This window comes from Loxodonta africana, chromosome 4 (assembly GCF_030014295.1).
Source record: "Loxodonta africana isolate mLoxAfr1 chromosome 4, mLoxAfr1.hap2, whole genome shotgun sequence".
In the NCBI taxonomy this organism is placed as follows: Eukaryota; Metazoa; Chordata; class Mammalia; order Proboscidea; family Elephantidae; genus Loxodonta; species Loxodonta africana.
In genome coordinates this window covers 35384451-35672808 of record NC_087345.1, presented here as the reverse complement: position 1 = coordinate 35672808, position 288358 = coordinate 35384451, and the positions used below count along the sequence as shown (strand labels likewise).

Here is a 288358-nt window from a genome sequence, read left to right as displayed (position 1 = left end):
AAGGCAAGAATATGCTTGGCATTTCTCAAGCTAAAAGAACTGAATTAAAAATTCAAGCCTCTAGTTGCAGTATTGAAAAATTCTACAAGGAAAATATAGAACAAAGCAGTAAGCATCAAAAGAAGACAGAAGGAAGACAGAGTCACTGTACCAAAAAGAATCGGTTGACATTCAACCATTTCAGGAGGCAGCATATGAACAAGACCCAAGCTGCACTGAAGGGAATGGCAAAAACAAGGCTCCAGGAACTAAGGGAACACTAGTTGATATGTTTCAACAAACAGATGTAGCGCTGGAGGTACTCACTTCTCTGTGTCAAGAAATGTGGAAGACAGCTACCTGGCCAGCCGATTGGAAGAGATCCATGTTTGTGCCCATTCCAAAGAAGGGTGACCCAACAGAATGCATAAATTAGCCAACAATATCATTAATATCACATACAAGTAAAATTTTGCTGAAGATCATTCAAAAGCGGTTGCAGCAATACATCAAGAGGGAATTGCCAGAAGTTCAAGCTGGATTCAGAACAGAACATGGGACATGGGATATAATTGCTGATGTCAGATGGCTGAAACCAGAGAATAACAGAAAGATATTTGCTGTGTTTTATTGACTATGCAAAAACACTCGACTGTGTGGATCATAACAAATTGTAGATAACATTGAGAAGAGTGGGAATTCCAGAACACTTGTGCTTGTGGGCAACACTATACATAGACCAAAAGGCAGTTGTTCAAACAGAACAAGGGGATACTGCATGGTTTGAAGTCAGGAAAGATGTGTGTCAGGTTTGTACCCTTTTATCATACTTATTCAATCTTTATGCTGAGTAAATAATCTGAGAAGCTGGACTATATGAAGAAGAGCACGGTGTCAGGGTTGGTGGAAGCTCATTCACAACCTGCGATATGCAGATGACACAAACTTGCTTACTGAAAACAAAGAGGACTTGAAGCACTTATTGATGAAGATCAAAGACTATAGCCTTCAGTATGGATTGCATCTCAACGTAGAGAAAACAAAAACCCTCACAACTGGACCAATAAACAACATCATGATAAAGGGAGAAACAACTGAAGTTGTCAAGGATTTAATTTTACCTTGATCCACAAACAACACCCATGGAAGCAGCTGTCAAGAAATCAAATGACACATTGCATTGGGCAAGTCTGCTGCAAAGACCTCTTTAAAGTGTTACAAAGTGAATATGTCACTTTGAGGACTAAGATGTACCTGACCCAAGCCATGGTATTTTCAATTGCCTCATATGCATGTGAAAGCTGGACAATGAATAAGGAACCTCCGAAGAATTGATGCCTTTGGATTGCTGTTTTTGCGAAGAATATTGAATATACCATGGACTGCCAGAAGAACAAACAAATCTGTCTTGGAAGAAGTACAGCTAGAATGCTCATTAGAAGCAAGGATGTCAAGACTTCATGTCACATACTTTGGACATGTTATCATGAAGGACCAGTGCCTGGAAAAGGACATCATGCTTGATAAAGTATGTCATAGTCGTTGCTGTTAGGTGCCACCGAGTCGGTTCCAACTCATAGCAACCTTACGTACCACAGAACGAAACACTGCCCAGTCCTGCCCCATGCTCACAGTCATCGTAATCCTTGAGCCCATTGTTGCAGCCACTGTGTGAATCCATCTCGTTGAGGGTCTTCCTCTTTTCCACTGACCATGTACTTTATCAAGCATGATGTCCTTCTCCAGGGACTGATCCCTCCTGATAACCTGTCCACAGTATATAAGATACAGTCTTGCCATCCCTGCTTTTAAGGAGCATTCTGGTTGTACTTCTTCCATGACAGATTTGTTCATTCTTTTGGCAATTTATAGTATATTCAATATTCTTCACCAACACCACAATTCAAAGGCATCAATTATTCTTCGGTCTTCCTTATTCACTGTCCAGCTTTTGTATGCATATGATGCAATTAAAAATACCATAGCTTGGGTTGGACACACCTTAGTCTTCAAGGTGACATTTTTGCTTTTCAGCATCAAGTAGGGTAAGCAAAAAGGAGGAAGACCCTTGACAAGATGGATTGACACAGTGGATGTAACAATGGGCTCAAGCATAGCAATGATGGTGAGGATGGTGCAGGACCAGGCAGTGTTTCCTTCTATTATACACAGAGTCACTATGAGTCAGAACTGACTCAATATTACCTAACAACAACTGGGATATAACTGGATACAAGAAAAACAAGGTCAGAGAGACTGGAACACTAATACACTGCTGGTGGGACTGTAAAATGGTACAACCACTTTGGAAATCGATTTCGTGCTTCCTTAAAAAGCTAGAAATAGAACTACCATATGATCCAGTAATCCCACTCCTTGGAATATATCCTAGAGAAATAAAACCCTTTATACGAACAGATATATGCACACCCATGTTCATTGCAGCACTGTTTACAATAGCAAAAAAGGTGGAAGCAACCAACATGCCCATCAACGGATGAATGGATAAAAAATTTATGGTATATTCACACAGTGGAATACTACATATCAATAAAGAACAATGATTAATCCATGAAAAATTTCATAACATGGAGGAATCTGGAAGGCATTATGCTGAATGAAATTAGTTAGTTGCAAAAGGACAAATATTGTATGAGACCACTATTATAAGAACTCAAGAAATAGTTTAAACAAAGAAAATATTCTTTGATGGTTACGAGAGTGGGGAGGTAGGGAGGGGGTATTCACTAATTAGATAGTAGACAAGAACTATTTTAGGTGAAGGGAGAGACAACACACAACACAGGAGAGGTCAGCACAACTGGACTAAACCAAAAGCAAAGAAGTTTCCTGAATACAACAGAACACTTTGAAGGCCAGCATAGCAGGGACTGGAGTTTGGGGACCATGGTTTCAGGGGACATCTAGGTCAATTGGTATAATAAAATCTATTAAGAAAACATTCTGCATCCCATTTTGGAGAGTGGCGTCTGGGGTCTTAAAAGCTAGCAAGTGGCCATCTAAGATGCATCAATTGGTCTTGTCCCACATGGTGCAAAGGAGAATGAAGAACACCAAAGAAACAAGGTAATTATGAGCCCAAGAGACAGAAGGGACCACATAAACCAGAGACTATGTCAGCCTGAGACCAGAAGAACTAGATGGTGCCCAACTGCAACCGACATCTGCCCTGACAGGGAATACAACAGAGAACCCCTGAAGGAGCAGGAGGGCACTGGGATGCAGACCTCAAATTCTCATAAAAAGGCCAGACTTAATGGTCTGACTGAGGCTAGAAGGACCCCAGAGGTTATGGTCCCCAGACCTTCTGTTAGCCCAAGACAGGAACCATACCCAAAGCCAATTCTTCAGATAGGGATTGGACTGGACTATGGGATAGAAAATGGTACTGGTGAGGAGTGAGCTTCTTGGATCAAGTAGACACATGAGACTATGTGGGCAGCTCCTGTCTGGAGGGGAGATGAGAGGCAGAGGGGGATAGAATGGACATGGAAGTAGAAGGTGGAGAGAAGGAGTGTGCTATCTCATTAGGGGAGGGCAACTAGAGCATAGAGCAAGGAGTATATAAATTTTTGTATGAGAGACTGACTTCATTTGTAAACTCTCACTTAAACCACAATAAAAATTAAAAAAGGGAAACATGGAGTTTAATTTCTATAATTTATTGAAGAAATTACTTAACCTCCTCCCTGAGTCTATGTTTCTGTCTCTAAAATGCAGATAATAATTGAGCCTAGCTCATACGGCATCTGGAGGACTAGATGAAATGATATGTGTTTAGAATGTGTGCTGTATTTTTTTATTTGTTCTTCCAGTTCCACTCTCCAGCCTTCCCACCCTGCTCTGGGCCCAGGAAGCTGACCAGTATGGAGCACATGCCCAGGCTCCTTGTCCTTTTGTTGTATAGGGCTTGGCTAGGAGAAGCACTGGCAGAGAACAGAAGGTGGGAAAGTGGGTGGAGTACTTATTCCCTAGACTCCCTGTCTGCTGAGATTCTGGTAGGCAATAGCCCCTTTGCTCCACTGATGGCCACAGTTTCTGTCTCACAACCCTCTCCTTCAGCTTTAGCTCTCCTCCAGCTTCCAGATAATGCTCCCTCTATGCACTCTTTAGAGTCCCTGGGTGGTGCTAACAGTTAAAGTACTTGGCTATTAACCAAAAGGTTGGAAGTTCAATCCCACTGAGAGGCTCCTCAGAAAAAAGGTCTCAAGATCTACTTTTTAAAAATCAGCCATTGAAAGCTCTATGGAGCACAATTCTACTCTAACACACATGGGGTCAACAGCAACTCTTTTATGCACCCTTCAGATTAAGGAGCAGGGAAGATTACTCAATAAGCAAGGTAAGCATGTGTTTAGGGCATGAACAAAACAAGGGCGCCAGTTGTCCAAAGCAAAGGCCCGTAGATGCCAAGCAAACAGGACACAAGGAAAAGCACGCAGTGGAAGGAAACTGGCAGGGCGCTAAATGAAATCGATACCAGCTCCAGTGCATGCCAAAGTGCCAGCAGGAAGTAAAGTTCATACAAGGTCATGGGGGCGAGCTCATGCAAAATTGTTTAAGCTATGAGGCCCTTACCACTTCAACACCTTCGTTGACATCTGTCTCCTACAGTCCCCTCCTGTGTAATTGAAACTTCTTATCTCAGGGGGTCTCAGGAGAATACGATTTCTTTCTAATAAACAATAGGCAGATCCAACATGAGTGGTTATTGGGAAGGAGGGGTTATATTAATAGATAACAGGTCTCTGATCCATTTTGAGAGAACCATCTTGTACATCCAGGTCTGCTGATTCGCAACTCCAGCCAAGAGGGCTAGCAATGCTCTTTGTCATGATACAAACACAAGGGTATGCTCTTGTGCACGTCCTGGTAAACAACCAATGGGAACTCCAGTCCCAGATGATGCAAAAAAGAAATGAAACTTGTCTAAGTCAATCATTGTAATGAATTCAGTCAAGTTACTTTTTAACTGTGTATTATTTATGTACAGAGTTATGTCCTAAGTTGTAAACAATATTTATAACTTTAACTTTAAAATATATTTGGGCTAAACACAGACACAATCTAGCATACGTTTAACGTAATACTAACATAGGTAATAATTTAACATAATACTAACATAGCAAATGCCCAGAAAATATTGGAAATATTACTATTTATCTGACACCAAAAGTTTATATTTGTGTATCAAGTGAGGTATGTTTTTTATTGTCTGTTGTGTGGGACACAGTGCTTGATATTACTCTAAATATGCTAATAAACAAGATATTAGGCACATTAAAAGGATGCAAAATATGTTTCTGTTTTGCAACAATGAGTGTGTTTCTAAATTCATCTTCCAAGAAAGCAACAACTGGTGTTTATCAAAACATTATATTTATATTTTTTCAGAATATTTGCATATATCCATGTCAGGAAATTGAACAATTCCTCAAGGAAATAAATGAATATTTAGATAATAAAAATCATATAAATGTTTTATTTTCCATTTCCCTTAGAACTGACTTTGTTTTAAGAAATTGATAGTGTTATGACTCAAAACAAACTTGATCGTCGAGAAGTGTGCTATAGTTACATCGATTGTGTACGTATTGCCAAATATTGAAGTTGAACAATTCTACAAAGAAATAAAATGTACATTTTATAAATTTTGTATACAATAACAATTATATTTCAGACTTGTCATTTCAGACTGGTCGGGTATAACCTCATATTCAGCTCTTTCTCAGTGACCACGTAAGAGTGCACCAGCAGCGTTATAATCACTTGACTTGTGATGTATCTGAGCCCGCCCTGCTGTGTGCAACGGCTCTCGCCCCCACTGGGTATCAGCAGTGGTCCAATGAACTGTGAAGAGTCAGCATCAAAGGACGGAAAGTGAGTGTGAAAGTTTTTAAGTATTTTCAAGATGGAAAACACTCGTGGAGATGTGCAAAGGGGCTGCCAACAAACATCCTATGACAAAGGAATGAAATTCTTTCTGACTGCCTTGTAAGTACTATTTCTTTTGATTATCTCAGACCTAAGAACAAAACCACATGTTCCAAATCAACTTCTTTACTTACTAATTTTCAAATATAAATTTTTGTGTTAACGTCCAAATGTGAATGTAAATTTTATTTATTTTCAATTATTCAAATTTATTTGCTACAGTAGAACCAAATTTAAAAGGTGACATAATTTTATACCCAGGTAAAATGAAATGGCAACCACTAAACAGAGTACACAAATGAAAGCTCGCAAAAGATAAAAAGGATTTGTGAATCCTTAAAAACAATTCCAAAATTAACTTCCTCTTTAAAACATAACGAATCAGAAGAGACTTCTTTCATTGAACGCTCAACTTTAATGGGTGCAAATCATTGTACTAATACCACTAGTGCTGAAATTACTAATAGCGGTATGAATATAACAGAATTTGTTCCAAATTCTGCATCCATTCCCTGCTGTAGTAAAAAAAAATTAATAATGGTATAGAAAGGGAAACTATTTTAGAATCTGAAATTGTCACATCTGCAGACCCTATAAATAACAGAAATGCAGATCCTGCTTTCTGGAATAATTTTTCTTCTAATCATGTAAATTATTGGATCGAAAGAGGCCCAAGTGATTGTCAACATCACAGTGGACCTTTTGAAAATTTAGGTTGAAAATTTCTGGGTGGTAAACAAACAAGGTTCTATAGCCAGAATATATTTCTAGGGTGTAAAGCTAATGGTGAAAATTATAAGAGGGAGTGGCTACTTTATTCTCTATCAGTCGGCTCTACATATTTTGTTTGCAAACTATTCAGTCCTAAATCATTTACTTCTCAAATGGATTTAGCAACTGATGCAACTCAAATATGCTTGATAAACATAAAGACAGTTCAATCCACAGAGATTGTATGTTGTCATATTTAAACTGAAGATATGGTTTTGGCTTAACTCGTGAACTGAAAACACAAATTAATGAAGAATGTCAGTATTGGAAGACCGTTTTTCAACATATTGTTGTCGTCGTTATAACAATTGCTGAACGTGGACTATCTTTTTGAGGAAGAAATGAAGTGTTTGGGTCCCCATGAAATGGAGATTTGGAGGTTTGCTTGAACTTGTTGCTCATTTTGATCCATTTTTAGGCAAGTTATGCTTCAAAATATGGTAACACAGTAAAGGGCAACTCATCGTTTATGTCTAAAACAACCTGTGAAGAATTAAACTTAGTGATAAAGTTGCATCAACCATTTTCTGTGAAATAAGTATAGCTCGATATTTCAGTTTGTATGTAGATTCTACTCCTGATCTTTCTCATACAGGTGAGCTAAGCATTGTTTTAAAATATGGATTTCCAACAGATGAAAAACCTGTCGAGCGATTTATCACATTTACTAGCTTAAAAAGTCATACCGGTGACGAAATTGCAAATCAAGTACTTCACTGCATTTATGTGAAGTTTGAAAAATTGATTTTTCTAAGTGCAGGGGCCAGTCCTGTGCCAATGCTACCAATATGTCAGGGCATGATAAAGGTATGTAACAGAAAATTTTAGAATGTAATGAATATGCCATTTTCATACCATGGTCTGCACGTTCACTTAATCTTGTAGGATATAGTGCAGTAGATTGTTGCCTAGGAACAGTTGATTTTTTTTTCTGCTGTTCAGTTGCTCTACACATTTTTTTGCTGCCTCTCCTCACTGGTGGAAAGTTCTTAAAACATATTTAGGCAATGATTGAGTATTAAAATGCCTTTCTAATCCACGTCAGGAAGTGCATGCTGTAGCAACATGTGCGATCCTAGAATTGTACAGTCCTTTCTAGGTTCCTTGGAAAATATTGCTGAAGACCAGACACAAAAAGAGAAGTTGAAAACATTGCCAACAAAATGCAAACATTAGAGCATGTAGTTACATTGGTTATATTGCAGTATTTTCTTCAGATAAGTCAAGCTTTTCAAGATTCAGAAGTAAATTTAAAGACATGCACAGATCTCTACCAGTCGTTAACGAGGTATTTACATAATTTAAGAGATTTTGAAAACACAACAAAACAAATGCTACCAAATACTGATTATCAAGCAGCTCACCACTGCAGAAGCATTAGAACGAAACAAGTAAACGACTAAAGTGCTCCAGAAGTACTGAGTGCCAGAGATTAATTTCTGGTAACCAGATGCTACACCATCTTTGACACACTTGAATCTTGTATGAAAAGAAGGGTGAAAGTGTATGAAGTTCTTTTAAATAGATTTTCCTTCTTAAACAATGTGGATATACCTAATGAATAATGTGTGAAGGCATCCAAGAAATTAGCACAGTTTTATCCTGATGACTTAAATACAACATTTATGGAGAAATGTGACAATTTCATTCTTACACAAGAACTAAGTTTACAGATTCAGGAAAGAAAAATTTTACCTAGGCATGTATGATTCCATAATAGAAACTAAAATACAATGCATTGAAATTGCTTTACACATATTCCTAACTTTAATGATCACAAACTGCACAACAGAACCCTCATTTTTGTCCATAAACAACCCTCAGCATACAACAATGACTCAAGAAAGACTCGATTCATTATCCTTACTATGTATGTAAGTGGATGCTGTGCAGCTTAATTGTGATGAAATCATTGAAGAATTTGTAAGAGCAAAAAATAGAAAGAGATGTTTTTGAATTATAACATGTTAGAGATGAAAGATCTAAAAATAAAATATAGTAATTTACTATAATATCTGTTTTCTGATCATTAAATTCTCCTTTATGACATCTTTGCTTTTGTTCATTTATAGTTATAGCATTTATTATAAAACAAGCACCAAAATTGAAGTTTAAAGCAAAATTGGTGAAAATCAATTTTTCATTGTAGGAGATCAATAGAATTTTACATTGATTGTTGAAACAACTAAGTGCACTGACTCATTTTCTTTGTTATAGAATATATGGAATATTATTTTTGTAGAAAATACAATATATAGTAAAAATCTTACTACCCCACATCCACTAAAAATTCTATAATCCAGTTCATCTCATTCTGCTAAAATGGCCAATTCTGCACTCAATCACCAACATTATAGTCATATTTAAAAAGAAGTTACATCATGGATAGATAGCTAAGACACACACACACACGTACATATACATATATATACATGTATAGGTGGTATAGTGGTGAAGAGCTATGGCTGCTAACCAGAAAAATGTCGGCGGTTTGAATCCACCAGGTGCTCCTTGGAAACTGTATGGGACAATTCTACTCTGTCCTTATAGGGTTGCTATAAGCCTGAATCGACTTGATGGCAATCGGTTCAGTTTTTTTTCTTGTTTGTTTTATATAACTCACATATCCCATTCAAATGCAGGAGTAAGTAGAGGAGGGGGTACCATGGATTAGTAGAGTTTAGGACCCTCACATGCGTTAATCTGGCCTTGTTGATGAGGGTAACCACTCTAGCTGTTGATAGCTGCAGGTTTCCTCATCATTTCTTGCTGGTTTCTCTTAACCCTGCCTGTACCTTAGAAAATAGTCCCATTAATCCCTTTACTCCAGATTCCATTTAAACATATCACCAGTTTCCTGCTGGGTCCCTGCTTTGGAATTATACATAAAGGGTAACCTTATTTTACAAACTTAAATGTGTAAGAAGGGTCACGTAATCTATTTTTGTTGAATAAAATTAAATTTGTCTCCAATTGCCTATTCCATTGGGTTGGCAGGAAATACTGCACCAATTCTTTTCTTTAGGCTCTCACTAGAATATGGAATGATATTCTTTCACCTCCAGCAACTCACTGCTGTTGCGATCTCACTGTCCAAGCCCATATGCACTCAGGTCATACACTGCACAACAGCATCTCCTTTAAAGGGGCACATGCACATTGCACACCTAAACTCAGGTTAATGGGAGCGTCTAGGTGGACAAGAAGCACTGGTGGTGCAGTAGTTAAGTGCTTGGCTGCTAACCCAAAGGTTGACGCTTCGAATCCACCAGCTGCTCCATGGAAGAAAGATGTGGCAGTCTGCTTCCATAAAGATTACAGCCTTAGAAACCCTATGGGACAGTTCTACTCTGTCTTATAGCATTGCATGAGTTGGAATTGACTCGATGGCAATGGAATTTGGTTTTATAGGTGGGCATGGATATTCTGGGCCTCCTGGCTGAAACTTTCAGCAATGAGGTCCACACAGCGTTGCTCACAGTAGAGTATGCACGTGCATGCACACACACACACACACACACACGCTGGCACACAGTGCCATGCTCTGCCCCAACATACTCCAGCAGTTGCTTCTTTATTCCACCCACAACCCTTGGAGACCCCATTCCGTGTGTCCCTCCCTTCAAACCCGACCATTTCTCCTCACCTACCGGCAACATGTGCCCAGCTGTGTACAGTGTATGTGAAAAAGCTAGAGGCTAGGTGTATGAGCACGCAGTCAGGGCTGTTGCCCGTCAGGAGTTCTGGAAAGATCCACCAAGGTGAGCTGTTCAAATTGTACAGTAGAGTAAACCCGCTGCAATTCAGTGTACCTGACTCACGTGCTCCACAGAGTTTTCAGTGGCGGAGTTTTCGGAAGCAGATGGTCAGAGCTTTCTTCTGGAGCGCCTCAGGGAGGACTCAGATCTACAACCTTTTGGCTAGCAGCCCAGTGAGTTAGCCATTTGCACCATCCGGGGACTCTGTACAGTAACATACTAATTTAAAAGTAATTTACTGTCCCTGAGAAACAGGACGCCTTTTGCTAATTTGCAAAAAGGTGCTATATGGACTAGTGGTGGCCCGTTTGTAGTCCCTTAAAGCCCAGTGACTCCAGGGTTTCTGTAACATCCTTGGGAAACAGAAACCTTTGCAAGGGCTAGGAATCCCAGTGCCTGGGTCGAGCCTCTGTAGAGTACCTACACCATTCCCTATGGGATTTCCCCAGCAGCTCAGTTGCGGGTGAGCGGGGTCCTGTTTCCACTACTAAAAAGACCCTCTGACTTTTGTCTCCTTTTCTCCTCTCTCTCTTTTCCCCTCCTGTGAGACCCAGAACAGCCTCTTCCACAAACTTAGCTTTTTTATAAGACAAGCAGGTAAGTTGTTCTCAATTGACTTTGGCTTTTGACTCAGCATCACCAACCTCTCCTTACACAAGGGCTGATGGTCACTTGGATTTTGGGTTGGGAAGGGGAAAATACAATTTAAAAAGCCAACTTCTCAATAAATTAGCCTGCCGCACACAGCAAATCTTAAGCACAATGCCTGTCAGAGTGAGAGCTCAATAATATTAACTATTATTAGTAGTAATAATGCAATTATTGAAAACCCTGGTGGCGTAGTGGTTAAGAGCTACTTCTGCTAACCAAAAGGTCGGGAGTTCGAATCCACTAGGCGCTCCTTGGAAACTATGAGGCAGTTCTACTCTGCCCTATCGGATCGCTATGAGTCGGAATCAACTCGACAGCAATGGGTTTTTTTTTTTTTAATGCAATTATGACTCTCATCTCAACCATATATGAAGCAGCACTCAGAGCCTATGATCTGAAGAAACAGCACCAAGAAGTTGGTCATCTAAAATAGCATTGTCCAATAGAACTGCGATGACAGAAATTTTCTGTATCTGCAGTATCCAGTAAGGCAGCCATCATGTAGCTATTGAGCACCTGAAATGTGGCTAATGCAATTGAGGAACTGAACTTTAAATTTTATTTTAATTAACTTAAATTCAAGCTGAAGCAACAATGGAGCTAGTGGATACTCTATTGTGCAGTGCAAGTGTGTAGGTGTTTTTTTTTTTTTTTCAGGATTTTTTTTTTATTGTACTTTAGACGAAGGTTTATAGAACAAACCAGTTTCACATTAAACAGTTAGTACATATATTGTTTTATGACATTGATTAATAACCCCACAACATGTCCACCCTCTTCCTTCTCAACTTTGGGTTCCCTATTACCAGCTTTCCTGTCCCCTCCTGCCTTCTAGTCCTTGCCCCTGGGCCATTGTGCCTCTTTAGTCTCATTTTGTTTTATGGGCCTGTCCTATCTTTGGCTGAAGGGTAAACCTCAGGAGTAACTTCATTACTGAGCTAAAAGGGTGTCCAGGGTCCATACTCTTGGATTATTTGCCTTTTCGTTGTAGAGGTGTTGGATTTTCCCACAGATTTTAGGATTAGACTTTTGTCTGATTTGTAGTAGCCAAAAATTTTTTCCCAGTCTGTAGGTTCTGTTTTACTCTTTTGTTGAAGTGTGTTGATCAGCGTAAGTGTTTAATTTTTAAAAAGATCACCAGTTATCTAGCTTATCTTCTGGAGTTTGTGTGCCATTGGTAATGGTTTGTATCCTGTTAATGCCATGTATTAGGGCTCTAGGGTTGATTCTATTTTTTCTTCTATGAACTTCATAGTTTTGGGGTTTATATTTAGGTCCTTGATCCCTTTTGAATTGGTTTTTGTGTATGGTGTGAGGTATGGGTCACGTTTCATTTTTTTGCAAATGGACGTCCAGTTTTGCCAGCACAATTTGTTAAAAAGACTGCCTTTTCCCATTCAATGGGTCTTGGGCCCTTATCCCAGGTCAGGTGACTGTAGGTGGATGGATTTACTTCTGGGTTCTCAACTCTGTTCCATTGGTCAATCTATTTGTCATTGTATCAGTACCAGGCTGTTTTGACTACTGTAGATGTATAGTAGGTTCTGAGGTCAGATAGTGTGAGTGCTCCTACTTTGTTTTTCTTCTGTGGTGCTTTACTTATCCTGGGCGTCTTCCCTTTCCATATAAAGTTAAGAATTAATTCTTCCATCTATTTAAAGAATGTTGGTATTTGGATCTGGATTGCATTGAATTTTTAAATCACTTTGGGTAGAATTGTCATTTTCACAATGTTGAGTCTACCTATCCATGAGCATGGTATGTTTTTCCATTTATGTAGCTCTGTTTTGGTTTCTTGCAGTAGTGTTTTGTGGTTTTGTTTGTATAGGTCTTTTAGGTCCCTGGTTAAATTTATTCCTAAGTATTTTATTTATTTAGGGGCTATTATAAATGGTATTGTTTTCCTCATTTCCTTTTCATCATTCTCTTTATTGGTATATCAGAATCCAACTGATTTTTGTATGTTTATCTTGTATCCTGCTTATCTGCTGAAACTTTCTGTTAGTTCCAGTAGTTTTCTTGTGGAGTCTTTCAAGTTTTCTATATACAGTATCATATCATGTGCAAATAGGGACAGTTTAACTTCTTCATTATCATTTCTGACTCGCTTTATTTCTTTTTCTTGCCTTATTGCTCTAGCTAGAACTTCCAGCACAATATTAAATAGGGATGGTGATAAAGGGCATCCTTGTCTTTTTCCTGTTCTCAAGGGGAATATTTTCAGCCTCTCTTCATTAAGAATGATGTTGGCTATTGGTTTTGCATAGATACCCTTTATTATGTTGAGGAATTTCCTGTCTAGACCTGTTTTATTGAGAATTTTAATAGGAACAGGTGTTGGACTTTGTCTAATGCCTTTTCTGGGCCAATTGAGATGATCATGTGATTCTTTTATTTATCTGGTGGATTATGTTGATCTATTTTCTAATGTTGAACCATCCTTGCATACCTGGTATGAATCCTACTTGGTCGTTGCGTATTATTTTTTTGATATGGTGCTGAATTCTATTGGCTAGAAATTTTGCATCTATATTCATGACGATATTGGTCTGTAATTTTCTTTTTTGTGGTGTCTTTCCCTGGTTTTGGTATCAGGGTTATGCTAGCTTCATAGAATGAATTTGGAAGTATAGCTTCCTTTTCCAACTTCTTTCATAGTTTGAGTAGCGCTGGTTTAAGCTCTTCTCTGAATGTTTGGTATAATTCTCCAGTGAAGCCATCTGGGCCAGGACTTTTTTTGTTGTTGGGAGTTATTTTATTACCTTTTGAATCTCTTCTCTTGTTATGGGTCTGTTCAGATTTTCAGCATCAGTTTGTGTTAGTTTGCATAGGTAGTGTGTGTCTAGAAATTTGTCCATTTCCTTTAGGTTTTCAAATTTGTTGGAGTATAGTTTTTCATAATACTCTGTTATGATTCTTTTTATTTCAGCTGGGTCTGTTGTAATATCCCCTATTGCATTTCTTATTTGGGTTATTTACCTTCTCTCCTGTTTTTCTTTTGCCAGTTTGGCCAGTGGTTTGTCGATTTTGTTGATCCTTTCAAAGAACCAACTTTTGGTTTTGTTGATTCTTTGTATTGTTTTTCTATTCTCTATTTCATTTCATTTATTTCTGCTCTGATCTTTATTATTTCCTTTCTTCTGGTGGCTGTAGCCTTTTTTAATTTTTTGCTGTTCTCTTTCTGTTTGTTCCAGTTGTGTAGCTAATACTTTGATTTTGTCCCTTTCTTCTTTTTCGATGTGTGCATTTATTGCTATAAATTGACCTCTGAGGACTGCCTTTGCTTTGTCCCAAAGGTTGGTATGATGTGTTTTCGTTTTCATTTGATTCTAGGAATTTTTTTATCCCATCTCTGATTTCCTCTATTACTTGGTGGTTTTTAAGCAGTGTGTTGTTCAGTTTTCATGTAATTGATTTTTTCCTTGCTCTTCCTGTTAATTTCCACCTTGATAGTGTTGTGGTTAGAGAAAATACTTTGTATTATGTTTTGGATTTTGTTGAGGGTTGCTCTGTGGCCTAAGATGTGGTCTATTTTGGAGAATGTTCCATGTGCATTGGAAAAGAATGTGTACTTTGCAGCTGTTGGGTGGAGAGTTCCATACATGTCTATGTGGTCAAGTTGGCTGATTGTGCCCTTTAACCCTTCTGTATCTTTGTTGAGTTTCTTTCTAGATGTTATGTCCTTTACCAAGAGTGGTGTGTTGAAGTCTCCTATTATTATTGTGGAACTGTCAATTTTTTTTTTCAGTGCTGTTAGTTTGTTTTATGTATTTTGGAGCCCTGTCATTGGGTGCATAGATGTTTATTATGGTTATGTCTTCATGATAGATTGTCCTTTTAATCGTTATATAGTGCCCTTATTTGTCTTTTATGGTAGATTTTGTTTTAAAGTCTATTTTATCTGAGAATAGTATTGCCACTCCTGCTTTCTTATGTAGCTGTTTGCTTGATATATTTTTTCCATCCTTTGATTTTTAAGAAATTTATGTCTTTGTTCCTAAGATGTATATCTTGTAGACAGCATATTGATGGATTCTGTTCTTTTTAATCCATTCTGTCACTTTCTCTTTATGGGTGCATTTAGGCCATTTACATTCAGTGTAATTATTGATAGGAGTGAGTTTATTGCTGTCATTTTGTAGTGCTTTTTTTGTGGTGCTGACGTTTTCTTTGTTCCTCTTACTCTCCTGTGCTGAATTCCTTTTTTTGTGTGTGTGTGGATTTTTTTTTCATTTGTTTTTACTGAGATTTTATGTTTTTCTTCCTTATTTTGATGAGTATGTTTGTTAACTTTCTTTGTGGTTATCTTGAAATTTACCCTTATCTTCCTAGGTTTGAACCAGTCTATTATTACTTGGTATGGCCTTGCATTCCTCTCCATTAGAAAGTTCTATACCTACACCATTTATTCCTTCTTTTATTGTTCTGATTTTGTTGTCATTTACAGATTAACCTGTCTGGTTCCCTGTTGCAGTTCTTTTGGTTTTGGACAGTCCTTGAGAGTTCATATCCCAGGTTGGTATCTGGCTGGTGCAGTCTTGTGTCCTGGATTCAGGCTGTGGTCTGATGTTGTTTGTTCTTAAACTGAAGGACTCCCTTTAATAATTCTTGTAAGTTTGGTTTGGTTTTTACATATTCTCTTAATTTCTGTTTATCTGGAAACGTCCTAATCTTACCGTCATATTTGAACAAAAGTTTTGTAGGATACATTATCCTTGATTGGCAACTTTTTTCTTCTAAGGTTTTATATATACCATCCCATTGCCTTCTTACCTGCATGGTTTCTGCTGAATAATCAGAGTTTAGTCTTACTTAATGTTTTCCCTCTGCATGTGACTTTTCATTTTCCTCAAGCTGCTCTCACGATTCTTTCTTTGTCATTGGTTTTAGCAAGTGCGATTATGATATGCCTTGGTGATTTTCTTTTGGGGTCTATCCTTTACAAGGCTTGTTGAGCTTCTTGGACAGCTTTTCATCTTTCATGATATTACGGAAGTTTTCCTTCAGCAATTCTTCAATGATCCTCTGTATTTTCCATTTTCTCCTCCTGTTTTGGAACTCCAATCACTATCAAATTTTTGCTTTTGATTGTATCCTACATAATTCTCAGGGCTTCTTCATTTTTCTTAGTCCTCTTTTCCTGATTTTTCCTCAAACAAAGTTGTATCCAAGTGTTAGTCTTCTATTTCACTAATCCTGTCTTCCATTGTTTCAAATCTTCTCCTCAGCTCTTCCATGACACTGTTCATTTCCGAAATCTTGTTGTTTATTTTTTGGATTTCTAATTGTTTTTGTATGATTTCTAGTTGTGAATTTATTTTGGCATTTTTTTCCTGTATTATTTCCCTGAATCCTTCCATTTTTTTTTTTTGTTTGTTTGCCTTTTCTGTGCATTTGTCTATTTTTTCCTCATTTTTGCCTGCTTTTTGCTTCAACTCTTGGATAGTTCTGAATATTAGAGATTTGAATTCCCTATCAAGTAGTTTCAGTGGCTTTCTTTCTACTGGAAAGTCATTTGGTATCTTATTTTTGGATGCCTACTTTACCCATTCTGTCCTGTATAGATACATAGATAGATATAGATATATAAATATTGTCTGCTGTCTTCGGGACATTCAGTAGTTGTTTTCTTCATTCATTGATTGTAGATTTATTTGTTTCATCCCTTTAAAAAAAATTTGGTTATGTCTGAGCAGGCAAGCTGTGCATTCTTTGTTGTTTGCTCTTTTGTGGGCAGGATACTTTTAACCTCCTTTCCAGTTTGCAGGGTCAGTTGCTCAGCTATGGTGCAGCATAGCAGGGCCAGCTGAAGGGGAGGGAATGGGATGGGTTGTTTGTGGCACATAGTAGGGCCAATAGAGTGAGCCAGGAATCAGCGCAGGGCAGGTTTTGGTAGGCCGTGCTGTGCTGCTCAGGGGTGTGATGTTCAGCACACGATGCAGGTAGACAGGATGGAGGGAGGAGGTTGTGATGTGTGGAGCTAAGATGGATATGGGAAAGAAGAGAGAAAAGAGAGAAACAGGAGCCAAAAGCAAACAAACAAAAGAAATAAAACAAAAAAAGTGCTAAGGCAGCTTGCCATTGGAGGAGAGAGATGAGAAACCAAGAAATGGAGAAAAATAAAAAGAAAAAAAAAGAGAGTGAAAAAGAAGAAAAATAATAAAATAAATAAAAATAAGGGGGGGAAAGATAAGCCCCCAGGGATCCCACCAGAGCAGCTGCAAAAACCAAGGACGTGGCTCCCAGGCCATGCAGTGTGGCCTGGCTAGAAGGGGCTCCCAAACCATGAAAAGAAAAAGAAAACAAACAAACAAACCAGAAAAAAAAAAAAAAAAAAAAGCAGTGATCCCAGGGATCCCTCCAACATGTTGCATAGACCAGGGGAGTGGTTCCCAAGCCAGGCAGTACAGTCTGCCTAGAAGGGGCTTCCAAGCTTCAAAAAGGAAAAGAAAACAAATAAAACAAAAAAGAAATAAAGGCCCTGGGGATCCCGCCAGTGTGGAGGTGCTGACTGCAGAAGCAGTTTCCCAGCCGAGTAGTGCTTCACAGCTTTTGAAGAAGAAGCAAAGCTGGCACACAGAGCCAGGTGTTCGGAAAAAAGAAGGTAGAGGTGATAAGAGGCAAGAAGGAAATCAAAAGAAGGGGAAAAAAGCAATACCAGCAAAAAAAAAAAAAAAAAAGGGGACACTGATGGTGTCGGCAGTGTGGACAGGGCGAATCTAAGCAGTACAGGGCCAGATTCAGTGCGTCCTGGCCAAGAGACTGCCACCAGTGGGAACTGGTGGAGCCCCAGTTGGGGGAAGAAAAGTGGGGGGTGGGTGGAAAAGCATATATCGCTGATTACTGGGTGCTCTGTCTCCTGCTGGGAGCTCTGTGAAGCCGCTTTCCCGTACTCCCTGTCTGCCAATCTCCAATGTGAGTGGAGCAAATCTGAGTGGCACAGACCCTGCGCTTCCTGGCCGGCTGAGTGAACGCAGTCAGCTAGGAAGCAGGAGAGGCCAAGCGGCATGGGGAGAAGGATGTGGAGTGGGAAAGTGTATATCACTGGTTACCACATGTTCTGTCCCCTGCTAAGAGCTCCATGAAACTGCTCTCTCTTACTCCCTGTCCACAGATCTCTGACAGGAGTCCAAGACGGTGAATCCATGCTACATTAGCTGATGAGGTCCTCCACAGGTATCTCTCTTCTCTCTCTGTTTTCTGTCGGTTTCTTACTCCACTCGATGCTTGGCTGAGTTATCTCTTCACTTGATGCTTAGGGTTACAGGATTGACATTTGTCTCTGTTTTGCTTAGTTTTTTGGGTCTTTTCTGTGGAGAGACAGTGTGGTGCTTCTGTCTATAGCACCATGTTGGCTCTGTCTCCAGAGTATAAGATTTTTTTCAGAAGATGTCAATAGAGAATGCTTAAACATTTTCACTCCAAATAATACAATTCCCACCTCATTTCCCAGCCATACCCTCTGCCCATTTCTGCTTCTCTACACATTACAAAGACCAGGGCGCTAGCCATATAGTCTCTATAAACAAGCCAGACGCCAAGAACAACACTCGGAAGATTTTGGGGGATTCTCCCAAGTCAAAAGCTCCATATTCTCAGTTCATTCCACACAGAAGAAATGTCACAGAGTAATGACACCCTCTCCTGACTTTAGTTTGCAATACTGCCTTCCCCAGATTGTAGTGGCATCTTAAAAATGTATGTCAAAGTGGAATTAAAATTTACTTCATTCTCGTTCGTTGGTGCAGACTTTCATGCCATCCCTCAAGATCCTCCAAGATGCTACAAGGCCCCACTCAGCTGGGCCTGGGAACTGCACATTCCACCCCTCTGTCCAAGCTGCTAAGCTCTATGAAAGTGCTCCGAGCACAATTAGGATTTTTACTAGATGCCTTAATGGTGCGCCCACTGGAAATGTGTACCTTGGCACAGCCAGGCCTCCAGGCTCCTGTCACCTTCTTACTGCAACTGGAATTGGCATGGAAGCCCCTGGAAAATGGGCACCTCTCTTCTTTACATTCTGCATGAATCACCCATTCTGTGGAGCAGCCGGGCTTGCCTCAGACGCCGGCAGACATAACAGATGGGGCTGCTTTTCCTGTGTCCGGACTTTTCCCAGGGGTTGGAAGGGGGCCGAGAATACCTCCTTGAGCGGCTGGAATTTTTCATCTCCTCATTCTCTGCCCTTTCCAAATTATATGATTTCTTTGGAGCTACTATTTTCAGTCTCTCATTCAAACATCTTTGCAAACATTCTGCAATAATGTATATGTGTTGAAGGGACTTTTTGTGAAAGCATAGAGTTGAATGAAATCTCATAGTCTCTCCCTGTCTGAAACACCTTGTTGACTTCCCGCCATTTACAGAATATCGTCCAAGCTCATTAATAATAATAAACCAGGCTCTTTATATTCTGGATCCTGCCTACTTGGACAGCCTCATCTGCCTACCTTCTTCCATTTGCTCCAGTATTGCTGAGAGGCTTAAAACCAGTTGCCATCAAGTCAACTCTGATTTGTGGTGACCCCCATGTGTGTCAGAGCAGAACTTGCTCCATAGGGTTTGCAATGGCTGATTTTTTGGAAGAGGTCACCAGGTCTTTCTTCCAAGGCACCTCTGAGTAGACTCAAACCTCCTACCTTTCAGTTAGCAGCCCAGCACGTTAACTGATTGCACCACCCAGGGACTCCACTAAGCAGCTTAAACCCATTGCTGTAGATTCCGATTCACAGCAATCCCATAGAACAGAGTAGATCTGCCCTATAGAGTTTTCCAAGGCTGTAAAACTTTACGGAAGATCTTTCTCCCGAGGAGCAGCTGATGGGTTCAAACTGGCAACCTTTCAGTTAGAAGCAGGGTGATTACCATGCACCACCAGGGTTCCTTCACTAAACAGCTTATAGTTCCTCAAATAAACCATGCTGTTCCACTTCTCCATATGTTTGCTTATGCTGTCCCCCTTTCCCTGTCCAGAACACTTTCCTCTCCCATGTCTACCCAGAGAACTAGTCATTCTTTAATGCCTAGACCAGCAGGCACCTGCTCTGGGAAGCCTTTCTGTCTTCTTGTCTCTCTGAAAGGCACCCTCTCCATCTGTGCTGTTTCTGTGCCCTGCATTTTACATATTTCTTGTGTTTGACTTGTCTCCCTATACTGTATTTTGTTTCCTTACCTATCTTTTCCAACTATTGGCCTCCAAGGTCTTTGAGGGCCAGCCTGGGTCTTTTTCATCTGAATAGTCAGAACTTATCATAGTGCCTGGCTCATAACTGCCAATCAACTCATTGTTGAATTGAACTGAAATGAGTAGAAGGAGGATCTGAAGTAAGGAGGTCAGGTGTTTCCCACACCACACAGTCTCTTCTCAACGCAGTTTTGTTGAACTGACTTGAATCTGCTTAGCTTTGGACACAATTACGATCTATATGTTTAAAGAAAAAGATAAAAATTGTCTAAGAAATACCTTCCACAACCTGTCTGTCAGTTTGTCATACTGTGGTAGCTTGTGTGTTGCTATCATGCTGGAAGCTATGATACCAGAATTTCAAATACCAGTAGAGTCATCCACAGTGGACAGGCTTCAGTGGAGCTTCCAGACTAAGACGGACTAGGAAGAGAGACTTGGCAATCTATTTTCAAAAATTAGCCAACAAAAGCCTTATGGATCACAACGGAACATTGTGTCCAAATTGCTTGCTTTGGACATGTCATCAGGAGGGCTCAGTCACTAAAGGAGGACACTATGTTTGATGAAGTAGAAGACCAGCAAGGGTGAGGGAGACCCTCAGTGAGACGAACTGTACAAAAGATTCAAAAATGGACTCGAACATTCCGGTCGGTGATCATGAATACAACATAGGACCAGGCAACATTTTGTTCTATTGTATATAAGGTCGCCATGAGTTGGAGTCAACTTGATAACAGCTATCTCTCTCTCTCTCTATCCCTCTATCTAAGAAATGCCTTATGCCAAAGCTTAACAAATAAAATGAAGTAAGGAGGTAGTGAGAGAGGAAGAAAGGAAAAGAATAAAACTAAACATGTATGAAAACATTTTCTCAGGGCCTATCCTGTGGGCCCCAACTCCAAAGGACAAGCTGAGTCAGCCTGTGTCTCTGTTATACCCATCCTGGTCCAAGCTCATGGCAACCCTCTTTTGCCTGAACCTCTGCAGCAGCCTCCTCTCCTTGTTTCCACCTGCCCCCCTACATGGCCCTCTCCACACAGCAGCCAGGGTCAGCTTTTAAATCTCAGGTTCTATAAATCAGATCAAACCGTTCTGCCTCAACCTCCCCATTGGCTTACAATCACACATGGAATAAAATCCACACTCTCTTCTCTAGCCTGAAAAGATCCTCTGTGATCTGGTTGTCAGATCTTTCCAGAATTCTGTATTAGCCCTCACCCTCTTCTTGCATTCCAGCCACACAGCCTTCTTTTGGTCCCTCACAGGGTAAGCCTGTGCACTTCTGCCCAAATGATAACTTCCGCAGACCTTTAGATGGCTCACCCTTAGAAGACAGATACCTCCTTAGAGAGACCTTTCCCAACTACCATAACAAAAGCAGTTTTACAGTTACCTTCCCTTGTGTCACTTGTTTTATTTTCTTCATAGCACCATTCAGGACTTGATACACTGTCTTGTTTATTTACTTTTTTATTCAATTAGGCTCCTTGAGAAAAGAAACATTGCCTGTTTTTTTTCGCTGCATTCTTTCTAGCTCCTAGAACAAGCCTGGTTCAAAAAAGGTGTCCAGAAAAGATTGGTTATCAAATCGCTGGTACATGCCTGCCATTGTGCTGCACACTTTCACAGGCAATATTTCATGGAATCACGCCCAGAAAGAGTTTCTGTAAAAATCAGCCAGGAATTGTCAATGATTTTCAAGATTTGGACGTACTGGGTAGAATCCGTGGCGAGCTCATTCAGACTTAGCTTCTTTGAAGTAGAAGTGAGTCAGAGAGTGTGACTTCATACCCTAAGTCCACATCAAAGTGTTTATGGATGAATGCAAGGACAGCAAAATTAATGCAACCTTAAAATGGATGGGCAGGAAACAAAACATAAAGTCCCAGTGGGGCCTGAGCTCCAGCTCCTGTTCCCTCGCCCCCCAGCTCTTATGCCATGCCGTCCAATGGCAGGCAAATAAATTATGCTAAGATTTGTTGTTATTGTTAGCTGTTGTTGGGTTGGTCCCGGCTGATGGCAACCCCAAACACAACAGGGCAAAATGCTGCCCAGGTCTGCAACATCCCCACGATCAGCTGAGGATAAGATTATCGTGATCCATGGGGTTTTCTATGGCTGACTTCTGGAAATAGATCACCAGGCCTTTCTTTCTAGCGTTAGGCTGTACTCACATCAGAAGGAGATTTACACCCTGACAGGGAACACAACAGACAGTCCCTGATGGAGCAGGAGAACAGTGTGGTGCAGAACTCAAATTTACATAAAAAGACCAGATTTAATGGTCTGACTGAGACTTGAGGAACCCCAGAAGACATAGTCCCTGGGCTCTCTATTAACCCAGAACTAAAACCATTCCTGAAGCCAACTCTTCAGACAAAGATTAGACTGGACTATAAAATGTAAAGTAATACTCGTGAAGAGTGAGCTTCTTAGTTCAAGTAGATACATTAGACTAAATGAGCAGCTCCTGTCCAGAGATGGGATGAGAATGCAGAAAGGGAAAGGAGCTGGTTGAATGGATATGGGAAATACAGGGTGGAAAAGAGGAGTGTGTTGTCACATTACAGGGATTGTAACTAGGGTCACATAACAATATGTGTATAAATTTTTGTATGAGATATTAACCTGAGCTATAAACTTTCACAATTAAAAAAAAAAATTGGAATTTCTGAAACACTGAGCTCCTCAGAAGTAAAGTTTAACATAAAGGTAAGCTGTTTTTAGGGGAGCAGTGTCATAGAGAATTTGGAGTTTTCTTCAGTTTTAGGAAGAGCACCAGACTGCATTGTAGTATGTTGATTATGGTTATTGAAAGACCTACACCTTATGGAATCAGAAGATGACAGAATATTAGAAATTATTGTCAAGCCCTTTTACATGATGTGTGTACATGTGGATGTGTTATGTGCTACCTGTATTTATAGGGCCCCTGCTTTTTGTGGCTTCCTATCCACTTGGGAAGAGAACACAAACACATATGAAATCTAAAAATGGAATGAAGGATCAAGAGGGCAGTTTGAACAGAATGCTGCGGAAGTTTGGGATGGTGGCCTGGAGTAGTATGATAGCCTTCTAGCCAGCTTTCCTGCCCCTCTAGGCTTTCTCCTCCCTAAGCCACCCCATCCAGTGACACCAGAGACATGTCCCAGACAAATGGCACAATAGTCAAATCACACTGCTTAGATTCATATCCCAGCTTTGCTATTTGCTAGCTGTGTAACTTTGGGTGGTTACTTTCACTCTCTGTGACTCAGGCCCTCATCTGTAAAGTCGGGAAAGCAACCGTGCCTTCCCAGGATTGTGCTGAGGATTAAGTGAGTTAAGATACATAGAAGTACTTAGCACCTTGTCTACTTATAAATATATGCAATAATTGTTAAGTTGCCTTTCCAGTTCTATCACTGGCCTGCTCAACATTTTTTCATGGGGTCCCAATTCCCACTAAACAAAGGCCACATGCCTTGGTGGGTTGTCAAGTCCTTCCGCATCCCATCTGGGCAACTTCGTCTATTACTCCCCTTCATTCAAGCCAAACAGAACAATTTGCTTTTCTCGATGGTCTCCTTGCTTTCAGGACTTGACTGTGCTGTCCAGAGTTGGAAGTCTGTTTCCTCTCTCTGAACTCTTGTAGAACTACATCATCATTTTACAACACTTCCCATTCTAGTTTTTGAGGTCACTTTATCTCCCTTGCTGAACTGCAAGCTCTTGGAAGACAAGGGTCATGATTTATTTGACTTGTATACTTTGCAATATCCAAAACAGGTGCTTTTCTCATAATGGGTGTTCAGTAAATGTTTATTGAATGAATGAATAGCCTGATGTGGTCAGAGTCAGCATGACAAAAGTGAGCACCGAACAGTCTTGAGGGAGAACAGGCTTTAAAAATTGTTATTTTTTATTTTGATTATACTGCACTGATTAAGAACACATTCATGTGTGTTCACACCCTGATTCTGCCATTTACTACCTCTGTGACTTTGGGCAAGTAACTTAGCCTCTCTGTCCCTCAGTCTCCTCGCCCACTGAATAATCAAAACACTTTCTTCATGGGGTTATATTGTGAGGATTATTTCTTGAACCTAGTGGTATACCTGGAACATAGTAAACGCTCAGTGAATGATAGCCATTATTACTATTATCAAAAAGTAATAAATATTTCTTGTAAGAAGTACAGAAATATGGTGGAAAGTGGCAGAGTTCCCAACTTCACCCCAGCAATCTTACTGCAGAGACATGTTGTTAGGTGCCATTGAGTTGGTTCCAACTCATAGTGACCCTGTGTACAACACAACAAAACACTACCAGGTTCTGCACCATCCTCAAAATTGTTGCTCTGTTTGAGCCTGTTGTTGCAGTCACTGTGTCAGTCCATCTCATTGAGGGTCTTCCTCTTTTTCACTGCCCCTCTACTTTATCAAGCATGATGTCATTTTCCAGGCACTGGTTCCTCCTAATAACATGTCCAAAGCTAGTGAGACAAAGCCTCACCATCCTCACTTCTAAGTAGCATTTTGGCTGTACTCTTTCCAAGACAGATTTGTTCATTCTTCTGGCTGTCCATAGTATAGTCAGTATTCTTCACCAACACCATAATTCAAAGGCATCAATTCTTCTTCAGTCTTCTTTATTCATTGTCCAGGTTTCACATGCATATGAGGCAATTGAAAATACTATGGCTGGAGTCAGGTGCACCTTAGTCCTCAAAGTGACATCTTTGCTTTTTAATATTTTAAAGATATCTTTTGCAGCAGATTTGTCCAATGCAATGTGTTCTTTGATGTCTTGACTACTACTTCCATGGGCATTGATTGTGGATCCAAATAAAATTAAATCATTGACAACTTCAATCTTTTCTCCATTTATCATGATGTTGCTTATTGGTCCAGTTGTGAGAATTTTGGTTTTCTTTATGTTGAGGTGTAATCCATACTGAAGGCTGTGGTCTTTGATCTTCATCAGTAAGTGTTTCAAGTCTTCTTCACTTTCAGAAAGCAAGGTTGTGTCATCTGCATGTCACAGGTTGTTAATGAGCCTTCCTCCAATCCCGATGCCCCATTCTCCATATGGTCCAGCTTCTCAGATTATTTGTTCAGCATACAGATTGAGTAAGTATGATGAAAGGGTACAACCCTGACATACACCTTTTCTGATTTTAAACCACGCACTATGTTCTTGTTATCTTCAAACCAGACATAGCCATTGCTATTGGTCTAGTGACTATCTTCCCAAAGGTTTTATGAATATAAAATATACTTAGTAATATATATGGAATCTTACCACATATAGTTTTTCTTTTTTACACAGCCATATACGTTTAACTGTGTATGTCAATACGTAATACTCCACCTCACCCTATTTTAACACCTGCCTAGTATTTCAGTTTATGGATCTACAATAATTAATTTATTCAGTGCCGTATTGGTGACCACTTAGGTTGCTTTCCATTTCTCACCATTGTAAACACAGTGTAGTGAATATCTTGGCTGTGCATCTTTGCACACTTGTACTGTAGCTATAGGACAAAGTCATGAATGTGACACTGGCTGTAGAGGATAGTCACAATTAAGATTTTTGTAAAAGGACTTCAGCTGCACAAACTCATAATACTTGACTCATCTCATGCTGCTGTTGTTGGCCTTTGCATGGCCTTTTTGTATTTTTTTAATCTATGGTTGATAATTAATTAGCATAATAATCATGTTTTAAAATGTCAGTTGCTCTCCAAAAAGACAGTAATAATTATAATCAAAGGACAGAACTTAAGTCGATAGAGAATAGTAAGAAGAACTGCTCTCGCTAGGGAAACAGTTTAAGTACTCTGGAAGTTGGGAATAAATAAGGCATGTTGAGAGTTCACAGTGAGGGGATTAGTCTAACTAGAGAAGGTTTCTTTACAGGAGTTGTGGGAGACATGGCAGAATGTGATAGAAAGTCAAATTAGAGACTGAAGAGCCAAGATAAGGAGCTAGAATCTTCACCAGGCCATTGGATAAACCACATACATAAGAAAAGAGGTATTTTACGAAGATTTACCTGTGGACAGTAGTCAGGATGGACTTTCACTGTTATAATTGCCTGCTTCCATACGCAAATAACTTCTTACACCAAAGACACCTTGTAGCAGTTAGGATAGCATGGGTTATGCTGCAATAATAACCCCCAAAGTGGTGGCTTTGAACAATAAAGGGTTATTACTCACTCAGGCTACCTGTCCATTGGGGATTGGCTGGGAGAGGGATGGGAGTAGAGTGGCTCTGTTCATCATTCATCAGAGTCATACAGAGACCCAGGCTGATGGAACAGCCACCATCTTCAATGTTGCTGGCTTCCATGCCAGAGGGAAAGAAAAGAATAGAGCATCTCACATTGGCAATTAAATGGTGCAGTTCGAGGTGACACACTTCACTGCCTTTCACAGCTTACTGGCCGAAAGTAGCCACTTGACCTCATCTCAGCCCAAAGGGGCCAGAGGTATAATTTCACCATGTGCCAAGAAGGCAAACAGCACTACTACCCATCTCCTTTCTATGATCTAAAATATCCTTCTTAGAAAATCTCATGACAACTGAGAAATAAGGACCAATTTATGCTTTTGTAGCCAATGTTACTTCAAAATATTGAGCAATAAACAGGGCTTGAGAATGCTTGAAAATAGTCTGGTTCATTATCATATTTTGATAATGGCTTCAGGTGAGGTAAAACACTGTGAGATAACTTTTGGAATAAGTAGAAAACTGTTCAAGAAAATCATGGTAGCTCCCATTTTCCTTCTACTTGTCCTGTTTCACTCTTCTCAACTTTCTCTTCCCTGGGTCTTTAGACCTACACTGGAACTTACATGGGGCACATTCTAGCCCAAGGATTCCCTTAGTGTTCAATGTATTGCCGAAGGCACAATATAATGATAATGATGATGATCATAATAATAATGATTGTAAACCTTTGTATAGTACTTTCTGTATGCTGACCTACCACCCATCTGTCAGTTTGTTGTACTGTGGTAGCTTGTGTGTTGCTGTGATTCAGGAAGCTATGCCACAGGTATTTCAAATATCAGCAGAGTCACCCACGGTAGACAGATTTCAGTGGAGCTTCCAGACTAAGAAAGACTAAAAAGAAAGGCCTGGTGATCTACTTCTGAAAATCAGCCAGTGAAAACCTTATGGAACACAACAGTACACTGCTAGATTTGCCTGCTTTGGACAAGGAGATCAATTGCTAAAGCAGGACATCATGTTTGGTGAAGTAGAGGGTCAATGAGGGCAAGAGAGACCCTTGGTGAGAGAGATTGGGACAACAGCCAAAATTATGTACTCACACATGTCAGCAATTGTGAGGATAATGCAGGAGTGGGCAACATTTTGTACTGGTGAACGTGAGGTCACTGTGAGTTGAGTCAACTCAACATCTATCCATCCATCCATCCATCCATCCATCCATCCATCCATCCATCCATCCATCCATCCATCCATGTGCTTCCCATATATTATTGACTTATCTATCCTCGCGACAACCCTATAAGGTACATTTTTTCTATTTCCATTTTACAAATGAAAAAACTGAGGCACAAAAATGTTAAATAACTTGCCCTAAGGTCACCTGGGATTAGATGTCAGGCAGTGAAATTCCAAAGACAGATACGATTGCTAGGGCAACTGGTCGAAGAACTGTTCTGGGAGGTTACGTTACCTCTAGGTATATGACAATCCACCACTATCCCAACTTCAAACCCCTAACTATCATAATTTACCTCAAAAATCTTTGTATTTTTAATGATAATTTGTAAGCCCCAACTTATGCCCCATTAATTTCAGCCAGTATTCTGTTCAGAGAAATGGTACCACAATGAAAGCTAGTGGACCCAGCAGCTCCCTTAATGGACTTGACCTGAAACCTTCACATAAAAATCAGTCATGCTGTCACCTTGGCTGAGGACTTGCTTTGTTTCTGCTAATTAGTCTGCTTTCATGGTCACTCATAATCCCTTGATGTTTGCTTCTTTCCTTTTTTTTTTTTTTTTATTCTGAACACTTTTATAATTTCACCATGAAAAATCTCCTTTCATGGTGTATTTCTTCCCTTCAGGTAATGACAGGCTTTAATACACACACTAACATTCCTTTACCTTTAAATTGAGTTAATGCTCACTTCAGTCTTAACAGAATTTCTCATCAAATTAGGGTCAGCGATGATGATCATTCTTGCATTTTTGCAATAACTTTCATCTGAGACTGTGGAACACTTTATAAACATTAATTAAGTCTCATAACGCCTCTGAGAAGCAAGGAAGGGTGAGGGGAAGGTGCAAAGATGAAAATGAACAGTATGCTAAGGATGTGATATAAACCAGAAGTGATAGCTCCTCTTTATGTTTTCCATTTTCATCTTTTTGATTTATACATGATCAGAGAACTTTGGAGTTGAGTGGCTGATCTGGTTTCCCTGTACCCCCTTTCCTCTCTAGTTTAAAGCTTGTTGTCACTTTGCTTTCCACGCCCACTTCCATGGTTCTCTGGATCTTATCTCTAGAGTGCATTTTCCTTAGGGCCTGGAACAGAGCCTGTCTGACCCACCTTCCAATACCCTTCCCTAGGGAGTGGGGAGGCTGTTATTTCCAATGATCCAACCACACCAGCTGTATAGGAAGAAAGAGTGAAGACAGGACTCCATGTTGCTAAGAAGGAATCCAGGCTAGCTATTGGCCCAACCTGGTTCTATTAATATAATACCTTGACACATCTCAAGTAAAATGTCCACCTTTGGTACTAACGGAGTGGCCCTAAACACTCCATTTTATCTGTAACCCACTCCATCTTATGAAAGAGAGAGGGGGTCTTAAGGGTGACTGGGAGGTTATATTACCTCTAGGTGTATGACGGACACAGAGAAGGTGAGTGGCTAGGATGTCAGGAATACCTCAGTGAAGTAGAGATTAAGGTTGCTACAAACACTGGTATGGAAGCTGGAGAGGGCATGGTTCCATTATGGGCATAAGAACCTGGAAAACCAGGCAAGTATACCCAAAGTCAGGGTCAGGGCCAAGGTTAAGTCAGAGACTAGGAGTGCAACCGAGGATGGAATCATCCAAACAGGTCCTGGGCCAGCTCTGTGGGAAATGGAAGATCAGTGTAGCTCCTTTTAGAAGGCCAGAGAGTCATATAATTGGTGGGTGCACTGGAGGGTGTTTAGCCACTTTTTGTTTAGAGAAAATCTTAAGTTAGTTCCATTCAGCCTACAGTTGTAGACACAAAGGACTTTTCCTTCCATAGCACTCTTTGCGAGGTCCCAGGAGTCTCACCCTCCTTCCTGGGGCTTACAAGTGTTCTGAGATTTTGCGTGTTGGGTTAACTACATGGGGTAAGTCAAACCAGGACACAGCCAAGTTTGGGGGCACAGGCAAGTGTTACTCCTGCTAAGCGGTCAGTGAACAAAATGTTAGCAGTTGTCCAAGGAAAGTCCTCATCAGATGCCCAAGAACAAAGGAAGTAGCGTAGCCCCTGGGCATGAGTAACATATATGGTTCACGTGAACAGACACTGGGTGGTCTGTGGATGCTGAGCCTACTCATGCCCATGCGGCCCCTTCAGATCTGGTCCTCTGTCCTAGATCCCAACTTTCCTTTCCTCTGATTCCCTAAAGCTGAGGAGATGGGACTGGAGAGAAATTTTGCTCTTATTCATGATATTTCTCCCAAATCTTTTGTCCTTTTTGTGGGTTTTTTCCATTTCCCTAATGGCCTAAGCTTTTGAAACTCAAAAGTCAGGAAGAGGCTCTTTTCCCTCTCATTTTCCGTTGTAATACCCTTTGGAAGCAGTCAACACAGAACAGCCCAAATGCTTCAAAGGGATTAAGGAGATGGGGAGGCACTAAGAAGAGAAAAGAAATATTGGGGTTGGAGGTGGGGTGGATTAACCAGTAAGCAAGGTATGAAAGGGCTTGCAGTAAGCAAGGCACGCATGGGCTTTATTTTGTTTACTTACAAGTCTGTAGTGCAAAATTTCACATGGGTTTCACCACATCTCAAGCACAACAATGATTGTGAGGATGGTGTAAGACCAGGCAGTGTTTTGTTCTGTTGTGCATGGCGTTACTGTGAGTGGGATCCAACTCAACAGATACCTAACAACAACGACAACTGACGTGCTGAAAAACAAGTGAAATTGTGTACTACAGATTAGTAAGTAACCCCGTGTGTACCTTGCTTTTTGGGTAATCCGTCCCTGGTTGGAGGACGGCATTGGTGAATATAATACAGGGATGCTAAAATATTTTTCTCTCCCCTCCCCGCCCATGCAATTCCTCAGAGGCTGATCTAAAGTCGTCTCATTGGAATGAAAAAACTCTATCTGAGGTGACACTTGGAAGATCTATCGGACTTCTATATCTATAACATCAAACACAGCCATGGGGGCTGTGGAATAGGTGGGTCTTGGTGCAGCAGCTGCCCCACAGGCCACTCAGGAGGCATAGGGGAGAGGGAGTCTTCTTATCTGAAAATATCCTCATACATGAAGAACCACAGACAGCAGCCAGGGCAGACAGTAGGTCTAACAAGACTGGTGGGGCAGCAACTGTTTAATCAGAACCAGGATGGAGGCTGACATGGCCTGGGACAACCAGAACCCCATTACAGTGGAATCAAGTAGCTTTTTCTGATTCTTGGGCTCTTGAGGTTAGTTGGAAATGAACCACTTGGTGACTCAAAACTGTCCAGGTTCTGAGCCTACACTCCAAGGTGAAGTGTTGACACTGAAAGGGTAGGCCCTTCTCTTTATGGAATGTTGTGGTTTATATAATACCTATGCTTAAATTTCATCTCTAGGCAGTAAGAAAACCAATTCCTTCCGTTTTTTTTTAATCATCTGGGGTTGATTTTATATGAAATGGAGTATCTAGACTGACCCTGGTTCTTATCCAAATTGACTGAATTGGCTGAACTGGGTTAGGCGGAGAACACTGGGCCAACCACAAACACACTATGAGTGTGTTTCTTGAGAAACTGATTTACCTTCTTTCTGGATCATAAGTTACTGACTGGGCCTATTACATGTGCTCCATGGTAGCTGTTACTGTGAGCTGTATTGATTTATGTGAAACTTGTATGAAGGAATTCAATTCTCTGAGTGCCTGTGCCATTGACGTGTATACACACACACACTCCACACACACATAAAACACACACCACATTCACACAAGCTTGTTAAAATCCATCAAGGTTCACAGCCCTCAAAGGCACTTTACAAAGGGGTAAATGAAAAGATAAAACAAATCTGAATCTGTGAGGCGATTTACAGCCATCACCAATCTCAAAGGCCCCCATTTACATTTGACTCATTTCCAATTCTAAAAGATGTCATTTGTGTCAGTGCAGGACATGTTCATTTTGGGGTAAGCGGAAATGTCCCCAACTTCTGGTGAGAGCGGATACATCTGAAAAATGGAATCGAATCCATTTTGCTCCCGAGAGGGACAGGTAGAGGACTCCCATTTCCTGTCGATTCAATTGGAAACAATGAGGAGAGAAAAAAAAAAAAAAAAAAGGAGCCCTCCCTTCTCTTTCTGGCTTCAGACATGAACTCTTGATAAGATCCTGGAAAACAAGCTGCATTTTTAACAGCCATTTGCCCTCTTCAGCTGAGAAAACAGCACAAGCCAAAACTAGGAACCGGGGCCACCTCTATTGTGAATGTGGCCAGGCTGAAGGATTGTCGCCAAAGAGCAAATCACAGAATGACTGAGATAAGGAATATAATAACATTTTCACATGAACCTTACATTCTTGCCTCTTCTATAGGAAAGGATATCCCCGCAGGAAGGAGGAAGGTGGGGCCCTGCCCATGTTCTGCAGCAGTGCTGGGACTGCATTGTCCAGGCCTTTGTAGGGACACAGGAAGAGGGTACGGAAGTTTCTACAGGAAAACAGAGAAAAGTTCAAACATAAACAGCATCCAAAAAAATTTACCAACAGTGAACTCGATTTCCTCTTTGGGCCTTCCATGCTTCCACGCACCACTAGGCTGGCAGATTTTAATCTTGGGCTCTGTTCACCTTGGTAACCTCCAGCCTGGGTGATTGTGCTGTTTCCCTGCTTAATAAGTTAAGAGGATGTGTTTTCATGGCATTAGAGACAAAAACAACCTCTATCCAGAGACTGTATCCTGGCCTGGCTGGAGTCTGCTCTGTCTTTTCCATTTGTCATTTCTGGGGAGGGCATGGGCTTCCCTGAAGTCCTGTGTGGGATAGGGTGGGTCCCTTTTATGAGGGTTTTGAACAAAAGCTAAAAGAGGATAAATCATTGCCTCCCACAACAAGGCATTAGTTTGGGTTTGGCTCGAGATGCGCCTTGAGAAACTCCCTCGTATGAGATGTGAGAAGAGTCGTATCCCCACTCCACCCCCACCCCACCCCAAGTAAGTAGTGAGGGCTGGAATTTTCTCTTCCCACCCCCTGCTGTCCCCCTACCCACAAGGGCTCAGAAGATGCTGCCACAAGAATCTTTGCCACCTGCCCTCAGGCTACTCAGCTCTGGGTTTAGGGTTGAGTTATGAAAACCACGGCTCCAACAAGAAGTAATTCCATGGCTAACTAAATCTGAACGGAGAGGGCCAAGATGAAAAAAGAGAGTAGCTATGGGGAATCCCTCTCCTCCAACGCCCAAACCCTCTGTACTAATCCAAAATGGCTCCCCTTCGCCTCAAGCTGCACAGATGAGTAACAACAACAACAAAAACAAAAAATAGAACGATGTAACCAGATTCCCTGAGGAGGCTCAAGGGAAAGCATCTTCTAAAAAGCAACCTCTGAAATAAAGGGAATTTCTCTCCACTTTTCCCACTGATTGCAACAACTTACAACTCTGACTAGGAATTGTGGAAGCCACTTCCAAACCAGCTCTGAAGAGAGCTGCTATGCACTAAAAGGAGCATCCACTATTTCTGAGATGGGGCCAGTCACACAATTCAGGAGAAAATGGTTACCCTTAATAATAGACAGACTTCCTAGATGCTGCCATTATGGGAAATTAAAACACCCCTCTTTCCCCCCAAAAGAGCTCTTAAGCCCAAGTATCTTTCACAAGCTGATCAAAGGAGAGCGTTCTGAGTGGACTCCTCTAGCTTTTTTAGGTGATATCTTTTTCTGAATTGCTTTTTCCAAGAACAAACGACTTCCATTAGTTCCAGCTGGGGACCAATTCTTCACTTAAGTATGTAAAGCAAAATCTGTCTTGTGCTGCAGATGTGTTGTTACTCACAACAGAAAGGTTTTCTGATGGTTGTCCCAGACGGGTAATTGAAAAGTGTTATACGAAAGCCCAGGTACAAGTAAGAAGGTGACCTTGAATTCTGAAACCAGTTTAAGATGCATTCAGACTGCTTTGCTTCATGTAAGGGATTTTCAGAACACAGCTTATGAAAAACTCATTCACATAACACATATTTATCTAACAATGCATTCTACAGCTTCATGTTCATTCATTCATGTATGCATTCATTTCTATAATAATGTGCCAGGCTCTGGGTTACATTTTAAGGGCAATCGAGGTAATTTTCAATACATGTAACAGCAAGGAATTGTCTCTAAGCAGTCAGGAAGGACCCAGAGATCTTGCTGGACTTTCTTCTGGAGGCTTCCCACCCCTGCGCCAGGCGTTAAACCTTTAGTAGCCCGGAACTTTTCATTATTTTAGTAACCACTACAGTTGTGTCAAAAGGAGCTCTGGTGGTGCAAAGGTTAAGCACTTGGCTGCTAACAGAAAGGGTGGCAATTTGAACCCACCCAGTGGCTCCGATGGAGAAAAACTTTGTGATCTGCTTCCATACAGATTACAGCCAAGAAAATTCTATGGGGCAGTTCAACTCTGTCACATGGGGTCGCTATAAGTCAGAATTGACTCAACAGCACTCAACAACAACAATAGCTATACCAATACACATCAGCTGAATAACAGCCCTGAGTAAGTGATGCACAAAACATAATCCCTGATCTCCAGAAGCCAATAGTCCAGGGCCTGCTGCTACAAGTCAGGAGCTTCTTACAGAGAGATGTGTTGCAGGGGTCTTTGAGTCTCAAACTGACATGATCCTAAAGTCCTACATAAGAACCGGGAGGTTCTTTAACTCCCACTGAAGAGAAACAAGATGAGTGGTGAAGGGCCTTCCTAATCAAGGACCAAAGAAACTCGTACCAGTTGCCTTTGAGTTGATTCCAACTCATGGCCATGCCTTGTGTATCAGAATAGAACTGTGCTCCATAGGGTTTTCAATGGCTGATTTTTTGGAAGATCACCAGGCCTTTCTTCCAAGGTACCTCAGGTAGACTCAAACCTCCAACCTTTTGGTTAGCAGCCAAGCACTTTAACTGTTTGTGCCACCCCTCCTAATCAAAGCCAAAACCAACCAAACTCACTGTCATGGAGTCAATTCCAACTCATAGCAACCCCATAGGACAGAGTAGAACTTGCCCCACAGGGTTTCCAAGGCTGTAAATCTATACAGAAGCAGACTGCCACATTTTTCTCCCATGGAGTAGCTTTTGGGTTCAAACCACTAACCTTTTGGTTAGCAGTCGAGCACTTTAATGACTGCACCACAAAGATTCTTTCCTAATCAAGCCTGGGTATAAAATGAAGCTTGAACAAAACAGGTGATTTATGTTGAGGGTGATGAACCAGGGTGGGGGACTGCCGTGGCTCTCCACACTCTGTTTCCCAAAGGCCTGGCAGAGGTATAGCCTTCTGCCTTGGAATCAGGCCTGCCATACTCTGAGATCAGCAGGTCCTAAAACAGCCCAGCATGACAACTCGGTTCTAATCTTCTGCCTCAATGCTGGGCTTCTTACCTAATACTGAGGTGTTGTATTTTTCTTTCCCTATGTAGACTCCTGGGCCTTAATTGCTGATTTTTCTTTTGCAGTCTAACTTCCCAGAAAATGGATTCTAGAATTATGGTACCTGCCAGCCAACTCCTAGTCAGCAGACACCCAACCCTGGTCTCCTCTGGGCTCTAACATTCTGTGGCTCACTACTCCCCAGTCTTGTCTTCATTAATTCATTCATTCATCATTCATTCATTCAATAAATATCTCTTGAGATTCTACCATAGCCAGATACCACACCAGGTGCTGGGGTTACAGAAGTGACCAAGATAGACACAACCCTGCCTTTAGGGGGTTCATGATCTGGGCAAACAAGTGAAAAGTATCAAATCATACTTGGTTCACTCTAAACTTTCTTCTTAAGTAATCGTGTTTAAGTATACCATTTAGAAGCTCGTGTTCTAGACTGGTAGGATATTGAGTGTTTTTTGTTTTCTTTACTGTCTAAATTATTTATAATGTGTTTATATGCTTCTGTAATCTAAAATAAATGAAATATAATTTTATTAATACTTTTTTTTCATATTTTAATAATCCTTCTAGTTAAGGAAATTCTATAGCTAAACAAATTGAACACATATACAGTCTTGTGTCGCTTAGCGTCCAGGATAGTTCTGTGAAATAGGACCTTTCGTGATTTAGACTGTGCAAAATCCAGTGCTAGTGCAGCTGTGGCTCCTCCTCTCCGGGCTATAACCCTGGACTCCTGTACCTCAGCCAGGCCAACAACCGCCCCTCCACTCCCAGAAGCCCCTGTCTGTGTGCTTTGGGGCAGGTGGGAGGAGAGCACATGGGCTCTGGGATGGTGATCCTGGCCAGGTGGAGTGGGTGTTAACCCAGCCCGAAGCCCCTCTGCTCTCATGTCCTTATGAACCAAATCCACACCAGGGAGCCTTGCTGACCTGGGCTAAAGGGGCCTTCAGTCACGCATGAGCTTCTGTTCTGATTTAGGAGACTTAAAGGATGTTGGCGATCGTTCAGCCCAATCCCTTCCTTGTGCAGATCAAAGAGACCCAGGGAGGTGCTTTATCACAAAACACACTCATGACAGAACAAACTTTAGAATCCTAGGCCTGTCATTATTATTCATTGCTTTGTAGGGAATAAAGAGTATAACCTTATGGGACCACAGATGTATATGTGGTCAGATATTGCCCGAATGGATGTTAAGTGGCACTTTCCTGTAGTTATAAATCCATAAGCCTTGAATAGGAAGCCCATCTGAATTGGAGTAAGTCTTCCTGAGGATAAGAGATTGGAGGCCTGCCTTCACCTGATGGTAAAATGCCTAAATTAACACCAATAGTAACTAATATTTGTGTGGCTTTTGCCATGTTTCAGGCACTGTGCTAAGTATCATGTGGATTCTCTAATTTATTACAACTCAGGAGGTAGTTACTAGCATTATCCCCATTCAAGAGGTAAGGAATCTGAGATTTAGAGAGGTTAAATGGCATGCTTTTGAAGAAGAGCAAACTACCTCTAACTGATGAATCTGCAACTTACGTGGCTTTGCTGCACCTAAGGGTAGAGGTGGTAAACGAAACAATCCCGAACAAATTAAAAACAACTTTGAAGAAAGCTTGTAACAGTTGGGAAGAAAATCCTTGATCCTCTCAAACTCAAACCATGTAAGACCTAAAATTTTTACCTAAAAACAAAAGAAAATTATTGGGTTACTTAACTAAATTCCCATGACACATCTGTCAGTTTGTCACACTGTGGTGGCTTGCATGTTGCTATGATACTGGAAGCTTTGCCCCTGATATTTTAAATATCAGCAGAGTCACCCTTGGTGGACAGGTTTCAGTGGATCTTCCAGACTAAGAGACTAAGAAGAAGGACCCAGCAACCTACTCATGAAAAATTTGGCCCGTGAAAACCTTATGAATATCAGCATAACATTGTCTGATATAGTGCCAGAAGATGAGTCCCTCAGGTTGGAAGGCACTCAAAAGATGTAGGAAAGAACTGCCTCCTCAAAGTGGAGTCAACCTTAACGATGTGAATGGAGGCAAGCTTTCAGAGCCTTCATTTGCTAATGTGGCATGACTCAAAATGAGAAGAAATAGCTGTGAACATCCACTGATAATCATAGAATGTATGAAGCATGAATCTAGGAAAACTGGAAGTCATCAAAATGAAATGGAACTCATGCTCCTATGAAAATTCCAGTTGAAGCTGAAAATTAGAATGAGTCCACGAGAGCCAAAGTATGACCTTGAGTATATCCCACCTGAATTTGGAGACCATCTCAAGAATAGATTTGACCTATTGAACACTAATGACTAAAGACCAGACAAGTTGTGGGAAGACATCAAGGACACCATACCTAAAGAAAGTAAGAGGTCATTAAAAAGACAGGAAAGAAAAAAATACCAAGACGGATGTCAGAAGAGACTCTGAAACTTGCTCTTGAACATCGAGTAGCTAAAGCTAATGGAAGAAATGATGAAATAAAAGAGCTAAACAGAAGATTTCAAAGGGCAGGTCAAGAAGACAAAGTAAAATGTTATAATGACAATGTGTAAAGACCTGGAGTTAGAAGACCAAAAGGAGAGAACATACTTGGCATTTCTCAAGCTGAAAGAGCTGAAGAAAAAATTTAAGCCTCGAGTTGCAGTTTTGAAGGGTTCTATGGGCAAACTATTAAATGACACAGGAAGCATCAGAAGAAGATGGAAGGAATACACAGAGCCACTGTACTGAAAAGAATCGGTCGATATTCAACCATTTCAGGAGACATTATATGATAAAGAACTGATGGTTTTGAAGGAAGAAGTCCAAGCTGTAGTGAAGGCATTGGCGGAAAACAAGGCTTCAGGATTTAATGGAATACCAACTGAGATGTTTCAACAAACGAATGCAGTGCTGGAGGTGCCCAATCACCTATGCCAGAAATTTGGAAGATAGCTACCTGGCCAACCTACTGGAAGAGATCTATATTTGTATCCGTTCCCAAAAAAGGGATTTAACAGAATGCAGAAATGATTGAACAATATCATTAATATCACACACAGGTAAAATTTTGCTGAAGATCATTCAAAAGCAGTACATTGACAGGGAATTGCCAGATATTGAAGTCGGATTCAGAAAAGGACACGGAATGAGAGACATCATTGCTGATGTCAAATGGATCTTGGTAGAAGCAGAGAATACCAGAAGATGTTTGTTTGTGTTTTATTGACTATGCAAAGGATCATAACTAGTGTTATATGGATTGTAACAAATTATGGATAACATTTCAAAGAATCGGAATCCCAGAACACTTAATTGTGCTTGTGAGGAACCTGTACATAGACCAAGAGGCAGTCATTCAAACAGAGCGAGGGGATACCGCATGGTTTAAAATCAAGAAAAGTGTGCATCAGGGCTGCATCCTTTCACATACTTATTCAAGCTGTATGCTGAGCAAATAATGCGAGAAGCTGGACTATAAGAAGAAGAATGCAACATCAGGATTGGAGGAAGACTCATTAACAACCTGAGATATGCAGATGACAAGACCTTGCTCGTTGAAAGTGAAGAGGATTTGAAGCACTTACTGATGAAGATCAAAGACTTCAGTATGGATTACACCTCAACATAAGGAAAACAAAAATCCTCACAACTGGACCAGTAAACAACACCATGATAAATGGAGAACAGATTGACCTTGTCAAGGATTTCATTTTAATTGGATCCACAATTGATGTCCTTGGAAGCAGCAGTCAGGAAAGGATATATTGCGTTGGGAAAATCTGTTGCAAAAGACCTCTTTAAAGTGTTAAAAAGCAAAGATATCACTTTGTGGACTAAGGTGAGCCTGACCCAAGCCATGGTGTTTTCAATTGCCTCATATGCATGTGAAAGCTGGGCAACGAACAAGGAAGACCTAAGAAGAATTGATGCCTTTGAATTATGGTGTTGGTGAAGAATATTGAATATACCACAGACTGCCAGAAGAACCAATGAGTCCATCTTGGAAGAAACACAGCTAGAGGACTTCTTGGAAGCAAGGATGACAGGATTTCATCTCATGTACTTTGGACATGTTGTCAGGAGGAACCTGTCCCTGGAGAAGGCCATCATGCTTGGTAAAGTAGAGGGTCAGCAAAAAAGAGGAAGACCCTCATCGAGATGGATTGGCACAGTGGCTCCAACAATGGGCTCAAATGTAACAATGATTTTGAGGATGGTGTAGTACTGGGCAATGTTCTGTTTTGTTGTATGCAGGGTCTCCAGAGTGGGAACCAGCCTGACAGCACCTGACAACAACAACAATGACAACAAACTGAATTCCTTATAATTGCAAATATTTCATATAAAGGTCCAATATTGTACAAAATATTACTATAGACCAATATGATTGTCTTTTAAATCTCATTTACTGGAATTTTTATATTCAGATGTAAATTATCGCCTTGGAAGATATGCACCTTTCCCTGTGATGCCCCTGCAAGAAACAGTTTTGGGAATTTTAGCAGGACTAATCTTCAAAGCCGGTTTATGAGCCATATAGGAAAAGTCAATCTCATTGTTTTATATTCACATCTTGTTTTTGATTCAAAATGATAATGCCCATGTTTTTCACCATCATCCAAATAATATTCCTGTTCTACAATCAAATCCATCCTCAAAGTATGAATAGTCATTGATACTGAGAATAAAATAATTAGCAATAATCGCAGAAGGCAATTCTGCAAATGTTTTAGCAACTATCATGGGTTGAATTATGTCCCCCTAAAAACGCGTGTATCAACTTGGTTAGGCCATGACTCCCAGTATTGTACGGTTGTCCTCTATTTTGTGATTGTACTTTTATGTTAAAGGGGATTAGGGTGAGATGTAACACTGTTACCCAGGTCACCTCCCTGATCCAATGTAAAAGGAGTTTCCCTGGGATGTTGCCTGCACCACATTTTATCTCTTAAGAAAGGGAAGTGAGCAGAGAGGGGGGACCTCATACCACCAAGAAAGCAGTTCTGGGAGCAGAGTGTGTCCTTTGGACCTGAGGTTCCCGCACTGAGATGCACCCAGACCAAAGGAAGACTGATGCATCACAAGGACCTTCCCCAAGAGCTGACAGAGAACGAAAGCCTTCACCTGGAGCCAACGCCCCGAATTCAGACTTCTGGCCTGTGAGAGAATAAAGTTCTCTTTGTTAAAATTATCCACTTGTGGTGTTTCTTTTATAGCAGCACTGGATGACCAAAACAGCAATAATAACATTGTGAGAATAAGAATATAGCCTCCCAAGATGACCTTGAACAGGCTACTACTTATTGGGAAATATTTATATTGGTGTGTTTATTGATGTGTCATACAACATTCACAGATTCTAGGGGTTTGAACTTGGACATATCTCTTTGGGGGCTACTATTCAACTCACTACAGGAATTCAAAATCTACACCTGCCATTGTGTGACTTTGAACAATAAGTTTAATCACTCTAGATCTTAGGTTCCTTCTCCATAAATGAAGGGATTGCACTAAATGATCTCTATGGTCCCTGACAATTTTGACATTTTATCATTACAAGTTTAAATCATGTGACTAATTGTATGTAATAGTCACTAAGCATACAGTGTTGAGCAAAAGAGATGTAGAAACAGACCTTAAGCAACGTATCACACAAATTATTATACCAGGAAATTCTACTTTAAAATATTAAAGTGAGGTGTTTTTGTTTCCTGAAAACCATATTGCCTATAGCCCTCCCCCATGGAATGGATAGATTCAGAAAGGATGGAGGCCAGCTAGAAAAAACAGGGTCATTCATTATGCAGCTCTAAGGGTCAAACTAGATTTTAAAATCCACAAGACAATAATCATAAAAGGCAGGTTTTGGGGGAAAGAAAAAGTGTATGGGGGCAGGAAGTTAATTTCCAAAAGCTTGCCTTTACATGTACAGAGGCAAACCTGGATTATGGGCTTCATTCTGCATAGGCACAATGTAAGTGGACAGAGGCCATGTCACAGGATCACTCCTACAAGCCAGGAAGGAAAGGGAAAAGCCCTTCCAAAATGAAAGCAGGCAGACCCTGGGTAGTGCGAAAAGTTAAAGTAAAAAGTAAAAGCCGCTAACCAAAAGGTTGGAACTTCAAGTCCACCCAAATGTGCCCTGGAAGAAAGGCCTGGTGATCTACTTTTAAAAAACCAACCATTGAAAACCTTATGGAAACAACAAAAGACAAACACCCCAATTAAGAAATGGGCAAAGGACATTAATAGACACCTCACCAAAGAGGACATTCAAGTGAACAACAAACACATGAAAAGATGCTCATGACCATTAACCACTACAGAGATGCAAATCAAAACTACAATGAGATACCATCTCATCCACGCTAAAATGATACCGATTTAAAAAAAAAAAAAAAAAAACAGATAACAACAAATATTGGCAAAGATATGGGGAGATTGGAACTCTTATCAGTTATTGCTGGGACTGTGGAATGGAACAAACACTATGGAAAATGGTATGGTGCTTCCTCAAAAAAACAGACATAGAAATACCTTATGATCCAACAATCCCAATCCTAGGTATACATACCCTAAATATCTAATAAAAGATACGAGGACAGGCATATGCACGCTTAAGCTCATTGCACCATTATTCATAGTAGCAAGAAAGTAGAAACAGCATAAGTGCCCTTTAACAAATGAATGGGTAAGCCAAAGGTGGTTCATACATAGAATGGAATACTATGCAACCGTAAAGAACAATGATGAGTCTGTGAAACGTGTAACAAGATGGATCTGGAGGACATAATGATAACTGAAATAAGTCAATCATGTTAAGGACAAATATTGTATGATCCCACTTTTGTAAGAAGCCAAGGATACATATATACACAGAGAGAGAGAGAGACCAATGTTCATTAGTGATTATCAGGGATGGTTGGGGGAGAGGCGGAAACACTAGATACTTGTTATTTTTGGTGATGGGAAAAGTAGCACAGAATGTGGGTGTAACAAGCACAGCATGACCAAAGTAAACTATGCCACTAAGAAATGCACAAGAGAAAAGGATGTTTGTGCTAAAGAATATGACAATTTAGCAACAACACCAACAATAAAAAATAAATGAGTGTATGGTCACATATGCATGTGTATAGGCATATTTATGTGTACAGGTAAGTACAGGTATGTGCATATGTGTGCACAGATAGAGTACATATACATGTATGTACAGATATGATAGAGGACACAGTTACAGATACCTCTCACACATAACCGAACACCTTGCAAGATGGGTTTGCTGGGTTTGAAGGCTTAGGATCTTTGTCTCATGGGACAACTCAGTCATTTGGCATAACCATAGTTCACAAAGTTCATGTTCTGCATCCTAGTGAGGTAAGTAGCATCTGTGGCCTTAAAAGCTTATGAACAGCCATATAAGATACAATTATTGGTCCCTCTACCTATAAGGAGCAAAAGAGAAAGAAGGAAACAAAAGTCTCAGAGAAGAAACTAGTCTACAGGACCAACAGACTACACAAAGCATGGCCTCCTGTACCCTGAGACCAGAAGAACTAGACGGTACCCTGCTACCTCTATTGACCATTCTGATCAGGGCCAAAATAGATGGACTCTCATAGAAAGAGAAAAAATGTAACAGAAGTCAAGTTCTTAAAAAGTGCAGACTTACTGGACCAGTTGAGACTAGAGGAATCATTGAGACTATCACCTTAATAAACTTTTAAGACCTTGAACCAAACTATCCCCTGAGGTCACCTTTTAGTGAAATAACAGATTGGCATACAAAATAAAAGATATTACCCATGAGCACCCATCCCATTGTCCTCCAGTTGATTCTGACTTATAGTGACCCTATAGGACAGAGAAGAGCTACCTCAGAGGGTTTCCAAGGAGTGGCTAGAGAATTTCAATTGCCAAATTTTGGTTAATAGCCATAGCTCTTAAACACTGCACTGCCAGGGCTCCCCCATGAATACAAAGTTTCATTAAAATACATCCATATGAGACCAAAAGGTCAACAATTACTCTAACGCAAAGATGAGAAGATAAGGGGGCAGGGAAACTGGAGCACTGGAAATGAAACAACCAGAAAGTAATTAAAGAAAATGCTGACACATTGTGAAAAAATATACTGTCACTGAACAATTTGTTTAGAAATTGTTAAGTGGGAATCTAATTTGTTGTGTAAAATTTCATGGAAAACACAATAAAATATTATTAAAAAACAAAACAAAACAACTTAGTAGGATTATAGTTCTCCTCTGACACAAATCGGGTCACCATGAGTCAGAGTGGACTCTGTAGCAACTGGTTTTTTCTTTTACTGAGAGGAGGAGCTGGAGGAGGAAAGGGGCAGGAAAAAAGGACCAAAGGAGGGGATGAGAGCAATGGCATCACTAGGTGGGTGGAGGGTGAGGACTGCACCCCCTGACACTATCAGAGGGAGTGACACCAAAATGACCCCAGGGTCTGCTGAGGCAGTGGTGGCAGTGGTCGGCGGGCCAGCAGTGGAGTCACTAGGGTTAGTGTCACTCATCACCTGGTGCAACACCCCCACCTCCATCACCCACCAGTCACTAGGATTGGTGTCATCCATTGTGGTAACTCTTCACTACCTCCCTGTCTTGGTCATCTAGTGCTGCTATAACAGAAATACCACAAGTGGATGGCTTTAACAAACAGAAGTTTGTTCTCTCACAGTCCAGGAAGCTAGAAGTCCAAATTCAGGGTACCAGGTCCAGGGAAAACCTTTCTCTTTCTGTAGGCTCTGAAGGAAGGTCCTTGTCATCAATCTTCCCCTGGTCTAGGGGCTTCTCTGGGCAGGAACCCCAGGTCCAACGGCCACACTCAGCTCCTGGTACTGCTTTCATGGTAGTATGAGGTCATCAAGTCTCTCTGCTTGCTTCTCTTTTATATTTCAAAAGAGATTGGCTCAAGACACAATCCAATCTTGTAGATTGAGTCCTGCCTCATTAACATAACTGCTGTTAATCCCATCTCATCAACATCATGGAGGTAGGATTTACAACACATAGGGAAATCACATCAGATGACAAAATGGTGGACAATCACATGATACTGGAAATCATGGCCTAGCCAAATTGATACATATATTTTTGGGAGACACAATTCAATCTACGACATCCTTTTACCCACCAGTTAGGGTGCAAACAGGCACCGCCTTGTTCAGTGATAGAAGGGAGCTGTGGAGGACACAGCTGCTTGGCGCTGTGCTGGGCCCTGCACAGGAAGGGAGCACGGCTAGCCGGTCTGCCCACCAGAGGGGGGCTCTGCCAACCAGCCCCACCCATAAGGGGGTGACACCATAAGCTACTGCACTGGGTGACACCAACCCTAGTGACACCACTGGGTGAAAAAAGCATCTTTGCTTGGGTGGAGGGAGGTCCACTCTGAGTAAACATCAAGGGCACGGATGTTGACTGGTCCAGATGGGTGGAGGGGAGTCAGAGCAAAGGAGGGTGGACATTGCTTTCTGCTTGGAACTTAGAGGAAATTCTCTCTTAGGGCACCCCACGAATCAAGGGGCAGCCACAGTGGAGCTGAGGTGGCAGCGAGTGTGTTTCCCCACAGGGGGACCTGAAATTGCTCCCCACTTCCCCATGGCCTGTGTGTGGCATGTAGGGAACCCGGAAGTTCCCACAAGCTTACTCCCAAGACAGCTGAGAAAGTGAGTGTGTGAGCTGGTGGGTGATGCCACAGAAAGCTACGGTGGCCTGCAGCCAGGGGCTAGAGGGTGGAACTGACCCCCACCTCCAAGGCGTGGGTGTAATGGTGGCCCAGGCAGTCCCCAGGCGTTGGGGCCAGCAAGGGCTGAGCTGGATATGTGGTAGCCAGGAGGAGATCCCTGGGCTCTCCTGGAGCTAACACCCAGGTAGGGAGGGGCCTTTGACCCACCCCTCCCTGTCCCACCCCCATCTTGAGAAGGAAGAACCACAGAGAAAGCGCTTGAGAAGGAAGGAAACAACCCTGATAGGAAGTTTCTACTTTGAATTAACTGATTATTTGGGGGAAACAGATTGTTTTAAACCGGAAGAGGCTGAGTTACCTTTCTCTGGCATATTTCAAGGTTTGTTTTTCTTCCCACCATCAACTGGAGTGGGAACAAATGGGACCAGTTAAAAAAATAAGATACTAAATAAAAAATTAAACTACTTTTTTAAAACCTGAGCTGTAGTGTATATAATTTTATCCTACTGGGTATGTATGTCCCAGCAAGTACATAATTATCCTGAGTCCTAGGAAGAAAAATTTCCTAGTGCTTTGCATTTAATAGGGCAGGGGGCGGGGAGTGGGGGGGTGGACAGCATAGGCAGGCAGGCAACCCACAGGGCTGGCTTCAAGAAGGAAGTGAAATTAGAGCTGAAACTCCAAGGAGGGGTTAGACAAGCACGGAGAGCACATCCAGATTCCAGGAGGAAGGAGGCTAATCCACTGGAGAAAAAAGAGGTTAGCTGGGCTGGAGGAACGTGGCAGGCGGTGAGAGTGGTAGCAGGTAAATAGATAGGCCAAGGCCAGGTGATGCAGAACCTTTTAGCTCTCTTAACCAGGTTTCTAGTTCACTTTAATTCAGCTTAATTGGTTTTAAAATGCTCCTCTATTTTGTAGGAAAAACAATAACAACCACAACACAACAGTAACAGTGTGTTTTAGCAGTCAGGGCAATGAGGAAGCATTTAGAGATAATCTGAGAATAAGTGAAGCAATGGGCAGCAGGCCTTGGAAAATGGAGTGGGAATCCACAGCTAAGCTGCAAGGTGATTACTGAGACCACCGCTGCCGGCCACACCTGCCATAGCCTGCAGCCATCTTGACTTCAGGCATTCCTGTGCTCAGAAATCTCTCCAACCCTCTGAGAAGCTGTCATGAAAGCAGGCTTTCCTTGAAAGGCAGAGTCAGAAAAAAACGGACCAGGGAGACAGTGAGAGATAAGAGGACAGTGGGCTGCTGGCCGACTCTGCATCTTGGCTTCTCCTGGGCGCTGGGCACACGGTGGCATCTCTGAGAACTCTTTTGATGAGGTTGATGGTTCAGAATGAACGCAAGAGTTGACTAATCCAGTTGAGTTTAGTGAATATAAAACAGTAACATCTTGTCTCTTCCGTGGTCAACGCCCTGCCCTAGTCACCAATACATTTTTTTTTTAATTCACATACCATAAAATTCACCCTTTTAAAGTGTATAATAAAGCATCTAATTGACTTTTAGTATGTTCACAAAGTTGTTCAGTCACCACCACTAACTCCAGAACATTTTCATCACCCCAAAAGGAAACCCATAGTCACTCCCTGTTACTTGGACTATTACAACAACCTTTTAACAATCTCTTCCTGCTCCTACTCTATCCTTCCTACGTTATTTTCAGAAAGCTCTTTTTGCAAAAGAAATCAGATAATGTCTCTCCTCTGCATAAAACCTTTTAATGGCTCCCTATTTTATTTAGAATAAAATTATAAGTCCTTGCGTGCCTGCAAGATCCCACATGACCGGGACCCTGCTTATCTCTCCAACGTCATTGCCTTCCTCTTTGCCACTCTATTCCATGCAAATTACACTCTATTTGGTTTCTCAGCTATCCAATTTTTTTCCTACCTTGTAACTGTTGGTCTTCTTGTTCCTTTCCTGGAATCTCTTCTGGATCTTTTTGTGCCTGGTTCTTTCCATCAGTAAGGTCTCAGCCCAAATGTCGCTTCCTCAGGGAGGCCCAGCCTGACCACACTATCTAAAACGGCACTCTTCCCAGCCACATTCTATCTTTTTAACCTCTATTTCTTTCATAGCACTTAAGAGTCCTTGGGTAGCGCGAACAGTTAACACACTTGCTGCTAACCAAAAGATTGTTGTTTCGAGTCCACCCAGAGGCACCTCAAAAGAAAGGCCTGGCAATCTACTTGTGGAAAATCAGCCATTAAAAACCCTATGGAGGGAGGGGAGAGGAAATCACTAACTAGATAGCAGACTAGTGCTAACTTTGGTGAAGGGAAAGGCAACACACAATGTAGGGGAAGTCGGTATATCTTGACTAAGGCAAAGTCATAGAAGCTTCATAGATACATCCAAACACCTTGAGAGACTGAGTTATTGGGGCTGAGAGCTGGGGACCATAGTCTCGGGGGACATCTAGGTCAATTGGCATAACATAGTTCATAAAGAAAATGTTCTACACCCTACCTTGGTGAGTAGCATCTGGGGTCTTAAAAGCCTGCAAGTGGCCATCTAAGATATATCTATTTGAACCATCCTGTCTTGAGCAAAGGAGAAAGAAAAAAAACCAAAGACACAGGGAAAATATTAGTCCAAAGGACTGATGGATCATATGAACCACAGCCTTGACCAGCCTGAGCCTAGAAGAACTAGATGGTGCCCAGCTACCACCACCAACCACTCTGAGAGGGATCACAATAGAGGGTCCCAGACAGAGTGGGAGAAAAATGTAGAACAAAATTCAAATTCACAAAAAAAGACCAGACTTACTGGTCTGACAGAGAGACAGGAGGAACCCTGGAGACTATGACCCCCATACACTCAGAACTGAAGCCACTCCCAAAGTCCACCTTTCAGCCAAAGATTAGACAGGCCTATAATACAATAACACACATGAGGAACATACTTCTTAGTTCAATCAAATATATGAGACCAAATCGGCAACACCTGCCCAATAGCAAAAAACAAGAAGGCAGGAAGGGACAGGAAAACTGGACAAATGGACATGGGGAACCCAAGGTAGAAACGGAGAGAGTGCAAACACATTGCAGGGATTGCAACCAATGTCACAAAACAATCGATGTATAAATTTTTGGATGAGAAACTAATTTGCTCTCTAAACGTTCACCTAAAGCACATTAAAAAAAAAAAAAAAAAAGCCCTGTGGAGCGCACATGGGGCCACCATGGGTTGGAGTCAACTCAGTGGCAACTGGTTTGGTTTTGGTTTTATCAATCTGATATTGTTTTGTTTATTTATTTGTCTGTTTATTGTCTGTGTCCTTCACTAGAGTTTAAATTCCTTGAGAGCAGGGACTTTGCCTTGAATAATGCCTGTCACAAAGAAGGCACTCAATAAAATACTTGTTGAGTAAATGAATAAGCGAATGAATGGGACTCTGAGCAAAGATGGACCAAGGTAATGGAATGAACCTAGACTGCAAACATTTTCATTTTATGATTGGTACTGGGAGGTGTTGGTGGATAAAAGACAAATAAGATGCAGCTTTTTGCCTGCAAAGAGTTTAAAATCTCATGAACGAGACCAGCACACTCAGCTAACACTAGTAGAAACTCTATAAGCAGTACCATAAACCAAAATAAAACTCACTGCTGTCAAGATGATTCCAACACATAGAGACCCTATAGGACAGAGAAGAACTGCCCCACAGAGTTTCCAGGGCTGTAAAGCAACATCTTTCTCCCTCAGAGTAGCTGGTGGGCTCGAACAGCTAATCTTTTGGTTAGCACCTAAACGTTTTAACCACTGTACCATCAGGGCTCTTTTAAGAAGTGCCATAGTCTCATTAAAAAGTACTGTTTTTGACAGGGGAGGGGTGGATTGAAAGGATTTTCTAAGTCCAGATTTAGTCCAACAGTTCAATAAACCAACCCCAAACAAGTTGTCACCAAGTTAATTCCCATTCATGGCAACACATGCGTGTCCTAGTAGATTGTCAGGCCTTTCTTCCAAGGCAGCTCTGGGTGGATTCAAATCACCAAGCTTTTGGTTAGCAACTGAGCACTTAACCATTTGCACTACCCAGGGACCCAGAGACCCAGGGACCCCAGTACTTCGGTAATTTACTGCTGTACAAAACACAGGACATGTGGAAATGAACAAGACCTGTTCTCTTCATTCAGAGGACACACAGAAAAAGCTAATTTTTCTATAAGGAGATAAGCAACAACATGAAAGTAAAAAAAAAAAAAAAATTGCCATCAAGTCAATTTTGTCTCGTGTGTCAGAGTAGAGCTCTGCTCCACAGGGTTTTAAATGGCTGATTTTTCCACTGAAGGTTGCCAGGCCTTTTTCCTGAGGGACCTCTGGGTCCACTCAGATGTCCAACCTTTTGGTTAATAGCTGAGCATGTTAACCATTTGCACCACCCAGGGACTCCAATATGGGAGTGTTGCTGTTGTTAGGTGTAGTTGAGCTGATTTCCACTCATAGCCAGGGGGAAATGGGCAGAAGAGTTCAGAGGAAGTAACCGAAGAGGATGCAGCAGACTTTCCAGAGGAGGTGGCATGTGAGCTGTACCCTGAATATAAGAAAGATCTTAGCAGCTGAAAAAGTAAGGGGAAATGAAAGCAGAATTTAAAATATCAGCAAAAAGGTATGAATGAATGACCAAGGAATGATTCTGTACACGTTGCTTATGACATCTTCTGTTATTGTTAATGTTATTGTTAGGTGCCCTCAAATCTGTTCCAACTCACAGAGACCCGATGTACAGCAGAATGAAACACTGCCCAGTCATGGGCCATCCTAACAATCGTTATGCTTGAGCCCACTGTTGCAACCACTATGTCAGTCCATCTCATTGAGGGTCTTCCTCTTTTTCGCTGACCCTCTACTTTGCCAAGCATGAAGTCCTTCTCCAGGAACTGACACTTCCTGATAATGTCCAAGGTATGTGAGATAAACTCTCGCCATCCTTGATTCTAATGAGCATTCTGACTGCACTTCTTCCAAGACAGATTTGTTTGTTCTTTTGGCAGTTCATGGTATATCCGATATTCTTCGCCAACATCATAATTCAAAGACATCAATTTTTCTTCAGTCTTCTTTATTCCTTGTCCAGCTTTGACTCGCATACAAGGCGATTGAAAACACCATGGATTTGGTCAGGCACACCTTAATCCTTAAAGTGACATCTTTGCTTTTCAATACTTTAAAGAAGTCTTTGGCAGTAGTTTTGACCAATGCAATTCATCTTTTTTTTTTTTTTTTCTCGACTGCGGTTTTCATGGCTGTTTATTGTGGACCCAAGTGAAAATGAAATCCTTGACAATTTTAATCTTTTCTCCATTTATTATGATGTTGTTCATTGGCCCATTTTTTTTTTTTTTCTTTATGTTGAGGTATAATCCATACAGAAGGCTATGGTCTTTGATCTTCATCAGTAAGCGCTTCAAGTCCTCTTCACTTGCAACAAGCAAGGTTGTGTCATCTGCATGTCGCAGGTTGTTAACGAGTCTTCCTCTGATCCTGATGTGACATTCTTCTTCATATAGTCCAGCTTCTTGGATTATTTGCTCAGCATAGAGATTGAATAGGTATAGTGAAAGGATACAACCCTGACGCACACCTTTCCTAATTTTAAACCATGCAGTTTTCCCTTGTTCTGTTTGAACCACAGCCTCTTGATCTATGTACATGTTCCTTATCAGCACAATTAAGTGCTCTGGAATTCCCATTCTTCTTAATGTTGACCATAATTTGTTATGATCCACACAGTCAAGTGACATTGCATAGTCAAGAAAACACAGATAAGCATCTTTCTGGTATTCTCTGCTCCTAGCCAAGATTCGTATGACATCAGCAATGACGTTCCTCGTTTCATGGCCTCTTCTGAATCCAACTTGAATTTCCAGCAGTTCTCTGTCAATGTTCTGCTGTAATAACTTTTGAATGATCTTCAGCAAAATTTTACCTGTGTGTGATATTAATGATATTGTTTGATAATTTCTGCACTCTGTTGGGTCTCCTTTTTTGGAATGGGGACACATATAGATCTCTTCCAGTCGGTTGGCCAGGTAGCTGTCTTCCAAATTTCTTGGCATAGATAAGTGGGCACTTCCATTTATTGAAACATCTCAATCGGTATTCTGATAAATCCTAGAACCTTGTTTTTCGCCAGTGCCTTCAGTACAGCTTGGACTTCTTCCTTCAATACCATCAGTTCTTGATCATATGCTGCCTCTTGAAATGGTTGAACATCAACCAGTTATTTTTGGTACAGTGATTCTGTGTATTCCTTCCACATCCTATAGAGTGCTGCAATTGTGATGTTACTAGAGACTGGTCTGGGAATACTTAACAGGTATTGAAGCCATGGATGAAAAAAGAGCTCCGAGATAAACCCAAAAGGGGAAATAACAAGATCCAAACCCTGGGTGGAGACAGAGTTGGTATCTGAAGCAGAAGGATTGGATGAGTTTTCCCAAGGATAGAGAAGAAAGAAGACAGAATTTTTGAGGACAAATAGTTGGTGAGTGTCAGGATTTAAAGGGCATAGGGAAAAAGTGGGATCAGCAAAGAGGTAGTCAGAGAAATAAGTACCAATCTGGAGAGTTTTAACTCCCAGAAACCAAGTGTTATGGATTGTACTGTGTCCCCCTAAAACGTGTGTCATTTGCTGGGCTATGATTCCCAGTATTGTGTGATTGTTCACCATTTTGTCATCTGATGTGATTTGCCTATGTGTTGTAAATTCCACCACTATGATGTTAATGAGGCAGAATTAGAGGCAGTTATTTAGTGAGACAGGACTCAATCTATAAGATTAGATTGTTATCTTGAGTAAATCTCAATAAAAGAGAGAAGCAAGTAGAGAGACAGGAGAACCTCATGTCACCAAGAAAGCAGTGCTGGGAGCACAGAGCATCTTTTGGACCCAGGGTTCCTGTGCTGAGAAGCTCCTAGACCAGGAGAAGGTTGGTGACGAGGACCTTCCCCTAGTACCGACAGAAAAAGAAAGCCTTCCTTTAGAGGTAGTGCCCTGAATTTGGGCTTCTAGCCTCCTAAGTTGTGAGAGAATAAATTTCTGTCTGTTAAAGCCATCCATTTGTGGTATTTCTGTTATAGCAGCACTAGGTAACTAAGACACCAAGGGAAGATAGAGTCACCTTTTTAGAGGACTTCCCATCCTCTCTTCATAACCCCCTTTATGTTGGCTGCTACTTGTTCAATGCCTATTCATCCAGTAGATAAGAAAGTACAGGAACACAAGAAATAGTTCTTACTTGTTGATTGCTACATCCCCCACACCTAGACCAGGTCTTGTCATCTAGAAAAATAAATGTGTGAATGAGTATTTTAAATTATTCATAGAATTGAAAAGTTTAAGGCTGTGAAAAAGACCTTGAATTTGACACCTGGGCAAACGAGACATTTGAGAAATGATTTTTAGGAACAGGATCAGAGAGGAAGCTAAAGAATGTTTGGAGAGGTAGAAGTGGCAGTTTATTTTATATTACTCTTCAAGAAGTAGTTGTTCTAGCAATATAAAAAAGAGATTGTAAAGAATTATACACCATACCAAGCTGGATTTATCCCAGGAATGCAAGGTTGGTTTAACATCCAAAAATCAACCAATGTAATACACCATATTAATAGAATAAAGGACAAAAACTACATGATCATCTCAATAAATACAGAAAAATATTTTTGACAAAAATCCAACATCTTTTCATGATTAAACACACACACACACACAAACCAGGAATAGAAGGAACTTTCACAACCTGATAAAATGCATCTATGAAAAACTCATGGCTAACATAATTAATGGTGAAAATCTGAATGCTTTCCCCCAAAGAATAGGAAGAAAACAAGGATATCTGCTCTTACCACTTCTATTCAACATTGTACTTTAGGTTCTAGCCACAGCAATTAGGCAAGAAAAGTAAATAAAAGGCATCCAAATTGGAAAGGAAGAAATAAAATTATTTCTATTCACAGATATGACAATATCTTGTACATAGAAAATCCTAAGGAACCTACTGAGAAAGCTATTAGAATTAATAAGTGAGAATAAATAAGTTCAGCAAGGGTGCAGAGTATAAAATTGATAAACAAAAGTCAGTTGCATTTCTATACACTAGCAATGAACAACCTAAAAATGAAATTAAGGAAATAATTTTATTTATATTGGCATCAGAAAGAATCAAATACTTAGGAATAAATTTAACAAAAGAAGTATGAGACTTATACACCAAAAATTACAAAACATTGTTGAAAGAAATTAAAGAAGAACTAAATAAATGGAAAGACATTTCTGTTCATGGATTGGAAGACCTACTACCATTAAGATGATTGAATAAAATCCTTATCTAAATCTCAGCTGTGCTTTTTGGCAGAAATTGACGAGTGGATACTAAAATTCATACAAAAATGCAGGGGATCCATTCTGGCCAAAACAATCAACAATGATATCCCTGGTTCCATATCCTCTTCTGAATCTGGCTTGAATTTCTGGCAGTTCCTGTCAATGTACTGCTGCAGCCAATTTGAATCATCCTCAGCAAAATTTTACTTGCATGTGACGTTAATGATATCGTTCGATTATTTCCACATTCGGTTGGATCACCTTTCTTGGGAATAGGCAGAAATATGGATCTCTTCCAGTCAGTTGGCCAGGTAGCTATCTTTCCAATTTCTTGGTATAGATGAGTGAGCACCTCCAGGGATGCATCTGTTTGTTGAAACTTTTCGTTTGGTATTCGGTCAATTCCTGGAGCCTTATTTTTTCATCAATGCCTTCAGTGCAGCTTGGACCTCTTTCCATCGGTTTTTGATCATATGCTACCTCCTGAAATGGTTGAACATCATCGAATTCTCTTTGGTATAGTGACTGTGTATTCTTTCCATTTTCTTTTGATGCTCCCTGCATCGTTTGATATTGTCCCCATAGAACCCTTCAATATTGCAACTGAAGGTTTGAATTTTTTCTTCAATTCCTTCAGCTTGAGAAATGCCAAGCATGTTCTTCCCTTTTGGTTTTCTGGCTCCAGGTCTTTGCACACGTCATTATAATACTTTGTTTTCTCAAGCCTCCCTTTGAAGTATTCTATTCAGCTCTATGACTTCATCATTTCTTCCTTTTGCTTTAACTACTCAAAGTTCAAGAGCAAGTTTCAGGGTCTCTTCTGACATCCATTTTGGTCTTCCCTTTCATGCCTATCTTTTTTTTTTTTAATTATTTTTATTGTGCTTTAAGTGAAAGTTTACAAAGCAAGTCAGTCTCTCACACAAAAACCCATATACACCTTGCTACACACTCCCAATTACTCTCCCCCTAATGAGACAGCCTGCTCTCTCCTCCACTCTCTCTTTTCATCTCCTTTTCGCCAGCTTCTAACCCCCTCCACCCTCTCATCTCCCCTGCAGGCAGGAGATGCCAACATAGTCTCAAGTGTACACCTGATCCAAGAAGCTCACTCCTCACCAGCATACCTCTGCAACCCATTGTCCAGTCCAATCCATGTCTGAAGAGTTGGCTTCAGAAATGGTTCCTGTCCTGGGCCAACAGAAGGTCTGGGGGCCATGACCACCAGGGTCCTTCCAGTCTCAGTCAGACCATTAAGTCTGGTCTTTTTATGAGAATTTGGGGTCTGCATCCCACTGCTTTCCTGCTCCCTCTGGGGTTCTCTGTTGTGTTCCCTGTTAGGGCAATCATCAGTTGTAGCGGGGCACCATCTAGTTCTTCTGGTCTCAGGATGATGTAGTTGCTGGTTCATGTGGCCCTTTCTGTCTCTTGGGCTCATAATCACCTTGTGTCCTTGGTGTTCTTCATTCTCCTTTCATCCAGGTGGGTTGAGAACTGTTGATGCATCTTTGATGGCTGCTTGCTAGCCTTTAAGACCCCAGATGCCACTCTTCAAAGTGGGATGCAGAATGTTTTCTTAACAGATTTTATTATGCCAATTGACTTAGATGTCCCCTGAAACCATGGTCCCCAGACCCCTGCCCCTGCTATGCTGGCCTTCGAAGCATTCAGTTAATTCAGGAAACTTCTTTGCTTTTGGTTTAGTCCAATTGTGCTCACCTCGCCTGTATTGTGTGCTGTCTTTCCCTTCACCTAAAGTAGTTCTTATCTACTACCTAATTAGTAAATACCCCTCTCCCACCCTCCCTCCCTCCCCCAACTCATAACCACAAAAGAATGTTTTCTTCTCAGTTTAAACTATTTCTCAAGTTCTTATAATAGTGGTCTTATACAATATTTGTCCTTTTGCAACTAATTTCACTCAGCATAATGCCTTCCATGTTCCTCCATGTTAAGAAATGTTTCACAGATTCCTCACTGTTGTTTATCAATGGGTAGTATTCCATTGTGTGAATATACCTTAATTTATTTATCCATTCATCCGTTGATGGGCACCTTGGTTGCTTCCAAGTTTTTGTTATTGTAAACAGTGCTGCAATAAACATGGGTGTGCATATATCTGTTCATGTAAAGGCTCTTATTTCTCTAGGATATATTCCAAGGAGTGGGATTGCTGGATCATATGGTAGTTCTATTTCTAACTTTTTAATGAAGCGTCAAATCGATTTCCAAAGTGGTTGTACCATTTTACATTCCCACCAGCAGTGTAGAAGTATTCCAATCTCTCCACAGCCTCTCCAACATTTATTATTTTGTGTTTTTTGGATTAATGCCAGCCTTGCTGGAGTGAGATGAAATCTCATTGTAGTTTTGATCTGCATTTCTCTAATGGCTCATGATCGTGAACATTTCCTCATATATCTGTTAGCTACCTGAATGTCTTCTTTAGTGAAGTGTCTATTCATATCTTTTGCCCATTTTCTAATTGGGTTATTTGTCTTTTTGCAGTTGAGTTTTTGCTGTACCATGTAGATTTTAGAGATCAGGCACTGATCAGAAATGTCATAGCTAAAAACTTTTTCCCAGTCTGTAGGTAGTCTTTTTACTCTTTTGGTGAAGTCTTCAGATGAGCATAAGTGTTTGATTTTTAGGAGCTCCCAGTTATCTAGTTTTTCTTCTTTGTTCTTTATAATGTTTTCTATACCGTTTATGCCATGTATTAAAAAAAAAAAAAAATTAGGGCTCCTAAATTTGTCCCTATTTTTTCTTCCATGACCTTTATCATTTTAGATTTTATATTTAGGTCTTTGATCCATTTTGAGTTAGTTTTTTTGTATGGAGTGAGGTATGGGTCTTGTTTCATTTTTTTGCACATGGATATCCAGTTATGCCAGCACCATTTGTTAAAAAGACTGTCTTTTCCCCATTTAACTGTTTTGGGGCCTTTGTCAAATATCAAATGCTGATATGTGGATGGATTTATGTCTGGATTCTCAATTCTGTTCCATTGGTCCATGTATCTGTTGTTGTCCCAGTACCAGGCTGTTTTGACTACCATGGCGGTATAATAGGTTCTAAAATCAGGTAAAGTAAGCCCTCCCACTTTGTTCTTCTTTTTCAGTAATGCCTTATTTATCCGGGGCCTCTTTCCCTTCCATATGAAATTGGTGATTTGTTTCTCCATCTCATTAAAGACTGTCTTTGGGATTTGGATCGGAATTGCATTAAATGTATAGATCGCTTTTGGTAGAATAGACATGTTTATAATGTTAAGTCTTCCTATGCATGAGCAAGGTATGTTCTTCCACTTTTGTAAGTCTCTCTTGGTTTCTTTCAGAAGTGTACTGTTGTTTTCTTTGTATAAGGCTTTTACATCTCTGGTACGATTTATTCCAAGTATTTTATCTTCTTGGGGGCTACTGTAAATGGCATTGATTTGGTGATTTCCTCTTCGATGTTCTTTTTGTTGGTGTAGAGGAATCCAACTGATTTTTGTATGTTTATCTTGTATCCCGATATTCTGCTGAACTCTTCTATTAGTTTCAGTAGTTTTCTGGAGGATTCCTTAGGGTTTTCTGTGTATAAGATCATGTCATCTGCAAATAGAAATACTTTGACTTCTTCTTTGCCCAATCTGGATGCCCTTTATTTCTTTATCTAGCCTAATTGCTCTGGCTAGGACTTTCAGAACAATGTTGAATAAGAGTGGTGATTAAGGGCATCTTCTTCTGGTTCCTGATCTCTCTGGGAATGTTTTCAGGCTCTCTCCATTTAGGGTGATGTTGGCTGTTGGCTTTGTATAAATGCCCTTTATTATGTTGAGGATTTTTCCTTCTATTCCCATTTTGCTGAGAGTTTTTTTCATGAATGAGTGTTGAACTTTGTCAAATGCCTTTTCTGCATCAATTGATAAAATCACGTGATTCTTGTCTTTTATTTATGTGGTGGATTACATTAATTATTTTTCTAATGTTGAACCATCCCTGCAAAGCTGGTATGAATCCCACTTGGTCATGGTGAATTATTTTTTTGCTATGTTGTTGAATTCTATTGGCTAGAATTTTGTTGAGGATTTTTGCCTCCACATTCATGAGGGATATAGGTCTATAATTTTCTTTTCTTGTGGTGTCTTTACCTGGTTTTGGTATCAGGGATATGGCAGCTTCATAGAGTTTGGTAGTATTCCATCCTTTTCTACGCTCTGAAATATCTTTAGTAGTAGTGGTGTTAACTCCTCTGAAAGTTTGGTAGAACTCTGCAGTGAAGCCATCCGGACCAGGGCTTGTTTTTGTTGGGAGTTTTTTGATTTCCTTTTCAATCTCTTCTTTTATTATGGGTCTATTTAGTTGTTCTACCTCTGTTTGTGTTAGTTTAGGAAGGTAATGTGTTTCTAGGAATTCATCCATTTCTTCTAGGTTTTCAAATTTATTTGAGTATTGTTTTTCATAGTAATCTCATATGGTTCTTTTAATTTTCAGTTGGGTTTGTTGTAATATTGCCCTTCTCATTGCTTATTCAGGTTATTTGCTTCCTCTCCTGTTTTTCTTTTGTCAGTTTGGCCAATGGTTTATCAATTTTGTTGAGTTTTTCAAGAATCAGCTTTTGGTCTTGTTAATTCTTTCAATTGTTTTTCTGTTTTCTATTTAATTTACTTCAGCTCCAATTTTTATTATTTGTTTTCTTCTGGTGCCTGTGGGTTTCTTTTGTTGCTCTTTTTCTATTTGTTCAAGTTGTAGGGATAATTCTTTGATTTTTGCCCTTTCTTCTTTTTGGATGTGTGCATTTATTGATATAAATTGGCCTCTGAGCACCGCTTTTGCTGTGTCCCAAAGGTTCTGATAGGAAGTGTTTTCGTTCTCATTGGATTCTCTGAATTTCTTTATTCCATCCTTAATGTCTTCTATAATCCAGTCTTTTTTGAGCAGGGTATTGTTCAGTTTCCAAGTGTTTGATGTCTTTTCCCTGCTTTTCCTTGTATTGATTTGCACTTTAATGGCCTTATGGTCAGAGGAGATGCTTTGTAATATTTCAATGTTTTGGGTTCTGCTAAGTCTTGCTTTATGACCTAATATGTGGTCTATTCCAGAGAATGTTCCATGTGCACTAGAAAAGAAAGTATACTTGGTAGTTGTTGGGTGGAGCATTCTGTATATGTCTGCGAGGTCAAGTTGGTTGATTGTGGCATTTAGATCTTCCGCGTCTTTGTTGAGCTTCTTTCTGGATGTCCTGTCCTTCACTGAAAGTGGTGTGTTGAAATCTCCTACTATTTATTGTGGAGCTGTCTATCTCACTTTTCAATGCTGATAGATTTTGTTTTATGTATCTTGTGGCCCTGTCACTGGGTGCATAAATATTTAATATGGTTATATCTTCTTGGTATATTGTCCCTTTAATCATTATATAGTGTCCTTCCTTATCCTTTATGATGGATTTAACTCTAAAGTCTATTTTGTCAGAAATTAATATTGCCACTCCTGCTCTTTTTTGATTGCTGTTTGCTTGATATATTTTTTTCCATCCTTTGAGTTTTAGTTTGTTTGTGTCTCTAAGTGTAAGGTGTGTCTCTTGTAGGCAGCATATAGATGGATCTTGTTTTTTAATCCATTCTGCCACTCTCTGTCTCTTTATTGGTGCATTTAGCCCATTGACATTCAGGGTAATTATGGATAGGTATGAATTTAGTGCTATCATTTTGATCTTTTTTGTGTGTGTTGACAGCTTCTTTTTCCCACTTGATTTTATGCATTGAGTAGATTTTCTTTATATATTGTCCTTTCCTCATGTTTGTTGTTGTTGATTTTGTTTCTGCTGAGTCTGTATTATTCCCTTGTATTTTATTTTGATGAGTAGGATAGTTTTTCTCCTTTGTGATTACCTTATTATTTACCCCTATTTTTCTTAATTTATAACTAACTTTTATTTCTTTGTATTGCTGTATCTTCCTCTCCATATGGAAGGTGTATGATTACATTTCTTAGTCCCTCTTTATTATTTTAATTTTGTCTTCTTTTACCCTGTGTGGGACTTTTTTTTTTTAAATCTCGCTTTTTTTTTTTTTTTTGGATTTCCCTGTCTGGGTTGACTTCTGGTTTCTCTGCCCAGTGTTCTAGTCTTGGGTTGATACCTGATATTATTGATTTTCTAACCAAAGAACTCCCTTTAGTATTTCTTGTAGTTTTGGTTTGGTTTTTACGAATTCCCTCAACTTGTGTTTATCTGGAAATGTCTTAATTTCACCTTCATATTTAAGAGACAGTTATGGATACATGATTCTTGCAGGCAGTTTTTTTCCCTCAATTTTTTAAATATGTCATCCCATTGCCTTCTTGCCTGCATGGTTTCTGCCAAGCAGTCCGAGCTTATTCTTATTGGCTCTCCCTTGTAGGTGACTTTTCTTTTATCCCTCGCTGCTCTTATAATTGTCTCTTTATCTTTGGTTTTGGCAAGCTTGATTATAATATGTCTTGGTGAGTTTCTTTTAACATCTACCTTATGTGGAGTTCGATGAGCATCTTGGATAGATATCTTCTCATCTTTCACAATATCAGGGAAGTTTTCTGCCAACAAATCCTCAACAATTTTCTCTGTATTTTCTGTTATCCCTCCCTGTTCTGGCACTCCAATCACTCGTAGGTTATTTCTCTTGATAGAATCCCACATGATTCTTAAGATTTCTTCATTTTTTTAAATTGTTTTATCTGATTTTTCTTCAAATATATTAGTGCCAAGTGATTGATCTTCGAGTTCAGAAATTCTAGCTTCTACTTGCTCAATTCTGCTCCTCTGACTTTCTGTTGAGTTATCTAATTCTGTAATTTTATTGTTAATCTTCTGAATTTCTGATTGCTGTCTGTCTGTGGATTTTTCTAGCTTATTAAACTTTTCATTATGTTCCTGAATAATCTTTCTGATTTATTCAGTTGCTTTATCTGTGTGTTCCTTGGCTTGTTCTGCATATTGCCTCATTTCCTTCCTGATGTCTTGAAGGGTTCTGTATATTAAACTTTTGTATTCTGCATCTGGTAATGCACTTTCATCTAAAAGATCCCTGGATTCTTTGTTTTGAGAGCCCATTGAGGTGATCATGGCCTGTTTCTTTATGTGACTTGATATTCACTGTTGTCTCCGAGCCATCTATAAGTTATTGTATTAGTTTATGCTTGCTTACTATGTCATAGCTGCTTGCTTTGGTTAGTTTTGGTATACCCCTATGGGTTGCTTGAGTGAGCTAGCTTGATTATTTTCACCTTTGGAGCCCTGGTGTCCTGTCCCCAGCTGGCTAGAGCTGTTATCAGTATATCAGTCTAGGAGTCCATTCAGTTTTCTTGTATGAATTCAGCTCAGATTTCCAGGTAGCTGATATCAAGTGTGTGGTACAGGCTCTGTCCTACAGTCTTAGAGGGACAGGGGTGATTGGCGTATATACCAGTATCTGATTGTAGCAGGGGGTCACGCTCTGAACAAGGCAGGGGGCTGAGAACTGACCCCCAAGTGTCTCTGAGGAAAACGTGTCTCTGTTCCCTAGAGCATGCTGGTGGGTAGGCTCTACAGAGGGACCATGGGCACCCAAAGTTTTTGTTGTAAGGACTGGGAGGTACCAGTTATCCCTGGACCCCTGTCGCTGGTGGCTGGGTGACCCAAGTGGAGCCACCAGTCCTTAAGTCCCTGTTGTGGGTAGGTGAGGACCTTGTTTAATAGGCAAAGCAATGTCAAACGTCAAACACCCACCTCTGCACCGCACTGCTGAAATGGTTGGAGTTTGCCAACAAGGGCCTATTCTCCTGAAATAGGCCCACATAGGTCCATGCAAAAGGGAAAGGTGCTGAAGGTCCATGGACAGTTTATGCCTGGACAGGAGCCGCTTCTGTCCTGAGCTCCCCCAGTTAATGGAGCTAGCAAATTATCTTTTCCCCCCAGTTGCAAATTTTTTCCTTCCCCAAGGCTGGGAGGATGGCTCCAGGTGCTCACCAGGGTCTATCGTAGGCCTAGGGATTCAGCCGCTGAAACTGGCTTGGGGGTGGGAGGGGCGTGGTGAAATATATGCAAGTACTTAGCTTTGCCGTGAGCGTCCTTCTCCTCAGGTTCTGGAGGTGTGAGTGGGCTGTGTGGCTGGCTGCTTCTCCCTGAGGAAACTGCGGCCGAACTCCAGGACCAGCTCACCACCACCACTGCTGCCCCCGCAGCCGCTCTGGGACTGGTGCCTGAGGGGTCCCCACAATTCAGGTCCAGCAACTCTGAACAGTCTCTTCCTTCCCCTGCCCCTCAGTTTGTTGTCTAAGCTTACCTTTGATGCTCAGGGCTCCCAGCTTGTCACAGATATACTCGTTTCACTTGTTTTTTGGGGTTTTTGTTGTAAAGAGGGCTCGACAGAAGCGTCTGTCTATTCCGCCATCTTGGCTCCGCCTCCTCATTCCTATCTTTTTAATGACCTCTTATTTTCTTCATGTGTTATGTCCTCAGTGTATTCCACAACTCGTCTGGCCTTCATTCATTAGTGTTCAGTGCATTGAATCTATTCTTGAGATGGTCTCTAAATTCAGGTGAGGTGTACTTAAGGTCGTCATACTTTGGCTCTCATGGACTTGTTCTAATTTTCTTCAGCTTCAACATGAACTTACATATGAGCAATTGGTGGTATGTTCTGCAGTCAGCCCCGGCCTTGTTCTGACTGATAATATTGAGCTTTTCCCTCATCTCTTTCCACAGGTGTAGTCGACTTGATTCCTGTGTATTCCATCTGGGAAGGTCCATGTGTGTAGCTGCCATTTATGTTGGTGAAAAAAAGGTATTTACAATGAAGAAGTCGTTTGTTTTACAAAATTCTATCATGTGATCTCCAGCATTGTTTCTATCACCAAGGCCATATTTTCCAACTATTAATCCTTCTTCTCTGTTTTCAACTTTTGCAGTCCAATCACCAGTAATTATCAACACATCCTGATTATATGTTTAATCAATTTCAGGCTTCACAAATTGGTAAAAATCTTCAATTTATTCATCTTTGGCCTTAGTGGTTCGTTCGTAAATTTGAATAATAGTCGTATCAACTGGTGTTCCTTGTAGGCATATGGATATTATCCTTTCACTGACAATATTGTACTTCAGGATAGATCTTGAAATGTTCATTTTGGTGATGAATGCAACATCATTCCTCTTTAAATTGTCATTCCTAACATAGTAAAAAAAAAAAAAACATAGTAGACCATATAATTGTCTGATTAAAAATGCCAATACCAGTCCATTTTAGCTCACCATTTCCTAGGATATCATGTTTATGTGTTCCATTTCATTTTTGAATATTTCCAGTTTTCTTAGATTCATACTTTGTACATTGTATGTCCTGATTATTAATGGATATTCGCAGCTGTTTCTTCTCATTTTGAGTCATGCCACATCAGCAAATGAAGGTCTGGAAAGCTTTACTCCCCCCACCTCATTAAGGCCTACTCTACTTGGGGGAGGCAGCTCTTCCCTAGTCGTATTTTGAGTGCCTTCCAACCTGAGGTGCTCATCTTCCAGCACTATATCAGACAATGTTCCGCTGCTGTTCATAAGGTTTTCACTGGCCAATACTTTTCAGAAGTAGACTGCCAGGTCCTTCTTCCTAGTCTGTCTTAGTCTGGAAGCTCAGCTGACACCTGTCCTCCATGGGTGACCCTGCAGGTATCTGAATACTGGTGGCATAGTTTCCAGCATCACAGCAACATGCAAGCCCTCACGGTAAGACAAACTGACAGATGCATGGGGGAGAATTACCACATGACCCAGCAATTCATTTGTAGGTATATACCAAATAGAAATGAAAACATATGTCCAGACAAAAACTTATTCATGAACGTCCATAGCAGCATTATTCATAATAGCCCAAAAATAGAAACAACACAAATGTTCATCAACTGATGAATGGATCAACAAATATTGGTCTATTCATACAATTGAATACCTTACAGCAATAAAAAGAACTGAAGTACTGATTCATGCTACAATCTGAATGAACCTTGAAAACATTATACCAGGTGAAAGAAGACAGTCACAAAAGACCATGTATAGTCTGAACCCATTTATATGAAATGTCCAGAATAGGCAAAGCCATAAAAACAGAAAGTGGTTGCCAGGGGTTGGGGCACTTGGGGATAGGAAGTGACTGCTAATGGGTATGGTGTTTCTTTTGGGGAGGTAGCGAAAATGTTCTAAAATTAGATAGTGGTGATGTTTGTACAACTCTTTGAATATGCTAAAAAAAAAGCTACTTAATTGTACACTAAAAGTTGAATTTTATGGTATCTGAATTACATCTCAAAAAAAGAAAAGGTGAATAAATAAAACTTAATATTAAAAAAGAAGAGAAAAAAGTATTTGCTGGTAAATGGAAGGCAAGATTGTAGTTGGAGGGGAAGCTGAAAACAGGCGAGTTGGAGAAGACTTGAATATTAGGCCAAAAGGAAGGAATGATAGGCATAAAGAGAATAATATGAGAGAATAGATATAATTAATGGATTGTTATCCTGGAAGAAGGAAGAGTCAAGGGTACAGGTCAGATAGAGGAGAAAGGTTGGAGGTTTGAATCCACTCAGAGGTACCTCAGAAGAATGGCCTGATGATCTACTTCCAAAAAATTACCCATTGAAAATCCACAGTTCTACTCTGACACACATGGGGTCACCATGAGTCATAATCAACTCGATGACAGCTGGTTTATAATGCATTAAAAGGTCCTCTTCAGGGCTTATACCCTACTTTCTTCTGATCCTTGAACTTCCCACCCACCCTTTCCAGCTTTGCAGGCATGTACCTGGTTTCCTCTCCTGGCTCAAGGTTCAGACACCTTGGGAATCTTCCCTTAGATAAATTCTAACCACCAAACGAAAATAGTAGTAATAACAACACAGATTCAAAAAATATTTATTGAGCATTTATTGAATAACAGGCACGGCCTAAGTTTTGGGGACCCAGTGAAGACGACAGACAAAGAATCTTCCCTTGGGGAATTTACGTTCTTGTGGGAGGAAGGATAGACAAACAAACAAAGAAACAAATAAGATAGAGACTGGTGTTATAAAAAGTAAACACGATAATGGAATAGAGAGTACAGGGCTGGGGAACTTATGGTCTGGAAAATTCTCTTTGACAATATCATATTTGAGCTGACCCCTGATTGGGGACCAACACCCGTCTACCAGTCTGTCATACTGTGGTGGCTTTCATGTGACATCTCATACAGGTGCTTCTGGGCCTCCCCAGAGGGGACCCATCCTAAAGTCACAGAATTTCATGTGATGCTGGAAGCTATGCCACAGTATTTCAAATACCAGAAGGATCACTCATGGTGTACAGGTTTCAGTGGAGCTAAAAAAAAAAAAAAAAAGGAAGAAAGACTGGGCAATCTGGGTTTGAAAATTAGTCAATAAAAAACCAGATGGATCACAATAAAATACTGTCTGATATAGTGGTGGAGGAGCCCTGGTTGTGCAGTGGTTAAGAGCTTGGCTGCTAACCAAAAGGTCAACAGTTCTCATTCATCAGCCACTCCTTGGAAACCCTATGGGGCAGTTCTGCTCTGTCCTATAGGGTCACTGAAAGTCATAATTTAGTAGATAGGGTATAGTGCTGGACGATGAGTCCCCTAGGCTGGAGCAGTATGTACTCAAATACACAGTGACCACAACAATGGACTCAAGTAGACCAAAGAATCAGAAGGATGGCATAGGACTGGCAATGTTTTATTTTTTTGTACATGGAGTTGCTATGAGTTGGAGTCAAGTCCACAGCAACAAAAACAACAACTGATTGAAGAGCATCCAACCACGCAAATATCTGGGGAAACAACTCTTCCAGGAAATGAAGGGTGCAAAGGCTCTGAGGCCAGGACAAACGTATCTCATTTGAGGAACAGAGTAGGGACAGGTGGCTGGCATGGAAGGAACAGTGCAGAGAGAAGAAAGAGATGAAGGCAGGGAGGGAGGCAGTAGCCAGATCATGCAGGGCCTGGTAGGCCGTGGTACAGAGCTGGGGATCAATTTATTTGAGTGGGAGGGTTCTAAGTGATATAACATGACTTATATATTTTAAAAATCGAGCTGGCTGCTTGGGTGAAGAATGGAGGTAAAGGGTCAAAAGTGAAATCGGAGAGATAGTTTATTGAATGCTGTCTATGTATTGAGTACTTGGAAACCCTGGTGGTATAGTGGTTAATTGCTAAGGCTGCTAACCAAAAAGTTGGCAATTCAAATCTGCCAGGCGCTCCTTGGCAACACCATGGGGCAGTTGTACTCTGTCCTATAGGGTCGCTATGAGTCGAAACTGACTCGACGGCAATGGGTTTGATTATGGAGTACTTTATATATTTTAGTTCTAATCTTCCCAACAGTTCAAAGTAGATATTTTTTATTCCCAATTTATCAGTTGCCATCAAGGTGATTTTGACTCGTGGTGACCCTGATCCCATGTATGTCAGAGTAGAACTGTACTCCATAAAGTTTTTCATGGTTGATTTTTCAGAAGTAGATTGCCAGGCCTTTCTTTCAAGGTGCCTCTGGGTGGCCTCAAACCTCCAATCTTTCTGATAGCAGCCAAGAGTGTTGACTGTTTGCATCACCCCAAGGAGTTCACCCTCAATTTACAGACAGGGAAATGGACACCGGAAGGGATCAAGGAACTTGACCAAGGTCACAGAGCCAAATTTGAACCTAGGTCTGTCTGACTGTAGAGTGGAAGCCCTTCCAGTGCAACACCCCCCACCCCAGCATTACTAAGATCATCAACCCCACCCTGTGCTAATATATTTTTTGATTATCATTGTGAGTTTTCTTTAGTAACTTTGTTTTTTAATTTTACTGTGGTAGAATATATATAACAAAAAGTTTGCCATCTTAACCATTTCTAAGTGTACAATTCAGTGACATTACTGCATTTACCATGTTGTGCTACCGTCACCTCTCTTCATTTCCAAAAGTGTTATATCACCCCAAACAGAAACTCAGTGCCCTTAAGTAATAATTCCCATTCCCTTCACCCCCCAGGTCCTGGCAACCACTAATAAACTTTGGTCTCTATGCATTTGCCTGTTCTAGATATTTTATGTAAGTGTGTCCATATAACATTTGTCCTACTGTCTGACTTATTTCATTCAGCATATTGTTGTCAAGGCTCATCCATGTCATAGCATGTGTCAGAATTTCATTTCACTTTATGACTGAATAATATTTCATTGTCTGCATTCTTCTGTTGATGGACACTTGGGTTGTCTTCACCTTTGGCTATTGTGAATAATGCTTCAATGAACATTAGTGTTCGAGTATCTGTTTGAGTCCCAGCTTTCAAGTCTCTTAAATATATATCTAGAAGTGGAATTGCTGGGTCATATGGTAACTCTACGTTCATTCAACCTTTTGAGGAGCCGCCAAACTGTCTTCCACAGCAGGAGCACCATTTTACAGTCCCATCTGCAATCATGAGGGTTCCAGTTTCTCAACATCCTTGCCAGCATATGTTCGTTTCTGTTTCTCTCTTAAAAACAAATGGTTAAGCATTCAAGTACTAGCCAAAAGGTTGGTTGTTCAAACCTGCCCGGAGACACCTCAGAAGACAGCCCTGGCAGTCTGTTTCCGGAAGGTCATAGCCTTGAAAACTCTATGGAACAGTTCTACTCTGCAGTCATGGGGTAGCCATGAGTTGGAATCAACTCAATGACAACTAACAAGAAGTGGAAGTGAAGTAATATCTCATTGTGGTTTTGATTTGCATTTACCTAACAGCTAACCGTTCAGCTATCCTGAGGGAAACTTCGGAGAGAACCGCTACTGGATGGCTTGATTAGTCTTTTCGCCGCTATACTCAGGTTAGACGACAGATTTGCACATCAGGACCCCTAAGGACCTCCACCAGAGTTTCCTCTGGCTTCGCTCTGCCCAAGCATGGTTCATCATCTTTTGGGTCCTAACAGTGGCGCTCATGCTTCACCTCCCCAGTCCGGCGGGTGAGATGGGCCGGTGGTGTGCCCTCGGCGGACTAGAGAGGTCTTGGGATCTCACCTCCACCTCCGCCTCCGCCGGCAAGCAGGCAGCCTTCATTTTCTTTGCGCCACTGCAGATTCCCTGAGAGCCCCTGAGTAGCGCACGTGTTAGACTCCTTGGTATGTGTTTCCGGACAAGATCGGTGGGTAGTCGACAGCACCGCTGGTCAGCATCGGTAGCAGGCACTTGAGCCCGCCTTAACCCAGGAGCAGTTGGGCTTACCAAAAGTGGCCCCCTAGGCACTCACATTCCACTCCCAGCTGCACGCCAGCGAGCTGGGCTTCTTACCCATTTAAAGTTTGAGAATAAGTTGAGATCTTTTCGGCCCCAAAACCTGTAATCATTTGCTTTACCAGATAAAACTGCGTGGGTTCGACTGAAAGAGAGCACCCACTGTCCTGGTCCAGCTATCCTGTATGGTCCCTATGAGTCGGAATTGACTCAAAGGCAATGGATTTTTTTTTTTTGGGGGGGGGGGTGACTAATAATACTGAGCATCTTTTCATGTGTTTATTTGCTATTTGTATATATTCTTTGGGGAAATGTCTGTTCAAGTCCTTTGCCCATTTGTTTTTTTAAATTGGAGTTTTTGCCTTCTTGTTAAATTGGGAGAGTTCTCCATATATTCTGAATATTAAATCTCTATCATATATATACGGTTCCCAAACATTTTCTCCCATTCTTTAGGTTGCCTTTTCACTTTGTTAATAACATCCTTTGATACAAAACGTTTTCATTTTGATGAAGTCCAATTTATCTTTTTCTTTCTGTTGCTAGTGCTTTTGTCATCATATCTAAGAATCCATCGTCAAAAACAAGGTCTCGAAGTTTTATCCCTAAGTTTTCTTGTACGAGTTTTATGGTTTTAGTTCTTACATTTAGATCATTGACCCATTTTGAGTTAATTTCCGTATATGTTACGAGGTATTGGTCCAACATCACACTTTTACACGTAGAGCCCCAGTTGTCCCATCATTTATTGAAAAGAGTATTTTTCCCCCATTAAATGGACTTGGCACCCTCCCCAAAAATCAGTTGGCAATAGATACATGGGTTTATTTCTGAACTCTAAATTATATTCCATTAATCTATATGTCTGTCTTATACAGTGAAAAACGTGTGAAAGCCAGAACTCAGCAGGACTGTCTTGTTTTTCCAGGTCTCGCAAGTTTTTTGCCTCTGACAGGGTGCAGTCTTATCACTTTTCTGTCACTTTCTATTAGTGGAAAATATTTGAATTTTGCTTCTCTAACGCAGGTTTCTGACTTACACAGGTTCCGGCTTTCAGAGGTTTTGCTGCACCAGGACCACACTGTTTTGATTACTGTAAAAATCAGGAAGTGCGAGTTCTCCTCCTTTGATCTTTTCCAAGATTGTTTTGGCTATTTGGGACCCCTTGCATTTCCATATTGCTCGAAGCAAGGGCAAAGTGGGCAAATCCCACATTCGTTGCTAACTGCATGATAAGAATCAGCATGAATCCAGTCCCCAAAGTGTTGAGATGGATCCAGTCCTCACCGTCCAACTTCTCCATCCTTGTTGCCAGCCATGTGGCACACACTGCCTCTGACCCTAGCCACCCAGAGCAAGGTCAGAGCTCACAACTTAGAAGGACACCTTCTTTCAGACTAGCTGTCCTGCAGCATTTCTCTGACTCTGCCACCTTGAGCTAGGTTAGAGCTCACAAGTTAGAGGTACACCTTCTTTCAGATGGCCAAATAGGCAGACGCCAACCCCTGCTGACTCTCACTGCCCCTGTGGGTTTGATAATTCACTGGAATGACTCACAGAATTTCACAGATAATATATAATACTTATGACTACAAATTTATTTCAACCAAAAAGGACACAAAGAGATGCCTAGGGTGAGGTCTGGGAGGGGTCCCAGCATGGAGCTTCCATGTCCCAAAGAGGGACTCACTGCCCTTTCCTGTGCATGCTCACCAACCAAAAAGTTTATTGTAGCCTTATGGCTCAGGGCTGTTATCAGCATCTGCATGTGGCCATGATAGATTACATCATGCCTTCTGAGACTTAGCCAACATTGGTCCCCATGTGGTCCCTCTTGGTCTGGTAAATCCCCTACTCATTAGCCTCAAATATGGACCAGCTGTCAGAAACCAAGACCAAAGACCAAATTGCTTGTTGCTATGTGAGTCATCACCTCATACACATATATATGAGGATTAACTTTTCCATTTCTGCAGAAATGGCTGTTGGAATTTTGATAGGGATTACATTGAATCTGTAGATTACTTTGGGTAGTATTGACATCTTAACAGTATCAAGTCTTCCATGGGATGTGTTTCCATTTATGCAGGTTTTCTTACATTAATTATAGCATTGTTTTATAGTTTTCAGTATACAAGTGTTTCACCTCTCTGGTTAAATTTATTCCTAATATAAATAGGATTGCTTTCTTGATTTCCTTTTCAGATTGTTCATTGATGGTGTTTAGAAACACAGCCGATTTTTGTGTGTTGATCGTGTACCTATCGCTTTGCTGAATTCATTTATTAACTCTAGTGTCTTTCAGTCAGAACAAGACCAGGGGCCAACTGTGGAACAGATCATCGATTGCTCATATGCAAGTTCAAGCTGAAACTGAAGAAAATCAGAGCAAGTCCACGAGAGCCAAAATATGACCTTGGGTATATCCCACCTGAATTTAGAGACCATCTCAAGAATAGATTTGACGCGTTAAACACTAGTGACAGAAGACCAGAGGAGTTGTGGAATGACATCAAGGACATCATACATGAAGAAAGCAAGAGGTCATTGAAAAGACAGGAAAGAAAGAAAAGACCAAGATGGATGTAAGAGGAGACTCTGAAATTTGTTCTTGAATGTCGAGAAGCTAAAGCAAAAGGAAGAATTGATGAAGTTAAAGAGCTTAACAGAAGATTTCCAAGGGCAGCTCTAGAAGACAAAGTATTACAATGACATGTGCAAAGAGCTTTAGATGGAAAACCAAAAGGGAAGGACACGCTCGGCGTTCCTCAAGCTGAAAGAACTGAAGAAAAAATTCAAGCCTCGAGTTGCAATAGTGAAGGATTCTATGGGGAAAATATTAAACGATGCAGGAAGCATCAAAAGAAGAGGGAAGGAATACACAGAGTCATTATACCAAAAAGAATTAGTCGATGTTCAACCATTTCAAGAGGTAGCATATGATCAGGAACTGATGGTACTGAAGGAAGAAGTTCAAGCTGCTCTGAAGGCCTTGGCGAAAAACAAGGCTCCAGGAATTGATGGAATATCAGTTGAGATGTTTCAACAAACAGATGCAGCACTGGAGGTGCTCACTCATCTATGCCAAGAAATACAGAAGACAGCTTCCTGGCCAAATGACTGGAAGAGATCCATATTTATGCCTATTCCCAAGAAAGGTGATCCCACCAAATGTGGAAATTGTAGAATGATATCCTTAATATCACATGCAAGTAAAATTTTGCTGAAGATCATTCAAAAATGGCTGCAGCAGTATATCGACAGGGAACTGCCAGAAATTCAGGCCAGTTTCAGAACCAGGGGTATCATTGCTGATGTCAGGTGGATACTGACTGAAAGCAGAGAATACCAGAAGGATGTTTACCTGTGTTTTATTGACTATGCAAAGGCATTCGACTGTGTGGATCATAACAAATTATGGATAATATTGCAAAGAATGGGAATTCCAGAACACTTAATTGTGCTCATGAGGAACCTTTACATAGATCAAGAGGCAGTTGTTCAGACAGAACAAGGGGATACCGATCTGTTGAAAGTCAGGAAAGCTGTGTGTCAGGGTTGTATTCTTTCACCATACCTACATGATCTGTATGCTGAGTAAATAATCCAAGAAGCTGGACTATATGAAGAAAAACGGGGCATCAGGATTGGAGGAAGACTCATTAATAACCTGTGTTATGCAGATGACACAACCTTGCTTGCTGAAAGTGATAAAGACTTGAAGCACTTACTGATGAAGATCAAAGACCACAGCCTTCAGTATGGGTTGCACCTCAACATAAAGAAAACAAAAATCCTCACAACTGGACCAATAAGCAATGTCATGATAAATGGAGAAAAGATTGAAGTTGTCAAGGATTTCATTTAACTTGGATCCACAATCAACAGCCATGGAAGCAGCAGTCAAGAAATCAAAAGACTCATTGCATTGGGCAAATCTGCTGCAAAGGACCTCTAAAGTGTTGAAGAGCAAAGACGTCACCTTGAAGACTAAGGTGCACCTGACCCAAGCCATGGTATTTTCAATCACATCATATGCATGTGAAACCTGGACAATGAATATGGAAGGCTGAAGAAGAATTGACACCTTTGAATTGTGGTGTTGGCGAAGAATATTGAATATACACCACGGACTGTGAAAAGAACAAACAGATCTACCTTAGAGGAAGTACAACCAGAATGCTTCTTAGAAGCAGGGATGGCGAGACTGTGTCTTACATTCTTTGGGCATGTTGTCAGGAGGGATCAGCCCTTGGAGAAGGACATCATGCTTGGCAAAGTACAGGGTCAGCGGAAAAAAGGAAGACCCTCAATGAGATGGACTGACACAGTGGCTGCAACAATGAGCTCAAGCATAACGACGATTGTGAGGATGGCGCAGGACCGGGCAGTGTTTTGTTCTGTTGTGCCTAGGGTCTCTACAAGTCAAAACCAACTCGACTGCACCTAACAACGACAACAACAACAACAACAGTGCCTTTCTTGTGAGTTCTTTGGGATTTTCTATATAAAGGATTATGTTGTCTGCAAATAGATAACAGTTTTACTTCTTCCTTTCCAATTTGGATACCTTTTATTTCTTTTTGATTGTTCTGGCTAGAACTTCCAGCAGAATGTTCAATAGCAGTGTTAAAAGTATCATTGTATTTTGAATCATAAAATTTTAGAGCTGGAACTTTTATATTGGAAGTTCCTTGAAGGTAGTTATCATGTCTTCCTCATCTTGCCATTTAGTTTATAGCACATTCCTGGCACATAGTAGGTGCTAATGAATGGATGAATGAATGGATTCCAGTCATGAGAGAATTTCCAAAGTATTCTCCACCCCAGCCCTACTGTTTTCAAGATAAGAGGTTAAGTGTCTTTCCCAAAGCCACATGAAAGTACTGGAACAAGAGCTGAGGCTTCTTGAATTCATGGTTCTCTCTACCATACCAGTCTGCCTCCGACTTATCTGATTAGTACAGATTACTTGGTCTAACTTTCCATTTTAGATTGGTAAACTCCTCAAGGCCAGGCATAGTGTCTCTTCTGTACCACATCATGTTGAAGGCATATAGAGCCTACAGGGAGATTTAATCTATGGCCTAGAAATAATCTCTCAGAGAATTAAACAAATTAAATCCACATAAGATGACAAAAAATACAGATATCTTCTAGGTCTCCTGGAACAGCTAATTGACTGGAATTTAATACCGGAAGAAATAATGTTTCAGCAGAATTGGGTGGGATCAGGAACAGAGCCCAAAGAAAAAGGCCATCTTTGGCTTCACTGCCCAGCAGAATGTAGCATGAATAACACTATATGTGGAGGATGGACACTTTCTGATTACCAGAAAGGATTCTCTGTGATGAGGCAAAACTTGTTGGTTCACCAAGCCTCATTGTGGACTAAAGAAAACAGCACTCAAGGTATTCACCTCATGGTGCTTTCTTTGTTGATCACCAAACAACAAACCCACAAATGTTCATTTGGCTTCCTGGTTACTTAGGGGATTCCCTGGACAGGAGACCCAAGCATTGGAAGGAAGGTTCTCCATTATAAGTGAGTTCATTTGCATATGCTCCAAGAAAATTTCATCACCAAGAATTTGGTCTTTTCTGGTGGTGCAGCCTTTCAAAGTTGAGAAAGACACAGGTCGCTGCCTTTTTTTTTTTTTTTTTAGATTTTGGATATGTTAAAAATTGATCAAATGTGAAAAGTAACAAAATTTGTGGTGTATTTTAAGTGTTTACATTGAACCAGTTGATGCTTTTAACATACAAAATGCAATGCAATATTATTGTGCTAGTAACAATGGAATTCTGGAACTTAGAAAAATACTAGGTCTTAGTACCCTTCAGGCAGTGAGGTAGAAAGTTTAAAGATGTGTGATGCCAGGTTATGTCCGTGATTGTGTGAATAAGACCATGGAGATAATGCCAGTATAAACAGGAGGCCTTGTGATTGTGAGGTGCACAGCCGGATGGCTCTGCTGGGAGGTACAGGTCTACTCTACCTTCTAAACCATCATCAAGGTGATGCCGCTATCTATGGGCCACCAGCCAAACCAGGCCTGCCATGGTGACATCCTGACCTTGTCATTGGCCTCCCTTAAAATACCTCATGTCCCACCATGTTATGTATGGCAGCTGGCTATGTACACAGTGCTGGCTTCTCAAGAAACTTGTTGGCTGACAGACTGATAAATCAAGCCAGGGATAAACAAAGCTAGGACATGCAAAAGCATCTTTTAAACATTTTCCATTTTGGGAAGACAGCTACATGACAGAGGCAGGAACATGCTTGGTGAGATGGCAGACACTGTGAAAGTGTGGGGGAGGGTCAGAGGACTGACACAAACACAGCTAAGCCTCACCCCCCCATATTATGCCAATTCTCCCATTTTGCCTTATCTGGCCTCTGTGATCCCTTCTCTCTTCTTCCCAAGCTCTGTCCCACCACTACAACCTCAATTTCAGCTTTTTCAACTGTGTGTCTCTAAACATTGTTGTTGTTAACCCAAAAAAACCGGGGGCTGTCAAATTGGCCTGACTCGTGGTGACCCCATGCATAATGGAATGAAATGCTGCGTGGCCCTGTGTCACCCTCAGATCGGTTGGAGATCAGACTGTTGTGATTCATAGGATTTTCACCAGCAGATTTTTCAGAAGTAGATCACCAGGCTTTTCTTCCTTGGCTGTCTTAGTTTGGAAGCGCCACTGAAACCTGTTCAGCTTCATAGCAACATTCAAGCCTCCACTGACAGATGATGGGTGGTGACCAGGATGAGATGCATTGGCCAGGAGTAGAAACTCGATATCCCACATGGAAGCTGAGTATTTACCACTGAACCACCAACACATTAATGGGCTAAAAGATCAAAGCGATGACTTGCAACCTGTATTTTCTAGAAAAAAGAAACTATCAGAATATATCACACTTAGTAAGAGGAAAAAGTAAAAACCTATTGCTTTGTGAAACTTCTGTTTCAATTGCATGTATGTGTGTACTGGCTTTAGATGGAAACTTTGTTTCCTGCTGTGGATTGCAGTTTAAGTTTTCAATTCACTGCTCTACACTGCTCTAAAAAAAAAAAAAAAAAAAAAGCTCTAGGACAGGTTAAAATGCTCCAGCCTTCCGCCGGCGCAGATTCTGTGACCATGTGCTTCCTCAGCACAATTGCAATGAATAACTGTGACAGGAGGTGGACCCCTGCTGAGAATCATCAGGCTGGCACAGCATGGCAGGATCTTAGACTCTATCTGGTCCAATGCCCTCAGTTTACAGTTTGACCGGCAAAGGGGTAGAATCTAAGAAACCAGGACTCCCTACAGCTTCCCTGACTCCCCTTCCTAGGTTCTTTCTTTTCATTTTCTGTGGTCTTCTATTACAATATGAGCCCTCGGTGGTATAAACATTTAAGTGCTTGTATTTTTTATACTAACTAAGAGGTCAGCAGTTCAAATCCACCCACGGGTGCCTCAAAAGAAAGACCTGTCGGTCTACTTCCAAAAGATCACAGCCACTGAAAACCCTATGGAGTGCAGTTCACTCTGACACACATGGGGTTGATTGCAGTATAGCAAAGAAGAGTGGAAAGGACTTGAATTTAAGTCAGAAAGCCAGGATTTTGGTCCCAACCTCATCACTTGCTAACTGTGTGTGACCTTGAGCCCATGAATCTCTTAATATCTCTGCTCCTCAGTTGTAGCAAATGTGAAACTGAATTAATAATATTTGGAATCAATTGAGTTAGTCTATGTAATAGTGCCTTTTAGACTAAGATGCTTTATATGTATTTTCTAATAATGGCTATTTTTGTTCCTTGAGTATTCACGGCATTTGTTCAAGAAATACATCCTCCTGTGTGGATATAGGGGAGATCAATGTAATATCCAGCCTCACCGTCTCTTAAGAGGATTCATTGACACTCTCCAGGAAGAGGATGCTGCTACCCTTCATTTCATCCCAGCATCTCCTTCTACCCTCAGAGACCTCACAAGGGTCTATAGAAGTTGATTGGTTTAAAGCTTCCTCAATAGTATGACATCACTCCAGCTTCCTTTACCTCTGTATCATTGTGGATAGTTCTTGAAAGCAGCCAGCAGAATGGTGGTCTTTCTTTTTTTCCATCTTAGGTACATTCATAACCTCACCTGCCTGTTGATACAAAGACGCCTTGTGACCACGGATGCACCAATTATGACATTGTTTGACCTCTATCTGCTCATGTGGGAACTCAATACCACCCCCAGCCTTCTCCAGTTATGTCTCAGAGCTCTAAGGGTGGTGTATCAAATGGCTTGTTGAGGGTTTGTCATTGCTAGTTGCTGTCAAGTTGGCTCTGATTAATAGTGACCCCGTGTATAACAGAACAAAATGTTGCCTGGTCGTGCATCATCTTCATGACTGTTGGTGTGTTTGAGTCCATTATCTTGGCTGTTGTGCCAGTCCTTCTTATAGAGGTTTTCCCTTGCCTTCACTTGCCCTCCATTTTGACAAACATGATGTCCTTCACCAGCAATTTGTCCCCCCTGATGACACACCCCAAGTAAGCAAGTTGAAGTGTCAGACAATACTCTGTGGTCCATAGGGTTTTCCTTGGCTAATTTTCAGAAGTGGATTGCCAGGCCGTTCTTACTAGTCTGTATTAGGCTGGAAATTCTACTGAAACCTGTCTACCATGGGTGACCCAGCTGTTATTTGAAATATTGGTGGCATAGCTTCCAGCAACATAGCAACACACAAGTCATCACCATATGTATGACAAACTGACAGACAAGTGGTAGGTTGAGCTTTAGTAGTCCAATAACATTACCTGTTTTCTCTGTCTAATCTCAGAATCAGAGACACAGGAGGCAGACTGATGGCAATCTGGATGCTAGTCTTAATGCTATCAAAAGTTAAACTGGAGGATGACCCTTAGATCTGTAAGCACAGTCAGCTGGCTGTCATTTCACTCTCAGATTAAGTTTCCTTACCTGGTTAAAGCTGAGCCAGAATACTGCAGACAATCCCCTGCCGGGAGATACCCTGTGTTCCTGGGACAAGCTGGCTCCAAAAGAGGGAGGAGAGAGCAGAGTCAAGCATGCCTGGTTTTGTCTCCTAGACTTGCCAGTCTGAGAACTCCTTCCTCCTCTACTGAAAGTCCCTCCAAGCAGAAACATGAGAGTGGGGAATGAGGGCTCCCCTTAGGTCTCGGGAACGTATCTGCTCATGTTCTTGGCTCTCTGGCTTCCTTGTTCAGGGACCCCTCATGACTGCCAGGGATGCGAGGTTCCATGCCCTCTTCCTTTCTCTGTGCTGGGCCCACGAGACAAGATACCCTGAAGTTTCCCATGAAATAACATCTTTAGTTCTGATTTCTTTTTTGATTTGCCTTTTGTACTTAATATTCTATTACAAGTGTATTTTTGTTGTTGTTGTTAGTGGCCCTTGAGTTGATCTGACTCACGGCCTTCCCATATGTGTCAAAGTAGAGCTGCTCCATAGGGCTTTCAAGGCTGTAACCTTTCTAGAGCAGATGGTTAGGTTTGTCTTCCAAGGCATCATCCCTCAGTGGGTTCAGACCGCCAACCTTTCGGCTGGTAGTGGAGGCTTAACTATTTATGCCACCCAGGGACTCCTTTAGTTCTGATTTTGCACCAGTACTGCCCCTTGGCTTCAGACTCCCTGACTGAAGGATACCAACCCATGCAAGTAGACTGTCCAGGAAAGGAGATTTAATTACCATGCTTGTGCCGTGGAATTTCTGCTTGCTTCCGCAGACCCCTCCTCTATAGTCATCCTTGCATGCCTAGTCATGGCCCCAGGCCTGCCTTTCCTGCTCACAAATTACTCTTCTCATTTGAGTTTCTGGGATTGATAATCATTCTTTAGCTTTTCCCGTCATCATGGAGCTGGTCTTGAAACCCCTTAACTATGCCTTCCCCATCTTTGCCATTAACACCCAGCATGACATCCTGTCCATGATGGCATTTCCTGGGCTTCCTGTAACTGATGCCTGATAATAAAAGACCACAGTTTCCTACAAAGCCTTGTCCAACACCTTTTAGGATCAGGACAAAACATAAAATACCCCTTTTTCTTAATCTGCACATACAAAATGCAAAACAATTGTTGACACAGGAACTCCGGGCATTTGCAACTTTCTGGACACATCAAATTTGCATCATGTAGGAAATGATTTTGACCAGCAACTGGTCAAGACAATTTCCTAGTTGTATTTATCGTGAGAATTATAGCAATGACTCACAGTTTTTGGAGTTGTGACACCTTGTGGTAGTTGTTAGGTGCTGTGGAGTTAATTCCGACTCATAGCAACTCCACGTGACAGAGTAGAACTGCCTCTTAATGTTTACTAAGCAGATCGCCAGGTCTTTCTCCTGTGGAGCCACTGGCTGGGTTCAAACTGCCAGCCTTTTGGTTAGCAGCCAAGCATTTAACCACTGTGCCACCAGGGCTGCTTTGTGACACCCTATTTACTCTCTCTTCCCTTCAATGGTACGAAGAGGACTTTGAGGGGATCATTGGGGGTACGAGATGGCAAGGAATTTCCATCAACTTTGAAATTTAAAAGTCTGAAGATTAGAATCTGTTTTAATTGCCCCAAAATTTCTTTAATTTTTCTTCCTCCTGGCGATTGTTCACATGTCTTAATTACTGGTACACAACATCATTTATAAAACTTTACTGTACATCATTCCTTTTATTATTGACTGATTGATTCCACAAGAATGTTTAAACTTTTTTTTTGGCTAGGTATTAGGGATAGAGAGATGGAATGTGGGGTGGGGGACAGGGACACTCATATAAATAAGTGTAAGCCATAAAGTTGAAACACAGTGCTATGGGAATGTGGGAGAAGTGGGCCATTCACTTCCTTTTGTGGATCTGTAGGACTTCTTGGAGGAGGTGGGATGTGAGCTGAGTCTAGAGGGCAGGTAAAACATATAGAGGTTTTCATGGGCAGACAGGTCCTATGGGTACCCAGACCCGGGACAAACACAGGTTCCTAAACCCAACCTCAGACTCTCGGGGCAAAGCCCTGGCACATGTGGACCTGGTATGTAACCATGGTTGGGGACTCTGGGGATCAAAGGCTCAGGGAAGAGAGAGCCCAGGTATGCTCAAGGCCCAGGGAGCAAAGAGGAGCTTGAATGGCCACCTCAGGGGCTGCTGTTCTCCAACTTTTCAGAAGATCAAAATGAGACAAAGTAAATGAAGCACTAGTTGCCATTGAAGATGAAGTTCCTGGATGTGAAATTTGTTAAAGACACTAAGGTTTTTACCTGGCATGGCAAAGAAAAGCTTTCCCTGGATCAAAGAAGAAAATAGTTGAAAATCAAAACCCAAACCGAAACAAGACAAAACAAAACAAAAAAAACGGCAGAATCTCATTTGTCTCAGATGGCCAACGCCAGGGGTTGGCATGCTTTTTCTGTAGGATCAGAAAGTAAATATTTTTGGCTTTGCAGGCCATATGGTCTCTATCTCAACTACTGAATTCAGCCACTATAGTGCAAAGGCAGCCGTAGACAAGACATAAATGAATGAGTGTGCCTGTGTTTCAATAAAACTTTATTTATGGACACAGACATTTGAATTTCATATAATTTCCACATGTTACAAAATATTAGTCTTTTTTTGATTTGTTTTCAAATTTTGAAAAATGTGAATTCTTCACTCACAGGTCATACAGAAACAGGCAGCAGAAGTGGGCAGACTTGGCCTGTGGGTTGTAGTTGGCCATCCTAGAGCCTATATGGGTGATCAGAAAGTCCAGATCAGTGCTTCTCAAATTTCTCCACTGAAATACCTCTGACAGCACAAAAGGGAGAATGCGGATTCCCACAGGGGCCTGCCTGCAAGTCTATAAAATTCTTTTAAATATACCTTTAAATAAAGTCCATAAGCAGTTTTGAATCCTAGTCCACAGTATGTATAAAATTGGCATGAGAGTGAAAACTGTTGCTCGCTCAGCTCAGAGAGAGGGAGTGACTTAATAATCAAGGTCACATAGGTAGAACAAGTCAGGTATGAGATTGGATCTCAACATTTCTGGTTAGAAATTATAACTACCACCAGAGTGGGCTGCCTTCCCATTAGGCTTTGGCTTAGACCACTCCCAATATTGAACCAGTCATCAAAGAAGTGATGGTACACCACTTTAGAGTTTCTACCCAAGACCCATCAATTCATAAGTTTCAAATATTATTTGTTCTGCTCTGTTCTAGAATAGTTTAGCTTAGCTTACACTAAAGCTCATTTTCTTCTCCTGTTCTAACTCTGCTTTCTCATCCATTTTTTCTTCCTTTCACAGCATCCCATTCTGTTCTTATACTTCCATTATATTATATATTAAACCAGTTGCCTTCATGTTGACTCTGATTCATGGTGATCCTGTGTGTGTCAGAATAGAACTGTGCTCCACAGGATTTTCAATGGTTGATTTTTCAAAAGTAGACTGCCAGGCCTTCCTTCTGAGGTACCCCTGGGTGGACTCAAATTGCCAATCTTTTGGTTAGCAGCTGTGCATTTAACTGTTTGCACCACCCAAGAATTCCTACTGGACATCATGGAATGTAAAATCATGAGGAGCCTTAGAGATTTGTTGTTTTTATATACATAGCATCCATTTTCTCTTGTGGTAAATTGTATTATTTGTTCAGAATTCTCCCTTCCCTCTCTGTCCTTCACCTGGTTCTGTTGACTTTTAAACTTGGCCATATGATTTGCTTTACCGAATGGAATGTGAGAAGTGAGAGTGTGCTAGTCCTAGGCAGAGGTTTTAAGAGGTGTCATGTGTTTTCACTCATTCCTCTTGAGGCCTTGCCCCCCTAAGAACCACATGTCCCAAGTATTACCTATTCCTTCAGCCTGCATCTCAGAATGAGAAGACATGGGAGTAGACCTGCACCCGGCCTACAGACTGGAGCCGAACCCAGCCAAGCCTAGCCAACCCAAATCCATTTGTTATCGTCAGCCACTGAGTTTTGGGGGTGTTTGTTACACAATATTCTCACAGCAAAAGCCGACTGATACACCCATTCCTCAGAAACCAGGGCCTTGATTTTCTTTTGAGGGCCCAGTCCTCCTATACTCTTTATCCATAGGGTTTATTTGGGCTGATCCTCCCTCCTCTCCACGCTCCAACACATGATACTGACTAACTCATTCCTCAAACATGCAAGATTTAGTGCACCATCTCTGGTGAGATCTCAGCTGTTATTACCAAAGCTTAGAGAACCTCATTCTCCTAGCAAGCAGGAACGTGTGATCCTATACCCTGTCATCTGCTGTAAGGGGCTTCTGAAGAAATCTTATTCGTAAACAACCCACACAATCTTACCTCCTGACTGTCTGTTCTACAACAAAAGCATAAGAAGAGGAGTGTGGATGATGCAACACTAGATACTACATGTCTTAGCTGCGTTTTGAGAGTGGAAAGGAAAGCATGGAAAGCAAAGAGCAGTTTCTCCTTAGAATGCAAAGGATAGAAGTTGTAGACAGACACTTGAAAGTAAAAGTTATTCCCTTTCTTTGAGGAAGAGCACAGTCAGCTCTGAATTACTCATTCCTATGAAGAGCTGAATTATGGTGTTGGCAAAGAATACTGAATATACCATGGACTGCCAAAAGAACAAACAAATCTGTCTTGGAAGGAGTACAGCCAGAACGCTCCTTAGAAGTGAGGATGGCGAGACTTCGTTTCACATACTTTGGACATGTTATCAGGAGGAGCCAGTCCCTGGAGAAGGACATTGTCTTAGGCTGGGTTGTCTAGAGAAGCAAAACCAGTAAAGCATATAGATAAATGTACAAAGAGATTTATATCAAGGACGTGGCTCATGTGGTTGCAGAGGCTGGAATGTTCCATGTGGGTCAGAATAGAGGCTTCTCCTGATTCACATAGCTGCAGGGACTGGGGAACCCAAGATCCGCAGGTCAGAGAGCAGGTCTCTTGTTCACACACTGGGAAGATCAACGAATCCCAAGATTGGCAGGCAAGACCACAGGAAAGCTGTTAGCTCAAGTCCCAAGAACAGAGGTCAGATGAACAGGAGCCAGCTCCAGGATCCAGAGTGAGCAAAAGCCCACAAGCCTTCCCAGAAAGTCTACCTATACTGGATGCAGGTCACACCCCCAAGGAAACTCCCTTTCAACTGATTGGCTGCTCACAGCGGATCTCATCACTGAGGTGATCACATTACATCAAATTTCGTCATGGAAATGATCACAACATCATACGACTGCCAAACTACATCATAACCGCCAAACCACTGAGAATCACGGCCCAGCCAAGTGGACACACAACTTTAACCATCACAGACATCATGCTTGGTAAATATCCATCCAGTAAGATGGATTGACACAGTGGCTGCAACAATGGGCTCAAGCAAAGCAATGATTGTCAGAATGGCACAGGACCAGACAGTGTTTTGTTTTCTTGTGCATAGGGCCACTATGAGTCAGGAGCAGCTCAATGGCACCTGATTACATGCAGAGCTGGCAGTGATGGTGTGGACCATCCAAAAACACCAGAGAAATTTAAGAAGTCTTCATCTGGGCTAGGAAGCCCAATGTCTGCACAAAAGCGTTTCAGTTGTGCTTCTGACAATGGCGTATTTCTTCAAAATAATTAAACTACTTGATGAAAACACGTATACATATTTTGTTGTTAACATATTGTTGTTAACATATCAGACTTCTACAAAGATTTCATTTGAAAAAATAAAATAAAAAGCACGAAAGCCACTGATTTGAAATGGTTTGGTTTGGCATGTGTTGCTACTTTTTTAAATAAACAAGGTGTTCTTTACTGTGTGTGTGAGTTTTTTTTTCCCCTGAGAAGGAGAATAAGTTTACGTTAGCCTTGTCCACGGACAGCTAGACCATACGGGGACACAGTGTGGGCTCTGCTGAGCGACAGAGAGGCTGACTAGGGATTAAAACAGTACCCCCAAAGTGGAAAATTAGCTTCAGAAAATCAGGAGTGGATAAACAGCCCTCTTCCCCACATCTTCTCCTCTTCTACTCTCCTACCTCGCCGTGTCCCTCTACCCCCAAATCCCCAGGTTTTTCTCAGGTCTGGTGGACCTTGTCCCACCACTCAGTTAGCTACCCTGCCCACTATGAAGCCAATGCACAACTGAATCTCCTACGAGCCACAGGCACTTGATGGGCACTTGGAGAGTGGGGTGGGGGACTGGGTTGGCACCAACTTAAGTAAGATACAATCCTTGCCCTTTAAAACCTCACATTTAGTGGTAGTGAGAGATTCATAAACAATCTTTTTGGAGAGACTGCCAAAAAAAAAAAAAAGAAAAAAATAGGTGAGTACGTAAATTAATTATTTTTTAAATGTGGAAAAACTCTCCTAATGTGGTTCTTTAAAAATGACCCACGCCTGAGCCCAGAGATGCTGATTTAATTGGTCTGGGTTGAGTAGAGAGTTCAATAGTTTTCAAAAGGCTCCCCAGGTGATTCTAATGTTACCCTGAATTGAGAAGAGGTCTCAGAAACAGCAGTATCTGCGTCACCTGGCAACTTGTTAACCCTTTGCTGTTGAGTCGATTTGGATTCATAGCAACCCTCTAGAACAGAGTAGAACTGCCTCATAGGGCTTCCAAGGCTGTAATCTTTACGGATGATGCAGGAAGCATTAAAAGAAGATGGAAGGAACACACAGAGTCACTGTATGGGTCGACCTTCAACCGTCTCAGGAGGTAGCATGTAATCAAGAACCAATGGTACTGAAGAAAGAAGTCCAAGTTGCGCCAAAGCCATTGATGAAAAACAAGGCTACAGGAATTGAGATGTTTCAACAAATGGATGCAGCGCTGTAAGTGCTCATTCATTGTCATGGATTGAATTGAGCACCCCCCCCCAAAATATCTGTCAACTTGGGTAGGCCATGATTCCCAGCATTGTGTGATTGTCCACCATTTTGTCATCTGATATGATTTTCCTATGTGTTTTAAATCCTACCTCTACGAAGTTAATAAGATGGTATTAGCGGCAGTTATGTTGATGAGGCAGGACTCAATCTACAAGATTAAGTTGTGTCTTAAGCCAATCCCTTTTGAGATATAAAAGAGAGAAGTGAGCAGAGAGACATGAGGACCTCATACTACCAGAAAGAAGAGCCACGAGTACCTGTGCTGAGAAGCTCCTAGTCCAGTGGAAGATTGATGACAAGAACCTTCCTCCAAAGCCAACAGCAAGCCTTCCCCTGGAACTGACACCCTAAGTCTGGACTTCTAGCCTACCAGACTGTGAGAAAATAAATTTCTCTTTGTTAAAGCCACCAACTTGTGGTATTTCTGTTACAGCAGCACTAGATAACTAAGACATTCATCTATGCCAAGAAATTTGGAAGACAGCACCTGGCCAACTGACTGGAAGAGATCCATATTTATGCCCATCCCAAAGAAAGGTGATCCAACAGAATGCAGCAATTATCAACCAATATCATTAATATTGTGCACAAGTAAAATTTTGTTGAAGATAATTCAAAAACGTTTGCAGCAGTACATCCACATGGAATGCCAGAAATTCAAGCTGGATTCAGAAAAAGAGGTGGAAAAAGGAATATTGCTGATATCAGATGGATCTTGTCTGGAAGCCGAGAATACCAGAAAGATGTTTACCTGTGTTTTATTGACTATGCAAAGGCATTTGACTGTGTGGATCATAGTAAATTATGGACAACTTTGCGAAGAATGGGAATTCCAGAACACTTCCGTGTGCTCATGCAGAACTGTGCTTAGACCAAGAGGCAGTCCTTTGAAAAGAACAAGGGGATATTGTATGATTTAAAATCAGGAAAGGTGTGCATCAGGGTTGTATCCTTTCACCATACTTGCTCAATCTATATGCTCAGCAAATAGTCAAAGAAGCTGGACTATATGAAGAACAGGGCATCAGGATTGGAGGAAGACTCACTAACAACCTGCGATATGCAGATGGCACAATCTTACTTGCTGAAAGTGAAGACGACTTGAAGCACTTACTGGTAAAGATCAGGGACTACATAGCCTTTAGTATGGATTACAGCTCACCATAAAGCAGACAAAAGCCCTCACAACTAGATCAATAAGCAACATCATGATTAATGGAGAAAAGATTGAAGTTGTCAAGGATTTCATTTTACTTAGATCCACAATCAATGCTGGGCTGGAAGCAGCAGTCAAGAAATCAAACAATGTATGGCACTGGGCAAATCTGCTGCAAAAGACATCTTCAAAGTGATACAAAGCTTTGAGGACTAAGGTGCACCTGACCTAAACCACGGTATTTTCAATTGCTCATATGCATGTTAAAGCTGGACCGTAAATAAGGAAGACCAAAGAAGAATTCATACCTTTGAATTATGGTGTTTGCTAAGAATATTGAATATACCATGGACTCCCAGAAGAACAAACAAACCTGTCTTGGCAGTACAGCCAGAATGCTCCTTAGAAACTAGGATGGAGAGACTCTGTCTGATGTACCTTGGACATGTTATTAGGAGAGACCAGTCCCTGAAGAAGGACATCATGCTGGGTAAAGTAGAGGGTCAGCAAAAAAGAGGAAGACCCTTGACGAGATGGATTGACACAGTGGCTGCAACCATGGGCTCAAGCATAGCAAAGATTATGAGGGTGGTACAGGACCAGGCACTGTGTTGTTCTGTTGTACACAGGGTCGCTAAGAGTCCTGGTCAACTCAGTGGCATCTAACAACAACAACAATCTTTATGGAAACAGACTGCCACATCTTTCTCCTACTGAGCAGCTAATGAGTTCAAATCCTCCACCTTTGGGTTAGCAGCCCAGTGCTTAACCTTTGTGTCTCCAGGGCTCCTAGATGGGAACTTGTTAAAACTGAATTCATGGGCCTCATTGCAGACCTACTAAATCAGGAACTCGAGGATGGGCCCAGCAACCAGTGTGTTAACAAGCCCCCTGGCGATGCTGATGCTTGCTCAAGTTTGAGACCCACTGGTCTGTGGTGCTAAGAGAGGATTCTGGAAGTGGAGTAGTTGGGGTTGGAACACAGGGCTTCGAGTGAGGAGTTCTTCACCAGGCACTCTCTCCTCCCTTGTCTCAGCCTCAGGGTAGCGGACAGGCTCTCCAATCAGAGGTTGTCCTGATCCCTGGGAGTACGATGTCTCTGACAGGTCATTGAGGTGTGGAGTCCAGTCCTGCCACCACAGAGCCTCCTTCCAACGCCTTCCAGTCACTTTGTCAGGTGGTCACCGCTCATTTGCCTCCCCCAGCTCTTTAGCAGGCAGGAAAGGCTGGGCCTGTGGAGGCCATAGTAAATGGCCAGAAAGATCTCTTACTGGAGAATGCTGGCTTCCAGTTTATGGCTCCTCATTCTTTTCCCGAAAGTGGGCCCCCACTCTGAAGGCTGGCTTTATTTTATTTTTTAATCCCATACAGGAACTCTGTCCATCCCCAGACAGGAACTGTGTGTGCCTCCTTTTCTGCCCAGGCAACATCTCATCCTAAACAACCACTCTTGACCCACAAGAAAAGCCACATTTTACCCAGAGCAACCGAGCCCCGAACCGCACTCCAGTGCTCCCCAACTCTTCTACCTCAGCTGACAGAAAGCAGCGAGTCCCGTGGCCTTTCTACCTCGGGGCCTTCCCACCCAGAGCAGTTGGGCAGGGCACGACCCCGCCATGGTCCCCAGCGCAGGGACCCCCGGGAGGAAAGGGGGGATGCCTGTTCCCGTCGCATCCCAGGGTCAGCCCCCTGCCCCGCGTGTCGAGGTGGCTCCCGGGGTTTCTGGCCGAACCCCCCCTTCACCCCCAGTGGGGAGAGGCTGCCGCGGCTCCAAGTCGCAGCGGCTTTGGAGGCTCCTCCCCTGGGGTGGCCGAGCAGGAAGCGGGGAGGGAGGCGGGCGGGGGCGCGCGGTGCGGGGAGCAGGCGGACGGGCGGGAGCGCAGCGGGGTGCAGGCGAGCGCGGGGCCCGAGCGGTGTAGTATGCGCGGGCCTCGCCTGCCAGCCCCGGCGCACAGCCGCGGCCCGGGCGCGCGGCGCGGGGCGGAAAAGCCTGTTTACACAGACTGCACACCGCCTGGGGAATAATGCAGTAAAGGAAGTGAGCCGGCTCGGCCTGACTGCTCCAACTTCCTGCTCTCACACACACCAGAGGGGGAAAAAAAAAAAAAAAAAGAGGAGCGAGAGAAAGAAAAAAAGGGGGAAAAATCAGGATCTCATTACAAGAGCAACAGACCGTCTGCAGACGCCTGTCAGCATGGAAAGTCGGGGGGTTTCGCCTGGTTCCTCCTAGAAATTCCCCCGAAGAAGGATCTTGAAAGCTCCCCCACATCTGGGTAGGTAACAGGGCTTCTGCCTGTTGCTCCGACAGTTGCAAAGTTTCGTTTTGGGTTTTTTTTTTTTTTTTTTTCCGCTTTCTTTCTTTTCTTTGGCTTGGTGGGGGTGGGGCGGGTGGGCACAGTGGGGTGGGCTTTGGCCGGGGGCGGTGGGGGGGCCTCCGCGCGGGAGGCCGATCCGCTGGGAGGGGGCGCAGCCGGGATGCTCCGCTCCTGCGCCCGTGCCGCCCGCCGGCGCCACCGCAGCGCCCTCCCTGCGCGGCGTCCGCGCGCCGGGCCGGGGGCTTGGGGGACCCTGCGCGGCACCCCGCCCTTGGGCTGCGCTGCGAGCCGAGGGGAGGGGGCGCCCCGGCGCACCGCCCGGGGCAGCTCTGGTAGGTCAGGCACCATGGGGGCAGATGCAAGGAGCGGCAGGGTGAGCCTTCAGGTCCCTGGGAAGAAAGGTGACTAGAGCAGGCTGCGTGCCTGGAGCCTGGACCACCGCTGACCTTCCAGCTGGGCTGGTGCTTGGCTCCCCCCGAGTGGGCAGAGGGCACTGGTATTAGGGTTCGGGGAAGGAGAAAGAAATGGAGGAGGAGGCGGAGGTCATGGGGTGCAGGCAGCGGTGGGGCTGGGAGCTGTGTCTATTCGCACTCGACAGGTGACCCCTACCCAGGTCATCTTCCTAGACTCACGCCCAGCCGGACATTTAAAAGCTGGCGGAGGCTTTCCTGGACACGGTTTTGGAGAAGGACGGCGCAAGAGATGGTCTTGGCGTCCCCAGCCCTTCGGGAAGGGGCTGCTCTGCTTGGAACTGAATGTTGGCCTGTAATGCTACTATGAGGAGCCCTGGTGGTGCAGTGGTTAAGCACTGCGCTGCTAACCAAAAGGTCGGCGGTTCGAACCCACCAGTGGCTCAGCGGGAGAAAGATGTGGCAATCTGTTACTGTAAATATTACAGTCTTGGAAACCCTACTGGCAGTTCTACTCTGCCCTATAGGGTCACTAAGAGTCGGATTCCACTGGACGGCAAGGGGCTTGGTTTCTTTTTTTTTTTTTGATGTTAGTGCTACTATAACTTGCGGGGGAGGGGTTAAAATTGATTAAAAAAAGAAAACGACCTCAGTTTTATGTTTTCTGAACCGAATCATTCTGAGGACAAGTTGCAGTTAGGCGGCGGGTGGGGGTGGGGTCAAGAAATGTTGTTTCAGAAACTGCAAAAGGGGCTTTTTAGAAAAAAAAAAAAAAAAAAACGAGTGTCGGGAGAGTTTCTGGCTTGTCTGGAAACGGCAAGACTAATTGCCATGCGCTTCCGCTTTGAAACTGGCAGCAGACAGCATCTTGAAAATGACTCACTGGAGGAGCTCACAAAGAAACTGTGGTTTGCTCCTTCTCAGGTTTATGTATTTGTGCCTTTTACAGTTTCTTTGTAGTGTTGGAAGGGTCCCCCGCTCCTTCCCTGCCGGCCCCCTCCCACCCTCCCGCCTTTGAAGCCCCTGGCCCGTCTTTACCTCCGCCTACCCACCCCACCCCCCCAGCCTGGAGGGGCGGGGGGGAGGCCGAGTTGTTTTTGGAGTTGGCTGGGGAGAGGGTTAGAAGGACTCTGCTGCTGCTGCTGCTGCTGCTGCTGCTGCTGCTGCTGCAGGGGGAAAAAGTTCCCTGAATTTTCCACTGGTTGCTGCAGGAAGAGAGAGCCCCTTTAGTCATTGCTAAGTAATGTCTGCACACACATCAACTAATCTCATTAGGAGTTTCCGCTACTCCACACAGGAGGGGTTTTGTGCAGCCACTGTCAGCCCGGGGAGCCCTGAACTGCAGAGGGAGACAAGTTACGGCTTTATTTACTTAGAGGTGCAGCCGCCGAAGAGCTTTTTCAGGGCAGCATCGTGAAAACTTGGAAGTCTCTCTTGGCCATTTTGGATTTCGGACGTACAGGTTTTTTCTTCCCAGTTGTGCGGGGTGTGTGTGTGTGTCTGTGTCTGTGTGTCAAGTTTCTGTTGCCCAAGCAGTTCAAACACACCCATCCTCTGCCTCCAGGCTTCAGTCTTTGTTGGGAGGGGAGGGGCCTGAGAAACCAAACATATTCCAAACCCACCCACTACCATTAAGTTGATTACGATTCCGACTCATAGGGACCCTACAGGACAAAGTAGAGCTGCCCGGTAGGGTTTCCAAGGCTGTAAATTTTTACGGAAGCAGACTGCCACATGTTCTTCCGAGGAGGGGCTAATTGGCCGCGGAGCACTTTAACCACTGCACTATCAGGGCTCGCTTAAAAGTGTTTCAGGCATCTATTAATCGATTTCTGAACCTTACCGCCTTATTGCCAAACAAAATACTCTCAGATGTCTCTCTCTTCTCTCTGGCACACATTTATTTGGGAAAGGTCAGAGTTTCAATTTATGAGGATTATAAAATTTCAAATTGTGTTAGGAGGCCACGTGGGTCAGACAGTTAAGAAGACTGTCCGTAAGTGTTTTCAGAGTTTGCAGTAATGATCCTGCCGGCAAAAACCCCTTAGTATGAAATGTGGTGGCCTGTCTATGCCAAATATAGCAAAAGGCCTCCTGCCCTTTTTTTTTTTTTTTTTTTTTTAACTCTTGAGTGTTGCCTAGAAATGTGTAGAGTTACTAAAAAGGATTAAGAATTAAGGAATCTGATTGTAACTGTGGGATTCTTTTATTAACAAGGACATGTTGCCTTCCTTGAGAATGTTTAAGGTGTTGGCATTTCTTTTATGGTGGCAAAAAAAAAAAAAAATCAAACCCGTTGCTGTCGAATGGATTCCGATTCAGAGCGATCGATGGTATAGGACAGAGTAGAACTACCCCATAGGGTTTCCAAGGAGCGGCTGGTGAATTTGAACTGCCGACCTTTTGGTTTCTGGTGGCAAGGCGTGTCCTAAAAACAGCCCAACCAGTGTGAGTCAGTGGGATGCTTAATAAATTGTAGCATGATAGTAGGATAACAACGCTTAAACCCATTGCGGTCAACTCAATTCCAAGTCATGGCGACCCTACAGAACAGGGTAGAACTAGGGAGACAGACTGCCACATCTTTCTTCCGTGGAGCAGCAAAACCGCCAAGCTTTCCGTTAGCAGCCCAGTGCTTAACCACTGCACCGCCAGGGCTCCTAATTTGGAGGCAGTAAAAAAGCTTTCAAAAGCTAACATTTTGCGTGAGTTCTTTAAGAATGGCACATGTAGCGTTCTCATTTCAAGAGTCCATTTCCATTAAAATAAAAATGAGGTAACTAGAATTCCTCATTCCAATTAGTTATTAGTTATTATTCTAATTGGTTATTAATTGGAATGCATAGGGTTCTTTTACGTCAATGGTTCTCAACTAGGGACAATTTTGCCGTGCAGGGCACATTTGACAATGTCTGGAGACATTTTTGGGTGTCATAACAGGAGGGGCTACTACTGGCATAGTGGGTAAAAGCCAGAGGTGCTCCTAAATATCCTGCAATGCACAGGATAGCCCCCCACAACAAAGAATTTTCTGGCCCAAAATGTGAATAGTGACCAGACTGAGAAACCTTCATTTGCATTAGTTCCATGATGATGAAAACTCGTCCGCATGCATTCATTGTAGTAACAGGGCATGTAGAAGTCATCAGTTACACTGTCCCGCCGTATATATGACACAGTATGTGCCCAGTTCCTCTCTCTCTCTCTCTCTCTCTTTTGGCCAGTTATAGGCAATAGAATGAACTGATGGCATTGTGACGGGGTGCCCTTTGTGAGCTAAAATAGACTATCTCTGGATCCACAAGTGCAGCATTGCCACTCACTCGGTGCAAATGCTCTCTCGACCAGTGTGGCAGCGGCCCAGGTGGGAGAGAGTATGATCTTCTGCATTGTTTGCGCTTTAGAATTTCCTAAACTTTTATTAAAGACCCCCTCTTTTTCTTATTTAAAAAAAGAAACAAAAAACTTAAAACTGCCCATATACAGTCAGTGTAATCCTGAGATCATATATTGAAATTTATATTTGGAATAACTTTTTGGAACTTGAATCTTCTCCTGAAATCCATTTTAAAGGACTTAAAGGCAGTGTATATAAATTATAATATTTCTTTCTTAGCTGTCAGATATTGGATTTAATATATTCTCTGCTACCCAATTATATTTACCAATCTATCTGAGTTAAAAAAAAAAAAAATGGTGCTATGACGTGTTGTAAAACATTACCTATTATACAAGGCTCTGACTTCCTGGAGTGGAGTCTTTTTTCACTGATGGTGAGCTACTGCTTACTAACTGGTGGCTTTGCTCTCTTCCAGTCCTAGGGAATGACTCAGTCATCTCCATGTTTCCCAGACCTGGAGTTCCTCACTGAACTTTAAAAGAAATGGGTTCTCGGGCTACTCTGATTTTGCCACTGGTGTAGAGCACAGGTGTTTTGCTTCTGGCCCCTTCACTTACACATACACCTATGAATTGAAGCTCCTGGCATGGGTAATTTGAATAAAGGACATCATTCCTGTCATATTTTTCTGCATGTTTCTGACAACAAAAAAAATTTTTATGTCCTTAGTCCAAAATATCACAGTCATGAAAACCCTATTGGAATGCAGTTTTACTCTGAAACACATGGGGTCACCATAAATGGGAGTCACAGCAGCTGGTTTGGTTTTTTAGTTATGTCTATTTCCCAGCTCTGGTGGTGCAACTGTTAAGTGCTCAGCTGCTAACTGAAAGGCTGGCGGTTTGAATCCACCCAGCAGCTCTGGGAGAAAGACCTGGTGATCTGCTTCCTTAAGGTTATAGCCAAGAAAACCCTATGGGGCAGTTTTGCTCTGTCACATGGGGTTGCTAAGAATTAGAGTTGACTCCATGGCACCCAACAACAACAAGAAGAACGTTTCCTCTTTGCTTTCTTGGATTGATTTATAACATACCTGAGACCACACTAGCACAACAGTGTTTTTTAAAGGTTAGTTTTTTGTTGTTATTGTTGTTGCAGAAAGTATTAATGTGACTCACTTTAGGAAGATACAGAAAACCACACACACAAATCTCCTGGGATCCTACTGCTAACATATCGATGTATAGCTTTCCTGTCTTTTTAAATGCATATGCACACGTATAAAAATTTTAATTGGATCACATTACACCTACCGATTTGTAACTTATTTTCACTTCACATAGCACATAACACATTGCAGTAACTAGTATGACGACCAAAATTACCACACATGGAGCTTGCACTTCTTAATCTAATAAATGCGTTGACTCAACAATGGATTGCCATAATTTCTACATAGACTTGCTCAGTCTTTTTGTCCTCTGTGGCCCAAGTACTATTCCAAGAATGCTGTCCTTTTGAAAGACTGAATTCATATGTACTGTGAAATTTGGGATTTTGATGAGTTTCTCTATGATTTAAGAATGACTCATGATTTGCAGTAGAATATCAAGATGTAGTAACAGGAAGCCCAGGGTACTACACATCAACATAGAATGTTGAATGAGGAAAGAAGAGAAACTGGGTTAAACCAAAAATACAACTTGAACCTATCTAACTCTGAAGAGGGAGAAGGGTGCTCACTTTGACAGCTATTATTGATTCCTGTTTCATTTTACATAAGTAGATTTTTCCAAACTTTGAAATTGTCAATTTAGGCTTTTAGCTCAAGATTACTATTGCCCATGGCCAGCTTTGAGCTTTCTGGCTGAAACCGTATTGGTAAGACATTGAAAACTCTGATTTTGCTACTTAAAAATGCAGCTGCAGTAAACTGAATTATTTGTGTATGTATGTTTAACCTTCTGTTAACAAATTCTGAAAATCTTAAAAAATGGTGGACCACTTAGTCTTTTAAGTAATTCTTCTATTCAGAAATTTGACTCCCCATGATCCCTACCTACAACCAAAATGAAAATGGCCTTTAATGCGCTACTGGGAACTTACATATATGTCAGCAGTTTTAAAAAAACAAAAACAAAACTTTGGGGAAAAAAAAAGAAAAACTTTGAACTGGTCATTTCCATAAATTGGTTTGAATTGCCAGTAGGGATGAAGTCATTGACTACTTCATTGATATGTATTAATTTACATTTCTTGAAAACTAATTACTGACATAGTCTAAGAATTAAATGGGATTATTTTATAACTTGGCTATGAGATTTACGTGCATATTTTTAAAGAAATTATGATGGCTATACTAATGTATTCTAACTTGAACTGGACTAAAACACCTTTACTCAGACACTCTCAAAGAGGCACTAAAGTACATAGTACCATAAATATTTTTAAAGTTACCATATCTGTGAATAATTCCTCATTATCCATGTTTATACATAGGAGTGATGAGGTGAATAGAAAACACGCTTATCTGGGTGCTTTCCCTTAGCCTGAGTGGTGAGGTTAGGGCTCCATTACTCTAAACAATAGAATAAAGAATCCAAGACCATTGGTGTCTTTTTTTTTCAGTTGAGGTACAATATATATACATTAAAATGCATAGTTCTTAAGTGTTATTGTCTATACCCATATTGTTGCCATTGTTGTTAGCTGCCCACAGTTGGCCCTGACTCATGGTGACACCACGAACAATGGTATCCAACCCTTGTGACTCATAAGGTTTTCATTGGTTTATTTTCGGAAGTAGATTGTCAGGACTTTCTTCCTAGTCTGTCTTAGTCTGGAAGTTCCACTGAAACCTGTTCAGCATCATAGCAACATGCAGGCCTCCACTGACCGATGGGTGTTGGCTGTGCTGACGTGCATTGGCTGGGGGTTGAACCTGTGTCTCCCACATGAAAGGCGAGAATTCTACCACTGAACCGTTAAAAAAACAACCAAACCTGTTGCCGTTGAGTCAATTCCGAGTCACGGTGACCCCATCTGTTTCAGAGTAGAACTGTACTGCATAGGGTTTTCAGTGGCTGTGGCACAGCGGTTAAGAGCTACGGCTGGCTGCTAACCAAAAGATCAGCAGTTCGAATCTACCAGGTTCTCCTTGGAAACCCTATGCAGCAGTTCTACTGTGTCCTATAGGGTCGCTCTGAGTCGGAATCAGCTTGACAGCAACGGGTTTGGTTTTTGGTAATCTTAATGAAGTAGATTTCCAGGACTTTCTTTTGCAGCACCGCTGGGTGGATTCAAACACCAGCCTTCCTTCCAGTTAGAGGCTGAGCGCAAACCGTTTGTATCACTCAGGGACCTACCACTGAACCATAATCCCTTCAAAATAGAAAATATTCCCATCTCCCCAAAATGTTCCCTGCCTATTTTTTTATTCCATTATGACAGTTTTATGATTCTACCCTGTATTTTATTAAAGCTCGGAACACGTACCACAGTATTTTATTTAATCTGCTAGGGAAAAAATAAATCATTAGAATGCGTGGATTTCTGTATCATACAATGAAGAAGGGAAAAATCTCTTCTACATTATTTAATATAATTTAACCAAAAGTAACATGTATATGGTAAAATATATATATATTCCTTTAAAACTCATTGTGTTGAAAATCTATTACTTAATCTTCCTGGGCCGCAATTTCTTGCCCAGATTGTACAATGGCTGAAGTAGAGAAGCTGGGATAAATCTTTTCAGGTCAAAAGTTCTATGAGTGTAGTACTTTTTTGGAGTAAACAGTTCTTCTAAGAGTTGTGAAAGTGTGTTGTGAATTTTTGCTGTCATCCCCAAAGAGCCAACTTTTAGACTTGTGCAGCAATTAAACTCTGTTTTGTGGTAAGAAATGGGATTCCCCATAAGTTTCCCCTTCAATCCTGTTTTGGCCCCTTACTGAATAAGGAACATCCCAACAGAAGGTCAGTATTGGCTGCTGTGCTTCCTTTCCTTCTGGTCCTTTGAAGTTTATGACAGGTAGCGCTCGTTTCTAGTGACCCACAGCCTTTCTGTTCTTGAGGATACCAATGGCTGCCTCTGAGTTGGGTCCTGAGTAGGTTCAGATAAGATTTTGATCACCTGGTTAAATCTCTACTCCTTACCTCTAACAGTCTTTGCTGGAAATGCTCTCCACCCACAACAGCTATATCTGAGGGTTTCCACATTCCCTCTCTCCCCCTCCAACCCCTCTACCACTCAGCAGCTAGTTGTTGTTGAGTCGGTTCTGACTCATAAAGGAATTCTTTAAAAACATGGGTCTGACCGTGTCATTTCTCTGCTTAAAATCTTCTAGTGGCTTGAGCTTAGGATAAAGACCAAAATCCTTAACACTACCTGTAAGCCATGATTTGGACCAACCATGCTGACCTCAATTCCTCAAATGCTTGATGTGCCTCCCTGGCCACTGGGCCTTTGCAAATGCTGATCCCTCCATTCCCTCTCCTTGGAATTATCTGCTCCACCCCTGCCTCCTCTCCTATCTTTTTTTCTCATTTCACGGGAAACCCTGGTGGCTTAGTGGTTAAGAGCTATGGCTGCTAACCAAAAGGTTGGCAGTTCGAATCTACCAGGCGCTCTTTGGAAACCATATGGGGCAGTTCTCCTCTGTCCTGTAGGGTCACCATGAGTTGGAATCAGCTTGACGGCAACAGATCAGCCAACTCCTATTTGTCCTTCAGATCTCAGCTCAACCATCACTTCTCAGGGGAAGCCTTTGCTGGTCTGCAGGCAAGGCCTCCCACATTTGCCTGATATGGCCCTTGGAACCTTTGCCACAGGCTTTAACTGTAAGTTCCCTCATTATCTGAATTCTCGCTCTTCCAAACACTTGCTATCCAAATGAAGGAACTGAAAGTTTCAGATTCACATTTTTGGAGATAGGACTGGTGCCCTTCATTCATTAATTAATTAATACTCTTCATCAAAAGCTCAGGGACCAAGTAGATTTGATAGCATGATATCCCTTGCTATCTGAAGTCCCTGCCCAGACCCTGGAACCCAGTAGATCCGGTTAGTGAGGATACCTGCATGTGTGTGTCATGATGCGTTTCCTGTCTGCCATGCTCATCAGTCTGTAAGCTCCCTCTGGACCTGGGTCTGTTTTTCTCATTCTTGGGTTTATTCCAGCACTTTTTGTAATACCTGGCACCCAATGAATTTAAAAATGTCTGAGGAGGAGAAAGAAGCTTGCTAAGAGAAAACCCAAAACAAACCAACTGCCATCAAGTCAATTCCAACTCATCGTGACCCTATAGGACAGAGTAGAATGGCCCCATAAGGTTTCCATGGCTGTAATCTTTACAGTAGCAGACTGCCACATCTTTCTTCTGTGGAGGTGCTGGTGGGTTTGGACTGCTGACCACTGCGTAACCAGGGCTCCTTGTTGCTAATATAGTCCTTGCATACTTTTCCAATGGAGTTGCTAGAGCACTTAGGTGGTTTGCATAAATTCAGCTCTTTCCTAGGCGACAAATTGCCTGGGATTAATAACAGGCAAATCTCTTGGTAACTCAAAAGGGCAGCCAAGAAGATCTTCTCTTTTTCCATAGTTTTTGTCCAGACTTTCAAGAAAAGTTGTTTGTTGTGTTAGCTGCTGTCAAGTTGGCCCCTGATTCATGGCAACCCCATGTACAACTGAATCGGAGCATTGTGATCTGTAGGGTTTTCATTGGCTAATTTTCAGAGGTAGATTGCCAGGCCTTTCTTCCTAGTCTTAGTCTGAAAGTTCCACTGAAATCTGTTCTGCATCACAGCAACACTCCACAGACAGATGAGTGTTGTCTGTGCTTGAGGTGCATTGGCTGAGAATCAAACAGTAGATGTACAGAAATCAGGTTAGTGTGTTAATATCCAAGAGGACAAGCTTTAGCTCTATTTTTGATATCAGGATTATTTTACTGGAATAAACAGCTTGAAGGACTCTCAATGTAAAGTTCTTTCCATATCACATCCTAGAGCATTCTAGAGCAACCAGCATATATGACAGAGTAGAACTGCCCCACAGGGTGTCCAAGGCTGTAACCTTTACAGCAGCAGACTGCCACATCTTTCTCCTGAAGAGCAGCTGGTGGGTTTGAACCGCCGACCTTTCAGTTAATAGCTGACTGCTTAACCTCTGCACCATCAGGGCTCCTTACCAAAACCCAAAACCAAACCCACTGCTGTCACGTCAATTCTGTCCTTTATTCAAGGACTCAATTGACCAAGTTTTCATAGTGCCCTTGGGTAACCAGCTTTGAGTTCCAGATATTCACAGTTAAAATTCCTTCTGAATTCACTTTATACTAAAGCTGGTGTGTGTAGCTTTTGTCTGTAACTTTTTTTAATTAATGATGTTTCTGATGGAGTTTTAAAATAATAACAAACTCTGTCTTATGTGACTATGAAAAGATTAATGACTAAATACCTAAATTGTTTTGGGAAAAGGGGGAATAAATTTGCTATTAACTTCATCTGGGCTTTGCCAAGGAGAGATTTGTTGATAGTCAAGCCTTGATTAACCATGGTGTGTCTTTAAGCAGATTTTTCTCCTTGTGCTTAATTGTCAGAAAAGGGAATTAAAACAAGAGCAGCAAAAAAAAAAAAAAAAAAAGGAGTCCGGGAATTATTTATTTCCTCGTCATCCTAAGAATGACAGTACTGAAGCGTAGAAAGAGTCATAATACTCTACTAACTAAAGCAAGAAAAGGAATGGCGAATGTTAGAATAATTTCCTAACACTAAAAGTTAAAAGTTCAGAAGAACACTTACCTGGTTACTCACTGAACTGGAAATAGAAATTTGCCACTTTATCCCCTTCTTGGGGTTTGGAAGGTTTGACTTCAGAGGCTGAAATACAAGCCCTATTTGTTGGAGTTCATCTGAAAAAGAGCTAAACATTGGAAGATGAGGAGTGTGTGTGTGTGTGTGTGTGTCAGTGTGCGCCTGTGTGAATGCTGCAAGGGGGACATGTGAGTCTAAGGCAATAGGACAACATGTGGCTTCAGTTTCTGCTCTTTCTCTGTCACTGTGCGCATGTAGGATTCAAGCCCTAGTTCTCAGTGAAGGATGGAAGCATAAGGGCATGTTTACTAAACTTCATCCTGAAGAGGCATTGCTTCACTGTAAGAAGTCAGAAGTGAACCTAGATTTATTATATAATTTTCAGAAGAGGAGAATGCTTAGATTCCTGATAATTTCAACAAATCCCACTATGAACATACAGAGAAGGGACCAAACCATCTAGTATTATATGGAAGACTGTACATGAGATATAGTGCCTCAGTTTTCTTGTATGATCTTGCATTTGGAAATCGTCTGGAATCTAGAATTCATGAGTGTTGGCAGGAAGGTTATTGCTGCTGGTGTCCGCATTTTCCAAGCCTTAGATACTGCCCACTTAGACCAGAGGGTGTTGGATAGTATGTTGTTGTTAGTTCCTGTGGAGTTGATGCCAACTCACCCTGTGTGTCAGAGTGGAACTGCTTTGCAGGGTTTTCAAGACTGTAACCTTTCGGGAGCAGATTGTCAGGCCTGTCTTCTGACACACCTTTGGGTGGATTTAAACTGCCAACCTTTTGGCTAATAGTTGAGCAATTTACAGTTTGTACCACCCAAGGTCTTCTTGGATGGCATAGTGGTGGTGGTGTTCTTTAAAAGCATTATAGAACAAATGTCTACAAGCGCTCTGAGTGATGTTCTGAGTCAGGGCTAGAACCGATTAAACCCCAGGCAGAGACATGTTGTCACATCCGAGCTGAGCCTCTAGTGGAGTGCAGAAATGGCTCTTGATGGACAGGCTTCAGGGCTGGATTAAGGCATGTGAGGGCCCTAAACACTGATAATCCCTGGCGCCCCCTCCTCTGCTTATGCATTCAAACAGGATATGTGAGTTATATATATATGTCATGTATATATATTTCTGTGTCTGTGTGTGTCTTAGCTATCCATGATGTAACTTCTTTTTAAATGTAACTATATATTATCGATTGAACACAAAAGTGGCCTATGCCATTTTAGCAGAATGAGACAAACTGGATTATAAAATTTTTAATGAATGCAGGGTACTAAGATTTTGACTGTATACCACATTTTCTACAAAAAGAATATTCCACATATTCTACAACAAAGAAATGAGTCAGTGAACTTAGTTGTTTCAACAATTGTTTGCTTGTTTCTACAATCAATGTAAAATTCTGTTGATCTCCCACAAGGAAAAAATTGACTTTCATCAATTTTACTTTAAATGGCGCATGCATCAGTTTTGATGATTGTTTCATGATAAAATGCCATAATTATAAATGAACAAATAAAAAGATGTCATAAAAGAAAATTTAATGATCAGAAAAAAATATTACAAGAAATTACTGTATTTTATTTTTAGATCGATCTTTCATCTCTAACATGTTATAATGAAAAACATTTCTATTATTAGCTCTTAGGAATTCTTCAGCGATTTTGCATATATAGAGTAATATCAAGCACTGTGTCCCACACAACAGACAATAAGAAATAAAACTCACTTGATACATAAATTAAAACTTTTTTTGTGTTAGATAAATATTAATATTTCCAGTATTTTTTGACTTTTGTTATATTAATATTATAGTAAATTAGTATTCCATGTTGATATTATATTAAATGTATACTAGATTGCGTCTCTGTGTATGCCAAACATATTTCAAAATTAAAGTTATAAATATTATTGTTTACAAAACTTAGGATATAATTCTGTACGTAAATGCTATGCGATTAAAAAGTAACTTGATTGGATTCATTGCAACGGTCAACTTATTCGAGGTGCCTTGATTTTGTGCATCATCTGGGACTGGAGTTACCATTGGTTGCTTGCCAGGACAGGCACAAGAACATACCCTTGTGTTTGTTTCATGGCAAAGAGCATTGCTGGCCCTCTTAGCTGGAGCTGCTGGATCAGCAGACGTGGATGTACCAGATGGTTCTCGAAATGGATCAGAGACCTGTTATCTATTAATATAATCCATCCTTGCCTAGTAGCTGCTCACGATGGATCCAGTTGCATATTGGGTGAATTTGGGTGAATGTAGCAAGAGTTAGACCCAACAGCCCACCCCTACCTCTTGTTTATTAGAAAGAAATAGTATCCTCTCAAGAGACCCATCGAGATAAGGAGTTTCTATTACATGGGAGGGGACCTTAGGAGACAGATGTCAGTGGAGGTGTTGAAGTGGTAGGGGCCTCATAGCTTAAACAATCTTGCACGTGGGTGCCCTCATGACCCTTCCTGAACTTTATTTCTGACCGGCACATTCTCATGCAGTGGTGCTGGTATCAGTTTCATTTAGTGCCCTGCCAGTTCCTGTTCACTGCCATGATTGCTGTTCCTTGTGTCCTGTATCTTTGGTATCTATGGGTCTTTGCTTTGGACAACTGGTGCCCCCTGTTTTGTTGATGCACTAATCGTGTGGTTTACCTTGCTTATTGGGTAATTCGTCCCTGATGAGCTTTATCTTTGATACCATACCATACCAGTGGCTGTTGAGTCAACTCTGACTCTTGGTGACTCCATGTATGTCAGAATAGAACTGTGCTCCATAGGATTTTCAATCGCTGATTTTTTTGGAAGAAGATCTCCAAGCCTTTCTTCTGAGCTTCTTCTGGGTGGACTTGAACCTCCAACCTTTTTGGCTAACAATGAGCATGTTAACCATTTGTACCACCCAGGGGCAAAAATAGGAGTCACTCAGTTGGCCACCTGGCATTTCCTGGCTTTGATTAATTCACTTTTTCAGTCTCTTTAGCACTAAACTCTGTGGATATGATACTTACATAAATGGAGTGATTTTGTAGAGTGTTAAAATTTCTTAAAACGAAATTAACTGTATGCTGTTGGAAGAAGTCTTGAATCAAACAGTGACCCAAGTGTACTGTTGTTCTCCAAAGATCGGGAGTCACCACTCTCAGTAAGACTGTTGCCCTGTTTTGATTTAAATCAGAACTGAACAAGAACAGCCTCCTTCTTCAGCCTTTGCCACATCCTTTGTTTTTGTTTTTAAACTGAATATTAACAACTAGTTATTTGCCTTTAAGAAAGTCGAAACCTTAAGACTTTGATGTAGATCATACACGTACCAGATGATTAAGATACTTTACGTAAGAGAAAGTATGATTTTCCTTAGCAAAGGAAACTAGATCATCTAAAGTAGGATCGGGCTGTTATCTGGTACAATAACTGTACTCACACTGAACAATTATTAGGAGAATAACTAGCATAACAAATTGTGTGTGACTCTTCAAAAGGGCTAAAAGATTCCTCAGTGGGAAGTTAGGGTAGTGAGAATGATTTGGGGGTTTGTATCCGATGTTTGATGCTAATATGCTACCACTAATCATTTTCTGCCATCAGATGCTTTGGTGGAGGAAATAGGTTCAACACTGACCTATTGATCTGTCACTTGATGACAGTTTTAGTGTTATTTTGTTCATCTGGAAACTCTGGTGGCATAGTGGTTAAGAGCTACAACTGCTAACCAAAAGGTCAGCAGTTTGAATCCACCAGGCGCTCGTTGGAAGCCCTATGGGGCAGTATTACTCTGTCCTATAGGGTCGCTATGAGTCAGAATCGACTTGATAGCAATGGGTTTGTTTTTTTGTTTTTTTTCCATCTAATCAATACATTTTGTGGGTTTAAAGAAAAAAGTAGGCTTTGAGCATGAGATACTGGGAGATTATTTAGTTTTGAAATCACCCACTATTTTTCCAGCAGTGTTCTTAGAAGTTACTGTATCTGCCAGGAACACCAAGATATTTTAAGTGAATTCCACTTCTAGTAGTTTATCCACAAGTCAGACTTGATTAAAAAAGAAGAAAAAAAAAAATCAGTATAAAATGAGACACCTTTTGCTCTTTTACCTTAACAGCATTATATTTTTACTTCATGTTAAAAAAAATCTTTAAATATTAGAAGTTATTTAAATTTAAAGGGAACCTTCTGCATTTGGCCCTGTATGATCATAGCTAGATTTCATATCCATGTACAAAAATATGAGAGAAACATATGCATGAAGGGAGCATGAAGCTATAAGAGGGATAATTGCTACCTTCATGACTTCAGATGAGCGAAAACCCCCACAGATGTCCACCACATGAGCAGGTGATGATATTTCGAAGAGAGCAGATGCACCATTTTTTACAGATCCCTTCCAGAGTGAATATATTATCATAGCAGATTTATGTACCAGTGTTTATGCCTTGAGTTAGCATTTCCTAAACCATGAAGCATTTTACAGAGAAGAACATCAATGAAAAGCACTGAAGCTGGAGTAACTCTAGAATCCAGAAGCCTGGAAGAGTCCAGTTCCTTGCTCAGGCTGAGCAGCTTTTGGTAGCCACCCTGTAAGGTAGCTCTGTCCGTCTCAAAAATCTCTAAAGCAGGTGTCGCTGGTGGTCCCTCCGGCTCAAATACCAGTAACTCATAACTGTTTTTGCAAGGATCCTATTTATAGTAAGACCCAAAGACTAGCTAATGCCAGTATTATCCTACTAAGTCTTGACATCAGGAACAACACAGTTTGGCAAATAATAAATTTCAGAAAAAAAAAAAGATAATACTGTTAGCTCTTGGTAAAATTTTAGCAGTTCAAATAAGCTGTATTCTTAAAGTTTTGACACTGATCATATAAGCCCAGTACCAGTTACTGTACAGTCAGTTCCAACTCATGGTGACCCCACGTGTGCCAGAGTACAACTTCCCTCCGTAGGGTTTTCATGGCTCTGACCTTTCGGAAGCAGATCACTAGGGTGTTCTTCTGAGGTACCTCAGGGTGGGTTCAAACAGTCCACCTTTCAGCTTGTAGCCCAGCACTTCACTGTTTGTGCCACCCATGTATGATCATATACAGTAAAATCTGCAAAGGCTGGAAATCAGAGATGGAAAACTCAAATATTTCCCACTAAAATGAGTGATAAAAAAGTGATGACTGTACCCTGCCAAAGGCGGAAAACTTTCAAGACCTGGAAAAACAAGGCAGTCCCATCAAGTTTCGGCTCTCACACGTATCACTGTACTTCTAAGTAATATCGAGATCAGCTACAACTGGTTGTATCTTCTATGTCTATCTATATACCATTTAAAAAAGACTTTTAAATGGTTACAGTAGACTTGCTTTGGGAGAAGGGGAGGTTAACTTTTCTAGAGGTACTGATGCTGTTGTTAGGTGCCATTGAGTTCCTTCTGACTCATAGTGACCCCATGTACAACGGAGGAAAACGCTGCCTGGTTCTGTGCCATCATCACAATCATTGTTATACTTGAAGCCATTGTTGCAGCCACTGTGTCAGTCCATCTTGTCAAGGGTCTTCCTCTTTTTTGCTGCCCTCTGCTTTACCAACCATAATGTCCTTCTCCAGGGACTGGTCCCCCCTGATAACATGTCCAAAGTATTTAAGACGAAGTCTCTCCATCCTCGCTTCTAAGGAGCATTCTGGCTGTACTTTTTCCAAGGCAGACCTGTTTGTTCTTCTGGCAGTCCATGATATATTCAATATTCTTTGTCAACACCATAATTCAAAGGCATCAATTCTTCAGTCTTTCTTATTCATTGTCCAACTTGCCCATGCATATGAGGTGACTGAAAATACCATAGCTTGGGTCAGGTGTACCGTAATACTCAAAGTGACATCTTTGCTTTTTAACACTTTAAAGAGATCTTTTGCAGGAAATTTGCTCAACACAATATGTCATTTGATTTCTTGACTGCTGTTCCCATGGGCATTGATTGTGGATTCAAGTAAAATGAAATATTTGACAACTTCAATCTTTTCTCCGTTTATCATGATACTGCTTATTGATCCAGTTGTGAGGATTTCTGTCTTCTTTATGTTGAGGTGTAATACATGCTGAAGGCTGTAGTCTTTAATGTTGGAGAGAGTTTTTATAAGTGACTGGACTGTCCAGAAATTATTAAAGAAATGATACTTATAATTTTAAGTTCTGTAGAAAAGACAAAAGAGTTTCCTGGAAAGACCACAGAACCTCTCCTCTCCTTCTCTAGGCCACCATGTGGGCTCTCTGTGAAGGAAAGCTGGAATAAGGAGGCCAGGGGTTCCTGTTGCTCCATCCAGTTCCCAGGAACTCTAGGAGCCTGACTGATGTGTCCCACATTGTTAAGAAGCAGTCACTGCTCAAGAGTGACATATTTTGGTGGTGGCCACAAACGAAGTTCAGACAAACAGAAACAGCCTGTGTAGAGGCTGTGGGGCCCACAGTGTCCTTGGTAGGGCAGAGGAACTAAAGCAATGATCACTCTGAGGAGTCTCTGGAGGGACCAGACTGATAGGCAGCCTTGAGGGACGGAAGAGACTTTGTCACTTTCACCAGGGCAGACATGGGGAGGTAGAACTGCTGGGTAGATGTCAGAGGTGGAATGGTAAACAGATGGTTACCTAGTACTGCCCAGAAATTCCCAAAGCTGGTGTCAGCACTGGGATGCTGAGCACAGCTGTGCAGACTTCCCAGTCCCCAGCATCCCTTGGGAATCCTTCTGAGAGGAAGGGATGGTATTGTAGCCCACATCTGACCCTGCCCGGTGACTCCCGGTGACTCCTTCCTCCCCAGGGTTGCACCATCCTCCCAGACCCTGAGGTGCTCTCCTATCTCCTGCTGTGAAGGCCCCCCCGTGTGTGTGGGTGTACACGTCTAAGGAGAGGCAAGGCAGATGTGATGTTGAGGGTCATTCGTGTGGGTGGTGGTTAAGGAACAGACAAAGGAAGGAGAGCCCCATTGTTAAAAAAAAAAAAAAATTGCTTGTTGCCATCAATGGAAAAAGAGCAGTGTCCATATTTTTAATTAAAAGCATTAAGACATGAATTTTCTTTTATGAAATATATTTTATCTTGCTTTTTTTTTTTTTTCTAATGTTTCCACTGGGTGGTGCTGCAGGAATTCCTACCTTCTGCCTTGGATCTACCCTTCCCAGAAAGACGCCTCTAAAGCATAATAGGAGGAAGTCCTGATTTAGAAAGATTTTACAGTTTCAACACAATAGAAGAGTTTAGAGGATGCTCTGGCAGGAAATGTTTGAGTTTCTGGATGTGGAAAAACCACCATCATTTGGTATCATGCAAAAGTGGTCTTAGGACACTGGGCATATACTTTTGGCTTTCGCCAACTCAGTATTTGGTGCAGAAAAGCTTTCAAGTTTATCTGAAAGATTATGGTTTTCATTTTAGTGGAAGTGGTGTGTAAGATTGCCTTTATTTTTGTTTTTTGTAAACCATCTTAACAAAATAAGTAAATAAACATGTTCTAACATTAAAGCAGGAGCCCTGGTGGTACAGTGTTTAAGCACTTGGCTGCTAAAACTGAAAGGTTGGCAGTTCAAACCCACCTAGAAGCTCTGTAGGAGAAAAGACCTGGCAATCTGCTCCCATGAAGATTACAGCCTAGAAAACCTCATTGGGCAGTTCTACTCTGTCACATTGGGTCACTAGAAGTCGGAATCGACTCAATGGCCCCTAACAACAATGTTAAAACAGCCACCAAATTTTTATCCTCTGTAAAATACCTCTGTTAAAGCTTTATTTGAAACTTAAGTCATTTAAAAATTTTTTGTTTTAAAGACCATGCACACAGTGTATTGAGCACCGGAATAACTTACGTTTTTATTTTCAAGATACTTTTAATCTTAAAAACTCTATTTTACTTTGAAAACATTCATGTGAGGAGGGTCACAGGGCTGGCTTCATCCCCATTTTATAGATGAAGAGGTCAAAACCCAGAGAAGTTAACCTCCTTTCCTGAGCTCACAAAAATTTTTAAGGCCTTGGCAGTGATGAGAATTTATAGATTGTGTATTCCAACTTTTCCTTTTGTACACAGGATCAAATGTTTTTGGTATTAATAGTATAAAAATTTGAGTAAAAGTTTTTCCATTCAAGCAGAGCCCTCTGAGATACAAGGATCAAGAAGAGTATGGGGGGAAATGCCCACCAGAAATTAGGGAGCTCATTGAATGAAAGCCCAAGTTTAAGGAGAGTTTGCAAGATTTCAAATACATTTTCTCAAGTGAGTTTGAACTGCCAATATTTTGGTTAGCAGCCAAGTGCTTAACTGTTGCACCACCAACCAAACCAAACCCAACCTGTTGCCCTCAAGTTGATTCCAACTCATAGCGACCCCATAGGACATATTAAAACTGTCCCATAGGGTTTCCAGGTGGTGGCTGGTGGATTCAAACAGCTGACCTTTGGGTTAGTAGCCCTAGCGTTTTACTGGATGCAAAAAGCATTTTTTGCACATGCATGTTGTGTTCGTCCATGAAATCTGAAATATTGCTTCTTAGAACCTGAAACAAGACCTCTCTAGAGGTTATTACTTTTTTTAAAAGGAAAGTTTTTGAGCATCTGCTGAGTGCTAGGTGCCACGCTAGGTTAATAGCTTGGTTCCCAGCCCTATTCACACTTGAAGTGTTTCTCATGATTCATTTCACAGCTATGTAAATTATGTACATGTTTTTGGCCCCTTTTGGGGGCCAGGAAAAAGGTCCCTAGGTGGCGCAAATGGTTTGCACTCGACCACTAACCTAAAGGTTGGCGGCTCAAACCTACACAGCGGTACCACGGAAGAAAAGCTTAGCCATCTGCTCCATAGAGGTTACAGCCACAAAACCTTATGGAACAGTTCTACTGTGTAACACATGGGGTCACCATGAGTCGGTTTTTCTCTCCCCGCCCCCCCCACCCCTGGGAATGAGGCTAGATCACTCACATTTCCTCTGACTTTTGCCCTCTTGTTTCATTGTCCTGTGTACATACTCAGTGGGACTATGGGAGTATTGGCGTGGGAGTTCGGGTCTCTTTGTATTAAAAAACAAAAAACAACAGTTGTTGCCGAGTCCATTCCAACTCATGGCAACCTTGTGAGTTGCAGAGTAGAATACCATAGGGTATTCAAGGCTTTTTGAAGCAGATCGCCAGGCCTTTCTTCTGAGGTGCCTTCGGGTGGGTTGGAACCACCGATCTTTCAGTTAGTAGTCAAGCATTTAACATTTTGCGCCACCCAGGGGCTCCAGTGTAGGTACAGGAGCTAAGTTATAGACTGTGTAGCTTCTAATGCCGTGCTTTCATAATCAAGAACTGAACTCAATTACTTAGTGTTGGGTGAATCTGCAACATATCTAAACCAATTTGCAGATCTTTTAAAAAATGAAATTAGTTATAAATACCCCAACTGGTGGTGAGGGGGGGTGATGGGTTCAAAAATTATTTCTTGAAGCAGAACCCAAATGGAATAATTTGAGTCACAGATGAAGCAAAACCAGAAATGAGCAAGGAAATTTCCTGATTTGATTTTTAGCAGGAATGTTCTATTGCTTTCTCTATCAAAGTGAGACTTTTCTCTTAGCAGCAATGAAGTGTGTGTATAAGCAATGAAGCCTTTACTAGGGGGAACATGTGTGATGATTAAGAACCTGAACTTTGGAGCCAGATGCCCCTGGATATGAGTCTCTGTTTGCCCGTGTTATTCCTGTGACTGTGAGTGTTTTATCTCACCTCTTTAAACCATGCTTCCTCATGGGAATAGCAAACTGAGCATATAAAATTAGACAGCTTTGTATAAAGTACTCAGCACATGCCAGGTATATGGTAAGTGCTCATCAGATGTGAGCATTAAAAGAGAAAATCTTCTCTTTAAAGAAATAATGGATTTTTTGGTATAAGCCGGGTTTTTGAGAATCCTAAGGAATCTCAATGTTACTGGTGGTGGAGGATCTAGGTGACATTTCCTTTAGAACGAGCCTCTTAATTTGGGATTTGTAAATTATCTTTAAGGTTTTACAAACCCTGCTGAAATTGTGTGTATTTTATGTGAATATAACTATCGATTCTCAAGAGGGTTTATGGGCCAAACACACAAAGAAGACACTGCCCTAATGATGTGGTTATGTGGGTGTGCATATGTGTACATATGTATATTCTTTGTATGGGATTATATATATTAGGTTGACTATGAAATTGCTGGTAGTTGACTGGTTTTGACCTATAAAAACAGCAATTTCATATGGTTCAACCTATTAGTTGTATTTTCAGCAAACATGATTTGACACGGTATCATAATAAGACGGATTATAGAACAAAACAAAACAAAAAATCAAACCCGTTGCTGTCGAGTCGATTCCGACTCATTGCCACCCTAAAGGACAGTAGAACTGCCCCATAGGGTTTCCAGGGAGCGACTGGTGGGTTTGAACTGCCAGCCTTTTGGTTAGCAGCCACGCTCTTAACCACTGCGCCACCATGGCTCCAGATAGATTATAATGAGGTACAATTACAGCTCATTTTCACATGTTATTTACCAAAGTCTAGCAGGTTAAAATTCATCAGGTAACCTTGGACTACTAATAATCATGTTTATCTAAAATACCTTTTGCTGTGTTCAGTATTATGAATGCTCACAGCCTTGGGACTCACTGAAAGCTTTATCAAATCTAATGAACCATTTTTCTAGATCCATATTCTTCTGATCCATGTGACTACTGGTAGGAGAATCTGCTTGGTACCTTTATTCCCTGTTGAGTTTATAGGGTTAATTACACTGGGGAGTTAAAGAAGTCTCAGCAAGTTTTCTTGAGAAATAAGAATGGTGGCATCTTTTCAGAAAGCAGAGTTCGGCCGGCATGCTGAGGGTTAAGGCAGACCTGACACACGAGGCAAAATGAAACCAGAGCCGCAATTACAAAGTGGGACAGATGGAGGAGGCCAGGTTTCCTGTGGCCCATTTTCCAGTTTCCTGCCTGCAACCTGCACCAGAAGAGGAAGCCAAATGTTACCAAGTATGAGAACTGAAGGGGAACGTGCTTCAAGCCAGAATTAAGGGACACGCAAACAACACGGACAACAAACAACAATCACAAAGAAAGTGAACGTTCGGGTTCTAGTCCAAAAATGTCTGGAAAGGAACAACCCAGCTGTTTAAAGAAAAAGCATTGTTAGCAGAGCATGTCTTTCCACATGCAGCTCTCTAGGGGGACCTGGGGAATATCCCAGGCTGTTGGAAACCCCGAATTTTACAACCATACTCATCTTTGAAGATGTGGCTTGCTTTAAAATATATATATAAAATATAAAAATTAAAAAAAAAGATACAGTTGGTTACCTGAAAAGGTTTTCCCTGCTGTGCCCAGGACTTCTAAATCTGTTTCACGGGCATGCTGCTATACAGGGGAGGTGGATATGGTTAACCAAGCGACTGTAATGAACTACAGCCTCAGTTCAGGGAGGCTGGGTGACCAGTTGGCTGCTTTGATCTGGCAGGCTTGTGTTCCTTTAACTGCCCAATAAAATTTTTTCTGATGTTTTCAGAGAAGAGATTAAACGGAGATGTGTATGTTGAAGACTACAGATCACAAACACTATTTGTGTGGCTACCTGGCTAGCCATGTGGGCAGAGGCAAGGCTCAGGTAGTTGAAGACGCTGGAGAAGTGGATAGTTCTGCCGTTTCCCTGAGAAGAAGGAGAAAAGAGTATTCCATGTTGAGACGCTTCAGTTAGTTTTTTAAAAAGTCTGTGAAGTCAGATGGGGCCAATGGTTGTTCGGTGGTAAAATTCTCGGGTTCCCTCCAGGTTTGTTGTTCAACCAGTGTGCCTCACGTGCACCCACCACCTGTCTGTCATCGGAGGGTTATGTGTTGCTATAATGCTGAATAGGTCTGAGCAGAACTTCCAGACTAAGAGGGACTAAGAAGAAAGGCCTGCCAATCTACTTCTGAAAATCAGCCAGTGAGAACCCTATGGATCACAACAGGCCATTCCACAACTGATCATGCGGATGGTGCAGGACCAGGCAGCGTTCCATTCTGTTGTGCATTGGGTCGTCACGAGTCAGGGTCTGGTTGAACGGCAGCTAGCAACAACATGAAGTCAGATGTTACAGTCCTCATCTTAAGCGCAAAGAAATTGAAATTCATTGCACACATTCCTATTGAGTGCCTATTGTGTGCCAAGTGCTGTGTTGGAATTGCTGGGTGACCCTAATGAAATAATGGCTAACAATAAATAGCTCCGTGTGTTGAAAAATGATAGTATACAGTGTGCTGAGCCTCCTCCATATACCATCTTGTTTAAATTGACTTGCTTTTTGGTGGTACAGAAAAATAGGTGTGTGCTTCTGGGACATCTAGTTATTTACTCTGGATCAGCCGCCTCTTCTTCTCTGAGCCCAGGAAGAACAAATGCTGTACCAAGAATTTTAGGAAATGTTGGAATGGTGCCAAGTTACAGATCAGAGCGATACCAATGAGAGGCAGCCTGGAGTGAGAATAGGCCCTTTCCCGTCTCGATGTGGGCCTATTCTGAAAATGTGGGATAAGATAGGGCTGAGTTGTGGAATGATGGGGTGGGGTGGGAAATGGCATGAATGTACGGATGTGAGAGGAAGTAGAATAGCTCAAAGACGTTTTCTCAGCCAGAGTTAATGTTTCTATTCCAAAGAAAACCGACCCATGTGAAAGTCACCAATGAACATGCTGAGTGGCCTTCTAATTTACCCAGAGGCAATGCCAAGTTTTAAGAGGAAAGAAGGGCGATTGGTACGCACTGTAAATAGCATATTAGCCTATTGATTGTTAAAGAGATCATCACTGGTTTCCTGGGAAAGGTCTTTCTCTTTCCTCAGGTGGAAGAGTTATTTGCAAAACATGGCAAACTTTAATGGGTAAATAAATGGACTGAACAATACCTACATTGCCTGTTCACTTTGTGCTTTTGAAAATGGACTATCTGTAGATATTTACAGAATGAGCGAGAACAAAAACATTGGTTAATAGATAAAAAGAGGTCTGGGAGACCTGAACGTGGCCTTACAGATCAGCTTTTTTTTTTTTTTTTCCATGCAATGGTTGACAATAATTAAAATGTCTTTTTTTGGTCACAGTAAAAACTTTATTGAAACACTTAGTTTGTTCAGGATGTGTCTAAGGCATTTAATCTGAGAATCACACTTCTTTCATAACCTGTTTTATTACAATTGCAAAAGGACAAAGAATTGTGAGTATAATAGCATTTCTCTAAATTAATGGCCTATAAATACACTTTCATGGAACAATGTGCAGTGTTTTAATACTTTTTCTGTCTTATTTGCTCTCATTATATTTATTGAAATGTAATTTTTATCTGCATATAGTAATAAAATAGTTGAAAAAAATTGGGGCTTGTTTTTTGTCTGTTTTTCATTTCCTTTTTTTTTTTTTTTTCTCTCCCAGTAATTTGTTTTTATTATGATTTAGAAAACTATCTTTTGCCACAGGTAGTTTGAGAAGGCCTGGTATAACAAATCCATCGGAAGTTGACAAAACAAGAACCACTTGGTTTATAAGCACATCTCTGCAAACACTCCTTGTATTCCAGAGCCTTTGGTGAATACCTGTCCCTTGTGGGTTTTTCTGTGAAACATGTGGGGTGCCACCATTTTTTTTCTGTTCTTTTTACAGAAAGGTAGTTTCTTTTGAAGTTTTTTTTTTATTAGTTTATAATTAAAATGTCTCTTGAAAATAAATTTTAATAATCTTAGTTCCACCTCACAAAAATAATAGGCTTGTAACTTTAAGGACTAAGGAGCCCCTGACCCATGTCATGGTGTTTTCAGTTGCCTCATATACATGCGAAAGGTGGACAGTGAATATGGAAGACCAAAGAAGCATTGATGCATGTGAATTATGGTGCTGACAAAGAATATTGAATATACTGTGGACTGCCAGAAGAACAAACAAATCTGTCTTGGAAAAAGCACAGCCAGAATGCTCCTTAGAAGCGTACTTCATCTCACATACTTTGGACATGTTATCAGGAGGGCCTAGTCCCTGGAGAAAGACATCACGCTTGGTAAAGTAGAGGGTCAGGGAAAAAGGAAGACCCTCGACAAGATGGATTGACACAGTGGCTGGAACAAGCATGGCAATGATTGTGAGGATGGCGCAGGACTGGGCAGCGTTTCATTCTGTTGTACGTAGGGTTGCTATGATTCGGAACTGACTCAATGGCACCAAACAACAACATGTTTTTGCCAAATGTTGTTCATATGTACCTAATACCCTAAAATTATTCTGTACTGAGTTATTGCCAATGTTGTTTTCCAATTCGTTAAGTACAGGGTTTGTTTTATGTAATGAAAATGTTTCTGCCCTTTTCCTTGGACAATAATACAATGGCACAGAAACACTTAGTAGGTTGCTGCTCTGGACGGAGGAGTTGAACTTGGAGAATTTACGGTAAGAAGTCTTCAGATTCATCCTCACTTCTCTAAGGATGCAAGTTTTAACAAGCAAAAAGACATGTGCCTACTGAGCATCTATTCTGTTTTCTCACACAGCAGTTTTTCTCCTTATCTTGGACTCTTCGTAAAAGTTGGCTAATTTCTTTAGTTCCCACAACATATAAGCTTAAGAAAAGCAAAGAAAATAATTCTGCCTCCTCAACTCCCACTTCCGTGTAATTAAAAAAATGAAACCAAAAAAATGCAAAGAGAAGGCCTAGGTTACCATCAATAGAAGGAAGAACAAATATGTGGGTATTTCGACTTCTAAGAATGGAAGCAAAAAAACCTCATACTTTCCATAGTCTGTGGTGCGCCAACTCACATTAAGACATCTAGCGCCACCTTGTGGCAATCTGAAAGACCATCTCCAGGAAGAGGAAAGCTTTTGCGGGGGGAAGGAGACAGCCTGCTGAGGGGTTTTGGCAGGGGCAGGTTTTGTGGGGCCAGAAGCTTAAGCAATTTGGGGGAAGCCTATTTGTTAAAAAATAAAATTATAAATACAGTATTACTAGGGCCTCTCTCAGGACCTTAGCAGGGACTTGGGCAAAGTGAAGCCCCTGGTGCTTAAGTTTCTATTGACTTCACTGAATCCCCGTAAGGTCTAAGTTCAGGGTGACAAGGGAATGCTGGCAGTCATGGGGTCAAATTAAGTCTCCTGTCTGCCCACCTGGCATCTGCTGGAGCCTTGGTGCTCGAAGCAACAAAAAAGTTATAAGTGAACTAGATATTCCCCATATAAAGGCCAATAAGGACTCCTGGAGGCTCAGCGGTTAAACACTTGGCTGCTAACCAAAAGGTTGGGGTTCAAATCCACCCAGCAGCTCCAAAGGAGAAAGACCTAGCAATCTGCTTATGTAAAGATTACAGCCAAGAAAACCATATTGGCAGTTCTACCTTGTCACATGGGGTCGCTATGAGTTGGAAATCGACTCCCAACAATAACAAACATGCTTTAAACAAACGTTTATCAATATTGTGCTTTTAATGTGGGAATCAGCTTGCTTCTTGACTAATCTAGGTTGGGTGCTTGCAGGAGATGATGGTTATAAACTCTTTCTGTTTGTTTTCATAACACTCAAAAGAGAGTAGCCAGCGTCACAGAGGTATAATGACAGGAGTGGAAGAAACAATTTTTAAACCAATTTCAGCAAACTCAGGATACTAATTTTAAACTTTCATCCAAAATGAAGCAAGTATTGCTGCATTTAAAAATTTTATCTCCCATCTTTCACCAGGTACTAGTTAATTTATCCTGTACTAGTCAATTTATCCTGTAACCTTATAAAAAGTTACATTTAAATCCTCTTTCAATGAAACAAATGGATTCCAGATTTTTATATGCTTTTGCATTACAGTTGAAAAACTAACCTTAAAATATCACATGTGGTCCTACTGTGTGTGACAGCTCCACAGCCATGCCGCTGGTTCAATAAGATGAGCCCCTGATCACACACTTGTGTGCTGCAGCAGTGTCAGATTGCAATAGAAGCGTCTACATGCTTACTCTCAATTTCCATACCTATCACAGACTGGTGATCAGCAGTTTGCAGTGGTTTGTTGGCCACATGTTGAGTAAACTGTTCTAGAGGGCCCCTGCTCTGCCACAATTGGGCCTCAATTTTCTCATCTTCAAAATGGGAGCAATAATTGTATCTAACTTGTAGGGCTGTGTGAGGATTAAATGAGCCAATTCAGGTAAAGTGCTTGGGATATGGTAAGAACTTCATAAATAACGTAGAGAAGACATAGATAACCCATTGCTGTCGAGTCGATTCCAACTCTCATAGTGACCCTACAGGACAGAGTAAAACTGCCCCATAGCATTTCCGAGGAGTGGCTGGTGGATTCAAACCGCTGACCTCTTAGCTAGCAGCTGAGCTCTTAACCATTGTTGCTACCGGGGCTCCAAGACATAGATAAAAAATAAGGCCCTTATAATCAAGAAAAATAGATTAATGAATGACTAACACTTAAATTAGACCACTGTGGTAAGTGCTAAAACAACCTCTGGGTGTGTGTGTGTGTGTCTTCATGTAAATTAATTCCATTTGGGAGATCTGGCTGGCCTTTTGATCTCCTCTGCCTTGCCTGTTGTACTTTTTATTTGAGCCACGTGATTTAGCTTCAGGATGTTTACTGCATTTTCTGGCTCTCACCTTGTTTCGTGGATGTTGGTCTTGTTGTTGAAAGAAGTGGAGAAAGAAATGTTTATACCTTACTCAGAAGAACCTGTGTTGGAAGAGTTATTGCCATAACCCTTTTGTGAGTGATGGCTGAGTTTCAACAAAACATTGTCTATCACATGTAAAATTAATTGTTAATTTGAGTTGGGAGGACGGGCATCTTTTTGTATTTTATCTCTAAATTTCATTTTATTATTATATATATGTGTACACATATATATAGCAGTTGTCATCGAACTGATTTTGCTGTTGGCAACCCCATGTGTGTCACAGGAGAACTGTACCAGGTTTTCAGTGGCTGGTTTTTCAAAAGTAAATCACCAGGCCTTTCTTCCAAGGTGCCTCTGGATGGATTCGAACCTCCAACTTTTTGCTTAGCACAACCAAGCACATTAACTGTTTGTACCACCCAGGGACTCCTTGAGGATAAGCTCCTCAAGGTTTATAATTTGATATAATATCAATAAACCTTGAGGAGCTTATACCCAGCTTTTTTTGCATATATTTAAAGAGGGATATGATAAAAATAATTTGTCAACACAGAGTACCCATTAATTTTTTTCCCTCCTTTCAGGTATGCATATTATTCACATTTCACATGCTGTTTTAAGTGATCTAACCGTACTTCGGCAAGATCTAATCTATAAGTTACCAAGGAAGAGGAGCACTTTGGGCAAATAGCAGGTAGCTTTGTTCTCTGGAGGAGCCCTGGTAGCGCAATGGTTAAACACTTGGCCGCTAACCAAAAGGTTGGTGGTTCAAACCCACCAGCCACTCCGTGGGAGAATGATGTGGCAGTCTGCTCCCATAAAGATTACAACCTTGAAAACCCTGTGGGGCAATTCTAGTCTGTCCCGTAGGGTTGCTATGAGTCAGAATCGACTCGACAGCGTGGGTTTGGTTTTTGGTTTGGTTTTTATTCTCTGGAGAGGCCAGGAAGTGGATCTCAGCCAGCGGCTGTGACCATTGTCGTTGGTCAGCTCCAGTAGAAATGGTGCCATCCAGAGGCAGAAAGGCCCACAGGCAGTGAGACTGAAGTGAAGCCAGAGGAATACGGAAAGTTAACTAAAGGGTCACCCTCTTCCTGTAAGAGCAGTGATGCCTTTAAAAGTGGGCTGATCCTCCTAAATATATAAGTGCAGAGTTCGATTTTTGCATAAAGACATTAAAATACATGATAAAATTCCGTACATTCAAAAAACAACATGTGGGCAGGGGAAGGAGAAAGAGAAACATTTTCTAATTAGCAAACATTTGGTTGGGGGAGTATTTTGAAAAGATTTATAGTGTTTCTTTCATGTGTCCTACATATTTTAAGCTACAAGTTGTGGGAAATCAGCTAAAGGAGGTTAGGCTGATCTAACAGTTTAACTTAAAGCAGGCCTCCATTTGCATAGTAATATATCAAATGTAAATCTCAAGTAGCAACACTTTCTTGAACTTTTTATTTAATAAGAACCACACTGCGCTGTCGGAATCACTAACGTTCCTTATAATGGCATCCAGATAATTTGGACTTTATTGTACCTGCATGTCAAGATATGGAACTCTATTAAGGATTCCAGAAATCAAGGAATTAATATAAGGTTTGGAAAGAAAGCATCACTTAATTTTTTTTTTTTTTTTCTGGGCAGATTCATTTAGATGAATTTGCTAGAGACATATGTAGAGTGTTAGCGGTTATTGGAAGGGTGTGGTCTCCAGTCACAACGTTAGAACCTGTTTCTCTCCCATCCTCCAAGAGGAAAAAATATTTGTATCTGGCAGAAACGTGATAGAACATTAAACATGATTGTGTGTGGAAACAATTCTGTGAATTTGAAACTTAATCTTAGAGTTTTATTTGTTTGGTTGTTGGTGGTGGTAGCTGCTGTTGAGTTGGCCCCTGACTCACGGCGACCCCATGCACAGTAGAACGAAACACTGCCTGGACCTATGCCATCACCATGATCTGTTTTGGATCAGATTGTTGTGATCCATCGGGCTGGGTCACCATTGTCTGATTTCTGGAAATAGATTTCCAGGCCTTTCTTCCTAGTCTGTCTTAATCTGGAAACTCTACTGAAACCTGTTCAGCATCATAGCAACACGTAAGCCTCCACTGACAGACAGGTGGTGCCTACGCATGTTGGCTGGAAATTGAACTCAGGTCTCCCACATGGAAGGTGGGACTTCTACCATTGAACCACCAATGTCCTCATTTGTTTGGTAGTAGTTCAGAAATCATAATTAAAATAAATTAAGATTGAAACTAAAATCAAAGAAACATGGTGGCCACCCTCTACTGGAAAGAACCACAATGGCAATGTCAGATGGGGGTCACTGCCTACCTGTCTCCTCCCCTGCCACATGCACACACCCCATGCCACCCATGTCCGTGTTCCTCCACAGGTACCCACCCATTTTAATCATGCTGATGGTGTTGGCCAGAGAGGGTGATAGGGTCCAGATCCACCTGTCCCTACTATATCCTGGACTTCTGTCAAGTATGGAAGAGGGTGATAGGTCTCTGTAGATGGGATTATGAGTTCACACGGAACTATTTTTGAGACTTAGCTCTGAGTAATCTGTGACTGGAATTTTAAGCAGTAAAGATTTATGCGACTGGACAATCATTGAAACTGGTGGACCACTAGGGTAAAGGAATGGCTGAAGATAGCTGGAGGAGAGGAGAATGAAGGTTCTTAGCACTGAGCTTGAGACAGGAGAGGCCTGAGTCACCTCCGGTGGAGAGGTGTTACTCACACATAACTTTTCCGAGTCATTCTCTAGTCCTCAGCCGTGACTGTGACACCTCACCATGGGGGAAGTGGGGAGGAAGGAAGAGGACGTTACCCCTGGGAACCCAGCTACCACCCAAGCTCTGCTGTGGTCTAAGAGTTTGTCAGAGGCAGCTGAGTGAGTCCTAGTCACAGCTCATTGGCTTCCCTCAGCCCAGCTCCTCTACTCCAGAAATCTGGGAGGCTCCTGAAGCAATGAGTCCCTATTCCCCACCATTGGCTCCTCTGTTTTTTCACTCTTTTACATCTTCCTTTTCTTTCCCCTTTCCCTTCTCCCCTGCCTTTGCCTTTGCTGTTGTTAGATGCTGTCAAGTCAGCTCCAACTCATGGTGACCCATACCTGATCCTTTGCTGTTTTCATGATCATTGGTGTGCTCAAGTCTATTGTTTCAGCCACTGTGTATTTTGAATGCCTTCCAAACTAGGGGGCTAATCTTCCAGCACCATATCGGACAACATTCTGTTGTGATTCATAGGATTTCCTTGGATAATTTTCTAAAGTAAATCACCAGGCCTTTCTTCCTAGTCAGTCTTAGTCTGGAAGCTCCACTGAAACCTGTCTACCATGAGTGACCCTGCTGGTATTTGAAATACCAGTGGCATAGTTTCCAGCACCATAACAACACACAAGCCACCATAGCAGGACAAACTAACAGATGGGTAGTGGGCCTTCTCCTTAAGGCTTGGCAATGGCACCCATGGCCATCACTTAGCCTGCTTGTGGCCTTCAGAATTAAAGACATAATACCCCAGTCCCCCCCAGTGTGTGGTAAAATGCTTGTCCATGTCTAGACACACCTCCTCATTGTGAATGTAAGCTCTTTACTGTGAAGGTACTGGCACCACAGCAAAGGGAGAATTCTTTTAAAAAACAAAGATGTTGGATGTTGTAAAGTCAACCTTTGCTGCGATGGTGCTTCATTGGTTTATAGCTAGTGTTTCTCTTTTTTTTTCCTCATGCTGCTTGGGTCTACTTCAGGGATGCTGCTTCACGCTGTGGGTTGGTGGCACTTGGTTCCAGCTTTGGGTTGAGCTCAGGTTGGTTCAAGGTGTCTCACTCTGGGGCAGCAGCTTCATAGCAGTAATAGGAGCACCAGAGCAAAAGTGCAAACACTAGATGCCTGTTGAGACCTTAGCTCAGAATTGGCATCCCATCACTTCTACTCAATATTCTGTTGGCCAAATCAAGTCCCATGGCCGAGTCCAAACAGCAGTGAGGTGGGAAAAAATATTCCACCCACTCTAGTGCACTGCTGCATGGTCACTTGGATGAGGGGAGGAGTGAAGAATTGAGAGTAGTTGTCCAGGCTACCATAGGGCAGCTCCTAGGTTATGCCAAGAGAACAGGGTCTCTGACACATGGGGTTGCAACTCCATGCAAAGTGGCTGCAGGAACCACAAGAAACTCCAAGGAGGCAGCCTGATTGGTGGAAGCACTGGGTATAAGACACATGGATATGTTTTCGCTGTCCTCACATCCTATTTGGAACATGATGTCAGTTAATATGGGAGAATGGGAGAGGGCTGACCACTTTTCTACCAGGGACATGAACTGAAGGCCCAGCAATTCCATCCTTCTAAACCAGCAAATCCACTGGCCAGTCTTCTGCCCTTTGGAGTGGATTCCTCTGAGCATTCACTTAAAGTTTTAAAGATATTTTAATGCTACCATCTTAAATGCAGTCCCTGGGTGGCACAAACAGTTTGTGCTCGGCCACTAACTGGAAGGTTGGCAGTTCACATCCACCCAGCCACACTGTGGAAGAAAGGCCTGGCGATCTACTTCCGTAAGACTAACTCCTTGCCATCTAGTCAACTCCAACTCATAGTGACCCTATAGGACAAAGTAGAACTGCCCATGGGTTTCCAAGGCTGTAATCTCTACAAAGACTATAGCTTTCAGTGTGGTGTGTACTTCAACATAAAGAAAATAAAAATCCTTACAACTGAACCAGAAAGCAACATCATGATAGATGGAGAAAAGATTGAAGCTGCCAAGGATTTTTCATTTTACTTGGATCTGTAATCAACGCTTATGGAAGCAGCAGTCAAGACATCAAACGACTTATTGCATTAGGCAAATCTGTTGGAAAAGACCTCTTTAAAGTGTTAAAAAGCAAAGAGGTCACTTTGAGGACTAAGGTGCACCTGACTCACGCCATGATATTTTTAATTGCCTCACATGCATGCGAAAGCTGGACAATGAATAAGGAAGACTGAATAAGAATTGATAGCTTTGAATTATGGTGATGGCACATAATATTGGATATACCATGGACTGCCAGAAGAACGAACAAGTCTATATTGGAAGAAGTACAACCAGAATGCACCTTGGAAGCGAGAATGACAAAACTTTATCTCACGTACTTTGGACATGTTATCAGGAGGGACCAGTTCCTGGAGAAGCACATCCTGCTTGGTAAAGTAGAAGGTCAGCAAAAAAGAGGAAGACTCTTGACAAGGTAGATTGACACAGTGGCTGCAACAAGGGGCTCAAACAATTGTGAGGATGGCGCAGGACTGGGCAACGACAGAACAAAACACTGCCGCAGGACCAGGCAGTGTTTCGTTCTGTCGTACATGGGGTCGCTATGAGTCAGAAGTGACTCGATGGCACCTAACAACAATCTTTACAGAAAGAGACTGCCACATCTTTCTCCCACAGAGCAGCTGATGGGGTCTAACCACAGACTTTTCAGTTAGCAGCCAAGTGCTTAACCATTGCACCACCAGGGCTCCTTCCATAAGGTTGCAGTTACTGAAAACCCTGTGGAACACAGTTCTACTCTGAAGCACATGGGGTTGACATGAGTCAGAATCTCGACTTGGTGGAAATGGATCCGAAGTGTTTGGCCAAGAAAACATCAAGAATCTGAGACAATTGTTAGCAGTTCTAAGGAGCCCTGGTGGCGCGATGGTTAAGTACACAGCTGCTAATTGAAAGGTGGTGGTTCAAACCCACCAGCTGTTCTGAAGAGGAAGATGTGGCAGCCAGCTTCCATAAAGATTACAGCCCTGGAAACCCTATGGGGCAGTTCTGCCATGTCCCGGAGAGTCGCTGTGAGTTGGATTCAACTTGACTGCAATGGGTTTTGGTTTCGGGTTAGCAATTCTTAGTGCCAGTGAGGAGGAGGAGGTTTGTGGCTCATCCTCAAATAATCGGAAGGGTGGTTCATATCAGGAATCGGTGCCAGTAAACTGCTGTGTATTCCAGTAGCTGTACTTACATGACTCAGGAGATGCAAAGGCGGTTTTGGTCCAGCAGTGAGATTTACTGTCTTACAGACTGAGAGCCCATTGTGGTGAATATTGGTTTCTGTGTAGAGTATGCCCGTTAAAAAGCCAGAGATAAAATGCCCTATGGATATTTTGGGATTCTCTGGATGATGTAAATGGTTAAGTGCTGCTTACTAGCCGAAAGGTGGACAGTTTGAACCCACCCAGAGGTACCTCAGAAGGCGGTCCTGGAGATCTGTTTCTGAAAAGTCACAGCCTCGAAAACCCTGTGGAGCAGTTTTATTCTGCACACATGGGGTTGCCATGAGTCAGCATCAACTCCAAGGCAGCTAAGAACAACACCATTTTAAGACGCGTTCCTAATCTGCTTTCCTTTAACTGAGAAAACCACACTGCTGGGAGAAACAATGTGTTGTATTCTTCCGGCAAGACATGCGAAAGGAAGAAAGAAAACCAGTGTTTATAGGATGGCTAGGTATTTTCACATCCATTCCCGTGTGGCGTAGTGGTTAAGAGTTCCGCTGCTAACCAAAAGGTCAGCTGTTTGAATCCGCCAGGCCCTCCTTGGAAACCCTACGGGGCAGTTGTGCTATGTCCTATACGGTCGCTATGTGTCAGAATTGACTCCACAGCAACGGGTTCCCATGTGCCAAAGGAAAAAAATAATTATCGGAATCTGAAAGCTGCCTCAAGAGGAATGCATGGAGGAGTTGTGGAGTTGACAAAAAATATTGGTACACAGAAGCCTCCACAAGGCAGTTATTCCAGCTTTGAGATCTCCATCCTTGTCATGCGTCTGCCTTGCTGTCGCCTTGTTTCTGTCACCTCAGGCTGCCCCCTAAGGTCTTCAAAGTCCCCTCCTTGTGATTGTGGGGATGATTCCCCCATGTCTCCCAACTTGGCTCCCCCTCACAGGTTGGCTTCAGAGCTTCCCTCCATCCCAGATTCGGGCTTTCCCACCTACTGGTCTTCCTCAGTCTAGCAGAGGGATCTTACTCCCGTCCTGCCCCATCAAAACTGAGGGCACTTCAGATGTTCAATCACTGTAATTGACTGGTGGTGTCAGTTACCACATCCTGGTATCAGTTACCACCTCACCCTTCTTAATTTAATGAACATGGAGAAAACAAATAGCTTTTCTTTTCTTGGACTCATTGCCATGAAAGTCCTCAAATGATTGGAGTTTAGAAACTGCCTGAAGAAGTGGAGAAAAACTTCCTTGGGAAGACTCACTGAGCTTGGTCACAATGGATGGGTAGGAGTTTAGTGGGCTCCAAAGCTAGGGAACAGAATTTTAGGCAGAAGGACCAGTGCTTACAAAGTCCACACCAGAGTCAAAGGAAAAAGTATAACATTTCTGTCATAGCGAAAGAATTTTTTTTTTTTTTTAATCTCTGTACATGTGACAATGGCATTTGACCTGCAACATGACAAATGCCTGGAGGATTGAGGGCTCTTCATTTGGCAATGACCAATTCTTCAGGTCAGCAAAAATCTGTTGACTGGGCACCCTCTACATCTGGGCATTGTGCTGGGTTATCAAAGTGCTGGGAATACAAAGATTAATATGACAAAGTCCCTTCCTCCTCAAGCTCATTATTTAGTAGGAAGAGACAGGTACACTGACTAATATCCAACAACCTCATTACCTGTGGTGCAAACAGTTAACACACTTGGCTGGTAGTCAGAAGGTTTGGAAGTTCAAGTCCACTCAGTGGCACCTTGGAAGAAAGGCAGTCTACTTCCAAAAAAAATCAGTCATTGAAAACCATATGAAGCATAGTTCTACTCTGACACTCATGGGGTTGCCATGAGTCTGACTTGACTCAGTGGCAACTTTTTTTTTTCATCACCCCAAGCCCCTATATACAATGTACTTACCATGGGGCCCAGCATTTCAAATAATGGGCTTGAGACTGACCAACATAGAGGTTGATGAGATGGGCAGGAATAGACATGAGAGCTAAGTGGGGAATAGTTGCAGTGGGGACTAATTTTACAAGTGGTCAGTCCATTAATACGACTTTATTCCTCAGACAGCCCTGTCACTTCCAGTGACCTATGTAGCGAATATTGAGGATCATGGGGCATCCCCGCATTTCTGTATCACGGCTACTTACAAAAAAAACAGAGCTCCAAGTTAAGAGGTTGGTGGGTGGAGGTAAAAGCTACTTTTAATTTGGTCCACTGGGGGAGGGGCTTAGTGGCGATGAACCCTGTGCCTCAGTGGTTCTCAGTGTCAGATCCCTTGAATATTGTTGGGTGTTGGTGGAGTAAGTTGATTTTGACTCATAGGGACACCATGTGACAGAGAACTGCCCTATAGGGCTTCCTAGGCTGAAATCTTTATGGAAACAGATTGCCAGGTCTTTCTTTTATGGATCTGCAGGATGTGTTGGAGCTGCCAGGTGTGTTCGAACTGCCAGCCTTTTGGTTAGGAGCCGAACACTGAACCATTTGCACCATGAGGGCAGCTTTAATCTGTTGGAAGTGATTTTTAAACCCTCTAACACCCCCACCCCCGCCCGCCCATTCTGGCTCTATTGGAACCTGGGCCCCAGCTCTGACCTGCCCTTCTGTTCCTCCCCCAGGTATGGAGAGTGCAATCACACTGTGGCAGTTCCTGTTGCAGTTGCTGCTGGACCAGAAACATGAGCACTTGATCTGCTGGACCTCGAACGATGGTGAATTCAAGCTCCTCAAAGCAGAAGAAGTGGCCAAACTGTGGGGACTCCGAAAAAACAAAACAAATATGAACTACGATAAACTGAGCAGAGCCCTGCGATACTATTATGACAAGGTAAACCCTTGACTTTGCAGGGGACTATCTTGGGGCGGGGGATGCTGGATGCTACCCTTCAGGTTTCATTGATGAAAGCAAATACACTGTACTATAAATCAAATTAGAGAAAGGAAACAGGCAATTTGTGCAGTAATTCTTTTGAGGAAAACTATGCTAGAGGGTTTTTTTTTTTTTTTTTTTTATATGCTAGAGGGATTTTTTTTTTTTTCTAGAAACCCTTCAGGGGTTATTGTGTGTCAAATTTTGTTCCTTCTGCGTTTCCATCTGTAGTTGTTGAAGAACTTTACTGACAATAGAAATTAGAATAGGGAGGTTCTGGGACTTCCCTGATGTTTGGTTGCTTGAGTAACAGAATGGATGTTAAAATCTAGAAAGTCTGTTCGCAGCGTCTGCTTTGTAGTTCCTCAGATGGGCCTGTCCTGGGGAATGATATTTAGGGTTGCTGTAAGTTGGACTCAACTGGATGGCAATGGGTTTGGTTTGTTTTGGGTTTTTTTTTTTTTTTTTTTTTTGGTAACTTGGGCAAGTTATTTTACCATGGGGTGCCTCCATGTTCTCATCTGTAGAATGCGAATAGCAATAATACCAGCCTCAGGATTGCTGTGAAGACAAACTGAGCTGTTACATTTTAAGTACTTAGAACAATGCTTGGTAAGTGCAACACGTTCGAAACTTCATGGAGAGTCTCCCTAAGTAGAAGAAAGGCCATTTTCATTTTTAAGTCACAGCAGTGAAGCAGAGTGGTTTATGCAAACCCAAGATAGTTGGGATGAGTTTTAATTCATTTCCGGAAAAGCAGTTAATGGTGCCTGCTAGAGCAAAATTATTGCTATTTAGGGATAGCCACTCAAGGCCTATAATTGTTGACCATTTCTGTTTGAATCTGTTGTTACTGACTCTTTAGCCTCATAGACTCCCATGCCCCAAATAGACTAGGAGCCATAATAATAGTGAGCTTTTGTTCTGGTTGGATTGTTCACATTGAAAGGTGAATTAAAAACTGATTTAAATACTAGTTCCTGATCTGTATTTAGCTAGTTCTGTCTGCCAGCCTCTTTGGAATTCAAGACATGAGGATTACACATTTCAGGAAGTGGAGACATCATTAATTATAAAGTGTTCCCTTTATATGATAGTAATTGCATATGATTATGTCACTGAAATGCTAAAGGTGCTTTCCTCTAATGTAGCAATTAATTAAACCTGACTTAATGCAGGGTTCCACGAGGATGTAAAAGGGCTTCTTGCAAATTGAACTGCCTGAAAGCCTCGCAGATGGTTTATTGTTTTGTGTTTTTTCCCCAGGTTCTAAGTTACACAATGGGAATTGGGGCCTCGTAAGGAAAACAGTCATCTTGACTGCTGGCAGAGTGCCTAACAACAAGGCTTTGAGACTGAAAAAAAAATAATAATAATTCCATTGTTTTAAATCAGGTGTCAAAGACATCCCATTTCCGTGTCTGTGACTCAGTGCACCTCTTCGTGTGGCCTGGGCACAGGGGTAATGAGTGTGTCCCTAAAATACAGACGGAAATTATGGGCTGGAAATGACTCCTCCAAAGATTGGCAAAGCCAGTGCTGTTTAGACTACACCTGATCTCCCCTGGGTGGATTTTTAAAATCTCTGGAGAAAGCAGGTTCACAGCCTTTAGTCAACACGTATGTTTTGCATGCTTTCTGTGTCCAAGGCTCTGTGCTGAGTATTTCCTACCCTTTATCCCCTTCAAACTTGACAGCAACCGCATGAGACAGCTACTGCTGTCATCAGCCTCATCAGCAGGTAGAGATGTGGAGATTTTGATTAAGAAAACTGCCCAAGCTCTTGCAGCCTGTAAATGGTAGGGCTGGGGTTTGACCCCAGCTCACATTCCCAGCCATAAGGCCACCCACACTCCTTTCTGGACTACCCATTGTCTTTGCCTTTGAGCATTCGAGATCCAAGTAGGCAATCAAGCAAAGGTCATTACAACCCGAGAAATTATTGCTTATGATCAAGAGGTAGCACAAATGGTTTGCATTCAACTGGTGACCTAAAGGTTGGCAGTTCAGACCCACCCAGCAGCACCATGTAAGGAAGTCCTGGTGATCTGATACCATAAAGATTAGAGCAAAGAAAACCCTGTGGAGCAGTTCTACTCTGTAATGTGTGGGGTTGCCATGAGTCGGAATTGACTCGATGACAATGCCTTGTTTTATTATTATTATCAAGAACTTCAGTACTGAAAAATCTCAGCAATTGCTATGCATTAGGTTGAGCCCAAGGTCAGGGGTCCAACTGGTCAGTGTGGCCTACGCGTCATAGTTATCTCCTTCCTCTCCTCCCTGGGCTGAGCTTGGAGTCCGGCCACAGGACCTTTGAGCTGAAGCTAACACTGAGGTTAACCTGTTGGCTCATGCCAGGGAGGAGCTTCCACTACCTGCCCTGGCAGTGCAGCCTCTTGTCTCCCAGAGTATCATGGAGAGCTGGCCACCAGGGGAGGATGCTCCAGCTTCCTTCTTCAGCATGTACACATGTCGTGCACTCATGCGCGCACACCTGGCTGTTTGAATTCTTTTTTCGAAATGTTCTCAAATGATGAGTAAGATGGATCATTAAAGAAAACCAACCAAACAAACAAACCCATTGCCATTGAGTCAGTTCTGACTGATGGCAACCCCATGTGTTATAGAGTAGAACTGCTCCATAAGGTTTTCGTGGGTGTAATCTTTACAGAAGCAGATCACCAGGCCTTTCTTCCATGGTGTTGCCTGGTGTGTTTGAACCACCAACCTTTATGTTAGCAGTGGAGTGCAAACCATTTGTGCCCCCCAGGGACCTTGGATGGATCATTGTTGTTGTTAGTTGCTGTCAAGTGGATTTCGGCTCAGGGAGACCCCCTGGGTGCAGAGTAGAACTTTTCCGTAGGGTTTCCAAGGCTGTGGCCTTTTGGAAACAGATTACCAGGGCTGTCTTCCGAGGTGCCTCTGGGTGAGTTCAAGCCTCCAACCTTTCAGCTAATAGTCTAGCGCTTAACTGTTTATGCCATCCAGGGACTCCAGATGTATCACTACATGCCTAATCTGTTTTTAAATGAAAACAAGAGGAGGAAGAGGAAGGAGAGGGGAGGAGGATGAGGAAGAGGAGGAAGGAGAGGGAGAAAAAGGAAAAAAGAAGAATATGGAGAGGGAAGGGGAAACAGGGAGGAGGAGGAGGTATGTCAAAAGTGGGCTGCAAATTATATCTATATCTTACATTTTATGATGAACACTTTCTTCTTTTAATGTGGTCCATGTGCCTGTATGTATAATTCAAACCATATGAAATTGCCAATATCCAACCACAGTTTTGACCCACAAAAACGGCGGTTTTGTATGATCTAGCTTCTAACCTGAGGGACAAATTGGAGGAGGCTGTATGTGAATGTGAAGCCCTGGGACACTTGGGCACCCCTTGTAGCCCTTGCTCTGCACTGCACATGTTTCTCATTGTTACCTGGCACTCAGTCTGCCCTCCCTGCCTCTCAGAGTCCAGGTCCTTTCCCTTTTCTCCTCCTTCTCATCCTCTTCTTCCTCGTCCCCTCCTCCCTCACATTTCTCCAGACAGCACTCTGCCTGTGGCATAAATCAGGTAACTCCAGTGGCGTCACTAAGACTGGTATCACCCAGTGCAGTAACTCATGGTGTCACCCCCCCCCCATGGACACCCTCCCGTGTCAGACCATACAGATCCTTAGTAATGGCTTTTGTACTCATGTTACATGTAAATCATGATTCCTGTCTATCACTCCGTCTTTTCTTTTAATTACTACTTCATTCTCAAAAAAGTTATTGATATAGGTTCACAAATGCTAATTACCACAATACTGTAGCTTAAACGCTAGAGAATTTGACAAAATCAGTGACTATAAAAACACCTGGGCAGCAATGACAACAACAGCGTGTGCCTGTAGTGCCTGCAAACAAAATTCACGGGATTGGAAGCATCGCTGTAATTGGATAATAATGACAGCTCTGACTGGAGCATATTACCCCAGTGCTATCTAGAAGGTTCAAAAAGTAAATTAGCATAGAATTTTAGTCTTGCAGGTATATTGATACATGTAAGCTGGGCTTATGAAAAATGTTTCTGTTATAACTAACTACAGGGATATTTTTATAAAAAATAATAAAATTCTGCTGAAACCCTCATGAAAATTTTATAGACCATCATTTGGTGTCACGCTCTCTGACAGTATCAACTGGTGTGGTCCACACCCCTGCGCCCCGCCTGGTGACACCACTGGGTAACTTCCTAACACAGTGAACTGAGACCTGACAGCTTGTTCTTTCCTCCTGCTGTCTTTCCTGTCCTCTGCTAGCTATCGTCTCTTCACTCTTGGCTGAAACTGCACATCCCCTTGGTGTGTCCTGATAGGGACATTTTCCTGCCATAATAGACAAGCATGAGGCCATCATTATTTTTATGTTCTGTTTTTAGCCCATTCCAGAATATTAAAAATGGGCAGGGTCAAAAAGTGGAAAATGCGTGCAAAACTTAACAGAAGGCATCAGAGGAAAAGAACATATGGGTTGATGGCCGCAGGTTGGGATGGACACTTTAATCATTACTCCTTAAAAAAATGCTATGTTTTTTCTTTTTGATTATAATAATAAGGTGGTTATAATTATTATTATAAAAATGATTATAATAATAATCTGGGCTAGAATGCCTGGGTTTGAATCCAGCTTACATGACCTTGGGCAGTTTGACTAATCTCTCTGTATCTCAGCTTCCTTTTCTGTAAAATGGGTGTAATAGTGGAGTCTATAGACACTAACGGTTGTGATTATTAACTGGGCAGTGAGAACAGTCGCTGGAACATGAAAGACACTACGTAGGTGTTGATGTTGTTGTTAGCTGCCATTGAGTTGATTCCAACTCGTGGCGACTCCATGTGTGTCAGAGTAGAACTGTGCTCCATAGGGTTGTAAAGGCCCTGAACTTTCAGAAGCAAATCACTAGGCCTTTTTTCCAAGGCACCTCTGGGTGGTTTTGAACCACCAGCCTTTCGTCTAGTAGTCAAGTGCTTAACCATTTGCGGCACCCAGGCACTCCCTTACGTAAATATTAGCCAGAATAATAGTATGGATGATATTTTTCCCTGTTCCTGATTTGGATAATCCAGACAAGTGCAAAAGAGAAAATGAAAAAAACCTTTGTAGTACCTTCTCATGCAGGCACACAGAGAAGTAGGAGGAAGCCAGATCTTGGCTGTGACAGCTCTTTTCACTTCCTGAGCTTCCAGGTGCACTTTGCCAAACTAACTGAAGATTCATGGCTACGGTTTCCTCACCCAATTGCCTAATTTTATACATTTAGGTGGTTCTGAAAATGTAACTACTCAGATGCTTTAATATTCAAATGACTGTCCCTTAACACCTTGAATCTAAGCTCTCCCATCTTCTATGCACCCCCAGTTGGAGCTCCATTAGTGGCCAGCATTGGCTTTGAAGTCAGAGCCATCGAGGTTAGATGCAGTTGTCCTGCAGTCTCTGAGTCTCAGTTGACCCACTGCAAAGTGGGGATAATAATAGCACCTTGCCTCAAAGGGCTGTTTGAGGCTTCAGCGAGATGGTGTTTGTAAGCTAATCTGCACAAGATCAGGCACCTGGTAAGTACTCAATCAATACTCCTTACTTTTATCATTTGTGTTTACAAAACTTACCACAGAGCATTATAATTGTCTGTTTACATGGCTGTCTTCACACGACTGTCTTCACTATGGCCTCCTGGCTTAACCTCTTTTGCTGTTCTAGTCTTTTGCACATGGCATGGTATATTCTGTAAAAACCAAACCTGTTGCCATTGAGTCGATTCTGACTCATACCAACCCTATAGGACAGAGTAGAACTGCCCCGTAGGGTTTCCAAGGAGCAGCTGGTGGATTCGAACTGTCGACCTTTTGGTTAGCAGCTGTAGTACTTAACCACTGTGCCACCAGGGCTCTGTTGGTATATATTTGCTGCTCAGTAAATGTTAAATGAATGAACAAATGGATAAACTATCAGAGGGTACATTACCCAAATGTAAATCACTTATGTAATGAAAGTTAACATGAAGTAAGTGCTAAACTTAAAAAAAAAAAAATCACTGCTTTTTGGTAATTGTACGTATATTTCATACATTGCTGAGCTTTCATTTTAACTTTCAAAATTACACGTAAAAGGGCAGCTTTGGAGGTAAAGGCTTGATTCAGCAAATCCTAGAGGAAAATTGCTCCCCATGATATGCATAGCAACTAGATTCCACATCAGATGTGAACTAGATTCAATTTGTGGTGCAAAACTAGATTCAACACCAAGTGTGTCATGGTGTGCCCACCACGAGCCAGGCACTGTGCTGGGCGCCCGGGATGGAGACAAAGGTGAAGAAGATGAACCCTGCCATGGAGGGGTTCAGGGTCGCTGGGAATTCATCAGATCCCTGACCTGGAAAAGCAAATGATTTTAATAAATTGACTGAAATGGGAAGACATGCCAACTCAGATGGCCCCAACCCTGGACTAGTGATGGGTGAGGTCTTTTCCCTTCTCCGTCTGCATTTCTGTGGATTGCCCATTAACGTGCATTAGGGATGACGGGAGGAAAAAGGTTTTGTAGCAAAGGACTTGGAAGGACCTACTTTCCGCACTTAAATCTTTTGAGGAGGCTGTTGGACAAACCCAGTTAGAATTCCAAGAGAGGAGTGCTGCCTGGTCCAGGAAGCAGCATGTTTTATTCCCCCAACATGCTCTGGAAACTGCAGGTCGTGGGAGAGCATCTGTCCCTGAGTCTGTGAGGGGTAGAAACTGAGAGAGTACAGACCTAAACAGAGTCCCTGAGTGGTGCAAGTGGTTAACGCACTCAGCTGCGAACTGGAAGCTTGGAGTGCGAATCCCCCCAGGCGTACCTCGGAAGAAAGGCTTGGTGATCTACTTCTGAAAAATCAACACTGAAAACCTTATGGAGCACATTTCTACTGTGACACACATGGGGTCACCACGAGTTGGGGGTAACTCCATGGTAACTGGTAAAACAGACCTAAACAGAACATTTAGTTTGTGCCTAGGCACTTCAGAACCCCCTTCCAAACCAAACGGCTTGTTTTCCTCAGTCTCAGTATAAGCCCCAGGAGATGTGTTTGTTCATTGTAGTTCTGACTGTTCAAACTTTTGGGGAAGGTACCTCCCCAGCTTTAGGTTTTAATTGAGTCTTCCAGAGGGTACTTTTACAACCTGATATTACAACGAAGATCGTCTTTAGCTCTCTCAGATATTTCTTAAGTTTAACAACATTTTTTTCACTCCTTAACAACGCTGGACAGACTTAGCTTTTTAAATCTTTCATTTTAGGGTACGGGAGGGAGGGACCTGTGTCAGAGCCTGCCTGTAACTGGCTGGTAACTGCAAATATACCTTATTGGCCCAAGTCTGAGCGGCATGAGGAGCTTCTGGGAGTCATGGCACTTACTGAATAAGTTCTGTTTTTTTCCTCCTGTGTAGTAGTTACACATCCCTCTCCCCTTGATGTGACCCCTTCCTTTCATCTCTGCCATTTCTTCAGTTGGTCAGCCATTCCTTTGAAAGCATAACACCACCACCACCCCCTTGAGTAGCTCAGCAGCTGTTTGGGGAGACAGACATGCAAACTAACAATAATGGAGTACATCACGTGTAACATTGCAGCTTGGCCACGATGCTGGGATTGTCCAGGACAGAGGGGGAGGGACGTAAAGGCAGAAGGAAGGCTTCCAGAGGACAAGACACTTGAGCTGGATCTTGAAGAGGGAAATTGAGTTTTTTAGCCTGAAAACAGCTACGAAGGGATATACCTAGAAAGGGAATAGTATCTCCAAAGGCAGGGAAGTATAAAACGTTTGACTTTTTCAAGCATGGATGGACCATAAGGAGTATTTGTTTAGGGAATGAGGGAGAGGTGAGGTTGGAAAACTGACTGAGGATTGGAGCATAAGGACTTGTTGTTAGTGGCCATCGAGTTGGGGGCCAACTCACAGCAACCCATGCACAACATAACAAAACGCTGCCCAGTCTTCTGCCATCCCCATGACTGGTTGGAGACCTTGTGAGCTAGGGTTTACATTGTCTGATTTTCAGAAGTAGATCACCGGGCCTTTCCTACTATTCTGCCTTAGTCTGGAAGCTCTGCTGAAACCTGTTCAGCGTCTTAGCAACATGCAAGCTTCCACTAACAGAGGGGTGGTGGCTTCACATGAGGTGGTTTGGGAGGGAGTAAACTCTGTTGTCCCACATGGAAGAGGAGAATTCTACCACTGAACCACCAGTGTCCAAAGGGTCTTGTAGATCATGCTAGAAGAGTTGGAACTTTATAGTGAGGGCAATGGAGAACCAATAAAGGTTGTAAACAAGAGAGTACCATGATCAGATTCACATTTTGGAAATAAAAATCTCTGTCTCCTCTTATTCTCTGTGGCATTGAAGTTTTACACTCTGATCCCCCAGTCCTAATCATCTTCTACCAGCTGCCATGAATCCATTTCTCTCTGCTGGATAAGTTGGCCTTATCACACCTTCTGCGTCTATGCCTGCAGGCCCCTCTCTAGAACTGCCCCAGATGGAGAAGGAAAATGGTGGCATCTGGCCTCGAACCCACCAGCTGCTCCACGGGAGGAAGATGTGGGAGTCTGCTTCTGTAAAGATTTGTGGCCTTGGAAACCCCATGGGGCAGTTCTCCTCTGCCTTGTAGGGTCGCTGTGAGTCTGAATTGGCTTGATGGCAGTGGGTTTTTGGTGTTAGTATAAGCTGGGCAGCCGTCTTTCACTCATAGGAAGCTGAAACCGTGGACTCTGTTTTGTTAGTTGCCATCGAGTCCGCCCTGACTCGTGGTGACCTTATGTATAACAGAACGAAATGTTGCCCAGTCTTGTTCCATCTTCATGATCACTGGCATGTCTGAGTCCGTTGTTGTGGCTGGTTGTGTTGGTCCATCTCCTCGAGGGTTTCCCTTGTTTTCACTGACCCTCTACTTTGTGAAACATGATGTCCTTTTTTAGTAATTGGTCTTTCCTGATGACATGTCCAAAGTAAGTGAGCCAAAGCCTCGCCATCCTCACCCCTAAGGAGCATGAACTTTCTAGGTTGCTACAAAAAGAGACCTGGAAGCTCACACAATCTCTGCTCCTTTCCCATCCAACAGACCTTTTGTCCTTGTTGTTGTTGGCGGTGAACATCCATCTTAGGGGGAGGCTGAGAGCATTGCCAGCTCCCTTCTCATCAGGAGATGAAAATGGTGATATGATGAAAAATCCTCCCGTCTCCACAGTTACATCTTGGCTTATTCTTAAAACGTCCCGAACAGTCTTTATTTCTTTGGAGGGGGTTTAGCAGAGAACAGTCGAGATAGAGTCATTGGCAGCATATTCCTGGAAGTAGAATGCATCACCTTCTTGACTTAATTGGATAATTCATTTTCAATTGGGTGTGCAATCACAACAGGAAAATGTTAGCCTTAATAATACGTATCTGAGATGGGCTGCCTGTGCCAAGAAGCCTGGCCCTGGTGGAATTCTTTAATTCCCCAAAATAAATTTTGCGAAGATAAAATGATATGTGGCCAGAGTGGAGAAAGAACAAAAGTCTAGCAAGCAGTCTTATCCTGGAACTTTCTAGAACACCTTTGTTGGTTGTGGAATTTCATGGAAGACCCGTTTACCCTGGACTCCATTCAGGGTGTTTTATGTATGGAAGGTGTCCTCTGTGCCCCTGGGCCTGAGCGTTGAGGGCCTGGTGTGTTTTGTCGAATGTTGTTTTTTTTCTTTTTCCTTTGTGCCACATCAGCTGCTTAGATGGCTTGAACTGTAGCAGATGGTAACTGGGCTTAGCCCGGGGGCCAAGGGGATAGCCAGGGCCTTTTCTGAAAGTTTCTGGTCCTAGAAGCTGCCTAGAGACCTGGAAGGTGGCCGAGTTGGCTCATGGAGGTTTTCCAGTCCTGTCACGTCACCTCAGGAGACCGCAGCTGACATCAGGTGCTGGGCTGGGAAGGGGTTGCTTGGTAACTGAGGGGAATAGGGGGACACTATGTATAGATTGAGGGTACTGCCCAGCTTGCACATGCTTTCAAGCCAGCTTCCCTGTGGCACTCAGTGTTCCCCCAAAGAGGCAGTTGCTAAGGAACAAGGATGAGCCTAGAGTCTTGGGAGCATCATAAACACTGTGTTGATGAGGATGCTGCCGCATTCGGTGCTCAGCTGCCAAAGCACTGGCTGCCTTGCCAAATGCACTGACGTCAGGCTGTTGCCCAAGCCCATACCGCATCCAGGTCTGCCAGCATGAACGTTCCTGTTTCTGGGCTGTTAGCTGCAGGAAAATTTAGTGGTTGTGTAGGCAAGCTGACAAAAGACCTGACGTTCACATCATACCACCCACCACCCACCATCCACCCACTGCCCCAGCTGCTCCTCTGTATGGCTTCTTCTCTACCTCCTGCCTCTGCTCCAACAACTTATCTGTGTTCCCACCCCAAATGTAAAACATAAACAGGGAAAGCTCACATTTACTGAGCATTTGTTTTAAGTCAGGCACCATGCTAGGTATTTTTTATATTTATTAACTCATTTTCTGATACTTGTGAAACCCCTGTCCTCACAGTAGGTATTGGGCCCATTTTAGAGGTGGGAATACTGAGCTTCAGGTTAAGTAACAGAACTAAAGCGAAGAAGCTAGTAAGTGGTAGGACTCTCGGTTTAGGAGTCTAGACCCACCTGGCCCATGCTCAGGATTTTGAACCTGGAGGATCACATAGTTGCAGAGCCATAAGCCCAACCTTAAATCCTGTCTTCCTAATATTGATGGTTAAAACCTCAAGGGTAGGCAGAGGGAAGTGACCAGCCCCTAACATTTGTTGATTGAAATAATGATGGAAAAGTTGTTAGAAGATTTCTCTGAGCCAGCTAAAACTGGCTGATGACATCAGGTGGTGGTTCTGGTGGGTTAGGTGGTCTTGCCCACACACCCAAGTCATGTCCCTATGGCCTCAGAACACCCCACACCTCCAAATGGTGCTTGCTTAAGAAAGTCCAATGGGAGTACAGTACCCCTCTGCCTGTGAGCCTCCCCGGCTGTCTGAGCCTCCAGGAAAGACCTCAAACTCCCTTCACCATCTGGTCCTCCCAGTGCCTCTCCTGCACCCTCTAGGTCCCACCACCCTCACTCAACATCTACTCAAACCTTGTCATTCCCTGGACACTCAGCTCCTGGCCCTCTGCGTTTCCTGGCTGGCCCATTCCAGGTCATTCTTCAAACTCAACTCCCATTTCACCTCCTCCAGCTGATTTCCCTGCCAGTGTCCTCTGTCTGGGCCTTAACATGGCAACTATTCCCTGCTCTGTGTCCCCTCACAGCTGAGACTTTGTTTCTCCTGCTGTCACCAGGCCTACAGTACTGGACCTGGTGTTGGTTTTTCTTACTGTTTCCAGCACTGTTCTCTGCAGTGCCGGGGTATGGTGGTGCATAATGAAAGTCGGGTGAGTGAATAAAAAGCAGATAGATACACTCCTACGTAGAAATGAAGGAAGAATGTCATCTTGGAATGTCTGCCCTGGAGAGAACTTAAGAAACCATCTTGTCCTACCTTCCCCTCCTCTGGCAGGAGAGTAAACCAAGGACCCAGGAGGTGAGGTGATTTTTCAAGTGCATTGATTTTGTGGGTTTTTTTTTTTTTTTTGATGGTAAAGCCAGGAGGAGATCACACTCCCAGACCACCTGGCTCCTGACTCCCCCGCACCATCTGGCAGCACGACAGGTGGCCCCTGGAAGTAAGGTCGTCATCCTTAGCAACTCCCCCACCCAGCAGGGGAAATAGGAGAAGATTTGTATTTGGGGAACACTTTTACATTTTATTTTATGAACACTTCAGAGCTCTTTGAATAAAAAATAGCCCTTGAGTGTTTAAAGAGAGCCAAGAGGGAGACAGGACTCCAGGTCCAGTAAGAAGCAGCAGCTAGCCAAGGAGGGGGGTGGAAAGTCCAATCTGAGCCTCCCGGGTTAGTGTGGCTGCCGGGCCAGCAAGATGGGGCTTCTCATCTGCAGCGCCCTCAAGATACCGCAGTTGCTCAAGGCAGCAAGAGTGAGGAACCTCCGGGTTCCGACCAGCTAAATTTGGTGAGACAGTTCACACTGCAGCTCACCAGTGTCTGAGAATAAAGAAATCTCAGCGCAAACCACAAGTAAACCTCCCTTGGGAGTCAGCCAATTCAGAGCCAGAGTTAGAACCATTTCCTGGCAGCACATTATTCTCAGAGACTTGAAACTGGGTGAGAGTGGGTGTGTGTGTGCGTGCAAGTGTACACGCTCCACACTTCAGCTTTAGGAAAAGGACGGGCCGGCTTCACCTACCCCAGGGCATTACGACAACACAGCAACAGCGTGAAGGACAGCCTCTGCACCCCAGGGGAGAATGCAGATTCCAGAGCCTGCCCTGACCCGCTGGACAGAGTTGACGTTAAGATGGGCAGTGTATGAGTACCTTTGTTGTTGCTGTTAGTTGCCACCGAGTTGGCTCCAACTCATGGCACCCTTATGTATAACTGCTACAACAAATTACCACAAACTTGGTGGCTTCAAACAGCAGAAATTCAGTCTCTCACAATTCTTGGAGGCTGGGAGTTCAAAATCAAGATGTCATCAGGGCTGTGCTCCCTCTGAAGCCCCTGGAGGAGGATCCTTCCTTTGTCTTCTAGCTTTTGGTACCAAAAAAACCAAACCAGCTGCCATTGAGTCGATTCCAACTCATGGTGACTGCATGTGTGTCCGGATAGGGTTTTTCAATGACTGTGACCTTTTGGAAGCTGATTGTCAGGACTGTCTTCCGAGGTCCCTCTGGGTGGGTTCAAACTGCCAGCCTTTTGATTGGTAGCGGAGTGCTTAACAGTTTATGCTACCCAGGTGTCCTCTAGTGGCTCCTGGGAATTCTTGGTGTTCCTTGGCTTGTGGCAGCATGTCATGGGTTGAATTGTGTCCCCAAAAAATATGTGTATGAATTTGGCTAGGTCATGATTCCCAGTATTGTGTGGTTGTCCACCATTTTGTCATCTGATGTGATTTTCCTATGTGTTGTAAATCCTGTCTCTATGATGTTAATGAGATGGGATTAGTGGCAGCTTTGTTAATGAGGCAGTACTCAATCTATAAGATTAGATTGTGTTTTAAGCTAATCTCTTTCGAGAAAAAAGTGAGCAGAAAGACATGGGGACCTAATACCACCAAGAATACAGCACCGGGAGCAGATCATGTCCTTTGGACCTGAGTTTCCTGCACAGAGAAGCTCCTAGACCAGGGGAAGGTTGATGGCGAGGACCTTCTTCCAGAGCCTACAGAGAGAGAAAGCCTTCCCCTAGAGCTGGCATCCTGAATTTGGACTTCTAGCCTACTAGACTGTGAGAGAATAAACTTGTTTGTTAAAGCCATCTACTTGTATTTCTGTTATAGCAGCACTAGATGACTAAGACAGATCCTATTTCCAAATAAGCTCACATTCTGAGGTCCCGGGTGGACATGAGTTTTGGGGGGACACCACCCGGCTCTCTATAGGGGAGAAAGGATGCCCCAGTTAGAGCCACCTCAAGTTCTCATGTCCAAGAAGCCCTTTCACAGATGATCCTGAGGATGGCAGATGTGAGGTGAACATGCCTAAGACAAATCCATGGCAGAGCCCACCGCAGCCAACCAACGGCTCTGTGTCTCCTTCAGTTCAGGTGGCAGAGAACAAGAGGACTCAGGGTCAGCCACTGCCCATCCCAGCAGCACAGTTGGACACTTCAAGGACACAGGTTGGATTTGCTTAGTTTTTTGTTCCTCAGAGCGTAGCGTGGAGCCTTCCATAGGAAAGTGTCTATTAAATATTTGTTGAAATAGTGTTTGCTTGTTAAAGAGAAGGAACGTTGAGCATGACTCCTACAGGGATTACTTGTTCTAACTTTGGCGAGAGGACAGTTCAGGTTTTGTGTCAGGAAGGAATGAGTCAGACATGGTCTGGAAGGAAACCCAAACAAAGCACTGAAGAAAGGGTGTTGGCCAGGAAGCCGGTGGCCTGGAGACTGGCCTCTGCTATTTACTAAATCCAAAGCAAACCAAACCCATTTCTGTCGAGTCGATTCTGACTCCTAGTGACCCTACAGGACAGAGTAGAACTGCCCCCTAAGGTTTCCAAAGAGCGGTTGGTGCATTAGAACTGCCGATCTTTTGGTAAGCAGACAAGCTTTTAACAAGTGTGCTACCAGGGCTCCTGCTACTTACAAGTTGGGTGAATTCAGCTTGGAGTCTTGGCACCCTCATCTGTAAAATGGGTATCAGGACCTCTGCCTGCCTCACAAGGTGAGATAATGCATAAGCTCTCTGCAAACTGTAAAGCGAGGTACCCATATAAGGAATTTGATTACTTGAAGGCTGACTAAAGTGAAAAGACAATGTGATGTAACAAGCATTCTCTACAATTAGATCATTGCTGACTACGCAAAATTCCACTGCAGGAGGGGACGTGTTTTGAGAATCTTTATAATTGGTAGGCATAACAACTGTTGTGAGGATAGTGCAGGACTGGGCAGTGTTCCGTTCTGTTGTACACAGGGTCACTATGAGTTGGAAGCGACTTGGCGGCACCTAACAACAACAACATGATTTGTAGCGTTGGTAGAATTCTCACCTTCCATGTGGGAGATCTGGGTTCCATTCCCAGCCAGTGCTCCTCATGCACAGCTACCGCCCATCTGTCAGTGGAGGTCTGTGCGTTGCTGTGATGCTAAACAGTTTTTATCAGAGTGTGCAGACTAAAATGGTTGAGGAAGAAAGTCCTGGCGATCACCTTCCAAAAATCAGACAGTGAAAACCCTATGAATCACAACAGAATATTGTCTAATCCACACCTGGTCAGAGGATGGCACAGCACTGGGCAACATATCGTTCTCCTGTGGTTGGGGGTCACCATGAGCCAGGGCCAACTTGACGGCAGCTAACAACAACACCATGATTGACCCTATATGACAGAGTAGAACTGCCCCATAGGGTTTCCAAGGAGTGGCTGATGGATTTGAACTGCTGTCGTTTGGTTAGCAGCGGAGCTGTTAACCTCTGCACCACCATGGCTCCATGATGTGATTAGGACACTTACATATATGGACCCTTTAGAAAAAACAACCCTGTGGGATATTTTTATTCCCATTTTAGAGGTGAGCAAAGGGAAGTTAATATAACTTTCTTAAGGTCATATAATACGTAGAGAAGTTGAGATTCAAACCCAGGTATGTCCACCCGAGAGATGGCTCCGTTGTAGCATCTGGCTGCCAAGGCTCGACTGGGCCTCGTGTGAGCTGCTGCTCTGCGCAGGCCTGTGGGCACCCGGGCCTGCGGGCCAGGTCCTCTGTGCTCCCTGCAAGCATTCTTGCTGCTGGGGGAGCGGTGGGGGTGCATAACTGGGCTGTGTATTGTGGATATTAGCTTCCTGTCATTTTTCCCATCACCCTCAACTCTTGGATGTCATGTGGCTTAGAAGTGGGCCTCTGATACCCAGTCTGCTGCATTGGGAGCACTATGCTCTACCCCCACCCCTACCCCACCCCCGTTCCTTATGCCAGCATGTCCCATCAGAGCAGGCAGCTCATCTACCCTGTAGGGTGGACAGAGGCAGTTCTATTTCCAGTTAAAGAGCAGGCCTTAGGGAAGGTTGGGCTCTTCATCACAAGGAACTAGAAATAACCACTCTTGAGCAAGGACCGTGCTTCTTCAGCTAGGAAGCTGGTTTTCCCAGGCACTCTGCAGTTAACCCCACTGTTACTCTGGTATGCAGAGCGCCCCGGTCCTAGCGGATTAACTTTAGAAGTGGCCTCCAGGCTGAATGCAGCTGCTTTCTGGGAAAGGGTGTGGTGGGAAAAAAAAAGGCTTTAGATAGATCGGGTTCGAACCTCAGCTTCACCAGTGCCGTTTTGGCCTATTAAGCTTCTTAGAGCCTGTTTCTTACTCTTAAAAAATAAAAATAAAAGCTTTAATTTAGCAAGTAACACATATTAAATTCATATTATTTTAAAATATGAAAATACAGATAAGCAAAAAGAAATAGAAAATCATTGGTAATCCTACTGTAAAAAAAAAACAAACTGTTGTTAGACATTATTTTACTGCTGTTGAGATTTTTTTTCCCTGTCTTTCTCTGCTTATTTAAATGCATACAATTGTTTCATTAAACTAATGGTATCATCTCTTGCATGCTGCCTTTTTTACCCAATGTATATTTTATTTTATTTTTATTTCCAATGTATATTTTAAAGACATTGAAAGACATTAACAATGTACTGTCCTCTTAAATGGCTACATGATATTTCATTGTATGGCTTTCCCAATACTTAATGCATCCGTATCTGGTCAAAAATCGGCAAGAACCTTTCTGTTCAACCTAGAGCCTCAACTTCTTCATCTTTAAAATGAGTATTACAGACCCATCTTGCCAAGGCGGTTGTTGTCGTTGTTGTTAGCTGTCATCAGGCGGCCCCCGCCTCCACCCCCCCCACCCCGCTGACTCATGGTCACCACGTGCACATCAGAACAGAAACAATGCCTGGTCCTCCGCCATCACCATAATCAGTTGTAGGTCAGATACTTATGATCCATAGGGTTTTTACTGGCTGATTTTCTGCAAGTAGATTGCCAGGCCTTTCTTCTTAGTCCATTTTAGTCTGGAAGCTCCACTGAAACCTGTTCAGCGTCATAGCAACACGCAGGCTTCCACTAACAGTCAGGTAGTGGTCGTGCATGCGGTGCGTTGGCTGAGAATTAAACCCGGATGTCCTGCATACCGCTGAACCACCAATGCCTCACAGCGTGTGGTAGGTCCTCATAAATGCTCACCTCTTCCCTTTTGTCCTTCCTCTCCACTGGTTCCTTTTAGGCAGGGTATCTACCAATGATGTGATGAACATGCCAAAAATAAACCCATTGTCCAGTATGTCTACTCAGACTTGAACTTGCAGCTCCTGGTTCGCCTGCCCCAGAGATGTTGGTGACAGGCACCAAGGACCACCAGCTCCCCATCACCCTCACCCAGGAGCCCCGATCAGAGACTTCGGCCAGAGCAGACACCACAAAACTGGGCAGCACGTTCCTTGCTCTGAGATGCATCTGTGAACAGTTGAGATCAGCTGGGGTGTCTGGTTATTGTCTGCAGCACCTTATAGGGTCTGATGTGCAATGAGTGTCTCTGTTGTGGGCTGCGATCGCAAGCTAAGTGGAACCCTGGGATTCAGCAGTTGTTCACATCTGCCGCTCCCTGCAGGCTGAGCACTTCTTCCCCCATCCCCCACTTCCCCCATTGATTGGATTGTGTGAGGTTTTCTTCACAGTCAACGTCAAGTGCTGACCATGTTAGGCATGATATGCTTGCATCTCTTTCTTGTCTGAACCCAACTAAATAAAACATCATATTTTCCCTGCTTGATTGAGATATGCAAACCAGATGGAATTCTGTCTGCTTTACAACTGAACACGCTACCCAAAACTTTGGTTAAAGCCAGTAGAATCTGAGCCTTCTAAGAGGTTTAGTTTGTGACTGTTATATTGTCATTGGAGCTGACACAGGGTGGTATTTTTGTTTGTTTTGTTTTTGCTTAAATGGGGAGTATTAAAATGATGATGATAATGCTAATATCTGGCATATATTGTGTGCTTATCATGTGTGGATGCATCGGCATTCGATTGTAAGCTTTATGTGGATTATCTCATTCAGTGCCATCTGTCCCCATTTTATAAATGAGGAAACTGAGGCACGTAGCTAGTAAGAGATGGGACTGGCATTTGAATTCAGCAGTGACTCTGGAGCCCCTCCTTTTAACAGCCCTTGTGATAGGATCAAACAGTATTTATTGTAAAGGTCCTCTCGTATTCTGTCCTCCTTACCCAGCCCTGCTGCCAGTGATGGGATTAAGAAAAAGTCCAGGCTATTTGTTAGGAGAGTGGCTGTTAACAGGCTAGATTGTTAACCAAAAGACTGGAGGTTCAAGTCCACTTAGAAGTACCTTGGAAGAAAGGCTTGGCAATCTCTTTCTGAAAAATCAATGATTGAAAATCCCATGGAGCACAGTTCTACTCTGACACACATGGGGTCACCATGAGTCAGAACTGACTTGATGGTGGCTTATGTTATTTCTTAGGGAGAATCTTTTGCACAACCTTTCTTTCTTGGTGAGCTGCAACATTTCTCGATTTTGAGAATAAGGGAGGAAAGTTGCAAAATCCGGGGTGGGGGGGGGTCCTGCAGTTTCTGGGAGCCCTCAAACGGAGAATCAAAGGAGCCAGAATCATCACCTTGGGGCACCCACAGTAGATCTGATCGCTCCTAGGACCAGGAGCAGTCCCTGGGGAGTAGAGAGAAGAGGCTGGGTAACAAGCCTGAACACATGAAAACCAGATGGATCAGAATTGGGTGCCAGACCAAAGTGGGCATATGCAGCAGAGATTTGCTGAGCAAATGGCTGACTGGATAAATGAAATTACAGTTTATTAAACGCTCATGGGAGGTGTGAGGGGTTTACATATGGCCTTGAAGATTTATTTCAGTTTAAACATGCAAGCAGAAAAGCACCCGAATTCCATACATGCAGATCTATGTGTGAAATTTATAACTAGAGGTTTCACCAACCGGGAGACTTGTTGTCATTAGGTGCCGTCAAGTAGGTCATGACTCATAGTGACCCCATGCACGACGAAATACTCTGTCCCATGCTGGGGTTAAACCTCTGCCTTTGAACCTGGGTCATTTCTCCCTAGGGAACATTCAACAGTCATTTTGTTAACTTATCTTCATGTTATCCTAATAATGTCATCATTAAGAAGGTAAATTGAGCTCAGCAAGGATTTCTACATTACCTAGCACCTTATATAATTTTTAAAAATCGTAATACTTAATAGAGGTATTTCTGATTTATCCACTATTTGGGGTTATTTGAATATGGCTCTGTTTTCTTCGAAAGTAACTAGAAGGCAGAGCTGACTCTGTGTATTCATATTGAAATACACCCATGGACATGCCAATTTTTGTAGATGAGTCTGTAACCTGCCAGGGCAGCATATTAAAAAACAAACAAACCAAACCTGTTGCCGTTGAGTTGATTCCGAAGCATGGAGACCCCATGTGTTACAGAGTAGAATTGTAGGGTTTTCTTGGCTGTAATCTTTACAGAAGCAGATCGCCAGACCTTTGTTCCACAGTGCCACTGGGTGGGTTGAACTGCCAACCTTGAGGTTAGTATATGAGTGCAAACCATTTGTGTCACCCAGGGACCTTTAGGGCAGCATATATAACCAAAGGAAGTAGAAATATGACTTGCTGTCTTAGTGTTCACTAGCACATTAGGGTGAGATAACTGAGGGACACTCCTACAGGATCAGCAGATATGCCTTCAGTGGCCAATGGTGGCCAGTGAGTTGAGAAGGGACCCTTCAGAGAGTCTGCACATACCCTGCCCCCAAAGGGCTGCCGGCCCCTCAGGCCCTTGCACTCTGAAAACTCTGACCTGGATGTATGTGGTGACGGTGGAGTTAATTTCAGTACCTGGTATTCCACTTCTGGAAGCACTACTTGGTGTGTGTTTAGATGGCTGCTGCTTGCCCCTCCTCACCAAAGTCAGTCCTGTCCTTGCTCCCTGTAACCTCCCATGGAATGCTGGGTGAAGAGGTCAGCCCTTTGTTGTAAATATGCATTTAATGGGAAATTACAAATGAAGAGGCTGGTCTACCGTATGTAAAGGGAAGCAGATGTGTGCAACTGTCTCTCTAAAACCACTCTGGAGAGTCATTTAGCTCCTCTGGACACAGACAAGCATCTCTCAGGTTACCAGGCAACTGTAAGTAACAAATACTTGTGCGTCTGGGAATGAAGGGGTGAAATCGGACTTTTTCTAAATGTCCTCATCACTTGTCATAATAAAAGCCCCTGCCAAAAGGGCCTCCATGTTCTGGGCTGTCCAGGTTAGCCCAAGTTCCTGTACCCACCCTCCAAAGTGGCCAAGAGCTCTGGAGTCAGACTGCCTGGGAGACATCCAGCTTTCCTTAGTGCTAGATTATGACCCTGGGTAACTTATGCTCCCCGGACCTCAGTTTGCTCATCCCTAAAATGGGAATAATAATAGTTCCAACCTCTTAGAGAGTTAAATGAGTTGATGGGTGTCAAGTTCACGGGTACAGAGCCTGACAGATAATATGTGTGCAACAAATACTACATATTAGTATTCCCTTACACTGTCAGTTTTCTCAGCAAACCCCTCACAAATTCTTAGAAGGGGGAAATTCTTGGAAGGAAACTTCCCTTTGGAGACTACAGAGAGATCTTCAAACATACATGCCATAAGTATGCTCCTCGGGTATGCCCTAGAAGAAGTGCACACCACCTTTGAGCCCACCTAGCTGCCTGTTTGTCCAGCTGTGGGCAACCTGGCGGGGGTGGGGAGGCTTTCCTTACCAGCTGCCCTCATGTGAACAGATAACCCCATGTGGAATTGGGCTCTCAGCCACGCAGGGCTGCCTCACTCTGAGCTACTTACTCTGTCACACCCTACCCTCTTCTTGCTTATTCCATTCCCAGCCTCTAGCCCTTACAGAGGTTTCAGATTGTCTTGGTGGTGGCAGTGTATGCTGTCCAGTTGATTCCTACTCATAGCGATCCCATTTGACAGTATAGAACTGCCCCATGGCGTTTTCTTGGCTGTAATCTTTATGGAAGCAGATCGCCAGGTCTTTTTCCAGAAGAGCAGCTGGATGGGTTTGAGCCTCCAACCTTTTAGTTAGCAGCTGAGCACTTAACCATCATGCCACGAGGGTTCCTTATTGTCTTGGTAGCCAGATTTAATCCATCCTTCCAGTTGGTCTCTAGAGAAGCAAGACCTGCCCTAGTTCTTCCTAAAGACAGTAACTTCCTCCTTTGGGTGAGCTTATTAAATTCTGTCTAACCCAGTCATTATGTGACCTTTCCTAGAAGCTCTCTTGGTGTTCTGGAGACTCGGCCTACGCAGAAGGGCCCTTCTTGCTGAGCTACTATTCAGTGTCCTTGTTGTTGTATCTTTTATTGTACTCAGAGAAGGGTTTAACATGTTATAGCAATTGCCTTCCAGAAAGTTCCCACTGTCTTCTATTTAAACATGTCAAATACTTGATTATTCATGTTTTAAAATACCTTTATTGAGATATAAATCATGTATCATACAGTTCAGCCATTTCAAGTGTACAGTTCAATGGTTTTCAGTATAGATCACCACAATTTTAAAATATTTTTATTGCCCCTCAAAAAGAAACCCCATACCCATTAGCTGTTACCCACCCTCAACCTCCTATCCCAACCCTGAACCCTAGCATATGACTAATCTATTTTATGTTTCTATAGATTTGTCTATTCTGGACATTTCATATAAATGGAATCATACAATATGTGGCTTTTTCTGTTGGACTACCTTCACTTAGCATAATGTTTTCAGGTTCATCCATGTTACATAATGTTTCAGTACTTCATTCCTTTTTATGGGTGAATAGTATCATACTATTGTGTATGATATACCGCCTTTTATTTATTCATTTACCAGTTGATGGACATGTAAGTTGTACATCATGTTCTTTTTAACAATCTCTACCTGAGATTGCCTTTCAATTCCCAACCATTTTTTGAGAACAGGCTTTTTTTTTTCATAGCCCCACAATACTTCTTGGTTCTCTCATGAGTGTAATCCCTGTGCAAACATTATATTCTGAATAGCCATAAAAAAAAAATTAAAGTTTTTTTTGTTTGTTTGTTTAGAGTTAGTTTATGAAGACTGGCCAGAAGAAATGATTCTGACCATATGGTTTCTTTTTCTTCTTTTCTTCTGTGGCATTATTTGGAATCTAAAAATTCACTCAGTTTAGATCAGTATTCAAACTGGTTGAGGATAAAATAAAGTTTCCCCTTTTATGAGCTAAAAGCAAAAATACTTTAGAATTTTAACAGAGGAAGAATGAACAGAGCAAACAAGCATACTTTTTTTTTTTAATAATATTTTATTGAGTTTTCAGCGGAGGTTTACACAGCACTTTAGGTTCCCATTCAATAATGTATACACAAGTCATTCAGTGACATTGTTTACATTCTTCACAATGCATGAGCATTCTCATTATTTCCATTCTGGTTGTTCTGTTTCCATTTATCTAGTCTCCCTGCACCCTTGCATTCTCATCTTTGTTTTAAAGTAACTGTTGACCATTTGGTCTCATACAGGTAATTTTTTAAAGGAGCACAATACTTATGGGTAATGTTCAGTTCATTATTTTGTGATCCAGTCTGTTATTTAGCTACAAGGTGACCTCCGGGGTTAGTTTTGGTTCAAGGTTTGAAGAATATCTCAGGGCATAGTCTTGGAGAGTCCTCCAGTCTCAACCAGTCCAGTAGGTCTGGTTTCTTGTCTTTCTTTCTTTTTCTTTTTTGGTAAATTTGAGGTTCAGCTCCACATTTTTCTCCCATTCTATCAGTGTCCATCTATTGTGGCCCTGATTAGAACGGTCAGTAGCGGTAGCCGGGCACCATCTAGCTCTTCTGGCCTCAAGGTAGATGAGGCCATGGCTCATGTAGCCTGTTTGTCCTAAACATACTTTCTTTTTAATAGGAACTGACTAGGGGTCAGGTTGGGTCCAACAACACCTATAATGTTTTCCTGCTGGGGAGCCGATTTTTCCAAGCATGCTCTCTACCCAGGCCTGGTGCTACACCTGGTAGAAACTTTGAAGGTTCACAAATTTCTCTGAAGGTTTGTAAGTGGCTTTCAGTTTTGCTTGTGTGAATGTGAGAATGAGGTCAGATGGAGTAAGTAGGACTCAGGGGGTTATACTGAAGGCCAGAGCTCAAGGCTGCTGGGCAATGGGACTGTTCATTACCGAATGTAACGTGTCCCCTGGTGGCTCCTGCATACTGGTGCTGAGCATGGTTTCTCTGGGAGTTGAATTATTGGGGTTTCTTCTGCTGAATGGGGCCCTTGTGTGTCCCCACCTTAGATGGCTGCCCTGAGGAATTCCTCCTTGAAAATCTCAGTGACCTGGTAAATGTACCCTTCCCTCCCAACCACAGGATAAATTCACATCTGGGATTCAATGATTCACTTGGGGGAGAAGGCAAATCGGAATGTGTAATGTAACAAGGGAATCCCTGGGTGGTGCATACAGTTAATGAATGTGTCTGCTAACCAAAAGGCTGGATATTCGAGTCCACCAAGAGATGCCTCGGAAGAAAGGCCTGGTGATCTACTTCCAAAAAAATCAGCCATTGAAAACCCTATGGAGTACAGTTCTATTCGGATACACATGGGGTCACCATGAGTTGGGAAATCGACTCAATGGCAACTGGTTTTTAATGTAACAAGGGCCAGGCAAAAACACAATATATTTATGCACCAAACTGTGATCACAAAAGGAAGACCAACATTTGATTCAATTTTGTGTCTACTTGGGTGCTCTTTGATTGTCTCCCTCCCAGAATTCACATGTGGAGATGTGAAAAAGCTTAGTCTTTAGAATCAACTGGTAGATCTGTGGATCTTGGGCAAGTGGCCCCCCTCTTTCTGAGATTGTTTAGGTCTCAAGGATGCTTCCTCCCACCCTACAAGAGAGTTAGTGAGGATTAAATGAGATAGCTTGCATAAATGGCCCAGTACAGAAGTGCTCAATAAATGCTGTTTCTAAAATTCTTCTCCTGCAAATGATTTTTTTTTTTTTAACCCTGGTTCATACCAAGTTTTAGAGAAACTGTGTATAAGGAAACATCCTAGGACCTATTCCCACAGGATGGCGCTAGTTCTTTGTGCTTCTGGGAAGCCATTTGTCTCCCTTAAGCTCCTAGATCAGAAAGTCAAGCATAGGGTGAGGCCCACAGCACGTATTTGGTAGATAGTATTTGATAGTATCAATCTAATAAACGTCAAGAACACTACAGCCTTTCAGATAAAGTCTGTCCTCCCAAAGGGGTGTGGAAGCCGTAGCAATGATGATTGTTTTTCATTTACATCCTCATGTTTGAGGACCAGAGCCACAAATTGAAGAGCCAGAAGTGGATTCCAGCAACTTAAAATACCATATTAATGCCGTCAGTATCCAAACAGACAAGTTGCTTTTCCTCCAGTGACTTTCTTGGCAGAAAATTAAAAAAGAAAAAAATGGTTACATGATTTAAGAAAATGTTGTGGTGCTTGGTGATAATGACTTACATTTCTATAATGCTTTCCAGCTTACAGAATACTTTCACATTATTATTGCCCTGAATTCTCACAACTCCCAGGGGTGGGTAAGAGAATTCTGTATTATGATTAAGGAAAGACTGCCTTTATCACTTACTTACCATATGGCTGTGTGTGTTATTTAAGCTCTCTGAGCTTATTTTCCTAATTCTTAAAGTGGGAATAATAGCACCTTCCTTTTAGGCTTACAGATTTAGTAGTACAGATTATATGAGATAATGTATGGATAATGCCAACCACAGAGTAAGTGCTTAAGAAATGGCAACTCTTAGTATACGTATAGGTATAGGTATGATAATCCTCACCTTATCAGTGAAAAACCAGTTGCCGTCCAGTCAATTCTGACTCTTGGTGACCCCACGTGTGTCAGAGTAGACTGTGCTCTATAGGGTTTTCAAGGTTGGAATCTTTTGGAATTAGATCGCAGGCCTTTCTTCCAAGGCACCTCTGGATAGATGCAAACCTCCAACCTTTCTGTTAGCAACCAAGCACGTTAACCGTTTGTACCACCCAGGGACTCCGTTTACAGATAACAACAAACGGCCCATTGCCTTCGAGTCAATTCTGACTTATAGCAGCCCTATAGGACAGAGTAGAACTACCTCATAGGGTTTCCAAGGAGCAGCTGGTGGATTCGAACTGCTGACCTTTTGGTTAGCAGCCAAACGCTTAACCACTGTGCCGCCAAGGCTCCCCTTTACAGATAAGGAAACTGAAAATGACACTCAGTCTGCCAGAGACCACACCGCTGGTATGTAATTGGTAAAGCCAAAATGCAAACTCAATTCTTCTGTCTCTTATTCCTTTTTCCATGATACTTTAGCAAAGATGTATAAATCAGGAATATGTTGGTGCATCTGCCAGCAAAATTCACCACTCTGACTCTGTTACTCAGTTTCCCTGGTGTACTAATATTGTAATTGTTCACTTTTGTATTCACAGAACATCATCAAGAAGGTGATTGGGCAGAAGTTTGTGTACAAGTTTGTCTCTTTCCCAGAGATACTGAAGATGGATCCACACGCAGTGGAGATCAGCCGGGAGAGCCTTTTGCTGCAGGACAGAGACTGTAAGGTGCCGCCCGAGGGCCGCGAGGCGCACAAACACAGCCTGTCGGCCCTCAAAAGCACGAGCCGCAATGAATATATCCACTCAGGCCTGTACTCATCCTTCACCATCAACTCCCTACAGAACCCACCAGATTCTTTCAAGGCAATCAAGACAGAGAAGCTGGAGGAGCAGCCTGAAGGCAGTCCTCCCGTGGAAGAAGTCAGGACTGTCATCAGGTTTGTGGCTAATAAAACCAACAAGCATGTCACCAGGCCTGTGGTGTCCCTGCCCTCCACGTCCGAGGCCGCAGCTGCATCTGCCTACCTGGCCTCGTCCGTCTCAGCCAAGATCTCCTCCTTAATGTTGCCAAATGCTGCCAGCGTTTCCTCCGCGTCACCCTCCTCATCGCGGTCCCCATCCCTATCCCCCAACTCACCCCTCCCTTCTGAACACAGAAGCCTCTTCCTGGAGGCCACCTGCCATGACTCGGATTCCCTGGAGCCTTTGAACCTGTCATCGGGCTCCAAGACCAAGTCGCTGTCTCTCCCCCCAAAGGCCAAAAAACCCAAAGGCTTGGAAATCTCTGCACCCCCACTGGTGCTCTCCGGCACCGACATTGGATCCATCGCCCTTAACAGCCCAGCCTTGCCCTCGGGATCCCTCACCCCAGCCTTCTTCACTGCACAGGTAAGAGCCAGCCCTGTCATCCCAGTTTAGCAAAAAGGAAGAAAGAGCAACCCAAACTACTACCTTCCAATCCTTTAAAAGATAATCCCTAGGAGTCATGATCTATACCAGTGACTATCGAGTCAGCTGTGACTCCTGGTGACCCCATATGTGTCAGAGTAGAATTGTGCTCCACAGGGTTTTTTAAATACATATATTGTATATTTGGTGGCTATGTATACAACCAGACATACGTCCATTCACGATTTCTACATGAACAGTTCAATAACATTGGATACATACTTAATGTTGTGTCAACATTCTCACTGTCTCTACCCATATTGTTTCATCACCATTAATTTAAGCTCTCTGCCCCTTAAAGTTCCCATCTGTGCTTTAGATTAACAGTTGTCAGTTTTCACTCATATAGATAACCGTAAGAGCTCTATGCTCTCAGCAAACCTTCTTTATTAATCAGGCTAAACCATTGTTTAGTTTAATGATGGCTTCATGGGATAGTCTCAGTTCAAGGTTTAAAGACTATTTGTGGGCATTAGATTCGGGGATTTCCCCAGTCTCAGTAGATCCAGTAAGTCTGGTTTCCATATGAGTTAGAAGTTCTATTCCATGTTTTTCCTCTTTTTGATCAGGACCTGTCTGTTGGGTCCTTGATCTCCATAGGGTTTTCAATGGCTATTTTTCAGAAGTAGATCACCAGGCTCCTGGATGGACTCAAACTGCCAACCTTTCCATTAGCAGCTGAGCATGGTAATCATTTGCATCACCCAGGGACGACTCATGTCCCACAGTCTGTGTAAATGTGAGAGGAAATTACTTTGCCATCCTCAGATCAAAGTGTTCATAAGAGTAAAGGTTTGCTTATCTTGGTTACAGAAAGATGCTTGATTGTTTTCTTGCTTTGAGTAGCCTAAGGTGATCGAAAGATGTAACGTGCACATTGGCTGTTAAAGCAGATCGAAACCGTTATTTCCTAGGGAAACTTGAGCTGGTCAGTTTACATTTCCGAAGGCATTTGGGCTTTGTGAAATCTTTATGGTGGAGTCCTCTCTGTGGGCACTTAATAAGTAGCCATTTGTTTTAACAAGAAAACAGATGTTAACTGATAGCGCCATTGCTGTTGTCATTGTGGAGCTGGGCTTGTTCTGTGAGTCATTAATAAGAAATGAAAGGGTCACACCAAACACTGAGGAAGAGATGCTGTACTAAAAACAGTGCTACTCTGAGAAAACCCAGGTCCACATCGCGTGGGGGTAAAACAAACTCATGGAGGAAGAAAGTCTTCGTTGCTATTAATTCTAACGATAAAGTAGACTCTTCCTTTAAGTAAAATACTCACATGCCCTTTGTTGCCCAAATGGCAGTTGCAGGGCAAAGACAAAGTAAAAACAAAAAATACAGTTGCCATCAAGTCAACTCCAACTCTTGGCGACCCTGTGTGTGTTGGAGTAGAACTGTGCTCCGTAGAGTTATCTATGGCTGATTTTTTGGAAGCAAATTGCCAGGCCTTTCTTCCAAGGCATCCCTTGGTGGACTCGAACCGCCAACCCTTTGGTTAGCAGCTGAGCACATTAACTGTTTGCACCATCCAGGGGCTCCCTTTAAAATATACATTGAGTGACAAAGTAGGTACCAGTTGCTGTTTCCCTTTGAAAACATGGATGCAATTTAGCAGCAGAAGAGGTTAAGAGCATTGGCTGTCAGGTCACGGGCCAGAATTCAATGCCAGGCTAGACCCCTTAGTGGAAGTGTGGCTGTGGGAAATTGTTCTCTGAGCCTGTGCCCACCTCTGGGAAAAGGATTGTTGAAAGGATTTAATGGAATAATGGCCGTGATCAGTGAGCTACAACTGGTAAGTACTGTTATCATTGAGCTTTGTGCCTCCAGAGTATGGGTCAGAACACTTATTCTTCCAGCCACTGTAATCATTAGCGTTCTTGTCATCAGCATCAGCATTATTGTAGCTCTGCACATGTGCCAGGCACTATTTTCAGCACTTTACACACATCCCCTTATATATCTTTCATAGCAACCCTATGAAGTAGCTACTATTACACTCCCCTTTTATAGCTAAGTAAAATGAGGCACAGAGGTAAGGTAACCTTGTCCAGGATCACACAACAAATAGGTGGTAGGAATGGATTTGAGCCCAGTGAGTCTGCTTCCAGAGGCCATGCTCTTAAGTAAAAGTCATGGCTGTTCCCCTGCAGAACTGTCACTAGGGAAATGCTCCATTGTCCCTGATCATGATGGCAGTTGAGGGACATGGAGAAGTTTGAGGTCTGCAAAGCAGCTCTTTGCCATTTCCCTCTGCATGGCTTTTCCAGATTGTGGTTCAGGGATTTCATGGCAAGTTAAGCTTGTCAGTTGGTGGTAGGAGTCCCTGGGTGGTATAAACGGTTAATGTGCTCTGCTGCTAAACCAAAAGGTTAGTGGTTTGAGTTCACCCAGAGGTGCCTTAGAAGAAAGCCCTGGCAGTCTACTTTTGAAAAATCAGCAATTGAAAACCCTATGGAATACAGTTACACATGGAGTCACCATAGTCAGAGTTGACTCAACTACTATTTTTTTTCTTTTTTAAGCTGGTGCTACCATGTTTGCAACCACAGAGGGGTGGGCTGAGGGCTCAGTTATGGGTCAGAATGAGCACATGTGCTCTTAAGTCAGCCATTTCTAGCAAAGCAAAACTGCCCAGTGACTAAGGGCTGCCGAGTAAGTGACTCAGAAACAGTGACTCCTGGGATAGCTCAAAGAGGTAACTTGAGAAACTAGGGCAGGCTGGACAATCTCAGGAGCACCTCCCCTAACCTCCTTTGTGTTTACAACTATAAGGTTTAGCAAGGCCTAAAGCCGGGCCAAAGCCAACTCTGATTTCAGTACCTGCTTTCTCTGCCAGGCTGTATTACCTTTTCTGAACCCTGTAGTCGGCTCAGAGGAAATTTCCTCTGGCTTGCTGTGTGGTGTTAGACTAGATACTGTGAAGTAGCCCAGGTGGTACAATAGTTAAGCACTCAGCTGCTACCAAAAAGTTGGCGGTGTCAACCCAACTAGCAGCTCCAAAGGAGGAAGACACGGTGATCTGCTTCCGTAAAGATTACAGCTTAGGAAACCTTAAGAGGCAATTCTGCTCCATCACAGGGGGTCACTGTGAGTCAAAAATTGACTCAACGGCACCTAACAACAGCCCCTCAGTGGGGCTGAGGGAAGGTATGGCTGGGCTGAGGGGAGGAGGGAACTTAATAGGAGACTCGGTTAGAGGGTGTCTGCAAATGAATGGACACAAAGCTCAAGACCTCAGGACAGAACCTACTAAAAAAAATGACCTAAAAGCAGAGAGGGGAAAGCATAGGAAAGCCAGGATGCTTTTCATCGTGCTTTAGGCAGACGAGAGTACATGGTCCTCAGCAAAGTTGGGAGGACGAGGCCCTGAAGTTTGAGTTAGGATGAGGAAATTCAAGAAATGAGACTAGGGCTTCCCGAGGGCAGGGGAGTAGAACTAGGGTGGCCAGGGCCAAGAGAGAGCCTAGGACCAAAGGAGGGAGGGCATACGAGTGCTTTAAACCTGTTCAGAGCTCAGGGAATCATGCTGTGTTTGTGAGAAGCCAGTACCCCAGAACTTAAACCCCACCTTGAGATTCCCTCACATTCCAGGAGTGTCAGCCTGCACCTGGCTTGGCCATGGTTGGCAGAGAGGGAGGGAGAAAAGAGATAATGAGGGAGAAACCAGAGAGAAGAGAAAGGTCAGGATTGGGGGTCTGGTATTCAAAACCCAATTCTCTGGCTGATTTCACCCAGGTGGTTTCCTTAACAGCGAGGATATTCAGGCTGTTTTATCTTGACCTCAGACTAGAGCCTCAGGTCGTTTAGGATTAGGGTAGGCCTGCAGTCAAGGTAGGAACCCCTTGATGGTGCAAATGGTTAACCCTATCAGCTGCTAAATGAAGGTTGGAGTGTTGAGTCCACCCAGCAGCACTGCAGAAGAAAGGCCTGGTGATCTATTTGTGTGAGATTACAGTCATTGAAAACCCTGTGGAGAACAGTCCTACTACGACACACGTGGGGTCGCCATGAGTCAGAATTGACTCGATGGCAACTGATTTGGAGTTAATGTAGGATTTGGATTCTCTGACATTCCACCTCCCAGGAGCTGCTTCAGAGGGTTAATATATATATATATATAAAGTCAACATAGGATAATACAGTATGCCATAAAATGACCCATCAATTCCATATTTCTCCCACCAGTGGACAGTCAGAAACAGCATCCTTTGAAGGGTACAGCCTCTTTCAACAACCAGCCATTCTACTGAACTCCTCTCAGCCTCAGCCTGAGGCATGAGCTGGAGGATCCCTGAAACTGCCCCCAGGCCATGGGAGTGACAGGCTTCTGTTCCCTCTTAGGTGCACTCTGGGGGGCATCTCCCACAGGCAGCCATGCCTCACTCTCGCAACTCGTTTGTTTCCCTCCTACATTGTTGCTTCCTTTTTGTCACAGCAACCCTAGCGTCCTCTATGGGGTGTGCCGTGTGCAGTATGATACTGTTTGCACACGAACATTTGGTTACCTGTGGGAACCTCCTATAAGCTTTTCCTAATGGTTGGCTTTAGAGGTGATGGGAAGCGTGCTGTAATACAGTGATACCTTGAAAATGAAACTCCCAAGGTCCGTTATCTTCAGCTAGAAACATGGAGGAAGAAGAGTAGAATTAAGAGCGTCTTGAGAGTCCTTGGGTGGCACAGTTAAACACTTGGTTGCTAACCAAAAGTTGGAGGTTTGAATCCACCCAGATGTGCTGCAGAAGGCCTAGTGACCTACTTCTGGAAAAAAAAATCAGCCATTAAAACCCATATGGAGCACAGTTCGACTCTGACACACATGGGGTCGCCATGAGTCAGAACTGACTCGATGGCAACTGGTTTTTTATTTTTTATTTTTGTTTGGCATGACCAGTGTCATGTGGTTACAATTCCCTCTGGGAACCTCATTAAACCACGAGCTTTGTGTCGGCCCAAATTCAGATTAGAAACTGAGCTCCACAACATGATGTGCTTAAGAAAAGTCGCCATCAAATGCAGAGAGACAGAAGTTTATTTGTGGCTACCAGGGGTTGGAGGGAGGGTGGGGGATGGGAAGGTATTGTTGAAGGGGTACTGAGTTTCTGTTTGGAGGGATGAAAAGCTTTTGGAAATGGATAGTGGTGATGATTGCACAACATGGTAAATGTAATTAATGTCGCTGAATTGTACACTTAAAATTGTACACATAAAAATGGTTAAAATGTCAACTTTCATGTTATATGTATATTTTACTACAAACCAAACCTGTTTGCTGTCGAGTTGATTCTGACGCATAGCAACCCTATATGACAGAGTAGAACTGCCCCTTCGGGTTTCCAAGGAGCTGCTGGTGGATTCTAACTGCCAGCCTTTTGGTTAGCAGCCTGAGCTCTTAACTGCTGTGCCCCCAGGGCTCCATTTTACCACAGTATAATTAAAAAACCAAACAAAAACCATCAGCTACCCACCACGCCCCCCAACCACCTCTCCCATCGAAAACACTTGTGTTAATCTGCTAGGCCCTACCTGCACAAAGCGTATTTGAGAGATTACTCTTGTCTTTTAGAGAAGTTTTTAATTCATAATCAAAGATTGTTAATGTAGACAGATACGATGATCACTCAAACACCCCTCAATCATGGAACCGTGAGGAGCTGAAGAAACTGACTAAAAAAGGCAACTAGGCGCCAAGGAGTGATCCAGTCGGAACTTGGCCAGCGAGGTCATATTTGACTCTTGCTAGAGAAAAGCAACAGGGTGGTTTTTTAGAGAAAAGCAAGGATGCTATCATTGATGGCACGAGTCGCAGAAACTGAGACAGAGGAGGAGGAGCCAGGATGTGAAACCCTCCTGGTTCCTAGCCAGGTGCCATGGACAGCAAATGGTGCCAGCTAGAACTTCTGATTCTCTGTGTCTTTTGCATGTTGGTATCATCTGTCCTTCTTCCTTCCATTTGCCTCTTCTGTACAGTCTCTCTGTCCTCGGTTCTCTCTCTCTCTCTCTTTTTAAATAATATTTTATTGTCTTTTTGGTGAAAATTTACACAGCAGATTGGGCTCCCATTCAACAATTTCTATACAAATTGTTCAGTGGCATTAGTCTTCACAATGGGTGAACATACTCATTAATCCTGTTCTGGTTGTCCCATTTCTGTTAATCTAGTCTCCCTGCCCCTTTACCTTCTCATCTTTGTTCTAAAGAAATTGTTGACTATTTGAAAGAGAAAGTGGCCCATATGGGGATTGAACCTGTGGCCTTGGCTTTATTAGCACCATGCTCTAATGAGCTGAGCTAACCAGCCAGCTTCTCCCTCCTCATCTCTTAACAATGTGTGGATAATTAAGAATCTGAGGCTGGCACAGGACATTCCCTTCATTTATGTCAAAACCTCGGTTCATCTCGAGTGTGATGCTCAAGATGCAGAACTCAGATGCGTGCCAGCACCTGGACATGAACTCGCCATCAGAGTCTGAGTATGCAGGCCTCAGGATGTTTTATTAGCAGTGGCCTTGGATTAGTGCTAATTGAGCAGAGACAGTCTGCTGAGGAATAACATGTTAGAACCTTCTTCCTTCATGTCCTGGGTGATGTAACAACTTGGAGCCAAAGTCATCACGTGGGAATGTGGAATAAAGTAGAAGGGTGTTACTGCATCCTATTCCAGATCTGGGATGGGTTCTCATTTTTTAGTCCCTTTGCCATTATACCACCAAAGGGAAAAAGTTATTTGTGTTTTGTCTGCTGGGGGTGATCCCACTCTGTTCCCGCGCTTACCCCACCTCTGTACCACTCTTCCCCAGTTCAGCTTGCAGCTCCCTCCACCACAACCATTCCTACAGGGGAGAGGGTGTCCCTCAGGAGCTCTTTGCAGTAGAAGTATGTCACTGGTTGAGTTTCATGTGACTTGTTGACACTCCAGCAGAAGGCTCTTGGTACCCCCAGCTCTGTGTTGCCTGAAAGAAACACAGCACAGTAGTACCCTCCATCTTTCCTCCCTGGGGCCCGTCTCCTCTCCCCTTGCCTTTCCCTTTGCTTTGATCCTCCATGAATCAGCCCCTTGTGTTCTTCTGCTCCTATTCCTTCCCCCCTGCCCCATTACTTGCTGTGCTTATACTGGGCCTGTATGGAATTCTCTATTTTGTCCCCCTTTCCTTAAGATCAGCAAGTCCCTGGGTGGTGCAAATGGTTAACATACTTGCTATTAACTGAAAAAGTCTACCCAGAGGCTTCTTAGAAAAAAGGCCTGGTGATCTACTTTTGAAAAAAGTCACTGAAAACCCTGTGGAGCACGGTTCTGTTTTGACACGTGTGTGGTTGCCATGAGTCTGAGTTGTCCTGACCGCAATTGGTTTGGTTTTCTTTAAAATCAGTCCATTCAGTGCTACACAAACAACTTCTGTGGGATTTCATTTCCTTTTTAAAGTCCCTAAAACCATGCTTGAACTTGAATTCAGGTGACTTCAGGAGTTTCCAGAGATTCATAGTCACCTTTTGAAGATTTTCTTTTAACCCCAAGGTGGTATTGTCATGGATTCTGTAGGCTTTATGCTGGGAGATTAAGACTAGAGATGTTTGTTGGTACAGTTTGCTGAATGGGCATCCCAATTTTGTCTCCTTTACTTTCCAAAGGGGCCCTGGTGGTGCAATGGTTAAGAGCTATGGCTGCTAACCAAAAGATTGGCAATTCAAACCCACCAGTCGCTCCGTGGAAACCCCATGGGGCAGTTCTACTCTGTCCTATAGGGTTACTATGAGTTGGAATTGGCTTGACAGCAATGGTTTTTTTTTTTTTTTTCTTACTTCTAAAGCTTGAGTGACTTAACCAGTATCTCAATCAAGTAATTGGCCAATAACTTCCTGTTGATCAGTTTATCAATATCCTTTTTAGTCACACAAATGACTACTTACCATTTCTATGAGTTGGAATCAACTCGATGGGAACAAGTTTTTTTTTTTTTTTTGTACCATTTGTTAATTCATTTAGGAGATAGTCATTGAACACCTACCATTTGCTAGGCACTTACTAGGCACCTGCGGATACAGAGGTGAGCAATATAGACATAGTTCCTACTCTCACATGAGTTTACAGCTTGCTGTCTAGCAGGTAAAGAATAAGGGGCAATATATAATTCAGGGCAGTGTGAAATTATAGAGGACTCTAAAAGCTGACTGAGGAATTTAGACTTGTTTTGATAGGAAACTACTAATACTATAGTATTAGTAGTTGAGTCAGCCCCCAACTCATGGCAACCCCAAACACTGCCCATTCCTGTGCCATCCCCATGACTGGTTGTGATCCACTGGGTTTTCACTGGCTTATTTTTGGAAGTAGATCTCCAAGTCTTTTCTTCTGGACTATCTTAGTCTGGAAGCTCCACTGAAACCTGTTCAGTATCATAGGAGCGCACAAGCCTTCACTGACAGATGGGTGGTGGCTGTGCACGGGGTGTCTTGGCCAAGAATGGAACCTGGGTCTTCTGCACGGAAGGTGAGAATTTTACCATCAAACCACTACCGCCCTTTGTTAAAGGACTAGTAGGTTGGAATTCTCTGGTTCTCTAAGTATGTTAGATAAGCATAGGAAGTATCAAGCAAAGTAGGAGGGTTCACATAGGGAAATTAGGAGGTGTATGAAACCAGATTGTGGAAGGACCTAGAATTGTGGCTAAGGCGGTTGTACTTTTTTTTTCTTCTGAAACCATGAAACAAGTTTGATTGCCCATAGTATCTTAGGATGATTGCCTTAGTGACAACAGTGTGCAGAAAAGATTGGGACAGAAACAAGAGGCAGGTAGACTGGTTTAGGTGGTTATTGCAGAATTCCATATGAAAGGTGCTAGGGACATGTGTACTGCAGGCACAGAAAGAAGTGCGTATACAGGAGAGTCATTTCCAGGAGGGATCCACAGGCCATGCTTAGCTTTTGGGTGAGGTGGAAGACATTTTACATCTCAGTGACCAGGACTGTCACCTGGGTGGTAGACAGGGCTTTGAGTATAGGGATCACGCCTTGTTTTATCATCGTACCTCTTGCACCTGAGACATCTGTACACTCAGTCATATTTATTGAGTGGCTAGATAATGGTGGTACTATTGACAGAAATGGAAGACTTGTAAGAAAGAGACATTCCAGGTGGAGAGGTCCAATAGGCAATCAGCGAGGCAGCCTAGAGTTGCAGTTCAGTTCAGCTTATCAAGAATTTATGAGCTAGGTGCTACAGGCGGAATAAAGATGAGCGAGATACCCCAATGACTATGCAAAGAGGTTTAAGAAAAATATGCAAAATACCATGATATGAGGCAGGGAATATTAAATGTTATGAAAAAAAAATGGTTACAAAGGGTTATGAGGACTCAGAAAAAAAGAGAAATCCCATCTGGTTGAAGGGGCTAGTCCAGAGACTATCAGGATAGTCTCCTTTGAGGAGCTGGCATTTCAGTGGGCAGGGGTAGTAAAGAGGAAGAAGTCAAGGGGGTGGGCATGATTCACACAAGAGAAAGGACACGGCGGGGCAGGGGGTAGGGGAGGGGTACGTCCAGGCAGCACCAGCTTACCTGGTTTAGCTCCATGGTGTAGACTTTTTAGAAGACTTGATACTAAGTGGAGGAACTGACAGGGTTGTTGTTGTGTGCCTTTGAGTAGACCCTATATGACAGAGTAGAACTACCCCATAGGGATTCCTAGGCTTTAACCTTCATGGGAGCAGATCACCAGGTCTTTTCTCCCATGGAACCACTTGGAAGCTCAAAGAGCTGACCTTTTGGGTAGCAGCCATCCACTTAACCATTGTACCAGAAGGGCTCCCTCAAATGACAAAGAGGAAGATGAAAATAAGATTCTGGTAGGAGGGTCTTTCCCCTGGGAAATGAACATCCATTGCCCTTGGGTCTGAGGGCATCCTCTTCCCAGCAGCTGATTGGGATCAGGAGCTCCCTGTCTGCAGTTCAGAAGGGCCCATTGCTGAGACTTCAAGCTGAGACGTTCTTTGGTGAAAGAACAGGAAGCTCAGCTTTTGCTTGTGGCTTGTTTCTTTAACCCCTACACCTGAGGCCCAGCCCACCCTGCCTGACTCCAGGAACTGTGGAGAGAGGCAATGAAAGCTCACACTATACCTGAGATAACCCAGGCCAGGCTTTACAGGAATTTTCCTTAAAAAAGCAACCAAATAGCTCTTTCTTTCAGGCCACAGGAGCTTCAGGGAGAACAGGGATGGGAGGGAGAGGAGCGAATGAAGTCATTTCACAATATTTATTTGCATATATTATAGAAGACATTTCAAACATATTAGCCATGAGAAACAGAAGGCTACTGTATTCTGAGTACATTCTGTATCCCATAGAAACTAAATGTGCAAACATCTCAAATGCAGACACGGGTACAGATTTTAGAACGTGGAAGTATAAATACTACTTACTATACATTGCCCCCCCCCCAAAAAAAAAACCCAAACCCGGTGCTGTCGAGTTGATTCTGACTAGGAATGTGTATTTATGGCCATGGATAAGAGAAAAATAGCTATGTTTCGTGGTTTAGAAAATACTCATCGTCTCTTTTGAGCTTTGAGGCTGTCATTGACAGGTAAACTGAGAGGCCAGGAACACACTGGTGGTTAAATGTTAATGTGCCACATTGTGGTTGAAGCCTGGCTCCAGAGTAGCATGCAAATATTAGTCCTCAGATCACCTGAGCTTGTGGGGTTTGAGCCTGACACAACTGAGAGGAGCCTTGAAGTGCTGACTGACTGGCGGGGGCTTGTTTCAGAGCATATAAGTACTTTTCATATACAGTTCAGAATTTCTCCCAAGAATAGATGAAATACATTTAGTAAGTACGTCAGGTTGTTGTTGTACGCTGTTGAGTCTCTTCCAACACATAGCAATCCTATATAGAACAGGATAGAACTGCCCCATAGGGTTTCCTAGGCAGTAATCCTTACAGGAGCAAATTGTCAGGTCTTTTCTCTCACAGAGCAGCGAGTGGCTCGAACCGCCAACCTTTTGGTTAGCAGCTAAGCACTTAACCATTGTACCACCAGAGCTCCTGACGTCAGGTACACTTTCAATTACAGGTTAGTCCCTGACTTATCACAGGGTTCTGTTCTAGTGACCTCATCATAAATCAGTTCTGATGTAAAGAGAATACCTTTCTTTTTTTTTTTTAATTTTCATTATTATTGTCTTTTATTATCAGTATCTTTATAAATCCAATCTTTGTCTTTGGAGGTTGGAAACATTATATACACAAACTTACAGATATGATGGCATCAGCAAATTATGCATTGCAACACTGTATGTAGTACATATTACTAATGCTAATAAGATGTACAAAAAAAAAGGTCGGCTGTAAAAGTGATTTGTCATAACCTGAATATGTCTAAAGTCAGGGACTATCTGTAATTACTAATTCATCTCTTCATTCAAAAACATTCATTAAGTACTTAGAGTGATTGCAACATCTGACACTTGTTGAACATTTGCTATGGGCCAGGCACATATTAAGAAGGTGTACATAGATTATTTAATCTTCCTGACAACACTGTAATGTAGGCATTTTTATTCTACCCATTTTACAGATCAGAAACTGAGGCACAGAGCAGTTAGGTAACTTGCCCAAGGTTACATAGCTAGGAAATAGTAGTTCTGAAATTGAAACCCTGGCAGAGCCTACGCTTGACCGTTAATCCTTAACTGTTAAACCAGATGGCGTCATACACCTGAGAAATTGCCTTGGACTAAAACAATGTGAAACTTATTCAAAACGTGTATTTATTGGTCATTCAATATGTAGGAAATGGAACCAAAGACTTAAATAACATTGTATAGTTTACTTTTCAGCAGCTTCACAGCTTGAGAACCTTTGGATGTTTGTCTCCATTCTGCTAAACAGAGCAGACGTTTCAGTTGAGATTTAAGCCAAATGCTCTTGATAATTAATGAAGCTACTGAGGCCAATTCTAGGAAAAAAAATAACATTTTAGCATCCAGCATGATGCAATCTGAAATGCTGGTGCCTTTGCTGTGGTTCTTCTTATACGAAGCACCTTACTGACATCACAAAACCACTGAGGGCTCCTTCCAGTCACCAGAGTTGCAAAACCACCCTGGGCCAGGGAGCTTGCTTCCGCTGAGAATAAAAGCCACAAAGATTTACCAGTTGGGGCTGGTCGTTTCTTCTGCTCTCTAGCTGCCTTGCAGGCCGGGACTCCTAATGTGTGTGTGCAAGCAAATGCAATCCTTGGCACTCTTGTGGGAAATCCAGACTTTTGGCTTTACACCCAATCTGACAAGAAAGGATTGTTTTTTAAACCATTGCCAGGGAGATGATTTCTCTTCCACCCATGTCTGGAGTGAAATCGGGAAGAGTCAGTTAAGAGCTTCTGAGGAAGCTGTTGCAGGGTATTTCAGTAGCAGATCCTAACGTATTAAAGGGTCATTGATAGGGAAAGTGAAGCTTGGGAGGCCTTTAAAATGTGTGTGTGCATGTGTAACCCAAGTAATGAATGTTTGCTGTAGAAAAATAAGATAACATAGATAAGAACACAGAAATGGCCACCAAACACATGAAAAGATGCTCAACGTCATTAGCCATCTCAGAGATGCAAATCAAAACCACAATGAGATACCATTTTACTCCACTAGGATGGCTAAGACTAAAAAAAAAGGGGGGGGGGGCTAGAAAATAGCATATGTTGGCGAGGATGTGGGGAAATTGGAACCCTTACCCATTGCTGGTGGAAATGCAAAATAGTAGCCGTTATGGAAAATAGTGTGTCAGTTCCTGAAAAAACTAAACATAGAACTACCATATGACCCAGCAATTCCACTTCTAGGTATATACCCAAAAGACTTGAAAGCGGAGACTCAAATAGAGACTTGTAGAGCAGTGTTCGTTGCAGCACTATTCACAATAGCCAAAAGGTGGAAACAACCTAAATGCCCATCAGTAGATGAATGGGTAAACAAAGTGTGGCTCATACATACAATGGAATACTATTCAGCCAGTAGGATAAATGCAATCTTGCTAAATATGGATGCTAAAATGCATGCTAAATATGGATGGAGCTGGAAGACATTATGCTGAGTGAAATAATCACAAAAGGACAAATATTGTGTGACCTCAGTTATACAAAAAGACAAAAAAGAAGGCAAATGTAGAGAGAACAAAGTTTTTTATGATTACCAGGTGTGAGAGGGAGCGGGGAAGGAGGGTTAATGGTGATGGAAATATCGTGTTAAGGGTAGGGTTACAAAACTGATCATTGTAATTGCCAGTAAGTTGTACAGCTATAAAAAGTTGAACTGGCAAAAGTTGTCTGATAGATATATTTACAATAATGACCACACACACACACACAAAAAGTTGCAGAGGCTGTTGATATACAACCAAAACCCTCATGGGATTTGGTTTCTTGTTTTGGAGGTTTGGGGTCATGGTTTCATAGGACATCCCAATTAATTGGCCTAATAACATGTTTAGTGCTTCTTTAGTACCTCCTAGTTGAATGTGTAGCACCTGGGGTCTTAAAAGCTTGCAAGCAGCCACCCAAGGCACAACAATTGGTCTCTATTTGCTTGGAACAACAGAGGAAGAAGGAGAGTTAGGAATAGGAGGAGGATACGGAATGTGTGGCTAATTGCCTCTGTGAACAGTTTCCTCTGCCAAGAGACCAGAAGAACTGGATGGTGCCCGGCTACCATTACTGAACATTTTGATCAAAGATTCCATAGAATAATCCTGATCAAAAGGGAGAAAGTGCAGAACAGAATTTCAAATTATCATGGACTTCAGACTTCCTGGAGCCTTGGTGGCTGGATGAACCCCTGAAACCATTACCCTGAGATAATCTTTAAATCTTAAACCAAAAATATCCCCTGAAATCTTCTTAAAAGCAAACAATAGTTTAGCTTAACTAGTAAAAAATGTCTGCCACGAGCATAATGCTCTTTTAAGAACTACCTACATGGGATCAAATTGACAACAACAATTTGATTAGATTAGATAGGAACCTTAGGGGGCAGTGAATTTATGTTAATGGGGGAAGAACAACTCAGAAAAAGAGGGTAAGAATGGTTACACAATTCAAAGAATGTATTCAATGTCACTGAATTGTATATGTAGAAATGTTGGGGAAAATATATATATAGATAAGAAAAAAAATAAAGCCCACCCGTGGGATCCTGTTTGGCTTGGACATTGAATCCTCTTTTTTAATTTGGAGGGGGAACAAGTTGAATAAATCATCCTGGCAAAAGTTGCTCCAACCTTGAGTTTTCCACTAGAATGATTAGGGATGGTAACTTGTCAGTACTGCTCTCCTTTACAAAACTGCTAACAGAATTAGCATTTAAGAAAAGTAAAATTAAACTGGGCCCGGGCTTGCAGCAGTAAAGTCGTCAGGTGTTCCTTAGATGGCAAGGGCTGTTTTCTTGGCCTATTGTTAGCACACCTAACCACTCTGCTGCTGTAGGTCGTGGCGGGAGCCAAGGATACTTACGTCAAGCATTGTCTCTTTGCTTTCTTTCCCAGACACCAAATGGATTGCTTTTGACCCCGAGTCCGCTGCTATCCAGCATACATTTCTGGAGTAGTCTTAGTCCAGTTGCTCCGCTGAGTCCTGCCAGGCTGCAAGGGCCAAACACGCTGTTCCAGGTGAGCATTTGGACATGAACCCTTTGGCATACAGAACTTCTAAGGATTTGTTCCCCCTATAAATCCTGTAAAGTAACATTGAGCTCTGCCCTATGGTTAAAATATTAAGTTTCCAAAGGAAGTCACATAAATGGGGTTTGCACACCCTTCAACGGCAGAAATTTTCACTGAGGCAGAAATGGCTTCTTCATGTCAGGTAAATGGAACAATTAGGTTCCTAAAGGGTTTTGGATACTTTCATTGACTCTGAAAACTGTCAATTAAGGAAAAGGCAAAACTTTAAACATTATTTTTTATAAAAGACTTTAAAATATTAACATCACTTGAAATAAATTGGAAAAAAAAAAGTGATTTCTCCGTACTGTGACAGAAAAGGTATCTGCATAAATCCATGAATCATATTCAAGTGTTCCTTGTTCCATAAACCAGGAGCATCCAGGACATTTGGTTAAAAACAATTGAGACTCAGCTGCTTTATGTTGTAGAGCTCCCGATGCTAGGTGAGCACATTCATTACGCTTTCACACACTAGAGTCTTGCAGTAGCAGCACATGAAATCAGTGTTTCCTCTTTGGAACCCAAAGATTGTTACTCACCGACCAAGATGCTACTGTTGGAAAATCTGAGTGTCAGTGGAAAGGATCCTAGGAAGAGGAATGAAGCAGGATAAAGTGCAAACTTCTTAGCCCTTCACCGTCCTGTCCCTCTTTACCTAACTCTAACCATGTCCCTTCCACCCTGCATCCTGTGCCCTGCAGTGTGGCTCACCCCAAGCCGCCTGAAGTTCTTTTGCTCCTGCTGAGTCTAGCACTCCCCATTCGATATTGTTACTGTCTGTTCATCTGGCAATCTCTCCCCCACTGGACTGTGGACCCCAGGAAACCAGACCTGCATCTTATTCAGTGTAGCATCCCCCAGTGTCTAGCACATTTCTTAGCACATTAAGTGATGCTCAGTAGTTACTTGTTGACGGATTAAATAAATGATGCCTAAGAATTCCCAAAGAGATGTCTAAGAAAGCTAAGTGTTAAAAAGATCAGATCTTCATGCTTTTCTGAGCTGGTGACTTTGCTTGTCAAGGTTAGTATTTGCTGAGTACCAACTCTGTGCCAGGAGCTCAGCATGCTGGGATTTAGGGTCTCCTTGGGAGAAGGGTGGAGGTACAAAGGTTTTGATTGCTATCTTGCTTCTCTGGTTTCCTAGAGACATTGGGGTAGGATGTCATAATGTGACTATATCCTTGGAGTAATTGGGTTTCTTTCTCTTCCCTGGCCCATGTTCCCATCACAAGAAATTGAGCTTTGGTCATGCACAGCCAACATGTTGATTCTTAACCATTTTGTCTCAGGCAGGGAAACAAAAACTAGAAACAGATAGCAAAAAGCAGTGAGCAAATGTAGTATTGGGAAAATTTTAGATTAGGAATACTAATCTTTAGGTGGAGAGCTAAAAGGCCTCATTTCCTGAAAGTCTCACCATGGAAGCAGCAGTATTCTTGTATTGGTCCCTAGGTGGCACAAATGGTTGATTGCTGGACTAGTAACTGAAAGGTTGGCAGTTCAAACCCACCTAGAGGTGCCTTGGAAGTAAGGTCTGGCAATCTACTTCTGAAAGGTTAGCCTTGAAAATCCATGAAGCAATTCTGCTCTGCACACATGGGGTCACCATGAGTCAGAATTGACTCGATGGCAACTAACAAGTAGAGCAGAAAGGAGTTGTGTGGCAACAGTAAGCTCCACGGGGGTAAGGACTGCAATACCAGCTCTATCCTAGAATCTAACACAGGGCATGATAGATAGTAGGGGTTCAATAGATATTTGAATAATGAATGGCTTCTCATTTCCCCCCTTTTTGGGAATTCTGCCATCTCTTTGGTGGAGGGCTTGGTGAGATTTGAATGCTATAGCTGGGAGTTCTTTGGGTTCCCCTTCCTTAAATATTAACTTTTTCCTGAGTATGAGAGTTGAGGAATTGTCCCCAAAGTAACCATGGTTCATATCCACAGTGATTCGAAACATTATCAGAATCTTCTGGAGACCAGTAGTTCTCAAAGTTATTGTCCAGTAGAATCGCCTGGAGGTTATGATAAAATACAGATTGTTGGGCTCCCCCCACCCAGAGTTTCAGAATGTTGTATTTATTTTAATTCAACAAATTCAGAAGGTCTGGGATCGGGCCTGATAGTAGCATTTCCTTCAAGTTTCTAGTGGCTTTTATTTGGACTTGAGGAATAAGTAGGGAGTGAAAACTAGGATGAGGCAAGGATTAGTGACTTAAAACAAAAACAAAAACAAAACTGTGTCTAGGCGCCAGGTACAAAATAGTTACTGAAATAACTTGAAAATTGCAAAAATATATTTACTTGCTCTACAAATATTTATTGTACTTCTAACATGTGCCAACCTCTAGAGCTTGATATTTGATGTTTAAACAAAGTTTAATATTTAACTCATCTGAACTAAATATGAATTAAGCTAGAAGACAGCCCAGGAGATCATTCTGATGCATACATGTCACACTAAAAACTAATTGTGAATAGTCATGTACTAAAAGTAGGCCTTGAATATTCCTGTTCAGTTGGGAGTCTTCACTGATACATTTGTTTTCAGATCTGGAACTTGTTATCAAAGCATATACTTTTATCATCTTAATTACAAATACAGAAATTAATTTTATTAAGTCTTGCTATTGATGACTGATCTAATAAGTTTGATCTTATCATTTTAATTAGAACATTTCTCAGCTTCAAAATATATTCTTGATCTTTCATCTTAATCTTTCAATACGAAAACATTTCTCACTTTCAAGTTACTCAAAAATATCTTTGTAGTGTTTTGAAAAACTGATGGCAAATTTCAAAATACAGTATTAGAAATAACTGACTCATGAAGAATATCTACAGTTTTCAAAATTAAAATTTTTTTCTTAATGTTTAAGGCAGATCAGCATCTAAGTAGTTTTGAACATCTTTTTCTATAGTATTAGGACATGCTTTAGCGACATAAAATACATATTTTTTCTAGTAGCCTAGCCATATAAAGCAAGTAGGGACATTTTCTGGGCCTCGTCCTGTTTGCTGCATGTAATCTGGCCTCGCTGTGGCTTTCTAATTCTCATTCCATAAAATAGACTGGCAACTGGCCTCCAACACAGGGGTGATGGGAGAACTGATCTACTCTGGTCTGTCCAGGAATGCGAAGAACCGAATTCTTCCCAGTGGAGTTGCAGTAATTATTTTAAACTCTTTCATCCCCTACAGTTCCCAACACTGCTGAACGGCCACATGCCAGTGCCAATCCCCAGTCTGGACAGAGCTGCTTCTCCAGTCCTGCTTTCTTCCAGCTCTCAGAAATCCTGATGACGTCTGGCCGCAATTAAGGACTCATTAAGGGAAGAAAGAAATTTGCCCTCAAGGACTAGTTTACCTATGTCATGAGAAGGACATTGTGAAACCCTCTGTTAATTTGGTTTGCACTTTTCATAACATGGATAGTCTAGATTTATGTTAGCATTTTTTAAACTTTTTTTTTTATATTCAAGTATATATGAAAATCTGTTTTGCATTAAATGAACTTTAATTTTTTTTTTAATATCCTCTTAGCTCTTAAGTGTCGAACACTGTTGACAGTGAAGAACTTTTCTGAATGGATTTCAGTGTAACTAACAAGGATGTGAAGCTTGTTTTCTCTGTAATTCTGCATATGCTGAACTGTGCTTAACAGACACTATAACCAGCTGTGCCTTCCTCCGCAGTTAGTTTTATGTAAATGATTTATATATTTTTTAGTATTAAGAGAATGTTTGAAAGACAAAAAATTAGTATCAACTCTCTAGTAGAATTTCATTATTTTTCACAAGTAGGCAAGATGAAAGCATATTCTTATTACTTTTCCTTTTGTGCTTTCAATTATATAAGAATTGCCTTAGAACCTCTTTTGGACTGAAATTTAGTAAATGTAATGTCCAACTGATGTTTTTATAAGAACAAACTAAGCCATATTTAGACAATAAACATTCATGAAAGTAAATGTTCTAAAGCGCATTTTTTAAAAATGAATTTTGAAAGACTAGCCTCCCAGCTGTTTACAGCATTTTTTATACTCCTCCCAAACAAAAACTTGAGATGGAAAATCTACATCAAGTTCACTCTAGCCATGCTCCAGGACTTTCCTTGGTTAATGTGTTCTTATTTAAAATAACTAGCCCTGCTATTCCCAGTTTTCCGTAGAGAATCACATCCCTTTGATTTTTTTACTGTGTCAGTAAAGGGGCTAGGTTTTCTCTAAACTCCTGGAACTTAAGAGGCTCCAGACTGGTGATAAATACAAGCAAGAAAGGAACAATTCTGTAACACTGAGTACCTCCAGGTGTATAGGTATACCCTGGCTTGTGGAAATTGAGAGGTAGGACACTTTGCTTTATGTATTTATTACTGAATTTATGGTGGAGATGAAGGAAACCTGATAAAAGAAACAGAGAACTCTTTAGGAACCTCATCATTGTGGAACTGAACTGGCTGATTAGGTAACAATTTATAACACTGTGCAGTAAATTCTTTTCTGTAGCTTAGAGCACTGATAATAGAAACAGATTTGCTCTTCCTTCAAAAAATCAGCAGGCACCACTCTATAGAAGCATCGTTCTGTACATGAAGTAGGAAAGTTCTAATGCAACATAAGAAAAGTGGAAAGTGCCCAGTGCTTTAAATTCAAGATTAAACCAACTAGTTGCCATTGAGTTGACTCTAACTCCTGGAAACCCCATGTGTGTCAGAGTAAAACAGTATTCCACTGGGTTTTCAAGCCTGATTTTTCAGACGTAGATCTATAGGCCTTTCTTCCGAGGCACTTCTGAGTAGAATCAAAATTCCAAAGTTTCAGTTAGCGGCTGGGTGTGTTAACCATCTACACCAACCAGGGATTCTTAAATTCAAGATTAGGTTAAGTATAATCCTTAACTACAAGTAGTAGAAACCAAATTGAAATGTGGCTAAACAATTAATTGAATTTTCACACTAAAATTTTGTTATAATACATGCAAAGTTTGATATTTTCAACTGGAAACGGGCATCTGTGGGGGGTGGGGGATGCTATGTGACCTTTATGGCGTGGAAAAATCCAAACATTCCAACATTCATCTTTGACTATAAAGCAATGGGGCTGGTTCCAACATCCACAGATAGGCACTACTGTCACCCTCCTCATAGGCTCAGGATAATTCTGTACTAAAATAAAAGGAGCTGGTCCATTGCCACTGAGTCAATTCTGACTCATAGGAGCTGGTCCAGGGAACTGATATTCAGCAAACAAAATATGAGAGCTAGATGGGGCCTTCAAGAATACTTCCCACCACCTGTTTACAGATGAGGACAGGTGCATAGGAGAAATGGCCACACAGCTAACTAAAAACAGAACAAAGATTGGTGCTTAGTCTAGTTCTGTTTCTGATGCCTAACTATAAAGACTGGCCCGGAACAATGTATTAGATAGAAAAACCAGAGGAAGATACAGCATTAAATTTTTTTTTGTCAGATAAATGAACATGTCTTAAATGTAAGATTCTTCTCTAGAAGCTAGAAAGTTAATGTGTAAAAATCTCATTCAAAAATATTTTCAGTATAATTTTTGAATGTAAATGCTGACTGGAAATATGCAAATGACTACAAATCTGATTCTTGTTTTTTCTTTCTCTAAATACTGATTAAATGTATACGCTAGATACATTAGAAATGGAAAAAATATCATTTTGGATGGATCAAGAAATTCACTATACCACACAGAAAACTGGAGGTATTGAATTATAACCTTGACAATTTTACCCCATTCTTTTTTTAAAAAATAGAAGTCTTTTAGTCAGAAAATAGGTTCCAAAGAATATATTACTTTTTTTTTTCCTTTTTATATGTCTACTTGATCAGTGTTAAACTGCTATTGGCTAAAGTTTTATAAAACTATAATCTGAACATTGGTCTCTTTGTACACCTGTTTTCTAAGCCTGCAAATCTTCATTCATTTTCATTTATGTATCATTTTTATTATGTTATTTTTGTTCAATAAATACATTGTGATAAAACGCTTAAGGAAGCTAGTGGGTTGGTTTATTTCCATTTATTTGGGATGACTCAAATTCACTTTTCCATATGGGGTACAAGCTGGAAAATAAGTCTTGTCATCTGGCCTAAATATGGCACATCAAAACATTATAGATAGATGATAGATAGATAGATAGGTAGATAGATAGATAGATAGATAGATAGATAGATAGATAGATAGATAGATAGATAGATAGATAGATAGATAGATGATAGATTAGATAAGATATATAAAAATTTAAGGAATTAAATATAATTGGGGGGAAGGGAGTGGGTTTGAAAAGTGGTCCCCTGATCTTTTTAAATCTTAAGCTTTATCGGTCACTCAATATTGAGATGGGGGCAATGAGAAAGGAGGGAAAAACCAAATTACCATTTATTCTTTTAGTCATGTTGACACAGGAAAATGTGATCAGGTAGATTTGGTTATAAAGGTTATTGTTCCTCCCAGTCTCACCAACTCTGCCTGATCTGGCTGTGGTTTTCATGGATGAGCTCAATGCTCTCTCCATCGTTAGTTTGATATATACAGAGCGAGAGAGAGAGAGAGAGAGAGAGAGAGAGAGAGTGTGTGTGTGTGTGTGTGTGTGTGTGTGGCGGGGAGAGGAGCAGGGAGAAATACTGGATAAATGGAGGTCCTGAAACAAAATGCTGACTGTCAGAACTCCTGTGTCAAAAGCTCATGGGCAATTCAGAGCAGCATATGGTATGTCACACTTGCAGGTAGTGGTAGGTACTTGCTGAAGAAACATTTGAGAACCAACTACCTTCCAAGTATTATTTGAAAATGGGGAATGGAAATCTGGCCACTGTTCTCAAAAAGCTAAGAAGACATTTTGTACATAAGAGTTCAAGTAAATCAGTTTTATAAAGTGTCCTTTTGTACCTCAATAGTCACCGGTATCTCTCCCTCATGTCCACACTCTCTTTGGTTATCTGGGATAACCAAATATTGGCACTGAAGAATACACTATGTCCAACTACCCACTCCCAGATGAGTCAGGCCTCTGAGACCCACTTTTATTCACTATTTCATCACTAAACCCAAAACTCATTGCCATCAAGTTGACGCTGACTCATAGCAACCCAACAGGAGAGAGTAGAATTGCCACAGCGTTCCTAAGGCTGTAAATCTTTATGGACACAGACTGACACATCAAATTCCTGGCTGGTGGGTTTGAACTGCTGACCTTTTGGTTAGCAGCTGAGTGCTTAACCACTGTGCCACCAGGGCTCATTACTTAATCACTAGGTGACATAATTTTAGTTTATAACAGGAACCATTTAAAAAACTGCTTATTATGTGCACGACATTGTTCTATGTATATTACATGGATTATTTTATTCAGTCTTCCTAACAACCCCCCCACGTGTCTTTCAGTTTGTCGTACTGTCATGACTTCTGTGTTGCCACTGGTATTTCAAACACCTGCAGGGTCATTCATGGCGGACCGGTATCACCTGAACTTCCAGACTAAGGCAGACCAGAAAGAAGGACTTGGCAGTCTACTTCCAAAACATTAGCCAGTGAAAACCTTATGAATAGCAGCAAAACATTGTCTGACATAATGCCAGAAGATGAGCCCCTCAGGTTGGAAGGCACTTAAAACACAACTGGGCAAGAGCTGCCTCCTCAAAGTAGAGTCGACCTTAACAACATGGATGGAGTCAAGCTTTCAGGACCTTCATTTGCTCATGTGGCATGACTCAAAATGAGAAGAAACAGCTGCAGACACCCATTAATAAGAGGAACGTGGAATGTATGAAGTATGAATCTAGGAAAATTGGAAGTCGTCAAAAATAAAAAGGAACACATACAGATTGATATTCTAGGCATTAGTGAGCTGAAATGGACTGGTAGTGGTATTAGCCATTTTGAATCAGACAATCATATGGTCTACTATGCCGGAAAATGACAAATTAAAGAGGAATGGCAATGCATTCATCATCAAAAAGAACATTTCAAGATCTATTCCGAAGTACAATGCTGTCAGTGATAGGATAGTATCCATATGCCTACAAGGATGACCAGTTAATGTAACTATTATTCAAATTTACACACTAACAACTAAGGCCAAAGATGAAGAAACTAAGATTTTTACCAACTTCTGCAGTCTGAAATTGATCAAACATGCAGTCAAGATGCACTGATAATTATTTGTGATTGGAATGAGAAAGTTGGAAACAAAGAAGCAACGGTAGTTGGAAAATATGGCACTGGTGACAGAAACGATGACGGAGATCACATGGTAAAATTTTGCAAGATCAATGACTTCATTGCAAATACCATTTTGCAACAACATGACCAGCGACTATACACACGGACCTCATGGAATGGAATTCAGAGGAATCAGTTCGACTATATCTGTGGAAAGAGATGATGCAAAAGCTCAGTATCATCAGTCAACACAAGGCCAGGAGCCGACTGTGGAATAGACCATCAATTGCTCATATGCAAGTTCAAGTTGGAGATGAAGAAAATTAGAACAAGTGCACAAGAGCCAAAGTACAACCTTGAGTATATCCCACATGAATACAGAGACCATAGATGTGACACAATGAACACTAATGACCAAAGACCAGATGAGTGGTAGAATGGCATCAAGGATATCATACATGAAGAAAACAAGAGATCATTAAAAAGACAGGAAAGAAAAGACTAAACTGGGTGCCAGAAGATTCAAGCCTCAAGTTGCAATATTGAAGGATTCAAGCTTCAAGTTGCAATATTGAAGGATTCTACAGGCAAAGTATTAAATGACGCAGGAAGCATTGAAAGGAGATGGAAGGAAGACACTGAGTTTCAAAATGAATGGTCGATATTCAACCATTTCAAGAAGCAGCGTATGATCAAGAACAGAAGGTACTGAAGGAAGAGGTCCAAGCTGCACTGAAAGCACTGGCGAAAAACAAGTTTCCAGGAACTGATGGAATACCAACTGAGATGTTTCAACAAACAGATGCATTGCTGCAAGTGCTTACTTGTCTATGCCAAGAAATTTGGAAGGCAGCTACCTGGCCAACTGACTGGAAGAGATCCATATTTGTGCTAATTCCAAAGAAAGGTGATCCAACAGAATGTGGGAATTATTGAACAATATCATTAATGTCACACACAAGTAAAATTTTGCTGAAGATCATTCAAAAACAACTGCAGCAGTACATCGACAGGGAACTGCCAGAAATTCAAGCCGGATTCAGAAGAGGACGTGGAACAAAGGATATCGTCACTGATGTCAGATGGATCCTGGCTGAAAGCAGAGAATATCAGAAAGATGTTTACTTGTGTTTTCTGATGATGCAAAGGCACTCAACAGTGTGAATCATTAACAAATTATGGTAACATTGTGAAGAATGGGAATTTCAGATGTGCTTACCAGGAACCAGTACAAAGACCAAGAGGCAGTCAGTCATTGGAAGAGAATAAGGGGCTACTTCTTGGTTTAAAGTCAGGAAAGGTGTACATCTGGGTTGTATCCTTTCACCATACCTATTCATTCTGTATACTGAGCAAGTAATCTGAGAAGCTGGACTATATGAAGAAGAACACAGCATCAGGATTGGAGGAAGACTTATTAACAACCTGCATTATGCAGATAATACAGCCTTGCTTGCTGAAAGTGAAGAGGACTTGAAGCACTTACTGATGAAGATCCAAGACTACAGCCTTCAGTATGAATTACACCTCAACATAAAGAAAAAAATCCTCACAACTGGACCAATAAGCAACACCATGATAAACGTAGAAAAGATAAAAGTTGTCAAGGATTTCATTTTACTGGGATCCACAATCAACATCCATGGAAGCAGCAGTCAAGAAATCAAAGGAGTTGCACTGGGCAGATCTGCGCAAAAGACCTCCTTAAAAGTGTTAAAAAACAAAGATGTCACTTTAAGGACTAAAGTGTGCCTGACACAAGCCATGGTGTTTTCAGTCACTTGTATGCATGTGAAAGCTGGACAATGAATAAGGAAAACCAAAGAACTGATGCCTTTGAATTATAGTGTTGGCAAAGAATATTGAATATACTATGGTCAGCCAGAAGAACAAACAAATCTGTCCTGGAGGAAGTCCAGCCAGAATGCTCCTTAGAAGCAAGAACGGTGAGACTTTGTTTCAAGTACTTTGGACATGTTATCAGGAGGGAAAGCTACGGTTAAGCACTCGGCTGCTAACCAAAAGGTTGGCAGTTGAATCCACCAGGTGCTCCTTGGAAACCCTATGGAGCAGTTCTGCTCTGTCCAATAGGATTGCTATGAGTTGGAATCTACTTGATGGCAGTGGGTTTGGGTTTTTTGGGGGGTGGGGGTGTATCAGGAGGGACCAGTCCCTGGAGAAGGACATCATGCTTGATAACGTAGATGGTCAGCAAAAAAGAGGAAGACCCTCAACTTCAACAAGATGGACTGACACAATGGCTGCAACAATGGGCTCAAGCATAACAACGATTACAAGGATGGTGCCAGGACTGAAGTTTTCATTCTGTTGTACATAGGGTCACTGTGAGTCAGAACCAACTCCACAGCACCTAACAACAACCCAGCAACCCTATGAGGGATGTGATATTATATCCCATTTTACAGATGAAGAAATCGAGGCTCAGGGTGGTCAAATAACTTCAGGAGATTATAGAGCTAGCCAGATTTCAAACCCAGCACCTTTGATTCTAGTGGCCATGATGACCTCGAAAGAATTTAAACTAGCAGTATACATCTTCACATCCCAGTGCCGTGGAGTCGATTCCGACTCATAGCGACTATCTTCACATAGTACATATAAATCTTAAACACATTTGCTATTATTGTTTTCTGGGGAGCAGATTCTCAATTGTTGTAGAGCTGGCCCCACTTCGACTCCACAGTATTGACTTTATTCCCAGTCCCACTCCCTCCACGGGGGTGTGTGTGTGTTTGTGTGTGTACAGAACTGTTTCATTATAGGTTGGTTCTTAAGTTTCTGAAGAGTCACATATTTTAGCTGCCTTCTTTTTTCTTTAGGAAGAAAAAGTTGCCTTTTTATTCACCAATTTTTGACTCCTGTATTTGTCTTTGGTTCCTTCAGAAAGAAGGGTCCAATTTATAACTGATAAAAATTACATATCATTCAGGATTGCTTTGTGCATATATATGTCTTTAATTCAATCAACAAATGCAAAGGCAGTTAAATGACAGGGCACCTAACCCAGTCTGGTAGTAGATTTAGGGTGCGGACAGTAGGTCAAAGAAGGCTTTCTGGAAGAAATAATTGAGACCTGAAGAATAAAGAAGAGTAGCAAAGAAAAGAGGGATAGAAGAAAAGAGTGCTCCAGGCAGAAGAAAGAGGATGCCTCGGTTCAGGTATGGCAGAAAGCATTCGAGGAACTCAAAGATCAGTATGGTTGCATTTACTCACACTGAGCAGAAAGCCTGTAGTTCACCATCACATGAGATAGTAATGTAGAAGCTAGTAGCCCTGTGTCTGTAGCTGTCGAGTCAATTCCTACTCATAGTGACCCTATAGGAGAGTAGAACTTCCCCATAGAGTTTCCAAAGCTGTAAATCTTTAAGGAAGCAGGTGGCCTCACATTTCTACCACAGAGTGATTGGTGGGATCAAACTACCAACTTTCTGGTTAGTGGCCGAGTGCTTAACCGTTTGAATCATCAGGGCTCCTTAGAAACTAGGAGCAAGAGAGCCTAATTCTAAATTCAAAAGGGAAAGGGGACTTCTAGATCACTGCAAAGCCATGAAGGGTAGATAGGCTAAGACTTTGTGAAGAACACAGTGGCAGAACTGGGCTCCAAAAGCAATCTTTTGCTGATTTTCACTGTTTCTAGAGAAAATAGTACATGCACACCATCCAGAGATGAGTTAACATGACTCAAAACAGCACCACAGCACCCTTTCGTCACCTGGCCACCTCAGCCTCACACATTCACAGGTAGGGAAGATGATGAAGAAGATGATGATGCCTATGACCTCTTCTGGCTGGAAGAATGTGGAACCATCACCAATACAGCTGGAGAAATGGCTGAAGTTTTTGTGACAATGTTTTCACTAGAACTGTTCTAAGAAGAATTCCATAGAGTCCTGAGAAAAGTCTGCTGCCCAAATTCCAAGCCTGTACTCACTACAGTTCCATGCCTAACCCAGAGCCCACTGGAACCATCCTCTTCTAAGCACACAAGACTTTTGGTAGATGCTGAACTTTCCTCACCTGAAAAGTGCTGTGTATCATTCAGGTGGTCACGAGCTACTTCTTCACACTCATCTTTATGATCTATCCCAGGTACCTCTGCATCACTACAGCAGTAGGTGCTTAGGCAGAAGAAAGTGACAAGAGCGGCCATCGTGATTCCTACTCTCCGTCTGTATGTCTTGCCCTCTCTCTGGCCCCTTCTCACACCACCCTGCTTAACAGAGGGTTAATTTACAGGCTCTGAACTGAAGTGGTAATCTCCAGGAGGTGTTGGTTTTTCCCGGTAAGCTCAATTTTCCCACTTCTAGTGGGGAGACGCCACCAATGAGAAGTGTTTCCCATTATCACAGATCAAAACTTTTTGTTCCTTTTTTTAATTAAAGAACCTTTATATTCATTACTTGGTTACACATTTCTTGTTCTAATCTTCTAATAGAAAATTGGTGACTTCAGTGGTCTTTTCTGGGTCAGCGGTGGACAGTGATTACCAACTTCAGCTAGGACTTACGGTAGCCAAAAGAAATTCCTGCCTATCTAAAGCCAGAATTCAAGCTTAATATTACAAAATTATTTCTAGTTTTGGACTGAACAACAGGGGAAAACATTACCCCTTTCCTTGGGTCTCAAGTAATGTCTTGAAACCTTTGGAGATCTCAAGTTTGGACCATATGGAAATGTGCAAATTCTTTAGCTCAGCAGCCTGCTCATAAGCTTGTGTTCCCATTTAACATTTTGATATAGATTAACTTGTCAATCAAAAAGAAACGAATCATTATAAGAAACTAGATTAGAATACTAAAAAAAATAAAATCATGGACATTAAAAACAACAATAAATTCAAAAAGATTATATTTGGGGGTAAATCTTTTAAAACCACATGATTTGGCCTGAGTCCATAAGATATTATAACATGTTGTAAAAATCGTAGTGCAGGGTGTTTGACCTCGTCTAACATCACAAGGGGAAGGTGAGGGAATCATGAGCATTGAAAGTCCAAAGCTGATTCCTATGAGGTGGAAGTTAGACATACCTCCCTTCTCCAACCTTTTTACCAATTTTGACACCACCCGTCTCACCCACTGCACTCTGTGCTTCTCTGGTAGGTTTGACTCATTGCAATGGCCAGACAGAACTCAGACAATACTCACGATTATGGGGTTTATTAAGGAAGTAACAGGTTACAATTCAGGATCAGGAACAACTCAGGATACAGCTCTTCCAGCAGGACATCTTCTCAGCCATGCCCGCAGGCAGGCCTCTCTCTCCCTCGGTCTCTCGGCCCGGCCTCTGCCCTGCTTGGGCAAGTGTCACAAAGCTCTTTAGCATCTCCAGTAAGGGCCTGGGGGCACTCCACTCCACCAGCAAGCCTCCTGCCTGAAGGTGATCAGCTCTCTCCCTCCATGGGTTGGCACACTCACTGTAGCCACCTTGCTCCGTGGGTTAGGAAGCCCATTGTGCTGACTCCTGCTAGTGTCCCGGTTCTGCCATTGCTGTTTCACTGATGCTCCTTCTCTGCTGCCACTTCTCACCGTCTCGTGCCATCTCCAGTGTTAGAGCTCTCTCTGCAGCTTCTGGGTCTAGGAGGTTCTCAGAGCAAGAACCCTGGGTCCAAAGTATGCGCTCCGCTCCTGGTTTTTCTTCTTGATGGTAGTGCGGTGCCCCCTTTTCACCACCGCGATGGCTCATTTTAAGCCTAGTGGGATGGCAAAACTGACCAGTCCCTCATTAGGGTTCCATATACCTTATTTGCACGGTCCCTCCCCTACAAGGGTGTCATGAACCTTATGTGCATTATTGACAAGCTGTCCAATTCCCATGGTGGGCCACAAGCACCTTATCTGCATAGTCCCACTGAATCATTTAGTGGGAGTTACAAGACCACGGCTAACACGGCTGTATAAAAGCAATCCATCACATCGCATATGTTAACATGTAGTCTTTCAAACCTAAGCTGCTAAAGCACCAAATAGAACGCAGCCACTTCTAAACACCTGGAATGGCACATTCAATGTGTGTAAACACCACCATTTGGAAAGAAACCAAAAAAGGCATCCTCTCTTACTTTTATGAAACTTGTCAGCTTAAGATGAATCTAACTGTTCAAGGTTCAAAATTTCTGAGTTTTAATTCTTTTCACTATAAGCTTTTCAGGATCTAAATGGTGCTCTAGTGTCAAAAAACACTTTTTTGCTTACCAAACTCTTTAATAAAATGAAGACACATCCCTAGGGCATCTAGGAAGCAGAATTTTATATGACTACTGGATATATGTAAGAATCAAACTTATGGATAACTGTATGTCAAATTTGCAACAAATCAAGTACACACACACATCTCCTATGAAATGATAAATCTAACACTTTTTAATTGAGAGTGCTATCCTAAAAAATAAGAGCAGAGAAACAAAACAAATGGCTATCACAAATAATTAGCTATCACTATTGGCACAATGAGACTTCATTATCTTAAAAATAAGACCCATAAAAATAAATGATCCCACACTGCACAGCCTTCTTCCCCAAGAAAGAACCGTAACTCAACAAAACCACATTTTTAACAACATGAAGATTCTGTTATTATAAATTTCAAAACAAAATGGAGGAATTTCCACATAATATTTATAACCTGCAAAGTACAATATTAATACATGTCTGTCAGTTAGAAATAACAGCAGTTTGTTAGGCTACAGGTTTAACATAAAACCAATTTACAAATGTGAAAAGCAGTAGTGGTCCAATATTCACCATTACACACCAATCTGTTTCTTCCAGAAAAATTTTTTTAAAAAATTAAAATTTCAGTATCATGAAATATTAAAATAACACCCCAAACATGCCACAATCACTATTCACAAATAAAGTTAAAATGAAATATACAAAGATTCACTTAATACTGTTAAATAACAACAATAAACTACAAGATTTCCTGAACAGAAATGGCAGGACCCCTGAATGTTTAACAGTGAATACCAGGGAAAAAAAATTAAGTTATGATTATTTTCATGATATATAAGCCAAAAACTTACATGACCATTTCAAAATATACCAATGAAGATTTATAGTTTGTAAGATGCACTAAACAAATAGTCCTTAGTAAGTGAACACAAATGCTTAAAACACTGCTAGTAACACCAAGGTGTGTTTATGATGTTCAAAGAGATGCACAATCAAAACTGTAATATCGACTATATCCGGTAAACAGATAATACCTATAATTCTCTAGAACAATCTTCTAAGTTCTCGTTTCTCTCGTTGTAGCTTATCATGGCTCATTTCAAAGACGTATTACAGCTTTCAGCTGATTCCAAGTGAAGGTTATTAAAACAGACATACATACCACACACACACACACACACACACACACACACACAGCCCCTAAATGAAATAAATTGTTCCTCAGTGGAATATCATCCTTTCTTAAAAAAAAAAAGAAATATATTTAAAATAAACAAGAGCAAGACCTTTCATGTTTGACTGGACTTGGTTTAGTTTTAACTGAAGTAAAGCACAACATAAAATTAGTTAGGCGTATTAGTATGCAAATAGCCAGTAATATGCAGTAGATATTTCTAAAATGAGGAATAGATAAAAATAAATAATTCTGGTGCTTTAATTACTGGTGTCTAACGAGAAATCCCCAAAATGTCTGGTATTCACTTGCTTGAATCGCCTTCTGCATCACATGCTTTCCTAAACATACTGTGCTTATCAATCTCTTAACTACTCTATTTGCCAATATTCAATAAGAAATTATATAGCATGAACTTAGAGTGTTCAAGATGGCTCACTTATTTTACTGTTAAGCAAAGCTAAATTTACATTCCAGGCAACACTGCAGTTCAATTTTAAAAACAAACAAACAAAAAATGCAGCAGTCAAACAATCTGTGAGAAGAAACAGATGCATTCACATAATAAAGCCACTGCAACTTCTTCGGGCATTCAACTGGTGTGTTAAATAAACAGACAGTAGTTATTTAGCAGCAATGATTCCGCAATAAATAATGCACTGTGTTTCTCAGTCCTGCACAAAAATTGCAGCTACAGTTACATCAATAGCTGTAACCTACTGGCTCTAATGGCAGAAGAGACCTTAAAACCAACTGTACAAAAAAATTGTCACACTGTGACAACAAATATAAAAACAATCTGTAGGTCTGAAATAAAAAGACTCCACTGTGAAGAGGACAGTGTAGACAAACGGAGATTCCAAGTCCACCAAAAGAAATAATTGCCTTCAGATCTGAGTCCTTGATTGATAAGAAAGGCTGGGGGGCTGGGCTTGAAATCATGTTATCAGACTTAAAAGAGCATGCTCTGTCTTCTGTTCTTCCCATGTCCTAAAATATAAAGTCATTTCATGAGGCAGTTCAAGGCTCAGTTTTATCCCACATACAGTAATTGGTGACTCTAGGAAGCTAATGTTCCCACCAGCAAAAGCTAATATTCCATGGTAAGAGTTATCAGCACTGCCTTAAATGACCCTTTTGTTGATGGGTCAGTCTACAGCTTCTATGCTTCAAAGTGATGAACCTGATGACTAGGGAAGCACAAGATGTGTCTTCTGCCTCAGGTACCAGGAATGGCGTGTTCATTGATCAAGCCAGGTCACTTGTAAAAGGTCTTTGTGCCATCTGCAGCTTTCAGGATCCCTGACTTGACTGAGTCAGATTTCTCTCTGAAGATTTACTGAGCTGCCCACATCATACAGGAAAAGTGAGTACGTGCAATGCTAAACATAGACACAGCTGTGGAATGCACTGTACATTGGTTTTTACATCAATAATTTTACTGATCAATTTATGAACCAAAAGCTTGGTTCCATGCAAAAATTCATGATCGACACGTGAAATGGTTTATGACAAACACACCTGTCTCTGGATAAGAAGAATTTCGAAAACCCGGGTCCTTTTGCAACTGAATTTCTTTCAAACTGAATATTGAAACACCTAAAATGTGTAGACAAAAATTCTCAGGTGAAGGTCTAATATCATTAAAACAAATATAATCAATCTGTAGACAAAATTTTTTCCCCAAAAGTATATATACTGATTCAATATGAAACACTTATACTACATGTATAATCTTACAGCCCTGTTTAATTTTTCCTTTTTGTCTCAATGTTTTAACAAGAAAACCAAAGAAAATAATCCACCTTTAGAACCTTTCTTTCCCCTAGTCTACTTTAAAACATGCTCAAATGTATTTGTCTGTCCCAGGATTGACTGGGATTGGGAAATTAATCAAAATGTATTACTCGGTTCTTACACACTCTGTCCTCTATCTCTGTCTCCTTATCATGGGATGAAACTATCAGGCTCTCAAACTATCTTCAGATTTTTAGAGAGAAACAGGAATACATTAATATAACCATAACTGCCTAGCTCAAACTATGAAACTTGAAATAAAAAATGAAATGTAAATATCATTTTAAAGACATGTATAATTCATCTCTCTCATTTCCAATTTCTCTCTGAGAGGTAGTGTTTCATTAAAAAAATACCCAGTAAATTCTAAGTGAAAGTCTAAAGGATTTTTTATTTCCAATTAGCTTTGTTACTGATTGCTACATAAACCTTGATGAATCAATATCGTCCAGTAAATTAGAATGGGAAATTAATGGAAGCTTTGGGCAGCGCAGCTCCCAAATAGTACCCTAACCTCCCAGCCAACCACAGTCTATTTTAAAATAAGTTCTGAGGTAATAATGATTAAAAAAGAAATGCCATGAGTAAAATCAGTCACCTTTGGCATGGGAAATCTGCTATGTTAGTGACTGACAATATTCTTGCCACCATCATGGGGATAATAAAGTCAGAGTGACCACAGTAAAGGAAAATCTTTATATCTTAGACAGGATAGTTATATGGACAAAAAAAAAAAAAAAAATCTTATGTTTTGGTTGTCCTGCAATATAAAAAAAAAAACAAAAAAACTTTGCAATATACTTTACCAAAAACCCACTTATATTAACAACTCTGAATCAAAGCTAGAATGGGCATAATGACAATATTTATCACCAGATGTTCCAATAAGATGAATGACTATTCCTAAGTACTACTGATTTCTTACAAAGTAGTAGCAATGTGTTTGGTGTTAAGCATACACCTCCATTAAAAAAATTCTGATCTAATTAGCATACTGGTTAAGAGCTACGTCTGCTAACAGAAAGGTCGGCAGTTCGAATCCACCAGGCGCTCCTTGAAAACTCTATGAGGCAGTTCTACTCTGTCCTATACAGTTGCTATGAGTCAGAATCAATTTGACAGCAATGGTTTTTTTTTTTTTTTTTGAATTACAGAAAAGACTAGAATTTCCCTAATCCACCCCATTCTGCAGCCCTGGATAATTGAAAATAAAGTGAAAGAAAGTTAAAAAAAAAAAACAAAAAAAAACCTTTAGAATGTCTTACTTTCAGATAGAGCATGTATTCTTGGTCCCAGACTTCGAAAATACACATGTTTCATGGCCTCTTCTGCTGAAACCCTTTTCTTAGATTCATACTGCAAAAATACAAAGAATTGCTTCATCAATTTTTTCTCTAATTAGAGTAAAGAGGAGAAAAAAGGTCAAATTGGCATCCAGAACTAGTGTTTTTTAATCTTGATTACTTAATGTGATGACTACTTTTCAAGCACCAATTTGGAGTACCCCAGATACACTCTAACTTGAGTTGCCACTGAGATTAAGGATCAATAATTATATTTTTCAAATTTCCAAGTTAATGCTGAATCTTAACTAAATTTCAAATTCCTTGTTAGGTTAGGTTGCTGTTAGGTGCCATCGAGTCGGCTCCAACTCATAGCGACCCTATGCACAACAGAAAGAAACACTGCCTGGCACTGTGCCATCCTTACAATCATTGTTATGCTTAAGCCCATTGTTGCAGCCACTGTGTCAATCCACCTCGTTGAGGGTCCTCCTCTTTTCCGCTGACCCTGTACTTTGCTAAGCATGATGTCCTTCTCCAGAGACTGATCCCTCCTGACAACATGTCCGAAGTATGTAAGACGCAGTCTCGCCATCCTTGCTTCTAAGGAGCATTCTGGTTATACTTCTTCCAAGACAGGTTTATTCATTCTTCTGGCAGTCCATGATATATTCAATATTCTTCGCCAACACCACAATTTAAAGGCATCAACTCTTCAGCCTTCCTTATTCATTGTCTGGCTTTCATATACATATGATGCAATTGAAAATACCACGCTTGGGTCAGGCGAACCTTAGTCTTCAAGGTGACATCTTTGCTCTTCATCACTTTAAAGAGGTCCTCTGCAGCAGATTTACCCACTGCAATGTGTCTTTTGATTTTTTGACTGCTGCTCCATGGCTATTGATTGTGGATCCATGTAAAATGAAATCCTTGACAACTTCAATTTTTTCTCCGTTTATCATGATGTTGCTCATTGGTCTAGTTGGGAGGATTTTTGTTTTAGATTCCTTATATTTTCTGAAGTGATGAAAAATTAAAATATATGATCTTTGGTGGTTCTTTTCTCAAGTAAACCAAAGGATTGGTGGAAATATACCCAAAACCTTTATGTTGTTGCTCTTGTTGTGCGCTGTTGAGTCTATTGTGACTCACAACAACCCTGTGAGGACCGAGCAGTGTCTTGTACAGTCTCTTGTACACAGGGCTGCTGTGAGTTGGAACCAACTTGACAGCACTTAACAACAACAGCAACCCTATGTTACAGTGTAGAACTGCCCCACAGGGTTTCTTAGGCTGTAATCTTTATGGGAGCAGATCACTAGGTCTTTTTCCCCACAGAACCACTGGTGGGTTTGAACCACTGATCTTTCAGTTAGCTGCCCAGCACTTAACCATTGCACCACCAGGGCTCCTTAATACCTTCACAGCAGATGTGAACTACCTATCCAATATCCATTTCCCTCTTTTTCCATGATGATACAATCTAGATTTTTCAAGTTGTAAATGCTTCTCTGGGTGGTGCAAGTGGTTAAGTGCTTGGCTACGAGCCAAAAGGTTGGTGGTTCAAACTCACCCAGAGGTTCCCAGGAGACAGGCCTGGTGATCTGCTTTTGAAAGATCACATAGCCCTGAAAATTCTATGGGGCAGCTCTACTCTGCTTCATTACATTTTGCCAGAAATTACTTTTATTAATAACTCTGAATAAAGCTAGAATGGACATAATGACAACGTCTATCATCCAATGGCATTTTCCAGCTTAGTTCCAATAAGATTAATGACTATTCCTAAGTACCACTGATTTCTTACAGAGTGGTAGCCATGTGCTCAGCGTTATAAGGAATAAATTAAAACATAAGCAAATAAAACATACAGCTCCCTTCAAAAAATTCTGATCTAATTACAGGAAAGACTGACTACACACGGCCGTCATGAGTCAAAATTGACTCGACGGCAACTAACAACAACAACAAATGCTTCCAACTCTAACACGCTGATCATGAATCATGGCTATTCTAAGAATAGGCTAATTAGGACAATCCTGATCCCCAATTCCTATACTCTCTTATAATTATGTTCTAGTCAGTGAGGCTTAGGGAGAAGCCTTGCAGATAAAAAAGGACCGATGTGACTGACACCGCCCTTACCCTCCCCTCTTCTTCTTGATTTGAATGAAGATACGAATGGTACTTAGAGGTGCAGCTGCCTGTAACACAGTAAGTATATAGAAAAGAGCCCTGGTGGTACAGTGGTTAAGCATTCAGCTGCTAACCAAAAGGTCAGCAGTTTAAACCCACGAGCAGCTCCGCAGGAGAAAGATTTCTGCTTCCGTAAAGATTAGTCTTGGAAACCCTATAGGATTGCTATGAGCCAGAATCCACTCAATGGCAGTGGGTTTGTTGTTGTCTTTTTTTTTTTTTTTTTTTATGGAAAAGATACAGAACATGAATTTCAGAGAACATGGCCTTGACAGAGCTGGTCAATACAAGAAGCTGACTACCTCAGACTGTTCTAAGTCATAATAAACATTAAGAAAAATCATAATATTTTTTCACTTAAGCATGTGCCTTAAGTATGCTAGATACTACCATAAATATTATTATTTAATTGTCACAACAAATTTATGAGGGAGGTATTACTGACCCTGTTTCACAGATAAGAAAACTAAAGTTTAGAGAAGTTAACCGCCCATCTAACAATTACAAAACAAGATGCAACTTACCTGAAGAAATTTTGTTATCAACTCAATTCCTTCAGAGTCTAACCTAGAAACAATGAAAAACAAGTGACAATTCATTCCCTTTTATCTTAGCTAATAGAAATCTTTTTTTTTTAATAGAAATCTTTTAGATAAACTATTTTCCAAGTATTTCGATCTGCTAAATTTAAGTGCCCTAAAATAGCCATTCTTGTTGCTTTCAAATAGACTTGGCTTTGTTTTAACATTAAAAAAAAAACTTACCTTGCTACTTGTTTAAGAAGAAACCATAAACAACTGGGCTTCAATTCAAGTTTTCAATATTCAAGAGCAAATTAGATCACTAAAACTACAGATTTTTTTTTTTTAAATCACCATTCTGTCTCAAAACAAAGTAACCCTTTAAAATAGGGAAGTTTAAGTAAATTGAATATTTTCATAGTGTTCCACTGAAAGCAAGAGCACAGAGGCTTTCTTTTCCTATTATACCTACTGTATAGGTGAAAACAGAGAGACAAGTGATCCAAAAAGGTATCACTGTGCTTAAAGATAAGTACAAATTTTTACAGGGTGGTCTACCCAGGATTGTATACTAGAAGGCATAAAGCTCAGTTTAAATATGCCACAATAACTTCATAAAACTTAACTAGCAAGGGTTACAAAACCAACAATACAGCCAGTAAAGACAGATAATTACAGTGATAAAATTAACATTCATATGGAATACTGGGGTTAGGGAATATTTTAATGAGATAATCTCTTGATCAGAAATCATACATTCTACCTCGAACTACCTTTCTGGCAAAAGTACAATGATGAATAATGAAATATTTTCCCCGAGTATGCTCAGTGGGTCCTGTAGATGCTGCAGCCCATATAACTCTTCACAGTCTCCTAATCCTCTGCAGTTTGCCCTTCTGGCACACTTCTAGAGCTCCCTGGTACAGACAAGCCAGGTGCTAAGGTCGTAGAGAATCTGCTTCAAAGAAGAGTTTCAACCTTCTACACTGAATGTTACAAACAGCAAGAAATACATAAAATGACAAAAATAGGATTTATGTTACTTGGGGGAGACACACAAAAAAAGCCCAGCGCATAGTCTTCCTACAGAACTCTGGTTAGAATGATATTAGTTGCTATAGTAACAGTAAGACCATCAATTCACACAAATAATTTAAAAATATTTTTGGTGTCAGAACTGTTTTCTGTTCTTCTTTAGTTCAAGAATAAGCCAATGTAGACTGAATGTGTTACGTTGTGAGCAATGTGTATGGCTTCTGATTAAAACATAGCATAGCCCTATTAGGTATCTTAGTGCCTTCTTAATTTTTTTTTAAAGGGAAGATGGAAAAATGTAGTCAAAAGTGTTAAGTCCTTCTATGCCACTTACTGAAAATGTACTACATTCCATAAGTAAAAATGTTCTGACTCAAATGCTAAGAGGGGGTCCACCTGAGGGTAGATATCAGAAGAAACGTTAACTGATTAATAGTAATGGCTAATATTTAGGAGACTAAATTTCGCGGAGGAGTGAGAAAGAGTTTATATCCTTCAAATACAAATTATGTCATTAACACTGACCAAAATACTAATGGGTCATCTTGTGTCGGGGTCATGATTTTACTTATAACACTTCCTTAGGTTTTTTAAGCCAAAATAGAATAATTCTGTAAAAAGCAAACCAGAAATTTCATCACGGTCTTCATGATGTTGAATAAAGCATCAATCCATGTCTTCTTTCTGGGAAGAATATCTACATAAACTCTGGAATTCTAAAATATAAATTTATATTCATTTTATTTACAGCTAATTCTATTTTCACACTTTGGTGATTCATGATCGCTGAATTACAAAACTAATCTGATATAGGAAGGACTTTCAATTAGATTAGCATCCTAAGATATTTGAGAATTGTGTGTGTGTGTGTTATTATTATTATTTTTTTTCTGAACCCTACTTGGGCTAATGCTTCAAGATACTGAAAAGAACTATGTAGGTTTCCCCTCTTTCACTTAAATCGAAAAAAAAAAAAAATACCTAGGTGCATGGTTAATTAGAGGCTGTGGTTTATATTTTGGAAAGTTGTAGTTCTTGAACTCATCATTTGAAGAAACACCCGGCCAAGTTTCCTGAGATGGAGTTCCTGAATTCAAAAACAAACAATTGATGTATTTATAGATATGTATAAGAATTTATATACACATAAATTTTATATACGCACATATATATATATAAATAGAAGTAACTAGGAAAGTGTCTTAGAGAACACTGTACATTTACTAGATGACTGAACTATTTCAACTGAAACTGGAATGACAGACATAATTAACGTATATGGATTTTACCGGATTATGCAATGATGCCATAAAAATGATGGTGCCCTGGCCCTTTTCTATCTAGTTGACACCTAAGCTAGAAATATTTCCTAGTAATATGCTAAAGGCCAATATTCAATAGTATTTTTCTTCTCTGTTCTTCCATAAAATCTTTATTGCAAAAGTCAGACTTCAGTAAATGAAAAGGAGAAGTTACCTAGAAAGATCAGTCTTTATAATTATGCAACTGTAATTCCTATAAATAACAGTTATTTACATGGTCTCAGTATCAAATTTTTAAATATAAATTTTTTAGAGATGAAATACTATCTAGTTAGTTGATCAAAGGTGCAAAATCACTGGAAAAGATTTCTTTGTTACCTAGCAGTCGGAAAATTAAGTGCAGTTCATCTTCCACAGTTGATCCTGGAAACAGAGGTCTTCCAGAAGCCATTTCAAAGAAAATGCAACCAACACCCCTTTAAAATATACCATGAAAGGAAAAAAAAAAGGTGAGTGATCATTTACACATTATGAAGCCAAGAACCTTTTTTGTACAAGCCTACTAGTAACCCTCCTGCAGAGATTTTTCAGAACCAAATAAAATTAAATTGTTAACATTTACCCTATTTGTTTCAACTTTCATATTGCTATATCCATTTTTTCTACTTAAAATGTTCAGCTCTCCTCTGCATGATCCATGAAGAATAACATTAACAACAGCTAATGATGGAATGCTTACTATCTGTTAGGAGCTATTTTTTTAAGTGCTTTAATTATTATCTCATTGAATCCTTATATCAGCTATAATATGGATCACGGACTGGAAGGAGGCATAAGACAGGAAGGAAGAAAGCCAACTGAAGAGATTGTTATGATAATTCAGGAGATTACAGTGACCCGAAGTAATACAGTGGGCAGTAGGGACAGACAGAAGCAAATGACTCAAGATTTTTCATGTAGGAAGCACAGATAGAACATGTAGGTGCAGGGTGTGTGTGTATAAGAGAAGGAAGAGAAAGGGATGGAGGCTAAGTGAATGGACAGTGTCTTCCAGGAACTATGTGAATACACTTAACTTTAAGACACAGTCCTTCCATTAAAGGGCTCACAATCCAGTAACTGTATATAAAATTTTACTTGCTAAAATGTTATATAAAACAAGATTTTATATAATTGTTCAAGACAACAACAGGAGGAAGTATATGACTATATCACTACATGAAGAATATAGACTCTAAATGCTACTGCAGATCAGAGGAAGGAATTACCATCTGCTGCTGGGGAAAAGGAAGGATTTATGAAGAGCTGTATTTTGAAGGTCACTAGGCACAGGGCACAGTCAGAGGAGCAGAGCAGGCATTTCAGATGGGTGGAATGGTATGAAGAAAAGAGCAATGGTGGAAAAGTTCAGATTATTTTTGAGTGACAGTGAGTAGCCCATTTGACTAAAAGGGATTATCTGTGTAGAGGAATAGTCTGAATTAAGTTGGAAAGGCTAGTTTAGAGATATCTTATGGAAATCTTTAAATTACCAGATTGAGGAACTGTAGGCAACAAAGGCACATGAGTAATGTCATGATCACAGTGGTGTGTAAGAAAGATGGCTACCTATATTCTGATAATTATTTTTTCATCAATTTATAGCAGGTGAATTCTGGTCAATATTAAATGGTGAATAAAAAGAATTATGTTTTAAATTACTATTATAAGACAATCTTTTAAGTGCTTTGTATGGATCAGCTCATTTAGTTTTAACAGTAGTCACAGAACAGCCTTCGAAAAAGTTACTATATAAATAGTCACCATTCCTATTTCCTCAAATGAGGGCACTGAGGCACAGGCCAATAATTTAAGTAAGGTTATTATATAATTATAAGTGGCAGAATTAGTATTTAAACCTAGATGATCTTACTCCCATGGCAGAACTCAATCGTTACACCATAGTTCCTTAAAATAATATCTCCTTGAAAGTTAAGGATCTATTAGCATGCCCCGTATTAACAGCTATGATTCTTTCAGAACTATACATAATAACATCTGCATATATTTACCACATGTCAATCTGTGTTGAGTACTCTGAGGAACCCAGAAGCACATCAGGAGGCCGGTACCACAGTGTGACAACTTCATTTGAGTAGGTCTTTGTGGGAACTGACTTGGCTCTGGCTAGTCCTTCACAGGGAAAAGAAAATAAAGATTTAAGAAATAGCTAAAATGGATTCCCAGCCCATTGCCTCAGCATAACTCCAGACTAAGGGATGCCTGAGATGGCTCCCTGGTAGTTTCAAGAAGCTTCAAAAAATTATTTTTATGAATTTTTTTTTGAGTGTTCATGATCTTGGATCAGCAAATCTAATGTTGTTGTTGTTAGGTGCCATCAATTCAGTTCCGATTCATAGCGACCCTATGCACAACAGAATGAAACAGTGCCGGGTTCTGAGCCATCCTTACAATTGTTGTTATGCTTGAGCTCATTGTTGCAGCCACTGTGTCAATCCACCTTGTCGAGGGTCTTCCTCTTTTCCACTAACCCCGTACTTTGCCAAGCATGTTGTCCTTCTCCAGGGACTGATCCCTCCTGACAACATGTCCAAAGTATGTAAAACGCAGTCTCACCATCCTTGCTTCCAAGAAGCATTCTGGTTGTACTACTAAGACAGATTTGTTCGTTCTTTTGGCAGTCCCTGGTATGTTCAACATTCTTCGCCAACGCCACAATTCAAAGGTATCAATTCTTCTTTGGTCTTCCTTATTCACTGTTCAGCTTTCATATGCATATGATGCGATCGAAAATACCATGGCTTGAGTCAGGCACACCTTAATCTTCAAGGTGACATCTTTGCTTTTCAACACTTTAAAGAGGTCCTTTGCAGCAGACTTACCCAATGCAATGTGTCTTTTGATTTCTTGACCGCTGCTTCCATGGCTGTTGATTGTGGATCCAAGTAAAATGAAATCCTTGACAACTTCAGTCTTTTCTCTGTTTATCATGACGTTGCTTATTGGTCCAGCTGTAAGGATTTTTGCTTTCTTTATGTTGAGGTGTAATCCATACTGAAGGCTGTGGTCTTTGATCTTCATCACTAAGTGCTTCAAGTCCTTTTCACTTTCAGCAAGCAAGGTTGTGTCATCTGCATAACACAGGTTGTTAATGAGTCTTCCTCCAATCCTGATGCTCCATTCTTCTTCATACAGTCCAGCTTCTCGTATTATTTGCTCAGCATACAGATGGAATAGGTATAGTGAAAGAATACAACCCTGATGCACACCTTTCCTGACTTTAAACCAATCAGTATCCCCTTGTTCTGTCCGAACAACTGCCTCTTGATCTATGTAAAGGTTCCTCATGAGCACAATTAAGTGTTCTGGAATTCCCATTCTAGCAAATCTAATACTAAATAATAATAATTCCTAAACAAAGACTATGCTTACTTTAATGCATTTGAAGGCACCTGGTACTGTGTCTGGGTTAATTTAAACACAAGACATTTTCCTTCTCTCCATGAATCATGATGCCAGAATCATTTCTTAGGTGAACTTCAATTAACACAAAATAGGATGACACTGAGATAACACAGTTTGATTTCTTACAGATATAAGCACTTACCAACTTTTAACCTGATTCCAACTTTCATTTGCTATACTAATTTTTATTTAAAAACCTGAAGTTATTGTTCCATGAACCTTTTGAGTTTTATCAACAAGTTTCTTATGGAAGTCTATTTAGAGAAAGTATCATAAGTCAGAACTGACTCGACGGCAACTAACAACATCCTTGGAATAAGTTTCAATTCTGCTTTTTACTCTTTTTTAGGTTTTAAGTTATACAGATAATTCTTTTAGAATAAGATGAACCTTATCACCTTTGGATAGTATTAACTGCCTTAAATGATGGAAGACGTATCATTCCTTTGCCAATTTAATATGGAGTTCATGGTTTGTTCAGAAATAAGGGCTAGGTAGAGTTTGCAACTTTATCTCTTGAGCCACTAGCATATTTGTTTTTACTACCTCTAAGCCTTCAATTCCTGGTCACCTGAGAAAAAGCAACTTTAAAGGGTACCTGAAGCAAGAAATATAAATTTAACACATATCTTACTTTGAATAATAAAGAAGAAATCATTTTTGAGGCTGAGATTTCTGTTACATATAATTATGTATCTGATTAAAATAGTAAATAAGAAAAATGTCAGAAGAGTATAATTTAATTTTATTAAATCAGATACAGTCACACAAATGATACCAGAAACTTAAAGGAGCAGGCGGTATGCACGCTATCTTAGTTCAGTATTATGTCTAAGGAGTCCCTGGTGGTGCAAATAAATTAAATGCTTGACTACTAGCCAAAAGGTTGGCAGTTCGAATCCACCCAGAGTCTCCTCAGGAGACGGGCCTGGTGATCTACTTCTAAAAGGTTACAGCCTTGAAAACTCTATGGAGTATTTCTACTCTGCACACATGGGGTTGCCATGAGTCAGAATCAATTTGATGGCAACTAATAACAACAATTTATGCCTAAAGGATTTAACTGGTCAATGCTGACACAATTTTATTTAATTATCAGTTTTACCCTACAATCCCAACTTGGTGAAGTAAGTCCACCAATTATTTCCCTACCAAATTTGGTAAGTGGCAGGATGGGACATCTTTCTGATTTCTCTTCCTAATATTAACTGTGGGCTGTATGGAAGTTTAGGAGCCCTGGTAGCAGAGTGGCTTATGCACTCGGCTGCTAACCACCAAAAGGTCAGTGGTTTGAACTCACCAACCGCTCTGCAGGAGAAAGATGTGGCAATCTGCTTCCATAAAGGTTACCTCCTTCCATTTGATAAAGTCCAACATCAATCCTGATAAAAACTCTCAATAAAATGGGAATAGAAGGGAAATTGCTCAACATAATAAAGGGCATCTATATAAAACCCTGGTGGTGCATTGGTTAAGCATTCGGCTGCTAACCAAAAGGTCAGCAGTTTAAATCCACCAGCCACTCTCTGGAAACCCTATAGGGCAGTTCTACTCTGTTCTATAGGTCGTTATGAGTCAAAATCGACTCAACGACAATGGTTTTTTTGTTGTTGTTGTTATAGAAACCACCAGCCAACATCATTTTCAATGGAGAGAAGTTGGAAGCATTCCCCCTGAGAACAAGAATAAGACAAAGATGCCTTGTATTACCACTCCTAATTAACACTGTGCTTGTAGTCCTAACTAGACCAATAAAGCAAGAAAAAGAAATAAAGGGCACCTGAATTGGTAAGGAAGGAGTAAAACTATCTCTACTTGGACATAATACAATACTCTACATAGAGAACCCTAAAGATTCCATAAGAAAACTACCGGAACTAACACAAAGATTCAGCACAGCAGCACAATACAAGATCAACATATAAAACTCATTTTGAATCCTACACACCAATAAAGAGAACTTCTAAAAGGAAATCAGAAAAACAGTACCATTAATAATAGCCCCTAAAAAAATAAAACACTTAGGAAAATAAATATCACCAGGGATGTAAAAGACCTATGCAAAGGAAACTACAAAACACTACTGCAAGAAACCAAAAGATACCTACATTAGTAGAAAAACATATAATCCTCAATGTACAGGAAGACTCAACATTGTGAAAATGTCAATTCTACCCAAAGTGATCTACAGATGTAATGCAATCCATATCCAAATACCAACAGCATTCTTTAACAAGATGGAAAAACGAATCATTAAAATTATATAGAAAGGAAAAAGGCCCTGGATAATTACAGCATTGCTGAGGAAGAAGAACAAAATAGGAGGCCTCATACTGTCTGACCTCAGAACCTACTATACAGGTATGGTAGTCAAAATAGCCTGGTATTGGTATAATGACAGACACATAGATCAATGGAATGAAATCGAGAACCCAGACGTAAATCCGTCTACCTATGGTCGCTGATCTTTGACAAGGGCCCAAAGTCCATTAAGTGGGGAAGACAGTCTCTTTAACAATTAGTGCTGGCAAAACTGGATGTCCATCTGTTAAAAAAAACAGGACCCATACTTCACACCATACACAAAAATTAATTCAAAATGGATCACAGACCTAAATATAAAACCTAAAACTACATAGATCATGGAAGAAAAAATAGTGCAACACCAGGCGTTTCAATATATGGCATAAATAGGACACAAACTATAACTAACACTGTACAAATATCAGAAGATAAACTAGATAACCGGAATCTCCTAAAAATTAAACATTTATGTTCATCAAAAGACTTCATCAAAAGAGTAAAAAGAGAACCAACAGACTGGGAAAAATTTCTTGGCTACGACATATCCAACAAGGGTTTAATCTCTAAACACCTTAACAACAAAAAGACAAATAATTCAGTTAAAAAATGGGCAAAGGATATGAATAGACAGTTCACCAAAGAAGACATTAAGGAGGCTAACAGACACATAGGGAAATGATCACAATCATTAGCCATTAGAGAAATGCAAATCAAAACTACAATGAGATACCATCTCACCCCGATATTACTGGCACTGTTGGAAGAAGTACAACCAGAACACTCCTCAGAAGCAAGGATGGCGAGACTGCATCTTACATACTTTGGACATGTTATCGGGATGGATAAGTCCCTGAAGAAGGACATCATGCTTGGTAGAGTACAGGATCAACAAAAAAGAGAAAGACCCTCAACGAGATAGATTGACACAGTGGCTGCAACAATGGGCTTTAGCATAATAACAGTTGTGAGCATGGTGAAGGACCAGGCAGTGTTTCATTCTGTAGTACACAGAGTTGCTATGAGTCAGAACTGACTCGACAGCACCTAACAAAAACAAGAAGCAAAAAAACAGAAAATAACAAATGTTGGAGAGGTTGTGGGGAGACTGGAACTCTTATACACTGTTGGCAGGAATGTAAAATGATACAATGATTTTGGAAAATAATATGGCACTTCCTTAAAAAACCAGAAATAGAAATACCATATGATCCAGCAATTCCACTAATAGTAATATAGCCTAGAGAAATAAGAGCTGTCACATGAATAGAAATATTCACAGCCCTGTTCACTGCATTATTATTCACAATAGCAAAAAAGATGGAAACAACCTAAGTGCCCATCAACAGATAAATGGATAAACAAATTATGGTACATAATACACACTATGGAATATTACGCAATAATAAAGAACAATGACGAATCTGCAAAACATCTCACAACAAGGATAAATCTGGACGGCATTTTTCTGAGTGAAATAACCCAGACCCACCCAGTGCTGTCGAGTCAATTCCGACTCATAGCGACCCTGTAGGACAGAGTATAACTGCCCCATAGAGTTTCCAGGGAGCACCTGGCAGATTCGAACTGCCGACCCTTTGGTTAGCAGCAGTGAAATAAGTCGACCACAAAAAGACAAATACTGTATGAGACCACTATTATGAAAACTCAAGAAAGAAACAATCTTTGATGGTTATGAGGGAAGGAAGGACTGGACAGGGGACATCACTAACTAGATAGTAGTTAAGTAATAACTCTGGTAAAGGGAAATACAACACACAATATAGGGGAAGTCAGCACAACTTGACCAAGGCAAAGTCATAGAAGCTTCATAGACACATCCAAACTCCCTGAGGAACTGAGTTACTGGGTAGAAGGCTGCAGACCATGGTCTCGGGGGTCATCTAGGTAAATTGGTATAACATAGTTCATAAAGAAAATGCTATATATCCTACTTTGGTGAGTAGGGTCTAAGGGTCTTAAAAGTTTGTGAATGGCCATCTAAGATACATTTGCTGGTCCCATACCATCCGGAGCAAAGGAGAATGAAGAAAACCAAAGACACAAGGGAGAAATTAGTCCAAAGGACTAATGGACCACATGAACCACAGCCTCCAACAGCCTGAGCGCAGAAGAACTAGATGGTGCCTGGCTACCACCACAAACCACTCTGACAGGGATCACAATAGAGGTCCCGGACACAGCAAAAGAAAAATGTAGAACAAAATTCAAATTCACCCAAAAAAAAAAAAAAAAACCCCAGACTTACTGGTCAGGCTATGGAAGCCCAAGACTATGGTCCCCAGACACCCTTTTAACTCAGAACTGAAATCACTCCCCAAGTTCACCCTTTAGCCAAAGATTAAGCAGGTCTATAAAACAAACAATAACACATGTGAGAAATGTGCTCAGTAGCTCGATCATGACCAAATGGGGACATCTGTCCAAAAGCAAAGACAAGAAGGCAGGAAGGAACAGGAAAATGAGTTCTATGGAAATTGGGAACCTGGGGTGGAGAAGGGGAGAGTGCTGACACATCATGGGGATTGCAACCAATGTCATAAAACAATTTGTGTATTAATTGTTGAATGAGAAGCTAATTTGTTTTGTAAACTTTCATCTAAAGCACGATAAAAAGAAAAAAAACAAAAAATTACTGACTTGGAAACCCTATGGGTCAGTTCTACTCTGTCCTACAGGGTTTCACTGAGTCTACTATGGCAACAGATCTGGTTTAGTTTTTGGTACATGGAAGCTTAAAAGACAGAGCCACGAACTTCCTGTCCTATAGACTATACAATCAAAGCAAACTGCCAGTTACAATTTCCTTAGCACTTAATCTCCTGCTACTGAGGGGTTCTGAAAGAGGGTGCTTCCTCAAACATGTCCTGGTTCACAAGTAGAATTTCAGTCCTGGCATGAAGTAAAATGACCAATAATCTTTCCCAAAGCAAATTAATTAAATGTGATATGACATTATTATATATGGTGGCATTTTCCATTATTAATGAAAATATCTATTAGTAGTTCCTCATATTCAAATTATTTTCTAGTATTAATGACAATGCCTATCTATATTAGTAGAACCTAGATCTCTGAATTTCACCAATCACAAGAGGGGAAGTAGAATTTTCACAGGGTTCCAAGAACAATTTATAGTATAAACAGTGAGTTACATGACCCTCCCTTACTTGCATCCATAAGAACATTTACTGTGCAACCAATAAAAAATAACTAAAGTAATAGAAACAAAGTTGATTATGCCATCTCATAAAATATTCAGAATTTCTTGGTGGCCTGTGGGAAGATAAAATTTGCTTGGCTTGCTTTGTGGAGTTTAGAAGCAAAATATAAAGCACTCAAACTATTCTCCAATAAAAGCAGATTTTTTTGATGGTCCTTGACATTCCTTTTGCATTTCTAATAGCCATGTGGGGTCTTTCTATCACTGCCATTCATTTGGGGGTTAAGGAACAAGGAGCAATAAGTGCAGCTTGTCTAAAACTAAAAAAAGGAGAGAGAGAAAATAATAATTATAAGGGAAATAATTACATAAACTATGCTTGGAAAGAGACTTTATGACCTATGTAAACATATGCAAATAACTTTAAGTTTTTGTTTAAATACACAGGGCCCACCCATTTCTTTTAAAGGAAGGAAATACAAATAAACAACCCTACCTTTCAAACGAACAGTAAATGTTAAATGAGCAAAAGTATAGGAATTTCTAGAAAGAACTAGTTAATAACAGTGAACTCTTAATCCGTTGCTAACAAAATAATACCTGAAACTTTCATATTTATCAAATTTAATGAAATACTTCAAAGTAAAACTACCAAAGTCATTTATGGAAAATTCATAAATGCTAAATATGGAAATGACAAAAGCATGGGCTATTTAAAACTAAGTTCTATTAGAGTATTCAAACTTACAAATGTAGAATATAAAAAATTCAAAGTTACACAAAATTGTTACAATATAAAAAGTTTAATAAATATTCTTTTGCAGGCTTCCAATCATATAATCCGTATGATTCACTAGAAAGTAAAACCCTTTAGATCTTATTAAGCATGAGACAATTACTAAAAAGCTTAATCCTCCTACGAGCAAAAAGAATGTGCAATTTCATCTTCCTCTCTAATCTATTAAAGTCTGATTAGCTGAAGAGATACATACAAACAGCTGTCAATTAAATCACTGTGCATATAGACCCAGGGTCATGATCGTAGGCATATTAAGAAAATTCTTTTCAGTAGTGGCTTCTAAACTTTTTGGTCTCAGGGCCCCTTTACACTTTTAAAAATTATTGAGAACTCAAAGAGATTTTGTTTATGTGGATTACATTTACTGATACCTGCCATATTAGAAATTAAAACTGAGAAAAAAATATTTACTCATTAAAAACACCAGTCATTACATGTTAGTATGGATGACATTTTCTATGAAAAATATTCTATCCAAAACAAAACAAAAATTAGTAAAAAAGAATGGCACTGTTTTGCACTTTTGCAAAATTCTTTAATGTCATCTAGCTTAACAGAAAACAGCTAGATTGTCATTATCTGTTTCTGCATTCAATCTGTTGTGATTTATAGCTTTGAATGAAGTAAATGGAGCTCCACAGATATGAAGCTGGAAAGAGGACTAGCATTTTAACAGCCTTTTCTGATAATCGCAGATATTCTTCTTTGATACTACTTCAGAACTTGAAAATGTTTTGTGGCGACTGAAACTGTATCAATGTACTTGTCATACTGTTACATTAAAATCCTTTGGTCTACCTTGTGCTTTGGATCTTTTACTCACATACGATTTTGCAATATCTTGCATTTGTCATTAGAAAAATACTGGTTCCCAGAGTATGCAGATCTCAACAAAATCATATTTGTGTATCACCACTGCTCTAATGAGAAAAGTTAGTATTAGGAAGCTAACAAGCTTAAGTGGCAGATTCAACTTTCCAAAATCTAATTTCTACTTAAGAACTCAAATTTTACTGTTGGAAAGAAATACTTTCAGTTGTTTTCCTTGCAATGACAGGCTCACTGCATTCATTTTCAAGTAAATGTGTGCCAAGTACCCAAGTCTGAGTAGCCACAGCTCGATGGTCATTTTTTTTTTTTTCCAAGTAAAAATGATGTATCATGAAAAATAAAAAAGGGCTGGTTCAGCTTGCACTTAAATAAGTACAGAAGTACTTTTTCTTGTGTAAAGTAACCTCAGTACTTCTGTGTGCAGCAAACGTGCTTCAGAGATCTTCCCATTTCACCACACGGAATACTAAAAAGACTCAGGGATGGAGATTTAATAATAAATGGTACTGCTTCACCAAGAACCTTTTAAAATGTAACCAGCACTTGATTCCTACAAGTGTAGAGTGGTGAAGAATACAATGACTGCAAAGTCCAGCTGGGTGCCACTGCCTTGATTTCTACTATGGCACCAGAAGCTTTACTCCTTACTGCTCTTAGATAATCGTGCAAATATTAACACAGTGAAAGGCAAATGACATCTTAGTACAAGTATGATAATATATCTTACCTTAGAGACTCCTAAGAGGATCTCAGGACCCTAGAGATCTACGGACCACACCTGAGAACCAGTAGCTTTTTGTATTTGCCACTTATGATCACAAACAACTCACCACCAAGGTTCTGTCAAATCTCTTACTCTGTGAGCTACCGAGAAAAATTCTAAACCCACATGAAAGTGATGACACACTGTAACAATAGTTGTTTTAGAAAACTTAATATCCTGAAAGTGTTTACAAACATCTCACACGTTCCATACCAAAATCTGCTAGCTTTAATTCTCCTTTTTCATTAATGAGGAGGTTCTGTGGTTTCAAGTCTCGATGCAACACCTTTCTTCTGTGGCAATATGCCAAACCACGTAAAATTTGGTATAAAAACAGCTATAAGAAAGAAATAAATAGAAATTAGTCTTAAAAACAATGAGACATACTTTGCTATAAGCATAAGTTAGGGTAGGCAAAAAAGTAACTGGTCTAGAAAAGTAAAAGAAGAAAAATAACCACACCCTTTTTTTTTTTTTTTTTTTTTTTTAGGTACAAAACCTTTTCTTCATATCATTGTTTTCCGAGTTTTACAATTTATTATTCTATTTGAAGCATGAATCAGGAAGACTGAAGAAGTGATGCCTTTGAATTACAGTGTTGGCTAAGAATATGGAATGTGCCACAGACTGCCAAAAGAACAAACAAATCTGTTTTGGGAGAAGTACAGACAGAATGCTCCTTAGAAGCAAGGGTGGCGAGACTACATCTCACATACTTTGGACATATTATCAGGAGGAACCAGTCCCTGGAGCAGGACATTATGCTTGGTAAAGTGGAGGGCCAGTGAAAAAGAGCAAGGCCCTCAAGGAAATGGACTGACAGTGGCTGCAATGATGAGCTCAAGCATAGCAATGACTGTGAGGATGGCGCAGGACCAGGCAGTGTTTCATTCTGTTGTACACGGGGTCTCTACAGGTTAGAGCTGACTCGATGGCACATAACAATAACAACATTTGAAGCATCTGCCCCTTTTTTAAGTCTTAAAATACCTGAAATTGTAAGACTTTTTTAAGTCTTACAATACCTAAATGAAACTTTGTCTTAGCAGTAATGGCTCAATTGTTACAAAAAATAATTAAAAATAAATATATCCTCATAAACTTACAGGGCTCTAAGGTTTACAGTTTGCTTATGAAATTCTGGCAAAATAAAAAACCACACACACACAAAAATCTGGGCAGTGTCTTAAAAATAAGGCATCAGAATTGGTGGTTTTATGAAAACTACAAGGTGCTGTATATGATGCTGTATAGTTCTAGCAAATTATATCCTATAAAAATAACCTAAACCAGCTTCATTCACCCACCTCCTAGGGGACTTTATTTCAGTGCCTCCTACTCAGCCTTCAAATCTGCTATGATTAGCACTCAGTGACTCTTTGAGAAAAGCAAGTCCTATAAAACTAGTGGCAGGCTTTTTGGTGGAAAAAGGGATGTGGAACATAGGAAATCTTCGCGTCTTTGGGCCTAACAGAAAGAACCTCAAGTGCAAAGGACTCAAGAATGCACCTTCAGTTCACTTGTAGGTGAAAAACAGAGCGTTAGCACACTGAGAACAAGCCAAAGCAATAGGAGAAAAAGAGGTCTCAATGAATTCAAAAGCACAGAGTTTCTATACTCTACATATTTGTGTGTTATGAGAATTCTAAAATTACTCTTTACTCTATATTCCTATTGCCTTTTATGTTTGGAGGAGCCTTGGTGACACAGCGATTAAGAGCTCGGCTGCTAACCAAACAGGTTGGCAGTTTGAATCCACCAGCTGCTCGTTGGAAACCCTATGGGACAGTTCTACCCTGCCCTCTAGGGTTGCTATGAGTTCGAATCGACTCGATGGCAATGGGTTTTTGTAAGGATGACACAAGACCGGGCAGCGTTTCATTCTTGTGCACAGTGTCACTATGAGTCGGAACTGACTCGACGGCGCCTAACAGGAACAACAACAACGTGTTTAAAAAGTACAAGGGAATAAAATGCTTTCCAACTTAAATCAGCCATGTAGGCCTGGCTTAAAAAATACAAACTTCTCAAATCTTTGTCAAACTATGACAATTAAGGTCTTTCCAAATTATTACTAATATGAAAGGAAAAACAAAAATCACAAACAGAAATATATACAAATGAGATTCACAGCACCTTGCAAAATGAAAACAATTCTTAAAGAAGGTATAGGTAAATAAATTTACACTTAGAGCCCTATTTAAAAATTCTTATAGCAACATGTACCTATGCTGTGAGCTGTGTTTTAGTAACATCTCCTTTGTATCTACCAAAATTACTATTTAAAAATACGTAAGTTACATACATATATATATATATATATATATATATGTTTAAAATTACTATCTACAGAATTGAAAATATCTCAAATACACAGCTAGAGTAGTCTATTTCCAGAATAGGCTCTCACAAACTGTTGGCTGAGTTTGGATGAATTAAATCTTTGCTAAATTTGGAGTATACTAGTCAGATCAAAGAGACCTACTGGAAGAAAACAACTATATCCAATGCTTTTACTCAATTAATTATTCTGGGTTTCATCTCACACTAAACACTATACCAAACTTTTCTGCCACCCTTATTCATTAGATTAGCACCTTGAAAAGTTATTTTTTGTTGCTGTTGTTGTTCTTTAAATATATCATGGGAGTTTGCCATTTAAAGTAGGCCTTCTGCAGAACACACTCACCATTTTTATTTATTTTAAACATTTGAATTTTGATATCATACTTTTTTTTTTTTAAGCAGAATACACTTGTAACATTTATATTAAAGAAAATCAGTGTTATAACATGAACCAAAAACCCAAAAAATACATTGCCATTGAGTTGACTCCAACTCATACTGACCCTACAGGACAGGGCAGAACTGCCCTATAGGGTTTCCAAGGAGTGGCTGGTGAATTCGAACTGCCGAACTTTTGGTTAGTAGTCAAACTCTTAACTGCTCCACTACCAGGGCTCCTATCACGTGAAAGGAGATGTCAAAAGTAGTTTGTTTTTTTCACACTACAAAAGGGTTTTATTACATAAAGGTCTCTCAGAGTATCTACAGTATTTTCATTACATCATTAAACAGTTTCAACAGAATATGAGCACTATAGAAATTTAGATTTAAGTGACTTTCTTAAAGCTCAGAAAGTGATTTTAAGAAACCGGAATCTATCAAAAGTCCAATTCATTTTTTAAAATAAATGAATACTTATGACCGAGACTGCTTACTGAACCCTACTATCCGCTCTCCTTTCTCTTCTGTGAGTACTATAGCCTTCCAGGCTTCAGGTGGGCACATGACCTGCCCCAGCAGAAGACCAGGTTTTTGAGAATTCTTGCCTTTTAAGGAAGGCTGTATCATTAAATCAAAATGTGTGTGGAAGTTCAAAAGTAGTTTTTAAAATACTTTTAATGTGAAGCGGTTCTACAAAAAGGTCTAATCCTAAGAAATGCTAAAGTGTAGTAAGTAGAGGTCTGTGTAAATATGTTCAGAGGACAGTAACCTATTTGAAACACCACATAGAAAATCCGGAAACGGAACAGTTATGAAGCCTGTACATTTCATTATGCAGTGTTTGCCTAAATTTAAATAAAATTTCACACTATGTACTTCAACATACCTTTACATTGTGCATACTCATGATGTTTCCGCAGTCATCCATGTACTGTTTTAGGTCTTTGTCCTTAAAAAAAAAATAGTACTTCATTATGAGACATATAATTTTCAGAATGCATGGCAGATTCAATTAATGGTATTTAAATTTTAAAAATAAGTTGCTTTTCAAGGAAAGATATTGGATGCATCACAAACAAAATTTAATTAAATACCAACATCTAAGCAATAATGTCTTTGGGGCTGTTAAAAAGTTCAATTTCTTGCTCTGATTTTTAAAGCAAAATTAAATATATTTTTTTTTATTATTTAATGCTTACCAGATACTCAAAGACCAGAGTCAAAGATTTATCTGTGTGAACAATGTCATGTAAGGTAACTATATTCGCATGTTTTAGATCCTTTAACAGTGAAACTGCAAAACAGAAAAAAGTCAATTATTCAGTCTGTGTAGTAGTAGCCAGTCTTTGTAAAAACCTGAAGTAAATTTAGCACATGATTTGATTGAGTTTAAGATTCTCTTGAATTTAAATCAGTGATTCACCAGGGAGACTGGCAGTAGAAATTTTAACAGAATCAAGCTTAACAATCTTTTTTTCATGGTTCTGGGTTTGATGTTACAACACTTAAAATTGTCCACAATATTATAATAAAACTCTCTACATTATCTTCTGCTTTTTCTTAAATGTTAACTATTGAGACTTTTGGGATTCATTTGGATATAAAGTGCCAAGTACTCCCCGCCCTAAATTGCTAACCAGTTGCCTCAGTTTTCTGAATAATCTACCTTTTCTTTATAAAATGGTATCATGATGTAAGTACATTAACTTACTGTATATATTAGTTTATAATTAGTTTTCCCATGCACCAATATATAATAACATTTCTCTATGGCAAATATTTATACAGGAAAATGATTTTTAATGCCTCCATAGTATTTCATTATAAACTATACAATATAGTATTACAGTTTAATCCCTCTCTGTTGGATATTTCAGTTTTAAAAATTAACTTTTTTTTTTTAGTCTAAATTTATCTTCCACTCAGCTATTATTTCTATATCTAAGCTCTTTTTCTGGAGCCCTGGAGCCGTAGTGGTTAAGAACTTGGCTGCTAACCAAAAAAGGTCTGCAGTTTGGATCCACCAGTTGTCACTCCTTGGAAACCCTGTGAGGGTTGCTATGAGTTGGAATCAATTTGATAGCAATGGGTTTGGAAGCACTTTTTACTTCCAAAAAAATTAACTCATTATCCAGCTTTGGTTTTAAAATGTTCTAGATAAATTTCATAATACATTTCCTCATGAAAGACCAAATTATACCTTCTCTTATAGCTGTGCAAGGTGCACCCTCTTCATGTTCCAATCGGATCTCTTTTAGTGCCACCAAATTCTCCGTCAATTTACTTCTGCCTTTATATACAGTTGCATATGTTCCCTATAAAATTTATTTTTGAAAGATACATCAAAATTATCATGAGCATCCATCTATACAATCTATACAACAGAAAGCCCTAACCGAATTTCTAAAAAAAAAAAAAAAAAAATTTTTTTTCCTACGCATATGCTAAATTCCATCTTGCAAAGAAAACTCCACAATTATCCATCTTGATTTTCTACAGCCAAGAAGATTTTCACAGCTTCCGCACTTTTCTAACCCTACAGAGTGCCTCAAAAGTATGGAAACATAAGAAAATATTTATTTTTTGTACTTTAATGACTGGATTGATAGCTTTATGTACAAAGATATTTTACCTGCAATGGTGTGTGGAGACTGAAGAAAACTTGTTGAACATACTATTTGAAATTTGAAAATGTAACTAACATGTTGTTAAATTAGAAAAGTTTCACCCAAGTTTCCAGACTTTTCAGAATCTTTCTACATTAAACATCCACTAAAAAAAGCAAACATATTCTACAGGAGGTCTCTTTCATCTTTGCCAAGTTAGCCCTCAAACTCCATCAAGGCTTCCCTAATAACTAACTCTATGATAATTTTTTTGCCCTTTCTCACTCTGGGACATAGGCTCTTTCGAAATTAGTCAGTACTAGTGTAAGTTCAAGGAAATCAAGGTATTATCAGCCAAGAATTTCCCTGACCATCATTGAGACATGTTTTTATTCTTAAAGATAGTATTTTGATTTTTCACAGGTTTGAACTCACGCTATTTCCTATATGACTGCACAGACAGCAGACTGCCAGGAAGCTAACAAATTGATGCCTGTTTTGTTACCAAGAAAGTACAGTACTTTTTGCTTCAACGAAAGAATACAAGGGTATTTTTAAAAAGGAAAAAAAGCACTCATTTCCTCCCAAACTGATGGAATAACTTCAAGAATTGAAGTGCTTTTTCCTTTCTATCTGTTGCCTTCTCAGAACAAGATATAATCTTTTAGAAAATAGTGATTACATATTTTTTTCCTAGGTTGGCAAAAATTGTGGATTTACACAGGGATTTATGTAAGGAACAAGAAAAAAAAAAAGTGTCTTTTATTTTTGAAAAAGGTATTTACTTACCTCTCCAAGCTTTTCCAATTTGATGTAGGTTTCCATTTTCCCAAACCCAATTTCTGACTATAATGAAAGCAAACAATTATAAACTTGATGTTATTCTTAAAATTTTAATGAATCTTTTTCTCAACTTCTGAAACTACATTGCTCTAGTGTCTTAGAATAGAAAGATCTGATGATAACCAACTTGTTGAACCCCTTTCCAGTTTTAAAATATACTCTATGTTAGAACATTCAAAGGTTCAAAAACATTAGACTTCACCATTAAAATGATCAGCCCATCCTTTAAATAGATCAGTTAACATTTCATTATGAAATCTTTTTGTTTCATTCTAAAGCCTTGAAATTTTAAGACATCACAGCATTTTAAGATACTAAACAATCTTAGAAAAATTTCTTCTCAAAGAAATTGTAAAATAATTTTTCTATATATCCTGTACCAGCGTTTGTGTTCCCTAAGAAGATCTGAAAGCCCTAAAATACTATTTTTCTTTCAGGTTTTCCAACGAAAATACAACTTAAAAAACAACTGAAAATCATACTCTGCTATGGATCAGGAAATAACGGACATGGAAAAAGCAATGTAAGTCTAATTCTGCCACATTCCACTCCCCCCCGCCAAAAATTGCTTTAAAAGCGAGTTCTCAAATCCATTGTTTTTTAACCTTGAACTTGCTTGCCTATTTTGTATGGACTCAAAGAATGAGGCAAATATGTAATACACCTAAATATGTAATAAAGATGTAATATTTAAAAACTAAAATAACTAAACCAGCAAACAAAGAGAAACAAAAGCATGAACAATTTAGGAATAAAGAAAAAAGCAAATATAGATGGAAAGTTACTGAGAAAGAAAATTGAGGAAAAAAAGGTAAACAAATAGAAAAAGAAAATTTTCTTCATGTCCAAAGCTGAATGGCCAAAAGTAGCAAAAGTCCCTCAAAAGAAATTGCTCTTATCCTTTTGTTACAATGATACATATCATATTAAAAGCCACATGGAAAACTGCATGTCAAACAAAATCATTCCATTTTGGTTAGCTAATAAAAACTCTAGTCACAAGTGGTATTACTGAATGACTGGAGAAGTACTGCTTTTTATAATTTTTTCTATATGTGATGGACATTTTTCCCTATATGTAAAGAAGGGTTTTTTCCCATAAAATTCTAAATAAAAAAATTCAGTTTTAGAATCACACACCATCCGCTTATGTATTTTCCTGCATATGACTCAAAGATATTAAGTACTTGCTTTCTGTTATCAACAATTTTGCCAAATAACACTTACAAATACAAATGAAGTTTAAATTGTAGTATCAAAAATGTGGCAAACAGTCCATTTTCTGGTACAAGACAGCCTGATGTGGAATAACCTTTTAGTTTATGTATGTTTGTACAGTCCATTTACATATGGTCTTAAATAACTGGTACTTTAAAAAGGGTAATTGCCAAGGTCACATGAACTACAATAGAATGTGTTCATTTTCTTATACTATCTCTGGAATTCGGGCTCTTAAATTTACAGATCTGGAACAACTGCAATTTTGCCATGAATTTTTAGTCTTGTGGAAAGGAAAAAAAAAAAAAAGCTATTGTGAAAATAAATGGAAACCAGTATGAACAAAACTAAAATTCCTGAAAAATAAAATAAAATTGTCATTATCTAAGAAGCACATGGGAAAACATAACTGTAAGCTAGAAATTTTTTCTTCTTAGGATAGGGAAATCTTCTTATCTTTTTATCTTAAATGTGACTGGCACCACCCTCACCCTCCCCTCTTCTTCCTGATTTGAATGAAGACATGAATGGTACTTAGAGGTATATGGAAAAGAGCTCTGGTGGTGCAGTAGCTCTAAGTGCTCAGCTGCTAACCAAAAGGTTGGCAGTTCAAACCCATGAGCCGCTCCATAGGAGAAAGATGTGGCAGTCTGCATCCGTAAAGATTACAGCCTTGGAAACCCTATAGGATTGCTATGCATCAGAATTGACTCAACTCTTTTCTTATTCATCTTTTTATCTTAAATGAATGAATACTAGTATGTCCATGAAACATCAAACACACTTTATTCCAATGGTGACTATGATAAAATGCCCAGGTTTACTTTAAAGTGTATGTAAATGGACTACAAACTAAAGGCTATAAAGACAAAAATGTTATAGAGATTACCATATCATATATAGCATCTAAGGGGTAAAGTCTATAAGGGATGTACCAAAACCTTATTACGAACTCACTCTTTAAGGAATGAAATTCAGTGACATCGCTAGAATATGCTAAAAATCTGTTTTATGAAAAAGAAAGTAAACTTTTGACTATAATTATGAGGCTGAATTTAAATTTGAATAATAGGTTAATAAAGTAAACAGCACAGCTGAGTTCTACCCATGCAGGCAGGCAGACAAAAGACACGGCTATACTAGTGAACTGTCTGTCAGAACTTAATTCAAAGAGTAAAGTGCACTTACCCTACCCCCCATTTTAATAATTTCCAACTTTAAGGATTTAAGAATTACATCCAAATATTACTTACTGGATCTTTAAATGAAATTTTTTAGAAACTTTTGCTTGCATTTTTAGCTGCTGAACATGACAAGATTAACAATAGATATAATGACTAGATTGTTGACATGCTCTCCTACAGAAATTATTCAGAGGACAAAGGACAAAGCTCATTTATTCAACATTTACCAAGTACAAGCTAGGTGCTGGGGATACAGTAAAGAAGACAGATACGATTCTTGCTTTTTTGGGTTCAGGATCTACACAGAGTTCTATCTTAGATTATTTTAGAATTTTTTTTAAGGTTAAATGTTTTATAAAAAAGGAAGTAATAGCTAAAGAGATGGCATGATAAGCTTTATATTTTAATATAATATAAAAAGCCCTTTAATCTAATCTAATTCTGCTTTCCAGACAAATGAAGATGAGTTTCTTCCGATACGTCATTGTTTCAAGAGAACACTTTGCTTATTGGCAGCTCCAAACTCCTGTTCAGATGGCTCTCTTAGAGGATAAAAAAAAAAAAAAAAAAAATTTTTTTTTTTTTTTGATAAGACGATGGGAAAAAAAACCTTTACTATAATTCAATATAACTTGTAATGGTGTCAAGAGTTACGGGAGATTTCTTTATTTCTTTGGATCTGGCAACATAATCACTGTACTGCCGTTGTAAAGATGTACTAACATGCTGGCAATGCCATTTTAATTGAGCTTCAAAACAAATGAAGTATGTGTACAAGTTCTATAGGTCTCATTCTAAAAGTGTGCGTGTGTATAAGACAGACCAGGGGGAAGAGGGAGGTTTTCTGAAACACCATTTCCATCCCATGAGATTTACCAAGTTATTACTCATAGAAATGTGTTCTTTCTCTTCAATTACGCAGGGGCAGGAAAGATATTGAAAACCTTTATTCTTAGTTTTTTTTTTTTTTATATATCTTATAAAAATTGCTGTTAGCATCATCATATCTGTACATAATAAGCCAAAGATAAATTACTAAGTTGTGGTTGGATTTGGAACCTTACTTCCACACTCCATAATGCATTTATCATTTTTCAGAGACATGAGGACTTAATATCCTCTTCGCTTACCTACTCCTAGAAATAAGAAAGGAATACATATGATCTATACTGGACAAATCTAATGCAAAAGACCTCTTTAAAGTGTTAAAAAGCGAAGATATCGCTTTGAGGGCTAAGGTGCGCCTGACCGAAGCCACGGTATTTTCAATTTTCTCATATGAATGTGAAAGCCAGACAATGAATAAGAAAAACCAAAGAAGAAATGATGCCTTTGAATCACGGCGTTGGCAAAAAATATTAGAATATACCATGGACTGCCAGAAGAATGAACAAATCTGTCTTGAAAGAAGTATAGTCAGAATGTTCCTTAGAAAGGGGCATGGCGAGACTTCATCTTCCGTACTTTGGACATGTTATCAGGAAGGACCAGTCCTTGGAGAAGGAAATCATGCTTGGTAAAGTAGAAGGTCAGTGAAAAAGAGTAAGACCCTCAGCAAGATGGACTGACACAGTAGCTGCAACAATGGGCTCAAACATAACGATTGTGAGGATGGCACAGGACTGAGCGGTGTTTTGTTCTGTTGTATATAGGGCCCTTATGAGTCAGAACTGGCTCAACGGCAACTAATAATGACATATCGGTAGAGCCATGAACGAGGACTCTAAACACTCACTAAACAGGAAGGAGCAAACAGGAAGGAGCAGACTCTTAAAATGTATATGACCTATAATTATGAGACAAATTTTCATATATAGGCTTTTATTCTTCTATAGTTGCACTTTTCCTCATAAAACTTCCACTAGATATGCCATGATTTTAGATGCAACAAAGCTCTGATGAATCCTGACTACACCTGACTATGGGCTTTCTCATTAGTTTAATATTTAACTCCCAGAACCTAGACAGTAAAAAAAAATTTCACGTTGAGTTAGAATATTACATTTCCTAACAACCATAAATGAATATTATATAGTATTTCAGCAAGCTAATAACCAATATTTTAACATGAGACATGACTAAATGTGGTATCCTGGATGGGACCCTGGGAGAGAAAAAGAATAAAGTATGGAGTTTAGATAATAGTAATGTACCAGTGCTGGTTCCTTAGTTATAACAATTGTACAAGAAAAGCAATGTAAAATGTTAACTGGATATGTGGTATATACAGGAACTTTGTATACTATCTTAGGAATTTTTCTATAAGTCTAAAACTATTATAAATAAAAAAGATGTTTAAATAAAAAGTGGGAAGAATTCAGTTGAGAGGGACAGACTAAATATACACAAATCTATAGGAATAACAAATATTCTAAGCATCCTCAGAATATGTGATAGGAGAAACTCCTCAATATTAAAAGAAGGAAAGAACAGAATGGATATAGATGTGGGTAAATTTATATGTCTGTTATTGAGAAAATGAGGCAGTTTCTGGCTAATGGCTTCTCTGCTCTTTATCTTTTAAGAGGAGGGATCATCAGCTTGCAGTGAGAAGAGAAACACTAACCAGAGAAAGACACTGGGGTAGCCGGTCAATACTGAAGGTTCATTTGAAGTTGATGATCATGAATTTATAGTGGAACCAATTAGCCCTATTATGTGACTTTTTCCAGCAAAGATGAATTCTGTGACTTGTTTCTTAATTCCTACTCAATCAAATGTTTTGTGTTATTTGAACTCTTATACGTATTACACAAGCTGACCTAAACAGCAAAGATGTCACTATGATGACCTAAGGTGTACACGTGACCCAGGCCATGGTCTTTTCAACTGCCTTATATGCATGTGAAAGCTGGACAGTGGAAATGGAAGATAGAAGAATTGATGCATTTGAATTGTATTTAACATACTGCAGACCACCAGAAAAACAAATAAACCAATCTTAGAAGAAATGCAACCAGAATGTTCCCTGGAAGGAAGGATGGTAAGACTTTAGCTCACTAATTTTAGCCACATCATCAGGAAAGAACAATTGCTAGAAAAGGACATCATGGTTGGAAAAGTACAGGGTTGGTGAAGGTGGCAGAGGCCCTCAGTGAAATGACTGACACAGTAGCCTTAACAATGGACTCATACATAGCAACAATAGTGAAGATGGCACAGAACTGGGCAACATTTTGTTCTGTTATACATAAAGTCGCTATGATGGTAACTAACAATAACACAACAACTTGTTACATATTGCTATTGGAAAATATGAAAATAAAAGTTTTATACTTTCAGAAAAACAAAGCTAAAAATTTATATTTGATCTGCTTGAAATATTATTTTATTTTTTAGATAAAGAGTATATTATCTATGGAATGCATGAACTCTGATACACATAAAGAACATTTTCTTTATCCTACCTGTTTCATATCCATCCTCTAACCTTCACTCTCTCCCTTCACATATAAACCTAGGATTCAGATACCCATACTAAAGAGCTGACCACATTGAAAAAAATTATTTTATTTTTTGTGTATATAATGAATATATTGTGTATGTAAACATGAACTCTAATACATGTGGCAAAAACCTTTTTGCCCATCCCCTTTCTATCCATCCCCTAACCTTGAACAATCCCCCCCCCCCACTTTAAATATAAACCTAGGGTACAGATTTCTATTTTGAATAACTTTCTGATATATCTCAAAAGAGATTGTTCTTTAGGTAATATGGATGAACAATGAAAGGGATGCAATGATAGAAAACAAAACACAGCTGGCATGGAGAATCTGAACTCTATAAGCCATTTCAGTATCAAAAAACAAGGGAAGTGGTAGGAACACCCAATCACAACAAAAAACTTCAGTCACCAAACATTCATTAGAGGGCACTGTTTTCCTTAATTTAATATGGACTGCAAAAGATAGCTCTTAAATGATAGCTTTAAGAATTACACAGATATCAAATCATACTTTAGTCCCAATCTAAACATTTAATAACTCCAAATTCATCTTAAGTAACAATCTTTGATAAAAATTGATAACCAAAGGGCACTAACTCAACTGGGCAAATGACAAAATTATTCTAACAAAATTATCTTAGGCAGTGATCAAAAATGTGATAGTAATAAACACAGTAGAAAATCAAGTTGGTGTTACATTTTTACAGTACTACGTATTGGTGAATATCAAGTAAATATGTGCTCATAATGTATATATATATATAGTATAATATAAAATATTTTATTCTTTAGATTATCTCACCAAAATAGATGCTTTTGGAGGATAAAAAACATTCCATGATATAATACGTAAAAGGGGATAAAACAATTGCCAGCAACTCAGTAGTCATCATCCATTCACTGCTTTTCCCTTAGACACAAAGTCCACCTGGGTGCCAGGTCCTATCTACTTTGTCTTTACACGATCCTCAGGATCTACTTTCTACTTTCTATTTCCACTATGACTGCCACATCAACCCTCATTTTGAATAGATTCCTAGTTCATCTCCCTGCTTCTAGTCTTTCTCTCCTCTAATTCATTGTTTATACTTTTCTTGAAGCTATGGTTATGAAACAAAAATATGATCATGTCAGTCCTAGCTTAAATAAATACCTACGATGTTCTCTTATTACTTGAGATGAAGTCCAGACTCCTTGGCCTGACATCTAAGGCTTTTTATAGTCTGGATCCATCCTATCCTTTCCAGCCCTCTTTTTTTTATATTATACTACATTTACCTTTCACATCAGTTATAATTTCCTCAACAAAACATATATAATCATATCTCTGGGTTTTAGTACACCACATTTCCTCTCCTTAGAACACCCTTCTAGGCACTGTCAGTTTAACAAATTCCTACTATCCTTCAAGGGCAATTTAAGTGCTACCTCCTCCATAAGCCTTTTATTTGCAAAGACATTTTACTTTCAGTACCTCTTGTTGTTACACTGCACTTCACATGTACTTCTAGCTATTGTCATCACACTGTATTTATTTATGGTATATATCTTTGACTAGAACATGAGAGCCTTGAAGCAGAGTCCATTTGGAGTAGAAAAGCACAGATACGGAGGCAGCTCTAAATTCTAATCCTAGCCATGCCAATTATTAGCTATGTAACATTAACACACTTTTCAAAATTGACAGACAAAAAAGAAAATATGAATAATCCAATATTAAAGAAACTGAATTCATTATTAAAAACACTGATTATAATTATAAATTTAATTCATTATTTAAAATCTCTAAAAAAAAAAAATTTTTTTTATTAATATAGATGCAAAACTCCAAGATGCTAATCCAAAATTGGCATGTAACATGATTATTTTCACAGAATATCAAAAAAAGCCTGTAGACAACCATTAGAATATACAAATATAACAAATTGCTGAATACCAAGTCATTACAAAAAAAAAATTACATTTAAGATATTAGTATTAAAAAAGTAAATTTAAAAATGATATAATTTAAAATAACATTAAGAAACAGAAAATTTCCAACAAAGATGCACAAACCTTTATACTAAAAACTACAAAACATTTAGAGAAATTAAAGATCAAAATAACTGCAGGGTTGATTTGAAGACTCAATATTGATAAGTTGGTTAAATACAAATCCAATCAAAATCCAGGAGGTGTTTTCATGGAAACTGACAGGCCAAATCTAAAATTTATATGGAAATGTAAAGGGCCAAGAATAGCCAAAGGAAAATCTTAAAGAAGAAAAAAACGGAGGACTTAAATAAGCATATAAATATTATAAAGCTATAGAAAATACAAGAAAGTGTAGCATGGACAAACTGAGCAATGGAAAGAAGAGAGTCCCGTAAGAGAGCCTCATAAATCACCTAAACTTATGTCAAAAGTGACACTGCAAGAGGAGAAGCTGTCTTTTCAATAAATGGTGCTGGGTCAATTGCTACATACCGGAAAAAGGTATTTATGACACATGTAAATGATAAAAGACCTTTATCTAGAATGTTTAAAGATTTCTATAAATCAGAAATAAGAATGCCAGATAACCCAATAGAAAATAGATAATAGTTTTGAACAGTTACTTCACAAAGAAGAATACCTAAATGGCCAATAAATGTATAAAAAGGCTTCACCTAAGTCATCAGGGAAATGTAAAATAAGGCCACAATGAGATACCATTAAGCACTCATCAAAAAAGTTTAAAAAAAAAAAAAAAAAGGCAACACACAAGAACTACCATACAGTCCTGGGTGGGAGTGCAAATCGGTACAACCACTCTGGAAAACTGTTTGACAGTATCTAGGAAAGGTGAACATATGCATACCATATGATCCAACAATTGCACTCCTAAGTATATACCCAAGAGAAATGCTTATATGTGTTAACCAAAAGACATACAAGAATGGTGATAGATTCACTATTTGGTAATAGTCAAAAACTGAAAACAACCCAAGTCTATCAATAGGGGAAGGGATAAAGTGAAGTACACTCACTCCTCACTTACCAACATGCTTAGGTTCCAAAGACCAGGTCATTACATGAAATTGGCATTATGCGAGAGTTGGAGGCCATGCCCCATCTTTAGTGCCGGTGTTCCTCCACCCCTCACCCCCGTCACTCACCACCCAATGGGTGCTCCCAGTGCATCTCCGGACTTGCATGGTGTGGTGGGCCTTCCTTCTCCACCGCGCCTTCCCTATCACTGTGGAGCCCACTGGGGTTGGGGGTGGTAGTGGTGGTGGTGGTCAGGTGTTACGCACCACCCACCTCTGCTGCCTGCCTTGGGCGGGGCCCCCACAGCCCCACTGCCTCCTTTCCTCTCCCTCCCTTTCCATCTTCCTTCACCAACCTCCCCTGGCACCTTTCAGCCCTTGCCTGGCCTCCCCCTGCTGACTTGTGATTTTGCCTCATCCTGCCATTGCCCCAGGTCCTCCATGGCTGGACCAGGATGTCACAGACAAACTAAAGAAGGTATCCTCCGACTGCTCAGTCATTGTCCCTCATGTGGCCCAGTCATCACCAAGGCCTCTGGTATATCATATGGGGTAGCCCCTAGAGGGAACCTCAGGCCCAGTTGTGGCCCCGCATGGGGCCTGGACCATCAGTGGCGCCACCTGAGAATTTTTTCAAAGTTGTCATAAATGTCAAATATTGAATAATGAGACAGTCAATAAACGAGGAGTAGGTATATATACAATGGAATGCTGTACAGCAATAAGAACAACTGAACTACAACTACATGCAACAACATGTATAAAGCTCACAGCATAATGCTGAGATAAAGAAGCCAACCACAAAAAAAATATGTATTGTATACTTCCATGCATATTGGGATACATACTGCATTTTATATACACACACACACACACACACACTTGGTATAAATACATTTTTATATCTTTGGATAAAATGTATTTTAATATTATATTTATATATTCATGATTATATAAAGTTCAAAAAGTTTAAATAAGAATAATCAGAAACGTATAGCATAACATTTAAAAAATAAATAAGAATATGTATGTGATGAGAATTTTAAAAAGTCTTTGCAGATATTAAAACATACTAAGAAAATAATATAATCAAATATCATGACACATGTGGGTAAAACTAAATCTATGCCATTAGAGGCAGGGATAATGGCTACAGTTGAGAAAGTGGGGAGTAGAAAGTGAACAGAAAGGTGGCAGGAGGGAGCTTCTGGAACTTTTGGAATGCTCTTTTATTCATCTGGGTACTGGTTACATAGATATGTTAATGCTGCAAAAATTCACTGAGTTGTACAACAATGGTCTGTGTATTTTTTTGTACAGTGGTTAAGAGCTTGGCTGCAGTTTGAATCCACCAGCCGTTCCCTGGGAAGCCCTATAGGGTAGTTCTACTTTGTCCTACAGGGTTGCTATGAGTTGGAATCAACTAGACAGCAATAGGTTTTTTTTGAAACCCTGGTGGCATAGTGGCTGCTAACCAAAAGGTTGGCAGTTAGAATTTCCCAGGTGCTCCTTAGAACACTACAGGGCAGTTCTACTTTGTCCTATAGGGTCACTATGAGTCAGGATTGACTCCATGGAAGTGGGTTCTGTACATCTAGCATATATCCATAAAATTTACCAAAAATGAAACATAAACAAAAACATAACATAGCTTCAATTCTATTCCAGTATGTATCTTTAAACCCTGAAGGATGAAAAAATAATAAAATCTTGAAGGCAATATAACATAATTTACCTACTCAAAAATTAAATATAAAAATTAATTTGCCTGGGTGGCACAAAAGGTTAAGTGCTCGACTACAAGCCAAAAGGCTGGTGGTTTGGACCCACCTAGAGGCACCTCAGAAGACAGTCCTACCAGTCTGCTTCCGAATGGTCACAGCATTGAAAATCCTATGGAGCAGTTCTACTCTACACACCTGGGGTTGCCATGAACCCTGAAATTGACTTGATGGCAACTAACAAGAACACCCAGAAAAATCAAACAAGCAGATCTGAGAGCGCAGCATAGAAGACTGAAAACTTACTAAAGAAGCTCTACGAGACCGTCGACTCATTGGTTGATCAAATGGTGGGCTGTTTATCTGAAACTTTTCAAGATATCCATCAGGTATTCTGATATCTGCAGGCAATGATAATCGCTTATTTAAATCCTAAAGAAGGAAAAATAAACAAGTGTCACTTGCCTTCATGAAAAATTTCAAATGGGTATTTACTCTATTTGATATGTATGTGCGTTTGTTTATGTACACAAACACGCACACATGCGTATTTATATTTTAAAAATGGTTACCTCCATTGAGATTCGTCTATGTATACGATTTCTAAGACAAACACCTGTAGGGGACTGCACTTCATCGGATGATGTCCCAGAAGCTTGGTCACTCTCACCATCTGACCCCATTTTTAAATTTTCATGAACAATATCTGTAACAAGAAATGAAACATCATTTACTTTAAAAGAGATACAGTATATGCTACGATATCACATAGCTTATTATTACTATGGTTATGAGGTGGAGAGCTGACATAAAAAATCATAGCATAAAAAAGCTTTTTACATTCTGGGTGCCACAGATGTGCAGTTAATAAATCAAAACATAATTCATATATCTTAAAATACTAGTAGGGAATCCTTTCACATACTCAGATTACAAAAAATTATGGGAAAAACTACCAAACAATTCTATCGAGTTGAGTAATAAAATTATAGACTAGAAAAAATACTTGAGGATTTAGTCAGTTCTCTCATCTTCCAGATCTGGGAAATGAGACTCTGAAAGGTCAAATGATTTTGCAATGGTCACAGAGCTTACAGGCAGAACTGGAATAGAAACCTGGTCTTTTGTTTCTAATTTAGTTTAGTATCCTTTCTATTAAATAATGTGTCATTGCCTCTACATACCAAGTGAAGCTAGTTCTTTGGATAGTCTTTTTAAAAACTTTTTAAAAGCTGCTAATGTAGCTTTTCCCCTCTCACCTAAAGTGTTAAAAAAAAAAATTCAAAATTTATACACTGAATATCTTCTTCGTATCAGAAACGAAAACAACTTTCTGACCTCCAAATGCTCCAAATCTGTTGGAGGCAAAAACACATTCAAATTAAAATACAAAGTGGGTTATAGCATACGTTCTAATATAGATAAAAGTTAAAGGGAAGTACAGACAAGGGAGGCTAATTCCACTGGAGAATATTAAAAACAAACTTGTATTCTTGTATACCCGTTCATGTATTTGCAACTGTCAATCAACCTTTAACCTGTCTAGCAAGAGTAGTATGCCAGAAACAAATGCTGGATCTCAAACACATCTCTTGCCATTACCCTCTCTAGATGTTGTATGCAATTATTCACTCCTCAAAAAGCATCACGTTGTTTCATGCTGTTTGTTGTCTTAGTGACACAAGATTGAGAACATTCCTATTCATGCTGATAAACAGCTGAAAATGGTAATGGTATTCAACAGCTCCTACGTAATTTAAGGATATACTGCAATTAAGCAGAGATGTCTGGAAAAAGTTTATGCTGAGATCTGAGCAAATATTAACTTAGCAAAAGGCAGTATGTTGGTGATTGATTCCTAATGTGTTAAAATTTGGTATCAGACACATTTGAGGCCATGTATTCTTTTTTGTCACATTTTTACAATGTTAAAGATAATTTAACTATGCCTTCAATTTCTAGTGAAATCTGAAAATCTTCCTTCCTCAAGGAAAAGTTGTATAATACTTTTAAATGCATAGCTGAGTCGGCAAGAAAGTGTCAGCAATCCCCAGGAAGCAGAAAACAAAGAGAGAACTGAAAACCCAAAGCTGTTATGCTTAAATTGACCCTGTCGCTTTCTTGGAAGGGTGTGCTGATCTTGGTAGGAAGGTGCCTGGGTTTAGCTGCTGCACTTGTATAAGCGATAAAGCCTTGAGTGTCCGAATTAGAAATGAGACCTTCCCATATAAAGGCACGACTCTCAAAGTGCTACACTTTCAATAAAGAACAGACCGTTTAAAAAAAAAAAAAAAAAGTTTGCCCTAACACACAAAGACGACAAAAGAAGCTTATTAATCTCAGTCTATGAATAAATATTTGAGTACCATCTGACTCAACCAAGAAATCATCTGTCATTATCAAAACAAGTATAGTTCTGAAGTGACTACTGGTTGATATTTTCATTTCGGTTAACAACTAAGACAAAAGTAAAACCATGAAGGCTTATGTCAGAGTATCACTTATTTGTCAATGGTGTAAGTAACTCCTGAATCAAGTAATAGTTTTTGCCTAAAGAATATTTATTTGCTTAATTCTTGTGCCATTCACAATGTAATAGCTACAGGCATGCACACTTTTAATGTACTACTAACATTTTCAATATCAATTTCTCAAGTCTAGACCAAAGGTCAGCAAATGTAGACTGTTTTTTGTATGACCCCTAAGGCTAAAATGGTTTTTGCATTTCTAAAGAATCATAGAATAAAAGAAGAAGGATATTGTGACAGAGACCATATGTGACCCACAAAGCCAAAAACATTTACTATGTGGCCCTTTAGAAAACGTCTGCCAACGCCTGGTCTAGACAATCAACCCTGATCCGTAGCTAAGCCCTGTAGTCAGGTCAAGCCCAATCTGTAGTGTTTTCTGATTTCCATGGTATAAATACTCCCTCTATGGGATTTCAAGCTACCACCATGACATCACACAAGGTGTTAAAAAACAAAAAAACCCAGCAAACCAAACCAGCTGTTATCAAGTTGGTTTCAACTGAACATGTAGTTGGGAAGAAATGTGCAGTAACACAACTACATAGTATTTTGAATACATGGATACAATAGAAATAACTTCAAAAGCATAGATGATAGTGAAATAATTAGGAAATAAGTTTTGAGTATTTATTACCTCTGCTTTTAATTTAACTTACTTAATTGTATGCTTATATAATTAAAATTTTAATAATGGCTATATTTAATAACCAGCCTACAAAATTGCTGAAAGTTTAACAATCATATTTCATGAACCAGTGTGAGTCAGCTCCAGTACACCACTGGCAGAGGTATACAAAAGAAAACCTTTCTGTAAGGTTTCATCTGTAGGGATACTGGCCACACAGGTTTACTATATGTAAAATTTCAATAAAAATAAGCTCATACTCTAAAATTAATGAAATGTATGAGGAAATAATTTACCATGGCAAGAGTAAGCATATAAAGCAAGCAGCTGGCTAAAACCCTCAGGTACTTCAGAAATAAATATTACCAAAAAAAAAAAACACAGAAATAAACAGAAACTTGCTGATACATATTTTTCCTGGATACTTGAAAGGACATAGTGATGTAACAACTCAGGTGATAATGATACATACTAATTATTACACTGGGCTATAACATTGTGACAATCTAAAAGGTCACTAAGGTATGACCTTAAGTTAAACACCATCCCAAGGAGCCATTCATCTTGAAATCTGGCATCCAATTCTTTAGTGTTTTTGTTTCCTTCCTGGTGGACAGGTTTTCAAATATTAGTTTTCTATAGTGTGAGCATTACTGTCTCTCTAGAACCTTTCCTCTTTCTGTTTTTGCCCCTATCTTCAATCTGATTTTTATCTGAGAAGAGAAAATGGGCAACAAGGTTGGCTGACTTCTATACAACTAAAACCTAAATACATACATGAACTACAATCAGAAAGTTAAATAATCAAATTACCTAATCTGCTTCCATTTCTGGGCATTGCCATGAAGGAGCCAAGGCTTCCTCCAATAACGCTGTGTGGTCTCCGCAACGGGGGCTTCTTGAAAGACCCTGTGTACTGGTGGAGGAAGGAATGCATACTGTGAGACGTTGGAGGCCTGCCATTCTTCACAATAGGTTCTGTGGTTCACAGTATCCAAGTATCATTCCATTAACGGCCCAAGATCCAGGATCACATGAAAAGGATTAAGAAAGCGAAACAGAGAACAAAGCAAACTGTTATAATACAAGTCTTTATATTTAACCTCATTTCTTCAACTATGTATGCAAAGTACTAGAATTAAAATGATTTCTACGAGAACATACTTACAGAAAATAAGTACACATTGCGTTTTTATATTTGAGGTTGTATAATAAATTATACATTTCTTATATAATCAAGCTTGGTTTATAATTACAAAACTACTCATAAAAACCCACTGATATTTGATCCATCTGTTTATTTTATCTTCAAGATTGTTTCCATACTAGTCCTACATTGATTGACTGCCTAGTATGTACCTATCACCATGATGAAGCATGCTATATACTATAAAAGACATGGTGCTAGTCTGAAGGAGTTTATTTGCTAGACATTCAAAAAGGAATGTCAATTAGTGAATAAAACAGAAGTACTTAAATACTGATCAAAACAGAGGTTCTAAAATTTACTTTGGGACTTTCAATATAAAAATCACAGACCTTTAACCAAGCAGAGACATTTTACCAAACATGATGTACTTTTCTAGCTATGGGTCTTTCCTGATGACGCATCCAAAGTAAGCAAGACAAAGTCTCACCATTCTCACTACTAAGGAATATTCCGGTTGTATTTCTCCTAAGACTAATTTGTTCATTCTTTTGGCAGTTCACAGTATATTCAATATTCTTTAACAACACCACAATTCAAATGCATCAACTCTTCTTCTGTTTTCCTTTTTCATTGTCCACCGTTTGCACGCATATGAGGTGACTGAAAATATCATGGCTTGGGTCAGGCACACCTTAGTCACCAAAGTGACATCTCTGCTTTTTAAAACCTTAAAGAGTTCTTTTGCAGCAGATTTGCCCAATGCAATATGTCATTGGACTTCCTACCTGCTGCTTCCAAGGGCATTGATTGTTGATTCAAACAGAATGAAATCCTTGACAACTTCATTTTTTCCTCCATTTATCATGATATTGTTTAATGATTAAGAAGATTTCCATTTTCTTCTTGTCGGGTTTAATTCATAATGATGGACACGATGATCTTCATCAGTAAGTGCTTCAAGTCGTCTTCATTTTCAGCAAGCAAGGTTGTGTCATCTGCATATTGCAGGCTGTTAATGAGTCTTCCTCTAATCCTAATGCCATGTTCTTTCTCACACAGTAAAACTTCTGAGATTATTTATTCAGTACACAGATGGAATAAGTAAGGTGAAAGGGTACAACCCTGCCACAATCTTTTCCAGTTTGGAACCCATTGTTCTGTTTGAATGATTGCCTCTCAATCCACGTACAAGTTCCACATGAGCACAATTAAGTATTCTGGTATTCCCATTCTTTGTAATGTTATCCATAATTTGTTATGATCCACACAGTTGAGAAAGCTTCTTTTCAGTCAATAAAACACAGATAAACATGTTTCTGGTATTCTTTGCTTTCAGCCAGGATCCATCTGACATCAGCAATGATATCCCACATTCCATGTTCTCTTCTAAATCTGGCTTGAACTTCTGGCAGTTATCTGTCAATATATGACTGCAGTCATTTTTGAATTATCTTCAGCAGAATTTTGCTAACACGTGATATTAATGATATTATTAAATAACTTCCACATTCTGTTTAATTGCATTTCTTTGGAATATGGAGCTCTTCTAGTTGGCTGGCCAGGTAGCTGCCTTCCAAATTTCTTGGCATAAGCCAGTAAGTGCTTACAGCATTGCATCCATATGTTGAAGCATCACAATTAGTATTCTGTCAATTCTTGGGGCTTTGTTTTTAGCCAAAGTCTTCAGCACAACTCAACTTCTACCTTCAGTATCAGCAGTCTTTGATCATATGCTACCTCCAGAAATGACTGAACATCGACCAATTCTTTTTGGTACAGTGACTCTATGTATGCCTTCTATCTTCTTTTGATGGTTCCTGTATTATTCAATTCATTGCCCATACAATCCTTCAGTAGCGCAACTCAAGGCTCTAATTTTCTCTTTAGTTCTTCCAGCTTGAGAAATGTCAATGTTGTTCTTCTCTTTTGGTTACCTAAATCCAGGTTTTTGCACATTTCATCATACTACTTTACTTTGTCTTCTCGAGCTACCCTTTGGAATTTTCTGTTCAGCTCTTTTACTTCATCACTTCTTCCATTTGCTTTAGCTACTTTGTGCTTAAGAGCAAGTTTCAAAATCTCTTCTGACATCCATTTTGGTCTTTTCCTTCTTTGCTGTCTTTTCAATGACCTTTCATTTTCTTCATTTCCTCCTACAACTCTTCTGGTCTTTGGTCATTAGTATTCGATGTATCAAATCTATTCTTGAGATGGTCTCTAAATTCAGGTGGGATGTATTCAAGGTTGTACTTTGGCTCTTGTGGGCCTGCTTTGATATTCTTCATCTTCAACTTGAACTTGCACAGGAGCAGTTGATGGTCTGTTCCTCACTTAGCCCCTGGCTCTGTCCTGACTGATGATATTGAGCTTTTCCATTGCCTTTTTCCACCAAAATAAAACCAAAAATCAAACCCACTACCATTGAGTTGATTCTGACTCGAGACCCCACAGGATTTCTGAGGCTATAAATCTCTACAGAAGCAGACTGTCACATCTTTCTCCCGCAGAACTGCTGGTAGTTTCAAATCACCAACCTTTTGATTAGCAGTCAATTCCTTCAACTTAGTTACATTAATAGTAACATAAATAGCTGCATAATAGTTACAAACACAGTGGGATAATACAGCATATAGTAAAATTTGTTTGATTACCTGTTTCAGTTCTTTTGAGTATATCCCTAGGAGTAAATTTCAGAACTGAAACACTGGTAGTATGGTGGTTAAGAGCTACATCTACTAAATAAAAGGTCAGCAGCTCAAATCCACCAGGTGCTCCTTGGAAACTCTACGAGACAGTTCTACTCTGTCCTATAGGGTCACTATGAGTCGGAAAGCACTTGATGGCAAAAGCTTTGTTTGTGTTTTTTAATGGTAATTCAATATTTAACTTTCTGAGGAAATGAGATGAATCAGTTTTTTTTAATTAAATACTCAATACCTTCTCAGTTATTAAAAAGAAATCTGGTGTGCTCAGAATTCTTTTTCCTTACAGGTACTTTAGAAAAAATATTTCTTACACTCTAGTTTATAAAATTTTGTACAACAATTGCACATCATATTTAGGTAAAACTGTATTGAGTTAAGGCCAGTATGCTTAAATTAGCCAAGTTTACAACTTTCAACTTATTTTTAACATGTTGTTATTATTAGCTGCCATTAAGTCTGAATATAAATTTAGGATACTTCTTTTCCTGAGTTCAACCAACCTGTCAACGTACAAACAAACTAGCTTATATAGATAGGCACTCTAATGTGAGTTATATTAGACACATATAACCGAGTTAAGGCCTCCATAGTATGACGTAGTTATCAAAATGACAGAGATAATACTTCAAATTCTATTTGGATGGAGGTACAATATATATGATTGACAGTATATTTGCATGTGTGTATAACCAAATGCATCATACGCATTACAACTCTTCCAAAATATATTTATAGTATTACCCCACAAATGTGGCCTTCCCCATTCAATTTGTTCTAGTGTGTGCATCTGAACCACTTGCCTATTAGAATGCAAGAGTAACAAGATATGCTCATGAGTGTGACTGAATAAGACAAAGAAGATCAAAGGTACTTCACTTAGAGAAACATAAACAATATCCCTCCTACTTCTTAAGCTGGCCTCGTCACTGTATGACTGAGAGTCAAGGATCAATTCTGCTTCATAAACTGATTACATCACAAGTGAAAAGATCATTTAAAAAGTAGAGTCCACCGGATTTATCAACAAAGTTGAAGAGATGAGCTACAGAATGGGAGATAATATTTGAGAACCATATATCTGATAAGGGTTTAACTCCAGGATATATACAGAACTCCTATAACTCAAGAACAAAAAGATAAACCAATCAAAAATGGGCTAAGGACTTGAATAGACACCTCTCTGAAGAAGACAAATAACTAACAGGTACATAAAAAGATGCTCAATGTCTTTTGGAAAATGCAAATCAAAACCACAATGACATAGCCTTTACCCCACTATGACAGCTATTATCAGAAAAATGGAAAATAACAAGCATTGGTGAAGATGTGGAGGAACTAGAACCCTCATCCATTGCTGGTGGGAATGTAAATGGGGCCAAATGGTGCCGCTACTCTGGAAAAGAGTTTGGTGGTTCCTCAAAAAGTTAAATATAGAATTATCATTGCTGTTTTTGTTGTTAGTTGCCACAGAGTAGACTCTGACTCATGGTGACCTCAGCAATTCCACTCTTAGGTATATACCCAAAAGAATTAAAAAGAAGGACTCAAAACACTTGATCCTTGTACACCAATGTTCATTGCAGCATTATTCACAATAGCCAAAAGGTAGAAACAACCCAACTGTCTATCAACAGATGAATGGATAAACAAAATGTGACATACACATATTAATATTATTCAGCCATAAAGAGAAATTAACTTCCGATTCATGCTATGACATAGATGAATCTAGAAAACATTATGCTAAGTGAACTAAGTTAAACACAAAGGACAAATATTATATGATCCCATTACAAGAAATAATCTAGAATAGGCAAATGCATACAGACAAAAGTTTATCAGTGGTTACAAGGGGAGGTTGGGTGGGGGGAGAATAGGGAGTTATTGCTTAAGGAATACTGAGTTTCTGTTCAAAGTGATGAAAAATTTGGAAATCAACAGTGGTGATGGTGACACAACATACTGAATGTACTTAATGTCACTGAATTATACAAGTAAAAATAGTTGAAATGGCAAATGTTTTGCTATATATATTTTACAGGGAAAAAATATTTACAGTTACTCAGCAAACACAGTTATTTAAAAAGAAAAGTCTAGTCTGGTGTACCACTTCCCATTCATTAAATCATATGATGAGGTGAGCTAATCATTCAGACAGGGACTGTGTGTGCCACCTATCTTAGGAGATTTTTAAGCTCTAAGATAAACTCCATAAAGAAAGAATGTGTTGGAACCAGCTAAAAGGCACTGATGCTGTTTGCTGCTGTTGTTAGCTGCCACTGAGTTGATTCCGATTTACGGTCACCCCATGTGTACAGAGTAGAAATGCACACCATATGGCTTTCACGGCTGTGGCCATTCAGTAGCAGATAGCCATCTCTGGGTGGATTTGAACCATCAATCTTTTGGTTAGTAGTCCAGGGCTTAACCATTTGTGCCGACTGTCAAGGACTGAATTGTGTCCCCCCAAAAATGTGTGCATCAATTTGGCTGGGCCATCATTCCCAGTATTGTATGGTTGTCCTCCAATTTGTGATTGTAATTTTACGTTAAAGAAGATTAGGGTGGGATTATAACACTGTTACTAGGGTCACATGCCTGAGCCAATGTAAAAGGAATTTCTCAAATTGATAAACCATTGGCTAGACTGACTAAAGAAATACAGGAAAGGAAACAAATAACCCGAATAAGAAACGAGAAGGACCACATCACAACAGAACCAACTGAAATTAAAAGAATCATATCAGATTATTACAAAAAATTGTACTCTAACAAATTTGCAAACCTAGAAGAAATGGATGAATTCCTGGAAAAACACTACCTACCTAAACTAACACATTCAGAAGTAGAACAACTAAATAGACCCATAACAAAAAAAAGAGATTGAAACGGTAATCAAAAAACTCCCAACAAAAAAAAGCCTTGGCCCGGACGGCTTCACTGCAGAGTTCTACCACTACTACTGAAGGTATTTCAAAGCACAGAAAATGACGGAATACTACCCAACTCATTCTATGAAGCCACCATCTCCCTGATACCAAAACCAGGTAAAGACATCACAAAAAAAGAAAATTACAGACCTATATCCCTCATGAACATAGATGCAAAAATCCTCAACAAAATTCTAGCTAATAGAATTCAACAACACATCAAAAAAATAATTCACCACGATCAAGTGGGATTTATACCAGGTATGCAAGGCTGGTTTAATATCAGAAAAACCATTAATGTAATCCATCACATAAATAAAACAAAAGACAAAAACCACATGATCTTATCAATTGATGCAGAAAAGGCATTTGACAAAGTCCAACACCCATTTATGATAAAAACTCTTACCAAAATAGGAATTGAAGGAAAATTCCTCAACATAATAAAGGGCATCTATGCAAAGCCAACAGCCAATATCACTCTAAATGGAGAGAACCTGAAAGCATTTCCCTTGAGAACGGGAACCAGACAAGGATGCCCTTTATCACCGCTCTTATTCAACATCGTACTTGAAGTCCTAGCCAGGGCAATTAGGCTAGACAAAGAAATAAAGGGCATCCGGATTGGCAAGGAGGAAGTAAAATTATCTCTATTTGCAGATGACATGATCTTATACACAGAAAACCCTAAGGAATCCTCCAGAAAACTACTGAAACTAATAGAAGAGTTTGGCAGAGTCTCAGGTTATAAAATAAACATACAAAAATCACTTGGATTCCTCTACACCAACAAAAAGAACATCGAAGAGGAAATAACCAAATCAATACCATTCACAGTAGCCCCCAATAAGATAAAATACTTAGGAATAAATCTTACCAAGGATGTAAAAGACCTATACAAAGAAAACTACAAAGCTCTACTACAAGAAATTAAAAAGGACATACTTAAGTGGAAAAACATACCTTGCTCATGGATAGGAAGACTTAACATAGTAAAAATGTCTATTCTACCAAAAGCCATCTATACATACAATGCACTTCCGATCCAAATTCCAATGTCATTTTTTAAGGTGATAGAGAAACAAATCACCAATTTCATATGGAAGGGAAAGAAGCCTCGGATAAGCAAAGCATTACTGAAAAAGAAGAAGAAAGTGGGAGGCCTCACTCTACCTGACTTCAGAAGCTATTATACAGCCACAGTAGTCAAAACAGCCCGGTACTGGTACAATAACAGGCACATAGACCAATGGAACAGAATTGAGAACCCAGACATAGATCCATCCATGTATGAGCAGCTGATATTTGACAAAGGACCAGTGTCAGTTAATTGGGGAAAAGACAGTCTTTTTAACAAATGGTGCTGGCATAACTGGATATCCATTTGCAAAAAAAATGAAACAGGACCCATACCTCACACCATGCACAAAAACTAACTCCAAGTGGATCAAAGACTAAAACAATAAAGATCATGGAAGAAAAAATAAGGACAACTCTAGTAGCCCTAATACGAGGTATAAACAGAATACAAAACATTACCAAAAATGACGAAGAGAAACCCGATAACTGGGAGCTCCTAAAAATCAAACACCTATGCTCATCTAAAGACTTCACCAAAAGAGTAAAAAGACCACCTACAGACTGGGAAAGAATTTTCAGCTATGACATCTCCGACCAGCGCCTGATCTCTAAAATCTACATGATTCTGTCAAAACTCAACCACAAAAAGACAAACAACCCAATCAAGAAGTGGGCAAAGGATATGAACACACACTTCAGTAAAGAAGATATTCAGGCAGCCAACAGATACATGAGAAAATGCTCTCGATCATTAGCCATTAGAGAAATGCAAATTAAAACTACAATGAGATTCCACCTCACTCCAACAAGGCTGGCATTAATCCAAAAAACACAAAACAATAAATGTTGGAGAGGCTGCGGAGAGATTGGAACTCTTATACACTGCTGGTGGGAATGTAAAATGGTACAACCACTTTGGAAATCTATCTGGCGTTATCTTAAACAGTTACAAATAGAACTACCATACAACCTAGAAATCCCACTCCTCAGAATATACCCTAGAGAAACAAGAGCCTTCACACAAACAGATATATGCACACCCATGTTTATTGCAGCTCTGTTTACAATAGCAAAAAGCTGGAAGCAACCAAGGTGTCCATCAACAGATGAATGGGTAAATAAATTGTGGTATATTCACACAATGGAATACTACGCATCGATAAAGAACAGTGACGAATCTGTGGAACATTTCATAACATGGAGGAACCTGGAAGGCATTATGCTGAGCGAAATTAGTCAGAGGCAAAAGGACAAATATTGTATAAAACCACTATTATAAGATCTTGAGAAATAGTAAAAACTGAGAAGAACACACACTTTTGTGGTTACGAGGGGGGGAGGGAGGGAGGGAGGGAGAGGGTTTTTTATTGAGTAATTAGTAGATAACAACTGCTTCAGGTGAAGGCAAAGACAACACTCAATACATGGAAGGTCAGCTCAACTGGACTGGACCAAAAGCAAAGAAGTTTCTGGGATAAAATGAATGCTTCCAAGGTCAGCGGAGCAAGGGCGGGGGTTTGGGGACCATGGTTTAAGGGGACTTCTAAGTCAACTGGGAAAATAATTCTATTATGAAAACACTCTGCATCCCACTTTGAAATGTGGCATCTGGGGTCTTAAATGCTAACAAGCGGCCATCTAAGATGCATCAATTGGTCTCAACCCACCTGGAGCAAAGGAGAATGAAGAACACCAAGGTCACACGACAACTAAGAGCCCAAGAGACACAAAGGGCCACATGAACCAGAGACCTACATCATCCTGAGACCAGAAGAGCTAGATGGTGCCCAGCCACAGTCGATGACTGCCCTGACAGGGAGCACAACAGAGAACCCCTGAGGGAGCAGGAGATCAGTGGGATGCAGACCCCATATTCTCATAAAAAGACCATACTTAATGGTCTGACTGAGACTAGAGGAATCCTGGCGGCCATGGTCCCCAGACCTTCTGTTGGCACAGGACAGGAACCATCCCCGAAGACAACTCATCAGACATGAAAGGGACTGGACAGTGGGTGGGAGAGAGATGCTGATGAAGAGTGAGCTAATTATATCAGGTGGACACTTGAGATTGTGTTGGCATCTCCCGTCTGGAGGGGGGATGGGAGGATAGAGAGAGTGGGAAGATGGCAAAATTGTCACGAAAGGAGAGACTGGAAGGGCTGACTCATTAGGGGGAGAGCAAGTGGGAGTACGGAGTAAGATATATGTAAACTTATATGTGACAGACTGACTTGATTTGTAAACGTTCACTTGAAGCTCAATAAAAGTTAATTAAAAAAAAAGGAATTTCTCTAGAGTGTAGCCTGTACCACCTTTTATCTTACAAGAGACAAAAGGAAAGGGAAGCAAGCAGAGAGTGGGAGACCTCATACCACCAAGAAAGCAGCACTGGGAGCAGAACACGTCCTTTGGACCTGGGGTTCCTGCAAGGAGAAACTCCTAGTCCAGAGGCAAAATGATGAGAAGGACCTTCCTCCAGAGGCAACAGAGAGAGAAAGCAATCCCCTGGAGCTGATGCCCTGAATTTGTACCTCTAGCCTACTAGACTGTGAGATAATAAATTTCTCTTTGTTAAACCCATCCACTTGTGATACTTCTGTTATAACAGCACTAGATGATGAAGAATCTCGTCAAAGCTGTTGATAAAATCCATGTGTTGTTTCACATAGTGAATAAGTAAAAACAGATTATAACTCAGAGGCTGCCTGCCCTACCAGTAATCTCTGCAACCCAAGAGGCATCGATGTCTATTATAATGTCTTCAAGTATCATTTCAAGTAACTCAAGTAAAGAAAAAACTCAACAGAGCTCATATTTTCTCTTCTTTACTACCTATTAAAGTTATTATTATAATAAAAGGGAGTTTAACATAGTGAACAATATATCCAATAAATCTGACTTGAAAAAACAACTATTTTCAACACTTTACCATTTGTCACAAATTAAGCACGTCTTAAGTCAGTTAATACTAACATATTCCAGCAAATATGTAATTAATCTAAAATATTAATTTAAAAAAAGCTTGTTTTTTTTTTCTTTTAGTTCTCCAAATATCATGTTCACTTTCTCTGACTCACATTCTTTTTTTTTAAAGGAGGGATTTGTCCTGTAGTCAAATGTTCATTAAGAATGTGTTCCAGGAACCATCCATCAAGATGTATACTGTGGTTATCTTACTCTTCAACATCACCGGCAAACATACTGGCAGGACTCTTTGTCTTAGTCATCTACTGGTTCTATAACAGAAATATCACACGTGGATGGCTTTAACAAAGAGAAATTTATTATCTCACAGTCTAGCAGGCTAGAAGTCCAAATTCAGGGTGTCAGCTCCAAGGGAAAGCTTTCTCTGTTGTCAGCTCTGGAGGAAGGTCCTTCTTGTCAATCTGCCCCTGGACTAGCAGCTTCCCCACACAGGAACCCCGGGTCCAAATGACGAGCTCTACTCTCAGTGCTCTTTCTTGGTGGTATGAGGTCCCCAACTCTCTGCTTGCCTCCCTTTCCTTTTATCTCTTGTAAGATAAAAGGTGGTGCAGGCCACACCCCAGGAAAACTCCCTTTACACTGGATCACAGATGTGACCTGAGCAAGGGTGTTACATCCTACCCTAATCCTCTTTAACCACATGCAAAGATTATGATTTATAACACATAGAAAAATCACAAAATGAAGAACAACCACACAACACTGGGAATCATGGCCTAACCAAGTTGACACATATGTTTGGGGGACACAATTCAATCCATGACACTTTTCTACCATGAGAATGAGCATACTGGGCTTGAATAATATCAAGAATTCAGTGGGGTTTGGATAGCCTAGGAGAGAATTAAGGATTTTGTTCAATATATCCAGAAGAGATTCTCTGGCAAGAGGAATATAAGTAAGACATTACAAATCATCTTTGAGATTTGACCAAATATAATTTTTTTCCTTCCAGCATGTAAGTAAATTATATCTAAATTATCATTTTAAATTTCCTACTGAGTCCTTTTCTGTCTCTTCCACCAATGTTAAAAAATAATAGATATCAACGAAAGACTTAAAAAAAAAGGTTACAGCGTAGTAGATGTAACACTGTACATTTTGAAGTGAAGAAATCTGGGTTCTAAAGTATTAGCTCTGCCAACAACCAGCCAGGTAACCTTGGGTAAATTATGACCCTTCTAAGGAAAACAAATAGGGAAACTGAAGCTTAGGTAGGAGAAATGACTTATACTGGAGTCAAACAATTAAAAATGGCAGAGCTCAAATCTCAACATACGATTTTTAACTTAAAGTCCAGAGCTCTTTCCACTGTACTTCTCTCACACACAGGCATTCACATTCAACAGGAGAGTAGAGGTATCCATGCTTTCACCCACTGCCACAAATCTCTAACAGCAGGATTTCTGGCACAGGCAAGGAGAGCTTACCAGATAATATGTACATCATGACACAGTGACAGCCATTCATATAAACTCCTTCCTAGTTATCAATAGGACATCCCTAGTACTAGTTCCCCTTTGAAATGTGGCCTTGTTCTAAAAATTTCATCAAGATTTTGCATTTTAATCCATTCAACTTAACACACATTTGTTATTTTACATATTAATACCTGTGTACTACCATTTTATGTTGTAAAAAGTACTGTCAAACATGTGAAACATTATATGGCTACCTACTGTAAGAGCTCTCAATACTGTGGAGAGGCTCTGTGATAAATATAAAATAAAAAAATAGTAAGATTCACTCATGTGATGAACCTTTATGTGGACAGTCAATATGCACACACAATGTTATACAGCACTATAATGAAGCCACAAGCAGGAATTTCACAAACATCCTATGTACTTTTAAGCCATATTAACTTAGGTTATAAGAATAACAAAAATATTTAAATGCTAATTTAAAAGGCTATTAATCATTAGGAAAATATTATACAAGTATTACACAATGTATCCTTCTTTTATAACCGGTGAAAAATAGAAAGATATATGGAATAGAAGAATTCACCAGGGTTAGAGACTAGGTGCAGTAACAGCTGGAGTTAAGAATAAAAAAGCAATTTCCTAAGAAACCAAGTAATGAAAAAGAGAAATAAACAAATGGAAGCTATTATGAACTTATTTGAAAAGTAAATTTATAAAGCAATTAAAAGGGGGGTGTATCTCCCCTCTCCAAATATTTACCATTATCCTTGCTGCTGTTTTCTTCAATAGTCATTTGTTCAGCCAATTCAGACAATGATTCATCAATAGTCTGACTTCCTCGAAGAGTGAGGGATAGCCTTCTCTTAAATTTTTTCATCCTATCAATTTAATGTGGCTTGAAAAATCCTAAAATAAAAGAACAGAATGAACAAAAAATTAAAGCTGTGAATATTTTACTGCTCAAGAAAAACATCACTCTGGGTTTATTACGAACCTTCAAAACAGGGATATAATGAAGAATTCTCACTTCTGCCAAACGTCACAAAATCAAACTCCTTCTTTAAAAAGCTCTACCCTCTCAGATTAACGCTACACTTACTGGACATCATTAGACGAGCAGGAATTCCACATAACTAAAGATGATGACTTTAAGCAACACAATTTAGAAGGATTTGACAATTTTCCTAAAATACGCCTTTTAAACACCAATATAGAAAACATATCAACACTATCATCATGCTTAAATTCCACATCAATTATGAAATTGGAACCAGTCAGAAATATCTTCAGACATAAACCAAGAGGGGCGGAAAAGAAGGGGGATAGATAATGAATGATGCTTGACACTTTATTAAAGAACTTCATCAAGGAACTTTTTTCCTTTTTTTTTTCTGTTTTAGCTTTAAGTGGTAGAATTCTTGCCTTCCATTCAGGAGACCCAGGTTTGATTTCCAGCCAATGCGCTTCATGCACAGCCACCACCTGTCTGTTAGTGGAGGCTTGTGTGTTGTTATGATGCTGAACAGGTTTCAGTGGTGCTTCCAGACTAAGACAAGCTGGCAAAGGGGGTCTGGTAATCCACTTCCAAAAAAATCAGCCAGTGAAAACCCTATGGATCACAACAATCTATTATGCCACTATTCATGGGGATGGCACAGGATCAAGCAGTATTTTGTTTCATTGTGAATGGGATCACCATGAACCTGGGGCCAACTCGACAGCAGCTAACAGCAACGACGACAACACCTTGACAGTCAATAATAATTCACGTAATTGGTTTAAAGATATCAGATATTTAAGGTGAACTGAGCTATCGCCAATTTCAATTACCCTTTTTTTTTTTTTTTGCTTCTGTGAATCTTTAGACTAGAGATTCTTCCTTTGTCAGGCTCCAGATCTACCCTGTGCATTAAAGAGTTAACTAAGCAGGCTTGGAGTGCTCCAACCCTGTACCTTCGAAGGAAAGTACTTGCCCTTGATTGGCTCCTAGGAGATAACTTCTGAGCTCTTGGAATATCTTACATGAAACACATATCTTTGTACAGTTGAGATCTCACACCTCACCAGACAGTTTATGTTAATAATATAATTTAAGTGGAACACATGTTTTTGTGTGCCTGAGACTTTGGGCCACACTGTATTAGTGTGATTTCTACAAGGGATGCGCTGGTGGCGTAGTGGTTAAGTGCTACGGTTGCTAACCAAAGAGTTGGCAGATAGAATCCTCCAGGCGCTCCTTGGAAACTCTGTGGGACAGTTCTACTGTCCTATAGGGTCACTATGAGTCAGAATCGACTCGATGGTACTAGGTTTGGTTTTTGGTTTGACAAGGGAGGCTGGAGACTTACATTAAGTAGCTAAAGTCAGTCATGGTGCTCCATGTCTACGTGACTGATCCCCAGTATAAACCCTGGGCACCATGGCTTGGGTGCGATTCCCTGGTTGGCAATGCATGTTGTCACACATTATTGCTGCGGGTATTAAGCACCGTCTATGCAACTCCAGTGGGAGAGGACAAATGGAAGCTTGCACCTAGTTTCTCCTGGACTTCACCCTATATGCCTTTTTCTCTTGTTGATTTTAATTTGTAATTTCTGCTATAATAAGTTATAACAATGAATGTAATAGCTTTCCTGAGTTGTTCTAAGAAATCATCATACCTAAGTGGAACTGGGGACTCCTGACACACATAGAAATCTGTATTTCCAAACCAAAACTCCTAAAAGCTAGCAGTTCACAACATCAACTTTTCAGACCCCAGCTTTCTTAAACATAGTCACATGGCCAACAAAGGTCATATTACTAACTGAGAATCTTAACATATCATTTTTTAAGAGTTTGCCGACCACAGGACAAGTAAAGATAAAAGAACAAAGTAGGAAAAAAATATTGTTTTAAAATTAATTCACATAACATAGTAACATTCTGTAACATAGGCCAGATATATATGGATTGAGTACCTAGTACAGCACAGAGCTAAGCTATCCAAAATAGTAGTTAATGGCTACATGCAGCTATTGAACACTTGAAAAGGAGCTCGTCCCAACTGAGATGTTCTGTATATGTAAAATATACACTGGGTTTCAAAAACTAAGTATTAAAAAAAAAAAAAAAGAATGTAAAAATATCTCAATAATTGCTATACTGATGCTATGTTGAAATAATATTTTGGATATATTGGGTTAAATAAAAGTTATTATTAAAATTAGTTCTACCTGTTTCACTTCTACTTTTTTTTTTAATGTAGCTACAAAAAAAATTTTTTTTAATCACGTATGTGGCTTGCATTATATTTTTACTGGACAATGCTGGTGTGGAGCACCAAATTGATTTTGGTGGTTTTAAGTGGATACCAAAAAACAAAAAAAAATACAAACCATAACTTCTTCTTCACACAGTACAATTTGAACAATATTTTAGGAGATGTTCTATGTGTTTATAACTGGGAATAGTATGCCCTGCATTTATTTAGCATCTAAGACTGAAGAAAACATTGGTTTATAAAATTACTTTATAAGTATTATCTATTCTGTCAAGAATAAGGAATTTCTAATACATAACAGCAAGAGAAAAAAATACTTTATTATAAAGCTAAATAAAGCTTACTACAAAATTTTCAAATACAATCACATCTTCAAGAAGTCTTTTTATTTTCAAATATATAACTACAATATGTTGATTAAGTCACAATAACTAGTAAACACAAATATTAAAGAATTTCACTAACAAAGCCTAGATCACTTTTACAGAAAAAAAAAATTACTCTCAAATGAAACAGATCCCTCGACATTTCTAATTCTCTTTAAATAGAATAGTGCATATCAACTTGTTTCTTCATTTGCTGAGGACAATAAAACAAAAACACCTTCAGTGAAAACTTATTATTTACATTAGCTTTAAGATAAACCTTTATTGTTTATTGTAATAAAAAAAAACTTTTTTTTTAAGCAGTGCTAAATTACTGATTTTCTAAGAGCTTAAATAAAACATTTTTTTTTATCAAAAAAATCTTATTTGGAATTTTTAGGATTGTCACACTGTCATTTTCATGAATATGGAGATACACTGACACTATGAACAAATTTTAATTAAGTTTCATGCTTAATTCATAAACATACTGTAATTTAAAAGGAAGCCTAAACAAAAACTCTGCAATTGTTTAATTTTAATTGAAGCATATAAATCTCAGGTCTTAGCTTAAATGTCACTCTTCAGGGGCCCTCTCCCTGATCCTGACCCTCTCTATCCCTTTATCCCACATAGTTCTTATTCATAACACTTACCACTCCCCAATGTTGTCTTTATCTGTTATTTATAGTCTGTTTTCCATAGTATAATGCCATGAGGACAATGACATAATCTTAGACAATCCAAAACCCTCAGATCCTAGCAATGCTGGATGAATGAATATTTTATAAAACTAGTTACAAGAGCATTGGAAAAAATGGCTAAGATGAAACCCACCCCCCTCCCTCCACACACACGAACTGGAACCCACCTAAGAAAACTGCCAAATTAACAATATATTCTTTCTATAAAACTCCCTTTACATATAATAATCTCTTGTCAGTTTAAAATGTCTTAAATAGAAGAAAACAAACTCATGATTTAAGCCCACTCCACTCTTGCCTAATGCTGGTCAGTATTAGAGGGCAGAATCGAGTTAGAGTCTGCCTCTTCAACTGTTGCCTGCTAGTTTAATCTTCTGGACCAACACACTGTGGCCGTTTTCAACCATCTGAAACCATCACATCTTACCCAATTCCTCTATTATTGTGGTTACGCTGAAATCTATTTAGCTTTAACGTTCCTGGTAGGTTTTGATTTCCAGGCCCTTTATTGATCTTTATTGTTGGATGCCATGGAGCAGATTCTGACTCATGAAGGCCCAATGTGGCAGAGTAGAACTGCCCCTTAAGGTTTTCTTGGCTGTAACCTTTATGGAAAGGAGCCCTGGTGATGCAATGGTTAAGCGCTCGGCTGCTTACCAAACGTCAGGGGGGTCGAACCCACCCAACAGCTCTGCCGGAGAAAAACCCAACAATCTGTTCCATTTAAGATTACAGGCTAGAAAACGGGAATCTAATTTGTTGTGTAAACTTTTACCAGAAACTCAATAAAATATCGTGGAAGGAAAAAAAAAACTGTTGTTGTTAGGTGCTGTCAGGTTGCTTCCAACTCATAGTAACCCTATGTACAACAGAATGGAACACTGCCCGGTCCTGCGCCATCCTCATAATCTTTTTTCTGCTTAAGCCCATTGTTGCAGCCACTGTGTCAATCCATCTCGTTGACAGTCTTCCTCTTTTTCGCTGACCCTCAACTTTACTTTATAAGCATATCCTTTCTCCAGAGACTGACCCATGCTGACAACATGTCCCAAGTACGTGATATGTAGTCTCGTCATCTTTGCTTCTAAGGAGCATTCTGGTTGTACGTCTTCCAAGACAGATTTGCTCATTCTTTTGGCAGTCCATGGTATATTCTAGAAAACTCAATGTGGCGGTTCTACTCTGTCACATGGGATTGCTATGAGTGAGAATCGGCTTCATGGCACACAAAAGCTGATTCCTAGGTCTTTCTCCCAGAGAATCACTGAGTGGGTTCAAACCACCAACCTTTCAGTTAGCAGCTGAGCATTTCAGTGTTGTGCCACCAAAGCCAGATCCTTTATGTTAGCTTATTCTATCTTTTGAGATTTAAACTGTTGGTGTTTCTCTTAAAATGCCGCATTCAGATTTGGTCATTTAACTACAATTGTAAATAAAATCAGAAGACAGTCTGTAATATGGTCAGTAGCAATGTCAAATGCTATTATTACACATTATTCAGCCCAACTACATTCATTTTACCTTTTTTTTTTGCAGCAGTCAATTCGTATATTAAGCCTAAGATCAATTCCTCTAGCTCTTGTTCATGTAAATACCTGTTAAGCCAGGTTTCATCTATTCTATACTTCAATTTTTTCAGCCCAAATTACATGTCCCTAGTGAATTTTGAGTGTATTTGGTTGACATTCTTACCATGTAAGATATTCCAAGAGCTCAGAGGTTGGTAGCCTAGTAGTATTGCAGTAGGTCTGTCAATAATTGTCAATATTGACTCTGTGAGTCATGTCATTAGTAACCTTGCCCAGTTTTGTGTCGTAAGCAACTCCTTATCCTCATGCATGCCCTTCGTGGATAAACATGTTTAAACCGGAACTATGAGGGCTAGGGGACTGGTTAGTTAACTTGAACTGAACTTTATGGGGTGTGTGTGTGTGTGTGTGTGTGTGTGTGTGTGTGTGTGTGTGTGTGTGTGTGTGTGTATAGAAACCCTGGTGGTGTAGTGGGTAAGTGCTATGGTTGCTAATCAAACCCACCAGGCACTCCCTGGAAACTCTATGGGGCAGTTCTATTCTGTCCTATAGGGTCTCTATGAGTTGGAATCAGCTTGACAGCAACAGGTTTCATTGGTATACACACACACACACACACACACGATCCAAAATAATTTTTATGCTTCTCTGGATGTCAAAAAGACCTCTAGCTTTTTGTCATAGGTTTTTTTTTTTTTTTAGGTCAAATTAAAAAAGGAAAAAGGTAGAAACAAGCAGTAAAGAATACTAAGAATAATGCATATAATTTCTCATATATTAAGATTTATTTATATAATTCCAATTACATGGTTTCTTTAATTTCAATGACTATAACACTTTCTTGAAAAAATATGAACAGCTGAAAATGTTCCAAGTCAATTCACAAACTCTAAGTGCTCAAAATGAACCTGTGAGTATGCTGCGTCTGACTTCGCCTTGGGATAATACTGTTCTGGGACTGTCTGCTGTACACTTAAGAGAAATGTTCATGTTTCTTTTATCCTGAAACTGTAACTATTCAATTTGCTCACAGAATATAGATAACCAATTTAGAACGCTTACTGATGTTTATTTACTCTAAGGATGAGAAAACACACTTTTTTTTTTAGACAACAGCTGTAAGCTGTAAACACTCCCAAACTAGACCTTCTACTATATGCCTTTACTTGTTAAGATGGTGTCATATTGTAGCCCCTTTGTACTTCCAATAAGTAAACTTTTATACACAAATTTACCTTATAATTCAAATTCTTCAAATATTAAAGGTCTTACTAGAATGGCAATCCTCTGTTTATGGTTTTGAATTCTTCTTAGACAATCTTTTAATAATTTAATAATTGAAGAAGTTGAGAAAGCTAGAGAGTTTTCTCATTTTTAATGCCTAAATAACTTTAATTTAGAAAAAGTAAAGTTCACACATAGAGCAAATCTAACATTTTAAAGATTAAGATATAAGATTGAAATGGCACAATAATGCTTTTCCACTTAATCTTGATGATGTCAGTCTTTCCTCAATATCAAGTAGAGTCCTATGACTTCACAATAAAGATAGCTTTGTTATTTATTTCATTATAACACTTTCTGCATTGATTTTGGTTTAACTGAAACTTGTCATAAATGATGTGAACTCATTAATATCAAGCGGCCAGTAAGGAGGTTTTCTATTACTTTCCTCACTGTGATTAAATTATGATAAATTTATTAATAGTCTGTCTCTAGGATACTTAAGTTAACAATGCAAAATGAATAATGAACAGTTAAGAATTAAGTTTTTTTAACCAGAAACACAATTTTGTTATTTGCATAAAACACAAAGTGATTATACAAAACACTGTCTCAGAGCACTGAATTAAAATTTTAATGTATATAGGCTTTCCCCCAACACTTAATTAATCCTTTATGCATTCATATCTGAGGGTGATTCTTTTCCTTTGATAGTACAAGCAGCCAAACACACAGACCAGAAAAAGAAACCTACCAGGGATTTTCCTCTATTCATATATGCCACTTTAGAAAGGCAATTTAATACTATCACATCAGCTGACCTTTGTATCAGTGCTTCACAACCCTGAACAGGGCCAATATTCCATTTCAGAACTTTATGAAAGAACTGGCTAAATAATTTCAATGTGAACAGTCTGCCTATACTAAACGTATCGAACAAGATGTAGTAAATTTTAGAACTACACTTTCTGGTTAGGATGCAGAAACTCGCAAGACTCTTGTTGCGCCCACCTTAACAATAAGGTAGACTGACTATAAAATGGAAACCCTGGTGGCACAGCGGTTAAGATCTACAGCTGCTAACCAAAAGGTCAGCAGTTTGAATTCACCAGGCGCTCTTTGGAAACTCTATAGGGCAGTTCTACCCTGACCTACAGGGTTGCTGTGAGTCGGAATCGACTCGACGGCAGTGGGGTTGGTTTGGTTTCGACTATAAAATCATAGCTTTTTAAAACCCAGAGAGCTGAAGATGCAAAGAAATACAAATGAACTAAAACTCTAGAAGGAACAAGTCTCTCCAGAAAATAAAATATGGCTGGGTACATGGTGAAAGGAATGAAACCTGCAGCAAAAGGGATAAACTAGCCCAACTTCTAACAAACTTGTTAGGAGGGCCTGGTGGCTGGGAAGACAGATTAAATCCTGAGCAGCCTCATTCAAAATGCAAATCTACAATCACTGGCCAAGGCGTTCCGAAAAGGACCCTTTCCAAGTATTGCAGCAGTGCATCAAAGCTAGAAGCAAAGCAGGAAAGTTGCTCGATGAATCCCCTACAAGGTACACAGGAGGGGAAACCCAGTGATAACTTCCCCAAATGTAAGGCCTGCAAAAGGCTGGAGATAGGGCAGGTAAGCTGAGAGAAAACTTGTCCCAGGGGCACAGGATTTTACCCAGGCCAAGTCCACAACAGGAAGGCATCAGAGCAACAAGGTAAACATTTTCTCCAAAGGTGAGGCAAGCCAGGGAAGGGTTGGAAAGAAAACTGTCCCAGCTGCTTAAAATGGCAGCAGCTGGGCCGTAAAACAGGAAGATCTTCCATAATCCGACAAGCTGTTGGCTGGGCTATAAAGCATGGAGAGATTTCCTGTGTCTCACGGTTTCTCAGATCCGAAGCCCTAATGAAGAAAAAGTCTTGATTCTGCCCCAAAAAACATTAGATACCAATGATGAACTAAATCTAACTAAGGCCAAAAAAGAGCACTGATTTAAATAGCACTAACTTTAACTCAGCCCCGAACACTAGTGGCCCGACAGAGTACTTCAGTCTGTACTGTTCTTTTACATATTATGCCTTACGTAACAATAAAAAATTGGACACCAACAAGCAGAATCAAGAGGAAAGATGTAACACTTTTCAGTGATGGTATTTCAAATGATGGCTGTTATGGATTGAATTGTGTCCCCCCAAAATATGTATTATAATCTCTAACCTCTATGCCTGTGGTTATAATCCCATTTGGGAATGGGTTGTCTTTGATATGTTAATGATGCAGGATTTCTGTATGGCGTGTCTTTAGTCAATCTCATTTGAGATTATCCCTTGCCACTGAGTTGATTCCGACTCATAGACAGCGACCCTATGATATAAGAGAGACTAAACAAAAAAGCAAGAGAAGCAGAGATGTAGTAAGATAGATGCCAAGACACACGGAGATCTCCAAGGTCCCAGGAAGCAGAAGCTGAAGAGACAAGGACCTTTCTCCAGAGCCCACAGACAGAGAAAGTCTTCCCCTACAGCCAGCGCTCTGAATTCAGACTTCCAGCCTTCTGAAGTACGAGAAAATAAATTTCTGTTTGTTAAAGCTATCCACTTGTGATAGCAGCACTAGATAACTAAGACAATGGCTTTCATTTTGCTACCCAATACATGATAATTTTTAAGCACTTGAGGTCATGGAGTACCTTAATTGGATTAAGCACAGGTTCTTTTTAAATAATGAGTATTGTGTGTTTCTCCATTTATAAAGATATTACAAAAGATGTACAAAGTTCAAAGAATATAGAAAATATAAGAAAGCAATGCCATCCCGGAACATCATTTGTAATAGTTTGATCAACAGGTCATTCTTTGTGCCAGTGATGTTCATACAATTACCTATGGAATGTGACTGTACCTCAAGATACGAAAATGTGTAATTCAAAGAAGATTACCATGTCCAAATAAATTTTGGAAATCTAAATAAACAAAGTAAAAAACTGTAGAACATTGCAGAAAATATACTAATGACTATTATGATGCTCCAAATGTATTTTTCCACATATTATTAATACCTCATAAGCCATTAATGTTCTAAAAAACACAGATGAATTCACACAAATTGAATCATGCCATACATGCTGTTTCAGAGGCTGTTTTCCTATCAAATATATTTCAGCTTTTCACCCTCAATTATGTCATAGAAATCCATTTACATAAATGAATATAACTATGCATCATTCTTTAAAAGGATTTTTAATATTCTACTGTATGGCTATACCATGCAGCAGAAATGTTTTATGCTTCCTGTTTTATCACACAGAATATTAATAAGACATCTATACAAGGGTTGAGATTTAATAAAATTAATAAATTTTACTGCTTCATCAAGAACAGTCTTAAGTAAAACTCTCTCTGGTCTATTTTTTTTTTTCCCTGCAAGTGCATTTAGGTGAAGAATTCAAGGACTGTTAGTACACTTTGTTGCCACTGCCATGATCAGAAATAAGGAAACAGAAGTTTTATATACCACTGCATATGAACCATCACAGCAAATGTTAACACACTTTAAAAATGGGGATGGGGTACAAATAATGTTTCAGCATTATGAAATTAAGGTTTGACCATGAACACCCCTTGATAAGGTTGAAGTCCCTGGGTGATGCAAATGGTGAAACACTCCACTACCAGAAAAAAGGTGGGCAGTTTGAACCTGTTGCTACGAGTTGGAATCAACTCAATGGCAACGGGTTTGGCTTTTTGGTTTAGAGGTGCCTCAGAAGACAGGCCTGGTGATCTGCTTCCAAAAGGTCAAAGCCTTGAAAACCCTATAGAGCAGTTCTACTCAGTGCACATGGGGTCACCATAAGTCAGAATCAACCCATGGCGACCAACAACAACAACAATTTCAACTAATGTATCTTAGTAAACTATCTACCACCCATCTGTCAGTTTGTTATACTGTGGTGGCTTGTATGTTGCTATGATGCTGGAAGCTATCCCACCGGTATTTCAAATACCAGCACAGTCACCCATGGTGGACAGGTTTCAGCGAAGCTTCCAGTCTAAGACAAGCTAGGAAGAGCCTGGTGATCTACTTCTGAAAATCTGCCAATGAAAACCCTATGAATCACAACAGAACATTGCTTTTGACACATCATCAGGAGGGGTCAATCAATGGAGGAGGACATCATGTTTGGTGAAATACCGGGACAGCAAGGGTGAGGGAGACTCTCAGTGAGATTAGCAGAATATTCCCAACAATGGACTCAAACATGCGTGTAAATATGACGATGACACAGACTAATCGATGTTTCATTCTATTGTATATAAGGTCACCATGAGTCACAGTCAACTCAATGGCAGCTATCTATCTAGTCTAAGTAAACTAAGGGCACTAATAATTCAATAAGAAGGTTAATGCCAAGTTAGTAACAACCTGCATAAAGCAGGTGAAGAATTTAGGTGAAGAATTCAAGGACTGCTAGTACACTTTGGTGTACTAACCTGCATAAAGCAGGTTGTTAATGGGTCTTCCTCCAATCTTGATACCCTGTTCTTCTTCAGAGTCCAGCTTCTCAGATTATTTGCTCAGCATACAGATTGAATACGGATGGTGAAAGGATACAACCCTGACACACACTTTTTCTGACTTTAAATCATGCAGTATTCCCTTGTTCTGTTCGAATGACTTTTACTGGGTAGAAACTCCAGGTTCTTAGTCGGCATGACTCAGATTGGCCAATAAATGAGAGACCGAGGAGGCAGAACAGGAAAGTCAACCTTTATTTTGTTGTACAAGGAAATGAAGTCAGCTGGAGCTTACTGCTGCCAAGACTGCTCACTAAGGGTGGGCAGGCCGGTTACTTTTAAAGGGATCTACAAATTTTTTTTTTTTTTTTATAATAGGGAGTTCTTACAAATTATGCCAGCAATATCCTTTATTATTATTATTATTGTGCCTTAAAGTTTACAAATCAAATGAGTCTCTCATACAAAAATTTATATACACCTTGGTATGTACTACTAGTTGCTCTCCCCGTAATGAGACAGCACACTCCTTCTCTCCATCCTGTATTCCCCGTGTCTATTTAGCCAGCTCCTGTCCCCTCTGCCTTCTCATCTCACCTCTAGACAGGAGCCGCCCACATAGTCTTATGTGTCTGCTTGAGCCAAGAAGCTCACGACTCACCAGTATCATTTTCTGTCTTATAGTCCAGTCCAATCCCCATCTGAAGAGTTGGCTTTGGGAATGGTTCCAGTCTTGGGCTAACAGAAGGTCTGGGGACCACAACCTCCTGGGTCCTTCTAGTCTCAGTCAGACCATTAAGTCTGGTCTTTTTATGAGAATTTGAGGTCTGCATCCCACTGTTCTCCTGCTCTGTTGTGTTCCCTGTCAGGGCAGTCATCGTTAGTAGCTGGGAGCCATCTAGTTCTTCTGGTCTCAGGCTGATGTAGTCTGATTTATGCGGCCCTTTCTGTCTCTTGGGCTCATAATTACCTTGTGTTTTTGGTGTTCTTCATTCTCCTTTGCTCCAGGTGGGTTGAGAACAATTGATGTATCTTAGATGGCCACTTGCTACTTTTTAAGACACCAGACGCTAGCTACTCGCCAACACCAGCAACATTCTTAATCACACTACACAGGCACAATGACGTTTACAGATAACCTTCAAGTAATAGCAGGATTCAAACGCAAAGCTGGGGGCGGGGGTGGGGAGTCTAGCAAAGGAAAGGATTTTGCAATACAATACTGTAGGGGAGGAAGCCAGCTAAAGAACACAGTACTGTGAGGGTTCTGTCTTCACTACCGCCTCTGGATCTGTGTACAGGTTGCTTATGAGCACAATTAAGTGTTCTAAAGTTCCCATTCTTCACAATGTTATTCATAATTTGTTATGATCCACACAGTCGAATGCCTTTGTATAGCCAATTAAACACAGGTAAACATCTTTCTGGTATTCTCTGCTTTCAGCCAGGATCCATCTGACATCAGCAAAGATATACCCGGTTTCATGTCCTCTTCTGAATCCAGCTTGAATTTCTGGCAGTTTCCTATGGATATACTGCTGCAGCCGCTTTTGAATGATCTTCAGCAAAATTTTACTTGCATTAGATATTAATGATATTATTCAATAATTTCTGCTTTCAGTTGGATCAAAATCAAAATAGCTACCAATTACTAAGCAAAGGAAAAGCAAGCTGAGGGTGGGGTTTGGTGAGGGAATTAACCCCCCTGGGACAGGTTTAAACCTGCTGGAACAACCATAAATAAATCTAGAGATCAGAAAAAAAGTGAAATTTTCAAGTGTGGATTTGAGAGTTACATTTAAAAAAAAAAAACTGGTTGAAGCCAGGGAGAACAAGTGTTAGAAGAGTGAAGGTCAGAAACTTGAGGAATGCCTACAATTAACAAGTAGATAAAAGGCGAAGTCTTCAAAGCAATTCAAAAAGAAGAAATAAAGACACAAATCTGTGACAAGTGAAACAGACAATCTGGGCCAATCAATTCATTTTATGGTAAAGGAAACAAAGCTCAAAGAGGTTTAAAAATTGAAGTAATTTGGCCAACTCTCTGAAAGGGCCAAGTCTTAAAATTTCACCTTAGAGATTCTCATTCAGTTTTCTTTCCATGATACCAAATTTCCAGAGAATTAAGAAACAAAATTTTTACCTTCTGGCTACAGAAGAATTATATCAAGTCTGGCATCAGGGACAGATATCAAGAAGAAAACAGCACATGTATCACCAACCTCTCCAATCCCTGCTTCTCTTGTAGTCTTCATAAAGGCTCTGGACACATAAGCTCCGTAGGCTTCCTAATTGGTGAACGATATCAACGTACACGGAAAGGTAGTATGCCCTTTGGGCCATGGAAGCTCAGCATTTGGAACCCTCCCACGCCTCACCCTCTGCGTCTCTCCATTTGTATCCTTTTTGCCATAATAAAAGTGTCATCATAAGCAGATGAGAGCTGAGGGTGTCATGGAGACCCCCAAGCTTGCAGGTGCCATTTGAAATCTTGGTCAGACTTCCCATTCTGGAGGTCTGTGCCCTTTCACTTGTGAGTTTTGACCTAGCTCTGGTGGTTAGGGTCAGAGGAAGAAATGCTACATGTGCAGCAGGTATCAGTACAGAAGTGGAATAGAGGGGACCAGAATTGATACGAACTGAAACTGAATTGATTTGTACAGTTTGGTGTCAGAGAAGTAAGGAATGGGATTTGATTTTCCCAGCACCCACCCATAATTCAAGAAGAATTTAGCCAAAAGCCAAATCAGTCATCAAGAAGCCTCTAAAAGGCTTATTAAATGTTGTTTCTCAATACATTCATTGGTATAAATAACTCCTCAATGCCTCTGGCTTTTAGACGGTAGTATTTTTCCACTTTTTTCATTTTCATTTTCAGCAAAAAAGATTAAGACCTTCTCAACAAGATGGGCTGACACAGTGGCTACAACAATGGGTCAAACATAGCAACAATTGTGAAGATGGCGCAGGACTGGGCAGGGTTTTGTTCTGTTGTACATAGGGTCACTAAGAGTTAGAACCGACTCAACAGCACTTAAGAACAAGAATTTTCCACTAAAAACTATTTTAATTTTTTTTCTTAAACATGTGTTTCCGCCTACCTTATGTGTTGAACAAAGTTTAAAATGATTAAAACCATTCAGAATAGATACTTTCATCATGAATAACCATCAATTGATTTGCAGAAAGGTCCCTAAAGAAAGGGCATTTGTTTGAAACAGCTGTTCAGCTTCAGTGAATTCAGAAAGTCATTTATTGGAGATGTCATCTGATGCTTTTGATAAGAACAGCCTTACTCAGAAGAGAACCAAGAGAGCAATTGTAACCACTTGAGATAGTGCCTCATTTTGATACACAAATCGTTATATACAAAATGCAAAAAGACCATTGAAAAAGAAGCAAAGAGTTGGAGAAAAATGGTGTCTGAAAAATATAAGTAAGACTTCATTAACTATTTTTTAAATAACTGAATCAAATTCTATTTACTCTGGCTAAATTTATTTTGCCAAATTTTCAGTGATTTGGAAAAAAAAAACATTAAATTGTGAAACTAGCAGTTCAGCAAAAGATTAAAAAACAGCTCTTTTTAAAACAGTTGCTCTACCAATTATCTCCTACACTTGAAAATCAATCATTATGATCTCTGGTGGCTAGTGAACCATAAACCCATTGCCATTGAGTCGATTCTGACTCATAGAGACCCTAAATGACAGAGGAGAACTGCACCATAGAGTTTCCAAGGAGCACCTGGTGGATTCGAACTTCCGACCTTTTTGTTAGCAGTTGTAGTTCTTAACCACTATGCCACCAGGGTTTCCAGTGAAGGAACTTAAATTTTTATAGAGTACTGAAACATTCTATCCAAACATACTACTCTATAAAAATTTAAGTTCCTTCACTATAATTACAAAACAAAGAAGGCAATTTAAATTATCATCCTTTATCTCAGTTAAATGATTAGACCTCCTTCTAATCATGGGTCTGCATGTCAGTACTATATTTCTCAAGGTACAGCAACAGGAAGACTGTAGTAGACTACGAATTATTCTAGGCTTAAAATAACTTACTTAGTTCCTTGAAAACTAGCATTTTTAAACAATAAAATAAGCAAAGAGAGTTGACAGTTTGGGGTAGTGCATGCCGTATCTTCTCCCTCAGAGATTTATTTTCTGAGAAGTGAACTAGTGATAATATTAGAACAACAGTTTCAAATTCTTGTTCTTTTGTGCTGAAGAGTCAATTCTGACTCATAAAGAGCCTATACCAAACCAAAACCAAACCTATTGTCATCGAGTCAACTCTAGGACATAATAAAACCTGCCAGTAGGGTTTGCTAGGCTATAATTTTTATGGAGCCTCCTATGCATGTGAAAGTTGGACAATGAATAAGAAAGAATAAAGAACTGACACCTTTGAATTATGGTGTTGGCAAAGAATATCGAATATACTGTGGACTGCCAGAAGAATGAACAAATCTGTCATGGAAGTACAGCCAGAATGCTCCTTAGAGGCAAGGATGAGGAGATTTCGTTTCACATACTTTGGACGTGTTATGAGGAGGGACCAGACCCTGGAGAAGGACATCATGCTTGGTAAAGTAGAGACTCAGTGAAAGAGAGGAAGACCTGCAACGAGATGGCCTGACACAGTGGCTGCAACAATGAACTCAAGAATAACATCGACCATGAGGATGGCAAAGAACCAGGCAGTGTTTCGTTCTGTTGTACATAGGTTGCTATCAGTCGGAATCGACTGGACGGCACCTAACAACAGCAATCTTTATGGGAGCAGATTGCCTAGAGCCACTGGAGGGTTTGAGCCACTGACCTTTCGGCTATCAGCAAAGCACTTAAATGTTGCAAAACCAGGGCTTAAATTCTTCCTGAGGAAGGTAAAACAGTGAGTGCAAAATGTTTCCCAAGCACTAGTACAGAGATACAGCTGTTATTAGGTGCTGTCAAGTTGGTTCTGACTCATAGCAACCCTATGTACAGCGGAGCAAAAATACTGCCCAGTCCTGTGCCATCCTCACAATTGTTGCTATGTCTGAGCCCACTGTTGCAGCCACTGTCAATCCATCCTTTTAAGAGTTTTCCTCTTCTTTGCTGACCCTCTACTTTACCAAGCATGATGCCCTTCTGCAGGGACTGGTCCCTCCTGATAACACATACAAAGTACCTGAAACAAAGTCTTGCCACCCTTGCTTCTAAAGAGTATTCTGGCTGAACTTCTGTCTTAGTCATCTAGTGCTGCTATAATAGAAATACCACAAGTGGAGGCTTTAATAAAGAGAAGTTTATTATCTCACAGTCCAGTAGGCTAGAAGTCTGAATTCAGGGCATAGCTCCAAAGGAAGGCTTTCTCTCTCTGTCAGCTCTGGAGGAAAGTCCTTGTCATCAGTCTTCCCTTGGTCTGGGAGCACTTGCACAGGAACCCTGAGGCTCAAAGGACACACTCTGCTCCAGGCACTATCTCCTTGGTGGTATGAGGTTCCCAACTCTCCGTTTGCTTCCCTTTCCTGTTATCTCTTGAGAGATAAAAGGTGCTGCAGGCCACATCCCAGGGAAACTTCTTTTACATTGGATCAGGAAGGTGACCTGAGTTAGGGTTGTTACAATCCCACCTAAATCCTTTTTAACCACAGGCAGAGACTATGATTTATAACACATAAAAGGAAAACCACAAAATGGAGGACAACCATACATGGCGTAACCAAATTGACACATATTTTGGGGGGGCACACAATTCAATCCATTACAGCTTCTTTCAAGAAAGATTTGTTCATTCTTTTGGCAGTCCATGATACATAGAAAATTCTACGCCAATGCTGTAATTCAAAGGCGTCAATTCTTCTTCAGTCTTCCTTATTCATTGTCCAGCTTTCACAAGCATATGAAGTGAATGAAAATACCATGGCTCGAGTCATGCACATCTTAGTCCTCAAAGTGACACTTTTGCTTTTTAACATTTTAAAGACGTCTTTTGCAGCAGATTTGCCCAATGCAATGTGTCATTTGATTTCTTGACTGCTGCTTCCATGGGCATTGATTGTGGATCCAAGTAAAATGAAATCCTTGACAACTTCAATCTTTTCTCCATTTATGATGATGCTGCTTATCGGTCCAATTGTGAAGATTTCTGTTTCCTTTATGTGGAGGTGTAATCCACACTGAAGGCTGTGGTATTTTATCTTCATCAGTAAGTGCTTCACGTCTTCTTCACTTTCAGCAAGCAAGGCTGTGTCATCCGAATTATCACAGGTGGTTAATGAGTCTTTTTCCAATCCTGATGCCACATTCTTGTTCATATAGTCCAGCTTCTCATATTATTTGCTCAGCATATAGATTGAATAAGTATGGTGAAAGCATACAACCCTGGCATACACCTTTCTTGACTTTAAACCACGCAGTATCTCCTTGTTCTACTCAAACGACTGCTATCTAGATCTATGTACAGGATCCTCGTGAACATAATTAACTGTCCTGGAAATCCCATTCTTTGCAATGTTATCCATAATTTGTTATGACCCACACAGTCAAGTGCTCTTGCAGAGTCAATAAAACACAAGTAAATACCTTTCTGGTATTCTCTGCTTTCAGCCAAGATCCACGTGATGTCAGCAACGAGATCCCTCGTTCAACATCCTCTTCTGAATCCAGCTTGAATTTCTGGCAGTTCCCTGGTGATGCACTGCTGTAACCACTTTTGAGTGATCTTCAGCAAAATTTTACTTGCACATGATATTAATGATATTATTCGATAATTTCCACATTCTCTTGGATTGAGTACAAATAAGGTTCTCTTCCAGTAGGTGCACAAGGTAGGTAGCTGTCTTCTAAACTTCTTGACACAGATGAATGAGCACTTTCAGCATGGCATCTGTTTGTTGAAACATCTCAGTTGGTATTCTGTCAATTCCCAGAGCCATGTTTTTCATCAATGCCTTCAGTGCAGCTTGGACTTTTTCCTTCAGTACCATCGATTCTTAATCATATGTTACCCCCGACATGGTTGAATGTCAACCAGTTCTTTTTGGTATAGTGATTCTGTATTCCTTCCATCTTCTTCTGATGTTTCCTGCATCATTTAATATTTTCCATAGAGTTCTTCAATACTGCAGCTTGAGGCTTGAATTTTTTCTTCAGTCTTTCAGCTTGAGAGATGCCAAGTGTGTTCTTCCCTTTTGGTTTTCTAACTCCAGCTCTCTGCACATTTCATTATAATGCTTCACTTTGTCTTCTCGAACCGCACTTTAAAATCTTCTATTCAGCTCTTTTACTTCATTTCTTCCTTTCGCTTTAGCTACTCCATATTTAAGAGCAAATTTCAGAGTCTATTCTGATATCCATTTTGGTCTTTTCTTTCCTGTCTTTTTAAATGACGTCTTGTTTTCTTTATGCATGATGCTGTTAACATCATTCTACAACTCATCTGGTCTTTGGTCATTAGTGCTCGATGCTTCAAATCTATTCTTGAGATGGTCTCTAAGTTCAGGTGGGGTATACTCAAGATCATACTTTGGCTCTCATGGACTTGTTCCAATTTTCTTCACTTTCAACTTGAACGTGCATACGAGCAATTGATGGTCTGTTCTACGGTGGGCCCGGCCTTGTTCTGACTGATAATATTGAGGTTTTCCATCATCTCTTTCCACTGACAGACATGTGGGGAGGAGGAAAAAAAAAAAAAAACAGTATCCTGCTAATTATCATGAGATAGGTTAAGTGCTAGGTAAAAGGCTGCAGTCTGAATTCACCTAGAGGCATCTCAGAAAAAAGCCCTGGTGATCTACTTCCAAAAAAACAGCCATTGAAACCTATGGAACACAGCTGTACTCACACATACGGGGTTGCCATGAGTTGCAATCAACTCAACGGCAACTGGTTTGGTTTTAATAATGCTTTATTTTAAAAAAGAGAAAATAATGACATAAAAAAAATTTTTTTTAAAAAGAGCACTTTTCAGTTTTAAGGTCAGAAAAAAGTAACTATATTTATACCCTTGACCCATATACAGACCAGAAATTTAGAAGGCATTCTTAACTCCTCCTCTACTCTCACTTCGCATATCCAATTACGTTATCAAATCAAATCCTGTTGCTCAACCCCATACTCATCTATCTTTAGTGCTAGGCCTCAGTTTAAGGCACAGGCATTTATTATCTGAATTACTGCAGCAAGGCTCCTAAGTCTCCCTGATTGTTTAAAGAAATTAGTACACAAACTTCTGACAATTCCTGGTTTAAAAAACATAACATAAACAGTATTATTGTTATAACCATAATGGAAATGAATATTATCTTGTAAAGTTGAACATACCCTAAAATTCTGCAATTCCAAACCTACGTACAAATTCAGGAGAAACTTTAATACACATTTACCAAGAAATATGAACAGAAATGCTTGCAGTAGCATATCTGTAAGCATAACACTGGAAACAACTCAAATGTCTATAGACAAAATAATAGATTATGGTAAAATTATAGTAAATTTTCAGATTAGAAAACTACACAGTGGTAAAAATGAATGAACAGGAGCAGTAGTGGTTCAGTGACAGAATTCTCGCCTTCCATGTAGAAGGCCTAGGCTTGAGTTCCACCAACATACCTCATGTGCAGCCACCACCTGTCTGTCAATGGAGCTTCCAGACTAAGATGGACTAGAAAGAAAGGCCTGGTGATCTACTTTTAAAAATCAGTCAAAGAAAAGCTTGTGGATCACCACAGTCAAACCCACAATCACTCCATTGTGCATGGGGTCACCACGAGTTGGGGGCTGACTCAAGTGGAGCAAAAGACAACAAAAAACGAATAAACTACAACCACATGTAACAAGAATGGATATTAGTAATATAATATTTAACCAAAAAAGCAAGTCCCAGAAGACTACACGTATTATGATACTTTTATACAAACAAAAGCAAGAAAAACTCAAATAACATAAGTAAAGATATATGTGACAAACTTCAGATTGCCAGGTCCTTCTTCCTACTCTGTCTTAGTCTGGAAGCTCCACTGACACCTGTCCACCATGGGTGACCCTGCTGGTATTTGAAATACCGGTGGCACAGCTTCCAGCATCACAGCAACACACAAGCCACCATAGTATGACAAACTGACAGACGAGTGGTAGTCGAGACATGGTAAAAGTGCTAACTTAAGAAAAATAAAAATGCATTTTTTATCTTCTACAACAACCACAAAAAGAATGATGTGAAGAGGTTTAACAGCCTACAGAATACGTACAATAAAACAATAAAAAATACTTGATTACTATAAGGGAAGGAAGGAAAAATGAGGCTCAAAAGACAAAGAATAATGGGGTGAACAGAAAAACACGACAGATTTGAATCCAAGCATATCAATAATTAAATGTAAATGGACTAAATGCTCCATTAAAAAGTAGATTATCAGGTTGGATAAAAGAACAAAACCCAAGTATATGCTGCTTACAAAGCATAAACAGAGAAAAGTTCATAGTTGTTGTGTGTTGTTGAGTTGATTTTCGACTCACAGCAACTCCATGTGAATGTAGCCCCATAAGGGACTGAAAAATCTCTAACAAAGTTGCTACCTGGTCACCTTCCAGTGCTGTGAGCTTTAGCATACTGTGTTGTGTTAAACTCAAACATGATGTGTCTTAGTCATCTAGTGCTGCTGTAACAGAAACGCCACAAGTGGACGGCTTTAACAAAGGGAAGTTTATTTTCTCACAGTCCAGTAGGCTAGAAGTCTGAATTCAGGGCATCAGCTCCAGGGCAAGGCTTTCTCTGTCAGCTCTGGAGGAAGGTCCTTGTGATGCACTTGTCTTCCCTTGGGCTGAGAGCATCTCAGGGCAGGAACCTCTGGTCCCCAAAGGACGCACTCTGCTCCCGGCACTGGTTTCTTGGTGGTATGAGGTCCCCTGTCTCTCTGCTCGCTTCTTTCTTTTATATCTCAAAAGAGACTGGCTTAAGACACTACCCAATCTTGTAGACCTCATCAATATAACTGCCTCTAATCCATCTTATTATATCATAGTGACAGGATTTATAACATATAGGGAAATCCCATCAGAAGATAAAATGGTAGACAATTATACAAGGGGATCATGACCTAGCCAAGCTGACAGGTATTTTTCAGGGATACAATTCAATCCATGACATGATATTTATTTTTTTTAGTTATAATCCCTTGAATATAACAGTGCCTTATGGAAACCTAGGGTTTGCGGAACCATAGTTGAAAAACCCAGTACTACCCACCCACTGCCATAGAGTAGATTCTGACTCACAGTGACCCTAGAGGACAGAGTAGAACTGCCCCATAGAGTTTCCAAGGAGCACGTGGCGGATTCGAACTGCCGACCTTCTGGTTAGGAGCCGCAGCACTTAACCACTACGCCACCAGGGTTTCCCCCAGTACTACAAGTCCTAATTATAATAATGCTAATTGATCCACCAGGCGTACATTGCATTTGCCTCCTTTCTAAACTGGAGGTGACATTAGCTTTGATTAGATATAAAGGACATATTTCTGTAAGACGTTTCTGTATTTGTCTTGTCCCCTCAAACATTTTATGAGGTAAAAAGCACACAGGTTATTAATAATAAGTGTTTGTGATCATCTTCCATTACTGTATCTTGGATTCTGAGAAGACACATCTAGGGCATCTGATCTGTGGTGTGGAAATCATTTTAGTCACTATCCACCCATCTACTCAGCCCCCACCACAACCAACCCCTGCTCAGCAATACATGAAAGGTAAAATAAATTCTTCAAAGACCAAAACCACTTTCGTGTGTAATGTCTCATTAATATTATAAATGCTATGAACTACATTTGGACTGCCTACTTCCTGAAATAGGAAACCCTGGTGGCGTAGTGGTTAAGAGCTACGGCTGCTAACCAAAGGGTCGGCAGTTCAAATCCGCCAGGCGCTCCTTGGAAACTCTATGGGGCAGTTCTACCCTGTCCCCTAGGGTCGCTGTGAGTCGGAATCGACTCAACAGCACTGGGTTTTTTGGTTTTACTTTCTGAAATAAAAAAAGTAGTAAGTGATTACAGCAGGGGTCGGCAAGCTACAGCCTTAGAGTTAAAAATAGGTTTCTGTTTTTAAAGGTTATTTAAAAAAAATACTATGTGAAAGATACTGCAAATGGCCCACCAAACTTAAAATATTTGCTATCTGGTCATTTACAAAGTTTGCTGACGCTTAACTAGAGAATCCTCTAATATAGTTATTTTCAGAATATATTCTCTATAGTTATTTGCTTTATTGATGTGAGAAAGCTGATTTATAATAAATATTTGAACAGCTTTATTGAGATATAATTTACATACTCTAAAGTATACAATTCAGTGGTTTTTAGCATATTCAGAGTTGTACAATCATCACCATAATCTAATTTTGGAACATTTTCATCACCCCAAAAAGAAACCTTGTACCTGTTGTTCCCCTCCAACTCCCTCCCAAGTCACCCCTTAGCCCTACAAAAGTTAAATGAAATAATTCAGCCCACCAGTTTGAAATTAACAGAAATGGAATAATGACTAAGGTTAATCTCTATGGAAAAAAAATTTTTTGTTGAGTAAATAATAAGGTAAACAAATCTATAAGGGAAAAAAATTTTTCAAGACGCTAGAATACTAATAACCCACCAGCTAACCAAGAGGTCGGCAGTTCAAATCCACCAGGCACTCCTTGGAAAAAAGAATACTAATACACATTCTAAAAACCAATATAATAGCAACTGGCAATAAAAAAAAAAATCAGTATTAATAAAAGCATATCCTGAGATAAAATCCCTTAGCTGTATCAAGTTATTATTCTAGGACAGTGTTATAGTTTGAATGCGTCCCCCAGTCTGTCGGAATCCCAACCCCTATACATGTGCACGTAATCTCATTTGGGAATAGGGTCTTCCTTGTTGTGCTAATGAGGCCATCAGCGTAGGGTGTGTTTTAAACCAATCACTTTTGAGATATAAAAGGATCAAGTGAGACACAGAAGCAAGCGATCACAGATGGGGAAAGACAGATGCCATGCCACGTGAAGATCCACCGAGAAACCAATAAACAGAAGCGGAAAAGAGATAAGCACCTTACCCCAGAGCTGACAGAGAAAGTCTTTCGCTACAGACAGCGCCCTGAATTCAGACTTCTTGTACCCTAAATAGTGAGAAAATACATTTCTGTTCCTTAAAATCACCACTTGTGGTATTTCTGCTATAGAAGCACTAGATAACCAAGATAGAGTTCTTTCAGTAAGTATAAAAAGTCCACAAAAGAATGCACCAAGTTAGAGTTTACAGAATTTTTTTTCTTAGTGGTTTGTAGAATAACGCTATGCTCCATAACTGATAGCATCTTAGATTTAATGAAATATAGTATGTTTGAAATGATGTATTAGTAAGTCAGCTATTACAAAGAAAGAGATTCTGAACATTTCAGGCAAATTTGTAGAGTACAGAAAGGGCAGTTCTTTCAAAGTTTGAAATATTAAAATAGGAATTGTACTGGTATTAGATATTTACATAATTTCTTCGGAAGTCATGAGAAGAATCAAACAGTACAGCTTAACTAGGGTTTTGTAACTCTAAACAGAATGTTACCTTAAGTAACTAGAGTAGTGAATAAAATAGCATGATTCTTTTGGTGGATGCTGTCGAAGATACAAAAATGCATCTTTATCCTCAATTTTAAATTAGTACTTATACCAACAGGAGATTCTTATCCATTTACTTTCTCTTTTTGCTATTGTTGTTATATGTTTACTTCTTCATGTCATTCACATATTTACTTCCCACCTGTTTTTGCTATTGTTTTCATATTTACTTACATAAATATATACATATCTACTTCTACATAAGTAATATACCCCAGAAAACATTGTTAATACTGTCAGTTTAAGCAATCGATAGGCTTGCCCACATATTTAGACTTTCCAGTACTCTTCATTTCTTCATCTAAAATTTTTTTCTATAGCCTGGTGAACTTCCTTAATGTTTCCTGAAGCACAGGTCTGCTGCTGTTGACTTCTCTCAGTTTGTTTACCTAAGAATATCTTTAGTTCTGAGGGATATTTTCACTGAATATAGAATTACTGATAGGCAGTTTTTTTCTTTCTGCGCTTTAGAGATATAATTCCACTGTCTTCTGGCTTCCATCGTCTGTTGAAAAGTCAGTTTACAACCTTATTATTTCTCTGAAAGTAACGTGTCTTTTTCCTCCCTCTGACTACTTTTCAGATTTTTCTCTTAATACTTGGACTTTAGCACTGTGATTTCCAAACTGTGCTGGGAGAAACACAGCAACATCTATCAGATGCCACGCAAACTGTTACTATTAAGTTGTTTGGACCTAACTGCTTAAAAACAAAACTGTTAGTTACTTCACTGGCTTAGTAGTGTTGTGAAAAATTTACTGAGTCAGTAAGGACACCATTAGCCAAGAAAGTTTGGGAACCTAAGTTTTAGTAGTTAACTATGAAGTGGCAAGGAGTGGTTTTCTTTGTTATTCATCCTGTTTTGGGTTCACTGAGCTTCCTGAATCAGTGGTTTAACATCTTAACAAAATCTGAAAAATAGTCATATTTTCTTCACATATTGCTTCTGTCTCATTTCCCAATCCATTTCATCTAGGACTCCAATTATACCCATGTTAGATCATCCAGCTGTCTTGCATTTGTCTCTCTGTTTTGTTCTGTTCTTTTCATCTTGTTTCCTCTCTGTACGTTACATACAACCCTCTCAGGTGGGCACTATAAATAAGACAGCAGGAAATCACTTCAGTGTGCTTGGTCTTCTAGCATAACCCCTGAAAAGGGGAAATAAAAATATTTTCCTCTATGCTTCACAAGTGAACTTCAAAAACTGCCTTGAGAAAAAAAAAATTCAGATTAGTAAATTACCCATCCCTTTTAGGGAGAGAAATAGGAATTTGGCTCTACCTTCAGACTCATCTAGCATCATGGAAAAGCTATAAAACATGTTTAAGGGCTTATGAGGTCATCATGAATATGAGACAGGAATAAGGTATACAAGGTGTTGAACTTGCAAAAGCATTACTTGGTTACAACGAAATCTTTTTTGGACACCAAAACCCTGTCTATTTACATATCACAAATATTTCTGCTAATTTATCAATCTTTTGAATGTTTATATACTGTATTAATATTTGTTATATATTTATCTATAAAAGATAAAGAATTTGGAAATTGCCCTTAAATACATCATTCAATTTTAAATAAAAATAAAATTGCTTTTCTCTCAAAGATGAGACATTTCATAATGGTACATTATCATTCTCATCATTCTTATATCACGAAAATAATGTATTAATAGCCATAATATACATAATTAATTGACCAATTTACAGATAAACCAACAAGAATTACACCACTTTGTACCTAACCCTATGGAGTTTACAAACAGTCTTTGCATTTATCATCTTATTTGATTCTTGGGACAGATCTGTGAGGCAAAAAAGGTATTATTATTCACAATTCCTATTATACAAATGAGAAAACAAAAGCTCAGAACTTAAGTGACTTACCCAAGAGTCATTAAGCTATGTAGATTCAGATAAAGCCAAACCTCAAACTCTATGTGCTCTTCCCATTAACCTACACATTAATAAATTGTTATATATGCAGATTATAAGTGAAACACAAACTGCCTTAGCTTCTTTTAATTTTTACATTTTTATGAAATTAGGTAATAATCTTGAGTAAAGTAAGTCAGAGCATTTTTTAATAAAATTTTCAAAAGAAAAATCACACCTTAAAGAAATTTTAGCAATACTGAATTATCTGAAAGTCGATGAATTTCTCTTAGTATTCTACCAAAATGTGCTTGACAAATTATTTCCTAATGAGGACATCTGATCTGACTTTTATTCTTTATATTTTTAAAACTAGATTTACACAAAGCAGATAATACTATAAATAGTACCTCAGAAGCACACGTATACACGAGGCCTGTGAATATCTCTCCTTGGGCAGAATCATAAAGATAAACCAGATTCAATTCTATAAGCAGTTAGGAAAATTTTTCAAATACTTCTGGTTACATTTCAACACTTCTGAAGAGATTCCAAACACGGAAAGTCAAAAGGCCTCTAGCAAACACCTTCCACTGCCATCCAGCCTTTTTAGACCAGGGCTTCTGACTGGTTTATTAGAATTTGCAGTTCTAACAAGGTCCCAAAAAGTTACAGATAAGAATTACCTGGGGATCTCATTAAAATGTAGATTCTGGTTCCCTATATCTGGGGTGGAAATACAAATTCTCAGCAGGGAACTCATCGGGAAATTCAATTTTTCAGCAGGAGTTTGAACTGGGACAAACTGGCTCAAAGCCCTGTTCTATATTAGCCAAAGTATTTTTACATGAAATCAAGTTATTTAAAATTAGTAATAAACTCTTTTTGAGGGCAGTGCTTATCCCATAAGAGAAAGAGGCTACACACATTTATCATATAAACACAGATGTTACCGTTACTGTAAAGTAAGCCATGTTAGTCATTATTTTTATAGGCAGTATGACCTAGTCCCTTATGTAAGAGTTAGATGTAGATGTCCATCTGAAAAGCTTCCTTAGCTCTAAGTATAAAAATAATTATATTTGATATTATCAGTGTATCTAGTGTATTATACTATCTACAATAATCAGACATGAGAAAAGTAGAAATCATCTCTAAAAATAAGTGAAATTATAAGCCAAATTGTCCAGAAGAAAAATTAATAGTAACTCATGCTTATATAAAGTATTTGGCTAAGGCTAAGACCTACAGGTTTGATCCTTACATAAATCAGGTAACTTTACATTAAAAACCAATGCCATTGCCTTTGATTCAATTCCGACTCATATTGGCCCTATAGGACAGAGTAGAACCGCCCCATAAGGTTTCCAAAGAGCAACTGGTGGATCTGAACCACCGATCTTTTGATTAGCAACCTGGCTCTTAACCACTGCACCACCAGGACTCCATGTACTCGTAACTCTGGATATCAGAAATGGTAAACACATATCAGTGGTCTTATGAGGACTGAATCTAGATTACAGGTGTCTCAATGCCATCAACTGTCAGGAAGGAAGACAACTCAAGAGTTTTTGAACTTGGTTAGATAGCTGGGTCCTTTTCTTGTTTCTGAGTAGAAAGATATTAACTACGTAGGTGGGCAAAATTTTATTACATACAAGACATCCAAACATACATATATATATATAGCTTCCTTTCCTTTCTACCCTCAATTCATGACATTTTTAATGATTTCTGCTATTCCTTCTTATTTTGCTCTAACCCAGTATGTCCTCCAAGAGTCAAGCACAGACACTTGTAGCATGGTAGTAGTTCCTTTGGTACCAGAAAGACTTACACAGTAAAATAGCAGTTCTCAATTATGGGGCTAATTATTTTAACTAATATTTTGTGCTCACATTGTGGGCAGTGGAATTTTTTTACCGACAGATGAAATAAGAAATATATAAATTATATTTAATGAATCAGATTCAGGGCTATTCCTATAATGATGTCACTTTCACTAATATACCTTCTTGAATGGGAGGAAAGAGTAGATTTACAGCTTTGAGCTGGAAATTGCTCAAATTCTCAGTCCCCCTTATCTATACAGTAGCTTACAGTTTTTCAAATGTGAATTCAAACATCCTGTCATGTGAGTCAAAATGGAAATAAAGTTGCAATTTCTTGAAAATAAAGGTCAAGAAAACTTCTTTTAGTGACTGGTAGGGCTATTCAAGGAATAATGAGAGGCCTCAATATACCAAGAGAAACCCAAACCAAACCCACTGCCATCGAGTCGATTCTGACTCATAGCGACCCTATAGGACAGAGTAGAACTGCCCCATAGGGTTTCCAAGGAGCGCCTTGCGGATTCGAACTGCTGACCTCTTGGTTAGCAGCCATACCACTTTACTACTACACCACCAGGACTTCCACCAAAAAAAAGCATGGGCTTAAAATTACATGTCAAGAAACACTGGTCTGCTATCTAACAGACCGGAGAGTTGTCACACTCTGGTACACTTTTTTAGGAAAAAGGTGAGTTTACAAACACAACCCCAGATCTATTTCATCTATACTGCATCTACGGGAATAATCCAGGAAAATTTCCATAGGAAAACGTGAGGGGGGGAACAATTATTTCTCTATCCAACATAGAAAAGTAGGTTAAGACCATTGTTCTTTTGCTCCAAAGGAAAACTAGAAAGATCCTAATCTGAATCTATCTGTATAAGACATAAAGAAAGTCAAGCAGTCCCAATCTTTAGATGTGGCTATTATGTTCCCATACAATTCTGTGGCTAGAAGTTAAGAAGTGACTGGAATTGTTTCTCCTTTCAAAGGTAGGAAATGAGAGGTTATCCTGAGGTCAGGAGCTTCTAACACGGCTCTTGATTTAAATTGCGTTAACTTGCTCTGCTCTGGGATGAAAGCAGTCTTGGCCAGATCAATGTGCTCTGCAGCTGGTTAATCAGCTTGCTCCAGTGTCAGCAGGCAGCAAAGCAGCTTTGGGCCCTCTCTGGTCCCTGTGCTTCCTAAATCTTAAGTGCGGGCTATCCTGTTTGCCACTGATTCTTAAAAAGTATTTTCCTCTCCCCAAGATGAGAAGTAAATGAAATATAAACAGGGACTGTATTCCTTTTAATATTTTAAGTAGGCTAGAATTGCTTCTGTTCCACATTTTAGTCCAATATTCACTAGAAAATGAAATATTTTTGACAACTCTATATGAAACCATTAACTGGCTCAAGAGTCTGCCTTGAAAGCATTAGCTGATTCCTTGGAAGAAGAAATTTAAAAGAGAGCTAACTGTTTTAAAAAAAAAAAAAGCAAACAAGGGTGGAAGAGAACATTTAAAAAATAATAATAATCTGTTGCCATCGAGTTGATTCCTACTCATAGCAACTCTAGAAAGGGAACATTAAAGGGTCCCAAATTCTAGGTAACTAAAAAGTCATCTTAAAGGCAGCAGCTTGGATACAGAATTTTATGAGAGTTGCTACAAACTACAAGTGATACTGTAAAATAGTAGCATTCCAATTTTACTTCAAAATCCACAGTAACATTTGAAGAAGTGCTTCGGTCCTACTACTAAATTTCTTTCAGGCTAAAAGTGAAGAAAAATGTCTGAGACAGAAGATACATTCACTAAAAATAAGGATTGGTGAATCAACTAATTCAGGACCAGTCCACTAATTAAGTCAGTATTGCAGGAAACCCCCAAAAGGAAAAATATATGTATATACCTGTGTACCTTTGGAAACCCTGGTGGCAAAATGGTTAAGAGCTACAGATGCTAACCAAAAGGCTGGCAGTTCGGATCCACCAGGCACACCTTGGAAACCATATGGGACAGTTCTACTCTGTCCTACAGGGTTGCTGTGAGTCTGAATCGACTCAACAGCAACGGGTTTGGGTTTTTTGGTTTTACATACCTTCAGCGCCCTGGTGGTGAAGTGGTTAAGAGCTCAGGCTGCTAACCAAGAGGTCAGCAGTTTGGATCCACCAGCCTCTCCTTGGAAACCCTATGGGGTAGTTCTGTTCTGTCCTATAGGGTCACTACAAGTCGGAATCAACTCAAAGACACAACAACAACACATACCTTAAGCATTTTAACCTAAAATATTTAAATGTGCTCACCAATCTTTTGCTTTTAGACCAAGGCCTGGGTCCATGATAGCTGTTCCTTGAATAAACCATGTGTCAACACAGACTCATGTTCATGTTTGTCTGACCTTTTTCAGTCAATTTCTTTAAAAGTGAAAACCTGAAAATGCTTGTAAAGCAATGACCATTAAACTCTTCCAGCTCTGTATGACCTCTGCAGGCTTTTATAGTTGTCTTGCTTACATCTAATTCCACCTGCCTTGAAGTTTCCGTAATTTTCACAGAAGTAACTCTCTTTGTGCATTGTTATTTCATTGGTTTAGGTAATATTTAATTAAATTATTTAATTGCAATAAGAAGTAAAACTGAGATCCAACAACTGATAGGAAAAGAAATGTAAAGTCAAACTAGAGAAAAGCCACCAGTTAATATAAAAAATATCCATCAGTAGTCTTACAGAGGGACTGAAGACCAGAAATTAGAGATCCTTAAAAGAGCTTCTAATATACCCTGCTTTACCTTCTTAAATGCTGTACAGAGAGATCTTTGAGAGCATGCAATCACTTATGTCATCCAAAATACTTTAAAGTTTTAACAAATATCTTAACTGCTATATAGGTGGATGTTCTGGACCTTCCTTTCAAATTGAAGTGCTAATGAACTTACAACAAAATTTGTCCGCAATTTCAAATAGCACCTTTAAACTGGCAAAAAGTTAAAACATAAAAAAAAGAAAAATGAAAGCACCAAGTGCAGTATTTCTAATAGTTAAAAAAAAATTTTGTTGTACAATATTCTTTCCAGTCTATCTAGTTCTTACAAGTGTTGCAGACATGTCTCATGTGAATGTGGTAAGGATTTCTATTACTCATAAGTTCTATTATGAGCCTCAAAAAACCTTCCTTATTTCATTTTTGCCAAAAGTACTATTTAAATATGTAAGTATATGATAAGGTTTGCTGATTATTTTATATAAAAATTAAAAATAAATATTTAGGATAGGATTTGGCCTGATGCTAGAAGCCAATTTCTGTTTTTATCATGCTTTGGGATTATAGTGCTTTCCCAGGTACTTGAGTACAAGTTCATTTATATGACTGCTTTTATAATTCTATTAAAATTAAAGAAATTTCAAAATTTGATTAAAGTTATCCAAATTTCAGGGGTGGAAACAATCAATAGGAAAGAAAACCTAACAGCACTCACCAAGGTTCTCCAGAACTTATAAGTAGTAAGAGACAGTAAAATGTATGAATTTATTGTTACTAAGCTCCAGAACTCAAATTTACTTTGGTGGGGGGGGGGGCGGGGGGGAGATGATCACTTAATTACAGTGACTGAGAACTTTCAATTTAAAAAAGTACTCAGAGTATGAAAATGCCTCTCCAGTAATTAAAAGTAGACCTTCCTATAGATCTTCCTCTGTGGTTCCATACTGCTTTTAAAAGCATATGGATTCTTTTATCAAGGAGAAAAGATGTAGCAGACTTGATTTTTCAAATCTGGAAATTAAAAAGTGGTAGAATAAGTATCTTGTTTTAGGCATATAACTCCAACTAAGCTTTTCCTGGAACCCTAATGTATACATTTCACTAACATTACTATTTATCTGATATCCTCAGTGACACAAAGCACAGAGAAAGATTTCTACTCTTTTTCTATTCTCCCTGTAAGCAGATTAAATTTAATGATGATTTTCATTGACTCTCATCAAAAGACTCATCCTCTCAATAAAAACTGCCCTAGAATATAGTATTTGTAGCTTACTATAAAACTTGACACTGGTTTTTGACCCAAATTTCATTTAATTTACCAAGGAGAACTGGAATATCTGTTCATATTAACAATGAAACACAAACAATCTTCTGCTTGTAAGGTTAATCAGGCAATTCACAAGCTTAAGTCCCTAGATGGTGGCAACCACACAGTTCAAGAATTATTTATAATGTCCTGAAAATGTCTAGGACCTACTGGTATCAACAGGTGATTTTTCCTTCAATAAGTGAGATTTAAGTTTAGGGACTTCCTTACCCATCGGTTGCTCTAGAAACATCACATAAGAAGGCTCCTGTAAATTCAAGGGAAAAAAAAAAGGACTCTGAAATACCATTAATATGTTCTTAGGTAACATGCATTCTAACTACTAAAAGATCTGGTCTTGTTCAAGTCAAAGTAATAAAGTGTTATTTAAATAACAGTAAAAAGGAAATTTAAAAAAAAGGACAAAATTAACTCTTTCACATTACATAATTTTTCAGCATTCATTTAAAATATAGTATAAAATATCTGTGAAACTCTAGAAGTTAGTATTGTTAAAGAAAGGATGTCTTTTCCCGTTTCATTAGGGTCATCATGTGAGGCCCAGTTAGTCTCTCATTCACTCTTAACTGCCTGACCCTTAACGGTAAGAAATTAGAACAGCATTTTAGGGACCTCGTTTTAATAGGAAGAATTAAGTAGTATACATTTAGAAAATATTTTTAAAGTCCTAGCTACTAACTTCAATTCCCTTCAAAAATAATAATTCAGTTCTATATTACACGACACATTCTTCTATTACCACCAAAAATAGTATTATATATTGTATTTTATATGATATTTTTAAAGTGCTAGTCTCACAAAATCTCCTACTTTCTAAATATTCAGTAAGAATATTTAGCATACCGGGCACAAGCTAAATATGAATTTGCTCTTCGTGTTAAAAAAAGAGACACCTGAACTGGACAAGTGAATGTGCTACTTTGTCATTGTGTAATTTATGATACAAAAATTACTTACTACATTTTTTAAAAACTAACACTTTATTAAAGTCTTCATAGGAGAAATTTCCTGGATAGTGGCCAAGCTTCCTCAGCAACAATGGAAGACCTGACAACATATTAAAAAGGTCAGTACTCTTCAACCTCTTGGTAAATTTTTTTTTGGAGAAGGGATGGGTGGTTTATGAAAAAAAATCACTCTCCTGATACAGTTTTGAAGATATAGGAAATAATTCCAAAAAAGGTCTTCCTAGGGCTGAATTATATATATACAAGCTGATCTAAAAACTATAAAACTATCATAACTTCCAGAAAAGCCATTTTGTGATTTGGGGAAAAGCAATTTTTACAAAGCCCTAATCCTCCTTCACATTACTTGCTAAATGGAAAATTTAAACTATTCACATACCAATCCTAAAAGGGAGGGAATATAACAAAGAGACAATTAACAAGTACACTTTATTTTCTTCGTAAGATCTATATGAAAGGCCAGAGTGTAGGATTTCAATCAAAAGATTAAGTAGAAAATTTTTACCTGACAAAACTCTATAGCCACAACTTTGTTTTTTTCCCACAGGTTTTCATTTTATATCTATGATTTTCTACCCTGCTAATTCTATTTAGAAACTTCAGCATACTATACACAGGAAAAGTACTAAATTAGATTAACACAAAATGAAGAAAAAAGAGGGTAAAATATGCATATGCATTATAAATGACAGATTTTGTTTCCCTTAAATGTTCAAACAAGGGTCTCCTATGAGGATACAACAAGAATTTGAACAGTATTACCTGAATTAACCAGAATTCTGACAAACAGGATAGTGTTCTGGCTACCTGAATTATTCTCCATTAACTAGAATTAATAACTAAGGTACACCTGACCCAACCCACAGCATTTTCAATTGCCTCATACGCATGTGAAATCTGGACAGTGAATAAGGAAGGCAGAAGAAGAACTGATGCCTTAGAATTATGGTGGTGATGAAGAATATATGAATATACCGTGGACTGCCAGAAGAACTAACAAATCTGTCTTGGAAGAAGTACAAAGAGAATGCTCCTTAGAAGCAAGGATGGCAAGGCTTCTTCTCGCATACTTTGGACTTATGTCAGGAGGGACCAGTCCTTGGAGAAGGACATTATGCTCACTAAAGGAGAGAGTCAGCAAAAAGAAAGATCCTCAACAAGATGGACTGACGCAGCGGCTACAACAATGAGATCAAGCATAGCAACAACGACCATGAGGATGGTGCAGGGCAGGACCAGGCTGTGTTTTGTTCTGTTGTACATGGGGTCACTATGAGTTGGAACCCATCTGACAGCACCCAACAACTGGAATTAATTGGATTCTAGTTAATCAAAGACTGACTATACAAGCCTAGATTCTCTTTCTTGCTTCATTACTGCTCACTACCTGTTCAGTTTTGATCCTCAAAAGCTGAGGATATTCCTACATTTAATTAACATGTGTAGGGAAATATTAATTACATACAACTTTGGCACTAGTGATGAGAGGTTTACAGAATACAGGAAGTCTACTTTGTGTAACAGAAATTAAGAAAAAGGGTTTTGGAGTAGGCTTAAAAAAAGGCTTAACCAAGGTTTAAACCCTGATTGCTCCATATAGATGTTGAGAGGAATGCTAAGCATGACACTGAGAAAGTCAACTTTAGTTTCCTTTTAAAAGGATGTGAGATTTAAATTAGAATGTGTTATGAATTGAATCATGTTCCCCCAAGATATGGTGACTTCTTAACCCCAGTACCTGTGAATGTAACTTTGTTTGGGAAAACAGGTTTTTTTCTTTGTAGATGTTATCTGTTACAAAGTCATACTGGAGTACGGTAGGTTCTAATAGCTTCTGACTAAAAAAAAAAACCAAACCCAACCCATTGCCACTGAGTCGATTCCAACTCATAGCGACTCCTCACGGGAGAAGAACTGCTCCATAGCGTTTCCAAGGAGCACCTGATGGATTTGAACTGCTGACCTTTTGGTTAGCAGCCATAGTTTCTAACCACTATGCCACCAGGGTTTCCTAGTATCTTCTAAAGGTGAAAATAAACATGGAACAGACAAGATGAGTCACACAGAGGGGGGGTGACACCATGTGAGGATCCAGCTACAAGCCAAGGAATGCCAAGAAATTCCTGAAGCTACAAGATGCTGAAAGAGACAAGGAAGGATCCTCCCCTAGAGATGACAGAGAGCTAGCATAGCCCTGCCGGTGCCCTGAATTCAGACTTTTGGTCTCCAGAACTGGAAGACAATACATTTCTTTAAAGCCACCCACTTGGCCGTATTTTGTTATAGCAGCCCTAGGAAACTGAAACAAATGTATATATGTATTGTGCCTAGCATACAGTAGGCATTCAACAGATGTTAGCTGCTCTACTGTACGTCCCCAAATTATAAATACTGAATATGTGTACTGCATATAAAAATTTCAGGCTGTGTACTACTGACTCCCTCTTTCTCCAACCACAGCCAAAGGAAGAGGTTAAGTAACTTTTATGGGGTAACCTGGGAGCCAAATTGGTAAAATTATTTCTAAGAAAATATTCTCAATTTCAAATAACCAAACCGCAAACAGAATTTCCCAGTAGACAACACTTGTGTGAATGATGTCGTGACAGACTTAATAGTTCTGTAAACAGACTATATTTTGTAAACTCACAGAAAAAATGTCAAGTTAAAATTCATCCCTGGGGTCAACATGTCTTCCTCCACCATGGCGTATAAGGACTTTCATGTTCTGACCGCTACCTTTCAGTCACATCTCCAGAAATCACTCTCAGTGACTGCCTCAGAATGACCTCAAGGAAATTATTTGTAATTCCTGATCCCTTAAGGAGTTTTACTCAGGCCTCTCTGCTTGCACATATGCATCCCTCTACAAGGAAAAACTAGACCCTGCTCTTCTTCATTCCATACTTTGGTAAGGTCCTCCTCCTTTAAAAATTCTACTCAAATTTCCTATCTTCCTAGAACTTCAAGGCCCAGTGAAGGGTAGGGAAAGGGAGGAACTAACTTACTTCTCCATTGAAGTAAAATTAAGTTAGCTCAGACAAGCTGAATAACAGTCAAGTAGTAAGCTTAAGGAGCCCTGGTGGTACAGTGGTTATGTGTTTGGCTGCTAACCAAAAGGTCCACAATTTGAATCCACCAGCTGTTCCTTGGAAACCCTATGGGGCAGTTATGCTCTTTCCTATAGGGTGGCTATGAGCCAGAATTGACTTGATGGCAACGGGTTTTTTGGTTTTAGCAAGCTTAAGGGCAGGTAACAGGTCATGTGAGACAACACCCATCAAAAAGAAATGAAGCAGCACAACAAAGCAACTCAGAGCTGCAGCCACTCCAAAGACAGAAAGCAAGAGTAAGGTCCATATGCTTGAGCCTATTGCTATGCACAATTATGTATCATGCACTCCATATCTATACCACTGCAGAGTCATGCAACAATGCAATTTTGATCAACAAATTTAAAGCGATCAAGCCTCAACATTGGTCAACAATCCTAAAACAATCCTATATTTCTTTGCTAAGCTTGATCTCCCAATCCCCCCAGTATCTATTTCACTATCCACTAACCACCCTTCCCCTAACCTATCACCATGATCCCCACACATACACACTTCAAGAAAAAGACAGAAGCCTTCAGGTGGAAATTTCCTCAAGTCCCCTATACCAATATCTTCACCTCTCTTTCCCTATTATTACAGGAGTTTCACCACTCCTTCGTCATCCTAAAAACACTTTTCTTGGCTTCCCTGGCTTTCTTCCAATCTCTCTGGCCACTCCTTTGCAAGATTCCGTTCCACCCCAACACAAACACACACACACACCAGCATGACCATTAAGTATTAGAACTCTAAAGGCCCAAGCATTTTTCTTCTCACTCTGTTTCCTCCTCAGGCAAGCTCATCCATGCTTTTGGCTCCAATGGCATCTACACAGTAACTCCCAAACTTCTATCTCTGATCTTGGCCTCTTTTCTGAACTGTAGACTCATATATCCAACCGCCTACTTGGGTGTCTCAAAGGCATCTTAATCTTCAAAGTCAGGCCTCATTCCTCAGGGTAAAAAGTTCAACGTCAAATTCCTCACCTGGAGAATGTATTAAGTCTTTGTAGATGAGCATAAGTATTAGACTTTTTATAAATACATTTCAAGTTTATTGCGGTTCAGAAGAGGCACTGAGAACTGAAACCATCTACACTACAGTTTATGTTCTATATTCACATACTATTTGGCTGTCTTCATTAACATGACTTTACTATTCCAGGAAACTCTTGCCCAGGAAGATAAAAAGTTGCACATAACTTCATTGTTTATTTCAGGAACTTCCCAAAAAACCCATATAAACGAACATATGACTATTCAAACTTCCAACAAACAGCCACAATGATTGTTTATTCTCCAAGACTCTTTGAAAACCTCACCTCAAAACCCCTGCCTTGCTGTGTCCATCAATCATAGACTATTATATCATGATCCTTATCTAATATAAGAAATCTTGGTGGCACAATGGTTAAGCACTCGCTCTGTGGGATAAAGATGCAGCAGTCTGCTTCCATAAACATTACAGCCTTGGAAACCCTATGGGCCAGTTCTACTCTGTCCTATAGGGTCACTATGATTTGGAACTGACTCCAATACAACGGGCTTACCTAATTCTAAACAACTCCCCACATTAAAATACCTGCCTTAAACCAGACAGCAAACCTTTAGTACCCTAACTTTGCTCTTCCTCCTTTCTTCTTGTTCCCCCCTCAACTGCAGGTGCTACCAAGACTCTATAAAGGTGGTACTGTCCTTTACTGCTGTAAGCAATGAACTCTATAGGTTATTTCTGGTGGTATTTTCCAGAAGCCATTCAACAACACTACCTGATATCTCACCAAGTGTCAGTTAAATTTCAGTTCATCAATACTTGTTTCATCAGGAGTGTGGGGAAAATACGAATAGCTTTATTTAATGTTAATGATAAATAATCACTCTACATCAGGGCTTCACAATAGTTTGGTTCAAACCCCTGGTGAGAATCTACATTTTTAACAAATTCCCTGCTGAGAATTTGCATTTCCACCCCAGATACACTAAACTAGAATCCTGTTACAGTTTAACAGGATCTCCAGGTGATTCTTATGTATAACTTCCTGGGAATTTGTCCAAACTCCTGCTCTACATTAAAGAAAAAAAATTTTTCTTAGGCAGCATAAACTAACAGTTTCTTAATGATTTAAAACAGCTAATTGGCCCACTAATTAAACTTATAAAGAACAGCAAATAAACCTGTTGACCCATTGCCGTCGAATCAGTTCCGACTCACAGTGACCCTTATAGGCCAGAGTAGAACTGGCCATATGGTTTCCAAGGAATGGCTGGTGGATTCCAACTGCCGACATTTTGGTTAGCAGCCAAGCTCTCAACCACTGTGCCACCAGGGCTCCGTAGCAAATAAAAAGATTACTAGTATCAGAGACGGCCATAAAACATGTGAGGTGTTCTAAGGAAGGTGGCAGATAGATAAGTTTAATAATCTAGGAGAATTAGGGTGAGAAAAAATGGAATATATCAGTAATTTAAAACACTAGTAAAGGGCAGAAAGAAAAAAATACTGCTAAATATACTATAATTTTACAGTGAAAAGAAACTTTGCAAGAGTTCTCAATACTATAAGGTCATTTTTAAATCATGATTTGGTATTAAGACACAATGAAATGTTTAATACGTCTTCCATTAAATTGAGACTTCTTGTCAATATGTCTACCAAGGGTAAATGCATAAGGAATTTCCTTTACTACAAATCATTCAAAGGACCTAGGAGGCCACTGGCATGTTTATGCAGGAGTAGTCTGAAAGAAAAAATAAGTCATTTAAAAATGCATCAAAGATTAGGAGGATGTGAAATATTCAAATTTTTGGGACTTAAATGTAAAAAAAGAAACTAGCTGAAAATATGGATGAATCTCTTTATAATCTTGGAGTGATGGAGACTTTTCTAGCTATATTTCAAAATCAAGAAATATAAAAGAAAAAGTTTTATCATCATATAAAAATTGAAAGAGTTTTACATAAAAAAAAAAAAAAAACTATGAAGAATTTCAGGAAAAAATACAGTGAAACCTGTGAGATGCAGAATTCGAGACTGCCTTGTTTTTCTGGATCTGGCAAGCTTTCTGCCTTTGACCGGGTGCAGTCTTACCATTTTTCTACTGCTCGTTTTAGTAGAAAATATTTTAGTTTTCCTTCTCTGACAGACTTTTGCCTTACACAGGTTCCAGCTTTTGCAGTTTTACTGTACCGGTAGTCCTGGATTTACGATTCGGTTCCATTCCGACTACTCTGTTGTAAGTCAGTTCTGACGTAAGTTGAACACCTTTTTTTTTGTTTGTTTTCATTATTATTGCCTTTTATTATCAGTATCTTTATAAATCTATCTGGATGTCTGTCAGTAAACACCTGGGTATGATAACATCAGCAAATTAGTGCTACAACACTGTATGTAGTACATATTACTAATGATATGAAGTACAAAAAAAAAAAGACGGTCATAAGTTCAGTCCATCATAACGTAAATATATTGTAAATCAGGGACTACCTGTATTTGCAACCCATATCACAAATAAGGGCTAATCTCCCTATAAAAACTCCTTGAAATCAAAAAGAAAAAGATCAATGGCCTAGTAGAAAAATAAGACTACGAGAGTTCACAAAGGGGAGTGGGGAAGTAAAATGCTGCTAAAATATATGAAAAGATAGTCAATATCATTCATGAGAGAAATAGCCTGAGTCACATTAATTAGCATCTATCAAACCAGCAAAATTCCAAACGTTTGAGGACACATTCAGCTGGTGGGACTACGGGAAAACAGGCTTCTCTGACATTACAGTAGTAGTAAACAGCAATTTGTCATTATCTAACATAATTATACGATTAGACTGGGTTTATGGTTTTCTGGGAGGAAGACCACTGAGGTAAAGTGTCATGCTCATCACGTCATACTACCAATATGATTTATGACTGCTGATGTTAACTTTGATCACCTGGTTGAGGTAGTGTCTGCCAGGTTTCTCCCATATGAAGTAACTCTTTTCCCCCACTTCCCGTACTTATTTTGGAAAGAAGTCACTATGTACAGCCCACACTTAAGAAGTAGGGAGTTACGTTTCACTCCCTTGAGGGCTGAGTACATAAATTATTTGGAATTCTTCTGCACAGATTTGTCTATTTCCCATTTATTTATTCAATCATTTATTTACATTAGTCAAAGTGTCAGCAGTTCAAATCCACCACCTGCTCTTTGGAAACCCTATGGGACAGTTCTACTCTGTCCTATAAGGTTGCTATGAGTCAGAACTGACTCAACAGCAACTTTTTTTTTTTTTTTTTAATGGGCTCATGGACATTATTTTACACTTTGGGTTATGATCCAGTATTACTTTATTTTGTTGCTCAAATTTTCCAGTATTGGCCATTGGAACTCTTTCAGCTGGCTCCTGTGTCCCTTTGACATACTCACATTCATTGTGTCTTTTGTTTGTTTATTTCCTTTCTTTCTGGCACCACATAGAGGTACCAGGTTTCTTTTGTATAGTCATTCCCTGTCCCAGTCCTAGGATCAGCCAAGGAGCCCTGATTCCTTTTACTGGAAAATGGTATTAGAAACCAAGATCTGGGCAGTAGGTGTGCTTGTTGCTACTGGGGTGTCACTGCTTTGAGGCCCTCTCAGTTGACAGAGCAAGGAAATAAACATGTATATAGAAGTATTTATCTTTTGATCATCGTTCTCAGAATCTAAACTATACAAAGTCTTATATGCATATAACACTTGGGCATTGTAATAGCAAAAGACAGAGAATAATCCATACAGGACCAACTGACTAAACTGTGGTACATCCACATAATGAAGTACTATGCAGCTATTAAAAATAAAGGTCTTTATCTAGATATGGAAAGACCTCCATCCATCCACCCATATACATATATATGCTTGTATTTGCAAAAAGCAACACCGGAAGGATAAACAGGATACTAAAAGAAATGGTTACCTATAAGGTATGTGAAGAAAAACAGGGAGCCAAGAGCAAAGCAGAAAATAAGACTTTTCTTTGTATATTTTCTATTTTTTCAGTTTAATCACACTTATTCAAAAATGAGTTTTGTTTTTTTTTTTTAATTTTAAACACCTAAAAAAAAAAAAAGATGGATCTGAAAGGTTCAAATACTAAGAAAGGGAAAAAAAAAATATTCATTTCAGAAGGGTAAATACCATGAGACAAGGTCCTACTTTGGGACAGTTATGTACCAAAAATTCGTTGTAAGCTTTAGGAAAACAGAAGTACTTTAAAGTCAAATTTAGCTGAATTCAAAGTATGATATAAACTATAGCTGCTAAATTTAGCCTATTCTCAGGACTTGTATATCCGTTTAACTGAATTACTATTAAATGGCTAGTGTTGTATGATCATCAAAATTAGTGGGAGATGAAGTCTAAAGAACTGCAAAATCATTTGTAGAGGCAGAATTAAGATTTTTATTCTTCATTGGTATGTTGATATCCATAGCTAAATAAAAGGATCTATCATTTCTCTAGTCTATTCATCCACTCTTCATATCTCTTATTTCCCCAACAAAATGGTGAAACCAATTTGTAACATACAGAAACATTTCATCATTGGAAGACAAAAATGACTAAAGGGTTTGAAATTAAATACACATTGCCAAGTGTTCCTAAGAGACGGTAAAACTATTTTCATGTCTCTGAGATGAACCAAACCAGAAAAAAAGGGAACAAGTAGCTCTTTTTTAGCATTCCCAATGTAGAAAGCTCCTCCCTGTCGCTGCTTCCAAAACGTCAACATATCATCACAAAAGTTGTCCACTTAACTTTCAGTAGCTTGTTTTCAGCTATTTACAAAACTTTTCCAATGGCTTCATTTTAGACAAGATGATACACTGTCTAAAAAATGTCCAACAACTCAACTCTACAGATGAACAAAATCCAAACTCCTTACGGGGATTCTGGGGATAAGTAAGTCCTATCTACCTCTTTGATTTCATCTCCTACCACTCCCTCAAAAGCAATCTCTTTTTCTGTCACATAGAAATACTCATTAGACTGGCAGAAAATAACAATTTTTTAAAGGAATGTAAAAACTTTTTCATAGCTCCTTTGTACATACTGTTCTTTTATCCTAGGAAGTGTTTCCCCTCTCTTCCCTGTACTTGTAGAGCTGTTATCTTTAACATCACCCCCCTCCCCCCAAGAAACCCATATAATATTCTTGTCTAAATGTTACTTCCTCCTCCTTCTCTTCAGGACAACCACAGCCCACCTCTGGTGACAGGATGAAAAAGGTGATAAAATTTACCATAAGCTATCTAATCTTTTACTGAAATGTTCTTCACATGATATAACCTGGATAATGGGTAAGAAGAAGTCTATCTCAATTCTTGATGCAACTCTTGTAGACCTGCTAGAGTATCTAGGGTTCAAGTTTTATAGTGGGGAGACCAGTTTTGGGGAGAAGAAAAATGGACACTTCTACTACAGGGAGCTGAAAGAGCCAAATGCAATCTTCAACGGACATACTTTCCTCATCCCCACGTCTACTTTTTTTCTTTTTGGCCCGTTGTTTATAAAAGTGGAATAAAAACATGCATATAAAAATATCAAAATTATTGGGAGGAAAAAAATTGAGTGTCTTGCCATAAAAACCAGAAATCAAACCTGTTGCTGTCGAGTCCATTTCGATTCATAGCGATCCTAGAGGACAGAGTAGAATTGCCCCATAGGGTTTCTGCAGAGCGGCTGGTGAATTCAAATTGCTGACCTTTTGGTTAGTTAGCAGCCAAGCTCTCAACCACTGCACCACAAGGGCTCTGTGTCTGGCCATACCAGATGTGAAGATATATTATAAGGCACTGATAATTAAAATAAGCTAGAACTGGTATAAGAATAGATGGATAGCTAAAACAAAGAATCTCAGGTTAAAAAATTTTTTTAAAAACCACCTTATATGTAACAATTTGATATGTAACAAAGAAAATATCACAAAATAATGAAAATCAACATCCCAGCAATGAAAGAAATGTAAATAAAAGCAAGTTATAGAGAGTAAAATTTTAAATATTAGTGCCCTAAATACAGTTGTTTACTAGTAGCACTGGTACAACAGGTATTACCAGAAAAAAAGGTTCTTTGATGTGGGAATTCCAATTCTGGATCTCTATCAACCCTGAGGAAACGTAAAATGTGAAGAGAAAAAAATTTTATGTTTAAGTTTGTCACAATAAAATTTAAAACAGCAAAAAAAAAAAAATCAAAGTAACATTTCTAAACCAGTATAAAATGGTTAAACCTCTTTTGAAGGACTGATGCAACCACTGAATATGATAGCCACTAAAATGATACGTACCCAGAATGATTTGGTACCTCAAATATGTTGTTGCATTACAAAAAAATCTTTAAAAAAATTTAAAACTCTGTGTGTACATGAGAAAGGAAAAAGGGATTATTTGAACACGGTAACTATTTGATTAGGGAATTTAGATTATGATCCATTTTCTACATTACTATATATTTTAGATGTTTTAAATAATTTTCAAAAAGAAATAATAATTGAGATTATACAGACAAAAGCGACAGTAAGACAACAGTAATAAACAGAGAAAAAAAAAAAAAACATCCAATAAAAGGGTTAAAAACCAGATTGGAACAGAAGACTTTTGTATATAACTTATGAAAACCCCCAAAATATAATAAAAATAGAAAGCTAAAATTAAAATGTTAGAAAAACTAAGATAATGATGTCCTTGTTGTTGTTGTTACGTGCCATCGAGTCAGTTCAACTCATAGTGATCCTACGTATATAACAGGATGAAACACTGAACCGTCCTGTGCCATTCTCACAATCACTGCTATGATTGAGGCCACTGTTGCAGCTGCTGTGTTAATCCATCTCATTGGGGGTTTTCCTCTTTCAATGACCCTCTACCAAGTATGATGTCTTTCTTCAAGGAAAGGTCCCTCCTAATAACACGTCCAAAGTAAATGAGACGAGGTCTCCCCACCCTCAATTCTAAAGAGCAGTCTGGCTGTACTTCTTCCAGAATAGGTTTGTTAGTTCTTCTGGCAATCCATGGCACATTCAATATTCTTCACCAACACCATATTCAAAGGCATCAATTCTTCTTCGGTCTTTCTTATTCACTGTCCCTAATGAAAGAAAGTTTTAATCGCTTTACCTTTACTTGAAATTTAATTAATATATAAGTGGTTCCTTCCCTTAATACTGTGGTAAACCTTAAAACAGTGTTTATAAAACTCAGAGCCTGGAACGGTTCAAAAACCCAAACCTAAAGATTCTGATTCAGTTGTTCTGAGATAGAAATTGAGATCATACGTGCACATGCGCATGTACACGCAGTATCTTTTTTTTTTAAATCAGCAAAGGTGCTTCTGAAGTCTAAACATAGAAAAATAAGGTAATGAACAAAACTATAATAAACAGTAAACATCCAAGCTCAATACTTTCTTTTGATGGATGTTATATGATCCTGTTATTCTAGTTTGACTTCAGAAAAGCTTGAGAGTTACATAAAAGAGTCATTTAAGAAAGAAAGCAAATATTGCCTAGATGGTTAAGATGTCAAATGTGGTACAGCACAGGACTAAAGAAGCGGAACACAATGGTTACAGGAAAAAGTTGGCTGGCCCTAAGGAAAAGCTTATCAACGTGCTTATCAAAAGATTATGACATCTTTATTCCTGACTGCCATTAGATAAGAAATAAGGAATACCCTCTTTTATATATGTAGTCCACTGGTCTATTCATTTTCTCCCCAATACATCTGAGGGATGCAACAACTACCCATTAGTAACATTGACTGACTCACTACCACAGTGATTCTCACACTGGGTGGGAGTAGAGAGGTGTATTAGAAAATCCAGGATGTAAGCATAGTTTAAAAAGCTACAGAGATCATTTGATTCACATGCCCTTGTGAATCACTAATTTAAATATTCATCAACCTGAAATCAGCTAAACAATTCTAGTATCATTACTAATAGTTCTTCCCATTATATTAAAGAGTAATTATGAAAATAATTGCGAAGTGAGTGCTCACTAGGTACGAGATACTTTTTCAATGTGCTTTATATGCATTATTTCACTTAATTCCCAAAACCCTATGAAGTAGGTTCTGTTTTTTTCCAGTATTATAGAAGAAACTGACCCTTAAGAGTTTAAGTAATTAGCTCAAGATCTTATGATTATTAGTTATTACTAAAGTAGTTTTTACAGAAAAAAATATGCTAAAATTCTAATTTTTATGTAATAAAAACTAAAATTTCCAAAATTGCATCTTCTAAATAATAATTTCTTTTTTAGTAAAATAGTCATACTAAAAACCAAGAACAAGAATTTTAGCATTTAAAGAAAAAGGATAACATTTTTTCAGATTTGAAAAGTACATATTAAATGCCAAGTTTTAAAAAAAAAGACAAAGGATTAATGAAAATACTATAAAATAGTTTTAGATACTCTTCCCAAAAATTATACCTACAATTAAAAATGTTTCAACCATTTTATAGCTTTTGGGAAGAAAAGAGAGCAGAAGAAGATGGAAATTTCCATAAAAACCTAAGATGGAAATTTCCATAATATTTGGAGAAGGGAAGGAAAAACAAAAATGCATGCTCACAAATTTATGGGCATAAATTACTTCAAAATACAATGCTGACTCCACTGTTACTGAAGTGATAAAATATAGGTGAATAAATCATGATATTGAAAATTTATCTGATACAGATAATTTTAATGTTGCAGTTTCTGGGTGGCACAAATGGTTAATTGCTCAACTACTAGATGAAAGATTAGCCGTTCGAACCCACCCAGAGGCACCTCAGAAGACAGGCCTGGCAATCTACTTCTGAAAGGTTACAGCCTTAAAAACCCTAGGGAGCAGTTCTACTATGCATACATGGTGTCTTAGTTACATAGTGCTGCTATAATAGAAATACCACAAGTGGATGGCTTTAACAAACATGTTCCCTCCCTGTCTAGTAGGCTAGAAGTCTGAATTCAGTACACCAGCTCCAGGTGAAGGCTTTCTCTATTGGCTCTGGGGGAAGGTCCTCGTTACCAACCTTCCCCTTGTCTAGGAGCTTCTCAGCGCAGAGACCCCAGGTCCACAGGATGCACTCCCCTCTGGTTCTTCATTCTTGGTGGCATGAGGTCCCTCTGTCTCTCTGCTTGCTTTTCTCTTTTATATCTCAAAAGAGATTAACTCAAGATACAACCGAATATTGCAGATTGAGTCTTGCCTCATTAACATAACTGCTTCTAATCTTGCCTTGTTAATATTATAGAAGTAGGATTTACAACACATAAGAAAACCACATCAGGTGACAAAATGGTAGAAAACCACACAATACTGGGAATCATGGCCTAGCCAAGTTGACATACATTTTGGCGGCACATAATTCAATCCATAACACACGGGATCACCATGAGTCAGAAGCAACTTGACTCGACAACAGTAACAACAGCATGTAAGTATGAGGAATATGAAAAAGCACCAAGTCTCACAAATTGCAAAAATCACTTTTAAACGTCACATCTCCAACAAGATGTTATCAAGTCATAATCTCTAATTGATTTCTAAAACCATCCAATCTAGTATTTATATAACACACCTACTACAGCAGAAGTATAGTTTAAAACTCAAAATGTCTTTAATTTAAAAAGTAGGCCATAAAGCAGTGTGTTTTTTTATGGTTTAATTTTTAATTTTAATTACGGTACTGCCACTGGAAAAAAAGCTCCTGGTCAACTATTTATATAAAATATCAGGGTAGCAAGAATGGCATTAAAGCAGTGTTCTATTCTTTTGAGTGCAATTCTGTACTTTATGTTAGTAAGCACATTTAAATGTAGTACTACACAGCTAAAGAACTTATTTCATCAGGCTGAAATTCATCAGCTAAACCAAATTTTAGTCTTGATATTTCCAATGTGTTTAGACTTTAGAAATGGGTGTTTTCTTCTCATATGAATATTGTAATGTTCTATTTCCAATTTGTCTAAAAGACTTACAATCTTCAAAGGCTACATCGCTTTTCTCTCTATTTTCACTAACAAGTTAGTACAGCTCACAGGTAATTTAAAAAACTCACAAAATGTCAAGTTATTTCCCCTCCAAGCTGGCCTACAAACTGCTTGCAGATCACTCTCACACAAACACCACCTACGTCATATAGCTCCCATAATCAAAACCTTTGATGGCTTTTTATTTTCTACTACATTTTATCAAAACTTATTCTCGACTCCTAAACCATGACTCATGTGACACTAATTTATTAATTCAGTATTGTTTCTCCCAATCCCATCACTTCATTCGTTCAGTTGAATAATACACAATTGGGGGGAATACGGGAAAACAAACAAAAAAAAGCAGTCTTTCTTGAGCACAAAGCCATTCAAAAGAGGGAGATTTGTAAATAATTAATTACAATACAATGTTTTAAGTGCTATGTTGTTATTGTTGTGTGCAGCTGAGTTGATTGTGACTCACAGCTACGCTACTGGAAAGAGCAGAACTGCCCCCATAGAGTTTCCTAGGCTGCAGTCTTTAAGGGAACAAATCACCAGATCTTTTCACACGCTGAGCCACTGGATGGGTTCAAACCACTGACCTTTCAGTTAGCAGCCAAGTGCTTAACCACTGCGCCACCAGGGCTCCTTGTTAAGTGCTAGAGTAGACATAAATATTGTATTAGCAGGACCATTATAACTCTGCTGGAGTGTATCAAAGACTACTTTGGAGGAAATGACAACTGGCCTTAAAATGAGAATTTCAACTAAAACCAAAAAACTGTTAGAAGAAAACATAGGGAGTAAAGCTTTGGAATCTAGTATTTGACAAAAATATGAGCAACAAAAGACAAAACAGATAAACTGGACTTCACCAAAATAAAAAAACTTTCGTGCATCAAAAGACCTTATCAAAAAAGTGAGGAGAAAACCTATACAGAATTGTAGAAGGCATTTGGGAATCACACAGCTGATAAGGGTTTAATATCTAGACTATATAAAGAACTCCTCCTATAAATCAATAAAAAAAAAAAAATTAACCCAATCAAGACATGGGCAACGAACTTGAATAGACACTTCTCCAGAGAAGACATATGAATGGCTAGTAATAGACGTTCATGCCGTTAGACATTAGGAAAAAGGTAATCAAAATCATGAGTTATCCTTCACCCTATTAGGATGATTATTATCAGAAAAACAGAAAATGTGTTGGAGAGGAGGTGGAACAATTGGAATCCTCATCCATTGCTGGTGGAAATGTAAAATGGTGCTAAATGGCAAAGCGACTGTGGAAAACAGTTTGATGGTTCCTCAAAAAGTTAAACATAGAATTACCATCCCACCTGCCATAGGATCCAGCTATTCCACTCCTATGTTTACACCCAAAAGACTTGAAAGCAGGCTCAAAAATACCTGTAATGTTCATTGCAGCATTATTCACAATAGCCAAAAGGTAGAAACAACCCAAGTGTTCATTAACAGATAAATGAATAAACAGAATGTGGTATATATTCATACAATGGAACATTATTCAGCCATAAAGAAGAATGAAATACCTGCTACAACATAGATGAACCTGGAAAACATTATGCTGAACTAAATCAGGCATGAAAGGACAAACACTGTATGAACCCACTTATATGAAATATTTAGAACAGGCAAATCCATAGGACCAAAGTTTATTAGTGGTTACTAGGGGTTGGGAAGAGGGAAAATGGAGAATTATTGCTTACAGGATACTGAGTTTCTGTTAAGAGTGATGAAGAACACTTGGTTATGGACTGTGGTGATGGCTGTATAACACAGTGAGTGTAATTAATGTCACAAAATTGTACACTTAAAAGTGGTTAAAATGGCAAATGTTTAGTTATATATATTTTACAATAAGAAAACATTTTAAATAATAATTTCTCTCCAAATAAATGTCACAGCATTGTAATATCAACACACCAGTTTTCTCATCATTGTACCCTAGCACCTGCCACAGTGCCTAGTACAGGCACTAGGCAGGCACTCGAAGATGGATGGGAGGGAGGGAGGGAGGGAGGGAGGGATGGTGGGCGGGTGGGCGGGTGGACGATGGGTAAAAAGACAGAAAAGAAAGAAGGGAGGAGGAAGGGAAAGAGAAAGGAGAATGGTCAGATTAAAATGCGGCAAAACAGCAAGCTGTAATTTAGATGAGACGTTCCAAAATCCTGGCCTGAGAAATGACAACAGGAAAAAATAAATCTAAAAGGTAATTTAGGAAGTAAATTTAAAAGGATTTGATATGGTTGACCAGACTGAGGGAAGGGAAACACAAAAGAAAAGCTTAAGACACTGTCAAAATTTTTGGCTCCAGTGACTGGGCAGATAGTAATGCCGTTCACTGTGATTAGAAACAGAGGTGGGAATAATAAAAGAGCTCAGTTTAGGTAAGAACCACTAAGAGTCAATATCTGAGAGGTAGCTAAAATGGAACGCAGAAAAATGTGGATGAGAAACAAAGATGTAGAGATCATCAGCACAAGTGCTACTGAGTCGGCTCTGACTCACAGCGACTTTGTGTATAACATAACAAAGCACTGCCAGGTCCTGCACCATCTTCATGATTATCTGAGTACATTGTTTTGGCTTTTGTGTCAATCCATCTCATTGAGAGTTTTCCTCATTTTCACTGAACCTTTACTTTACCATCCATGATGTCCTTTTCCAGGGACTGGTCTTTCCTGATGATGTGTCCAAAGAAAGCAAGCCAAAGTCTAGCCACTCTTGCTTCTAAGGAGCCTTATACATAGCAACTTCAGCATATAGGTGATGAGAAAAACCCAAGACACTAGTTGTCATGGGGTTGATTCCAACTCATGGCAACCCCACATGTGTCAGAGTAGAACTGTGCTCCATACGGTTTTCGATGGCTGAAATTTTTCTGAAGTAAATCACCAGGTCTTTCTTCTGAGGCCTGGTAGACTCGAACCTCCAATCTTTTGGTTACCAGGTAAGGACAGTTAACAATTTGCACCACGCAGGGACTCTAGATGATGAGAAGCCCGAAATATGGATGAGACTGCCCAGGGGACATGTAAAACACAAGAAGGGGGCCATCGACAGAATGTTCCAGGCAACCAATGTTGCTGATATTTCACACGTTATAATACTGCCCCAGACAACTAAGCTTTTTGAGGGCAAGGGCCACATTTAATTAAATGTTTCTAAAACATACAATGACTACTATAATGCTGAGGACATAATCACTTCAAAAGTACTTAGTAATTATACCCCAAATTGAAAAATCAGATTTCTTTTAAAAAGCTGTAAATAAAGGATTAAAAAAAAAAAAAACCACTTCTTTAAAATAACTCAAGAAATAGAACAGGCTCAAGAAGCTAAACTCTGCTTCAGGAATCCAAAATTTACTTCAGAATCATTGAGAAGCTTCCTTTTTTTTTTTACCAGAAGTAGCAGTATAAATCAGTAATGTAAAACATTAAAATCTGGAACCATATTATACTTTAATAAAAAGTTTACTTTTAAAATAATACCAAAAAATAGGTATTAACCAATTTAAAGAAAAATCTCCCTAAAGTTGGAGTGATAAGAGCTTTCAACGTCATTACCTGGTAATTTCTCACACATTAAGATCAATTTTTACCTATTTTAGTTTATATTATTGAACATAATTAACACATACAAAAAATAAATATCAACCATCAATTTCAGGATAGTATAATTAAGCATTTACCTTCAGATGACCAAAATGAGTAACTAAATTAGGATAAAGCCTAAGAAAAATTATCCTTGGGTCTTTTGCCCATTGTTTATAAAACATAAGCACAAAACTTAGAGTATTCTTGAAAGTATTTACATTAACGAGTGCATGAAAGGAAACAAAAATGTGTTATTAATAGGCAGATAAAATCTCTTTTATTAACCTTTATGCAACAGAAGAAGACAAATTTCTTTTCATCATTTTTCACTTCAATGGACCACCTTCAGGTAAAGTCAATAACATCTGCTGTTCTTTAAATATAAACAATTATTAATTTGTACTTTCTTATACCATAAGGGTCAATTTTCAATGTAAAAAGTTATTACAAAAATGTACAATCTGGTCTGATATTTCCATTTTTCAGTGATATACAGTCACATATAATAAAAGCACAAAATCAAATTTTATACCTTACTAAATTAAAAATAAAAAAAGGTTTTTTTTTATACTTTTTAATCTACCTCAAGAAAAAATTTTCACCCATTACTAAAGCAACATACATCTTGACTGTCTTTCGTTTGATGGCATGTGCTCAAATAATGCAAACTAATTCTAACACATGTAAAATCAAAATAAGTAAATATATAAGTAAAAGTACTGTAAGTATACTCGCACCACAAGGCTAAGTATACATATTTTTTCTTGCCTTTATACACAAAGAACTACAATAAATCAATAACTAAAAATAAATCTAAAAACATTTTTAATATCGTTTAGTACCCCGCTTTAATTCATTTTGATCGATAACTATGTCCTAACTTTAATCTTTTTATTTAGTTCTTTTTTTTATGTAGTAAAACTAACTTGATGGGATTTAAATCTAATTTTGGTAAGTTTTTCCAATTTACCACTATTTACAGAACTCTATAAAAACCAAACCAAACCCGTTGGCATTGAGTCGATTCCAACTCATATAGACCTCTATTAAAAAAAAAAAAAAAAAAAAAAACGTTGCCATGGAGTCAATTCTGACTCATTGCAGCCCTATACACAGAGGAGAACTGCCCCACAGAGATTCCAAGGAGCACCTGGTAGATTCAAACTGCCAATCTTTTGGTTAGCAGCCATAGCACTTAAGGAATACATCACCAGGGTTTCCTTACAGACCTCTATAGCAGAGATTAACACTAACTTATTACAATATCATCACCATGGAGGCAGTGCAACATAGCAGTCTGAATGCTAAACTGGAATCTCAGCTTCACCATAGTGGCAGGACCCTGGAAACAATTACTTAACCTTATCAGAAGCCTCTGTTTCCTCATTTGAAAAACAGGCACAATACCTACAGAGGAGCTTATTGTGAGGATGTAACAAAATAACAGGTAGCACAGCGCCCCCATAGGAGCTAATTAGGGTTAATTTCTTCCACACAGCTAATATAAAAAATAGTTTAAAAGAAGATTTTGGAGAGCAAGATAATTTTTGCATCATTCCAATATGCTGTGGATCTGTAAATGTGTCTCCACAAATACAGTATTCAGTATCATATGTTACTACAGAGCATAATAACATCATTTATGGCAGACACCCCACCTATTACATTAATTGGTAGATGTCTATTGATTTTCCAAGTTGGCCAATAGGAAGAGGAAACAGGCTAGGATAGGTAAAGCTACACTGGGATATAGCCAATACATTTTTCTGGCCCTTGGCAATTCCTCTTGTGCAAGTATCAGTTGTAACAAACTAAAAAGTCTGGGGTCAAAATAATGACAAAGAATCCACTAATGACAATAAGAATTCTTGGCTTAATACCGTTAACTATTTCATAGAAATTTAAAAACAAAACGAACAACAACAACAACAAAAAATACCAGTCTAACAGGCACTCTCCCCACCAAATTCAAAGAAACTGCCAAATACGGTTGGTTGAATTACCATGTTTTTTTATTGTAGGTATTTTTTTATCTTACAAATACTATTTAAAGCACGGTTTTAAATGCCATAAACCTATTGCTTATTTTCAGTATTTAAAATGCAAAATACCATAACCACATTATAAAATGCACTTTAAATAATTATTTCCTATTAAACAGTTTAAGCAATAATTACCTATTTAAAATTCAAAGAACCTAAAACTACTCCTTCTTCACACGTATGAAAAGAGACAATTTTTAAAATAGATAAAATACTCTAAAGAATATTTTAATGCTGGGTTTAACATATAATGTTTTTCTTCAATAGAGCAATAAATTCATTAAATAATTATCCGCCACAGAAGCATAAAGCTATGTAAAAGAATGTCAGGATATGATGCTATAATTACATACATACAAAGACTCGGAAGCAGCAATAAAGACTCAAAATGCAATGCCTTATAAATATTCAGTACTATTAGACCATAACAAAGACGACAACAGAGCAAAAAATTCATATTTGCAGATAGTTTTGTTTTTTGAAATTACGGGACATCATCATCTCGCTTTTCAGTTTCTATCTCAGTTGCCATTACCGCTCTCATTGTTCACAATAAAACATTTGTATTGTTTTTCAGTTAGTATTATTTCACCAGTGAAGAGAAAACATATTGCTGAAAATAAGAAAAAGAACAAAAGCCTTGACAGAGCAAAGAAATGATTTTATATGCCATCTTTTCCCACCATAATTATAGCACTGAACCAATATCTGAAACCTAAACATATCAACAAATATGTATAGTACTATTAAAACTGTTTGGTCAACATTGCTTTGCTTCAGAGCAAAGAAAATTTACTTTTCTACTTTTTGTAAAACAAATGACTTATTAGAACACAATTCCTGGTGTACAAAGCTACCACACATTGAATGAATTCCATCAATTCCATCTTTTCTTACTATGTACCTCTCTTTTCCTCTCTTCATTTCCTCCAGATAACCAGAATACATATGGCAGGCTATAAAAAACCCAGTGCCGTGCTACACTATTTCAAATACCTAACACTGAAAGTTACTTATATTGGGCCTGAATCCAAGGATGAGAATAAATTAAACATTTTATGGAAGATACTTAGTAATAAACAAATCATGACACTATTAACAAGATTTTCATTCTACATTTACTTTTTTTTTCCTAATTGTGGAAATGAAAATTCATAAAATACAGAAATGTAGTTTTTAATCACCCGTAAACCCCTCCAGAAACGTTTGTTAACGTTTTAGTAATTTCCTTCCACCGAGACTTAAATTTTGCCGACCCCACGGCACCTAACACCAGTTGGACCTAATAAAAATGCAGAAAAAAATCAATGTATCCTCAATACGGTCTTTCAATAAATGTTATACAAAACACTGATTATTAACATAACTTGTTAGTTTCACAAAGTCTCTAAAATATGTTTTAAGTGGTGGGAGTGGGGTAGGGAGCCCCATAAATCAGAGAATCATCCCTAAACTGAAATCCCTTCCACAAACAATTTTCATATTGTCAACCTTTTAACGGCAGCAAACCACAAGAGATGGCTGTACTTATGGGGTATGAACATTAACATCCCTACGTCAAATAAGCTTTAGGGTTTTTGTTTCAATTCATATTTCAATAATGTGTATTTATTTTCACTGTGTTACTTGCTTAGATGCTGTGGAGTCAATTTTCAACTTATAGTGACTCCATGTGACAGAGGAGAACTGCCTCAGGAATTTCTAAACTGTAACCTTTAGGGGAGCCTACTGCCAGGTCTTTCTGCTCCGGAGCTGCTGAGTGGGTTCGAAACATCAATCTTTGTTCTGCTACCAGGGCTCCTTTATTTTCATTATAAAATGATAAAATAACTAATTATATTTGACTAGTAACTTTAAAGCAGCTTAAATTCAAAGGCTCAACAATTTTCTTTGAAGCCCTGCATTCAAACTGTCAGTACTCTGGCCTACGAGGTGGTTTAACAGATAAAAATGATAACTCTTTTTATGTTCCAATATTCTCTTGTAACTTTCCAAGAAATATATATAAAGAATATTCCTTAAATACAGCCATATTTTTTGTCTTTTGTACCAACCCATTGTTTATGGAAGTAAGCAGATGAAATGGCTTCATCAACAAAGCAGCACCCCAATATGCAATCAATAAACCAACTCCTTACACTCAAGAGTACAAAACAAAACCAACGTTATTACCTCTAGCAAATTTTTTTTCTTAAAATTTGATTTAACCTTATTTCTAGCTTCAAGGGAGACTCTGTTCTACTCCAGGTATCAAAGGTCTTAAAATCTCATTCATTTGCTTTTGCCCAGTGGTTTACAAAATAAATCGAAAATACAGTAACCCAGATTTATGACTTTGGCCTTCTTACACAGCGTCTTAAAAAAATTTTTTTAATTCTTTCAACAAAGCCTAAAAAAAGGAACAGCAAAGTTTGAGGAAAGAATTGTCCGTCTTTAAGTCCAGCATTTCCTGATAAGTGACAGACGGTCTGACTGCCAGGAATACACTTTACTGACCCTACGAATGGCCAAGGCTCAAAATAAAATTTGCCACTTTATACCTTGAAAATTAATTTGCCTAAGAGGTGATAAAACGCAGCCAATGTTATGTTTTCGGTGGACATATAAAGGAGGACCTCCACAGATTTCAGCTAAACGCCTTTGCTATGTTTGCAGAAGAAAAGCTAATTGTTAATGGCCATGTGACATTATAGATCTCAGAAAGGAAAGGGTGGGAGGAAGAGAGAGGAGTTCAAGGCAGTTCAGGGTCAGAACTAGCTCAGGCATCCTGTCATTAGCAAACGTTCCCAAAGCTGATGGCAAAATACTGCTTACCCGAAAAAGAGTGGGCGAAAAGTAGGGGGAGAATGAGAGTCAATGTGGCAGTGTGGGGGTGATGGGAGGGAGGGAACCTGGAGCTATCCAGCTGAGTTGGGGAGCAAAGGCATCGGACACAAAAACGCTGAGAAAAGCAACTGCGACGGAGACAATACTTGGCAGCCCCCAATTTTCCCCTCCCATGGGCCCTCTGGGTTTCCCACATTCCCTCCACCTCCGCTGTTGATCAACACTCGGGGGTGTGACCCGCCAGCGGGAGCCTGCCCTGATCTTTGTCTCGGCCCGGTCCCCACGCGAGGGCTCCTCCTCCTCCTCCCCCGCGCTTTCCACCCGTGCACCACCCCGCCGTCTCCAAGGCGCTCGAAGCGCCGCGGCCGCCGCCTCCTCGCTCGCCTCCCGGGGATCTGCACCCCTTCCTTCCCCTCCGGGGCGCGGAGGGGGCAGCGTCGCCCGCATCTCCAGCTCCGCCCCAGCCGAGGGGACCTTTGTGTCTCGGGGGACTTTCTACCTCTTCCCCCTCCTCCTCCTCACGGGGACTTCGGTCTCCCCTGGAGACCGAAGCGACAGCAAGCACCGGGGGCGTCGGCAGCTGGAGGCGCCTCCCGGGAAGGAGCCCGTCAGACACCCCCAACCCACCCACCCCAAGCCCGGAAATGCCTGGGCGACCCGGGGACCGCGCTGGACCCGAGGGACCACAGACACACGGAGACCTCTGCGCCGCACCTCACACTCTCAACTTCTAGCCCGGCCTGTGCCTTCCGTCCACCGCCGGGCACCCGCCCTGGCCCGCCCTCCCGCGAGCCCTCCAGTCCCTCCCCGCCCGGGGTCAGCCCGACAGCAGGGGAAAGCCCCGCGCGGTGGCCGGCCGCGAACTCACCACCAAGTGCGGGGGCCGAGTCCCCAGGCAAGGCAGGGCGCGAAGGGAAAGCGGCTCCGCTGACGCCCGCCGCGACCGGATGCAGGTCCGGGTCCCCGCGGCCGGCCGAGCCGAGGCGCCTCCGAGGCGCAGGCCTCCGCCGTCGCCGCCTTCCGGCTCTCGCCGAGGGGCCGGGGCCTCCGGGAGGGGCCGGGAGTCCCTCACGCGTCACCAAGCCCCCTGGTCAACATGGCTCCCGGGCCGCCGAGCCGCGCGGGCGGCCCACTGATCCCCTCGGAGAAGCCGGGGCGGGAGCGAAGCGGCCGCAGAGGCACCACTCCGGGCTGAGGTGGCCCGGCCAGACGCGGGCTGCTTCTCCCTGGGCTCCGGGGCCGGACGGTGGAGAGCCGAGGAGACCGCGGGCAGCTGCTTCGCTAGCTGCGTGAGCGTCGCTTTCTCGCTCGGTGACTGCGGATTGACGCCTCCGCTTGTTCCCCGGAGGAGAGCGAGCGAGACAGAAAAAAGACTTTTATTAAAATGCTCCAACCAGCGGCGACGGAGAAAGGCGAGCCGGCCGCCCAAGCTTTCCCCACCCCCGCCTGCGCTGCTTGCCGGGGGCAGCGCGACCCCTGCCGGCGGCGGCGGCGGGGGCGGGGCCGGCGAGCCGGGGGCGGAGCCTGGGGCCGGGCGGGGCCGGGCGGGGTATCCCCGGGAAACCCCCCCGCCCTGAGGACTGGGCCTCAGTCTCCCCCGCCTCGCTTCTGAAGCGGCGGGAGGCGTGAGGAGACCCTACAGGAGTGAGTAAATTAAGCAGTGTCTGTCCCCAGAGACTGGAAAAGAAATTACCTGAATAATTCAGTCCCTTCATCTCCCCCACACCCCCACACAAAACAAAAAACTCTTGCTAAAATTATCCAACTAAATACTGTAAAACGTATCAATGCCACGGTTTTCAAATGGGCTTTCTGGAGAGTTGATGTCCAAGGACTCACACTTAAGTAAATTGATTGCTGTAACTTTTCTCCTGTATTGTTTGTGAATGGGTGGGTACCAATACAATACAGTCATTCATGCATGAATCATTAATTCATTTAGGCTGCTTTTTTTTCTGTATTATAATATGTTTGGCAAT

The 288358-nt window shown here is 40.1% G+C and overlaps 2 protein-coding genes and 1 long non-coding RNA gene across 5 annotated transcripts; 2 read left to right on the top strand and 1 right to left on the bottom strand.

The window, feature by feature from the left end:
• Window positions 1-86404: 86404 nt before the first annotated feature.
• Window positions 86405-179311, top strand: ELK3 (ETS transcription factor ELK3). 3 transcript variants are annotated; one of them, XM_064283710.1, is made up of 6 exons: window positions 86405-86756; window positions 88506-88670; window positions 122660-122868; window positions 148073-148867; window positions 163449-163571; window positions 166831-179311. In XM_064283710.1, exons 3-6 carry the CDS (start codon window positions 122662-122664, stop codon window positions 166927-166929), a joined length of 1224 nt encoding a protein of 407 aa, XP_064139780.1. In that variant the 5' UTR covers window positions 86405-86756; window positions 88506-88670; window positions 122660-122661; the 3' UTR covers window positions 166930-179311. The 3 variants fall into 3 exon arrangements, with proteins under 3 accessions (XP_064139780.1, XP_064139779.1, XP_064139778.1); XM_064283709.1 differs by having other exon boundaries at window positions 88506-88694; XM_064283708.1 differs by lacking the exon at window positions 88506-88670 and having other exon boundaries at window positions 86406-86756.
• On the bottom strand, window positions 176985-287376 carry CDK17 (cyclin dependent kinase 17). The gene is made up of 17 exons (XM_003405273.4): window positions 287248-287376; window positions 231578-231724; window positions 219353-219517; window positions 215956-216089; window positions 215690-215815; window positions 204751-204807; window positions 203556-203670; window positions 202555-202649; window positions 202242-202304; window positions 198842-198965; window positions 189337-189457; window positions 187664-187761; window positions 187005-187110; window positions 184992-185034; window positions 182251-182341; window positions 180710-180787; window positions 176985-180178 (listed from the first exon to the last, which is right to left on the bottom strand). Exons 2-17 carry the CDS (start codon window positions 231693-231695, stop codon window positions 180141-180143), a joined length of 1572 nt encoding a protein of 523 aa, XP_003405321.1. The 5' UTR covers window positions 231696-231724; window positions 287248-287376; the 3' UTR covers window positions 176985-180140.
• LOC135231176 (uncharacterized) lies at window positions 187710-210827 on the top strand. The gene is made up of 3 exons (XR_010321718.1): window positions 187710-187794; window positions 205242-205327; window positions 207659-210827. It is a non-coding gene; the product is annotated as an uncharacterized LOC135231176 (long non-coding RNA).
• Window positions 287377-288358: the final 982 nt, after the last annotated feature.

What these genes read in the sequence shown, in the direction of transcription:
- CDK17 (XM_003405273.4), bottom strand. Translation starts at nt 231,695, where the DNA reads ATGAAAAAATTTAAGAGAAGGCTATCCCTCACTCTTCGAGGAAGTCAG. An exon ending in CTCTGGTCTTTGAGTATCTG is followed by an intron (nt 202,305 to 202,554) that starts GTAAGCATTAAA and finishes TTTTTTTTTAAG; the next exon opens with GACAAAGACCTAAAACAGTA. An exon ending in TGATAACAAAATTTCTTCAG is followed by an intron (nt 182,342 to 184,991) that starts GTAAGTTGCATC and finishes GTATTTTTGCAG; the next exon opens with TATGAATCTAAGAAAAGGGT.
- ELK3 (XM_064283710.1), top strand. Translation starts at nt 122,662, where the DNA reads ATGGAGAGTGCAATCACACTGTGGCAGTTCCTGTTGCAGTTGCTGCTG. An exon ending in TGCGATACTATTATGACAAG is followed by an intron (nt 122,869 to 148,072) that starts GTAAACCCTTGA and finishes TTGTATTCACAG; the next exon opens with AACATCATCAAGAAGGTGAT. An exon ending in CAGCCTTCTTCACTGCACAG is followed by an intron (nt 148,868 to 163,448) that starts GTAAGAGCCAGC and finishes TTTCTTTCCCAG; the next exon opens with ACACCAAATGGATTGCTTTT.